General features: G+C 40.1%; 11 protein-coding genes and 1 long non-coding RNA gene across 53 annotated transcripts in view; 9 read left to right on the plus strand and 3 right to left on the minus strand.

Moving 5' to 3' along the window:
- The first annotated feature begins 10612 nt into the window (after positions 1 to 10612).
- trdn (triadin) lies at positions 10613 to 28969 on the plus strand. 9 transcript variants are annotated; one of them, XM_035995553.1, is made up of 6 exons: positions 10613 to 11078; positions 19672 to 19870; positions 21946 to 21987; positions 27329 to 27436; positions 27605 to 27736; positions 28468 to 28969. In XM_035995553.1, the coding sequence occupies exons 2-6, from the start codon at positions 19684 to 19686 to the stop codon at positions 28488 to 28490; spliced, it is 492 nt and encodes a 163-aa protein (XP_035851446.1). In that variant the 5' UTR covers positions 10613 to 11078; positions 19672 to 19683; the 3' UTR covers positions 28491 to 28969. The 9 variants fall into 9 exon arrangements, with proteins under 9 accessions (XP_035851446.1, XP_035851444.1, XP_035851451.1 ...); XM_035995551.1 differs by having other exon boundaries at positions 10616 to 10992; positions 27605 to 27766; XM_035995555.1 differs by having other exon boundaries at positions 10618 to 11078; positions 27389 to 27436.
- A 14202-nt stretch (positions 28970 to 43171) lies between these two features.
- Positions 43172 to 47539, plus strand: LOC116066319. Of its 7 annotated transcripts, none has more exons than XM_031322313.2 (9): positions 43172 to 43442; positions 43525 to 43593; positions 43832 to 43953; positions 44089 to 44149; positions 44249 to 44458; positions 44630 to 44707; positions 45291 to 45371; positions 45933 to 46118; positions 46372 to 47539. In XM_031322313.2, the coding sequence occupies exons 2-9, from the start codon at positions 43533 to 43535 to the stop codon at positions 46722 to 46724; spliced, it is 1152 nt and encodes a 383-aa protein (XP_031178173.1). In that variant the 5' UTR covers positions 43172 to 43442; positions 43525 to 43532; the 3' UTR covers positions 46725 to 47539. The 7 variants fall into 7 exon arrangements, with proteins under 7 accessions (XP_031178173.1, XP_031178172.1, XP_035851455.1 ...); XM_031322312.2 differs by having other exon boundaries at positions 43172 to 43419; XM_035995562.1 differs by lacking the exon at positions 45291 to 45371 and having other exon boundaries at positions 43172 to 43419; positions 44636 to 44707.
- Positions 47540 to 48183: 644 nt separating this feature from the next.
- On the plus strand, positions 48184 to 91486 carry LOC116066131 (A-kinase anchor protein 7). 2 transcript variants are annotated; one of them, XM_031321985.2, is made up of 12 exons: positions 48184 to 48492; positions 48710 to 48785; positions 48903 to 49143; positions 49754 to 49909; positions 50005 to 50159; positions 51159 to 51295; positions 52729 to 52889; positions 55035 to 55147; positions 55980 to 56026; positions 56506 to 56606; positions 84631 to 84660; positions 89781 to 91486. In XM_031321985.2, exons 3-12 carry the CDS (start codon positions 48939 to 48941, stop codon positions 89999 to 90001), a joined length of 1326 nt encoding a protein of 441 aa, XP_031177845.1. In that variant the 5' UTR covers positions 48184 to 48492; positions 48710 to 48785; positions 48903 to 48938; the 3' UTR covers positions 90002 to 91486. The 2 variants fall into 2 exon arrangements, with proteins under 2 accessions (XP_031177845.1, XP_031177846.1); XM_031321986.2 differs by lacking the exon at positions 84631 to 84660 and having other exon boundaries at positions 48184 to 48785.
- Positions 91487 to 93228: 1742 nt separating this feature from the next.
- On the plus strand, positions 93229 to 96129 carry LOC118493862. Its single transcript, XR_004895904.1, has 3 exons — positions 93229 to 93423; positions 93644 to 93713; positions 95553 to 96129. It is a non-coding gene; the product is annotated as an uncharacterized LOC118493862 (long non-coding RNA).
- Positions 96130 to 111583: 15454 nt separating this feature from the next.
- On the minus strand, positions 111584 to 131160 carry med23 (mediator complex subunit 23). Of its 3 annotated transcripts, none has more exons than XR_004895902.1 (32): positions 130937 to 131160; positions 130215 to 130246; positions 129989 to 130076; positions 129772 to 129896; positions 129249 to 129360; positions 128918 to 129016; positions 128724 to 128825; positions 128553 to 128622; positions 128197 to 128309; positions 128011 to 128106; positions 127191 to 127208; positions 122269 to 122475; positions 121649 to 121792; positions 121300 to 121445; positions 120301 to 120546; positions 119966 to 120108; positions 119503 to 119677; positions 118787 to 118950; positions 118495 to 118619; positions 118188 to 118393; positions 117478 to 117658; positions 116608 to 116778; positions 116225 to 116441; positions 115927 to 116036; positions 115596 to 115722; positions 114989 to 115154; positions 114732 to 114804; positions 114418 to 114632; positions 114177 to 114297; positions 113533 to 113664; positions 111976 to 112367; positions 111584 to 111934 (listed from the first exon to the last, which is right to left on the minus strand). XR_004895902.1 is itself a non-coding variant. In XM_035995445.1 (32 exons), exons 1-31 carry the CDS (start codon positions 130985 to 130987, stop codon positions 112158 to 112160), a joined length of 4185 nt encoding a protein of 1394 aa, XP_035851338.1. In that variant the 5' UTR covers positions 130988 to 131160; the 3' UTR covers positions 111978 to 112086; positions 112117 to 112157. The 3 variants fall into 3 exon arrangements, 1 of the variants encoding a protein (XP_035851338.1); XM_035995445.1 differs by lacking the exon at positions 111584 to 111934 and having other exon boundaries at positions 111978 to 112086; positions 112117 to 112367; XR_004895903.1 differs by lacking the exon at positions 127191 to 127208.
- A 734-nt stretch (positions 131161 to 131894) lies between these two features.
- Positions 131895 to 139499, plus strand: il20ra (interleukin 20 receptor, alpha). Its single transcript, XM_031321981.2, has 7 exons — positions 131895 to 132248; positions 133244 to 133367; positions 134869 to 135068; positions 135216 to 135391; positions 135506 to 135650; positions 135923 to 136059; positions 136573 to 139499. Exons 1-7 carry the CDS (start codon positions 132200 to 132202, stop codon positions 137716 to 137718), a joined length of 1977 nt encoding a protein of 658 aa, XP_031177841.1. The 5' UTR covers positions 131895 to 132199; the 3' UTR covers positions 137719 to 139499.
- Positions 139500 to 141731: 2232 nt separating this feature from the next.
- On the plus strand, positions 141732 to 157994 carry ehd3 (EH-domain containing 3). Its single transcript, XM_035995446.1, has 9 exons — positions 141732 to 142590; positions 142719 to 143036; positions 146331 to 146507; positions 147183 to 147280; positions 152354 to 152495; positions 152657 to 152756; positions 153344 to 153514; positions 155039 to 155203; positions 155300 to 157994. Exons 2-9 carry the CDS (start codon positions 142810 to 142812, stop codon positions 155825 to 155827), a joined length of 1608 nt encoding a protein of 535 aa, XP_035851339.1. The 5' UTR covers positions 141732 to 142590; positions 142719 to 142809; the 3' UTR covers positions 155828 to 157994.
- A 15344-nt stretch (positions 157995 to 173338) lies between these two features.
- On the plus strand, positions 173339 to 174785 carry LOC116066407 (C-C motif chemokine 4-like). Its single transcript, XM_031322445.2, has 3 exons — positions 173339 to 173545; positions 174068 to 174179; positions 174548 to 174785. The coding sequence occupies exons 1-3, from the start codon at positions 173467 to 173469 to the stop codon at positions 174642 to 174644; spliced, it is 288 nt and encodes a 95-aa protein (XP_031178305.1). The 5' UTR covers positions 173339 to 173466; the 3' UTR covers positions 174645 to 174785.
- Positions 174786 to 178894: 4109 nt separating this feature from the next.
- Positions 178895 to 192914, plus strand: stum (stum, mechanosensory transduction mediator homolog). Of its 2 annotated transcripts, XM_035995155.1 has the most exons (5): positions 178895 to 179285; positions 179650 to 179894; positions 188228 to 188410; positions 190332 to 190340; positions 192223 to 192914. In XM_035995155.1, exons 2-5 carry the CDS (start codon positions 179696 to 179698, stop codon positions 192255 to 192257), a joined length of 426 nt encoding a protein of 141 aa, XP_035851048.1. In that variant the 5' UTR covers positions 178895 to 179285; positions 179650 to 179695; the 3' UTR covers positions 192258 to 192914. The 2 variants fall into 2 exon arrangements, with proteins under 2 accessions (XP_035851048.1, XP_035851047.1); XM_035995154.1 differs by having other exon boundaries at positions 178895 to 179894.
- Positions 192915 to 200107: 7193 nt separating this feature from the next.
- coq8aa (coenzyme Q8A, genome duplicate a) lies at positions 200108 to 223646 on the minus strand. The gene is made up of 17 exons (XM_031322441.2): positions 223141 to 223646; positions 214074 to 214173; positions 213411 to 213493; positions 213007 to 213266; positions 212735 to 212912; positions 212540 to 212606; positions 209373 to 209450; positions 208510 to 208638; positions 207270 to 207355; positions 206910 to 207050; positions 206125 to 206206; positions 205824 to 205917; positions 205391 to 205532; positions 204737 to 204844; positions 204541 to 204606; positions 204090 to 204176; positions 200108 to 202051 (listed from the first exon to the last, which is right to left on the minus strand). The coding sequence occupies exons 2-17, from the start codon at positions 214165 to 214167 to the stop codon at positions 201761 to 201763; spliced, it is 1986 nt and encodes a 661-aa protein (XP_031178301.1). The 5' UTR covers positions 214168 to 214173; positions 223141 to 223646; the 3' UTR covers positions 200108 to 201760.
- A 1541-nt stretch (positions 223647 to 225187) lies between these two features.
- itpkb (inositol-trisphosphate 3-kinase B) lies at positions 225188 to 257113 on the minus strand. 3 transcript variants are annotated; one of them, XM_031322439.2, is made up of 12 exons: positions 256643 to 257113; positions 251522 to 251708; positions 250749 to 250914; positions 249329 to 249613; positions 246947 to 247927; positions 233820 to 233919; positions 233277 to 233314; positions 232979 to 233154; positions 231312 to 231516; positions 229881 to 229982; positions 229252 to 229323; positions 225188 to 228115 (listed from the first exon to the last, which is right to left on the minus strand). In XM_031322439.2, exons 2-12 carry the CDS (start codon positions 251566 to 251568, stop codon positions 227906 to 227908), a joined length of 2382 nt encoding a protein of 793 aa, XP_031178299.1. In that variant the 5' UTR covers positions 251569 to 251708; positions 256643 to 257113; the 3' UTR covers positions 225188 to 227905. The 3 variants fall into 3 exon arrangements, with proteins under 3 accessions (XP_031178299.1, XP_031178300.1, XP_031178298.1); XM_031322440.2 differs by having other exon boundaries at positions 250749 to 250911; positions 251522 to 251720; XM_031322438.2 differs by having other exon boundaries at positions 251522 to 251720.
- Positions 257114 to 263545: 6432 nt separating this feature from the next.
- Positions 263546 to 288358, plus strand: part of epb41l2 (erythrocyte membrane protein band 4.1 like 2) — a 53170-nt gene continuing 28357 nt past the window's right edge. For 17 of the 22 annotated variants that reach the window (XM_031322023.2, XM_031322030.2, XM_031322024.2 and 14 more), the window contains exons 1-5: positions 265373 to 265620; positions 281626 to 281858; positions 282035 to 282241; positions 284217 to 284492; positions 288111 to 288215. In XM_031322023.2, coding sequence (XP_031177883.1) covers positions 281640 to 281858; positions 282035 to 282241; positions 284217 to 284492; positions 288111 to 288215 — 807 coding nt within the window. In that variant the 5' untranslated portion in view covers positions 265373 to 265620; positions 281626 to 281639. Of the gene's footprint in view, positions 263793 to 265371; positions 265621 to 275225; positions 275372 to 277169; positions 277459 to 281625; positions 281859 to 282034; positions 282242 to 284216; positions 284493 to 288110; positions 288216 to 288358 lie in introns of those variants that run through there. The other 5 variants (XM_035995280.1, XM_031322027.2, XM_035995279.1 and 2 more) reach the window with 5 other exon arrangements.

Below are 288358 nucleotides of genomic sequence, written 5' to 3' on the forward strand. Positions count from 1 at the left end.
TATGAAATATAATTTTGGGCATGTCAAGAACTATACATTTTTGTTGTGGTTGGTAATCACTTGTTTCGCATAATCGTCATCGTGCGGTTGGCTTCTCTGTCTTAACCACGCTAGGTCAGTTGGTATCTGGGGATTATTAAGGCACTATATTAATAATACATGTGTGGCACTCGTTTTCTTTTGCTGAGCTAAGTTTTGGGGGAATCCCTATCCTAAGTATGGTGGTGGTAGTCCATCTTACTGGGCAAAAGGCGTCGTTATTGTCTTATGTTACTGATTGAATTTTAGCAGCTAGTTGTACAGTTCATCTATGCAATATGTTTAAACATGATTCACCTTTGCAATGGGATTCTCATATAGCTACACCCTATAGATCTCCTCATATCAATGTCTCATTATGAGCATGTTTTACACGATATCGTTGCAGCACGGCCAGCTATACTTCATATTATGCACGTTTAAATAGCTTCTTATTGCAGCATGTTTAACCTGTTTTTCTCGCAGGATGGGTAAATTCTCTATTGTAACTCTTCATTTATGCAGTGCATTAAGTGACGTTATCACTGACCTTGTACGCAGCTAACTCATGACATTTGACCTCATTAAGTTGTACTCCTTACAACACTACCTTCTAAGTCTCAGACACTACTTCTTTTCATTGCTTTTAATCTAAGATTAACTACTCATTGCTTATGCTCATACTAGAGGTTTTCCGGGTGTATTTCGGTTTAGCCATCATTTAGTTTTCTTTACTCAGTTTATTCGGGTCATTCATTCAGAATAGGGGCAGCTACTAATGCGGGAAATCAAGGCATTTCATGGTCTGTCCTCTGTTTATTCCCCTTACATTCGTGACGTCTTCGCAACCCAGAGTTCTTTTAGGCATAATCCAGGTAAGCGTGCATATAACTGGTTGTGGTGTATTGATCTCTTAACAGTGGTGGATGTAGTACTGCATCTCAGTAAAATAACCAGGCATATATTTATTTTAGTAAAAGTACTATGATAACCCTTTAGTAACAGTACCCGTTTCTAATGTACTTTAAGTATTAAAGTATAAAGTCTGCAGAGGTTCTGTGTTTGTTCCGGCCTGAATTGCCGAGGTTTGGTTTTGTGTTCAGCCTTCTTAATGTGGATGCGCTAGTTCAATCATTGTTGCCCGCACTGACACACAGTTTTGCCATTTAAAGATATGATCGAGTATCTATCTTACAGAGTAGTACCCTGTTACCCTTATTTGTATTCCTGGAGATTTCCCTATGTCAAAATGTTGGTTTAAACAGCATTTGGAACTATTCCTTATCAAAGCTAACATTTCACCAAAGTGTTTTACGAGTCATTCATTTTGAATAGGGGCTGCTACTACTGCTGCTAGTCGAGGGGTCTACAGTACTTCTCTACAACAACTTGGACGGTGGGCTTCCTCTGTGTACTCTTCATATATTTGCTCTGATGTAGAAGACATCATCAATAACCAGAGATCTCTTAAACCTTGATTGTGGTAAGATTGCATATAACTGGTGGTGGTGTAATGGATGGGTGGTGTTCTCAGTGGTACTGATGTATTGTTATAACTGTTTTCATCAATTTAGATTTTATTTTGCATCTATCGTAACTACAGGTTCTGTGTTTGTTCCTGCCTGAATTCCCAATGTTTTGTGTTATGTTCAGCCTGAATTGCTGATGTGTATTGCCCTTATAATTACAGGTGCCTTTGTAACTGCAGAGGTCTGTGGTTGTTCCTGCCTGGATTGCTGAGATTTCGTGTTCAGCCTGAATTGCTGATATGTATTTTTTGTTTTAGATCTGCAGAAGTTTTGATTGTTCCGGCCTGAATTGCTGATATGTGGTTGTTTTGTAATTACAGGTGCCGTTGTAACTGCAGAGGTCTGTGGTTGTTCCTGCCTGGATTGCAGAGTGCATGTTCAGCTGAATTGCTGATAATTTTGTTTGTTCCGGCCTGAATTGCCGAGATTTTGTTTTGTTCCGGCCTGAATCGCCGAGTTTTGTTTGTTCCGGCCTGAATTGCCGAGTTTTGTTTGTTCCGGGCCTGAATCGCCGAGATTTTGTTTTGTTCCGGCCTGAATTGCCGAGTTTTGTTTGTTCTGGCCTGAATTGCCGAGTTTTTGTTTTGTTCCGGCCTGAATTGCCAGGTTTTGTTTGTTCTGGCCTGAATTGCCGAGATTTTGTTTTGTTCCGGCCTGAATTGCCGAGTTTTGTTTGTTCCGGCCTGAATCGCCGAGTTTTGTTTGTTCCGGCCTGTATTGCAGAGTTTTGTTTGTTCCAGCCTGAATCGCCGAGTTTTGTTTGTTCCGGCCTGTATTGCCGAGTTTTGTTTGTTCCGGCCTGAATCGCCGAGTTTTGTTTGTTCCGGCCTGAATCGCCGAGTTTTGTTTGTTCCGGCCTGAATCGCCGAGTTTTGTTTGTTCCGGCCTGTATTGCCGAGTTTTGTTTGTTCCGGCCTGAATCGCCGAGTTTTGTTTGTTCCGGCCTGAATTGCCGAGTTTTGTTTGTTCCGGCCTGTATTGCCGAGTTTTGTTTGTTCCGGCCTGTATTGCCGAGTTTTGTTTTGTTCCGGCCTGTATTGCCGAGTTTTGTTTGTTCCGGCCTGAATCGCCGAGTTTTTGTTTGTCCCGGCCTGAATTGCCGAGGTTTTCTTTTGCAACATCGTATTCTTATGTCTTTTTGGGTTTGTTCAATGTCAATGCTCAATGTCTTTGTTACACTAATTATTCACTGATTATTTAACACATTCATGTTTGTATTACCATACAGATTGTGGCGGCTGTAAGGTATGTAGGCTATATTCATGTCATTTAATCACTTAAATTCTTTTCAAGTTTTGGGGGATGTGTTTGGTTGTCCTAAACATTAGTTGTATAGATCCCCTTTACAATGGAGTCTAATCTCCAAATAATTGTTTGTACTTGTTTGGTTAATTGTTAGTAATAAATGTTTGCATATCTGCAACGAAGTCTCTCCTGATTGAAATGTAGCTCAGCGTAAATTCTGTCAGGGAGACTTCTAATACGTTGTCTCTATTCTCTTTAACTGATCAGCTGGTCAGTGGGTGTTTCGGTTCGGTATACCAATTACAATCGGGCACGTATGTTCTATCCAATCACAGCATGACTACCTTGTTTTAAATATCTTCTCTCTCCCGTTTCTGTCAGTTGTATTTTCAGACGAGAGTGCGACCCGCCTCCTCCCCTTCTACCTCCAGGCATTGTCGACGGTGTATTGGTCTTCTCCCGGCTGACGGCCCATTTTAAATCTCGGATTTTCCCACCACCACCACCAGTGTCTAGATTCCATTGGGGGATGTGTTTGGTTGTCCTAAACATTAGTTGTATAGATCCCCTTTACAATGGAGTCTATTATTTATTATTTTATTATTCCATCAGCGTTTATTGCATAAGCCGTATATCGATCAAGATAAAATCCGATGAGACCGAAAGTATTTCCTTTAAGTCGATATTCATGAAATTCAATCAAATGTTACTGTTTCCATAAGGCATTTTTCATTCAATATCACTTAATTCGGATAAAAACGTGTGGATGGAAACATAGCTTGTGAATGACCTATACATTTTTAATTTTCCTGTCTCTGAAAAGCTTTTTTTTGTAACATTGTTAACAAGACTAAGAGTCTACAGCCATGCTAGCTGCTCTATGACGCTAAGAGAAGCATAATCCCAGCATTCTAACAAGCTAACGATGGCAATACTAGCATACCCTACAATTTTAGTCAAAATGTAGTTCAGACCAGATCTTACTTATTGATATTGCACTTAACAGATAGATTCCTTTTAATGCAATAATAAAAAATAAAAAATTGCTTAAAACATAACAAAAAAACAGTCAAAGCAAGAGAGCCAAATTAAGTTAAAGGCTAAATATAGCATAAATGACATAATAATGTTAAAATGATAACTGACCTCAGTCAGTCAGTGTACATTTACCCTGAGCTCTAATTGTTCATCCTGACACTGTGACTTTAATTTCCACTTCCTCCCTGCTCTCTGCTGTCTTTCCATCTGTCTGGCCTGCCTCTGCCAATACTGTGTTTGCAAGTGTGTGTGTGTGTGTGTGTGTGTGTGTGTGTGTGTGTGTGCGTGTGCATGTCTGTTTACTGTACACTCTCCAGTACTTTGTTTCCAGGTCTGTGAACTTCTATCAAGACACAGCGTGGTTTGGCGACTGTGACTAGCAAGTGCCAGTGTGACGGGAAAAAAACTGCATGAGCGGCAGATCAGAGTCAAGATGAGAAGAAAATTACTTCCTGGCTGAGCCACAAAGCCAAAATCACTGCAGAAGGCACTCTGGCCACTCAGGTAGGTACTGGATACATCCACCAGACATGCACTGCCATCGGTCTGTTTCCTGCAAAGAGTTGTTCACAGCCAAATACATTTGTTAAAGCTGGCATTGAAAACAAAATGAAGAGCCAACACAAATGTAAAATAGGCTTTTTATATTTGGGAAGCCAAAGAAATCTAAAACTTTGAGAATGAAATCTTTGAAAACAGTTCTGTCTCTTTACACTCTTAAGTCTGATATAATAGAAATGAATTTGTTAAAATGAAACATTCTTAGCAGACATTGTTAAATTGACTTTTTCCCCCACATACACACATCGGGAGCACTTCCAAGTTCAGTGTCTTGCTCAAGGACACTAAGACATATCAAACCACCAAGTCTTCGATTACAGGATGCTGAGGTACAGAGAGTTTTCAAAAAATCAACTATAATTTTACTTTATTTTTTTTTTTTATACCTTAAGCAGTACAAATATGTGACATATTCGGATACAAATTTCACATTGTGGGCTTTCATTTTCTGTTCTATTGTATTGTATTCTATACTAACACATTGTCACTCAATGACAGATGTAAAAAGCCCCAGGCCCATTGGATTTAGCAGATTTCATGCTAATACACACATCAACTCCACTGGTTGACATAATTATCTGAAACAGCAAGAAATCTTTCCTGGCCAGCACACACAGCCTACATACAGTGTGTGTGTGTGTGTGTGTGTGTGTGTGTGTGTGTGTGTGTGTGTGTGTGTGTGTGTGTGTGTGTGTGTGTGTGTGTGTGTGTGTGTGTGTGTGTGTGTGTGTGTGTGTGTGTGCGTGTGTGTATGTGTGTATGTGTGTCTGTGTGTGTGTGTGTGTGTGTGTGTCTTATCCCATCAGTAGTATAGCTGTGGGCTGGTTTACATTTGCATAATTAAGTCAATAACACTGGTCTCCTGGGAGGGAGGATGGTGACATTATTACTAATTTAATAAGAAGAGTTCTGTGTTGTGTGTGTGTGTGTGTGTGTGTGTGTGTGTGTGTGTGTGTGTGTGTGTGTGTGTGTGTATGTGCGCGTGTATGTGTGTGTTTAGGGAGGGAAAGAAACACAGTGGGACAGTGTGTGGTATAGCGAGATATGCTGTGTCACAATTCGGATATTTCAGTGCACTTCCATGTAGTACACTGTGTACACATGTACTTGTGTAGTGAGTGAATTTTGACAGCATAGTGTTGCTTTAAACTGCACATGGCCGTTAGGCCGTGATAATCGCAACATTTGACCTCATCTTCACCTTCTTCCGAGTGGGGCATTACCGCCACCTATTGTCGTCTGCCAAAGTATCCGCTGGTTTGTTTTTCTCACTTCAATTTTATTAAAAATGAACATGTTTCTACTGTTTCTCACTCACCTGTTTCACGCGAGGTGGAGATCACACCGCCAACGTATAATTCGGTCCCTGAAGCAACTGCTGCAGCTTCCTCAGCCACCATCACAATTTCGGTGGTCCTTTCCCTTAATCTTTGTAGCAAAGATGGTGACCATAGAGGGTGAGAAGTGTCCAACATTCCATACTCCAACCTTTTGACCATTATGAGTGCAGCATCTGGGTTGGGTACTTATAGTGCACTGCGTTTTGCCATACTTGTCAGTGTGAATATGTTCTCCACTTAAAATAGCAAGTGTGAGTACAGAAGTACGCAAATTGAGACACAGCAATAGAGTGCGGGAGGTGAAAAGAGAAAAGGAAGGGAGACGTAAAGAAATGAATTTCTGGAGCAGAAGGGAAGGAGAGGGAGGAAGTGAAACTAGAACAGGTTGGATGAAAGAAAGTAAAGGAGGTTAAGGGAAAGAAAGAGGGAGATAGAGTGGACCAAGAGGTGAGGGTGAAAGGAGGACATAAAGTAAGAGAAGCAAAGAGAAGTGTGGAGGAGTGGGGGGAAGGTACAAGGTGAGAGAAAACAGGGAGACAAAACAGGAGGCAAGTGAAGGAGTCGGACAGTAATTACGAAGCAGAGAGTGTAACGGAGAGACTGAAATGTATGGTAGATGTGTGACTGTTGTGTTTTTCACTTCTGTTTTTATCACAGACTCGGTGCCATTCTCTGCTGGTTCAAGGCCTGCAGCTGTCTGCAAGTCCAAAACAGGTTGCTGTGGCCCTGTGGCAGCATTACTAACAGAGCACACAGAGCATGAGCCAGCCTGTGCACCCAAAATGCATTTCTAATTGAAAGCTACGCAGACATTTAGCTTTTTTTAGTCTTTTGCAGCCAGTGGTGGAGTTGGTCACAGCCAAATATGTTTGTTAAATCTGGCATTGGAAACAGCATGAAGTGCCAACACAAATGTAAAATAGGCTTTTTAGATTTGGGCCTGCCAGAAATCACAAAATGTGTGAAAACAGTTCTGTCTGTATACTCCTTAAAAGGCCAGCGTAGTATCGATGCTACGCCGTGAGTGTGTGTGTTTGTGTGGGTGTTGTTTTGACAGAGAGATACATTTTGAAGAGTTAACACACAGAAACCTCCAGCTCTGAGATTTTTAAAGGTTTTATGAAACTCAACTTCAGAGCATCACTTTCAAAATGAAAGGATATATTCAGCTTTTTGAAATCCTCAGCCCAGAGAACTTCACAGCTCCTCGGGCCCTGGCTAAGGTTCAGAACCTCGGACAGCGGCAGAGCTATCCGTGTCTGCCGATGCCTGTTCAGCACCATGGACAGTGAACAAGCACAGGCACACACCTGTGGCAGCTGGGAGACACAGCTGGATCTGATCAGGACCAAAACATCGCTCCAACAACAAGAACTGTTGCACTTCCAGCAGCGCTTCAATTCACGTAGACCCAAACACGTAAGGCTCTGCATTGTGTGGCTGCAACTTCTGATTTCCTTCATGCCTTTCAGCAAGCTGAAATGTTTTCATGTTAACTTTACAAATTCTAGTATGTCACTACTGGCATGACCTTAAGTCACACATTTAAGACTCCAATTAGTGTTATATCCAAAGGTCTGAGTCCACTAAAAGCTTTTTTGTTAGTTACCAGTAAGTCAGATAATCGATTTTTCTACTTTTCTACAAAAATGTGGTGTGGAACCCTCTAGAACAGGTATGCCTTCTGACTTATGTCCGCAGACTGTAAGATTAATAGAAAACACCAGGAAGCTGCATTTTGTCACTAAGCTAGTACCTTGGGGTGTCATAGCAACCAAGTGGTTAAGGTGCATACAAGAGTTAAACTGGGATTTATGGGGCACCGATGGTTTACACAGACCACACTTGTACAGTTTAGAAACTACTAGAAAGTAGTTCCTATACCTATACCCAAAAACACACTGCCAGACGATTTTATTTTTGTGTGTGTGTGTGTGTGTGTGTGTGTGTGTGTGTTGAAGTGTTGGTGTTGGTTCACAAAACACTGAAATTCCTGTCCATGCATAAAAATAGACATTTCTTTGCACTGAGGCAACTACAGTATCTATGGTAACTTACTATAATAGGCTTACTTAGGCCTACTATCTGTTGCCTTGTGTTTCATTTACTTAGGTGATTAGCGGATCATGCAGATGGTATTGGATTCAAGCAGCAACACTGAAAACTGCCTGTAATAATCTACTTGACACACCCTAAAAAAGTGATTTTCCAGAAGAAACAATATTTGGACTTTTGCTGATGTTTAAAAATGTTCTGCTTGGACAGATCTGGACGCATTCTGATGATTTCACTGTATGAACTTGGAATCTCTGTGCAACAGCTTACCTGTTAGGCAGTGGTGGAATGTAACAATATAAGTACATTTACTCAAGTACTGTACTTAAGTACACATTTAAGGTGCATAAGTACAGTAATTAGTATAAGTCTTTTCTTTTCATGCCACTTTCTACTTCTACTCCATTACATTTCAGAGAGAAATATTGTACATTTTGCTCCACAACATTAATCTGACAGCTTTAGTTACTAGTTACTTAAAAAATTAAGATTTTTGCACACAAAACACATATAGTTTATTAAATAGAATGTTTTATTATAAATTAAACTATCCAATAATATATAATCCTACAAGTCCAGCTGAAATGATTAGATGATTAAACAATTAGTTGATTGACAAAACTATTTTGATCGTTTCCAGTTTCTAAAATGTGAGGGTTTTTCTGCATTGAGTACTTTTACTTGTAACAGAGTATTTTTACAGTGTGGTATTTGTACTTTTACTTAAGTAAGGCATATGAATACTTCTTCCACAACTGCTGTTAGGTTACCATGATATCACAATGCATCATGTCAGTTGACATGTAACAGTTGAAAGCAATTGAAGTGTAAGTGAAATTATATCATTCCAACTTCAAGCTGAGGGGAGCTCTAATAGACCAGAATAAGTGAAAACACCTGAGCAGAGCCTTTAAATGGAACAGAGCCACTGTTAATATCATTAGTTACACCTGTGCTTTTCGAAGACCTAAATGCAAGAAGACAGAAGAGGCCATATAGATGTGTATTTTTTACAGTAACATAACAAAAAGAATAAATATGACATACGATTAATTATCTGGTGACTATTGTTCAACGATATGTGATAATAATAATATGATGGTCTACAGGAACACAACAAAGTCTCACTTACAGTAATGAGATCTTTTTTGTCTTCTCTTGTAGATCATAGAGTAAGCTGTAAACAATAGTGGAATGTAACTACAGTACATTCACACACTACTACACTACTTGTACATTTACAAGTACTGTCTTTAAGTACAAATTCAAGGTTCTTGTACTTTACTTATACATACAGTACTTGTACTTGTACATACTACAATAGCACATTTTGGCAATGTCTTTATATTTTATTTAATATCACCTCTCAACTTTTTACACACACACACACACACACAAACACACACACACACACACACACACACACACACACACACACACACACACACAGAGAGAGAGAGAGCGAGACGTGAGTGTTCTTGTTGATTGCTGTTAGTTTCATCAGTTACTTTGGATGGTTTGTTTCATTAGAACATGTCTCTCGGGTATACACATTTTGTGTGTGTGTGTGTGTGTGTGTGTGTGTGTGTGTGTGTGTGTGTGTGTGTGTGTGTAGCAGCTATCTGACAAAAAAAATGAAATGACAGATAAATAACTAAAAATCTAAATGTGGCTAACAGTAAACATTTATTGGGTGGCTGAGCCAAGAAAAGAAAGGAGACAGATATGTGGGACACACATGTGACAGATATATTTGGCTAAAGGCGAGGTAGTCAAAACTTTTCTGGAGAGGATCCAAAGAAAATATTACAGTAATAATGCTTGGTTGCTTCTTGCTTTAAAAAAAAGTGAAATGTAAAGTTCAGCCCCCTCCCCAACACAGTAATTTCCCTACAGTCCCTAACGTTTAAATGTGTATGGTCTTACAGAATTTAGGACCTGAATTTTATGTGTTGCATCTGTGTGTGTGTGTGTGTGTGTGTGTGTGTGTGTGTGTGTGTGTGTGTGTGTGTGCGTGTGTCGGTGTGTGTTGCGTTATGTCCTCCAGCCCTCAGCCCCCTCTGTGCGCCCTACATATAAAGCAGTCCAGTCTAATGTTAACACCAGCTGCTATCTGTATCTCTAATTATAGCCTCTGCAGTGCAGGCTCCCAGGGCAAGACTGGGGGTCAGGTTACTTCTTCCCACTGCACACAAACCCTCGTTTAAACTGGGCATCAAAAACAGGTTTTGACAGGACTTAAGAACTCGCATGGGGCTCGACGAGATATTTATTGCTTTATTTACTCTTCACTTTGACCTCTGTTTGACAATGTGTATATATTAGGAGGAAATATGTTTCCCCTGGAAAAAGTGTAAGAATAGTTGGAAGAATGGTTGGGAGATTCGAAAGTTTAATGTTCTGAGTACTTCATTTTTAAAGTTGTTGTCGAAGGCACAAAGTGAATAAGTTTGGTCTCCTGTTGTGTAACTGGTGCTGTTGTTGTTGTTGTTGGAGGACCCACCATCGTACTAAAGCATATACTCAATGAAACTAAATCAATGATAGCACTTCTTTAGTCACTTTACAGGTGTAAGGGAATTGACTTGATATTTTTGCAGTTGACAGTTCACATAGGTGAGGTCAGGAAGGGAATAATGAGCCTCTCAGAGGAGGAACACTGATGTAACATCAGCTGTTAGCTGCCTCTGGCTGCCTCCATCATTAAAACATGATTAATAAGCTTAAGCTTATTCTTTTCTCTTCCTCTTTTTCCTTGATCTTTTGCTCCTATATGCCCTGTTTTCTTCCACTCCACTGTCTCCCCCCTCTTTTCACTTCCACTATCTCTCTATTTTGGACCCGCAGAGGGGGCAGGGTGACTCTCAGTATGTCAACCCCTTGTCGGTCTCTCTCTCTTTCTGTTTTACTGTCTAGCAGTTAACCAGCTAGAAACTGATCAGAAACTTTGACTCTTGAACACAAACTGAATCCTTCAAGAAGACCTTTGAAATTAACAACAAAAATAAACAATCCAAAGAGCTGTATTCTGGCTTTCCTTCCATTTTCTCCTGTGGGGAAGGTTTTAGTGTATTTTTAGACCTGCTGTGATCCAGCTTAACTACAATCGCTGTACGCTTTCTGCTGCCGGATTTGAGCGTTTTCCCTCAATCGTCTTTTTCTCACAATCAACTGGGGCCAAAGAGGATTTAACGAAGGAGTTACATGCGCGTTTCTATAGTAACGGTGCATTTCCAGAGTCTTTGAAGGACTGAAGGTTATCACTAAACATCCAGCAAACTCAAAGCCCAAGGTACTGTAAAAATCCATGTCACTCTGGCTGAACTTTATAATAATGATCTGATACTGCATGCTGGAGGTCTACCTAGTTATTCCTTCTTATTCCCATTTAAAATATCTACTAAAGGTTAGCTGCTAAGGAAATACTGCCAAACTTTATTAGGTGGAAAATAGCAAATTGACAAAACTACTGAACATTTGTGTTATAATCTACATGTTAGCTACAATGTCTTTCTTTTTCTCCCTTGGGTGTGCTGTACACATTACTTAAAGGGGCGCTATGCAGTTTTGGCCATTTCTTCGCTGTTTTCTCGCTTTTTGCTCACAAGTTTCTCTATGGAGCTCCCCCTACAGCTTTGGAATACATATTTGGCAGCTCCTATGTTTATTTGTGTCTGACTCCTCGCTCGGTCAGTCTGCCGTTTCCTCTTTCTCTGTTCCTCTGACAATGCTTTCCTAGCTTTCTGCTTCTTTTTTTGCCGGCTCAGTCATGACGATAGTGTGTAAAACTCCATCGCTACCTTGTTAGCCGGTTCCTAAATAGGCGTATGTGTGCAATGTCGTGAAGCAATTCGTTACATCGCAAGACCTGATGTCACGCAACACTTCCTGACGCTGAGGCTGGTGGCTCGCCGGCCGAAAGTTGCAAGGGTGGTTTTTCCGCTCACAGGCGCTAGGGGGAAGCGAGACGACCGCCATTCAACTCAAAAAAAGTCATATAACCATTCCAGTGACTCTGAAGATGTTTAGTTAAGGTAAAATAAGCTAAAAAAAACTGCATATTTCCCCTTTAAGTCTCATTAATGTATCCTTACATGTGATTTTTTTTACTTTGTAGAATAAATAAACTGAAAACACAGTGTCATTGTAGCTGTTTCAGCGGGTTCAGACAGGATGCTGAAACTATCGCTGCGGATCGCGATGAAAGGCCCAATTGGTTAACATGGTTAACATGGGTCCAGAAAGCTTCCCAGCACTTCTGCCTCCTGTCTTCGCCTCCTGTCTGAACCTGCCGTGAGACTCAAACAGGTATGGCTGAATCTCTAATGTTTCTAGTAGAAGTAGTAGTAGTGATTCCAGCCCCTTTTCAGAGTTTTAAAAAAACTTTTATGTGGGAAAACCATGTTAAACAAAATATTAATCCATTTAATGCCACACTGTATCCTTATATTGCCACTTGCAGATATAAATTTAGCACAAAAAGTAAGGAAATTTGTGTTTGGATTATGGAGATTATTTCTCTGTGGTAACAATGTTTTTTGGCAATACATCTTATACTGTTGGAAAGCCTGTTTAGTTCCCTTTCAAAAGGTGCCCCATTTGTAAGGAACATGCATTTGTGGGATGAGCAGCAGCGCTGAGTATGTGGGTTGCGCCCATGAAAAATTTGCCAAATATTCTCTGCCAATGCCCTTCACAGTCACAGTCAGGACTGGAAAAACGAGGCTTGTCATCATTGGAGGCAATCTCAATGCAGAGAGATATAGAGATGAGATTCTGCAACCAGTGGCAATCCCATATCTCCACAGTCTGGGACCGAACTCTATCCTCCAAGATGACAACGCTCGTCCCCACAGGGTGGGGTTTATCAGAGACTACCTCCAGAATGTGGGAGTGGATGGAATGGCCTGCCAGCATTCCTGACCTCAACCCCATTGAACTCTTGTGGGATCAGCTTGGGCGTGCTGTTCGTGCCAGAATGACCAACACAACCACGTTGGCTGACTTGCGACAAATGCTGGTTGAAGAATGGGATGCCATCCCACAGCAGTGTGTGACCAGGCTGGTGACCAGCATGAGGAGGTGCCAGGCTGTTGTGGCTGTGTATGGTTCTTCCACACGCTACTGAGGCTCCTGTTTGTAAAATGAATAAATTGTTAAATTGCCAATATGTCTTGTTTCTTCAAACTTCAATCATCCAATCCACCAAACACCAAACGAGTCAATGGCATAATAAGCTGTTTGGCATTGGCAGAGATGATTTGGCAAATATTTCATGGGCGTAACCCACATACTCAGCGCTGCTGCTCATCCCACATATGCATGTTCCTTACAAATGGGGCACCATTTGAAAGGGAACTAAACAGGCTTTCCAACGGTATAAGATTCATTGCCAAAAAGCATTGTTACCACAGAGAAATAATCTACCAAACACAAATTTCCTTACTTTTTGTGCTAAGTCTACATTCTTTTTGTTATGACTACAAGCATATCAAGTGTGTACATGAGATAAAACATTTTTAAATGATCAGTTGAAAAGGTTGTTAACTCTGACATAGAAAATGTATAGAAATAGCAACATTTTTGCTCATAGACTCTTGTCTGGAACTCACTCTTCATTCTCGTACGCACCTGTTAAACCGATGGTTTCCAACCTGTTTGGCTTGTGACCTATACTGTACTTGTGCTTCCTTAACACAGATTAGGGCATGTGGGAAGGATTTATGAGCAGTCCAATCAAACACTAGCCTCATTGTTTCAGGTGAGGGATTTTTAGAGGCTTGAAGAGTTGAAAGTATTCAGTATTTCATGAGAAAGAAATGTTATATTTTTTCTTTCTTTTCCCTTATATCATCCTGGGATCTATCAGATGTGTCTTGGGATCCCCCATGTTGGGAACAACTGCATTTGAAAAAAAACTTGCTGAAAAAAAACTGTGATCTTTTGATGATCAATTACCTACGTTCTCTCTTTTTTACTTTTTTCCCTCTTCTGATAGTGCCATATGTAATTGCTCAAATGTAAGCAAGAGAAATGGTTGGCATGTAATGCCCTGCTTTCATTATCTGTGCACATAAGCTAAGAATTCTTTTATCTGCTTATTCTGTTACAAAAAAATGTAGTATGCTTCATTGCCTTTAATTTAATGCCAAGCTGATATTGTACTCTCAAGTAATGAAGAAGTATTTTTATCATCAAGAAAAAGTACCAATACTACAATACAAAAATACAAATACAAAAAATACTTGCATTCAAAATCCTACTTCGGGAGAAGTAAATAGGTACTGTAAGCAAAATGTACTTAAAGTATCAAAAGTATTTCACTGTTGTAGCTGGTCAAGGTGGAGCTCCTTTCATTACTCTATATACAGTTTGTAGTTCACAGTGGTTCCCAACCTAGGGGTCGGGCCCTCAGCAGGGTCTCAAGATAAATCTAAAGGGTCGTAACAGGAAACGAAAGAAGAAGAAAAAAGATGTGCGGCAGTAAATAGAACGGTCGTATGTGGCGTTTTTGGGAGTCTTTAGAAATCAACCTATGATGTCGTTTAGGTATAAGGATGTGTTGAATGACTCACACTCTCCACGCTGCCTTTATCACCTTTCATTTGCCCTCAAACACCAGATAGTAGCCTGCGCCCACATCATTCTAATTCTGTTCATTCCTTTGGTGTAGAGGAGGCAGCAGCAGCAGTTGGTGTCCTTGTGGTGTGTGTGTGTGTGTGTGTGTGTGTGTGTGTGTGTGAAGATAAGCTCAGCACTTAACAACAGGTGGTTTGGGTCATCAGGACGGATAAATACGTACTGCGAGGGGGAAATGTTTGCAGACTGTGACTCAAGCTACGACAGTTACTATAAACATGGGCTATGGAAGAGAACTATACTGTAATTACATGCTTTGGAGAACAGTGGCGAAGTGGATGATAGCAGCTTTTTTCTCTTCGCTCTGCTGTATAACATTCAGACTGTACTCCGACCTTCTGTCATTGGAACATCGTGACTGTTTTACCTGCTGTGGATCAATGTGTCGGCCTGACCAGCCGTTGCCAGGCCTTCGCTAGATCAATGCTCAGCACACACACACAGACACATATACAGACACACACATACACACACACATATACACACACACACACACACACACACACACACACACACACACACACACACACACTCACTCAGCTCTACTTCTGAAATGACACACGCCGGCTGTTGTTCACCAGATCAATGGTTAGCTTTCTTGAATCAGACGCACACACGATTGCACATTCGAGTGTGCGTGGGCAGAATTATGTTAAATTGATTTTGTAGTTTATCTGAATGCAGCAATAGAAAGGTCAGCCTGAGACAACCTGCTGAATCAAAACACATCAATTGTTCTCAATATACAACCATCCTGGATCACATTGTACAGTCGATGGATAGATTTTTTGTTCGTATACAAGAAATCAAAAACTAACAAAAACAGAAAGTGATGCAATACGTGTGCCATTGGACGTCAATCAAACTGTGACTTTGGAAGGCTTCTTGCCTTGGTTTCTGCCAATTAAGCAAACTGGCACTTTTTTCACATGTGAGTTTCCTTTTTGCATTGCATTGTGGGATACTGGAGGACTAAATGTTTACATATTTCAAACCTCGCTGCATTAATTTTGACCATTCTTTCTTTCTCTCTCTCTCTCTCTCTCTCTCTCTCTCTCTCTCTCTCTCTCTCTCTCTCAAGTCCCCAACTTTATGAAAGTATTGCGACAGTGAAGTCTTGTCAAAAATGAGCAGAGAAAAGTTTAGAGGCATCCATTACTGAATATCAGCTATATCACTTAATATTACTTGTGTTCTGAAGAAGGCTGAGTGATGTCAAAAATATATCAGCCATCAACTCAATCTGATAATTTAAATGTATTACCTAATCTTCTGGTCCTGTCTTGTCAAGGGGCCCTATGTCAAAATCTTGTTGTAAGACTTTATTATTTATCAGTTTATATTGTGCTCTGTAGGCCATTAACGAATAGTGTAGTTTAGTAGTCATCCACTACTCCCCAAAAGTCGACAAACAGCAATCTTGCCAATAAACATGAATGTCCACAGATGTCATGAAGTTTATGAACGTTATTTGTTTATTGAAAAACATCAATAGTGGTTGACACACAGTGGAATAAGCTGTCATAAGGACACATCTTATTAGAAAATAAGCTATAAATAGTGCAAACAAAAATTTAAAAATTAGACTACTCACCACAATGAAATGCCATAATGCAAGTGCGCAAAAAGAGAAAAATTCCCTGATAAACTGACAGTTACTCGCTGTCGCTACAGCTAACCCCAATTTGCACTCCTGGTTGGCGTTCAAGAAAATGTCCGCTGCTTTATTGCTGCTTTACCACCTTGCACTGCAATGTCTTCAGTCACACAGAACAACTATGACTTGTTTACCCTCACCGTCCACCGCTGCATATCTGATGTAATTACATGCATATCTGAGACATTGCCAATACATCATTACTACACCAAATTAAAACCACAGATGAACCATTATGCGACAATAATGCGCCCGTGTCGAATAGTAGTTTTGATGGTCAAATATTTGAATAGTCGACTATTCTGGAGTACAGTACTGGTCTCAGGGCATATAATTTAGCTGCCATGTTTAGCGTGATCCATGCTCCATCATTGATGGGAACTTGGAGGTATACATGCACAGAGGGCTGGTTGTGGGTTGATGGAGTGTTTAACCCTTGTGTTGTCTTCCAAAATTGAAAATTAACACTGTTTTTTGATGTTTTTGTCGATGCTTTTGTTGATGCTTTTGAGACCTTTTTTAAACCTTTTTGTCACTTAAATGCAACACTAACACCAACTTGTTACCACAAGTTTTACACTTCTTCTTGGAATTTATGGTTAACAAACCTCATTTATATGAACTTATACCTCATTTTTGAGTTACAAAAGCAGAAATTATAAATTATTTGGACTAATAGTTAAGATCAGAAGATGTTGAGTGGATAATCACTGACTGGTATATGTCAAAGTTTAGCCAGGATATTGTTTTGAAACCATCAAAACATTTTTTTTCAAATGCTACAAAATTTAATAGAGGACCCAAAATGTTATGAAGGTAATCATTGATTTTACCTGAAGAACCATCCATGTTATTTTGGGGCAATTTGGTTCAAAGGAAACCCATATTTCTGTATTAAAAAACGTTGAAAACGGGTCAAATTTGACCCAAGGACAGGGGATAGGGGCCCAACATCGACGTTTTGCCATAGGGCCCTCTAACAGGTTAATCCAGCCAAGCCAAAGTACTCTTGCTTTTTGCATCTAGCTCTTATACTTGTTTCTGCATTCACTGTTTAATAGTCTTGTGCAGTCAAGCACACTGCCTGGGTTTGAGTGCACAGGCTACATAATAGGCTATAATATGGGCAATTTACTTATTGAAGCATTGAGAGTAAGTCTGTATAAGTATAATGAGGAGCGAGGGGGACATTGTCACCAATCTACACTCGGCTATTAATTGACAGTGAAGATGAGAACCATTAGAGGCCAAACCGCCACCTAATTGTGTCAACGAGATTGTCATAATGGCTGGTGTTAAATGCCTCAGCTGGACCAGCACAGAGCACACAGGACTCACGTGGATCTGCATTCTTAAGGGCCTCATTAATAATATCGAGAAGGGCATATATATCAGTCCCTATTTGAATTAAAATCTCCACAACAGTGTAGCTATCACTTTGTATATGCAGATAAGCTGTGTGTGAGGCAGGCAGAGTAACTGAAGGAAAAATAAATCATCTCAGGCGTTTGTCGCAGCAGGCCGTATAATGAACACAAACAACCTAACGCAGGCACATAATCATGTTATGGCACACGGCCCCGCCGCCATACAATGATGAAAACTTTCTTTGGAGAACTGACTTATCTTGTAGAGCAGATTTTTCAAAGTGAGATGGAAATTAATCTCCTCATCACCTCGGGTATCTCTGTCTGTCTGTCACTCTCTCTTTCTCTCTTTCTCTTCATATCGCTCATCCTTTTCGTCACGCAAAGAAAAACATACTTGAATTATTCACTGAGCACAGCTGCTGTGTGCATTAATCAAAAAGACATGCTAAGATGAGTTCAACAGACAGGCATGTTGTACATACTATAGATGCCAATCACATTAAACACAGATTAAAGTTACACAAATTGGGTTTAGTGGTGAATCTGGTGGGAAGATATCAATATCAGGACATTAGTATCAATACCACCATTGGCTGTAACCTTGTGTTTTCATACCAAAGGCCTCACGGCAGAGTAGATCTTCCAACCCCACAATTTCTCTAATTCATTTTGAATTTCTTTTTCAACAGGTTTTTAATGCTAATTGTCTTCCCATGTGTCCTTGGGCAACAGAAATCTACCACCAATGGCAGACAATCTGTTGCATCTCTTTTTAATCATAATCTTCTAAATCAGATGCTATTTGTATTGCCGTCTAATTACTATAGATGTTCATAAATACTGACAATTTTAATAGTGAGATTGGCAATTTTGAACTTGAACTTGGAAAACTTAGAGACTTTGGAGAACTCAGAGAACAGTCATAGTGACAGACAAACAGAAAATGATCCACCGACTATGTAGGTCCTGTCAGCTCTATGTAGGGCTGGGCGATATGGAGAAAATCAAATATCATGATATTTTTGACCAAATACCTCGATATCGATACTGCAACGATATTGTAGTGTTGACTATTGGTGCTTTCACAAAATATTTACACAATGAGATTTTTGATAAATAATCATCAGTAATGTGGATATAATGACTAAGTGGGTAAAGTTAAATAATAGAACACTTACAACAGTCTGGTAAGTTCAGAAAACGATATCACTTTACTGTAATGCAGCCTTTAAAACCAGGAAAAGACAACTTATGCCATATTACGATATCCAAAATCTAAGACGATATCTAGTCATATATCACGATATCGATATAATATCGATATATTACCCAGCTCTAGCTCTACGTAGCTTTTTTAGTGTCGCTCCAATCATTGCTTTGGTTTTCAGGTTGGCAACTTAACTGTTTTGGTTAGCTCCCACCACAGCAGGCAGTTGTTTTCAGCAAAAAAACTGAATGCTGTTTGGTTGCTATGCATGTGCTAGATGTCTAAGTTCACCATATCAAGTTTAAAGGTGATAATATGTCAAAGTTGTGTTTCCAGCTTTTTATTGCTGCCCCCTGATGACCAAAAAAAATCAGTGAATGCATGTTTAAAGGGGTGCTCCCCCAATTTTGGACTTGGAGACTAGAAGAAAAGAGAGCCTAACCGAAGAAAAAAAAATGGAGATCAAAAGAAGCATTCTGGGTACAGAGGTTTTGGCTTTTTGTCATTCTCTTTTAAATCACACTTTAGTGAAATACTAAATTATGACTTTAAAAATGTTAATCAAAACAGCAATTTATAATTCTAATCCAATTACTCTAATTTGCTTAAATTAGCTTTTAGCTATGTTAGCTAATTAGCTAATATTTGTGTGATGTCATCTCTCTTTATTAGCAGAGACAGACTTTTTTTGGGTTTCAACTCAATATAGCATTTTCTTTTGGCATTTTTAATGTGGTTTGAAAGCAGACAATTTTCTTCAGTCATCCAAAATCTGTGCCTCCTCCACTTTTCTTTATGCCCGTCTTCCTTGCTCTCTTCCTTATCTTCCTTTCTTTTTCGTAATCATGTCCTGCTGTTTCAAACTTCCCTCTCTCTCTCTCTCTCTCTCTCTCTCTCTCTCTCTCTCTCCCTCTCTCTCTCTCTCTCTCTCTCTCTCCCTCTCTCTCCCTCTCTCTCTCTCTCTCTCTCTCTCTCTCTCTCTCTCTGCCCCGACCCCTCTTCCTGTCCTCAGCTCTCTTCACCAATGAGCAGTCAAACCAACGGCAGGGAGGCGGTCCCTCCAGCTCGGACCAATCACAAGACATTTTTGGATGATGTCATTTTGACCTTTAGTTCACCGATGGCCTGGCTGCTGGTTGTGGCTCTGGTCATCACATGGTCGGGAGTTGCCATTGTTCTTTTTGATTTGCTCGACTATAAAACTCTGACAGGTAACGACTCATTGTTGATTATTTCAGTTTTTATTGTCATTTTAATCTTGTAATAGATTATTTGCATTTCAAGTGAAGGTTTGCTATCAATTTTACCATTCAACGATGATTATAATTCCATCATAATGTGATTGTAATGTGCTTGTAATGTTTTATTATACCTAATGACACTTTCCTTCAACTCATTTATACCCATTCTTCACATATCATATATTAAACATCCACATTGCATTTGAGCATTTTTCAACAACCTTTCAGGCATTTTTGAAGCAGACTTCAAAAGTGGACATGCTCTAATCAAGGTCGTCATTTTCAACGTCCGTGTGTCGAGTTAGGGGAAACACACGGCATCTTATTTTTCTTTTCAGCACATTTTAATAATGACATTGTGGTGCTGGTTGTATTTAAAGTGGTGCGTTGTGTGTTTTCCTTCACTTGACAGACGGACGAATTAAAAATGACACACTGTTTTTAGACTTATCACACTCACATCTTCACCTAGACTCTAAAATGAATTAGCCAGTTGATAGTTTATGTACAAGTGTAGAAATACAGCTGTGTACATACTGAGGTCTATCCACTCCCTCTCATTTTCAGTGTCATCACTGGTAGAATGGATTGAAAGGGCACTTCCTGTTGTTAACATGCATACTAATAACACAGTCACAGGGAGTTATCAGTCATTTAAAAAAATAGATAAATGTAGTTATCTAATTTAAAGTTACGATTTCTCTGGACATGTACTTATTTAAAATGACATACATTGCCTGCTGCACTACAAAAATGAGAGCAGCTTAGTTTCCTCATAAACAGTATTTCTAATCTTATCTCCAAGCTCGTAAGTTAATTGTCTTGAGTAATCAAGTTTCGTGTTCTGTGATCACACTTAATTCCTTCATTGTCATGAGATAACAGAAAATAAATTTCCCTGAGAACGCAACTGTGTTACCGATTGATTAAAGTAAATGCGGCAGTCAAGATCTGCTTCAAACATTTTCCGTTCTGCTTAAGACTGCCTACTCACTGGCATCATGATCAGGCTTACAAGGCTCTGCTCACCCATTCATTTATATCTTGAGATAAAGAGAAACGTCTGATTGCAGCATAACAGGAGAAATCAACAGAGAGAACAAACGTGCCGCTCTCTTCAGCATGCATTTTGTTCAGCAGCACAAAATCTGGGATGCTAACTAAGTTGATTGTCAGTTCTCCAGTTTAGAATGCCAAAATAAAGAAAGCGGAAGGTGAGGGACATCCAACCTAAAATGAGGGACATCTGGCAAAACCTGGGGCGTAGCACACAATTCTGGGCCCTGTAGAAGGGTTCTACTCCTCACATGAGGGCCCTGGGTACTCAATCCCATTTCCACCCCCAGTGTGTGACACCCCTGGGTGGAACCACCGGCGGCACTGGAACAATAACCGTACATAAAATGTCGTTGATATAGACTATTCGGCACTAAATCTAGAAGAATATAGACAGCGTTCAATCGCTAGACACAATTATTTGCCGGCGTGTCAGATAGAAAATGTGAAAATTTACAGTATGGGGGAAAAAAAGGTTTTCAACAATGAATTAATGTATATTTTTATATAAATTAAGCTTTTTTTCAAGGACATTCCTACTTTCTCTATATTTTGTAACAAATTCCATTGCTCTATTGTTGGAAATGATTGTAAAATAAAGCATTAGCTTGTAGTCACATAAGCATAATGGTAAAGCATTAGCATTTAGTGATCTAAACAGACCGAACACACAAAGGTCAAACTGCCTCCGATCTTCCAACCACACAACAAGAAATCAATCCCTTTTATTTTTTGTGAATTCCAGTGTGTGGTTAATTTACCGTGATAATGACCTCTCTATCAATTCTACTGCTCCTATATCACCCCCACCACTACTACACATCAACATGTAGGCTATTTGGACTATCCTACAGTGTAAGGATAGTCCTGCCTCACACATCCAACACACCCATCTTTAACTCCTCTCCTCACTCTCCTCCTTCCTTCAACCCCACCCTTCACCTCTTCTCCATCCTCATGCTGTCAATCACCTGCCATCCCATCCAAAGAGTACACATCATACTGTGACGACCCCGTGTGTTTATCTTCTGGTAAAAACAACAACAGCAAAACCACTAACAGTTTGACTGCACTGCTTGCTTGTACTACAGCGTTGCTTGCCCCAGACCAGGGATGATAAAGTTATACATGATCCTTGTCTAGTATGTGTCCAGTATTTCAAACACGAGCCTCTGTTTGTAACATTTTGAAGGGTAAATCAACACTAAAGCAGCACATATAGCCTGGTGCTCTCTATTGGTTGAAACGTATCACCAGCGCATGTTTTCCACCAGCTGTCAACTTGCTAACTTACACTACTGTCCCGTTACTTACAATAAGTCCAAATGCTAAATGTCAGTTAGCAAGTCAGTTACAGTAGCAAGCTCATTAGCTCAGTAGATGCATTTTGTACCTTTGACTGCTGTCTCATAACCATCTGCAAACCTTTTCCCTTTTGTGGAGCAATGCTACGATAAAAGAGGGTTTAATTAAACTCAGTGGTGCAACACAGTTAATAAGCTACGATAGCTTTCTCGATTCTCGATTTTGGACTCTCCAGCTCTCCGTTCTGTCAAAGGTTAGCGTTGTCAAGACGGCTTGGTTTTAGGAATATATGTGGCTAGCTTACCCGCTGTGCTAGCTAGTCTTCAGGGATGATTTACCCTTTGAGCATTGTTTCCTGATGTAAAACTTTTGTTAACTTAGTTACTGACATGTTTGTTCTTGTCTGCTGTGAAAATGCAAACTGTTTATAAGCCAGATGGATGGCATATTAAAGGAAAAAAGAGAGCGATGTCTGACATATTCCTCAAAAATCTCCCATAGGTTCACAATTGGGTAAATTGCCATCTGTGTGACCGATCCATTTCACTCATTTATTCAGGTTTTCCTTTAATTTGTCAGCAGTCTGTGTATTCTCCATCGCTGTCTTTAGGTGCATGACAACTCAAAACATGTGTCTGCATTACTAGTGGGAAATTGCATGTAGGCTACATCTGTGTTTCCTCTACCTGCTACATGACTAAGAAGCTGTGTGATAGACAGGCTTAAAATAGACATAGGTATTGGGTTACGACTATTGCGTCTAATGACGACATAAATCTCTCGGCCTGTTGGGATTAAGTCCCTCAATGGCATTTTATTTATTTCGTGCAGAGATATCAACACAATTACAACTCTTTTCTCTAAGTCTATGAGAGTAAGACACGTTTCTCCCAGGGCTAAGGATAGTGCTGAGCTGAGGAGTAAATGCCCACAAAAAGCAAAGCATCCCCTGCACATTATAGTTATCTTCCATTTTCTGAAGCAAATATGCAAGTTGACAATGACAAAATGCTGGGCTGCATTTTTAATCACAAGGCTTTTCTTCCATCATGACATTTCAATAAAGGCCAGTGTGTGTAAATGAAACGGCAAGGAGACATTCTCGGACAATAAAGAAGTGCAATTCTCCCTGTTGTGAAATAGCTTGTGTGTATATGTGTGTGTGTGTGTGTGTGTGTGTGTGTGTGTGTGTGTGTGTGTGTGTGTGTGTGTGTGTGTGTGTGTGTGTGTGGAGAAAGAGTAAGAGAATAGACTACCTAGCATCAGAAAACAATAGAAATGGGGAGACAGAGACACACACACTAGGCATATAGGATAATTGAATGTTTAATCAGTCATCTCATCAAACTCCTGTTCCTTCTTTATCTGACAGAGAGGCATGAGGCAACTTCTTACATAATGTATGTGATTATTCTAAAATGGGAACCTACTTAGATTGAGACAGATGGAAATGTTACAACCATCCAGTGTTTATTTACTCCAAAACAAGCAAACAAAACTCTGTATCATTTAGCTTTTCTTGTCTAGCTCAGATGCATCTCTTCCAGCTACTTTATGCTCTTTTCTTCTGAGAGGTTTTTCAGAAGCACCACTGGGTTTTTTTGTTTTTATCTCTGCGGCACAATTTGTATTTTTAATCTCTTTTCTTTGTGTTTTATCATTTTGATGTGGCTGCTAAACTGCACCAAAATAAAAGGTAGAGAGAAGTAGGCAGACGAAAAAGAGACACAGGATGAGATCATGGAATAAGACTGAGACAGAAAATAGATTTAAAGAAAGAAGAGAGAAGAAGATACATGAATAAGAGAGATAAACAAAAGAGGACAGAAGGTAGAAAGGTAAAGCGGAAGAGAGACTGAATGAATAAGTAACGGCAATGAAAGGACAACAGAGAGTTAGCGGGGGGGAAATGCTGGCCTTCTATTCCTGGTCTCTCTGTCTGGAGTGCCAATCAAAAGAAATGTCAGTGCATTAATCAGCTGTTTATGAGGATCATTTATACGACTCCTCCACACTGTGCAACAAACAGGCACAAAGCTTCTTCCACCTGGGAGAGGGAATATAAAAAAGATAGATTAATGAGAGCAGCCGCTGGGACAAAGCTGTTGTGAATAGCAAAGAAGTGTCCATGTAGAAAAATAAAATAATCATAATAGTTTTAGGTATAATTGTGTAGCTTGGCTTTGAAATGCCTCCTTAAAGATGCAGTAGGTAAGACTTATAAAACTAACTTTCTGTCATATTTGCTGAAACTGACCCTATGTTCAAGTAGAACTACATGAAGCAGGTAATAAAAAAAAAAAAAATCCGGCTCCTCTGGCACCACCTACAGCCTGTAGTGCGATTTGCAAAAATCCACAGCTCGCTGTTCAGATGCACCAATTAGGGCCAGGGGGGGGGTGTCTAACTGCATGTCAATCACTGCTCATGCACACGCATTCATTCTCCCTTGTGGGGGGAGGGGCTTAGGAGACGTTCTGGGCTTTAGCAGAAAGGGGGGAGGGACTGAAAAGTTGTTGACCTTCACATTTTTTGGCTAAGTCCTGGATCTTCACAATCCTACCTACAGCACCTTTAACCATTGAACCCTGACCTTACCCACTGTCCCTTTATAAAGGATTCACAAGTTGTAGTTGACAGCTGTATTACTAATTAATAAAGCATTTATTAATGCTGTAAAGATCAGTCATAAGCCATTAAAAAGGAAGAATATTTGGGTTTATTTTAAAAAATCTCCATACCTGGTTAGCCATTGATTGTAAAGTTATTAATTAGGGCCCGAGCGCCGACAGCGGCGAAGGCCCTATTGAAACTGAAGGAATTATTATTATTTTCCCGGCAAATGAATTGGCTTTTTGAGGGGCTTAACATATTCAAAAACTCACCAAATTTGGCAGTCGCATCAAGTCTGGTGAAAATTTACGTATTTTAAGGGTTTCGGGAATATGCGCGCAAAAATGGCTCGCTAGCGCCGCCTACAATGTTAAAAAAATTGAGCCCCTGCAGTGCGTTTAACGTAGACTCACGAAACTTGGTACACATATGTATCATATCAGGATGTACAAAAAACGTAATTGAAGCCATACCCTAAGCCCAACAGGAAGTCCGCCATTTTGATTTCAAAGTTCGAAATTAGTGCGATTTTGGCCATTTCCACATGTCGTACTTTAACGAACTCCTCCTAGAGATTTCATCCGATCAACTTCAAATTCGGTCTGTGCCATCTTAAGACATTAAAGATGAAAAGTTGTTAAAAGAAAAACTTTTCGTCATAGGGCATGGCCGTGGCGGGGCGGCCATTTTGTGCGTTTCGCCGCCGAAACAGGAAGTGGGTGTAACTCGAGTGTACATTGTCCGATTGGCTCGAAACTTTTCAGGATTCATAAGAGTCCAACCCTGAGGACAAATAAAGGCCGATATTTACTTAAAGTCATAGCGCCCCCTAGTGGCAACAGGAAGTAGGCCTAAAAGTCAAGGTGCTATACTTTAACGAACTCCTCCTAGAGATTTCATCCGATGTACTTCAAACTTGGTCTCTATCATCCCAACATCTTAAAGATGAAAAGTTATTAAAAGAAAAACTTTTCGTCTGACGGTGTGGGCGTGGCGTGGCGGCCATTTTGAGTGTTGAGCGATGAACAAATAAATTGTTGTAACTTGAGTGTACGTTGTCGTATCTGCCCGAAAATTCTCAAGATTGACAAGGGTCCAGGCCTGAGGACACCTACAGGCCATATTTGACTTTTGGTCATAGCGCCCCCCGCTGGCAACAGGAAATGCGCCTTATATGACAAACATCATCCGATTTACATGAAACTTAGAATGTGTGGTCTACATGTGATAATGAGCCGGCCCCTATAATATAACCACGCCCACTTACGCAGGCCACGCCCCCTTTCATAACATTTGTACCGTTTAAGGTAGAGTCTTGTGTGAGGTGTCATTGAACTCAGCAGAGAGTTCCTTCTTCATTGGTGATGGTATGGCCCGCCCCCTATGCTTAAGCCACGCCCCCTTTCATAACATTTGAACCGTTTAAGGTTGACCATTGTGTGAGGTATTAATGAAATCAGCAGGGAGTTCCTTCTTCATTGGTGATGGTTTGGCCCGCCCCCCTATAATTTAGCCACACCCCTTTTCAAATCAAATGAACTGTATGACGAGTCTTGTGTGAGGTATCGTTGAACTCGGCAGGGAGTTCCCTTTTCATTGATGACGATTTGCGGCGTCTGAGTGCTGCGCAAATGCATGGTCACAAGGAGCAGCGTCCGCCGGTAACCCCGACATGCGCGAGGGCCCGTCCATCGCTGCTTGCAGCTTTAATTAATTGTTAGGTTAACTTTTGAAGACAGCATTGAGTCTGCAGTTGTTAATGGTGTTCTAGGTCATCAATCAGCATTACAGGTTTCAACCACAAAGCATTTGTAATTATAAAAGTTATTAAGTTAATGAATAATTTGTATAATTAGCCATTAAGTCTGCACTTTTAAATTTTAATAATTGGTATAGCTGCTGGGGGAGGAAGAATACAAACCTGGCAACCCAAAATCCATTCTTAATATTGTCTTACAACTGATTTATAAAGCATTTACATTTTTAATTAATCATTAATAAAGGTATTATTTCCAACTTATAAACCTTTACAAAGGGTGTGAGTTATTAGAAATAGTGTTTTTTGGCAAGTGTTTGAGGTCGCAATATCAGACTACTGAATTGGAAACCAAAAGTTATATAGAAATGCTGCTAAAAACTTGTTTAAAAAAGTTGTTGCCGTTTCTTGCTGTGTTCTCATCCAGCATGTCCTCCGCATCATCAAGAGATACAGTACAGTAAGTTCTAACATATTCTGTAAGTTGGAGTGTGTTTTGTGTGTGATTTTTTTTATTCCTTTTTTTTATCATGTTTGCTATAATAACAACAGCAAAACAATACATCTAAAGCTGTAGGTGGCTGCGAATGATTGAAAATATGAAGATTGTTCTTCTGTGTGACTTTATCTATCTTTATGGATTCTCTCGCCTGTGTGTCTTTTCCCTCTTTGTATCTTTTTCTTTGTCTCTCTTCAAGCTGTACTCTACACTTCCCATCATGATGTCTCTGAAAACATCGTGTGTCTCTCCCCCTCAGGTCTCCCTCCTCCGTCTGCCATCGCTAAGAGAGGTTTGAAGGCTAGAGGCAAGCAGAGAACCGTCATCACATTCACGCTTTACTTTCTCGAGTTAAATTTTGCTCGTTAAAATATCTTCTATCTAAATATTTCATTATGTCCCACTATACTCTGATTTACAACATATTTGTTTTTTGGTTTTCTGAGCTATTGTTCTATTTCTTTATTCCTTTTAGGTGGTTTTCGTCCAATAAAATCAAGCCCTGCTGGAGTCCCAGTTGATGTCACAGCTCAGGAGAGCACCGATTGGTTGGAGATGATATGGACTTTTGCAGCCAGTTTGGTAGCTCCTGATGAGGAGGAGGAAGGTATTCACCAGCTAACTGAAACCATCACATGTAAGAAAACATCCCCTCATACTAATTAACCATTTCATGACAAAGACGATTCATAACTAAGATTGTGAATAAGATGCTTATCTCCCTGACATCTTATTTGAGACATAGCATTTACATGCACCAAATAATGCATGAAACATTTTAATAGTCTGAATTAGGACTGTTAATCAGCATGGAAATGTATTGAAAAGCAAATGATATGCCCATCATTATAATCCAGGCCGTGCAGATAGATGATGGCGCTGTCAGAGCGTAATCACTCACTGACTAACAGTTATAATGAATATGACACCCTTTTAACCCGCTAAATTGTGGAAATATATTAGGCATAAAAATAAATTTCCAGTCTTATCTTCTTCATTCAATTATCAGAACCAACGGCCCATTAAAAATACTGCTAACTGTAGCGAAAACTTGAACTGGAGCGCTAATGTTGTTCACAATGCTTTAACAACACCTAATAGCTCTTATTCAGATTGAGTAGTAGAAAGATATGTTAGTCACAGTTATTTTAAACACAAGAAACTGTTCATTTACAGAGGTACAAGGTCAAAACAACAGAAGAAAAGACAGAAGATAAGATCATTATGTTATGCAGGCAGCTTAATAGTAGTTATTGCTTTCTACAGGTTTGGGGTTTAATATTCATACCTGCAATAACTGGGACTGATGCACACGCCATTTTCTGTTCTGAACTTCAGCTTTCCACTCCGAGGAGCTCTGAACAAGAGGAGCGTGGACGGAGGACAAGAATTGACGAGTACTGTATGAAGAGCCGGAGAAAGGAAGAGAGAGCCAAACGAGAGGAGTGTCTGACTGAAGTGGAAAGGAGGATGTAAAGAACCGGAGGAAGAAGAGAATGTACAGTTTGTCACAGTTATGTTTCTTTATGTCTGTCGTTGTTAACTGGAATGTGATCAATAAAAACTAACCATTTAAAAACGTAGCTTTGGTTTCTATCTGAGTGTAACACCATTATGGTCTCCATATCTGTTTTCTGCACACGGTTTCGGGATTTGCTTTAAAAAAAAAAGAGTACTCATCTTTTAAATCAACAGTGTGATAATAATGCACATTACAATGTTCCTCTACGTTCTTTATACTTTTAACGAGCTGCATCCTGCACTACTGTGGAGCCCTGAAACTAACAAAATATCAAAAGAAATGTAAAAGATAAGTCAATTCTATTGTTAGTTAGATGATTAAAAAAAGAAAGATACATCTTTATGTTTATCTTTTTTTCTTTACTAATCCGTTAATAAAAATAAATTGAAGCTTGATTGATTTCAGTCTTGTTTTTTGTTTTGTTTTTATCTTTCTCAGGCTCATTTTTTACACTCATTTTCCCAATGGGATATGAGTTCAAAAGAAACATAAATCATTATTTAGAATCAGTAATAACCATTATTTTTTTCTTTTTACACACCACTTTTAATTATTTTAATAACAATAGTATTCATTAACGTAATACTTTGTATACAGTTACACTTTTTGTCTTGTCTGGTCCTTTCACTACATTTTGCCAGTTTAGGGGCTCCATACACTGCATTGAACATTCAACTTAACAGTAATAGTCTGAATGGATTTTTTTTTTAAATTATGCATATGCAGAAAACATTTGCATTTACAAACTACCAAACATACAAACACATAAAATCACACACACACACACACACACACACACACACACACACACACACACACACACACACACACACACACACACACATTGTTATTGTTACTTTAAAATGACTACATTCATCCCCTTGAGACTTAACTCTAACCTTAACCAAACCCTAAACCATAATCATAAATTAAACAAATCTTCACCCTAAAATGTCAATTGTTAATACATTTTTGTCCCTGAATAGGACACATACATACTCATGACACATAATTTTTGAGCTAGGCCTTTCCATGCGGGCCCTTTAACGCACACTGCGGCATCCCTTCATTTCCATTCCTCCCTCTGTCCCTCTCCAGTCTTTCTATCTGTCTGCACACGAGGTGGTCTGAATTGGAGATGACCAATGACTAACAAGCTCCCAAGTTGACACCAGGCAAGGGATGAGGCACAGTAACAGCAAGAACCTTCCAGGAAGAAAGACAAACGGTTATGCCAGGAGGAGATGAGGATCAACTCCCCTTGCAGTGACCCCCTCCGGCCTCGGAGAGCAGGGAGTAGGGGTGTAACGGTACGTGTATTCGTACCGGACCGTTTCGGTACAGGGCTTTCGGTACGGTGCACGTGTGCACCGAACGGCTGAACGCAATCTTTTGTGTGCGGAACATAGGTCAATTTTCATGTTTCCACACGAACATATTAAGTCTCCGCGTTCAGCGCAAATCCCGACCTGCAGCTGATTCTAAAGTTTTCATTGGTCATGTCAATATGTCAATCACTGTACAGATTGCCTACACCAAACACTGATCTCTAAACCTACCCGCCGTCACTGTAACCTAAACCAATGAAATCGACTGCAGGGCGGGATTTCCGCTGAAGTGGTTTGGGGAAAAAAATAAAAATCACACACCGCGTGCTGTACAACAACATACACGGCACGCTTTAGCCCAGCCTCTCGCTAGCTAGCGTCATGGCCAATGCAGACAAGCCCATAGACAGTATGGACAAGCCGGAGCTGGAAGAGCCACCCATATCATTAAGGTCTCCTGTTTGGGAACACTTCGGTTTCCCAGTGAAATACGTCAACGGACAAAGACTAGTCAATAAGACGAAAGCAGTGTGCCGACGTTGCTAACGCACTTGAAAAGGCATCACTACTACAAGGAAAAAAATGACCGTAATTCAAACGCAGCTCCCGTTGGCATTTAAACAGACCTTTGCTGGTAATTCCGATCGGGCCAACGCAATAACGAAAGCAATTGGTGTTTTTATAGCAGCTGATCTACGACCATACTCGGTTGTTGACAAGCTGGGATTGATAATGCTGCACTGTAATCCATAGTTATTTATTTATATTTTTCATTATATTTTATTATGTGATATTGGTTTGAGACTGAGAGTATTTTATTTAGTGGAGAACTTTGCAGCAGTATTTTTCTTATTCTTTTTTTATTTTATATATATTTTATTTATTATATTTTATTAAAAAGTGTTTTAAAAAGTGTAAACAAATTGTTAAAAAAAAGTTTATAGTAATAAACAACCTGCAGTTTAATGTTTGCATTTCTTTCCCTTACTGTACCGAAAATTAACCGAACCGTGACTTTAAAACCGAGGTATGTACCGAACCATGCTTTTTGCGTACCGTTACACCCCTAGTAGGGAGCTAGAACATTAGAAGAAGATGACGGTGGGCGACAGAGAGAAAACACAGAACTGCAAATTAATTTTGAGATAAAGAGGACAGTGAAACGTAGTTAAAAGAAAACAGGACTAAATAAAGGAGGTGAGAACATAATAAAAATGGACTGTAAGCCTGAGCATGAGATCACCACCAAGATATATGAACACCCCTGGATAACCTCACATACTGTAACCACATATAACCTTAGCAATCCAGTGGAAAAACAGGCAATAGTAATACTATGAAGAAGCAAAAGTTCTGCATTAAATATTTTACTCAGGTAAAAGTACAGATGTATCATAAAAATATGCTTTAAATAGCAAAAGTACAATATTCATGCAGAATGCTCCAGCTCGGTGTTATATTATTATATTATTTAATCATTATTATTGATGTATTACCATGCAAGCAGTACTTCACTGTTGTAATGTTACATCTTTTGGGTAGTTTGTTTAATGCTAGTCAACTGGTCATATGTTTTATATCCATGCAGACTGTAGTAAATTGTCGTAATTTCCTAAACAAATATATTTCTGCATCTGCCTCTTCATTTCTGATCATCATTATCTTTGTCTGCAGCCTTAAATGCAAACATTTGTATAATTTACTAAATGTAAATAGGAAACATTCACGTTCAATTAAAATGAGGAGGCTTGCCACCATTCTGGGAACGTGTTTCAGGTGTAATGAAATCATAATGAAATCATAACTTTATTACAGCTTGAATGGATTTTAACCATATTTTAGTGAACATATTAGTGTAGCAGAAAATCTCCATGACTGTTCAGGTTATTCTTCTCAGTGGAGATGTTAATGAAATGGGCCAAGATTCGTCAAACCAAACACAGCATCCTCTCCAATACACGGCGTCTCATCAATGTTTAAGTAAATGAACGGCAAATGAACGCCGCTTTCACTCAGGTAATGGGTTGTCTGTGAGCTGAACAGCATCCAGACGATGATTTAGCACAAAATTATGAATCATTTTTAATTAAATTGTGTGGTTTGATTGCATATGGCAACTGCTCTGCCCATGACCGGAAAGCACTGCAGAGGGTGGTGAAAACGCAACGCATTACCGGTTCCTCACTCCCCTCCATCGAGGCAATCCAGGGCAAGCGATGCGTAAGGCGTGCAGCATCATCAAAGACTGTTCTCACCCCAACCACAGTCTGTTCACCCCACTCCCCTCTGGGAGGCGTTTCAGGTCTCTCCACACCCGTACCAGCAGGTTCAGAGGAAGCTTCTTTCCTGCGGCTGTCACCCTACCGGTGACAATTAACCTACTAAGCCCGCATATACTTTGTATATCACATTGCACTTTTCTGCTTTTTTTTGCACTTCTGGTTAGACGCAAACTGCATTTCGTTGTCTTTGTACTTGTACTCTGTACAATGACAATAAAGTTGAATCTAATCTAATAAACAAAATTAAACAAAGGATGTAGCATGGGGAATAGTATTGCATTTGTTTAGACTACTGTAATAGTCACTATTCTATCACTAAGAATAGTTTGCAGACAGATGAGAAGAATGATACCACTTGACAGCACTCTCGTGTGTATGAAGCCACTGCCAGCTGCCGCTTAGCTTAGCTTAGCACAAACACTGTGGGCAGTGAGAAACAGCTAGCCTATTAACTTCCTGGAGTCTTGCAGCCTTTTTACACTTCACACAGATTAAACAAATAGGTTGTAATGTGTTTGGAGGTGCTGGGCAGCAGATTTTGTCACCTGCTGAGAGAGCCAGACTTCCTGCTCTAACAGTTAGCTTTATATTTACCTGATATACACAAGAGTGGAATTGATCTTCTCAACTTACTCTTGGCAAAAAATGCAAATAAACATATTTCCCAAAATGTAGAACTATTTTTTTCGACTAGAAGCTTAGGAAATATAGCTTACTACGGAGCCCCTAAAGAGACATGCGGAATTGTTTTTCGTTTTCTGTTGCGCACTTGTGAGCATGCAAAGGTATCTTGTGCTCACGAAAAAACAATCTAAGGCTAGAAAAATGATGCTAACAAAGTACTGTTAACGCTACGTAGCTAATATTTCACATTCACAGCATGAAATTGGTTAGCAGCCGATAGCTGCCTCATCATCTTAAAGCTATAGTGTGCAGTTTCTGTCGCCCCCATGAGGAATTCTAAGTACTCACAACAACACTGTCGGCGCATCCACATGATACAAGCCTTACGTGATCACGCACGCGCCCCCACCCCTTCTCAATGCAGTTGCTAGCAGCTAAGGAGAACACGGAGAATTAAAAAAACATGATGGACTCTTTAGAAGAGGTAATTATCTTCACTCGAGTTTCTGCGCGGGAAAGACCCTGGATGCCACAATCTTCTGAACATAGCGATGCTGAGAAATACAGACTGAGTTGTGTGGAGCTGAAAGCCTTAACAAGCTTTGTAGCAACTCATTTGGCAATGGCTTGAATGTAACGTTTATTAATATCAAAAAGTTACACACTAAAGCGTGCCTTCTTCCCTACGAGGCCACTCCCATGCCACGCCTACCGGTTACAGACATAGACAGTAGGGCAGTCAAGTCAAGTCAAGTGTGTTTTATTATCATTTCAACCATATACACAAAACAACGTTTCACCGTGGCTCAAGTGGTGTTACACATTACACAGCCGACCTCCATGAGTCTTACCCAGCAGAGCATCTATCTGCTCGGAAGGCTAGAAGGCCTGGTAGCTGGATAGCGGAGCCCGGTACACTGTTGTTCAGCCATGTTTTCACAAAAATAAAAACACAGCAGTCTCTGAACAGTCTCGTTGAAGTTGGATGTAGTCCAGTTTGTTGTCTAATGAGCGGACACTTGCAAGCAGGATGGATGGGACAGGTGGCCGACTAGCGTTAGCTTTCCACCTAGCTCGAACTCCTGCCCTCGTTCCGCGTTTCCGCTTTCTCGCACACGGCTTTCGATGTCCCCTTCCCCGGCTAGCGGCATCGAGCAACACCACAGGTTGAGGTGCTGGTCTCCGTAGCAGGTGAAGCTCGCATAGTGTGTCGAGTAATCCGTCTGTAATAAAGTTTCCTGCATATTCTCCGATCTGTACCAATGTATCCCAGTGGTACACATGTGCGATAGTTTGAATGCACATAATTGCAAGTTTGCTGCTGAAAAGAGAGAGCCTTAGCTTAGCTTCAAGATGGCTGACACTCGACTCACATCGGGTAGTGACAGTTCCACCCCCTATGGGCGGGTTGAAAACATGTGGAATTAGCTGGCTGTAGTCCATAGCCTCTGGGCAAAAATGCCGCCGATGACGCTAAATGATGATTTTTCCGTCATCAGAGGCTTTTTTCCAGACTCACAATACAGAGAAATCTAGTCTCAGGGGGACATGAGGGAGGGAAGCACGGTCATTCGAAAATACTACCGGGTTTCTACTGATACAAAACTTAATGCTAATCGGTGAAGTATCCCTTTAAGTTTGTTGACGACACTATCAGGTACATTTCGTTGTTGTTTGAGGAAGATGAATACCTTCTCCTCGGCAGCCATTCTAACTGGTACTCAGATTGGTTTCTCGTGAGCATGAGATAGTTTACATATGAATATTTTCAATTCAATATTGAATCTACAGCAGTAGCGTCACTCACAGTGGAGAAAAGGAGCGCCAGTATGGTGTGGTCATGTGTAAAGAAGGTTCCTGTTGGAGATGTACTAACTACATGCTGGGCGAGATCTTCGATTTGCTGCCAGAATTATAACTCAGCTGACCTGGAAAAAATTGCTGCAGTTCTCCTCTGCAGAGCGTTTCATCTCAAATAGCATTTAACCTTCAGAAAAATCTTAAAATAAGATTTAACAGAAATGATTGGTTTCTCGAAGCTTTAAAAGATATTCTGCTAGAAATAATTTCTACTCTTCCCCCCCCCCCCCCAATTCTGTCTTCCTTTGTTTACTGAAAGGTGATTGCTGATGAAAGGGAAAACTGCTGTGTCAGCTTTGAAATGTTTCTCGCACAAGAATCTCTCCATTTATGCCACGAAGAAACTTGTTGTGGTTTTCATTACTGGTATCAAAATGTAATTCAGTTTCATCAACAAGATAATATGATGGGGTAAGGGCGGTTAATTTTTGAATAATTGAAAAAAAAATACTGGCACACACACACACACACACACACACACACACACACACACACACACACACACACACACACACACACACACACACACACACACACACACACACACACATATATATATACACAAACACACACCTGCCTTTAGATTCCCGGCAGTAAAATCCATGAATAATGGATCTTAGTTTTCCCTGGCCTGAGGGAGAAGCTTTTAAACATAATTTGTTGCTTTAATTTATTTACACAACCTGGCAAACCTGGCCCTCAGGCTAGGTGCATTACACACAACTGAACTACCTCGGGAGGGGTATGGCACATGCACACATGCACACATGTTCACACACAGACACAGACACAGACACAGACACAGACAAAGACACACACACACACACACACACACACACACACACACACACACACACACACACTCTCTCTCTCTCTCTCTCTCTCTCTCTCACACACACACACACACACACACACACACACACACACACACACACCATGCTCAAGTACAACATGAGTTGATCCAAAACATCTGAGGATAAGAACCAGCGTACTGATTAGAAGATCACACAAGCTGATGAGACTGCAGCTACAGTAAAAGCCATATTTATAGTGTGCAGTGCATATTGGCAAAATGTATTTGTCAGTAAGGGGGACATTGTATCCCAAACAGCAGCAGCATACCTCCTCCTTCTTTTTCATTCTTGAAAAAAAACTATTTTACATACAGGACATATCATGAAACCACACAGGTCTCTAGTTACTGTATGTTTTGAGACAGCAACCTTTTTAACGTCTGATATCTTCCATCCTGGGCGTCCCATAATTCCCCCAATTCAATCAGGAGAGTCTTGTTTGCAGATATGCAAAATGTTTTAATGTACAAGAGCATATTCCGTACAGTGTATTGGAGATTGAACTCCATCGTTATATTAATACATTTAATATAAGGGTAGGGAACCATGATGTAACCCCCCGATGGAATCCAGACACCGGTGGCAATGGAGAAGGGCCGGAAACCAGACCGAGGAGGCACTGGAGCAACAGCCGGAGAATCACTAGGACGGGAGGTGGAAAGGGAGGAGGAGGGACGACGCCTTCCTGAAATGACAGCTGATAGCACAGGGAGAGAAGCAGCTTTTAAAAAAGTGTTGTGACGCTGTGATTGGCCTATGGAATCTTTGGCCGTTCCTGATTGGTTTATCAGAAGGTGAATGCCTCCAGCGCTGATTTGCTTTAGGAGAGACTGATTATTTGTTAGGTCTTCCTGAAAGAATTTGCGCTGAGCTACATAACAGATTTCAGGATCAGCAGTGCCACCAACCTTTGATTACACTCACTCCATGATGAGTTTCATGTTGCCAAAAGTCCAGAGTGTGTTTACAGACGGTGTTTACAGCACTCCATGTCTCTCATGATCCCGCTGACTAATAATCATAACCACAATAAGCTGTTTACTGTGCTGTACACGCATCTTCAGATCCCCACCATTAATCATTCTTGAAACCGTAATATTACACAGAAATCAAGCACCAAGCACAAAAGCCAACATTTGACTGGATTATGAGTTTCCAGGAGCCTACAAGCTGGCCAATGTTACAGTAGCACACCTCTGCTACTGTTATTTCTTTCCCAGCAGGAATCTAAGAGCTTTCAGAATTGGATATGGCCTTTACCAGGTTATTGCACAAACATATTAAAACCGTATATATCATTCTTGAAATCCCAAATTCAATTTTAATATTAATGTAAGTGTAAATTCCCATGGTTATTTTGTGCAATTGGTTTTGCCCATGCTGTGACTCCAGAGAGAAAGGGTCATTTATTCCACCATAAGAAACAACTTTCTAGTAAATCACAGCACAGAATGCGAAAGCATTGAATACAACTCTGAATCACTCAATAAAATGAGCTAAACTGAATATTACTCAATACAACAATCTATCAAACCACAGACTCTGCTGCACACGCAAAATAAAGCATTTTCAAAAAAGTGTTTGTTCCATATGTTTCTGTGGTTATTTTAATTTGAAGGGTTTGGCATTGCCTGGTAGTATCATATAATCAGCATCCATGTAGTTCATTATAATTTCCCTGCCAGACATCCTTGTGCTATATCAATAGTTTGGGGATCCATTTTAATCTTCTCTCAGCTGAATTTAATGTAGTGGCAATTTTTTTTCTTCAAAACACAACAAAGCCCACAGCACTGTAGTCTATATTTCCAAGAAATGGAATAATAAGACAGATATTGTCAAATTATTTAGCATTATAGTCACAAACAAATTCAATTCAGCTCCCCATACAACTCCCAGTGTTTGTCTGTGAAATGAGAAGGATATTAAATTTGCTGGTGAGGTTTGTCAACCTGAGAGAGCGCTTTTTCAGTCACAGCAGCTGTGAAAGGTAATCTGTTTCGCCATGCCGCTGTCATGATCCAAAGGATCACACTCCCATGACTATCACACACAACAACCCACACAGACGCGTGCAAAGACACAATATGGATACACCCCGACACATACAGTATGTGCACACACCAACAAACACACATACAGACATGTAAAGGCACACACTGAATTCAAACGCATGAGCACAAACACAAACACAGCGACTTACATTCACACACAAAGCAAATCTCTCTACCGCTTGATGTTGTGTATTTTCTTTAAGAAGCTTGTCTTGTGCTGTGAAGATGGCAGTGTGGGAATGGATACACACACACACACACACACACACACACTTGAACACACTCTTGCAGCACCAATACTCAAAGCAGCTACACAGCAGAATCCAACAAGAGAGTAAATGATCAGTAGAAGCTCCCACGACATTTTAGACTGCATAGAGAGAGAAATTATTTTATTTTCTAACATTTTAGATGTTTTTGTTACCATCCCACATCTACTACAGTACGATAAGTGGCAGCCACACATAGACTTGTAACTCTAATGCTGCTTTTAATTTTCCTTTACTTGAAATAAATGAAGACGTGGCTCATGCTGTGGCTCCAATATGGCATCAAAAGGTGCACAGCCGACAGCCTGAAATATTCAGTATTTCCACAAACGCTGGATTTTTTGAAAGCAGAAGGATTTTATTCACTAGAGAGGCATTTCAATGTTCTAAAGGCTGCAGCTAAGCCATTGAAAATATGAGACGAATACAGAAGGTGGTTGTATGTTGGTTTATCGTAGATGTGCTGCTGCAGGTTTGCAGTCTACACCATCCACTGTATCACACCCCCACCCCTTCCCCGTCGCAAGGGACTCTACCCAACCCTCCTTTCATGCTTTAGTCATCCCGCCTGGGCTGCTGCAACATCCCTCCTGGCTCGACTCCCAAAGCACTCTTTAGCCCTTACATCCAGAATTCCCAACACACACACACACACACACACACACACACACACACACACACACACACACACACACACACACACACACACATCCCGCAGTCCCTGCACTGGCATCACAAGGCTGTTTGCATTGAATACAAAACTCTGTTGCTCAAACCTCCAGGCCACAGTGTAGTAGTGCACGTCGGCCTGTGATCTGCATTCTGTCATTAGCTGCCACTTAGCTTTTCTCTCCCTGCGGCCGGCTGGTTATCGCTCACCCTCCACTCCCCTCAACCTCCTCCTCCTCCTCTTAAAGGTGGAATAACTTTACTCCAGTCAGATCAGCAGAGTGACTCCCTATTTTCCATCATAAACCAAACCAAACATGTGTCTTCAATACATACTGTATATCCTTTGACTTACATATATCATATAACACCTTTGACTTACATCTCCTTATATACAGTACATATATATATATATATTCTAATCCTCTCTGCCACCTCCCTCTTATATTTTACCCACGTGCATTGGCATGAGGGGATTGTGCACTGAAAGGAGGTAAGTGACCCCTTGATGTTTCCTCTAGCGCCACCATCAGGTCTACTTATATTTTCAATGTGTCCAATACTTTGGTTTATGACTTATGACTAAATACCTGCAGAACTAATGAAATTCCTGTCAGCCTCTGCTGTAGGCTTTTGTGTCTGGTGCTAATTAGCAAATGTTAGCAGACTACTGTAACATGCTACAGTAAAATGGTCACAATGGCATTCTGATGTTAGCAATAAGCTCAAAGCACTTATTCTCAATTTGTTTGGATCACAGAAAGAATGCATAATTAAACATAATTAAATAAGTATTGCTGCATTGTGTAAGTGAGTAAACAAAAAAACAGGTTGAGAATGAAACTCCACTGTTTCTATGCTGTTGCCTGATCCATCCTTCAGCCCCTACTCAGTTAGCGAGGGGAGGGGTGGTTGCTATTTAATCAAAAAAAGTGTCACATTAATTCAGACAAATTCAAGCAATCTAGTTTTCTAATAAAGCTGTCATATTTGCATCCGGTGACTTACACTCGCCATCGTTTTAGATTAATTCCCGTCACAACCTTTTGATTTATGAATGCATAATAACTGAGGGCAATGTCTGTAACTGTGAGCAAGTATGTGTGTGTGTGTGTGTGTGTGTGTGTGTGTGTGTGTGTGTGAGTGAATTTGTGTCTACAAAGCCCTGACTTTTAATCTAACATGTTGCTTGTGCCTCGATGAGAGAAAATCACATTTTGCGATAATTGAGCGAGTTAAGAGGGAAAGATGAGACTCCTGGTGTGAAGGAGCATCAGTTGCATCATTGGTTCCCTGTTTTACAGCAGCAGCGTCTCATCTTTCCTTATCTCACTGCTGTTCATATCAAAGGACCTAATGCATTCACATTACTTCTTCGTTTTCTTCTTCTCCACTTGACTTTGTCTTTCCATTCCATGGGTAAAACATCCAAAGGTCAACATGGAATTGATTTCTGTAATTGTTGCTTGATAGTATTTTACCTTGTTTTGGCAGCTGTGTGGTGAAATCGCAAGGTAATCTCTAATTTGCATAATTGTAGAGGAATGGCGTTATTCATAAGTCACATTTTTAATTATCTTTTGGATTTCATTGTCTGCTTTCAAATTATGTGGATTTTGTGCAATAAATGATAGTAAAACAAAACTCCTCCATGCAACTGGTATTGTAGCCATGGTTCAATAACTGGTCCATTTTATCTTCTACTTCTTTAGTTTCTGTTGTTTTGCTGTCCTGCAACTTGTTGCCACCTCCCTGAAGGAATATTATAAGGTCAACATTTGACTACTCCACTTTTTCATCTCAGGGACCGCTACAGACAAACACCCACACCTGTTACATTGTTTGCCTCCATACTGCTGTTTTCACTTCACTGCTGCTGAGTAGAGTTAGTGAAGTGCACACAAGGGGCTTCACATTGTATATCATCTTGTTATCGTGACTCAATCCAAACTACACAGGAGTCCTCTGATCATACTGTCGGATTCTAAGCTCATCCACAAACATTTCTGCCAGTGTCAATTTTGCTTGGTATTTACATTTGTGTTGCAGCATCCAAAACCAACTCTGCACAATAGAACAGATGATGCAAGCAGAGGTTTTGATATTAACTGAACAAACAGAGTTTTGCCAGCGAATCTGCTCTTTGTATGTCACTGTTTATGTCACCTCATGAGAGTCATGGCAGATTTGACAAAATACGAGTCTTGACAATGTTAATCGCGCACTATATGGTGAAGTCTCTGAGTGCATTTCTGAATAGTTAAAATGATGATCGTACATTACTTTCTTTGCCACACATCTTGGTGTTTTGTTGATGGTAATTTAAGTTTTGAGCAGCGTACGACAAAGCTTGTTCAATCTTGTTTTTATCATCTTAGAAATATTGGTAACACTTTACTTGAAGGTATCTACATAAGAGTGACATGACACTGTCATGAACACATGACACTGAGAAGTGACTCACACACTGTGAAGCACTTTGCTCCATGAATAAATCTTTAGCCTCTTACTCAGAATCTTAAATTCTGAATGTTAAATATAATCTTGATAAAATGAGATCAGCAAGTAGGACGGAGACATCTGTTTGTGTTAACTGTTGGCTCTGTCCTTAACTCTGCACTGCAGAGCTGGCATGATCTAAAGATCAGGCTGGAGGCCAAATCACTACCTGAAACTTCTTTATTAAGATCCCTGCATTTTCTAAATCAAACAGATGGACTTCTGATATGTGATTACCATCTTCTGGCCGATGTTTGTCGCTGCTTGTAAAAAAATGGTGAAGACCACTAAACCAACAGTTATATGTTACGGTTAAGTAACTTTGTATTTATTTATTTTTTAAAGCCAAAAAGCCTGAAAAAATCGAAACACTTTAGCTGTACACATTGCAAATAAAGCTTTAATCCCTCTATTGACATGATTAATGTTCTGTTCAAAGATTCCACTGAACTGGCTTCAAACGACTGAATGTCATATCAAACCCATCTCGGCTGCCTCTCTTAGCTGTTGCAGGATAAGTCACACATTTTCACTGTCTCCAACCGACTTTGCATGTCATTACACAGAGAGCGCTATGTTACACAGTCAGATCCGCACAAAACTGTCTTTTCTTCCATCGTTGTACATGAAGGAGACTAAGCAGAGCCACCAGGAGCTGTCTTGCCCTCTGCAAAAAGGCATACGGCAAAGAAAAACACTTTACCTACTGTCATTGTCTGCCAACAGTTTCTGCTCCCAGACTAGACTGAGCTTCCGACACCTGCAGACAAACTGCTGAATGACACTGGACACCACAGGCAAACACACATCATACTTTTTTTTTTATATTTCAGCTTGTCTGAGGGGAGAACGTTGTGTAAAGCCAAACTGAACTACCGTGTTGTTTGTGTCACTCCCAAAGTTTCTGGTGGCACCATAGCTATCCAATCCTGTAGACACACACACACACACACACACACACACACACACACACACACACACACACACACACACACACACACACACGCAGACTGTGGAGAAGGCAACATGCTTAGATTGTAACTTTTGTTCCACATACAAAATACCTGTCTGCTTTATTCATGACTATGCAGCACAAGAAAGTTCTTGATTTTGAATTAGATTTTTTTTTATTCAAATCATAATGATATTGTGCATAGCAGCAGTTTGAGTTGTGGTGAGCTTCAATAGGCCTAATACCCAACCACATCCTCTCATCCTCATTAACCCTTTAAAAGCAGAATAATGTTTAATGAGCTGAGAGTATCTATATTCATAATAGGTACTGTACAGCTGCCGGATTTAATTGAATTAAATGAAACTGAGTTTTGTCCTCTGATTCTTACTTCAGATAACGTCTTACTGCTGATATCCTGTGGCACCCAAACTATTGATACGCCCATACAGAACAGAGAAGATCATGTTACCAAATGTAGAATGTGTTCATGTAATTGAAGTGGTATGAATTACAGTAAGTTACAGTAAGATGTTGCAGTGTGGTGATAAAAGCTGTACAGTGCTGCTCCCTGCTGGCTTGAACATGCTGTGTTACTGAAACATGACGCCACTTTTTAGGCTGTGACGCACAGCTGGAAGGATCTATAATGACAAACCACTGCTCCATTTAGCAGCATCATGGAGGTCAAAGGAACTGAACTGAACAAAAACTTGGTCACATCTGGCAGGCAAAATAAACACTTATTCTGCTATAAATAAAGTTTGACATAGATGATAAAGCATTATAGTTCATTGTGTGTCTTGATTTGTATCATGATTCTGTGTTTATGGACCAAGCACATGCATAAGCTATACGATGGAAAACATAGTTTATATAGGCCTATGTAATAAATACATACAATGTAATAGAAACAAGCGTTTTATTTTATTATTATTATTATTATTATTATTATTATTATTATTATTATTATTATTATTATTATTATTATTATTATTATTATTTTATTGTTTTATTTTTTATCTAAGAGCCGGTACGTGAGCAGGGCGGGACTACAGTTGTGTCACAATCACTCTGCTCCAGCGACCAATGATCGTTTGAAGAGCCCTCTACGTCACCTCGTGATTAAACTCTTTCTTTAAGTTTCACTTTCTGCTCTCTGTAAACGTAGACTACTGTATTTACGAAAGTAAAGCGGAAATACGGCCTCGAATGTTTTTTTATTTATTTCGGTTAGGTACTTGACAGCTACAACTGCAGCAACGGCGGACACTAATTTACCAAATTATTGACTTCAATCATCTATTTAGTGTTCGATCAGATAAGATCTTTCTCTTTCCTTCCTCCATCTTCGAGCTCAGCTTGTCCACACAGCAGGTTTGTTCCAAATCTTTCACAAGGCATGTCAATCCAACAACAGAAAAAAAAGATACAGTGCAGTAGATATTGAAGTCCATGTTATAACTCTGCCTTTTTCTACAGGAGAAGTCATGTCACGATTATTGGGTGAAATAAGGCGCAGCAACAAAGCAGCCGCTGAAACGTTGGAAAGTAAGTAAGCAGTTTTAGAGAGGGTGATTAGTGCAAAAAAAGAAGCCATAAACACTGTTACAGTTTGTGGTTTCAGGTTTATAAGCAGGTCACTGTTAAGCTGTCATATTGGCGCTGGGAACTTAAAAAACAACTGTACAGCTGGGAACATTTTCGGTTTGACACATTTTAGACGTCTAAAATGTGTCAAACCGAAAATGTTCCCAACGCTTACCCAACACCACACCTGTTGTTGCAGAGACAGATTTGCGCACTGACTCGGACATCCAGTCACTGACTCGAGAAGAACTGCACGAGCTGTTTCCTGGACATAAGCATTTCAAACTGAGAAGGACCATCTTTGACATAATACAAAAACAGGTGAGCTACTGTAACAAGTTGAAATGTGATAAGAGAGAGATTTGAATAGAGATAAATAGCACGGATCAAACCATATCATTAGGAATTGTACAAGTCAAATTGAAATAATGCTGTAATATAATATTTTTGTTTCAGAAGCCAGTTGATGTGATCCTAAGAGAACTGAAAGGGTTCATCCCACAGGAATCTTTCAGGAGTATGTACAGCCTTGCTTCTTTCACTTTCACATGTGACAGCTATTTGGTCTTGGAAGTAAATTCTAACACACGCACAACCTGATTCTCTCTCTCTCCAGCTGCTCTAACCAACAACGGAGTCTTGGTTGATTACCTCCGTATCCTGAAGGACATTAAGACCCAAATAAATAATGTCCAGAGTTTCCTTGATGCTCACATCGCTGTTCTGGAAGAATTCAGCAAAAATCCGCCAGATCAGGAGTCAGCCTCCTGTAATCCCGTGAAGCAATCCTATGGCCAACCTGATGGCCCTTCACAAGGAGCACGAGGTGAATCTCACTCTCTTCCATTTCACACTCTCATGACATGTTAATGAGGAGTATTCAGTTTGCCGTTGAGTTATAAGTTAAAACGTCACTTTTGGAGTTGATTGTTTAAATGACATACTGTAGTATTTGGAGTCAGTAAGTGCATTGATGCCATTTCATTTGACTTGCCAGGTACAGGTACCTCGGACACCAGTGGTCAAGTGATGCTCCATACTGGCCAAACTGGTGGCCATCCACAAGGTCCTCAAAGTAAATAACTTTTTTTTTCTCTTCACACTCAAAGCAGATTCAAAACCTTGACATATATTTTATCTGGACACTTGTATTGTTGATGTACACATAGTAAAATGCAGAGATCAAACCTGAGCCCAGAGATTCATTCTGTGGAAACCCACATCTGTTTCAAAATATTCAAAACTCAGGGTTCACCTACTAGCTTTTTGTTCTGTAGCTTTTAACCATATCCTGCCACTGCCTTATCCAGCATACAGTATGTAACTTGCTCAGTTGCCATCTAAAAACTCACTGCAGTGAGAACATCTAGCCAATGAGCACTCAACACTAACCATTCAACACATATGACCAGCTGTTATCATCACAAGACTGAGATCCTGTACTTCTGGCTGAAGAAGGCTGTTTGATAAAGTCAAAAGCTCTGGAAAAAGCTAGTCAACGAATCTTGAGTTTAGAATATCTCATTAGACTGTGGCCTTCTGGTTGCAGGGTAAACCGCTGTCCACCCTCACATATATAGGTGTTGGTTAATCAATTGTATATGTTTATTTAATAATATTTAAAGTCAGTAATTACATTATGTCATTGTACCTAACAGGGTCTTTTGCAGATCCAAGTACTTCAAACATCTTCAGCATGGAGCGCTACAATAGCCCAACTAATGTACAAAGAAGACGAAGTGAATCTCACTCTCTTCCACTCCACACTCTCATGACATGTTTAATGAGTAGTTTTCACTTTGAGATTACATTATAACTCAAAACAAAGGTCTATTTTGGAGTTGATTGAAATGATTTAATAAAAGATTTGGAGTCAGTAAGAACATTTATGACATGTTATGACATTTTATGTTACAGACTCTTTGCCTGGTACAGGTATGTCAGGCCCCAGTGGTCAAATGGTGCACCATACTGCAATTGTTTGACTGAATCTGGTGTCATTCACTTTCATATTCTATTATAACTCAAAAAATGTAAAACTCTGCAGGATACTGTGTCAGACCATATCCAGAAGCACGTTTATACTCCATCTGTCTCAATGTGAGGATAGTAGGGCTTGTGAGACATTGTCACTGTTATTTTTGTTTTTTTTAAAGCTGTATCACGTTTTTTTCATCAGGATTTTTAGGAACCACATAGCAAGAGTTTTTTTTAAGAATAATTTTATTCTACTGTTAGGTTCACCAAATCCTTGTAAATGAATAAATCTGATTTTTGCATATCCATTTTTCTCTCTATAGCCACATTGGAGTACAAGATGATTGTTGGCGGTAAAACCTTTGATGCACATCAACAGCTGATGGAGAAAGTTCAGGATCAGGTTCGGCTCATTGAAAGCAGTCAGGATTACAAGGTCACTTTTGTCTTCTGCCCGATCAGTTCACGCGTTGCATCAGATGTTGAGGCAGCCATGACTGATGTTAGAGGTAAGGGAAAAAAATGTGTGAGATACAAGTTTCTTTCTGACTTATATAATCCAAGTTGAGACATACTAATATGTTGGGAAAAGAGAATATTTTGGTATTCATACAATTAAACAACAAATATATATCTTTTGATTATCATTTGTGTTCAGTCTCTGAGAGTCGCCTTCTACACTGAACCTTACTGTTTAAGCTCCAAGCTACAATTTTCCATATTAACTATCTCATTCTCTCTCCTCTCTTTTGGTGTCCTCAGATGATAAACCTGTCATTCTGGTGTTGATGCACCACACACGGGAGGTCAAGTACACAACATCTATGAGAACATGGCCTCACTACGCTAATGTTGTGTTGCATGTCAACGTTTTCTACCATGAGACAGTGCGTGGATTACTGAGGGATCAACAAAATGATGCTGCTGTTACCCAGATACAAAACAAATTACTGGAGTGTTTTGTTCCAAAAAGTGAAGATTCCAGTGGAAATGCTCAGGGTGGGGATGCTGAAAGTGGTTTGGCTTGCAATACTTCTGTTAGAGGTGGTGGTAACAACAGGCCTTCTGAAGCTAACAGTTATAGCAGTGTTTTTAATATATTTAAAAGGTCGTAAATCTTGTTGGTGGCAACAGGCTGTGTTGGGGGGTGTCCATGATGTTAATATTGAAGTTCACATCCCAAGTAAAACAACATTTAATGGATTGCATCAGCAGCAAAAATAAATCAATACAAAAAATATTGATTTAGACCATTTACTGTTTGCAGAAAACATGTTATCCTCCTTGGTAAAATAAGATCAGCTACTGGTTGTGGTCTAATGGTGTCATGTATTCGTGTTAATCATGGGTGTAAATACTGTAGCTAAACAGAGTTCTCTGTCCATTTCCTGCTATTGTGTTTCTAAAGCTACAACATGTGACTTGTGTTTGGTAACTTTTGATGCAAACAGTCAACACTTAAAAAAACTTTGACTTATTTAAAATATGAGTCAGACTTTATACTGTAGATCAAAGAAAAGAACAATGTTGACTTAAGTATTTCAGCTGCTGTTAACCATCAGACTTTACGGAGAGTTTTGGTTTAAAGTAAGTAAAAAAAATGTAACTTACAAAACCTTATAATGAAACAGAATTTCTATAATCAAATGTCCCGTGTTCAGTTCACCAGCTGTGACTGTTGTTTGTGTATATTAGTAAGACTTGAATGTACATTAAGTGATGAAAGAGTGCAAAGGCCGCAAAGTAGGAACTTACAAATTATCTTTGTGTGTTTATCTACTGTAGGACAGATAAGATATTTTTTGCATTAAAGCATGAATGTGCATTTTTGCTTTACCTTATTGCAAAATCATGTTGCAGGAAGCGTATGTAAGATGTGATGATTACTATACCTAACACATGTAACAATAAACTGCAAGTATGGGTCTAATCATATTGTCAGTGGTCCTTTATTAATAGTCTTTTAATATATTTTTTTGGATGGCATATATATGACTAAACAACATAAACTTGGCTCCTGTATCTTTTCAACGTACATACTGTAAAAATAGTTTGGCTCCAATTTTACTTTGATTTTATTATTATTTATACTAAACTAAAGTTTAGTTCAACAAGGCACAGTTCATCTCACTATAGTGTCTTGTATTGCAAGACCTATTTTCACAGCACTACACTATGAATATTTTATGTCAAAACACTTGTACACAGCATTTGGACCAAAAGATTAGAAGAAATTAGTAAATAAGACTGTTTTGCTGTATGGCTGACTGCGAGGTCCTACAATCTTATTCAACTTGGCTTGAAGATGTCAACAAACTGAAATAGGAATGTTTTGACAGACAGTATTTCATATGCAGTAGAAATTACAGTTGAAATGTTTAATGTTGAATTTGTGTAAATAACGTCCAACCTAGTGGGTTAAATTTATTAGACACATTTACCAAAACTTAACTGAATTCCTCAAATTAATAATTACTTGTGTGCTATAATGTTTTAATAGATTAAGTGACCGATATGCTTTTATTCTGGAAAGACAAAAAATACTTTTGCTCTGAAAAACCATGCCGCCGGAAAATTGACATTGTTTACAAATAGTAGCTGCTTCCAGTCTGCAGTCCACGTTAGCGCGTTCTGTGGAGCTAAATGTTATTTTAATTATTCGTTTGGATTTTTTTCTGACAAGGACTGCCAGCAATGAGAATTTTGCACCAATGACAAGTTATCATAAATGACATTCCGTTTATTTTTGTTTATTAGCTGCACAACAGTTAGCTAAAAGTTAGCTAGCTAGCTCAACAGATGTTCTGCAGCATGGCTGTTTGATTCATTTCAACAGGTGTTAGCTACAGGAAGGCAACGTCTGTCTCAAGAGGTTTCTCATCGGTAACTATCCCGAGGAGAGTTGTAAACTAATATTCTCTGTTGCGGCTAGTTAACTGTAATGTCTGTTCAACTCATAGACTCTATGGTTCAACTAGGTAGCTGGCTGTTAACGTCAGTTGTACGCTAGCTAAAGTTTGTCAAACTTAGTTGTGAGATGAGCTAATTGTGTGTCATGCTCATCGGCCGTGTCCTGTATCACTGAACTATCATTTCGCAGGCTGCATGCCATATCAACCAGTAACTGTTGTAACGTAAGCGCGCTAAAGCCATCTGCACACCGGTCCAGACTTAAGGTAATGAAAAGAAAGTCTGGAAAAAGAAAAGGAACTCATGCTATCCTCACCCACGTTTACAGAAAGTGCAATATGATGATGGTTGTGACCCGTTTATATCATTCTTCTCTGTTTTAGGAACAGTCCTGTCTGTATCAGCTATACGTTTGTGATATGCAGCAAGCCGATATCTCACCTGACAAAGAGACCACTGCTAATGCCTCAGATGATGACGACGAGGAGGGTGGTGGTGAATGTGTGGTTGTACAGGAGAGTCGGGTAGAAAATAAGGAGTTGAAGAATCAGATGATGATTCCAGGTCAGGTGGATGCAGTCACCATGGAGGTCCAACAAGACCCTGGATCCTCCACAGTGTCAGGTGAGTACAACTGACTGCCTGAGATGCTCACTGGGCTTGAAAAAATTAGATTCAGACCTAAACTGGGTACGCTTGAAAAAACCCAACTGACACAGTGCCACATTGTGCCAGATGGATGGATGGAAAAAAATCGGGATGGAGTTTACGCAAGTGGTTAGGGTTAGGTGGATGAAGTCTATGAAGCTTAGGTACTTTCTCCCTCATTTGTGTGGAAAAAAGATTTAAAGTTCAGGGCTTCAAACAAAACGCATACAGTGACATCTGGTGGCTTGCTAAACTTATAGCAGGAGCACTACAACAACTCTGTTTTTAATGGTTTTAAACTTATGTATAAATGTTTTTGTGCAATATGTTACATTAAAAGAATGAACTAAGGCATTGTCCCAAAAGCCTAGATACAAAATATTTTTGTTGACACAAAATGTTAATGTACCTTATTGGTGTATAGTTTAAGTGAATCAATATTTTAAGGAGTAGACACATGCGGCGAGTAAAGAGGTTTTACTGAACCATGTACATGTATGAGTGTTCTCCTGAGTGTGTTTTTGTATTCATGGTCATACATTTACAGTATACATGTTGTATCATAATTTATTTATTTTCTTGGCAGCTCCAGCAGGATCGAGTGGGAAGAAAACCAAGAGGAAGATGTGGAGGGAGAAGAGGAAACTGTTGAAGAAACTCAAGTCTGCTGATACTTCGGACAATTTCATGTCAGAGCTTCCATTTTCTCTGACCAGCCCCTCTACATGGAAAGAGCTAGGATGTGTGTACATTCGTGATATTATCTTTTAATGATTCTTTGAATTATAACTTTCAATTCTTTTTTTAATGTAACGTATGCTTGCCCTTTCTCTCTAGTCTCCAGCCCAGAGTCAATCCAGAAGAAGAGGAAGAGGAAGAGAGGAGACATTGAAGGGCGAGTGGACAGTGAAGAGGATGCAGAGAACAAGAAGAAAAAGAAAGAGACCAAGCGACCCAACTACTTTATCTCCATCCCCATCACTAACACACAGGTAAAAAATTGTGGAACTATTCACTTACTTGTGTACTTTAGGAATCATGCTGGAGTTTGTGCACATTGAATCTCATTCATAACAAAATTGCAGATTCTATCAAGATTTTTTCCAACTAATTTTCATTCAATCAACGTATCGATTAATCGCTCAAGTGTTTCATCTCTAAGTAGGTACTGAATTTACACTATCATTTTTACATGAACAACATTCATGTTTGTTTGCAATTCAACCAACTGCTCAGAAGACTTCTGAAAACAATCTGTGCTTCGATCTCCATAACAAAATCGTTGCAAAACAAATTCAACCTATCATCAATTTTTAATGTGATGGATTGTCTTAAGTAGGTTTCAAGTCTGTGCAAGTTCATCTCCACGCTGCTAAAGTAGATGGACATGTGTGGCTGCATGGGAGGTTGTAAATGGCATTTAAAAGACTAAAGCTATGATATGCTTTGGACAGTAGGTAGTAAATTGATAAAGATTTGTAGTCCATTGACTTAAGAAATACAAAAACCACTGGCATGATCCTTTGTGGTTAACTATAGTAGTAGTACGTAGTAAAATTAACTATTTCAGAAACTCTTTTAACTCTCTGTTTGTAGAGAAGATTTTATTCTGTTCTTTCCAGATTAATAATAAATGTAGTCTTTGACACTTGGTCATGGTCAGTGTGGCTCAATCTATACTGGGAGACAGATACAAAGTTCAAGATTTAATTACCTGACGGATGATGACACTGAAAGAGTATTGACCAAAAAGCTCCTCTGAATAAACATTGATTTACCCCATGGTCATCATGTGTTGACGCCTCATCTGTGTCATTTTGAACTGCAGACGTTTCCCCAGTGTCTCATCCTTCTAATCTTCCCCCATGCATACCAAGCTAGTTCTCGGAAAGAGAGGAGTGGTGGTGAAGGACGAGAGAGAACAAGCAGTTACTGTATGTGACGGCATCTGCCGGCTGCTGCTGATTGACCGTGAATTTATCCAATGACAGATCAGTTCAGCTGTGCTTGCGGTCCAAGAGGCGGTGCTTCAGCAGGAGTGCCGATTGGCCAAAGCCATGATCCCTGTCCCAACTCTCCACATCACGCTATTAGTCACTCATCTCGCCAGTCAGGAGCAAGTAGACCTGTGAGTGGATGCACAAGTAAACACAAACATACAAACAAACCCAGCATACACACAGTATGTTGAACTTGTCTAACTGAAGAATGTCTCCTGTAATTTGCATAAATCATGCATGATGTAGAGCTTTCAGTGTTAACTGATTTTTCAAGCCAGCTGAGATGAAACGGTGTGTACCAAACTGCATAGAATTTGTTCCTAACACACAACACACGAAAAATGTGTCATTTGAATGCCAAAATGCTCAATAACTGGTAAAGGCTGAGCCGCCATAAAGCAGAACAGTTCAAAGTTTAAATATTCATACAAAAGTTATTCCAATACCGGTGCTAGTGCATCAATAAAAATAATTGCAGAAGAGCATATATATATTGCAATATGGATTTGTCCCTCCCCTAATGTACATACAAATGCAGATGGATACTGATCAGCTTTTTTGACGTACACACACAGACCTCTCTCTTTTGTCCTGGTTTTTCAGTTTTTAACACACACTACAGCTAAGATACTGCACTTCAATCATACAGAGCACCACTCAAATTAGTTTACTGCCACAACCATATTTTCACAAGCTCTCCTATTCATTCTCTGTGATGCTATTCATTGTCACAATATCAGATAACCAAACAAGGTCTCCTTCATGTTTGTTGTAGTAATACATGTACAGGCAGAAGTTACTGCTTGGGATGCAGGGTTCTGAAATGACTAATTACCAGCATGTCACTTTAGATGCTGCTTCCTTCTTATCTCTTCCTCTCAGCAGTTCCAGGAAAACTGGTTGATAGGCCTGTAACTTTTTTTTCTAGGTTTAGATTCCAATATGAGCCTTAAAAACGCTGTAGAAGGACGACAGTCCCTGAAGCTAGAATAATTTTTCCAATTAATAATCAGAATAAGACGTTTCGTTTAAACACGCTTTCCATTGCAATATCAAAAGTATGTGTGATGTGATTGGTCCCAGTTAAGTTAATCATCACATTGTTTTCATTTGTAAGGTTCAAATGGCCCATATGACGACAGACATTGCTAACCAATCTAGTGTCATCAATGAGGGAAAAATGCCACCATTTTGGAGTATTTTAGGTTGACTAAAAACAAAACAAAAAAAACAACTATTTCCCACATTGAATATGTGGTTCAGAAAAGTACATTTCATATTCTGAAGTTCTCATTCTAACATTTCACGACCAGGGCTTTTAAGTGACCCAACTTCATGCAGCTCTGGAACGTGCCATGTTATGTGATGATACTGATGCTTAATCTACATCAAGTAGAAGATTGTGTCATTAGTAATCACTAGATACTCTCATTATGTAATATGAGAGGGAGAGAGAGAGAGGATAAAGGTGTGTGTGTGTGTGTGTGTGTGTGTGTGTGTGTGTGTGTGTGTGTGTGTTGTGTGTTGTGTGTGATACTCATATGTGTATATTTCCTTATAGGGCGGCAACCGTTCTGGCTCAGGTCGAGCCGTCATTGGCTGAGCTGCTGGGCGGGCGGGATCTGGTGCTGCCCTTCTCAGGGATCGGTCATTTCAGGAAGGAGGTGGTGTTTGTTGGGCTGACCCCCGGACAACACAGACACACACTGGACAGTCTGGCAGGTCGGTGCTTTTCATTCTCTTTGTCATTTCGTCATCTTCTCTTCTTCTGTCCTCCTTCAACACTTCTGTCTGTCTTTGTCATGTAGTTTTTCTAAATGCGTCTCGTGCTGTGTTTTTACAAGGGGATACATTTCATTACAGTGTGTTAATGTGATACAGTACTTTCTCTGTGGCCTTTGTGTCCCTGTGGAGGGATGTCTGAACTTGGGGTCAGATGAGGAGCTCTGCAGCTGATTGTTTCAGCTGACAGCTTTAACAGTAGACTTCTTTAACCTGCCATTAGGCCCTGCAGTGGGGCACAAAATGTAGTGTTTAAAAATGTGGTTTTGATTAAAAATAAAACACAGTAAGAACACATTGTGTGTCGATGGATGTAAGTTCTAGTTCTGAATAGTCAACTACTTGCACTGATTTGATATTCAGTGCAACCACATCCTTTTTCTTAAAACGGTGTAAGTGGATTTGGTCAAACAATATGGTATTTGTTTGATTTTCTGTGTGTGTGTGTGTGTGTGTGTGTGTGTGTATGTGTATGTGTAGCTGCATATTGTATTCACGCAAGCATCTGGGGTTGTGCGTGTGATGCGTCTTCATTTATCTTACATTTCTCATTTTGCATCTGTGTACAAGTGTGGGGGTGTATGCAGAAGCATTTGCGTTTATGTTTTTGCTATGTTTTTTTTAAGCCAATATTCCTAAGAGAATTCTCGCTCCATTTGTCTCGCGACACTCGCACACACACATACACAAAGTAATAATTGGTTAATAATAAATATACAGTGATTTGTAAAAGTAGACACATGCATGTTTGCACACTCACACAACAGGAAATGATGGACTTTTTGCTCATTAATTTGTGTTTGAGCCACAAGGTGCTTATTCTTTCGTGTGGATTTCCTAGCCGCTTGTGTATTAACTGCTCACATCGGAGCAAATACTACATTTGGCATATTACTGATGGCCAAGCAGAGACAAATCCCAAAAGGCATTTCATCTGGGGGCTTGCTATAAACAGGAAATGCAGTAAATTAATCCTTTAAAGCGAGAGAGCTACAAGGGCCTAGGTTGTACAAAATGACCTCGGCTATCAGGTTTTGTGTGTAATCTTTAAAAGTTATCCATTGGAATTGTATGAAACATTTTTGTCAGTCATCATTAGATGAGGAAGTAGTGATGAGCTTTTTATACCAAATGACCAGAGAAGGATGTGGTAGTGATGATGGAGGGCATGTCTTCTTGCTTAGACATAGAACGTGCAGCGTCAAAATGTAAACATTTGGATCGACTCAATCAAACTGAGCCTCTAAGCTGACACAAATAGATCAGACCCTCCACAGTTGACCCCATCCTAACCGTTACGTGATTGAGTGTGTGCTGCAGCAAATGTTAAGCGTGTTGAGAAAGTATTAATAGGAACCGTTTTGCTCAATTTCTCGTTTCATCTTGGCGTTTGGGTGGTGACATTTTGCCTTTACTGCCTCAGGTGAAGTATGGCAGTAGTTAGGCTTTTAAAAAAAACAAAAAAAACAGCAGGAATACAGCAACACGTATGTGTATTCTGATCACAAGATCACAATTAGAAAGTCCGTATTGTAGTTCTTGGAAATGCAATATAAGGATAAGGAAAAGGCAGGAAGTCGGACGCTCCTGTCCTCTTGTCTGCTCCCTCCAACACTGTTATTGATTATATACTAACCTTTCTCTCCCTGTAGAGCTCCTCTTCTAAAAATACTTCTATGGTTTCCCTCCAAACCTCATCAGTCGGTGTGTGTGTGTGCGCGTCTTTGTCCGTCTGTCCTTGCAGAATGTCTACTGTATGTGTCTGTGCCCTTGTTCATGTTATATGTTTAAATGATATACGATAGGAATAAGCTTATTGTGTGTGTGTCTGCATACGTTTTTTTCCTTTTATAATTGGCTTTTACAAAAGTCCATTAAAGAGATTTGAAAGGGTTAATCAGAAAGAAGTAGATGATATACAGCATACTCATGATGTTGTGGGCTTCAGTCCATCTCCCTGCTGTCTGTTTATGGTAACGTTTTGCATTACGTCAACTGACAAAATAACTGACATTCCTCTTTGGCCTCATCATTAAGTAGTATCAGGTTGCTTCTATAACTTTTGGTGTTGATTGTGTGTTGCAGAGTTGTTGCGGAGCCGTTTTGAGGAGCAGGGTCTTCTGCAAGAAGGAAATCGTGGGTTTGAACCCCACCTCACCATTATGAAGCTATCCAGAGTATCAAAACTACGATCCCAGGTATACACACACATGTCCACTTGTTAAGTAATTGATTTTCTAACTATAAGACCAACTGGTGATTAAGTCACCATACAAATGAAATGTTAACTTCAACAATTGTTGTAGTTGCATAATAACTAACATTTTAATGAATACAATAAAAACATAAAGTTGTACTGGCACAGCATGGTTTTGTTTTTAATGGATAATGTCAACATAGATTTGCATTGTATTACTCACTCTAATTATGCTTTAATATACAGTTCCAAGTAGCTTGCTTTCTTGTAACAACTGACTTTGACAGAACTGCCTAACAGCCGCAGTGTTACTCTTTTTATTCCCCTCACCTTCCTCTCAGTGGCTGTAAAATGTCATCCAATAGTTCGATGCCAAATTATTGCTTCAACTAAAACTACTAGTGGGAAAACACCACCTGCTGTGGTATTTAAAAAGACAACTTAATGTATATGATCTATCTTAAAGTTTATGAACTATTATATTAGGATTGACTAGGGGGAGAAGTTAACCAGGAATTAAAGACTGGCATTTGAGAATCGGAGAGAGAAAATGGTGGAGTGATTGACGGAATGGGTATGAAATGGATAAAGTTATAAATAAGAGGGTGAAGGGGGAGAGGACGGAAAGATAAGCAGAGGTGAGCGGTAGTCAGGAGGGGAGAGACAGAGGAAGGACAGCATCTATCCCCTTTGACACCTGATGACATCATATCCTGACTGGCGTCTGCCGTGTGGCGTCCTTGTCCTCCCTCAGTCTGTGTGTGTGCAAGATTAATGTCCTAAAAAGTGTGATGAACATGTCATAAACAGTATTTTCCCTTTGTGTCTGTCAGGGTATAAAGCGTGTGGACCCAGCCCTCTACTCCAACTATACAAACAAGTAAGGGCTTGTTTTTTCATACCACAAAGTATTCAGCCAACCAGGTACAGGATTATCTTTTTATGATCAGTACTCCACGATATGTGCAGTGGCTCATTGTGTAATGTTTTGTCTCTATACTGCATGCTTTCTGTTGATGTAAGTACGACATTTTTAGGCAACATATAACAAGGAAGAACTACTACACTGTTTGCACAAATCCAGTTCTAACTCAATTTTGTGACTTGCTGGTGTTTTGATATTGTTCAAGACCGTAATGCATAATGTTTTGTTTCCAGTTTTTTCTTAGTGTTGATGAGAGTGGACACATTGGCCAAGTATATTGAACCATGGAGCTTAATTTGGTTGTCACTTTTAATTTAAGTGATCATTGCTGACAAGCGGCTGTGCTGGCTGACATCGGCCTTTACTATCTGCTGGAGGCGTCACCCTCTTGCACTTTCTCTCTGTCACTTTGGCTCTCTCACTGCAACACTCAGGTTTTTTGGAGACCAGAAAGTCGAGCGGCTGGATCTTTGTTCCATGTTGAAAAAGAAGCAGCAAGACGGTTATTACCACACCGAGACTTCACTACAACTTGGTTAGTACGCATGTCCACACACACAAACAGAGTCTTGTGGTGTGTATACTGTTTATTTGGCTAGCAGGTGCAACGTTAAGCCACCAGAGGGCGCTCGCTGCTCACAATCAGGGCAATGAGTTTCTCCACTTAGCTCGTTTACATAGCTGTCGCAGTGGGGCAACATTAGAATATTTTGGGGTAATAGATTGCTGTAATTGTTTGTTTTATTTTATTTTTTTTTATCTCTGCCAGTGATGTTGGATGAGAGATCTAAAAGTTGTGTAAATTTGAAAATGATGGAAAGGTTAACTATTTTCATACCAGTTCACAAAACTGGGAGTGGGTGGTTTGACTGGGAGGTCAGTTGTTTTATTATGTAAAGTAGCAACATCAGACTTTATGTGCTTAGCAGAAGAGGCAAATGGGACTCTCAAACAACATGGGGATACTCAAGAGCTTGTTTCCATTTAAGTCATGGCTGCCCAGTTTAGACATTACCACCCTGCCAGTTCTTTCTAAAGTTGGCAGCGTTGTAGAATCGCAGCTCTGTAATGGCTGCTGAATGAATGCAATGCTGATTGGCCTGAATATGTTGCAGTAATTAATTAAAACAATTGAATGTGAGTGGACCGTGTATTATGTTCTGATGTGCATTACCTGAGGTGTAGAAGTGACGCGTGAATTGTTAACTTTTTGTTACAATTTGATGTGGATCTAGTAGATGTTGTTACTATGTCTAGCCCCACATGAACTCCAGATGGCACTGTGTTGACCACTGTAGGACTTGGGTTGAAATCAGACTGGCAGTATCAATGTGCTCCTAATGTCGCTGGAGGCTGAACCGCATACCTGGAGCTAACTGAGCACATTAGCTCTAAAAGAAAGAGGATTGATTTTGTTAATGTATGTCCACAGATAAATCAATTTGTCAGAATCAGACTTTGAGCAGCCAGCCACTCTTTGTTCCACAGCATCTCATCCAGTTTTGCCACAGCAAAATCAACAGAGCTCACAGGGATGTGAGATGCAACAAGTGCTGGGGCTTTGTGACTGTTGTAAGCCAAGATCGATAGGCAGTGATAATAACAAATGCGATGTCTACTGTTTCCTAATGAGAAGTGTTTGGAAGAGATGCAAAACTCATTGTTTATTATTAAATCATTAAAGTGCTTTGTCATGATTCAAAGAGGCATGCCCCCGCAGGACCTAGTTTGAATTTTGAAGATAAGAAGGATGCATTGTTGATTTCTGAAGCTGCACAGTAACCGAATATATTAAAACCTAATGAGTCTCTGCTCCCAGTAAAATAGCATATTACTGCTGAAATAGCCGGCCATTAGTGTAACAAGGTGCACTTAGATTGGAGGGAAAAGTGATGGCTTTTTCAGGGTCTGTTATGCAGGTGCTTTTTGCAAAACTGTTAAAAAACAGGAACCATGTCATCTATTTGCAATTGAGTGTAATGACATGAAATCAGTGATTCTATCTGTCCCAAAAAAGCATAGCACTTGTAGACTCCTGCTTTGAACTACTAGTTAGCGTGGTCTGTGGTTATTTTCAAATCAGCCTTCTGATGATCGTAACCCTATAAGCCGACAGCCAAACCAAAGTGAAAAAGATTTTCATATCTACCTTTAGCCAAAAGAAAGCTTGATGTTGTGCTATTATGCTTTTATAATTTTTGTTTTAAAATCAGCAGTGTCAAAGGAAAAACCAAAAAAAAATCATAGTGACTGTGTCATGTAGGATACCGGCTTTAAGTGCATTTGTCTTTCAGGATCACCAATATCCACATACACAAGAATGAAATAATCACACTGTTACCGTGGGTTACCATGGAGTTAACAGGATTATTGTATACCTCCAAGTACACATAAGCTACTTGACGGGGTCTCCCTATATCCCAATGTAAAGTAGCAACAGTGCATGCGTCTGTCAGCATCAGTGGAACTAGGCTGTCACAATGTTTTGTGGATCACTGGACTGTCTGTGAGAGACAGAGAGACAGTGTGTGAGTGGGAGTTAGCGACAGAGCAGTAAAATGTTTACCTCACTCTTCTCATCATCCAAAAGCTTGTGTTTTTGTCAAGTGTTTTTCACAACAATATATACATATTTATAAATGCACGAAAGGTAAAACTGAGCAGTACATCTAGTTCTCTGATATTATAGTGCTCTGGCGACAGGACCGTGTTGTTGTAATGCTTTCTGTCTGAGAGTCAAGTGGTAGGGATTGAGTATCTGCCTCCCCCAGGCTTATAAATTACATCAACTTTAGACGCTAGGATATACCAAACTTACTTCTCTTCACTTTCCTGGAGCACGAGAGGATAGCTGAAAGGAACACTGACACTGATGTGTGGAATAAGGCTGGCAAAAAAGAGGCGCTAGGCTTTTCAGTGTCTATTATTTCACTAAGAGGAAACTCAATAAAAAGCCATTTGCCAACACTAAATATCAAACAAAAGCCAGACACTATATAGTATTAAGTTGCTGTGAGCTGTAGCCTACATTCACCACTTCTAAACAGAGGCAGAACATAACGTAATCACAGAGATTATTCCTTCACAGCGCTGTGCAATGCGAGAAAATCTCAGAGCAGAACTGGGCAGACACATCAGTTTTCATCAGACTCACCCTGGGTCGGGTTAATTAATTCTATTGCTAACTTACAACACTAATAACATTACCGTCGCCAAAATACCCCCGCCAATCAAATCCATACTTCACTGTTAACCGTCAAGCCACTAAACCTGAATGGAAATTAACAGTGTTAAATTCGTTAACGATCATACGACACGAGACAACGTCTATCTCTCTCTCTCTCTCTCTCTCTCTCTCTCTCTCTCTCTCTCTCTCTCTCTCTCTCTCTCTCTCTCTCTTTCTCTTTCTCTTTCTCGTTCTCTCTCTCTCTCTCTCTATGCACACACACAAACACACACACACACACACACACACACACACACACACACGGTTCTGGTGGTTGATTAACGCAGATATGTGTTGATTAGCTCTCATAACAGGCCGGGTGGGTAGCGCACCGCCATTAGTGCATGAGGCAAATGTCTGATTATTCCACATTTTCATTGTGGTATTTTGTGATTACATTCTGAATCTGCCCCATTCTCTGTCAGGTAAATACAGTAGTACAATGTCTTCCTCTAATGTAGACGGAGCCTACACTGTAAGTCAGTGGTAGGCTATACAGTACAGTGGAGTTGCATATTAAGTGGTTCGGGGTCTGTCTATAAGTAATTTTGGGGTACAATTTGGTTTTGAAGAATTCTACAAGCAGCAGTACCACAGGCCAAGCAATCGGCCTGTTCCAAACAGGCACATTTTCAACGAGCACTGTACTACTGTTACTAAATCATTGCAGGATAAATGAAGTCTTTGAGGTGTTTCACAAGGGGGTAAGCTTCACCTCACAACGCGTAGATCCTATGGCGCCATTTTGATGCTAACAAGCACTCACCCCCTGTTAGCATCCCATTGACTGCCATTCATTTTGACGTCACTTTGACAGCGAATAACTTTACATCTGAAGCGTTTAAAGACTTTATTTGTGCATTATTTATTTCTAAAGAAACATGACAATGTATAAAAGGCTCCATTACCTTGTACCTCACGTTATGGCTCCGTAGTATACGTTTTTGTAAAAATAGGCTAACGATTGTGTCATAACCACGCGACTTTCTGTCGCATAGTAGAGGAATTACCGTATAGGCAGGAGAAGCTCGCAGGCAGTTTCGACTTACATTAGCTGTTTAAGTTTAATTACTAATGTTAACTAGCATTTTAGTTAGCAATAATTAGCCTGTGCCTATGTTATCTCCTTACATATACCTACGCTCTCTGTCTCTGCAATATTCGGAATAACTGAGATTTCTCTTGGCACAGCTACCAGAAGACTTACAACTTTCAGACAGGTTGCTCATGTCACATTTACGTCATCTCTCTCAGTTGGAGGCTGCGCAGTAACGCTCAGCGCTCACTGGAAAAGTGCTTCTAATATCCTTCACTGGTCTCCGTCCAGAGCACCGGGATCTGTTGGTCCAGTTTATATATTGTCTATGGTGTTTCATGGGACACGCAGACACACGCAGGTGTAGTGGCCACAGTGTCAGAGCATGGCTTTGCTGACACATGAGGCAGAATAGAAATCTATATGGAGAGCTGAGGCAAGGTGAAAAAAAAACACACCAGCAGGATAGACAATCTCCTAGACCTAGATGTTTTTATAACTGACCTAATAATAGCAACACTGACAACATGAAGAAACACTGGCAGTACTTCCAAAGCATGCAGTAGTTTTTAGATTAATAGACCTTTCAAACGAATGGAAAACAGCGGCTGCATGAAAGGTAGGGAAGCACATTCATCAATCTCAAAAACCTATGGTTTAAGAATGGTAGAGCTTTAAATTAATATGATAATATGATGAGCAGAACATCGCTGCACTGCCAGCACTCAACAGATTCATGGCTTTATGTAGACAATGATGCACGGGGAATTAACATTTAGCAAATTGTATAAATTACAGCAGAGAAAGTAACATCTCTTGGTTAGTTATTGCCGGGTTTATCCTCCTCTACGTCAGACTGAGGTTCAGTGTGCTTTTTCCGGTGGTGCACAGCGTCTGATTATGTGTGTATGTGTTAATCCCATAATCCACAGAACAACATAATCCACAACAGAGCCTGTGATACACAAACCAACAGTGTGGGATGGGGGAGGGGGTCAGAATATATATATAGACAGCGAGAGAAGAAAGGGTTAAAAAAACAAAACAAAAAAACAAGAAGGGAGTTTTCGTTGGATATACTGCATGTGATCTTCTCATTAAAGTTATATTACCTAAAACTTCAATACTGGCGGATTTGATGACACCCGTAGTTACCGTGGTAACAGCAGGTGTGGTTTAATACTATGGGTCCCAGAGCAAGGGGCAGCAAACACTCCTCGAGCACAATACCAAATCATGTTTTAATACAAACCGCGAAGTGAAAAGCAAAAAACTGAGGTTAATATCAGTAAAATATAATAATCCTGGATTACATGCCGCATCGTTTTTCTGTGACTTCCTCGTGTATAGAAAGGTAATTTTGATCCAGTACTGAAATGGCAGACTCCGCCACTAGTAATGAAAACTACTACAGACGTAATTACAGAATGGAAATACATTAAATGGCTGTTTCTGAAAAAAAATGCCGACCATACATACTATCAAAAACAGGGTGTAATTTCACGAAAATCTTACACGTGTAGTAATAATAATAATAATAAGGCATCGGAAACAAGTTGTAAACACAACACTGACATATCACCTTTTGGGCCCTATCTTGCACCTGGCGCAGCGCAAAGCCTGACGCAAGTGTCTTTGCTAGTTTAAGACCGATGCAGTTGTCAATTTCCCATCCAGCGCCCACGTCGTTTAACCCATGGGTGTGCTGGTCTTACAGGGAGGTGTGTTCAGGTGAATTCTTGGCGTATTGCTATCATGAGGCAGCGGGAAGTGATCAAAAACCTGGTCTAAAGTCAATAGCGCAGCATTTTATTGTTATTTTAACAGCAAATTAGTAAAATGTGTGTGGCTTATGCACAGCGCACGCACACTATGCTTGTTGCGCACGCACACTATGCTTGTTGCGCACGCACACTATGCTTGTTACACACACACACACACACACACACACACAAGGAAGCACAGCAGCACACACACATGCAAAAGATTACAAATAAAAATATTACGGTGCAAATCCACCATCATAATAGCAATGCGCCAAGGTACAAGCGCGCCTGGCTATTAAAGGGAATGGGAGATGACACTCTGGTTTATTGCATGTTACGCCCAAAACACACCTATGAATTAATGAAGACGCTAAGTACAACCCTTATGAACCATGCGCCCAGCGCCCGGACCCTTTTTTCCTCTGTCAAACTAGCAACAGTGGATTTGGACACGCCCTAAACCCACCTGCGCCATGCGCTTCATGCCGTGCGCTTAGATCGTTAAAATAGGGGCCTTTAAGTTAATATGATGAACTTATTAGCAAACGGTTTCATTCATTCACATCGAGTTGTGTTTCTGGCCACTTGGCGAAGGCAAGTCCAATATTCACTCACTCTCTACCAACTCCTGAGGGAAATATTTGTCTCTTTAGCTGCTGAATGCTCCACTATGTCCACTAGCTAGTCGCTAACTGTGTCTGTCTGCTGTTTGATGCTGAGCAGGTAGTGTACAGTTTAGAGCTTTGTCACTGAAAACAGCTGCTTGTGAAAATGACTCTATGAGAGTGGTGAGAGTGAACCAAAACACTTGAGTTGCGGGCCAGGCACCTAAACATCAATATATATATATATATATATATATATATATATATATATATACTGTATATGTGTATTCGTAAAGCAACACTGTGGTTGTGAATTATGATTACCACTGTTGTGACATGTTGTTCTCCTTCCTGCTTTCATGTCTCTTTTTCCCCTCTCCTCTGTTCTATATACTAAACAAAGAAATGGCGTGAAATATTGTGTTGCCACTTCTGTTTAGACAGGGGCATGAAAATGTATAACTCGGAACAAAAACACACTCTTGAGTCCCATCTCATTCTTTTTTTCACACACTGCTCTGTCAGATGTTAGTGTAAGCATAAGAGTTGAGGTATTTAAAAAACAAACAAAGCGTGTCTTTGTGAGATAGCTAAAAGATCCACGCTGCGGTGAAAAGTCTCATCACTTGTCATGCCACTTTAGAAAGGTACTTCAGGGAAAGTGAGTAATGTTTAAAATCATTTCAGTTATTCGTGAAAAGCCAGTTTGCAGCCAGCGGGTAGTTGAATGGTCCAAAAAATGAAAAATGTCGAGAGAAAATGTGGTGACTTTAGTAGCACATCCATACTTGTTTGTGCTCTTTCACACACAAAAAATAGGTCAGTGTGACATTTCCAGTTGATCTGTAAAGTGGAGATACTGCTCTTTCAGTAGACTGGTGAAGCTGCTGTCGTGGCCTTTTGGTATTTACAGTGTCACCCACAGCTTTACAATCTACAATATACAGGCATAAATATATGCACACAGAAGCCCACAGATGCAAACACACAAATACACAGCACTCCAACAGCAAGGTAGTTTGTTGCGCTGTGACCTTGTTATTTTATTGAGATAAAGGCACTCACTTCTGTACAGACTGTGCTGCTGGCATTTTTCTACAAAACAAGTCTTTGGCAGTGCTTGTTTTCCAGTCGCCAGCCACGAGGGCCAAATGACGCAATTTGCATGTAAGTGGGCTAACATCTCTGTGGAGGAAAATTAAAACAGGAAACTGCAGCGTTTAAAACACCAATATTGAGGAGTTCCGGCTGTTGAACAGCATTTAGGGATTATTGAGGCCTTCAATGTAATAAACCATGTCTAGTTGGAGATGGTTGGATTTGTTCAGACTAAATACTACTTATACCAAGAATATTTGCTTTGCTTTCGAAATTGAAAGAAACATGGCAGGGGTGAAATTAAATTGGCAAAATTAATTGGATTAATAAAAAATTTTTTGTTTTTAAATACAATTTCTCTTGCCTTTGTATTAACAAAAGCATATTCTGAACTGTGATTATTATATGAGGACCTATTTTACTGTAAGCAGTAATCAAAGTGCTTTTTCAGCAGGAAGTACAACAACTGCGGTGTGCATTGGGACAAAAAATGGTAAAAAGCCATCCCTCATGAAAAGATTGGCACTGGCTCTGTTTCTAATAATTAATTGGATAGAATAGACTCTAAAACTCCCTCATCCCTCTTTACCCCCCCCCCCCCCCCCCTCTTTTCTCTCTCTAATTCACTAGAGTGAAAGGGCATCTGAATAAGGCCTGTGTTGTAATATTGCATATATCTATCTGCATAGCATATTATACACTTGAGCCTGAAGTAATTTCTCAAAAACACTACAGCATAATTTCACAATTGAAGAAAGTTCTCTTTGAGGGGAAGACATATTAATGGTGATAGAAAAAATAGACTTGATTAAGACTTGAGACTTGATTAAATGTGCATTGCAAAAACAAGAACTGTCACTGGTGGCATTAGTTGGCTTGATGTGGTGTGTGCTGCATTCACGTCATATCGTTTAGTGTGTAATTACGAGCAACCAACTCGAAAAATTTAGATATTTTCCACTTAGTGGAAAGAACCAAAGTGTCAACAAACTGTTTGAAAATGACTGCAAAGCCTTGGCATGTACATCTGCTGCACTAATACAATCAATTCAGCTCATTTAAAAGAACCGTTACACAGTTTGTTTAACTTTACTGGTTAAGAAAACGCTCCAAATACATAACACTGCAAAAGCTACTAATGTAGGCTATTTAAATTAAGTGATTATAAGGCTAGCAGTGGGGGTAACCACACGTGAACAATGCTAAGTCGGAATAGCGTTTTCCCGTCTTCCCCATTCTGACGACATTGTGTGAATGCTGAATTACATTCAGACTTTGACTGCATTGGGCAAGTTGTATCACATTATGCTGCAGTCAGATTACACAATATAGGCCCGATAATGGCCCGCCAGGTATGACATTTGCCTGTTTTATCCCATGTTGTGTGTCATAGTGGATGACAACCGCCATAGCATTTAAGTACGCAAAGACAAAAAATTTAGTCTAATCCCGGCATTACACAGAGAACTTGGCTAAAGCAGCTTCCAACAGCACCTGTAGGGTTTGTAAATATTGGCAAAGCAAAAACAGCAATGCTTGTGCATAGTAGGATTGTGTATTGTCTCATGTTGGTATCTAAATCTATACACAGCTTAGTGTTCGCAATAGTGAACGTTAAGAGGATATAAGAAGAGCTGGAGTGAGATAAAGCAGATAGAAGAATGGACAGAAGGGAAAAGGCTAAAGAAGGAGAAAATAAATCAACAGAGTGACTGAGCAGATAGGAGGATGGAAGGAGAAGTGAGAGGGATCGAAGAGAATAGAGTAAGGAATAAGTGAGATTAAAAAAGAATAATTAATGAATATGGGAAGAGAAAGGAGAGATGGAGGAGAGGAGAATTGTCGAGCAGGAGCAGTAGAATTACACAGATAGCAAAGATAAGACAAACAGATAGGATTGGCTAGACAAACGAGTCTGAGTGAAGGTGACATTAAACAGATGAATGAATTGAAGCTTGATATTAAAGGCAGGGTGAAGGAGGCAGACATGGTTCAAACAAAGAAGGAATCAGGTGGCATGATGAAAAGAGAGGAATAATAGTAGAGTACGGCGATAGACGGAGGAAGATTGGATAGAGGTTAAGAAAGGGAGAATTGTCCCTTTCTCTGTGGAATGTGATATAAGACTAATCTGAATTGTTTTCCTCCTTCTGTTTTTCTGTCTGGCTTAATATTTTATTCTAGTGTTGATCATTTTTTGAAGATTTATTTAGATGAGTTCTGTCAAACATTTTAATAATTATCCAGGACACTAACTTGCTGCAGGATGTGAAAACTTTAACTTTGAAGTTGACAAACTTAAAGCTTTAGTGCGTCAGCTCGTCACAACTCTGTATTTACTACTAATACTCTGTATTTCTCAGTATGGCTTTGTTCAGAATATTGTGGCGTCCGGTGACTTTCCCGAGCAGAACATCGAGTGAAGATAATTACCTCTTCTGAAGAGTCCATCATGTTTTTTTAATCCTCCGTGTCCTCCTTGGCTACAAGTAACTGTGTGGAGGAGTGGTGGGGCCGCGTAAGCCTGTTTCATGTGGACGCGCAGACAGTTTTGTCATTACTTAGAATTCCACATGGGGGCGACAGAAACTACGCACTATAGTTTAAAAAAAAAAATTCCTAAATTGGCAATAGTCAGTCTTTTCTGATTCAAATTCAATTGGAGGCTATGTAAATAATGCAACATCCTCAAGAAGACATAACAGAAAAAACCCACAGCCGTAAACCGTATAATTGATTCAGAGAAGGTTGATCGACCTAAACAGCCGGGATGAGCAAATAAAAATACCACAGAGCCGTGATATTCAACCCAACAAGTAACTGAATGGTTAGTTTGTTCGCTGGAGTGTGAGTGAGTGAACGCTGCAGGTGCGCGTGTGTGTGTGTGTGTGCGTGTGTGCGTGTGCGTGTGCGTGTGTGTGTGTGTGTGGGGGGGGTGTGTTAATTTAAAGAAACAAACAGGCTTTTCATGATACTTACATGATACTTTTCCCACCCAAAGCTACAGCTATAGTCTAACTAAAATAAGAATGGTGTTCTAGTTACCCAGGTAATTTAATGCTAAACATTAGTACCAATTTATAATGCAATTGGAAAAACATACCTTTAGCTGAGCTGAACAATGGAACCACCACATTGTGTACTATAATGTTTATTTACCAGTTCCATTTGGTTTTGTGTTAAATCCAGGCTGAAATGTTTGATGCATATAAATAATCTTTTCTTTTGCCACTTGGATCAAGTGTCCTATAATTTCATATCATGAAAAATGCTACTCCTTCTACTCTTGGCAACACCCAGAGAAGAGCAGTAACCTGTATGGAAAATCTGCACCTCTATGACAAATAATTATCATTTGCTCAAATCTGAGCCTCTGAAGCAGGAAATAAAGATGGAAAAAGGACAGTAAAGCAGTTGTTATTACATTGTGAGTTTCCTATAGCTTCAACAAACAGGTGTGGTTTATCATACTAGTAATCAGAATAACCTTCAGGTGTGTATATGGTTATAGACCCGCCTTGGTTTAATTTGTGTCAGTTGTAATATTAAAATACATGACCAGGTATTAATACCAGTACTAAAAAAAATATCAAATGTAGCAAAATAAGACAGTAATTGCTGTACATGCAGTTCTGTGAAGCTAAAAGTGTTTATTCATTGTTAATACCAATGCCATATCTGAAAAAAGTCTAGTAGAAATGCTAAAATGGCAGGCATGTCACACACAGTCTAAACATTATTTATATAACACACACACACACACACACACACACACACACTGCTTGTTTTTGTGCTTGTACATCATGGTGTGTGCATTTATGTGCATATAAGTATTCTGATAAACAGTAAGCCAAATCACCAGAGCCGACTGAAGCTGTTATCTGCAGCATGCAGTTGTCTCATTCTCTTTGTGTGCATAACCTGTCTTATGACTTAAGTACTGAGGTACTGTGTGTCGACCTTCAGCTAAACAAAGTCAACAATGTTGCGGTGTTTTCTTCAGCCGTCTCTCTCTCTCTCTCTCTGCATTGTAAAACCTTTTATGAAAGTGTGCTATTTTTTTTAATGTGTTAATTAGACCCCAAGCTGTTTTATAGTTGAACTTGCATGAAAGAAATGTGCACAAGAGAGTTCAAATATCTACAAATTACATGTTGTTTATAAAAGCACTACCTGGTTCTGATTAATGGGTTTGGATATTAATAATAACGTGAATTGTACCTATACCACTAAGCACAAATCAATTAGATTATGCCTCTGTGTATGCAGGGTGATGTGTTCATGTACACATGTGGGAATAGTATAAGTGACCATCGATAGCAATTTTGGCCTTGTCACGGCCAAACACTTAGGCCCCACAAAAGTGTGTGTGTAAAGAGGCAGCTGTGAGCTAATTGCTACTGTTGGAGACAGGCCTCTACTGTCTACTCACACAGCTGAGCTCAATGCATGATGCACTTCAATGTATGTGACGGGCTTTTGTATTCACTCTTCACACTCACATCCCCTTATCCCCTGTTTTTAATCCTCAATTAGCCCTGGAGAGTAGAGTATGTGTTTTTTAAACAGGCCTCCTTGAGGGTGGTGCACACAGCTGAATCAAAAAGCATCCCTGGAACTGGTTGATATCTATTGTTTTATTCATCGGCAGAGTTGCAGAAGGTGGGTGTGGTTAAAAATCAGTGTCTCTGATCAGCTTTCTACCTGCATCCTCATAATTTGATACGTTTCATTGCTACCATTGACTGTTAATATTAATGGACAAAGCATCCGGTTCGGCGAAGTGCTGCAAATGCGGAAGTGCCTTAAACCTGCATTATATCTGAATTCCAGCAGGGGGCGACACGTGCGGTTGCAAAAGGAGGTCTGTTTCTGTAGAAGTCTATGAGAAAGTGACCCACTTCTCACTTGATTTATTACCTCAGTAAACATTTTCATAATGAGTTTATGGTCTCAATGCTAGTTTTAAGTATTCTGCAACACAGAATGATCATTTTTTTGAATTATGGTCTCGTTGATTTTAAAATCGGCAATAAAGCAGGGTTTTTTTTAGGGCGTGGCTATGATGTGATTGCCAGTGAAAGTGTGTAACGTAACGTAGAGTGTAAGCGGCTCCTCCCTCCCTCACTCTTCCCTCTCGTCTAAAATCGTTACATCCGCAACCAGGATGGCTGCGCCCGTAACGGCAAACTCGACAACTCATAGCAGATCTCCACAAACCAATGGGTGACGTCACACATGCTCTGTCCATTAATATTATACAGTCTATGGTTGCTACACACTGAAACAAAATAAGTGTCCTGTATATAACTGATTTTCAAAGATTTTTAAAATGTATCTGTATTTTTAGTTGGATGTTGTTTTTCTTCATATCAGTTGTTCCAACATTTGGTCACATTGGGATTATAGCCTGGACCAATAGAATTTTTGAGGCCAATATTGATCTTGATATTTGAGAGTTTTAAAACTCTAACAAGCTTGTGTAAAGAACATTACACAACTCATAACATAAATTAACCTATTTGATGAGGTTCCTTGAATTAGCTTTTTTTTTCAACAGTTATAACCAAGAAATAACTGGCCAGGATGTTCCAGTTGAAAAAGAATGGTTTAACTGTTTCAAAACATATCTTAGGGGCATTTCTGTACTACATATATCAGCTGACACATGCTGATACTGATATACATGTTTATCAGCAATGAGCTAATAGCTAACTGGCATCATTCTATTATAAATTGAATAATTTGACATAAGATAAAAAAACATGCCTTCTTATACAAAATGAATGTGATAATTCATTTATGACTAGTAATGCTTGTACATTTAACATAGTTAACCCATCCAGATAGGACATTGTGTGTGGCTAGAATGTGAATGTGGAGCTGGGCAGTAACAAGTTGTTTTTTTTCTCAGTTTCATGTGCTTGAGTAACTTTATTGAATAAATTGTCGCTATTCTCCTCTTGATACTTTTTTTTAATCAATACAAACTCGCAGACTGATCTGGTCTCTATTGAGTCTTAGTTAGCTACCATCATAACTAAACAATAGTAGAATAATGGACGAAGCTTAGCATTTTTATTACGTTCCTCTGTCAGAATAGAGCTTTCAATCAGTGCTAGCAACTAATGCTGCCAGACTAAACGCTCGTTTGAGGCCATTATATCAGAGCGCAGTGCTGTCGCTGAGTTAAGTGAGATCTGGGAAGTCTTTTTTTTTTTTTTTTTTTAAGCACCACAAGATACAGCATATCAAAATTGCTCAATTACTCCCATTATGCAAATAACAAAGTAATACTGCCAACATGGTGCAGTGGGATTAAGCATCATTCAAGGTGTGATGATATGAAAATGAGAAAAACTGCTCATGACTAGTCAGTTCTGGGTTTGTGGTGTGTATGGCTGCACTAAAACCCTGAATTATTCGTAACACGTTGCCGTCCCTGTGTTTTAACAAAGTGTGATGAGGCATTTTTGAAAGATGGTGTAATTGGACCAATCGATTAATCAATTATTAAGTGTTGCCGAAGCATTTTCTGTCAATCGACCAATCATTTCAGCATTAAGAAGAACCTCTACAGGTACTGTATATTGAAATATTTTTAAGGCTTCAACAGCAAACTAAGAAGTCAAAAAACACAGGCGCATGGTGAGAAGAATATTTTCCATTATTCAAGTGAGTAAAAAGGAAATCAGAGCTCATTCAAGGCAGGCGGAATTAAAGAAATAGTCTGAACTGGCCCAATGCTCAGTTAATATCACGATGTAAATACTACACTGGAGTAGCTGTTATTCATTACAGCATTTTTAAATGACTGCAGCATACAAGATAATATGAAATCTACTGAATCTAAATGTGAAACTACTGACAACGATATTCATCTTCAGTCCTGGGCATCATTTTAACCAAAATCGATACTTAACCATGAAATTGACCTATTTTTATATGGAATTTTAACAGGGTCTTTTTCTTTGGGGATATTTGGCCACCACTTACAGGTCTCATAAATAACACAGATACATGCAGGAGCAGGCAGCAGCTGCCGGCTTTTCCACAACCATTATTTAAGCTCCATTGACGAGGGGGGTGGAGCCTGGCTACCCGCCCCCTCCCCCCACCCCTTCCACACACACACACATATACACGCAACACACACACACACACAGTAGTGTCTGCTGACTCCTCGTATATAGCGCTCCATTTTCCTCTTCCACACACTTGCCACACTCGTAAGCATGCTCACTCTGTCTTGAATATACAGTTACTGAAGCTTGCTCACACATCACACCCCTCCCACTCTGTCCCCTTTCAGTCTCACACACACACACACACACACACACACATAAATGCACATGCACAATTTCTATCTTATACATACCCCTCCTCCGCTTTCCCCACTTCAAACACATGAAAAAATTACTCTTTTTGTTTTCTCCTGCACTCTCTCTCTCTCTCTCTCTCTCTCTCTCTCTCTCTCTCTCTCTCTCTCTCTCTCTCTCTCTCTCTCTCTCTCTCTCTCTCTCTCTGACACACACACCCCTCCTCCCTGTGTCAGTGCAAAGTAGAGCGAGAGCAAGGAGCCACTCGTTTAATTTTTTTCCTTGTCTGCTGACTTGCTCGGTCTTCTTTGGGCTGCACGGAGGGGAAGTGAGGGAGTTTTTTTTTTTTTGTTCCCTCCATCCTCACCGGGTCCGTTTGCCCTTTGAGGGGGGGAGGAAGAAAGACACGGAAAGGGAGATAAAGAGTGGGAGAGACAGAGGGAGGAAGCAGGACTCTCGCTCCATTAATCTGCCTTAGAACAAGGGGGAGAGGAAAAAGAGGGGCAACAGCGGGGAGAGGGGAACAGGAGGAGAGGGAAGGAGGCGCCATGGGTCAACTGTGCTGCTTCCCATTCTCCCAAGCGGAGGAGAAAATCAGTAAGTGTCTCCAGCTCCGGTCTCCATGCGTGGGTGTGCATTGTTGGAGAAACCAACTGGATTGATGTACTCAGTGGTGCTGTCTGTGGAGAAGGACTGTATGCATGTAGTGTGGGAACATACTGTATGTACACGCTTTGTGTGTGTGTGTGTGTGTGTGTGTGTGTGTGTGTGTGCGCGTGCGCGCGCAGCTACATCCATGATTGTCTGTGACCTACAGATGGACAAGGAGTGTTCGCGTGAGAGAGTGTGACCATGCAATTCCCTTTGTGTGCAGTCTATTTGTAGACAAACGGTCATATTCCAGCTGTGTAATTCTTCTTTCATTGCTGAGTGTCTGGCTTGTGATTCCTGAGCTTCTGCAACGAGATAAATCAGTTGCCGTGTTAAGAGCCCTAAAGTATGTTCTTAGACCTTGTACTAATTAGCCCCCAGGCAACAAAAACTTAAGGTGCTCTTTGGAGTTTCCTTGAAAACAAACAAATGTGTGTACATTCAGTGTTTCTCACCAACAACACTGTGTATCTTGAGGTCTAAATAACCCTGTAAAACGTTTTATCATAAAACATTTGTAAAGCCAATTTTCAAGATAATTTAACCCATATATCATGTTTGCTAGCTTTTCTTCTTATCTGCCTTTGCTGATGCATTGCTACGCTTCTTTGCGTGTTACTGGCGCCGAACGTCGATCAGCAGAGTAGCGTTAAACCGGCAGGTTGTAAATTGCATTTGCGCGTACATGCACGACCTTGTGTTCATGATGCAAACAAAACGGGGATTCACTCATAAAGACATTACGCTATAGCGCTACTAGTGGTCAAGAACTTCACAGGGGAGCTTTAAATCACACATCAGTGGCCTTTTTAAAGAAATAAAATGATTAACGTGCAAAACTGAAACTTGAAAGCAACTTTCTGTTTTTGGTTTTGTGCATGTTGATCCAGTGTTAGAATCCTTAGTCTGATTAACAGTATGATCAAGTAGTAATTTCTTTGTTTGTGTATGTTTGTAGAACTAGGCTACTTTCTTTATTAGGTCTTGCTGTGTTGCTCCAGCATTTACACTAAATGGCCTGAACGCTACAGGATCCTCTCCAGACATGTTTTTAAGATAAATAATCCACTTTCAATAATAATCTGACATGGTTACTGTTCATTTCAAAAAGTTTAATGACTGGACACAAGATGTGTCCTACATTCTCAGTGTTTGTGTGCTGAAAGCTTCAGGTTTCAACATCATATTAGACCATGACTGGCTTTCAAACTAGTCATGATGTCACAAAATCCTCTTCATACGAACATGTCTTAACCTCAGAGAATGCAGAGTATGCACAAATGAGCACTGAGAAACATTCCTCGTTCAACAGATGAATGTGAAAACAGCCTTCTAGTGTCAAACATAGTAAAGCTCAAACATCAAACAAGCGAAGTGACATAATCAAAACACATTTTTGACCCGAGGGGGACTTTAAAATGATGATGACTGTAAATGGCTCCTCGTGGCTTGTCACACTACTCTACTTTGGTACATGACCATGCGGCACACTTAAGCCAGATATCTCCACATCTCTACAACCACTACATTTTCTGGATAAGTGTTGTTTGAGCACTGATGTAAAGAACTGGCTGCTCTGCTTCAGCTCATATGACATGAGCTCTAGAGGATCATTTCTGATGCAGCTTGTGGTTCGATTACAGCTTTAGCGATTTCTCTTTCATTGTTGTGTAGCTGCTGAAGTCTGGCTTCTTTTGGGTAAATGTTTGGGTAAACTTACTACTCTGATATTATCGTAAAAAAACAAGATGATACGTTTTATTTTCATCCATAAGTGTAAGTTAGAACAATTTAACATTTTAATCACATTCATTACTTGCAACTTATCCTATTATTATTTTATATATTTATTTTTTTTTGTTATACTGTTTATTGATCCCCAGTGGGGAAATTACAAATTTACACTCTGTTTGTTAGAAATCACTACACACAGGCCTTAGACTCACATGTTGACTGCTGCTGCTGCTACAGTGTGGTATTAGCTTTAGTGAAAGGGAAGGCCTCAGTCGATTGGAATAGAATTCAGTTTCCCCTGCAGTTTCTGAAGGGAAGTAAATTGGATTAGTTGTGTCCCAGTTTTCATTCTAGTGCAAGAAATTGCTCTTGTTAGATACCTAAACCAATAAGAAATCTGTCTCCCATGCAACTGCCACGAAACAGTTTTTTTTTTTTTTTTGAATTGTCAAACAACCTAAATGTTAGTTTTCTAATCTGTTATTTAACCTGTTAATTAAAGGTTTAAAAAAAAATCCAGTTTCTTCGTAGTATCACTGCTGCTAACCTGTTGGTTGGATTATTGATTAACAGGGAGACAAAGTAATAAAATGATCCAATGATTGGTGGCTGCACAGTGCATGCTATAAAAAAGATCTTGATAATGCTGATCATCCTGTCATAGGTGCAGACTTTGACACTGGCTGTGTGTTTGTGTGTGTAGGCGCCTGTGTGCTCTTTTGAAGCACTGTACTGGTAAAGAGTGAAATATTAAACTGGGCTACACCTTACTGTGTGCACTCTCTTCCTGCTTCTCTCTATTTCTCTTCCTCCCTCCTGTTTTCCCCCATATGTCTCTCTCTCTCTCTCTCTCTCTCTCTCTCTCTCTCTCTCTCTCTCTCTCTCTCTCTCTCTCTCTCTCTCTCTCTGCTTTATTTGCATGACAGATCTGTGTTGCCAAAGCATAGGAACAAACACAAACAAATAGTAAATATATCTGATATAATAAAAGTAAACGGATAATTATGATATAACTGCATATAATAAACAAATATTGTGCACAGCTCTCAAACGTAAAAAAAATGATTTAAATGATAATATATACAATTCTCTACTTGTTTTGCCTTATAATGTGGCAGGAGAAGACATATTTAGCCACTAGCCATGCCATACCTTTATCTTCCCCTAATAAAAAAGGAAGCTTTTTGTCCTCAGTGTAGGCAGCGATTTTGGGAAATATTTGGTTCTTAAGTTTTCATATTTGGGGCATGTACATAAGAAATGCACATCTGTTTTGATGTTCTGGTGGCAGTGTGTACAGACACGTTCCTCTCTAGGCCTCCACAATTTTAAATGTCGACCTCTTTCAATTTCCAGCTCATGTCACTAACTTTTGTTAAAATTTGTTTTTTAAAATTTTGTTTAGAGATATTCGGCCAATTGGATATCTGTTTTTTCTCTCTCTCTCTCTCTCTCTCTCTCTCTCTCTCTCTGCCTCTCGCCGCTTGCAGCTGCATTGCTATAAACAGTCGAGCCACTGTGCCCTACTTCTGATTGGAGAGAGATGGAGGGAGAAGGGGGAAAGAGTGATGCAGGGAATGAAGACTAATGAGGGTAAAATGAGGGAATGAGCTCTAAAAGAAATGCTAATATTTAGACAAAAGCAGAGGCAAAGACAGGGAAGGCAGACAAAGAGGAGGAGTGTGTGTAGGTCAGCTACTACCCCCGTGATGTGGTGACAGTCATTCTCGTGAGCACAGTGTGTGTCTGTGTGTGTCTGTGTGTGTCTGTGTGTGTCTGTGTCTTCAACCATAACCAATATGACAAGGTGTCACAGTGGTGTTAGCAGTCTCTGTGGGTGAAAGACACACTCAAGCACACTACCTGTCACAACCAAGTACTTGCACTCACACACACATAAATACCCACAGAAAGAATTTTTCTGTATGAAACGCATTTAAAGGATATTTTAAGAAATACAGGCAACAATATCATTTATTGTCCAGCTCAAGAAAAGCTGGGTGAAAGACATTCTTTCTTGTATTTCAAAAATATTATTCTGATTATTAATCCTATCCATTTATAATTGTTATCTCCGTCAACAGCACATAAACTGAGTTATGGGCCTTTGAATTTGTTACTGCTGTAGCGCCATCTATTGGTGAAATTACATGAGATTTTGCATGATCGCACATTTTGCTTGGAAGGAGTATTATTAGTAATTTGTGCTATTGCACAGTGTACCCTGCTGATCTTTGTGTGTTTTTTTTTGTTTTTGTAACAAATGTACAACAGTCCTTTCATAGCATTGGTTTTTATTCACACTCTTATCACCATATATTTTGCCCTTCTAAAAGCAGTTAGATAAAGGCAGCTTTACCCCTCACAGAGTGACACAGCTTGCTTGGAATACACAAATGAAGGGCGGCTCAGCCTCTGGTTGGCCAGGCATGAGCTGTTTACCTGCATTACAGTACAGTACAGCAGCAGAACAGACATGACCTCGATCAAGCAGGAATATTTTTTTTTCCTTTTGGCTGTCAAGGTTTGCTCGATCGAGGTATCACAGAATAAACATAGTTAAAGATTCAGCTATATGGCTCACAAATACACACAGAAAAGAGTAAGAGAGAGTGCTGCACAAAGAGAGACAGAGCTGGTGAAGACAGCAGAGTCCACATGGAAGGAAGAGAGGGAGAAAAATGAGAAGAGTACAGGGAGGAGGAGATAGAGACGAGGAGGGAGCAGAGCAAGAGAAGGAGATTCATGCAGCACTGCTTTAATTCATCCTTTTTTCTCCCATTCAGTCCTCTCTGCCGAGTTTTCTTCTTTCAATACGATGACTCTCTGTGTTCCTTTCATTACCATGCAATCTCTTTTTTTTATTCCAAAAGGTCTGTGTGTGTCTGTATAAGTGTGAGTCTGACAGTCAGCTAGAGCTCAGTGAGCGGGGTCAGTAAGCAGCCAAACTTGAATACTGACTGCTTTCACCACAAGGACCTGACACAGAGGAGGGCACTCACAGCTGGGTTTAAATTACGGCCCACATGCGTGATGCTTGGCCAAGGGGAACAAGAGACTAAGGTCTCGTTGTGCAAAGACAAATGGAAACAGCACTGTGTTTGCTTTTAAAAGGTCCAATCAATAAGAGACCTCTTTAATGCTTCGTCTCCGCACTATTTGATGGTGCCAAGGTCTCATGGATTACAGTCAGTGCTGACCAGACGCTGTTCAAGCTAGACATGCTTTAGAATGAGGCCAGACACAGCCAGTGCTCTTTATAAAGATATAGAGCACATAATAAAACTACAGTAGGTAGCGGTTATACAAAATAAGAGGGGTGATGCTAGGAGGGAGAGGCATGTGATTCCTTGTGCTGCTTTGATTTTCTGAAATGATTAAGAGATAAAAACCCATCGGGCCCTGTACAGAAACCACACTATTTCACATTTAGTCACAGTGGGGCTTTACTGAGCTGATAGAGCCAAGTCATGCCTTGTTATGCTTTTGTAAATTAGCTAACAGACTAGGTTGCTGTGATGCTTTGTTCCTGTGACACCAGAGTAGAGGAGCGAAAGATGTCAAATCAAAGCTCAGTTTTTCAGCCTATTGTCCATTCCCAGTAGGAAGGTCGAGCCAGTTGTTTGATCCAAGCAGCGTTCACAGGCGACACCTGTCCGGCTGCACAGCTTTAGCCAAATAACCAAATGTTATCATGTGGCACGTTTTTTTTTTTTTCTTTAATTGAAAGAAGCAATGCTGAAACTATTATTTTTTTTAGCCTTTTAGCTGCATGGCTCTAGGGATGGCAGTGTTGGTCAATCAGTCTACCACTTTGGTCCAGATTGAATTATCTCAGCATCTATTAGATGACATTTTGTACAGACATTCTTATTCCTATCAACTTTGGTGATCCCCCGACTTCCTCCATAGCACCTCCATCAGGTGGTTCAGAGTAAAATGTCTCAATAATTCAATTATTGGATCTTTTCGATGACGTTTGGTACACACATTCAGGTTCTCCTCAGGATGGATCGTAATCACTTTGGTGATCCTCCATCTTTTCATCTAGCACCACCATCAGGACAAATATGACCAAATTCTTGCAGAACTAATGATATTGCCATCAGCCTCAGCTGTACTTTGTGTTTTGTGCTAATTAGCAAGTGTTAGCAAGCTGACACGCTCAACTAATTTAACACATTTTCACGAAAATAATTTCCACCTAATAAAGTTAAAGATATGTTGTACTTTGTACATCAGTCAAGGAATAATTGGACTGCACTAGTATGTACACTTTCTCTGAAATCGCTTTTAAAGCAAATCAGACCCAAATAGTTATCTTTTCTTATTCCAAATTAGGGTACCTTTTTTCTGTACATACCCTCTGTAATAACAAAAAAATAATTTCAGTTGTTAGGGGTGTAAGAAAAAAATCGATACACTTGAGTATCGCGATATTTTATTTTGCAATACTGTATCGATTTTCAAAAAGGCAATATCGATTTTTTTTTTGATTTTTTTTTTTTTTTTTTACATTCAAAAATATTCATGTAAGACAGTGGTTCACATTTATGTTGTGTTTAAACCCAACGCCAGATGGCTATGCTGAGACGCACCACTAGTGTCCTTGCCTAACGGTGCCTAGCAGTGCCTGACTTTTTGCTAGAAGCTAACAATGTCTTTGGCCTACTTTAGCATATAAAAATTAGCTCACTAAGAACCTGTGAACCACAATCCCAAACTGGCAGTTTGATTTTCTGTGTACTGAATTGTTTACCTAAAGTAAACTTCTTAGACTTTTATGGACATAATGTCTTTTTTTAAATATTAGTTTTTCTAAAATTATACTTTAAAAAAATCCCAATATATCGTCTTACGCACAGTATCGAAATATCGTGACCCATGTATCTTGATACGTATCGTATCGCCAGATTCTTGCCAATACACAACCCTATCAGTTGTAAACATAATTCCAAAACTATTTGCACTGGAACTTTTATTCTTGTAGGCTATTTGTATCTTATTCTATTTTAGCCTGTTTTTTTTCTATCTTTTTTTAACAGTTTTTTCATGATTTATGTAAGTGTGTGTGTGTGCGTGCACGCGTGTCAGAGCTGTCAGAGCTGAGCGCTGCTCTCAGTCAACATGCAGAGTGGACAGATAAGCGTTCTCAGGTACTGAAATTTGGCACTGATTGATTTAACGTGTATTGGTCCTCTGTAGTTAGAAAAAAAAAAAGGACAGAGTTCGGTACCCAACCCTATTCCCATGTCTATTCTTTACATCTGACATGTACTGTATATGTGTATCTTTTCCCGAAATTATGTTGGTGTTGGTTATAAGCAGGGCCGGCTCTAGCCCTTTGGTTGCCCTAGGCGAGATTGAGTTTTGCGCCTCCCTCCTCTTTTGCGTCTTTTGTTGGGGAAGTAACCTCCTTAAATGTGCACATGACAGTTATTCACCTCAATGATACATGATTTAATTTTAATGAATTAATAAACCCCTGGACTTTAATATTTCAGATGTGTTTGAGCAAGATTTCTGCTCATGTTCAAAACTTTGTGCACATTCAAAATATATCCCATCTGTGCTCTCTGAGATTTGGAGGAGTCGTGATATTTTGAGATAAATAAAGTGATAATAGGCTATTACAAGAATAAAGTCACAATATTTCAGAAAATAATTCACCTGCACCATAGCCTGCTGTGCATTACGTGATTGCTCTGCTGATACGGTAGATCTCAGACCTCCTGACAGACTCGAGCCCCGTTTGAGACTCTGGTCTCTGAATGACACAAAGTTTAGAGAAGTGGCTGTACGCTGCTCTATATCTGAGGTAGAAAACCGAAACTACTGTAAATACACAGAGCACAAACGGGACACATCTGCCGCAGCATACCTACAGCAGAGTGCGTCCATTATAAACCTGAAGCTGCACTGTAAACCTGAAGCTGCACAGACCACGGAAGGCGCGCTGCAGCAGCTCCGTGGTCTGTGCCGCTGCTCGTCTCTATTTTTACAGCGAGAGTGGACACTAAGCGACGCACAGGTCTGCTTCAGAGCTCCGTGTGTTTGAGTCTGACCCATAGACTGGAAACGTCATGTCCGGGAACTTCAAACTAAATCATTAGTTTGAAGTTTTCCCCCAATTAGGTAATGATCGACAATAATGATCAATTCAATCTAATAATCAGGTTGACAAGTAAACGTGTGGCTGAGGGGGCGCCCTAGGATGATCATGTTTAATAAACATGTTTTATTTCGCTTGTCATTCTAATTCTATTATTAATGAGAAGTAGACCTAAGGGCGACACGGTGCCCCCAACACATTTGACGCCCAAGGCAATCGCCTAGTTCGCCTATAGCAATCGCCGGCCCTGGTGATAAGTCCTCATGTTCAGGTCAGAAAAAAAAATTAACTGTCTACCAAAACATTTTTGAAAAATCTCTCTCTTTACTCTGTTGATTCTCTGGTCAGTATCATATACAGGCACGCTATTGGGTAGCACATCACCCTCTTATGGCTTCCAAGTGATATGCTGAGAATGATGAAGGCTTACGGAGGGACTGAGGCTGGGTGTGAAATAGCATGAGTGCGAAAAAAGAGCTTTGATGGTGTTCGCCGTCTCAATGGAGGAATTTATCGGCCATGAAATTGTCGATCAGTGCACTGGTGGAGAGGAACAGACTGACGCACTTAGGGGGACCAACACCCTGAATCTCATTGTTGTGGTAAAATGGAGAGATTGTCAGAAATGTCATTATTTTTTCTCTGTTGTAGAAATAACAAATGCAGGCTCATTAGGCCACCTTTTAAGACAGGTAGAAAGATGAGATGTAGCTCAAAGGCCATTTGATGAGGACGATGTAGGTCTATCAGCTACTCTCCAGGATTACAGCTCAGGTTTAGTGATCTGACTTTCTACTGTACCTCTAGCTGAATCTTTAATCAACTGGATAATCTCCATTGTGTGTACTTGTAAACACAACAACATCCTGATGAGTTCAGCATTTAGGTGCATTTGTGTTTGCATTTAAACAGCACATGAGCTAATTTATCTAATAAACCCAAAGTAGTGTAGTCTACCTGGCGTTCAGTGATTTACAGAACACTGTTTTCCTGATCTCCATGAGGTCGATTTCTTTGGTAATGTAATGTTTATTCATAATAATCCATAAACAGCTGATCCTTAGTAAGCCTGCAACCTGAATATGAGTTGAACTGGGCTGCAGTCCGTATCTCGTGTGTGAGAGAGTCTCTGGTATTTCCTCAGGAAACCGCTGTACTGTGGTCTTTCTCCCCCTTTTCTCCAGCTTCTTCTCCTTTTCATCTGCCCATTTCTCTGGCTTATGCTTTTTTTCTCGTCCTCTTAGTGGATTTGCTGCATTCAATTTCTGCCTAAACCGCTGCTCGAGCTTTCAGGAAATCAGTTCATGTAGAGTTAGAAGAAATGAGTCATAGCAGCAGATTATTAGGCTGGATGTAAACATGATCAGTTAGGCTGCTGTATCTAGTAATTTTTGATTCAGGTCTTTAATTCGATTATTATGGGTCCCTTTGATTCTGCATGTAGATGTGGAGTGCTTGCATATGGGTAGCATCAACAGAGAAGCTACACAAAGTGTTGAAGGCGGCTGGCTTAAACTTTTGGCAGACTTCAGCAAAATGTCAGCTCTGATCCAACCAGGAAGTGGACGCTATTAGTTATGTCAAGGAACAAGATAAATAAGTGTGTCTGGGAGTTTGAAGTAATGGTGTTAAAAGGTTCTTACATAGCACAACATAAATCACAGCAGAGCAGAGGTCAGAGCCAAGTAAAGCAGGGCAGAGCGGTGACGCTGGGAGTGAATTAAAAACAAAGCAGACACAAAGTAGTTGTTACTTGACATTGTACAGACTCGCAGTCTGCTGACAGTACAGAGTCATAATCCCAAACACAGCATCAGTTGACCAACAGCCTTTCAACCTTTTCTCCCATCGGAGGAACAAAGATGGAGGACTGTGAAAGGAACAAAGTGGAAGCCCTGAGCTCAATGCTAATATCAGCATGCTCACAATGACAAAGCTAACGTTAGTACCTAGTGAAGTAAAAGAGTTGGTAAAAGGGCTTTTCACTTGATAAATTATGATGTAATATAATTAGGGCTGCAGATAATGAGTATTAACTGATTGATAAATCAGCTTATTGTTTCAATACTGTTTAAATTATAAACAAGACTAAGAGGCTACAGCCATGCTAGCAGCTCTTTAGGCTGTACTTAGACACAACAGTTCTTTAAGCTAAGTGCTAACGTCAGCATGCTAACATGTTGACTTCTAGCAGGTATAATGTTTACCATGTTTACAATCTTAGTTTAGCATGCTAAAATTTGCTAATTGGCACTTAACAGAAAGCATTGTCATTAGCAAGTGTCATTAGTTTTGCAGGCATTTAGTGATAAACCAATATTTTTTTGATGAACAAACATTTAACTTCATTCTCAACCATCCTTTGGTTCCAGCTTCTTGCTGCTTTTCTCCGTTTAATATAATTGTATATTAAATGTCTCTGGTTCTTGGAGTCTTACTTAGACAAAAGGCGACATTTAAAGACGCTGTGGTTTCTGAAAAAAAGTGTTTCTTTTTAGTATTTTCTGAAGTTTTATAGACCAAACAGCTAATTGATAAATCAAGGTAATTGTCGACAGATTAAACAATAAGAACATTTTCATTAGTTGCAGCCCTAGTTGAGATATTTCAGTCTGGACTGAAGTGGTAGACCAATCCACAGACTTTGAGCCATGACCCTAGCATGGCTAAACACTTAAAGTGCCCATATTATGAAAAAATCACTTTTTCTGCGATTTGGGATGTTCTGTTGTGTCTCTGGTGCTTCCACACACATACAAACTTTGAAAAAAATCCATCCATGCTGTTTAGAGTGAGATATGGTTTCTGAATGTGTCCTGCCTTCAGTCTCTGGGTGTGCTGTTCAAAATCGGCACGGCTTGTGATGTCACAAGCCGAAACGAGCAGGCTAACCGCAACCATTAGCTCGTAGCGTTAGCATGCTAATGCTAATGCTAACGCTAGCATGCTAACGCTAGCATGCTACCTCGTTCTCAGTAGCAAAGCACTGCTACAACACACACAAGTTCACCATAATCTACAAAAGAACTACTTACATGTGCGCCCTCATTTAGAAGTCTCCCAGCTAATCCTGCCTTGTAACTGACCAAAGTTGTAGAAACAGCCTTTCTTTTACTGTCTATGGAGCTAGCTAGCTGACATGATCTACATCTGAGCTACTGGGCATGTGCAGTGCAATCAAAGATAGTACAGAAGAAGAAGAAGAAAAGAGGTCTCACTCTGTAGCTAAAACAGAGACCAGGTGAAAAGAGGATCTGCAGCAGTGAGAGAGAGCACTGCAGTACAACAAAAATATGGTGTTTTTTGAAAATTAAACCATGTAAACCTATTCTGGTACAACCTTAAAATACAATTATGAACCTGAAAATGAGCATAATATGGCTGCTTTAATAGAGTAATGAAAACACAACCTGGCATGCTGTTGCTGTTGCTGTTGGAAAGAAGACAGCATATTTAATCTGGACTAATCTCATTTCCACTAGAGGTTCATCCAGAATCTACTAATTGCCTTAGTTTGCCCCATATGGGCTAGGAGGTTTAGTGTGGCTGTCTATGCATTAACAACACATTGAATGAGACAGAGACTTGAATGTAATGCGTACTGATGAAGGAAGGAATGCATATGATAATTATGCACCTTTAAATCTCTTTTTGACATTCATTGCAATTCCCAACTGCTTATGGATATGAATGCTCAATCACATCATTTGCTTTTTGCTTTTCATTTTCTTAAGTTAAATATACAGCTATTGCTTTTAGAGGGGGGGGTATCAGCCCACAGAGTAAGACATCAAAAGCGATATTCGAAAACAGGTCTTGAGTCACACCAGTCAATAAATATGGGAAAGATGAGCCTGAAAGAGATATGCAGCAAGGCAAAGAAGAAAGACATTCAGATGCGGAGAAAGAGACAACAAGGTGGAAGAAAAAGATGTGCACACCTAAAGACAAGAGATTGTGAAACCTGCCTAAAAACTTATGTAAGTCAATACAACCTCCTGTGTTGTTAAAAGTTGAAGTGCTTGTCTGGTTCTTATCCCATCACCATGACAACACTGCCAGCAAAAAAGTAGAGAGAGAGTGGTTAGGAAAAGTAAAGACAGAAAGAGGCAGATAGAGGTTGGTGGTAGAGCCATAGAGATGGAGGGAGTATGAAAGATGAAGAGAGAAAGTAGAGAAAAAGTGGAATATGAGAGCAAGGATATAAGCTTTAAGAAAGGGTGTGTGAGACAGATATATGTTGAGAAAGGTGTGTGTGTGTGTGTGTGTCTCAGGTACAGAGGGCAGCTTTACTGCCATCATAAAGGTTTGTCAGATCAATATAGGCAGATAAAAAAACTCATTCTCACAAACACACCCCTTTAAAAAGACATAGAACAGACCTTTGACAAGCATGCAGAAGTCTGTTTATGTAGAGTCAAAATTACAAGCTAATATTTTCTGGGTATTCATAACGACAGCAGCATCTCACAGACAAGACGAAATGAAGGATTTAGTCCCCATATGTCATTAATCTTCCCATCTTAAAAATATGCTCTGCACTGCCTCATCTGAAACACATTCATGTTTGTATTTCTTCCACCTTTGGAATAAAAAGGTCTAGCACCAGACAAAGGTTTTCTTTTTCAATGCACAGATTTTTTATGAAGTTATTTTTTTTTACAGACTCGTGTCATAAATTATGCTCTTTTTGTCTGCCTTACACCAAACCACAAAAAGTGCACATCTATTTATACACTGCGGAGTCTTGAAGCTTTTGGCAGTGTGACAGTCAGTGGACTTGGATAACAATATTTATTCAGATAGCCCAGGAGGCCAAAGCTAATCCTTAAAAAAAATCACTGCTGTCTAGCACTTAAAGTATCTCCCTTGTGTTCAAAGACAAAGAGGCGTTTATGCCTGTACTGCTTCCTGAGTGTATGAAATCCACGCGATAGCAAAATATATTTTCTTTATTTTTATTTGTACATGTCTTCATTTAATCTTTTTATTTTTATTTGTTTGTGTTGCAGATTTGAACCCACTCCATGCCAAACGCTCAAGTATGTGTCCTTCCTTATATCATATGTCCAGGTTCATTTCAAATCTAATCTACATCTGATTACAGGCTAAAATTGCATAATGTAATGAAAATAATGTAATGAAATCACTCAAATCATCAAACAATCAAATTAAGGATGATTAATGATGTGATTACTTTCAGCAACCTGTGGATTACCCTGATAATATTGATTACAAAAGTAATAATCCAAGTGATCACCAGGAGCATATGTAATCACAGGATTATTTTTTTTCAGAGTTATCCAATCACATCTGGTGTGTTGCTCATTATCTCAACATTTTAGAAACGGCACTGGTCAAAAAATAATCACATAAACAATAACATTTCCGATCACTACAACAGTATCTGCCAGCATTTCCTTTCAGCTGATATAATATTTCTCATCTATAATTATTTCACCTCCCTCATCTGTTTAAATTCAGTTAACCTAAATGATCCAAGCTAAAGGAGGACAGGAAGGAGATTAAGGAGACTGTCCATTAACCATGCGGCCTGGTTTATGGCCTTGTGATAGCAAGCGCCCCACTGCCGTTGCTTCCTAGAACGAGGAAGTCTCTAAAGGGACAAATACAAGGATTTTCTTACAGAGATCAATACAGTATCACATATTTTTTCATTATTATTATTTTATTAAGAAACTATATCCATAAGCTTGTGTCTACAGCACTGAACATTTAGAATCCAACACCATTACATGCTGATATTTGGCTTTCACGTGTTTTAGTATTTGCATACAAAGATTTTTATTAGTTGAGGCCTTAACCAACTGTTGGACTTTAGCATGTGCACACTCTGCTGTGCTCTCTCTTATGGAAGTTCCCATTGCACTCAGACACTTTAGTCTGTGGTGTGGACAAATCTACCACAACCTCACAAGAAGGTCTTCATAATGCATGACAAAAAACCACATAAAGCCGTAGTTCGTTCTGTGGCACTTTTTAAATGATCAAACCTGCATTATTGTGTGTGTTTATTTTGAAATGTAGGCCCCACATACAGTATCTTGACCGCATTCACAGAGATGGAACAAGGAGACTATAGACCATAATTTAACCAGCATTCACCTTGATGTTTGTTTTGAATATTTCCTACAGTGCACCTTACAGTCGAAAGCAGATGAAGCGACATCAAAATCAGGCTCCCTAGATGAAAGAAAATTGTTCTGTGTGATCATCAGCTGATTACAACTGGTTGGGTACACAGACCCGGAGCCAATCATAAGTAGTCTGCACGACTGACATTTTTTTTTAAATGCCCCCACCGAAATTCCTTAATCACAGAGGTTTATGGCTGTGCGTGCCAAACCAAGAAGACTAAATCAAAAATAATACAAGACCCTTAATATGTTTGGGTTACATCTCCACGACTCCATTTACGGCTGGCATTAACATGCAATCTGTATCTGGATATCTTATCTTGAAAAGGAGTAACGCATGTTAATGCAGGTGTACATGCACGCAGAACACATTGCGATAAGATTGGCCAGACCACATCTGGAGGTGGTCAGGCTCGCATTGTGATCGGATCTCAGCCAGGTCCAGATAAAATCTGTACAGCATGACCACATTCTTTAGAAAGAAATCCGCCCAGCATTTTGAAAGGTCACGTAACTCTGCCTCCTCATGCTAGCTTAAGGTGCCCAGAAAAAAATTAAGTAGCAATAGCTAGCAAGTCTTCCCTCGCAAAAAGTGCATTAATTACATCCCTTGACCTGGGACACGCCATGTTTGTTTTACAAATCCACAAGCCCCTCAGAAATAATTTGCGTATTGACATCCGATTACAATGCAGGCAGAATCAAGATAACATGACGCTTATTAATACCAGGAGTAGGGCTGGGTATCATTTAAAAAATACCAGTACCCTTAAAGTGATACCGATACCCATAGAGTACTTCATTCGATACCTATCATGTGAATGGAAGCATTCAGTTGGGTAAAATGCCAACACCACTTCACCCCATCCAAATTATTTTTGCACAGATATATTTTGAAAGTATTCAAATTATTAAATTATTTATGAAATAACTGTACAAAACTGTACAACCCCATCAAATACACTGCGCGTAAGTGTTGTAGCTGCTGTGAGTAGGTGGGCCAATCACATGTTGCATTAAATCGAAGAACACTTGCGGTGATTAGCTGCGAACAAAACTATACTTTTTTTTTTTTTTTTCTAGATCTGGGTACAAAAAGGATTGAATGCAGGTATCGTTTGACTGAAGAAATTTCAATACTACTTCGTACTGTGTTGTTGGAGTATTCATACCCTGACCAGAATGCAAAGGCTCTGGATTGGATGCCATTTTCCAGATAATGCATTCAGATACTTTTTAATACCAGGTGTAAATAGGTCCATAATTTAAATGTCTCAGAAATGGTCTGATAGTGCCAGAAGCGCCAGTTTCAGTTGACTCTGCTTAATTAGAAACGGCCAGCATCATGTTAGTTCCACATACAGATTTAAAATGAATTCAGTCAGCTGCAGTCCTGAGGGCAAAAAATCCCTCATCAAACAGCAGTCAAAGGTGTGAGTCACTCAAACTGACTGGCAGGCTGCAGGTACATGTAATCAAGTAGGATCTCTACAACAGAAGCAGGGCTTCTCAGAACAGCACAACTCAATACACCATGAGTTAGATACTACAACAAAACACCATGTTCAAATCAATTTAGCAGAAAAATAAGGAAGTAAAGCTGATGGGAGCACATGGAGACCATAATTTGATAAATGAAAAGTGTGCTCATCCTGGTTTCTGTTTGGCATGCTGTTAGGAGACACACATCCATGGATACATAATGCATGTGTCAACAGTACAAGCTGTTAGTGCTGCGGTAACAGTGACTGGGATTTATTCCAGTGGCATGTACTGTATAGTAGACCTCAACCCAGCAGTGGCTAGGTGATAAAAGGGGAATATAGATAAAATGTCCGCAGCATGTATGTGCCAACAATGGACTTAGTTCCATGCAGAGCAGTCGTACACCTTATTAAGTTCATACCTAGCAGCAGTATACCTAGTACTGGTTAGGTGTGTCATGTATAGTGGCTGGCATTTCGCCAATATTAATACAAAACCAGAGACTATACCAAAGCTAAGGGGCAGCTTTCTTCTGCCCTTAACAAATCTTAATCTTCAACATTGGCTGTCTAACTCCGACTATATGAACTGTCTCCTTCTATAATGAATAATAGATTACCACACTGCTTTCAAGTGTAAACAAACCTATGGGCCAAGCGGAATCTTGTGTTATAGAAGATAAACTTTGGGATTTTGCTCTTATACATTGGTAATCAGGTGGTTATAGTATGTTTTCTGCAGTACTCAATTTCTGAATGGCTCATTGCAGTCTGCCCATCTTACAGGCTGCCTGTCTTAACTGTCTTTCTACTATGAATTATTGACTTTCTCCCCGTCTCACTTTTTTCCTAACTGACTTTATGTCTGTCTGACTCCCCTTCTATCTCTATCTCGTCTTTTCAAAATCAAAAGCAACTGTGTGGTAAAGAGCTTTTAATCTCCCCAGGAGGTAGATTAAATCAAAAATGCATGTATAATAGAAGAGCTGAGAGAGGGATGTTTAACTCAGCTGTTATTATCAACGCTGTCAAATCTTGTCTATTGTCGTCACAGCCAATCTATTGTTGCTGGATGTGATGAGTGAGTATAGACTCTGTCATCATTGTCAGATTAATAATTATTTTCTGTTTTAATTTCAAACATACTGAAATAAGAATGAAATCAGCCTTGCTATCATATGAAAAGACACCCAAACACCATGGGAGGCTTAAGCTAGGTTTATGGTAGCTGCCATTTTAGTGTCTTGCAGCTCATTTTTGGTTTTGTGGCCTACAACTTTACTGTTAAATGTGGGGTATACTCGCCGCAGCTGACCTGTCGAGCGCCAGTGTAACATCATGGGAGTGCTGTAAAGCCTACTACACACAGTGCCGATAATCGGCCGTCGGGCAGTCTGGCGAGGTCGGTGTCTCGAGTCTGTTCGGCGTGTTCCGTGCCGTCGTCCGTCCGAGGGGCCGTCTGCCTTCATTTTGGCCGATTTGACATGTATAATCGGCGGGGCAGGCACTGCCGGCAGTCGGACTCAAATGACCCATCTGATTGGTAGAGTGCTAACCTGGAAATGGGGAGCGGAATGAGCATGACTGGAGTATCTCAAAATCTGACGAAAATCTTTTAAACTGACCTTTGTTGATCTGAAATGAAGACAGATTCAGCAGCTGCATGGCCTATTTCTCGCTTAAAATGTTTTCAGAAACACGTTTCGGTGAACTATTTTAGTACAATATGAGATCGTATTCTGAACAAGCCGCCATGACAGTCTGTCTTTGAATTTCCGGAGAAACCAGACCCACGTGACGCGTTCGTCCAATCAGCTGCCGGTTTTCATTTTTGGACAACAATACAGCTTAGCACCGCCTGCTGTTATGGAGACTTATTACGTCTCGTCGCTTTGGTGTGTTCTGAGGCACTTTTTTTACCAACTCGGGTAGACTGATCAGTCCAACTGCCTTTTCTGTCGAGGGTCAGCCGTCTGATCTATGTGTCTGGGCCTTAACTGTTTATACTCGCGTGGTGGTCCCATCACTAGTTGCAGTCTTCTCCGGAACAGAGGTGGTGCTAATAAGGAAAGGCTACCGACTTTGCTATTTCTACGGACAAAAGAAGAAGAAAAAGGTAAACAACGGCAGAACTGGCTGCATTGACGTCAATGCTTCGATTTGATTCGATGACCTACTTCGTCGTATCAAGCCTTTCATTCGCCATAAAAGAATTCATCTTCACCCAGTAAGTTTACAAGAGAGACTTGCAGTCACTCTGAGAGTCCTGGCATCCGGTTGCCCTCGAGCTCGTTCATGCTTCCTGTTTCTGCTTTGTCGCACGCCGCTGAGACAAATAAAGTGGTGCGCACCCTCTGGTCGCGCACTCAAAATCCTGGCGCGCCAGCGAGATCTACGTCATTTTGACGTCACATTGGCGCGCGCAAGCTCGAAACACGACTCCAATTGAATGCCTGTGTGATAACATGTTCTTGTGAATGATTATGATGATTTTGTTTTTGCTGTGCTTGTCCTACTCAGGTGGGCATCGCCGGTCTGAGCCCGATGAGGCGGAGCTACTAAGAGTCAGCAGGCGATTGGTCGAGGATGCTGTCAATCGCGCCTTGCAACAGTTCAAACAAGAAACACTTCAAAACGGGGGCGGGCCTAATGCCACGGCACTACAGCCCCCTGGAAACACTGAAAATACTGCAACAAAGACGGACACTACAGCTAACTCCACCACAGACAACAGGAAGTGACATCATCGGACTGAGGTACAGAGACTGACAAAACCAGCTGCCCAGAAAACATCAGGCCTGCCAGGAGAAAAGTCAGTAAGCCCTGGGCACAAAGCCTGAACCAGCCTACCAGTCAGCCCAGTTTGCTGACTAGCTAACCCAGCTAGCCAACCACAACGGCTAGCCAGTCATGCTAGCTACCTGCCCTATCTACTGACCAAGCCTGACACAGTGCCAATATATAGATACTGTAGCTTGAGTTCAGTGCTAGGTGACGGTCCCAACAGGCCAGCTAGCTAAGACTGTTCGTTAACTCACTACATCTAACAGCAAGGATATCGCCCCTCAATCCTCACTCAGCTGTGTTTGCACGTCAAACTCAAAACGCAGAAAACATGTGAAGCACTCCTCTAGAGACACACATGCACATGTAGGGTTCACTTTAACCTGTCACTCCCAAACTGCCCCTTTTAAGAATACGATTAATCAGGTTTCGTAGACAGTTTGCTTTACTTACGCGAGTTGTTTGCCCTTTCAAATAAAATAACACTCCAACAATACACTACAAGTTGCCAAGAAAGCAATTTCACTCCATTAATGCCAAAACCTCTATTAATGACCTAGGTGTTTGTGTGTGGCAGGCTATTATTACTATTACACACAGCAATTAACTCATCATATATAAATGTCATTATTTTTTGTTCACATACTATATTGTCAGTTTTGTTCTGTGAAATTCATTTGAAGCAGCAGCAAAATGCACACATGCTTCCAAGTGTTAAATCCATTCATAAATGTTTGGTGTCTAAGTCTATAAGACAGACTGAAGCCTCGCTGTTTGTGGCTCAGTGTTCATTTGGAGTATTTATGCTGATCCATAGAGCTTTTATTCTGCACGTTAAAGCATTTACAGCCAAGCAAGTTCTTCAGATGGTGATGCTGATGTTGGGGAGGTTAACTCAGACAATCGCTGCTGTCAGCTGAAAACCCTCCGGCTCTTTATTTCAGCATCTTCCATCCATCTATTTATTTTTGTTAAACTTGAAAATGAAATTGGCCTTTCGTGCTTTGCATAAGCCCCCCACAGCTCATGAAATCCATTCAGAAACACTCAGGCATCGGTGTGAAATTAAGGGGGATTGTCGTTTTTGTTTGTTTGTTTTTTTAAGCTTGACTTCCTGGAGATGAGGTTTTTCGACTGACAGCAAGATGATGATGATGATGATGACAGCTATTCAAAAAGTGATTTGTTTACCCTCTGACATTAAATGTTATTTTATCCTTTCTAACTATTATTTATAATGCTTTGCTGTCCCTGTTAGAGAAATTAATTTCATGTGAAAAGATGAAAAGCTATTTAATTTTTTGAAATGAGAAAAAGAGCATTCAGTTTGCATTGAAAGGTGGAAAAAGCACAAAATGATGAATTTGTTTTTTTAATAGTCTTAGGTTTTAGTTTTTAAAGAGCAGGTAAATATATACATGCTGTTAAATCCAATCAACTCTGTACAAAGTCACTAAAACAAATCTATTTTTCTGCAAGTGCTGAAGTGCATAGGTAAGATTTTGAGCCATTGTGGGGTGATTGGGTGATAAGTCTCTTAAATGTAAACCTGTTGCTAAAGATTTGGATTTTTGAGTTAATGTAACAAAAAATTGTCCACCGTGAAACATAATTCATCTCATTTCTATTCTAAGATAAATATAATTTCTGAGGAACAGAGACAGTTTGCCAGCTCAGATTTTCAGCCATGTGAGGTTTATCACCCTCAAGTGAAAACAGGTGTGAGCTGGAAAATGTGCTCTCATCCCTGTGAAATCCACTTAAGTCCTGTCACTGCAGGCTCATTCAAACATCAATAACAAAGGTGAATTCTGTCTTTAGGTGGACTTTGAACATTTTAGTTTTAGATCTTTATTGTCACCGGATCCTTAATCTCCTTAAAATCCCCTTTAATACACAAGTTGTCGTGTGTGTGTGTGTGTGTGTGTGTGTGTGTGTGTGTGTGTGTGTGTGTGTGTGTGTGCACGTGCACGTGCGTGCGAGAGTTCACACAGTGACTTTACGATGTTTGATCAGCAGTTCCCCAGAGAAATTCTTGTCTATCAATCATGACAACTCAGAGCTGTGTGTGTGTGTGAAAATCTATACATGTTTGTCTTTCCATTTGTCCGTGTGTACGTCTGACTGCGTGGTTGTACTGTGTTGTATATCTTGTTCTGCCATATTTGAACAATAAAACAGGATATGAGATTCAAACCCAATATCCCTCTGTTTGTGTCCTGATTTCAGTCTGGGTGTACGTGTCGGTCCACAGTGGTTACATAATGTTCATGTGCGTAGGATACCTACAGTATGTTTACATCAAGACAGATAATTTAAGGGTTGCCATTGCCCCCATAAGTCTTCTAATGCAGTAGTATAGGGCTTTATAAGAAGTGGGATGCTGGATTTTTGTGGAAGCATTTGTTTTCTAAGTGTCATCCATTTTGGGGGAAATAGCAGACTGTAAATTCACCAGCCAGTATTTGAAAAACTAATTATAGTCCTCAAAAAGGAGCTGTTTTATGAGCAAATGCTTTAAGGTGGATCCTAACTATTAACACAAGGTACAGTACTTTAATGTCAGAGAGTGCACATTTTGATTATCCCATTGTTACAAAAAAAGAGCATCCAGTCTATTTAATCAAGGCATTTTATCATGGTTTTATAGAATGTAAAAACCCACAGCTCCATAAAACGTTTTTCCATTTTTTTCCATCCCTTTCAGCATTTTTGGTGCATGCCTTATTTGAGAGGAAAATGTTTTGTATTTTGGTCATTTAAAACCAATATTTACCCATAGATATAAATATATAGTATACGCTCTAACTCTCCTAGTACTATAACTATTTCATATATTACTTATCTCAACGGAATAGAGGACCTGTCCTTTACTTGAAGCAGGCTTTAATTAGTCTTTTATTCATAATTGGTTAACGCAAACTCAACACTTCCTCCCTGTTTACCCTTTTAATGTGAAATATCTGCAGGAAGTCAATGAAGTAACTGACATCAGCTTTGGAGAAAAAAATGGTGTGAGTGGGATGACTGGAATTAATTGGTGAAAAGAGAAGCTCGGTGTGATGAGTATGACATGAATTATCTGTGGAATTAAGTGCATGTGAATTCCCCACGTGTGCTGTTGCAGTAGGTAACAGGTGATTCCACCTCCCTTAAGGTGATTTGTTTTTACACACAGGTGATTTCACTTTGCCTGATTAGACCTGTCCTTGATTGACAGCTCCATCGCTCTCCTGTTGCACATGCTAGGGTGGGACAAACTCCTGAAGGACTTGCCACCTGTAGTTTCCCTGTGGGTCATTCGTTTCACAGAAATTCTAAAACAAGGACAGTGTCATGCGAAGCTCCTCACACAGAAAGCATCATTTACTGAGAGGAGGTGCATTAATGACCCTGGCGCAGTGTGTCCTCTGTAGGCAATGTCATGACTCCTAATGGCCAGCGGGGGAGGCAGATAGGTGGACAGCTGTTTCACATCCGAAAACTAAAACAACAGGACAGACAACAAACAGGTTGACAGACATGATGCAGAGTTTCAGGCAAGCAGCGTAACGAGACATTTGACAAACAATAATGGCCTTATTTCTGCTGGCATTTAGGAGGTCTAAAGCAGAAGTGATGAAGGCAGCCTCATACCTGTTGCAGCGGCAGCACTGAGACTCACGGTAAGTGAACATGCAGCACATACAGTACATGCAAGTGAAGGGCACAGTGTTGCTGTGTTTGTATCTTCCCTTAAGCGTTCTTCCCTGCATCAAGATCACCTTTAAATAAATGTGGAAAAAGTCAGTGTGAACTGTGTGAAACGGGTTCATTAGGGTGTTACCAACGTGAAACCAGGCTAGCTCTTTTATTTCACAGCTTTCCTCAAAATGTGAGAATCTGTTGAATCAGAAGATTGCTGCATAGCTGATACTGTGACTTATTCATCAGTTGACCTGTATGTGATACCCTGCCATGATGGGTGCAGAGAGAGTGATTCATGTAGGAGAACTCGCAGAGAATTAACAGCTTGCCAATTGTGACTGTCAAAGGCATCATGATGTAACCAGAGACTGGGCTGAGGCTGGACAAAGGGCACATTTGTAATCACCTGTCCTATATACAGTAATTTAAATAATCTTAGGATAGATAGTGTCGTTTTGGTGCGTGTCCTCCTTGGAATTTGCTCTTTGAGTCACATCTCTCGGGTTAATGTGTGCGTTTGTTCTGCTGCGCTCATGTCACAAGTTAGATTAGATTTCAACCATTAATGACGTCAGATTTCATAGCAAAGACGACACCCCACTTTGGAACTCAGGGTTTCTTCGCCTTAAAAATTCTGGCATCCCTCAGCAGTCCATCACTGTAGGATTGTCTGCGTAGAATGTCGATTTTTCACTTTTGCTAAGGAGGTTTTGTTTTCATCAGCTTGTCTGTCAGACAGTATATCTAAAGACTGTAGTAAAATTAAACCAAGACACAGTTGAATTTACCCCAGTAGATGAATATCATATTATCAATAGGAGATTAATGGAGATACAGTAGGAGACATTATGCCAACTCTAAAGTCTGAAAAATATGGTTTAAGGGCTGATACATCAATTAATGTGCTACAGTTTTACCACATAATGCATTTTTTTGACAATTACTTTCTGGGTTGTCAGTTTTATGGCCGACACTGCAACCGCTTTGCTGTGAAATATGAATTTGTCGCATCAATTACAGCATCTTATATGAGTTATTTGCCCTTCATACCTGCTGTGTCACATCATGAATGGGAATCGTGCTGAATATCCATAAAGCCCATGATAGGACCTTAGTTTCTGTGAATTGGTAAGTATATATTAAATCATAATATTCCAGGTGTTTACTGTCCATTTAACCTTAAATGTTTTATCACAAGAGCTTCTTCCAGTTTACTGGACAGTATGAAAGACAGAAAACAGAGTATGTCACCTCAAACTTAAAACATCAGTGATTAGTTTGTGAAAAAATCATCAAAATTAGGAGTCAGAATACAATTAAAGGTGCACTCCACCAATTTTACACATGAAGTGTGTGTTACTATTCAGCCTGGGAAAACAGGTACAATGCCATCTGTTGACTGGAGGGAGTCTGAGGAAAAAAAAATAATGTCATCAGGATTATCTAAATTTACCAAAGCAGAAGGACATTATTGAGTTGCATTGTGGGAAGGGTAGGATGCAGGGTTTTGAGGGTGTGACCTAAACAAGGGACCCCTTTTTTTTTAAGAACACATTTTTTATAGCTTACTTTTATCATACTAGTTTTCTTGTATTTTTTTGTTCAGTTTTTTGTAAGTGGACACTGCTGATAGCCCAGCTTGAATTTCAAAAAAACACATACAACCGTCCACATACAACCGTGTGTGTGTTTGTGCCTGTGATGCGTTGTGCAGTTTGTGTGCATGTTTGTGCATGCGCTCTCTGAAGCCCACAGGGTTGTTCTCTGCTCTGAAAGACAAAATATCCTTCTTTTTTACCCTCTTTTCTCTTTCTATTTTAGACTCAGTTCCATCTGGCACCATCTGCCTTAATGAACCCATGTATTTGTGTGAATATGTGTGTGTGTGCGTGTGTGTTTGAAAAACAATGTAGGTGAGTAGGCTCTATATTTTGCATATGCGTGTCTGGCCAGCTTTATTGTACTTATCGCCTCATGGATCTCACTTTTTTCTCCCCATAAGTTCCAAATCTGCAAAAACACATTCTGTTGTAATAATAAAACATGGAAATCATCTTGCTGAGGGTGTGGGCTGAAGCTGGCAATTATCACAATAATAATTTTAAGAAAGTGAAGGGCAGGCAGAGAGAGGGAGGGGGACATTATTTGTGTTGAAGAGCCTTGGCTGCAAGGTGACTCAAACATGACTAGAATATGAACAAGCTAACCCTCCCTCCCTCCCTCTGCTCACCCACACAGAATGTATTAGGAAGAATGAGTCTCTTTCTCTGTCATTCACCAAGGAAAGTACAAATTACAGCTCTTCTCTCTTTAAATGCCGTGAAGCCACATTATTTTCAACTGAAAAAATTAGTTTAGCGCCTCCGTTGATATAATACAATAATTAGAAACGGAGTGAAACGGGAATCTTTCCTTGAAGTCATTTACTGTGTTTCTCACTTGAATGTTTATTAAATGTGTACTGTATTAAACACTGAATTATTATCTTATGTACTTGAGTATTTTCATTTTATGCTAATTTATACTACAACTCCCCTACATATCAGAGCCAAACATTGCACTTCTTACAACACTACATTTATCTTACAACACTACATTTATCAATGGCTACATCTATATTTACTATTAGTTCAGACGGTGTGTGTAGAGGGGGGGGGGTCTGTTTACATCTTATTTTAAATCCTCCTTCCTGCACCTCAATTTTTTTTTTAACCCATAGTTAAACAGAAATGTAAATAACACCAATATCGATTGCATTGAGATTTTGTCACATTCAGACAAGCTTGCTGTTTCCAGTCTTTATGCTAACTAGTTTCAGATACTTTGCTGATACCATAAAACGTATGTACTTTTAGTTAACTAACATTTCAAATTTGGTTCATTTTCTTGTAATGGGGTCATTTTTACATTACATTTTACATGTTTTATTAGTTTATGACAAATGCGTGTTACTACAGTTAAGGTGTTGGAACAATTAGCCTCACAGCCTGCAGCTGTGATAAACTACTCTTGTCACCTCGCACATACGGCACAGCATTGCAAACCAGGGACTGTGTTTAACACTGTAATAACACTTCCTAAATTACCTCAAAAGCCATTTTCTGTAAATGTGCTGTGATAAACACCTAGTGTCAGCTGGGCTGAAGCATGAGCACTGATTCACAGTTTGTAATTTATGCTTTAAGTAATGTGTCTGGGTAGTAAGCATGGGTAGCAAGAACAACAATGGGCAAGCCAAAAAAGGAGCGGCAGTTAGTTATATAACTGTGCATGTCACCTCCAGCCAAAAAAATTAGAGGCGACCGGAGTTTCCATCAGCATCACAATTTAAGTTCAGGTTTTAGTGATGACATGGTACAGACACAGCTAGGGCAGTTTTCTCTCGGTACACCCTTTTTAATCAGTTCATTTTCAGTGGACCAACACAAATTATACACATGAGCAGTCCATTATACACTCAGTAAATAAAAAAGCACATCAGTGGGCCAAAGTGCATAAATGTAGCTATTGACAAGCGGTGCTCATTTTAATGAATTGAATATCTATCCAGCGGTGGGAACAGGCTGTTTTTTAGAAGCAGGTTGTGTGAGTAAGGGAAAGCTTATTTGTTTTAAACTGAGGATGTTAGGATGTTCTCGTTGGTGACTGTATAACAATAACAGAAGGAGGAGGTTTTGACTTGTTTTTTAACAATCCATCTGAGGAAAGTCATGCCAGCCAGAAGTGGTAAATGCAGATTGCGAACTGCAATTCATGACCTTCGCTGTATGTTTCTCCCTGTATTTCCTATCATCTCTCTAATGTCAATGTTAAACTAAGGCATAAAAACAAAATTACAGTCCTATCCAATAATGTTGACTGACTCCTACTGAAACAATGGTTCTAATAAAATGGTTTGTTTGGCTTTACTGAAAACCGATAAATGAGTTGCTCCTTCTGTTGCATTTTTGATGGTGTAGCCACTCTGTTTACTTCCATCAGTGTTCAAAACACGTGTCATTTCAAACGTAACTCTGGAACCATTTTATTAAACACTCTTGCTGCCATTACCACCAGTAACTATAAGAATCTACCGTGACTGAAATCTTGAGGATTATAAATGAAAATAGTTGTTTGCGTTCCTAAAAGGAAAAGACCCTACTTATGTAGCTATAGGTTAGATCACAGAATTAACTGAACAATTGAGATCTGCGTACAGACTACTCAAATTATGGCCTTTTATCTGATTAATTTGTTTACTCAGTAAAGTTTAGATTGGATAATTAGTGTGCATGTAAAGACAGTGAGAAAAACCAGACTCCATGCAGTTTCTTATTGAGCCATGAGAACAGATTAAAGGACCTTTTAATGAAGGTTTTGTTTCAGCCCATTAACTACAATTTGAGTGTAATTAACATAAGGCTCTTAATTTTCTACCTTCAAGGCAGCCTTGGTTTCTTGGCAGTACATTAACCTCCAATTTCCACCGGTTGCAGAACGGTTCCGGAACGGCGGCGGTCAATAGGTTTCCATTAAAGTCAATGTGTGTATTTTCACTGACTGCGGAACGGAATTACCGTACAGTACAGTAGAAGCTCGCAGGCAGTTTCGACTTATATTAGCTGTTTAAGTTTAATTATTAATGTAGCATTTTAGTTAGTAATAATTATCCTGTGCCTATGTTATCTCCTTACGTAAACCTACGCTCTCCGTCTCTGCAAGATTGGGAATGATTGAGAGCAACAGGATCTGTTGGTCCATTCTATGTACGGTCTATGGTATTGACGGACGGCGGAGCACGCAGCCGACACGCAGCGGAGCCGATCCGCAGACGTTCTGCATTGAGTGGAAATCCGGAATTAAGATCAACTTGCAGATAAAATCAAAGTGAACCTAGTGATGCCTCTTATTTTTATTAAGGAAACTAATTAATACAGGAAACCGTTTTGAAAGCACGACTTTGTTGATGTGTTCAGATGCTCATGGGAAGCTCTTCTTTTGAAATTATCCCTGCAGCCACAGCAATAAATTATGATGCAACATGTGAAACACATTTGAAAGGAATTAGGAATTGTTCATTACAATGGATTGTTATTCAAAGCAAGTTTCAAAACTTAGCAGGGTCATTTTCATGACTTTTCCAATTTACAAACCTGTGCTATGTTTTGGAAAATGTTTTGGTAGTAATTTTAAACTATGAGTGATTTACAATAAATTGCATAAGAAACTGCTAGTATGTTTTGAGCCTGAGATATGCCATAAATGATTGTGGTGTGTTGTATGGTCATTGTGGCTTTGTGTGGTGTGCACAGTCATTATAGAAACAGGAAGATGGTGACATACAAAGAGGAAGCTGAGGATTTATTGATGGCTGGCTTTTGCGTCTTGTCCTCAAAGTCAAAGGTGTATGTCTGACAGCTTCAAACTGAGATTTATGTTGACTCAGTGTTATTAGTGTGTGTGTGTGTGTGTGTGTGTGTGTGTGTGTGTGTCTTATAATGTAGGTATGAAACACTTATAGATATTTCAGGCACCAATTAAAGTGATGCATAATTAATACATAAACATGTTGGCACTAAACCTTCTTGCTGCTGCTATCTGTGTCTGGCTGCATGTTCTATTTTGTTTTGATATATTTTAGGGGGTCTTTTGTAACACCTTGGCCAGGGACTACAGATGATAAATGACCTCATGGCTCTTTATTATTTGCGCTGTCCCCTCTCTGAAATAAACAAAAAAAAAAAAGAAAATCAGATCTGCCTCAATCAAGAAAAAAGTTTTACCGATTTTATAAAAAGCTGCTCAAAGACTTTGTCCCTAATTAGCGAGACACACACTTGCAAATGTACCCAAACATTCCCACCCACACAGCACATGCACATAAAGTACCAGCAAATATCAGCTGCTGTCTAACATTGTACAATAAACTTCCAAAGCCACAAATGGGCAGAGTGCACCCACAAAGTGTTTACCAGTGTCCAGGCTGCTTCTCTCACACACACACACACACACACACACACACACACACACACACACACACACACACACCAGCTGCACTGATCGGGCAAACAGGCTGTGCAATATGTTGAAGCTTTATTTTGGCCAGAGAGCAGCTCTGCACCAAAGATGAGACCCTCAGCACAGAGTCGATGTCACATCATGGTGTTTTGCATGTCCGTGTTTGTCATTTCTAACTGTACATTCTGTCTCATAATCACTCATTCATAATTTCTTCACAGCAATAATGCTAATTTACATTGTTGCATTTTCAATTTGACCTTGGGCAGCTTTCAACCTAAAAAATTCACCTAGCAACAGTAGATGAGCGAGGAGGATGTTTTTTTTTTATTTTTTACCTCTCCCTTCAAAGTAGCATTAGACTACCATCTAGACACACACACACACACACACACACACACACTGCTAAACAGGTGGGACCAATTGGTGGGACTCTGTCAAAGTAAATTGAAAATGGGTTACTGTCACAGAAATTAGTCATCAGCAATAACTGGAGTGAGCCCTGACCAAGTACTGAATATAGAACACTTTTAATTCACTTATCAGTCGTCACGGCGTAATCATATTTATTGATGACGTAATGTGCGTTCCTGCATTAAGAGAGACGCAAGTCCTACATTTGACAACCGTCTTTAAAAACTGTACAACCACTAACTACTACAAAAATACAACAATATGCAGGATTTTTATTTTTTATTTATTTTCACATTTACACTTGCATACAATTTACAGTAGCCAATTAATCTGATCTGCATTCTGATCATGTCTTTAGAAGTGTGAGAGAAAACCAGAGCACCCGGAAAACCAAGAGAGGCATGGGGAGAACATTCGACTCTACACAGAAAGACTGCCTGGTTCTTCCTGTGAGGTGACCCCACCATACCGCCTGACATGACATGATTTTATTATTTATTATATTTCTTTTTCTTTTTTTTATCTGTCATGTTATTAAATATACCTGTGTGTGTGTGTGTGTGTGTGTGTGTGTGTGTGTGTGTGTGTGTGTGTGTGTGTGTGTGTGTGTGTGTGTGAGAATAAACTTAGCACAAAAAGTAAGGAAATTTGTGTTTGGTAGATTATTTCTCTGTGGTAACAATGCTTTTTGGCAATACATCTTATACTGTTGGAAAGCCTGTTTAGTTCCCTTTCAAATGGTGCCCCATTTGTAAGGAACATGCATTTGTGGGATGAGCAGCAGTGCTGAGTATGTGGGTTGCGCCCATGAAAAATTTGCCAAATCTTCTCTTCCATTGCCAAACAGGGTATTTTGCGGTTGCTATTGACACTTGTTTTGAGGCTTGTCATCATTGGAGGCAATCTCAATGCAGAGCGATATAGAGATGAGATTCTGCAACCAGTGGCAATCCCATATCTCCACAGTCTGGGGCCGAATTCTATCCTCCAAGATGACAACACTCTCCCCCACAGGGTGGGGTTTATCAGAGACTACCTCCAGAATGTGGGAGTGGATGGAATGGCCTGCCAGCATTCCTGACCTCAACCCCATTGAACTCTTGTGGGATCAGCTTGGGCGTGCTGTTCGTGCCAGAGTGACCAACACAACCACGTTGGCTGACTTGCGACAAATGCTGGTTGAAGAATGGGATGCCATCCCACAGCAGTGTGTGACCAGGCTGGTGACCAGCATGAGGAGGTGGTGCCAGGCTGTTGTGGCTGTGTATGTTTCTTCCACACGCTACTGAGGCTCCTGTTTGTGAAATGAATAAATTGTTAAATTGCCAATATGTCTTGTTTCTTCCAACTTCAATCATCCAATCCACCAAATACCAAACGAGTCAATGGCAAAATAAGCTGTTTGGCATTGGCAGAGAAGATTTAGCAAATTTTTCATGGGCGCAACCCACATACTCAGCGCTGCTGCTCATCCCACATATGCATGTTCCTTACAAATGGGGCACCATTTGAAAGGGAACTAAACAGGCTTTCCAACGGTATAAGATTCATTGCCAAAAAGCATTGTTACCACAGAGAAATAACACAAATTTCCTTACTTTTTGTGCTAAGTTTATTTATCTATCTATCTATCTATCTATCTATCGACTGATAAGGCTCAGAAGTGCTTCCTCTATCGATCGATCGATCGATCGTGGAGTGGGTAAGGGTGGGAGGGAAATCAGTTCAAGTCCCTGTTATTCTTCCACTTCTGTGGTTTCCTCAACTGCAGAAAGTGGCGGGTTCTTGTCCAGGTGGAAGTCTTTTTTTTGTTTTCTCTAGGAGCGTCCCCTCAGAGACTTCAGCCTCCATGGGTCCGGGAGCTTCCATGGGTTCAGGAGCAGGTACATGGGTAGGAAGGGACTCCTCCTGCTTACATGTCTCATCCTCAGGCTGCTCCTCATGCTTGACCCTTTTCCTCCGGGGAGGCATATTAGTCCTCTCTCTCAGCCTTGAGCTCTGTGGAAAGCTCGTGGTTGAGTGAGATCTGAACGTTGAACTGAGTTTTCAGCTCCTCTAGCTCTCTCCAAAGAAATGTCTCATTGGCGAAGGCGTTTTGCTGAAGGGTTTTGATCTGTGATTGAGCCATCTTTTCGCGCACGGTGTCCTGCTCAGCCCTGAGGTTCTGGATCAGCTGCAGCTCCTGACAACCAGTCTGAGTGAGACTTCATTTCATTGTCGAGCTCACGCTGAAGAAAGTCGGCCTGCTGTCTGACAGTGAGGACATTGGTTTCAAACCTTAGGCTGATCTCATGGTGTGAAACTCTGGTCCTCTCGAGTTCTTCTTGGAGAAGCCTGTTCTTCTCCTTCTCCACATGGCAATCTTTGAAGTGCTGAGAGTTTCTGCATTACTGTATTTGCGCAGCCTCTCTAGCTCTCTTCTCGTTTCTTTTTCCCTGTTAATATACATTTCTTTCAGGGTCTTATCTCATCCAACTCTTTGGTAAGTTGATATTTCCTTGTCTCAAAGATGCAGTTGGCCGTCTCTCTACCCAACAGGTTATTAAGTTCTTTAACTTTTTGACGAAGTGCATCGCACTCCATCGAGTCGTAAACAAAAAGCATATTCTATGCTTATTGTGACGTGAAGTATTCATTTTGATGAAGCTTTAGACTATGCTAGCGTTAGATAAAACAAAGCGGTGGAGCGAGCTAGAGATAGAACAGAGAGAGAGCGGTGCTGCTAACATCACATAAAACAAAGCGAGTTCCCTGTACAGGGAGCACCCAGTCATACCGTAGAACTCGCTGTGCTCCGACTCCATTTTTTCTTGTTGTGAAAACGACAGGTCTGGCTACTCCACTTGTCATTGGTCGGCTGTCAAAAAAGCGCTTGGTGTAAGGCGTTTTTTTCAGAAAAGTTTAACTTTTTTCAACTTCAAAAAGACACCCAAGCTGCAGAAAAAATGTTGCCAGTAGCGTTTAAAAAAGCGCTCACGACTTTTTTGAAAACATTGTTTACTCCATAGGATTATAATGTAAAACAGACGCTGGCAGCTTGAAAAAAGACGCCACGAGTATAGCCTTAAGGCTGCATTCTATTTTGCTTTATTCTTTAGAGTTCCATTTCTTCTTTTTCTTTTTCTGCATCTTTATATTCAAAATGTCTATCTCTCTAAATCTGTGATTCAAATGTAAACACAAGGGCTGCCCCATTATCGGCCTTCAAAACAGGTTTAAAACCTGCTTTCGATGTTTGATAGGTCAACACCTATCAGTTGTGATCCACAAAATGGACCTTTTTCATCTAGAGGTTCAACTCAGTTAAATTCTCCAAAACAAACTAGATTAAAAAGCATGAATCTCTGTTTACTCCTGTTTTCCATTTTATTCATGAAATGTTTGATCTTTCCTCTCATGTTATTGATTCCACTGATGTGAAAGTCTTTGCTTTATGATTGAAAAAAACTTAAGTTTTTATACCTTCATTTGATTTGATTCAATGAATATGATTTTTTTTTTTTTTTTTTTTCACTGAACACGTTCAGGTTCTTTGGTCATTATCACAGAAATAGCCCAATTAAATACTAACATTATAGAGGGCTTTGTATATTGTAAACTTAGTCATAAGTTGGATTGTATTTTTAGAAACCCTAGAAATTTCAGTGAGAAAAGGCTGTGACTGTCTGAAAACAACAACCAGCATCACAGGTGTTACGCTGCTAAGCTAACCAAGCTCGTGATAACTCCAAAATGGCTAGCAAGCCCGTAAACCAGTGCCTCTTCTTATGTGTTGCCTTAGACATTAAAGATGTCTCATTGTGTCAGTCCATTACAAAAATACAGCTTTCCTTTTGTTCTTGAATCACTATTCTACTGTTTTCACCTATCAGATTCCTAATTAGAAACAGCATCTAAAGCAGCATAAGTTCACTGATAACTGTACCAAGTAATTCTGTGTGTAATGGGTTTAAAGTGTTTGCAAAATAGCAGCTCTAATCAGCTGGAGACACGCTGCTGACAGTTTCAGTTGGAATACAGGTGCAAGCGCATTTGCATAGAAATGGTTTCTGTGGCTGCACTGCTTTTGAATATTTAGTGTTTGCACAGTCAAAAACAGTCAAACGCAATCTGCAATGGTGCTGCTGAGATTTATTAAAATGGAAAAGGGAAAACCTGCTTTCTCAAGCTTCTTCCTGAGTGATGTGGTTCTATATGAACACATTATTCCAAAGTTTGAACAGTTTCACATGAAAGATTTCTGTATTTTGGGTTTTTGTCTAAGCTTCACCGGTCTTAACTGGGCAGGACTCCTATAGATTAGATTAGATTAGATAGATAGATAGATAGATAGATAGATAGATAGATAGATAGATAGATAGATAGATAGATAGATAGATAGATAGATAGATAGATAGATTTTTATTGATCCCAAAAAAATGGGAAATAACATTGTTGCAGCAGCAAAATTTCAGACACAAGACACATTAGATCAAACATGGGTGGATAACAACTCTAGGATTCTTGCTAATTTAATCATTCATATTTAATGTGATAAAAGATTTAAAACAAAGTGATGGGCTTTAGGTCTATATTCGCTCTTCCTTTCATAAAATTCAGCAATTACTGTTAGTCATCTTCATTGCATGATTACCTTTTTTAATATGTACGTATTGAGTACTGTCTGAACATACAGCACCCTGAAAGAAGACTAACTTCTAATTAAATATCTTCAAATGGCCAAAGGAAGCCACTGGGGCTTTATAATCTATAGATATAGAGGATTTGTACAGGTAGCCTGATGCTAAATGCATTTATGATCCATACATTTACTCAGATTATTCTCTCTTTAAGGACAACATCTATGTATGTATGTCTGTATGTCTGTATGTATGTCTGTATGTATGTATGTCAATTGATTGCAGTGAAACTACTTAACCTAATGCTGCTCTCTACGTCCTTGTCCAGCTGTCTCTGTCCTTCACAGTAATCCTAATTACCGTGCGGTTAACGACAATTATGTCAGTAATTGCTTCCTACCTGGCTTAATTGCACTCCATACTGCATTCTCCAAACACACGCACATACTCTTGCTGCTTGATTTTTAAGAAGAATCTCATCTTAACCTGATTTCCGCTCTGATTTGAGTGCACCTCCAACATGGAGCAGTTGTGTTTTAACTGTGTGCCAGGAATGACAACAATCAACACCCAACACCAAGGACAACACCTTCTTCTGTTTTTTTGTCAATCTATCACTCCTTCACTTTTCTCCCCTTCCCTTCTCACCTGTTCTTCCCTCATCACCCTCCCATCCGTCCCCTGCTCCTTGTCAGAAATAATATTGTCAGACGAGATTCAGAATGATAGGGTCAGGAGATCATCACGCTCAAGCACACTGATATATACTTCCAAGTCAGACAGGCGGGCAAACACCAGGGACTGTGTGTGTGTGTGTGTGTGTGTGTGTGTGTGTGTGTGTGTGTGTGTGTACGCTTGTTTAACTATATTCGTGGGGTCCAAAAACCGGGAGTCCAGTATACTTATGGGGTCCTGACAGCTTTGTGGGGCCAAAATGCTGGACCCCGCAATGTTAAAGGGCTGTTTGAGGGTTAAGACTTGGTTTTAGGATTAGGGTTAGAATTAGGTTAGGGTGAGGGTAAGGGTTAAGGTTAGGCATTTAGTTGTGATGGTTAAGGTTAGGGTAAGGGGCTAGGGAATGCATTATGTCAATGACGGGTCCCAAAGATAGTGCCACAAACGTGTGTGTGTGTGTGTGTGTGTGTGTGAGAATCATGACTGTAACATAAACATAAAACCAACCAGTTAAATGTGTAACTGAGGCTTTTTAACATAGAACAATATATTCTAAAAGTAGCAGAAAGATGAATATTCTTGATACATCTTTTTATAAGAAAGATGGCCATCATATTTCACAAATTGTTTGATACAACCACAGTAAACTCAACTGGAAGCACGATGTTGGTGTTCACTAACAATAGTAGTAAACTAGACTTGAACATTCTATACTATCACTTTTTAATGGCTTTTTTGACTTACTATGCTATGACTGTTTTCACCATATTTTATTTGGTGGCATGGTGGCTCAGTTGGTAGCACTGCTCCAACTAGCACCAGCAAATAGGCACTGCAGTCTCTGACTCTTGGTTCGGCCCCCAGTCCGGGTTGTGGAGTTTGCATGTTCTTCAAGACTTTCTTTAGCCGCTTTCCGACCAAGTAGTTACAGGAACGTAGTTATAGGAAAAGTCCACTTCTAAACAGATCTACTAACTACTCTCCCCCAAACCGTTTTTTCCAATTGCATTCGCACTGGCCAAGTGGCCATAGGGGCTGGTAGGAGCCAGCAGGCGACACAGCCAGCAGGCGCCAGCCAGCAGGCGCCTGTCCCCGCCGCTAGCTCATGGCTCGGCCAGGACTGGCTCAGAGACCCCGCTGTAAGCTGGAGGTCTCTCAGACCGGTCTCGTAAATCAGATGCTTTTATTTCACCGTTGACGGTTCGTTTGTTTAAACATCACAACACATGTCCATTATAAGATTAATGGCAACCTGTGGTTAACTGTCTTTTCGGAGTTGAACTCCACAAGCGTGTCCTGCGGCTGGCCGGTCGACACACACACACACACACACACACACACACACACACACACGAGAGAGAGAGATACTCGTTTCTCTTCTGGAGGCTTGTTTAAATTATGACAAATATGCTATATACATTAGATTTAGTATTTAGTTCATACTTTTTTTGGTGTATTTGTTTTCTGATTTTAACGCTATAAAGACCGTTGCCGTGCTTGCGTCACTCCCTTACCCCTCCTACCTCACTTCATGGAGCTTCTCAACTCCGAAAACTTTGAAGCAAATTGTCAATTCGGCATCAATTTTTGCAAGACTGCCTATATTCGAAATCTAAACAGTTCATTTCTCGCCTAAAACGTTGTTAGAAGTGAAATTAGTGATGAATAAGATGGCGAAAATTGTTGTTGGTCTGTCTGTACCAGAAACCCGACCCTCGTTGACCTAGGTTCCTATGCTGAAAAGACCCCTTGGTTCGATCCCCAGTCTGGTGTTCTTCCAGACTTTCGTTGACGTGCAATACTTGACTTATTTCGACATACTACATTATGATTTTTTTTCATCACTTCTTTCAACATACTATACTATGACTTTTTTTGACATACTATACTATGACCTCTTATTCACTATTTTTTGACATACTATACTATGACTTTTTGCGATATACTATATTATGACTTTTTTATCACTTTTTTCAACATGCTATGAATTTTTTAACAATTTCTTCATCGAATGCTATGAACTTTTCGACTACTATACTATGACTTTTTTTATCACTTTTTTCAACATACTATACTATGACATTTTAATCACTTATTTGACATACTATACTATGACCTTTTTTCCGCCATACTATACTATGACTTTTTTACTACTTTTTTCAACATACCCCACTGACTTTTTTATCACTTTTTACTTTTTACTTACTTTTTTCAACATAATATACTATGAGTTTTTATAATTTTTTCAACATACTATACTATGACTTTTAAATAACTTTTTTCAACATACTATACAATAAATATTTCATAAATTTCTTCAACATCGAATACTATGACTTTTTCGACATACACTGACTTTGTTCTCACTTTTTTCAATACTATGCTATGACTCTTTTTTTCTCACTTTTTTTCGACATGATATACAGATTTTTTTAATCACTTTTCTGACATACTATATGATTATTTATTTTTTTTTTTTTTTACATACTATACTATGACTTTTTTGAGATGCTATACTACAACCTTTTATCACTTTTCAACATTTAAACTATGACTTTTTTCGACATACTATACTATGACTTTTTAGCACTTTTATTGACTTACTATACTATCACTTTTTTTGACATAATATACTATGACTTTTATTAACTTTTTCAACATACTATTCTATGACTGTTATTTGGTAGGCATGGTGGCTCAGGGGTTAGCACTGCAGTAAATAGACAATGCATACTCTGACCTTTGGTTCAATCCAATGCATTTTCTAGTTCGAATTGATCCTCTATGGAACTTCAATATCTGCAGCGAATTTCATCCAATAGTTTCAAAGACATTTCCACAAAAATGTCAACATCCTGGTGGCTGGCTAAAAGGAGGAAACATCCTCTGTCGATCACAAATGTCTGTACAAACTTGAACACGATAGTCTTGTAACTTGAGATCTTTCAGTCTGGACAATGTCGACCAAGTGGTGGATTGATATTGTCATAGAGCCAAAAAATACATATTGCTTAGTCGTATTGTATGCCACTTCTTTCACTCCTGCATACTTGGCTTGATATATATCCACCTACTTATGTGGTATGATTCATAACTATCATTTTTTTTTCTTAGAGTATGACAGATTATCTGATGTGTGGCTAGGAACCTACCTGTAGATGAGTTTCTGTAAGCATTGTCTTCTCTTTGCATGCATTTTGGTGTGGGAAGTGATACTCTTTTATTGGAATAGATAGAGCTCATTCAGCTCACCAAACATTTTCTCTATCTGTGAATGTAGTTTAGTATTAGGATGAATATATATATCTCTCTATCTTATCTATCTTCTCTAGCTCTCTCTCTAGCTCTCTCTCTCTATCTCTCTCTGGGCTTCCCACACAACGCCAGCAGAGCTGAAAGCGAAACACACATGGAATGACAGCTTCACTCGAACATGGTGTGATATGAATACTCCCTACTCCCTGTGCATCCGCATCCCACAGGCCTACATGTTGCCACATCACATTTAGGGCCAGAGTTTAGTGGGTGAGCCAAGGGCCCAGCAGCACATAAGATGGCCTACATCTCTGCTGGGCCTTATAGAGATAGCGTGCGATGACTCACACGCAGAAAGAAGAAAGGGATAAATGCCCAGAGTACATAGCATTAGTTGTGATGTGATCAAGTCACAGTTGACCTAGTATGAATCTTTAATGAAGAGGAATAATGAAATTAAGCTCCATGTCCTGAAAACTAAAATCAATATTTCTTTACATGAAGCTGCTCTCCTTTAAAGCCACAAGCAAGGACGACTAAGAGTTAAATTTGCATTGTCATCACAATGGAAATCACGAGATGTTCAGGCCTCTATTGTTAGTAACAGCTTGCATAATGTTCATGTAATTCAGTTACAACTGACCCTGAAGATGTAATGTAATGTAATTGAGAGTGGATAAGTAGGAATGACTGATCATCGGTCTTAACCTTATTGTTTTTTCTTCTCCAAGAGTTTCATCAGGATTCAATTGCTGTGCTGAGGGGAGTAAGAACAGCATTCAATATTAACAGGCTAAATCTTACCCTAACTCTAACCAATCACAACTCTGCATGCCTAAACCTAACTACGTCGGCCAGTCTAGCAGATCCAATTTAGGATTTACTCTTAACTTTGACTTGTCACTGTCAGAGAACACAGAGTGAGCAGCCTTTAACCTTTTTAAGGGCCCCTCCCCTAAGTTTATACTTTTATGATATGATGGCAATTTTTTTTGGCCACTTCAACAACACTGACACATATTATCACCCATTAAAGTTGATATGGTAAACTGCTACGTATTTACACATCCAGCAGTTATGGAGCAAAATTATCATTTATCTCGCGATATCACATATCACACGAAAATCCATCTTGTCAGGCTTCAGGTAATGCGTTTGTGTCCGAACAGCAGTGAACCGAACCAATCAGTGTCCAGTGAAGAGCTACCGGCGTGGTTTAGGTGTGTGTAATGGCCGCGACTGTTCGATTAAAATGACAATGGTGAACGTGATATGGTTCATCCAATCACCTGCCACGCCAGATATATTTTTTAAAGTGCCTGCCCTTTTCCAAACAGTTTGCAATAACGGCTTCACAGATGGTTAAATGTTAACAAACCATCTGGCATGTCAGGTGAGTGTTTTTGGCCATCTGGCAAATATAAGTCCAATTTACTCTGTTTTTGGTCTACACCAACTGGCTCTTTAGCTTCAAAATGCTCCACTATTTTTTACCAGTGCCAGTCGCTAACTGTGTCTGTCTGCTGTTTGGTGCTTGCTGCGACCCATTTACATTGGTACATTATTATGAAAATATTGACTATAGCTGCTTTAAAGAGCAACAGCCCAAAATCACTGACCTCCCTCCAGTGGTTTAACTACTATCATTGCTGCAGTGACCAAGCTAGTGCGTCAATATGTGTGACATCATTGCTGTGTTTGGTTATAGGCTGCACTCCCATTTGGCTGTGCTGGAGATGCTAAGCTAAATTTTATCCTCCCACAACTTCTATGTACTATACCTTTTTTCTATTTGGATTTGACCAATTATGTCACCTGTTTCTGCTGCACTGTGTGGTGCTAATTAGTAGATGTGATGGTAAAAAGCATGTTAGCATTGTCACTGTGAGGATGTCAGCATGTTGATGTTAGCATTTAGCTCACAGAACTCAACATCACTGACAGACTATAAACTATAAACTGCAGGGCAGTAAAATGTTAACACATCCATGAGTAAAACCCTGCTCTTCATGTACTCTGGAATAAAATTACTACTTAAATGGAATTTTTTTGTTGTTGCAAAATACAAACCATGATTCTTGCTGCTACAGTGATGGCTGCTCGAGCAAAATTGTACAGTCTAATTTATTCACAACATCTGACACTAAATAAGCAGTTTTGAAGCCTAACTGGCAGAATGAGATTGAATAACATCATCAATGCCTCAATTGTCCAGCTTGCTGTTGAAACACAAAGGCACCATTTTAATTATATTTGATTTACTTCCCAACGAATATACCCCCAGGATTTTGATTCAGATCCTTCTCTCACCATTAGTTTCATTGCCAATTGTCAAATGGCAAAAATCCCAGAGTCAAACACCTAAGTGTTCTTGGCTCAAAGCTGCACGTTCCACCAAATTTGATGGATATCTCTTCATGTTTTAGAAATATATCCCTCAGGCCGAAAGACAGGAAACCAATCTAATGGGGCCAGTAGGGTCTCAATGTCTCTCTCTCTGTGCTCCAGTCATAAAAAGTACACTGAAGGCAACTGGACTCCCCCTACTGGTGTCAGGCTATGTTGTTCTATTGTCATCTGTATGACACAGAGCTTAGCTCAGTGTTCTCAGAGATCAGACCTGTCTGAGTGCGACTCGCCTAAAGAAAAGGTTTCTCCAGTGTGAGAGATATGGGGAGGCTGAACAGCTAAAGGTACGAGTCCAGGACAACACAAACAAAATAGCATTTTGAAATGACATAATGAGCAAAGAAAAGACAACCATGTTGTCAAATTTATTTATTTCGGTTTTGTAAAATGCTAACATGGAATGACGAAGGCTGCGCAGACAATATATGAAATCATGTGATAGAAAGTGGTAGACAGAAGCATCAATAAAAGGCTGAACCCATATTACCAAAATCTTTTTTTAATGAACTAAAAATGTACAATATAAAAATTGACTACAAACAGAAAAATACAAAAGATGCCATGATATTAACAAGAAATATTGTGTCCTTGTGACCCTCCTTAATGCAGCAAATACAGAGAGGGGCATATTATTGTAAGGTTTGTTGAGATAGCATAGAGATGCCTGTTCTGATAATTCACATTTTTTGGTTGGAATTCTTCACTTCTGAGATACTCTCTAAATAAAATCAGTACCTCTGAATTCTGTCAAAGTGATTTATTCTGAGAGAGTTTCCTAGACAGGAAATCAGCTGGGGTTTTTCACTTTTGAAAAGTTAAGATTTTGGAAATAGTTACACACCAACCAGACGGCCGGTGCATAAGTGCATAAAAATAGGTTTTTATGCACTGATGAACAAGGTTGGGGGAATACAATCAGCTCTCCAGGTTTCTTGTTATAAAAGTACAAAAACAAAAACATTTTTAACCCTTTACTTTAATCAAAATCCAACTCAAGGAGCACTCAAAACAAAATGTTTAGGTCTGTGATATGTGTCATGATTGTAACTGTGTTTACCTATATAGGTGTGTGTGCGTGCTGTGCAGAGGACGAGGGGGAGGGGACGGCAGAGGACGAAGATAGTGAGGAGGTGGGGGGCTGAGGGGTGGAGGAGGAAGTGGAAGCAACGGTGGCAGCTGCTGATGAAGTCTCTATCTTGCTGCTGTGTGTGATGAAGCGCAGTCGCAGCTTCATGGCCGGACGTAAAGTCATGATGATTTTCTCCACCTGGAGAAAGAAACGGAGAGATAAAGGAAAGAACGGACGTGTATACACAAATGTAGACGGACAGCAATGTGTTGATAACCAAAAAAAAGAGCAGCATCTGAAGCACTGATATAATAACAGTACAGTGTAATTACCAGGTCAATACATATCACATTAATTTATGTAACATCACTTGTTTTGAATCGCATCACCCAAAATACAACACATACAGCTTGAGTTAAGACTGTTTTCAGTGTTCAACAGCGGCCTTGTCTATTAAATGAATTACTAGAGCCCGACCGATAAAGGATTTTTAAGGCCGATATCGATACAAATATTTTGTGATTTTAAAATCAGATATTCCGATATATTGGCCGATATATATTTTTTTAAATCCACAAACGCGTAACAAAACAAACAGATTTCCCTAACATTAGTTATTTGTAGTTATTTATGAGTCACTAAAATAATATAATGCAGTTTAAAGGAACATCAAAATATATTAAAGTTCTGATAAATAAAATGTATAAAAATGCAAACTTAAGATATGAAACTTAAAGTCCTTTGAACAAAAACAATAAAAAAAAATTGAAAAAATCAGTGTTGCCAACGAGGACGTTGTAGAGCGCCCTCTGGTGGACAAACAACACTCATAACATGGTTGAAGGGTGTTTCGTCCGTTTTTATTTTATTTCTTAAATATTCATTTATCGGCCATTATAAATGCAGATACCGATAGTTTGGAAAATGACTAATATCAGCCAATAATATCGGTCCGCCGATATATCGGTCTGACTCTATGAATTGCTTGAAAAGTCCATTTTTAAGTGCACACGTCCAATCCTAAAGCCCAAGTGGAGCTCCGGTTTCATCTTTAATTAACTGTGGTGTCAGGAGGTCTGGACACGGCTGGGGAGCCAGCTCGTCTTGCTGCACAGGAGGTGACAGATTCAAACTAAAAATGGAAGATGAAAACAAAACCGTCTCCTGAGGAGCTGCGAGTTCACAGACGTCATCTTACTTTAAGTCCGGATGACGAAGGTCTCCATTTTTAGCTTTTTCATCAGTTTTTTTATTTATTTTTTGTATTAACTTGTTACCGTCTACTGTAGTTTACAAAGAAGCTTTGAAATGTTTGGTCAGATTTATAGTTAATTTTCCATTTTAATAAAAGACCCGTTCTCACCTGCTCCTTCACGCTGTCTCCAGTGTACATGTATTTGATGTGATAGAGGAAGTCACAGATTGGGTCCATGTAGCTGAGATGTTGGCAGTGTTGGTCGACCGCCTGGAGCATCTCGTAGAAGGCCACGCCAATCTGAAACACAAGGACGCATAAAAAAACTAGAAGGGCACTCAAGGCATGCCCCATCTCGCAATGTTAACGTTTCGACTTGAGGGGGCGTTCACGTGAATTTTCCCAGTCGGGACCTACATTTTCTGACTATTCCAACACCACATGAATGCAGCACAAATACCCTATCTTGCATAGTGACTGTATATTGTATGCGTATGATGTGTTTTTTCAAAAATATAACGTGCATCAGCCCCGTAATTCGGATTCGCTCCAAAGTTTAATGGGTTCTTCCTTGGCCCATGCTACACCCTTTTACCAAGTTTAATGAAAATCGGGCCAGTGTTTTTTTTTCTTTTCGTAATCCTGCCAACGGACAAACAATCAAATGGACAAACTAAGCTCAAAACATGACCTCCTTGGCTGAGGTAAAAAGTGAACATAAAACGTAAGTTAAAGGTAACATTATTGTGCATCCTTTGTGTTTTAATCCTAATAATTACACTTGTCATCTATGGTTAAACGTTTGTGTGTACCTCCAACATGCATCGTGTCCTCTCTTGCTGGAAGCGCTGCAGGAATGGCCCCACCAGGTGATACACGTAGAGTAACTGGAACTCTGTCTGGACGACGGGCTTCAGCGTCTCTGACAGGAATCTACACACACACAGACACACGTTTATGACGACATGGCAACCATAAATTCTATGTGTGCTGAAGAGCAAACAGAAGGATGAGAGGGTGGGAGTAAAAAACAAAAGAGGAAAACTTCCTTACTTGGGAATCAGAGACAGCTGTCCGATGGATGAGTGATGCCACACAGCGTGCGCTAATGCTAGCACGTAGCTGCAGTTCATTTCGCTGTAGCTCTGGTGGCAGGCTGTGAAGTCCAGCAAGGCGAAGGGATAACCTGCCCACTCTGTCTCTGACGTCAGTGCCGGAGAACCCATCACAGACACGATGCGGTCGTGGAGAACGATCCAGTAGGGCTCCTGGAAGAGGGGAGACGGAGGCGGTCACGGTGGAAGATCAATGTGAATTCATCTAATAGTTAAGGACTGTGATGATCTTTTGTGAGAGTGTTTTCTTACAGGAAGTGCGGTTATCACAAGTCCAATTGCATTCATCCAAGCTGTGATGTTCTCTCTGGGGACCAGAGGTTGGCTAAAAGGTTGAAAGAAAACGTGGTCAATAATTCACATTAACTCTTATTTCACCAGAACACATAACATTAGTATGACACACTGCTATCAAAATGGGCAAAATAACCTTTTTTGCAAAAAATCAGGGTTTTACAATATTTTTTTCTGTTTAATTTGAGCCATTAACTGTCTGAAGTCTGTTGTACCTCTTCAACACAACATTGAGCAGAGCGTTGCCGACATCTTTTCCCGGCACGGCCAAAGCCATCAGCTCTACGCAGGTGACGTGTAGGGCGTGGGCCGCAGGGTTGGGAAACTCGTTGAATCTCCAGTCGCAGTTGGGGAAGGGACCAGGTGACTTGCCAGCCATGGGTGAGACAGAGTTAAGGAGGCTAAAAATCACTGGAGGAGCAAACAAGGTTTAATAGGGGCATCAATGTGTGATGTGTTCCTGTTTGAATTACATGCTAATACTCTGGCTACTAAACCATGAGACACTCCCATATTGTTTTCTCTGTTGCTACATTGACTGCAATCAAATGACCCCAGATACAATTAACTACACATGTTAAAGTACTATCTATCTGTCTCTGAAGCAAAGAGGCATTAAGGAACACTAGAAGTATAGTCAGTAAGGTAAAATGTATTATTTAGGTACCCCAGAGGCCCATGACTTTTTATTAGCCAGTATTAGGATCAGTTAGAGAGAGCATGTGACAGATCCATCCATATATATATATATATATATATATATTTTTTTTTTTTATATTTATGGATCAATCTACCACCAAGGGGGTAATAAATGAAGGATATTGTCCACCAGGCGTCCAATCAGCTTGCAGTAGTAGGTGTCATCAGGGATCCACACGTTGTCCTCTCTAGGGTTCATGCCAAACTTCAGATAGGTTTCACTAAGGCACCACCCTGGGGTACGGTTGTCCTATAAAAAGAACAAAAAAATGTAATATAACTGGTGCCAATAAAAATGAAAAACAGTTACACATATAAAATGAGACCAACCAGTACTGATTGCATGCCACACAGCTATATGGTTTTAATAAATGATACACCCCACAGTTGTTACATAATGAGGTATTGTCTTAAGTGTGTGCACGTTTTTCTTCCTTCATCTCCTTCTGCCTACCTTCAGCGAAGACATGATGGCGTGCACCAGTTTTCTCTTCAGGTTGGTTCTGTCTCTCAGATGTCGCTCGTAGTAGTGAAGTGTGTTGTACAGGTAGGTGACTGGGCGGTCTGCACACAAACACAGCAGTAAATACACATCAGTGTGAACAAACAATGGCTTACACATTACATTCACATCCCAGGCCCTTCTTCCTCTTTTTTAATCCATGTGATTTATTGCTGTTGCTCTATTTCCTCATTCCAAACCTCTTTCAGCCACACGGTCCTCTGACATTACGTAAGAAAACCTTACTCACCATGGAACTTGTACAGCCCTCCCAGATGGTCCAGCAGCGTTTCCAGAGACTTGGAGACAGGAAGAAGCTCCAGGAAGCGGTGAATGACGATGTCAAAGACGGGCAGGAAGCGCAGGCACACGTTGCCAAAGTAGATGGGCAGGTACTGAGGCTGGAGCTGCATGGGAGGGTTGACTTGGTCCGCAAGTCCCTCAAAGTACAGCTTCTCTGGGTATTTCTGGTGACGGAACAACAAATATTGTTGACTTCAGACCTGGGTTTCTGTCTACATTTCCCTGTTTATGCTGAGGTGTTGTCCCAATCAGATGGATCTTCTGTGGTAAGGATGTAATGTTACATTTTATCTTCTGAAAAGAGAAAAAAAAAAGTGAGTTTTTGTGTACCTTGTGGTAGCTCATGTGCTTGTTGTGCCAGTCACTCTGCAGCCAGTGCTCAGGAGCGTTCTCCTTGACAAAATCATTGACGCGGTTCCTGAAGTCGTTGGGCTTCAGCAGCAGCAGCTGGATTATGAAGTAGCAAACCTGAGCCTCGTTGCCCTCATGGCTACGCATCGCCTGGTCGCAGAGAAGAAGAGAAGTGAGACACTGAGAGCTTGTCATATAGTATACATATTTCTCTAAAGCAGTTACACACCGGGCCGATAATCGGCCGTTGGACAGTCTGGCGAGGTCAGTGACTCGAGTCTGGTCGGTGTGTTCCGTGCCGACGTCCGTTGGAGGAGCTGTCGGCCTTCATTTTGGCCGACCTGACATGCTCAGTCGGAGACAGGGCAGTCGGGACTCACCCGGAAATGGCAAGCGGGATGAGTGCGACTAAGCCTCTCAAAATCTGACGAAAATCTTTTAAACTGACCTTTGTCGATCTGAAATGAAGACAGATTCAGCAACTGCATGGCCTATTTCTCGCTTAAAATGTTTTCAGAAACACGTTTCGGTGAACTATTTTAGTACAATATGAGATCGTAATCTGAATGAGTCGCCAGTAATGGCCGTTCGAAAAATCCAAAATCCGGAAGCAGCAGCCAGATCCATGTGACCCATTCGTCCAATCAGCTGCCGGTTTTCATTTTTTGGGCGACAATACAGCTTAGCGCCGCCTGCTGTTATGGAGACGTATTACGTCTCGTCGCTTCGGTGTGTTCTGAGGCACTTTTTTGACCAACTCGGGGAGACTGATCAGTCCAACTGCCTTTTCTGCCAACGGTCGGCCGTCTAGTTGGTGTGTAACTGCCTTAAATGCAAGTTCCTCCTCACCAGACACAGGATGAGTCTGTCCAGGGTGACTATGTTGTACTTCCAGACCATGTCGTTGAGTATTTCGATGCACTTGTTGAGCTGCTGCCCGCCGGCTGATGTTGAGAACTCATAGACAAGGAAGTCTGCAAATGTTCGCACATGAGCCACCAGTGCACGAGCCCCGATGCGCTCTAAGACCCTGAGAGACACAAAATTAGGCTGCAGTTAGATCATCATCCGGAAACAACACTGTATACTCCCGCTGGATCAATTAGCCACAGATGTACCCCCCTCGCGCCAATTAGTGAACAGAATGCCAAACATCAGTGGTGAGATGCATCATTACTACAACATGCTTCATAAAAACACACTCTACGGTGTCAGTGACACTGAATGTAACACGTGTAAAAAATGAAGTGGTGGGAACTTGGAATGTGCTATGTATTTGTAATTAATTTAAGTGCATTTAAAGAGATTTGGTTTTAATTTGACATTTTAATATATTTTTCTGTTGATCAGTATCAACCCTAATTACTTCCACAGGTGTTCAAAAATAAAACATCAGAAAGTATACTTATATATGCTCTGTATGTACAATTGGTGCGCTTGTGACTGTATATAATAAATACGTGTGTGTGTGTGTATGTGTGTGTGTGTGTGTGTGTGTGTGTGTGTGTGTGTGGATTCTGTGAAAGTGTATCTGTAGACACAAAATAATGACACCAAACCTGAAGCCTATCTGGTTAATGTGGTCCGTCTCCAGCAGCATCTTCCACAGCAGACAGAGGAAGAGTGGGGGTGAGCCCTGCATGGAGAAGTGGGTAATGATGTCATTCTCGTTGGCCATGGACTTCCATTTCCTGTACTCCTCTTCTACGTTCTTCTTCAGGTTGAATCGAGACTCCTGAGGAACATTGTTCTGTTTGAAGAACGCCTAAGAGGAAGAGAGAGGTTATTGGGATTAATGATGATACTGATGATTTAAGAGGAAATAAAAATGAATTTATCATTCATCCCTAGGTGACCATAGTGCACCTGTAGTGGAGCAGGGAAGCAGGACAGTGTGTGTGAGGCCCAGTTATGAGGTGTGAAGTTCATGATGGTCTGGAGGATGTCTTTACACCAAGTCCCATGGATGGAGTCGGACCCTGTGAAAAAATCTACACACAGACACAAAGCAGGCAACTTAAAACATTTATAATTAAGATATGGGAACAATTTAAATTTACAGGTAACTCAGGTACTACAGGTTATTAACGAGAAAAGAAGGGGGAAAAAAAGACAACAAGAAAAGAAAGATCTAAAGTAAATGCAGAGTGAGTGCTACCTGTGACGTGTGTGGCTCTGGCCAGAGTGAGGATCAAGGCTCGGTTCAGCTCTTCAGACTCAGCTGACAGAACCGTCTTTGGGTCGTTGAGGAAGCGAGTGAACTGGGGCTGCACCTCTGAACTCCCCAAGGCTGTGATCAACCGCAGAGCTGTGCTCTCAACACTGGGGACAGAGACACAAAGACAGCAAGACAGACGTCGAGAGAGACACCATTACACTCCTGATGATCATCCTTGTGTCTTTTAAATAACTTCAGTGGAGGTAGGCACAATAAAAACAACACATGTACAATGTTATACAATATCTTTGCAGTGAATGATGTTGTGAAGCATATGTTTGGTCAGGTGTTAAATTGTATTGTAAGGTTCATATATAACTGGTTCAAAAAAAGACAATGTTGTGCACATCTATGTACAGTAGTTGCTGGTGCAGGACAAAAAGTAAATGTTCAAATAAGGTAAAGTCCGCACAACAGTTAAATGCTCCGAAAAAACATTTAATAGTGCTGGATCAGGCCTATTTTTTCGGAGCATTTCACTTTACCTTATTTGAAGGTTCATATATAAACCACCTTTAGCTGCACACACTGCAGTACTGGAGTGGTTGTTTACTTATACAATCGTGTGCTATGAAGTTTTAGTAGCAATAGTAGCGATAGTATCAGTAACCTTATAGTGAGTTATAGTAATTGTGTTGAATATATGATCACATTACCATAGATGCAGCTGGTTCTGGTTGGTCTGGGGCACAGCAGCCAGACTGTGCAGATGACTCAGTAGCTGGACTCTGTAGTGTGGCTGAATGTGGTGCATCCTGTAGCTGAACATCTCCAATAATGTGTGAAGGATTCCCCACGCATGAGACTTAAAAACGTTAGGCAGCAACTGGCCTGAACAGACAGAGAGTTTCACATTATTCAACATGCGTCAGCTGGCCTGAAGAGACATTCGTGTTGAACACAATGTTCTGAGTCAGTCTGCTCAAAATGCAACCCAGTGGACAAGCAGTGATGATTGAATATAAATCAGACTAGGACATGCTGGAAGAGTTAGAACATGCCTACAAATTTAATTTAAATTTTCTTCAGGGAACACAGTGGTATGCAAATTCCACGTTGTGCTTTCTGCATCTGAAGTTAACTTTTCAACACAGCGGTGAAAATGTTTCTGTAACTCACTGATGAATCCTTTGATTCCCAATGACTCGATCTCCATGTAGACCAACAGTCTGCTGTATGTTTCTACCAGTGCTGGGGCCAGGGCGATGCTGGATTTGGCATGGGCCAACTTTATTACCCGTGTGGCAATACTGTGGATCAGACTGGAAGCAGACAAGCAAAGAGACAGTTAAATGCTGTGAAATGATCTGTGTAGCTCTCTGTATAATTAAGTGTGTAGCTCTCTATATAATTAATTGTGTAGCTCACTATATAATTAAATGTGTAGCTCTCTATGCAATTAATTTTCTATCTATATACAATTTTTTATCTGTACATCCTTCGCTTTCCCATACCTCATCTTTGCATGCACTGTAAGTGAATCCAGCAGGTTCATGGGCAGCGGGGTGACAGACCCTGACGCCATGCAGTTGGTGCCAGGTAGGTTGATCCTCATAGATCCGTTTCCATAGATAGTCTCTACCAGGACGCCCATCGGCAAAGTGAAGCACTCTGAGTTGGTGCTGTAGGCGTTACACAGCAGGGCTATCTTGTAGTCGGACATGCCAAGAGTCTTGCTACGAAGCGACTGCTGGAGAAACCTAACAAACAGGAGGGAGGGGAGCAGAAACATGTTGTATGTTTGTGTGGGTTTTATGTATGACTGTGTACAGTGTTTTAAGGCCGTTGCAGACCAACCAGACGGCCGACCGTTGGCAGAAAAGGCAGTTGGACTGACCAGTCTCCCCGAGTTGGTCAAAAAAGTGCCTCGGAACACACCGAAGTGACGAGACGTAATACGTCTCCATAACAGCAGGCGGCACTAATCTGTATTGTCGTCCAAAAAATGAAAACCGGCAGCTGACTGGACGAACGCGTCACGTGGGTCTGGCTGCTGCTTCCGGATTTTGGATTTTTCAACCAACCATTAATGGCGACTCATTCAGAATACGATCTCATATTGTACTAAAATAGTTCACCGAAACGTGTTTCTGAAAACATTTTAAGTGAGAAATAGGCCATGCAGTTGCTGAATCTGTCTTCATTTCAGATCGACAAAGGTCAGTTTAAAAGATTTTTGTCAGAGGCTTAGTCACGCTCATCCCGCTTGCCATTTCCGGGTGAGTCCCGACTGCCCTGTCTCCAACTGAGCATGTCTGGTCGGCCAAAATGAAGGCCGACAGCTCCTCCAACGGACGTCGGCACGGAACACACCGAACAGACTTGAGTCACTGACCTCGCCAGACTGTCCAACGGCCGATTATCAGCCCGGTGTGTAGCTGCCTTTAGTGTACACGTAAGGTATTTATTCAGTAAGTACACATTGCAGGGTCCAGTATTTTAAAGATGCGTACTCATGGTGTAGTTTCAGAGAGTGTGGTATGGGTATTTGGAGTTTGGAGTTGTCGTTCTGAGCTTTGCGGTTCAGGTGGATCCAAATGCAGGTCATCGCAAAGGAATGAGTGGACTGGGGCTTGTTAATGTCTGGAACTGGAATGCACTGGAGTGGGAGAGAAAACACAGATTAATCTGATGGTACTGCCTATAAAGTGGATCACTACCACTACCACTTCTACTCTTACCAAAACTTCTACTACTACTCCTACTGCACTACAGCTAATAAAAACACTCAAATGGGCACAAAATGGGGCACTAGTAATAATGATCGTAGTAAACCAAAATCATTTCTTGGCAGATGTGTACCTCTTTTTCTGGGTAAAGCAGGTCAAAGAGCTTCATGACGGGCAGAAAGTCAGCTAAGGCGTTCTTCTGAATACTTCCCGATATGAATTGCAGCAAAACCCACATCAAGTGGTCTCTCCCTTTAATGAGACCTCTACCTGCAAGCTAGAGAGAGAGAGAGAGAGAGAGAGCGAGAGAGAGAAGAGAGCGAGAGAGCGAGAGCGAGAGCGAGAGAGAGAGAGAAACTCAACAAGGGTCACATCAGTTCATACCTGTTTTATCATTTAAACACCCACTCTTGAACGCTTTTGCCTTGTTAATGATGCTTCAATTCGTTTTTACCTACATTTCTTAGGAGCCACAAAGACCAACGAGCTGGTACTAGCTTACTCCTTATAATTGATCGATTTTTGCATCTTGAGCTAAAGTATGTCATACAGTCGTTCTCGTTTTTTTAGATGTCTGATTGTTTGTTGTTTGCTTTCTGACAAAAACATGTTTTCCCTGACCAAGTCTAATATGTTTTCTTTTATAAATATATGTAAGAATATTACCAATAAACCAGATCAAATCAAGCCAAAATCCCATTACCCATTATCAGGATGGTTAACTCTCCTCCTCAGCCACCTCCCTCCTCTTACCTTTTGATGTAACGACAGCACCATGTGAGGGAAGCTTGCAAACTGAAACAACACAAAGAAGATGAGCTGGGAGGAGAGGTGCTGCCACAGCAACTGGCTAGTTCCTCCGACGTCAGCGTCAAAGTGTTCTTCGGTCTCGGAGCGCTCCATAGCGTACACCACGAGATCCACCAGCTGCTCCTCCAGCACTGGGCAACGCTGCTTATGCTGATGGGGGAGGACGGGAGTGTTAAAGGATAAAGAAAGTAGTGGGCAGGAGAGTGAGGAAGTTAAACAGAGAAAGGGAGGGAAAGACGTCCAAGGACAGAAAGAGACAGAAAAAGAAAAAGGGGTGAGGGAAAGGTGGGGAGAAGAAAGACAAACAGAGGGAGGGAGAGAATGTGGGAGAGAACATCGTTAAATTACTTCACATAGACGTTTTAATGTTAATAGGTTCTCCAACAATCGTTGGAAATTGACTTATAAAACCTTTTCTCATCCCTTTTATGCAGGACGGCATCTCCTTCCTGCCTCTGTCAGCTGGGTAAACCTTCCTGTGGCCCCTTTTTCATATTTACCTTTATCCAAATATATTCTGGTAATTTATCTGTGATGTTATTATGTAGGAACAGGTGCTAAACTTAGTTGTACGCATAGATCCAGTAATTTGCCAAGTTGTAATCTGGACCTAGTAAGATTTTTGTCAAATCTTTTGCTTCAGCTCCACTGCACGCAAAAGTTACAACAATTTTACATGAAGGTTTTACGTGGAGTGAGGACAATCACAAAAAGGTTTGTGTGCTTGTGGGTAGTTATGATATTTGAGGTTAAACAAATGGCAGCCAATTAGCACTGAACTCCCAAGCTAATCCGGACAAGTAAATATAAACATGGACATTACGAGATTGTAATTGGTTTTAGAACATCCTGCCAAAGGACTGCAGTCTAACACTCCCACACTTACATATTGATTAATGTCCATTGCCCGTATAAATAAAGAAAGGAAATGAAATCAAAATAATGTAAATGGTGTTAATCCAAACATATAACATTAGCAAAACTAAAACTGGGCTGAGCAGAAGTCTTTTGCAGGTATTACTGTTTTTCTGGGATGATCATATCCTGTAAGAAAAAAAGAAATTCCATATAGAACTGCATAATATGTGAATTGGGGTATCTGAACCAACAATGCTGAGACTTCCATATGTGAAAGGGACTTTTGATGAAAGAGGGAGAAAAAGAGGGACGGAGGGAAGGGAATCAAGAGAAAGTCAGAAAAATGGCTAAGGGGAGAGAACGGAGAGAGGGGGAGACAGGGAGGCGGATAGTGACGGGATGGCAGGTTCACCAAATCTTTAAGCCCCAATCGGTAAATGGTTAACTGCACAGTTTCTGCATAACAGTATAAATGCTGACTTCAGGCCAAATAGTAGAAGCACAAGGTGCATGTTCAAATGTGGGCCAAATGGACTCTTCTGCATAAGCTACAGTTGGCGTACCATGCGGATAACTGTGCAGACATGGCACCATTAAACCAATAATGGATTGAAGCATTATCCACAAAAGTTAATTGTTGTGGAGTTGCATGAAAACCTTCATAGTCCCTGACATTACAGACATAAGTTAATGCCAAAACAAGGCACTGGCCTTGACATTTTTCAAAGATTTGGAAAAATTTAAAACTACCAATAACATTTTCCTATTTACCCAGGGTGGGAAACTTAACTTTCCCACCAGACAGACAGAAGGAGGATGGATCTCTGCAGTGGCTACCACTGTAGGACTTAACGGAGTTTTTTTCACACTGGGACACAACATAGCAAGGAACTAAACCGCACAGCACAGCACAGCACAGCACAGAGCAGTACAATAGGACACAGCAGCACAGCACTAAACACCAAACCAAACTGTGCAAAATGTTCCTGCATGCAGGCTAACGGGTTTGGGAAGGTGGGGAGGCGGTGTGATTGGGAAGAAGAAGAGCTGTGAGGCTGACCATCACTTCTCTTCCTCTGCCACCACACACACACACACACACACACACACACACACACACACACACACACACACACACACACACACACACACACACACACACACACACACACACACACACAAAGAGAGAGGGCAAGAGAAAAACGAAAAACGAAGAAAAAGAGAGAGAGAGAGAGAGAAGGATCCACATGCATAGCTTCTATCTACTGTAGAAATAAATCAGCCCAATGGCTTACCTAGCTACATCCCAAATCCAGTGTCCTAGCAACAGTAAAACCATACCAGTGGCTGGTCTATAATCCACCTCCCCTACAAACATACCAACTCAACCAATGGCAAACGGATGTGTATCTAGAGCAAATCAATTTAGAAGTAACTGTCTCTCAGTCTCAAAGACATTTTTTTTCCCAAAATTAGTGTTTTATCTGCCACTGATAGTGATCACCACTGGTTATCAACCGTTACACAAGTAAAGATGTCACTTATCTGCCACTGACAGATCATTTCAGACTGTGTTTTGAAACGTCATACTTTATGCTAAAGGAATGGCTGACCATCGCGGCTTGAAATATGGCTCTTAGTAGTTGTTTCTGTAGATTTTATCTAAATTATTACTAAATTATGTAACCCAATTATCAGAGGAGCTGAAAACAATAACATGTGTTAAGAAAATATAATAGCAACTAATTTAAACTGGAGTCACTTTGTCAAGCATTTATGTCATTTCAACCTTTTAAAAGTATTCTCTGAAAAAGGAGAGCTTTCTATTTAGGACCACTTCAATCATTTTGATCATTTAGTGATCGGCATATAAAAGTCTAGTTTAAAATAAATGAGCAGCGAAGCTGTTGCTTGTAGTTCATTTTGCACTGCAGCTCAGTACCATTAATCACGTAATGTAAAACTACATACGCAGGTACAGACTGGAGAAAAAACAAACAAAAAGTCAACCACGCGTCAACCAATGAAAAGCATACAACACAGGTCAGAGTTCACGCATCCACTCAGACAGCCAATCAGATTCACTCATCAGCCGACCTGGGCAAAACACTGATCAAAAAACTACAAATTAGCGTAAGGAGTGTTTAGCTTCGTAATCCACTTTGCCATGTCTTCTACTTTGAAGCCGCCTGTGCAAATGCAATTTAAATGTTTACGCTGCTATCCAAGTCAACTTTGTAATTACAACCGTATCACTCCATCTCTAACCTGGAAAGACAAGCGGTACTCTTTGGAGAATGGATACATTTATAAAGGAGTGAAAAGTAAAGTTAGCAGAACATGAACGTTACCAATTATAAACCACTAATTTAAGAACCCTTTATTATTTTCGCAAATGCAATTAATTGACAGGATGGTACAAGTTGCATAGGAATAAGGTTCTCTAATGTACTGCAGCATCAAAGCGTCAAAAGTTAGTTCAGACTGGAAGAAGAAGACATGACAATAAGAAACTCATTAAGATCCACCAACTCAAAATGCCTACCTAAAAAATAAATCCACTGATAATGAAATGGTAGTAGAGCTGGTCTTCCTGTGATTACTGGCTATTGCAGTGCACTTGAGTTTCAAAGCATAATAAACTATATTGCGGATATATGAGTCAAGACCACTGTTTAGTCTAAATAGAGTCGTTCTGCCCAGGTCAGCACAACAGAAAGCAGCATAAGTTCAGAGACGAGAGGACCTTGCTAACGACAAGCCAGACTACATTCATACATGCAGTGCAGCAGGACTTGAAATGTCAACAGCAGGGTTTGAATCAGAAATATTAATGTCAGCCTATGAGCTGGAACCACAGACATGGCTGAGACTAAATACACGGTTTTCTGATGACAAAAACTACAGTCCAGAGAACCTAGATGGGTCTCAGTCTGGAATAAAAACGGTATGATGAGTGTCACTTGGCTAAATTGACATTAAGGACAATCCAGGGTTGTAAAATAAAATCTTAAATGATCAATGTATGGAAATTGGGCATGGACCACAGCACGGCAAATATACATAAGAATATAGGGAATGAGATATACAAAATAGATTAGAGAATGTTAAACATTAACATTAAGACAAATTCCAATATTGCAAAAACATTACCGAGTATAAATCTAAGCTGTAAAACATCAACTGACAGCTGACTTACTATTCCCTCTCTTTGAACATTAATGGCGTTAGTAATGGCTTATTTTCTTTATAAAAGCCTGCACTCTTATAATAAGCCAGGAATTCTATTTTGGGAGGGATTATTTGTTTTGCCTAGAATATTGTCTAATATGCAGATACTGGATATTAACAGAAAATATTGGCAATCTGTGGCTTTAATAAATCCATTTTATTGTATTGTGCACTTATTGTGCTGTATTAAAAGCAGATTAGGCAGCACATGAAGCAAACTGATGTTACTAAAAACAATTTACCTTGCACACAACCCTCTTAAGTGAACAAGCCATCCGTGGTTAATGATTACATTACATGTCATTTAGCTGACGCTTTTATCCAAAGCGACTTACAATTGCTATATATCAGAGGTTGCACGCCTCTGGAGCAACTAGGGGTTAACCGTCTTGCTCAGGGACACATTGGTTGATGTATCGCAGTGGGAATCGAACCCAGATCGACCACACCAAAGGCATGTGTTATATCTACTGTGCCATCACCACCACCAATGATCCATAAATATCATCCTGCTGCTGCATATTTGATGTACCTGCTTGTCTGACTGCCCAGTATTTATTTGGCCACATCTGTCTCTTTCTACCGAGTATATCTCTATGAAGCCCTGCTGTGACCATCTCAAGCTCTGTAGCATTTCTCTTCACTCCATCTCAAGTTTCTTTTTTTTTTGTCCAGTTTCCCATTTATATGACATCAGCGTGCCTTATAAAAGCTAAGCGTCCAATGGGCTGGTTAGTTGGTAGGTCAGTTGACCAGGAAGAGGAACAACGACATACCTGGGCAATGTTCAGAGTCTAGAGAGCGCATGGCAGAGAGACAGACAAACACAACACACAACCAGAGGACAAGAGAGAGAGAAACAAAGAAAAAAGGAGAAAGAAACAGAGAGGGGAAAAAGGAGAGACAGAGAGAGACAGAGAGAGAGAGAAAGTGGTGACTAAAGGAGATAGGTTGTTCACAGTCTGTTCAGCACAGTTAGCATCAACTCAGCCAATTCAAACAGACAAACTGGATTCGGGGTAATTTGTTCACATTCGAAATATGCAGAAAAAAAATCAAAATCAGAGCTCTGGCCAGCGTTGATTATTGCTTTCTGTCTGCAACCGTCTGAGACAGAGCTGGTCAAACTGTGTCTATGGTGCTCAGTGAGCTGGGCTGAGTTGACACTGCATGAACCCAACAGGGAAAACTAACCAGTGCATTATGGGTCAAGCATACAGCATTGGCTTGCTTAACATATGGTCTTACATAGCTGTGTTACCAGGGCAACAAGGGAGGAGTGGGGTGTCAAAAGAGAAAAAGGGTGAGGAGGAGAAACAAGAGATTAAAAAAAGAAAGGAATATGAAGAACCAGGTAAAAACAAACAAAGAGCAGAATAGGATGAGGTTGAATAGAAAAAGAACAAGAGAAAAGAATGAAAATGGAGAACAAGGGGAAAGGAACAGCAGGCGCAGGTAGGAGAAGGAAGAGTGAGGTGGCAAAAATTAAAAAGTAAGGGGAGTTCAATAAAGAGAGTCAGAAGGAAAGGAAAAGTAAGGGCAGGTAGAGAACATAATATAGAAGCAACGGAGCAAAAGTAGAAGAAGAGGTCATACCTGCTTGTTGAGTCCTAACATGTTGCACACCATTTCTCTTGAATATGGCTGTTCTAACACATAGCGCAGCAAGCCTGTCTGTGGCTCAAACAGGTCCTACATACAAAAAAAACATGCATTGTGTTACTGCTTTTGTTTATGTATGTGTGTGTAAATAGTTGTGTAGTGCATATGTTAATACGATACCTTGTCAAACGGCAGCATGCCTCTCAGAGGGAAGCGCAGAGTAGTGGGATCTAACTTCCAGGAGTTACAGATGGCCCCGCTGTTATTCACTACTGGTAACAAGCTGCACCGACCTGTGGACACATTTACACATTGAATGACTTAACAGGCACACTGCACATACATGAGTTGCATTATATACTTCACTTAAGGAATACAAGTCATAACTCTGTGGCATGCATGCATGCATGCATGCAAGTGTTAAGTTAGCCACAAAGTGCTCAATAGAAACTGCAAGCGGCAAAGCATGAAGAAGAGTTTGCCAAAAACAAGAACCTTTGTGAACAAAAACAACTCGGAAAACTTGAACTCCTTACCACAGATAGAGTTGATTCTGGCTGTGGGTCTGAAACTGTCCACAAAGTCTGATATTAAACTTCCTAGCAGCTACAAACAGAGACAAAATGAAAGAGAGATAAACAGAAATATTTGTTAGATACGACATTAGACATGACATAGCTGCACACTAACAAGAAACTTGCACTTACCCAGTGTGACAGCTGTCCCTCTGGATACAGTTTTCTGATTTCTGTAACAGCAAAGTAGGCTGGCAGGAGGCAGGCATTTCTGTCTAGGGTATACTCTACCACCTGGAATACACACAATTGTCAAACAAGTTATCAGAGTGAAAGATAAATCACAAATAATGGCATTTAATAAATTAAAGACAGACAGAAAATACCTCTCTGGCAGCCAGAAGCTGTTGGACTATAGCTGAGCTGACGGTGGTAGGAATGGTTTGAATTTTATCCAGTACAGCTTTCAACAGGTCTCGAACACCCTGAAACACACACACACTTAACATGAAAACATTTGCTAATGTTTAAGATGCACGGTAATGTCAATGAGTCTCTTGTAATAGCTTGAAACATGTCCAAATGTGTCAGAGGCCAGATCTCAGTGAGTCAGCATACTGTAGATCACAAGAGGACATTATATCATTGAGTTTGTAGATGATTTGTCTGAGCTGTGCTGTGTGTGTGTGTGTGTGTGTGTGAGCGTGTGAGTGAGACCTTGTAGTCCACCCCTCCAATGATCTTGCGAATCAGTTTGAAAGTTAATGCCCACAACTGAGTCCTCTCCCATTCTAAACTGTCCGAGCTTATCAGAGCGCCACACACCATCCTTTAGACAGACAAAGACATTCATTAGATGGACGATTAAGACAAATACTAGACATAATAGATAAGACTGCACACAATGTGCTTGTGTTATGTCACACCTTTAAACAGATTAACTATAGATACATGTTAATGAGACTTCATGTATCATACAAATTATGAAAAGCAATACTTTCAATTATGGTATTATTATCATAAACCATAAGGGCGATTCATCTATTCAAATTATAGCTTAAGGCAAAAGCTGACAGTGATATTGTGGCCTAAAAAATCAATAAAACTGTGTAAATGATTATAACATTAGATAACATTAGACGATGTCAAGCCCCAGAGTGTAAATTCCTGCAGGCCTTAAGAGAGAAGACACACCAGCCCGATAATAAGTGTGTACGAGTGCGTTTGTGCATGTGTGTACCTGGGCGGTAACAGACTGGTCTCCACAGCCATTGCTAGACAGTCGTGGAGGAAGGAGATCCTTTTGGGACTGTGCTGGCTGTGTATAAACCGAACTATCCACTGCACACACTGTTCATGGGACTCCTGCAGAAAGACAGTCGGGGATTTGAAAACATCCAGCCAATCATTCTACATCTCATGTGCAAGCATGTGTCTGTCTCTGTGTGTTTAGATACCTGTGGTAGTGTCCCCCAGTATTGTCTGAAGGCTCCCAGACAACTGATCAGTTTAGTCCTCTCATCCTCTGGAGTGTCCATAAACATCCTAAAATAAAACACAATTTATATTTTTGTATTACTTTTTTTAATAAAGCATGTAACAGATCAACATTTATACAACTAGTCAGACCTGCTTTAACCACATAATAACAAAACAGGGAGTGTGTGTTTGAAGCCATCTTACCCAGCAAAGGCCTCTTCTATCATCTCAGTTTTCTAAGGAGAGGAGTAGAAAAAAAAATATAAAATATTATGTGGAAGAAAAATATGTTTTCATTTTGTATCTCCCTTCTGTAATTTTTACCAACAGCTTTCCACGTCTTTCATAATGATAGTTCCCAATAATAACAAACCTCTGCTCTGTTGCCTCAGTATAAACAAAAGTCAGATGTCAGAATTTGCTACAGAACAACTGATGTTGGTAGAGATTAAAGTAAGTATGTTATTTTAGGAGAAATCCTACTTTCTTTATCTAACGTTAACGTTAGTGCTCCCCAGACAAAATTGAACGTTACAAAATGTTCAAATACATTACTAAGAGCGTTATAGGAGTGAATATGCAAGTGCAATGAATTATCAATTAACGTTAACTAACGTTACTTGTATAGTTACACAATGCAGAAAGTCTGAACAACTGTTCAACTGAACTGAACATTCATTTAATTATAGTTAGCTACGACGTAACTATAACGTAACACTAACTGTAGCGTTAGAAGCATTTGCTATCTGACGTTAGCTAGCTATGTTGTGGGAATCATTCATTTGCACAGCAGGTTCATGATTCAACATAAAATGGAAAAGGCTAACATTCAATGTTAACATTAGTTAGCATTTCAGACAATGTTACATTGTCTGAAATGCTAACTAATGTTAGCTTTAAAACCAGTTAATGAAGATGCACATTACCACAACATCCTCAAAGATGCTCTGGAGCTGCGTTTCCATCGAAAGCGCCATGTTTGCATCAAGAATGGTCAACTTTTAGCGAACCATCACACAAATCAATCAGGTTAACTTTACTCCTTTCATTTGGCGCAGACAATGTTACCAACAAGCTAACTGCTAACAGGCACCGAAATGAATGCGCCGCGAGACGCGCAACTTCAAAAACAATCCGGAGACACATCAGAGACACTAGCTGCACAGTTCCGCTTCATTTTTGTCATCATGATGTATTGGCTAAGCCTCTGTTCGTATGGATAATTATAATAGCCTGTTTGATTGACAGTTTTCACAAATGTACTATACCGCTTACACTCGGCATGTGTTTTTAAAATCGATATTTAGTTAAGTCTGGCAAACCTACTCTACTGTAGGCTTATGTGAATTTGCAAATAAAAAAATAGGCTACAATTATAAAAGATATGACGTAGGCCTACACAAAAGCTTCCACATATATAGCCTACAGACTGACTTTGATCTACATATACTCAGATATTAATTTAAAATGAACAAAAGCTTGTGCTGGAGTGATAGGAAGATCAACACTTCTCCTAAAAGCGCAAGATAAACGCGATCTACATTAAATAAAAAATAATGAGTGATGGAAATGAAAATAATATAGGCCTACTATAGGATCAACGTCTAAAACGTATTGCATTATTAGAGATCAAACTGAACTCAACACTATAAACCAATGTAAAAAATAAAAAATAAAAAAGACTATTGGTCCAACACAACATTCATATTCTTATGTTGATTAATCAATAATAATCCAATAATATAGGGGCCATTTTAATTTCTGAGTTGTTGTTTTTTTTATTACTTTTGTATTACCAATTCCATATGGCACTCCTAAAAGTAGTCTAAGTAAGTATGCTGTAACACACATTGCACATGTGTAATGTGCACAAACAAGTGAGGTCACATTCCTTCCTCGGAAACATACACGGAAACCGGTCGCAAGTCCTGTTTACTCGGTTTTGCTGGTCGTCGGTCACCGATATATAACCATCGCTCAAACGCTCTTAATTCTTACTGAACATGTGTGCTTCTCTTTTGTTTTAATCTGATTTCTTTTAATCTTGTGGAGAAACATCGGGCCACTGACAGGTGTTCTGTCGGACAGGTGACGGTGCCTACAGAGCCCTCAGGCCGGTGGAGGGGCTAGCAGCCGGAATGTTGGAATTGTTGGTGTTTTTTGTGAAAACATGACCGCTCCATGCAGAGATGTGGATAGTGTTATTTTTTCTGAGCCTGGGAGCTCTGCACTGTACAGGTATGACTACAATGAATTAACTTTACGAGTACTTTGTTTTTCGCATACTTCCTTTTCTTTACTAATACTTTATGTTAGACCTATTCCTATGGGAACGACTAGAAGTAGCATGTATATGAAGCGTACACTATTATTAGGCTATGTTTTAGGCTTTGAATAGGGCATCAACCTAGTGAAATGTTCAGTCATTGAATCATTGACTGACCCAAATCTCACTGTAGAACAGATATGATTTTATAGGGCTCTCTTTTTGTCGGGTGGTTTTATGATGTTGACCCAAGTTAAATAGGCAATCATAACACAAACTGTTGCATCATTACAACCTGCATTGGAACCACTATGCAAATATTATTAGCAAACATATTAATTCATTGTGTCTTCTAGCATGCAGCCAGGATGGGCATAGTTGCAGGCATGGCACAATTATTTATATTGAGCAAACATCAAGTATCAAAATAGAAACTGAAAGACTTTGATAAAGTAGTTCCTCCTGTACATGGCTTTTCTGTGTGATGGGGTGTCACAGGCCTGTCATTTGGGTGTGTACATGGCATGAAAATGAGTAATGTGTGAAGTTCAAGTTCAATTTATCATGGGTTCAGATGTCTGTAACAAACCTGGTTCTCAGGATGAATCTAACTTTGATCAATGTGTGGCCCATGCACAAATAGTTTAATGAACTCTGGTTTACCTTTTTATAATATGCCATGTACAAAGTACATAGAGAAGTTAAATCAGTTAAACTGTAATACATTGGTTATATTTTATTGTTTTTTATGAGCAGCCACACAGCACAACAATATGAGGAATAAGAGAGGTACTTTTGTGGTACCGTAAATACAAGAGGACGTTTTTTTCACAGTCAACCCCCTGTAAAAAAATCTGCTTCAAAAATAATGTTGCATTACTTAATCAAAAACTGATAGAAATTCTAATGATAGGCATGAGTTCACGTTAAATGTGTCTCTTATTATTCTCAATCTCTTTCTTCTCAGTGTCCTCCTCTCCCCCCAGCCCTATCAAAGTGAACTTCACTTCAGTCAATCTGAGGAATGTGCTGCAATGGTTCCCAGGAAGTGGCACACCGGATGACACACACTTTATCGTGCAGTATGCTATGTAAGTAAGGATTTTAGAGTTTAAATTAAAGAAATGTGTTTATTTAACTAAAATGGCCCTAAAAAATAAATTAGTGTCTTCAAGTTACAAATAATTTAAGTTCTTTCCTTTATGGCGCATTGGTCATACTGTAACAACATTGGACTTTCCCTGGTTAAAGCTAAAATTAATATACCTTTCTTTAGCAAGTTTTAAAGGTCCCATGGCATGAAAATTTCACTTTATGAGTTGTTTTTTTTTTTAACATTAATATGAGTTCCCCCAGCCTGCCCATGGTCCCCCAGTGGCTAGAAATGGCGATAGATGTAAACCGAGCCCTGGGTATCCTGCTCTGCCTTTGAGAAAATGAAAGCTCAGATGGGCCGATCTGGAATCTGCTCCTTATGAGGTCATAAGGAGGAAGGTTACCTCCCCTTTCTCTGCTTTGCCCGCCCAGAGAATTTGGCCCGCCCATGAGAAAGAGAGAGACATTATGGCTTGTAAACAAGCAAAGTGGCAGATGGTCAAGGCCACACCCCCACCCTCCACCTTGCCCCCCCTCTCTCCTCCTCAATAGCATTTAAAGCTACAGACACATAAATGGCACATCCTAATAGGTGAATTATACTGGACACATCCAAGGTGGTGCGCGCCATCGTGACGTCAAAATGATGTCATATCCTGCCGGCGCGTCTGATTTATAGTGCCCGCCCAGCTGTCGCGCACGGCTCTTTTTTTTTTCAGCGGCGCGCGACAAAGCGGAAACGGGAGGCCGAACGGGTTCGCAGCCAACCGGATGCCAGGGCTCTCACAGTGACTGATAGTCTCTCTTGTAAACTTACTGGCTTAAGATGAGTTCTTTTATGGTGAATGAAAGGCTTGATCCGACGAAGTAGGTCATCCAATCAAATCGAAGCATTGACGGCAATGCTGCAGCCAGTTCTGCCGTTGTTTACTTTTTTCTTCTTCTTCTAGTCTGTAGAAAGAGCGACGTCGGTAGCCTTTGCTCATTAGTGCCACCGGTGTTCAGGAGAAGACTGCAACTAGTGTCGTGAGCACCAGCGCGGGTATAAATGGTCACGCCGATCCCATGACGTCACATTTGGACGCGCCATGCGGGCTGCGGTTACTGTAAAACACGCTTAAGGAAAGCTCATTGAGGGACTGGCTCTAGTGGCTGTAATTCTGCACCAAGGCTGAATTTCTGAAGAGACTTCAGATACAGTATTAGGGGACCACTAAGGCCTATATAAAAGCATCCAAAAAGCAGCATGTCATGGGACCTTTAAAGGAATTTACAAACAAAAAAGCAGAGAAAAGAGAGGACGACAGAAACTTAAGAAACACGTAACTAGATCTATCGCACAGCTTGTGTAAGATGAAGTTTCTTGCTTGAGGCGGAATTGCACAAAGAGAGAAAAGGTGTTTCAAGCTCAGTTCCTCCATTCTTATTGTCCCAGCTTGTGTGGGGATTCAGAACTGTCCTCCCCTGATCTGTTTGGTTCTACTCTGTCTTTCCCAGCTATGGTGACAGGGTTGAGGGCAATAAACAGGCGAAGTGGAGGGTGGTGCGGCGGTGTACGAAAATAGTGCGGAGCTGGTGTGATCTGAGCAATGAGATGTGGGATCTGGAGGAGGGATACTATGCCAGGGTTCGTGCTGTAAGCCGGAGAGCATCCTCAAAATGGGCCGTGACGAGCAGATTCGATCCAAAGACGGACAGTAAGTTAAAGTGACATTCTGTCTAAAAATGTGAGCAGGGACAGAAATACTAAAAGACACACACGGGACAGCTTGCAACTTAGTTGAAATTTTGACTTGAAATATTTTAAATCTACCCAACACTAAATATTTGATCTATCTGTATAGCTATTTTTGGTCCTCCACTGGTTTCTGTGAAAATAAAGGACAACGACGCCACCATCACTCTCAAGGGACCAATGAGATATCAGCCGGATAACCACACCCCAGCGGTTTCCATGACAACACTCTACCCGCAGATGACTTACAACCTCTCCATTGAGAATACCCGTCGCGGCCAGATGGTGAGTAAAAATATAGCCTATAGCTTGTCCCACCCTCCTGGCACAGACAGGCTGTTAAATCAAGCACACCTGAAGTTCTATTGCACTGACTAATGTGTGTGTGTATGTTTGTAGCACCATTTCCCAGTGAGCTCCAGTTCATACAAATATCGACTGATGCAGTACGATACAGAGTACTGCTTCTCTGCCAAGACAAAATTCTTCTCCATGCCCACCCAATGCCAGTCCTCAGCATGGCACTGCATAACCACGCCTCAAGGTACAACCACATTGCTTGTGTATGAGAAAGAGAGAAAATATTTCACTACCTGTTTGACAGGTAGACAGGAATGTGACTAAACATCATACAGAAACGAAACAGAAGGTGATGTTTGTGCCTGAGACATCTTTTATGTTTGTGTATGAGTTTTCCAAAATGTCAGTCAAGGAAAAAGTCTAGTCACACATCAGTTCACATCAGAATTCCTTATATGTACCTTTTCACAGATGTTCATGTCTGTAATAATGTTCCTGATTCCCCTCTCCCTCCAGATCCTGCGATTGGCCAGCTGCAGAGGGTGGTTGTGGGTATTGTTGTTCCATCTGTGTGCATGTGTATGCTAGTGGTGGTTGGCTACCATCTCTATCGCTACCTGTCAGGGAAAGGACAGAAGAGCCCATATATACTGGTAATGCAAACACACACACATACACACTTTTACACACACTGGCAATTTAACTTCTTTTTTCCTAATTTGTATCCCTAATGTAATGTAATGTAATGTCAAAAAGTTAAATGGGCACCCCACTGATCTTACATATGATCAGTATACTATGAAATGTCTTCTGTGGCTCTGAAAGGAAAATATCTGCTTGGATTTGGAGACATCACATTTTTAAGGAAAAGCCTGCATTACTAACGTGGTCGTGGAGTTTGAAATATGTGTCCTCTACCAGGCAGGGAGGGTCTAACAAAAAAGGTGCATTATAGGAAAAGTGGTATGCAGTGATTTTGGAGTTTGACCCACGCTAGGGACTGAAAGTCAGAATTCTTTTGCCTCTGCTGGTACAATTTTGACGTTTAGGCTCTGACTTAATTTTAGTGTCTAACTGGTATGTCATAAATGAGTAATACGGTTTTGACTATTGTGTGGCATCTCACAATGTTAATGTAATGTTTATTTCAAAACTTCAACCTCCAGAACCCGCCTGCTTTCCATCTGCCCCCTCTGACGTTCCCCCCTGAGAATCCCAACCTCATCATCACCATCATCAAAGAGCTACAACCAGGAAGTGGCATATCAGACCCTGCATGCCCCAAGCGGCTGCAACACATCGCACATCCCCCATCAGGATATGCCTCCCAGAGGCCCGAAACACCGCCAGAGGTTGAGGAACCCTGGGATGATTTGTCAGTCGACTATGGGTTTATAGACGTGGCTCCCAAAATCGATGTCAGAGGAGAAGATGGGAATAATCCAAAAGGCGAACACCAGAAATGCGCAGCGAGAAACAGTTACGAGAAGCAAGAGTGGAGAGTTAAGGACGGCCACTCCGCTGGATACACGCAGACACATGCACAGACAGAGATGAGCACACTTATACAAGCACATGCAAGGTCACAGCCTGTGTTACCGACCCAAACTCAGGCCCCATTACTGTCTTTTCAGGGAGCAACTATGGGAGAGGTGGATAGAGAGAAGGAGGATAGAGAGTTTCCAGGTTTACTTACAAACATAACCCCACAAACTGGCCTCTTCCGTATGCTTTTAGATCTACAAACAGAGAAGATGGGAGGAATGGGGGAAGGGATGGATGGAAAGGTAGAAGATAGAACAGATGGAGAGATAAATGGAGGTGTGGAAGAAAGTGGTGAATGTGAGCAAGTACCCCTTCTTGCTGCCTATGCCTCTCAGAACACCAATGCCATGCCTACCTCCACTGACCAATCAGATTTCTTTCCAGATGACTATGGTGTTCTGAGACTGGATACAGCACACGACATAGAGGAAGGTGATGTGAAGGAGGAGGAAGAGGGGGGAACTATTTGTGTTCATTGGGATCCCCAGACCAGGAAACTAGTGTTGCCAGAGATAGCGATGGAGTTCAACAAGGAGGAAGGGTTGGATTGGTTGATGCAGGGAGAGAAAGGGAGTGAGAACAGGATGGGAGGAGAAGATGAGGAGGAGGTAAATCCAATGAAGGGCGAGCTGAGGTTGGAAAATGTGTATGTAAGACAAGGGTCCGAGGAAAAGGCACAGAGAGAGATGGAGAGAGGTGAGGGAATAGAGTGGGAGGCGGATGATTTTTTGACCAGATGGAATTTGGTCATCTCGACGGACCAGTAGATGATATTCATCAACATATTTAGACCATTACTACCAAGGTAATGCTCTTCTTCTGCACTTTTAATTACACTTACACTTAAATTCAATAGCATGACCTCAGTTTTATGTAGAATACACGTGATGATCTCAAATTCTGGGGAGCACTTAGTACTGTAGTCGGGTTACTTTTATACCTGCTTTATTATCATAACTTAAAGATCTGAACTTTATCTGATTAACAGATCACACTAATCAATGTGAATACGTTTGAATAAGTCACACTGTGATCACTTCTGAAGGAAGTTCCGTGTTCACCTTAATTCTGGGATACATATAGTACACTATCAGTGTATTCTGTATTTATTTGTGCTTGATATGAAGTTCTTCATTAGATAACCATCATCCTGTAGCGAAGTATTCTTCCTGATTAAATGCTGTGTGATGTCAGCCATGTACACCATGGTCACCACAGCATCAGATGTCAACCCAACAAAGCACTAATTGACTGTTCTTGTGTCTGACACATGATTTACCGAAAATACCAAATTACAAACAGATTGAAAAATATTTGTGAGTTCCGGTGATTTGGAAGTAGTTACTTTGGTGTTTTCTTTTACTTTTGCAGTATGTTTTGATGTGACCACAGTTTACTGTAGATATTCCATGACTGTACATATTCATGTTTACTTAACGCTATCTAGCAGTAGTAGTTGTGAGTAGTCTCTGGGTTTTATTTTAGCATCAGTCTGTTGCAGTTTCAGTTCCAGGTAAAGCACTTGAACTCCTCCTGTTGAGACACCTTGGAGAAGTATTTTTGTACTATATGTTTGTGGAAAATTGGCTGAATCACAATGTAAACAGTTCTGAATTTCTCAGTCAGAGATTGCTGCATTCCTTTCAATACAAATCCACCATTGCTAAATAGGTTATATCAAGGAAATACTGATATTCAGAGGAATAAGACATGTATCTCTGTGATTAATGTGTTCATACATGAAGTCAAAACTATCGTACATTACAATTTATTCTTTTTTTGTACTTAATGTAGGGAATGTATAATTAATGAAGTTGCCTGACCTAAAGTATGCATCAATATTATCTGAGCCTTTATTTTGCAATCATCATTTTCTTTTTTTCTTCAAACTAATTACTGTCTGCCATGCAATATTACAGCATTATCACTCATCTCTTTTCATTTTTGGATGCTACATGTTTTTTTGTATCGACTTTATGGCACTTCTGCATAAGCTTAACATGATAAGTAAACACATGTATGATTAAAGTACAGTACATACTTCAAATTGAAGTATTGTACGGACCAGAAGAACGCTACGTAGATTATGTTTCATTATGTAATAATGGAGGAAAACATTGCACTCTTTTTTCAATGTTGTTCCTCTTTCTAATTGTTTTGTTTGTTAACTACTTAAACTTTAAATGTAGAAGCTTTGATTGACTTTATAGTGGTTACCAGCACTGTGCTCTCTGATATCTCATTTGGGGAATTTCTGGCATTGAATTACTGTAAAATCTCTTCCTGTTCACTGGTAACCTTTATCCAAAGCCACAGTAAGGGGAAACTTGAAACTCTCCAAGTACACTTACAGTAGTTCCAGATTCATGTGTTTACAACTCAACTCAACGCAATATGATTAAAGTTTGATGATGTGCATGATGTTGTATCCATTGTTTAAATGGTTTTACTCTAAGTCTGTGATATGTTTTCCATAGCTTTGTATGTTGTAAGACAGAATTATTGTATATGTAAATAAATGATAATAATAACATAATAACATGACTTGTTATCTATTCGGTTCTGCTATGTTTTTTAACAGTAAAGGCCACTTTTACCAGTATTTCTTTTTCTCGCTAGATGTTTGTACTCTTACCAGCTTTAACATATTCTCAGAAAAAATCTAGAGTTTCAAAGATTAACATACTTGAGGAAATGTATACATGGTTAAACTTTAACTTTCGTTTCTGACACCTGCCATCTACACGATGCAACAAGAGAGTGAATAGAGACATCTGCTGGTCAAACTGTACACACCCATCATGAAATGTTCTGTAAAAGCAAGAGCAAGGACTCTTGCAACAAACATTATACTATAAAAAAATAATCTAATTTACAAATGTGACGTGTAACTAGGGTTGCAAAATTACAGGAATTTTCAAATTTGGAAACTTTCCATGTGAATTAAAGGGAATAAACGGGAATTAATAGGAATAAACTGGATATTTTTAATATTGCTTGTTATAATACTGTTAGTCTATAACAGGGAACTTAAATGTAGCTGAAAAAAACACATCTTGCAGCATAATCCTGGTTAAAACAACCTGATTTAATGCAACTTCAGTTGAATGTCCTCCCTATATTCGTCAATGACATGCACACACGCAGTAATCAGCATAGGATACTACATACTTGCCAACATTTAGTTTTTAAAATACAGGAGTTTTTTTTTTTTTTTTTTTTTTGGGGGGGCGGGGGGGGGGGTTAATACACAACCCATTGCTATTATTAACCTGTGTGTTAATTGTAAAGCCCACTAACCATAGTAAATCAAAATTGGAATGTTTCCAAAATTCCCCAGCTAAACTTTCCATGGAAAGCAATATTACATTAATAATATTATTATATACATTAACAATATAACGCATCTTTAGAGCCATATTTAATTTCAAACTGCAGCACCACCAGCAAAATATGTAAAAATTTACACTTTTACTCCCATGGTACTATAGTATACATACAACATATCACCACACTGACACCAATCCGGTCTTACCACAGTGTAGACAGCTATGCATGGCAGCCAATATTTCCAGGTCGAGTCTAAACTGTATCAAATGTACCAGGGGCAGAGGTGGAAGAAGCATTCAAATTGTTTATGTAAGTAAAAGTAGCAATACCACAACAATGTAGCAAAACTTTACTACAAGTAAAAAGTCCTGCATTGAAAATCTTACTTCAGTAAAAGTCTACAAATATCATTATACTCAAAGTACTAAAAGTAAGTACTTGTTAGCTGGTTCAAGTGAAGCTACATTTATAAGAACCTGGTAACTATAGCTGTCAAATAGAGAAGAGTAAAAAAAGAAACAAATACAACATTTGCCTCTGAAATGTAGTGAAACACACAAAATTTAAATATTCAACAAAAGTTTAAGGTGTAAAGTACTTTCCATCACTGACCAGAAGTGGTGGAAGAAGTACTCAGATCTTTTACAACTAACAATACAACAGTGTGGAAAGGCATATTACAGCCATGCATTAAAAAAAAAGTGCATTAAAATATTTTAAGTAAAAGTACAAAACTATTAGAAGTAAAGTACTAAAGTACTCAAAGAACCAACATATTCTCATTTTGCAAAATGTTCCATTTCATAATATAATAATATAGTATATTATATATTTATATATTATAATTAGTGATGCATATATGTGTAACCCTAACTTTAATGTTCCAGCTGGTAAAAGTGGGGCTAATTTTGACACATGTATAGGCTGTCGGGTTGCTTAATCTGTTACATACATACATATACAATACATTTAATTTGCTTATATTTTGTTAATTATATTTTGTATTACTAATCTGAATCTGCAAAGTAAATAGTATGCTAACAGCTTTAAAATAAATGTAGTGGAGTAAAAAGTACAATTTACCCTCAGAAGTGTAATGGAGTAGGCCTATAAGGTGTAGGCCTACAAGGTAGGTAGCAATTAACCTCCAAATTATACTCAAGTATAGTATTGGCAATCTATCTAATTAATTGATAGATATTTTAGTAAATGTACGCTGCTGGTCAGGAGTCTGTGGGCAGCAATATTTGGATAACATCTTTTGTAGTTTTGGGAAGTGGTCAACAGAAAAGTAAAAGACATTGACTTGTAGTAGACAATAAACAACATATTAACCTTAAGGTGGCGCGCTATCGTTCAACGGCAGCTCCCCCATCTCACCTCATCCATCATGGCGTCGTCCTGCCCAGCTTCAGCTCCCGCATCACTGGGCGGGCGGGACTGCGGTTTGTTGGACTGCCCACCGTTGGGCACTTCCGCCGGGCTCGGGTTTCCTTCGACTCGGCATTTAAATTGAGATGCAGGACGTCAGCTGCTGCTACATTCAGCGCAGTGCTATGACAGAAAATAACCAGTAGCACTAGCAAAACAGGCTCCTTTTATTTTTTAACACAAAAACGACAGAAATAACTATTGGTCCAGGGTTGTTTTATGGGCAGAAGAGCGGTTGAACAATAACGCTGCTTGAGCTCTGACAGCAGCTCGGTGCATCATTTTTGGGATTCCTCTGCTAGCTGTTGGACAAGATTGAATAGCGGTAACGTGATGTTGTGCATGAGCGGAATGATTTAACTGACTGACATAGACTGGTAAACAAAACCAAACTTATTGAATGCAGTGTTTTTTGGCCCAGGAACACGAGTGGCCTGGTCTGGGACGACTGGGACGACCGATGGACTAACGTTGAATGATGAGAGTGCATTCAAAGGGTCAGGTTTAAATTCTGATTAACATATACAACAGTTTGGATTTCTGTTGTAGACATTAACGGAGACAAACATCTTAAATTTGCCTTCAGCTGGGGTGGATATAGGCTAACATCCCACAGTATCATCAATAACAACAGTCTTCACCCATTCTAGTGAAGCACGACAGACAGACTGTTATTTCATCTATATACGTTTTTCTTGAGACTAATGTGTGATCTTTAGATTTTCCAAAACAGACTTTTTTTGCAACAACAATATAGATTTATTTTAGGGTGTTGTAGGCTACTATACTTTTTCTTTGGATTTGAAGGTGGATCTTAAGTTATTTGTTTTTTTTAAATAAATTAGATCTTTGCTTCATCTTCTTCTTGCCTTAAATGTGAGGAAATCTGTCTTTCAGCTTGAACTTAATAGTATCAGACTATATTATATACTATTGAGATACCTCAAGGACAAAACTAATTTGTAGACCTTTCAGGATAGACAATTAACAATTGTCAGTCAACAACAAAATAAGCTGACACAAGTGACAGACAGCATCTTTGACCAGTTACACTTCTCAAAGGCTTTAATAGCTTTAACAATAAGCAACCAGCAATCATGTTCAGCTGGCTTGGAAGCGATGACAGAAGGAAGAAGGATCCTGAGGTCTTTGCGACTGTCAGTGAGGGACTGAAGAAGCTCTACAAAACCAAACTCCTGCCGCTGGAGGAGAGCTACAAGTTTCATGAGTTTCACTCTCCGGCTCTGGAGGATGCAGACTTTGACAACAAGCCCATGGTCTTACTGGTGGGACAGTACTCCACCGGCAAGACAAGCTTCATACGGTGAGAAAAACAGAACACACACTCATACACAAAGGGGAATCACACACAAACGCATGAGGCCACCAGAAAGATAGAAAAGGAGAGGTTGACACACCCAATCTGACTTGTCCCTCTCTCAGCTTCAGCAGTTAAGCAGTTTGTCATTAAGAGTGAAGAAGAAGAGTTCATGTAATAGAAAACAATAAAAAAGTACAATAACAAAAAATCAGCCACTCAAAAACACTCACAGCCTAGCTGCTAAGAGCCACACCTTTGCACGCTTTATTGAATCCATAAAATGTTTATATGACAGCCAACATAACACACATAGGCATGACAACTTACATATGGAGGCAGCCCGTGCCCTGCACTGCAGCCCTCCCTGACAAAGTGTGTGTATATATCCATGTTTTGTGTGTGCTTGTGTGTGTACGTTAACATCCTACACATCAGGGTGTAAACTCTGTAAGCTCAACACATCTTGTTATTTTAGTTAAGAATTAAGCAAAAGCAGTGTTTGCTTGCTTATAACTAACGTAAGTATTCTTTCTTACCAGGACAGACATCATGTCAGATCAGTCATATTTTCATCAATAATAGTTATCATTTAAAGTCATTTTGGACAAGGGTGCCAAATACATGCCTATGTTTACTTACATTTAGATGTAGGATAAACTTCTTTAGTATAAAAATGATGTTTTGTATTTAGAGTTGTGTGAGAGCTGACCTGCAGTATCTCTGGGTTTGGTATATGTGTGACAGCGGGAGATTAGCAGCTGGGTGTTGGGCCTCTTTTGAACTGCAGGACTGCGACTAATGACTTGCCCCTCTGACACACACACACACACACACACACACACACACACACACACACACACACACACACACACACACACATACGCTTGCAGAGCATAGTGGGTAATTAGTGGGGAGCCTTTGAAAGCCAGAAAGAGGATGCTGTTAGTGACTTCCTGCTATAAGACAGGACAGTACAGACATCCCTGCTCTCTCTTCTTCCTCTTCTGTCTCTCACTGATAGTCTCTCTCTCTCTCTCTCTCTCTCTCTCTCTCTCTCTCTCTCTCTCTCTCTCTCTCTCTCTCTCTCTCTCTCTCTCTCTCTCTCTGTGTTACTCTTTTACCATTGACAACTCCCACCACTCAGCAGTCTAACCCAACAACACTGACATTGTAACAGTAAGATGCAGAATGTACAAAATGCTGAGTAACCCTTAGTCAGCATCTCTTTCATTTCATATCAGAGGGTCTCAGACTTTAGATGTGAGAGCCGTGCAGGTCTTTGAAACGTCACAAGGAAAAGTTGCAATAATGATTTTTATGAAATCATATTTTGCTTGATGTGAAATTAGAAAAGTCATAAACTGTGAATACGTGTGGCACCTAAAAGAGGAGGAAAATGGGAAGGAGAGACAAGAGATGTTGGTGGAGGGTAATATAGTCCCTCTTCTTTGGCGGTTATTCAGAGGTCCGTAATCTGAGCCTATCTGAAATGTATTGGTTTTCCACTTTTGTCCCAAACTTTACTTTTTGAGTCTTTTAAAGAGCAAATCATTCCAAGCAAACCTCATCAACTGTAACTTTGAGGTTGTGGGTTGGTGACGCTTGTGCCTGTGAACTTTCAAACTTTTATCTCTCTGACAACATACTGCAGAGAATGTGAGAGATGAGATGGTATGTGAGCTGACATGGGGATTGCACACACACATATGTATGATATGGAACTTACAATCTGCTAGATGCACATGGTTGTGCACATGCATTGCACTACCTCCCCACAGACTGACTACACAGACATGAGTGCAGCGAGATAGCTCTACCAGGCACTGCTGACTCTCTTGACAAGGTGTGTGTGTTTGTAGAGAAGATGTATAAGTGAACCATCCTTACATCTGGTAGCAGTTAAAAAAGCATACACATCCAACACTCACACTTTAAATTTATGGTCCTTTTTTAGCTGTAAATCTTTGCCTTAATCTCTTTTGTATGGCCTGCATTAACATTGTTGGGATTGTGAAACTCAACAGAAATACACTAATCTTCATTTGATGTGTGATGTCACTGAATTAACAGATGAGGACCTTTCACACCTCAAAACATATGAGATGTAAGTCAGCTGTGTTGCCATAGCAACAGTTACAGATAAGGTCAAAAGTTTGCATCAGTTGTAGTATGATATCCGTTTGCAGCAATACACCTTTACAAATTTGAGTTTTTGGGGGAGGTTATTATACCGTAGGTCTCCTGAAAAAAACATACATGCATAAACTCTTATGTTTGGTTGTCTGTCCCTTTAACCTTTTTCACCTCATTCAACTGTTTTTCATCATCAGTAAGCAAAACAAACGCCTGGCAAGCTGGTATATTTCTTCTTGTCACCACTGGTAGAGCTCAACCAAATTCTTGTTCAGACTTGTCTTCTTAGACATGTTGTTTCAGGTAATTGTCCTTTAGGAACACTTGAGTGAGTCCAAGATTTACAGCTGTGGCTGATGGCTACACTTTCTTCTTTATTATTCTGTCCATTTTCATCAGTTTGCAGCATGTCAGTCCCAGAGCAGGATGCTGTCATCGCTACTACTGACAGTAGTCACCATGCTATTGGGGTTAAATACCTCACTGTCTCTCCTGCAAACAGATTTTTGGTCATTTAACTCCGCTTTTAGGCCACATACCTCCATCTTTGTATCAGCTATCCACACAACAGTACACTTAAATCAAATGTCATGCTGCTGAGTGCTCAGCAGCCATCCAGCCCATGATGATGTAAAATTTCCCTAATCTTTGTTCCAGCAGCTTCTAATTCAAGGCAGACCTGTTTTCTGGTGATTTTTTTTATTTTTATTTTTTTTGTACCTCCCAGACCAAAAGGCCTTGCAACACTTCTTTCAAATTGGAGCCTGCAGATGTAATGCACATCTGTCCTGCTGGCTACAGTAGGGATCCATTCAACTCATAGAAATCATGATATAACTGATATACTGTAAGGCCAACTACAAGCAGTTGTGGAAGTGGAGAATTACCCATATTTGACTCATTAACCCATGATTGAAGAACTTGTATATCATGAATGATTAATACATTTACAGTAACATCATTTTCCTCCCAGTCAATTGTGAAATGTTTGTAATACTTATGCAAATGTCTTATAAAGTCATATTAATCTGTTGTGGTGTTGTCTTACAGTATGCTAGCTACACAATGCCCTGTGCCCTATTGTTCATTGTCATTATCAAAAGCATCTCTTCTCTTGCCTTGTTTTGTGTAACGCTATGTCATACTATCCCACCTACTGTACAGCTACCTGTTGGAGCAGGATTTTCCCGGAATGCGGATCGGCCCCGAACCCACCACGGATTCCTTCATCGCGGTAATGCATGGCGACACAGAAGGAGTCATCCCCGGCAACGCTTTAGTGGTTGACCCCAAGAAGCCCTTCAGAAAGCTGAACGCATTTGGAAACGCATTCCTCAACAGGTTAACACACCTGCACACTTTCACAATGCGATAGATGACATGCACATTGATGGCTATCAGATATCTTTGGGGGTGTGTGTACTGGAAACACAAAGTGGTGAAGTATTATGGACATAGGGGGAAAAGAGTGGAGAAGAAAGGGAGAGTACTAGTGAGAATCCACACCATAGCTCTACATTCCTGTGTGATTGAATTTCCCTCTGCTCACTGGTCAGGCTTTTCTCTTTAATGGCTGTCTGTGTATGTGAGAGAGAAACAGAGAGAGAGAAAGCCAGTCATCTTTGCAGAGTCATCCTTCTGGAAAAGGAAAAGTGCCAAAAAACTCTTTACTCTTGCGATAGTGTCCTCGCTGTGAGGGCCGACCACATCTGAAAGGAGACAGAAGAAACGCTGGTTGTCAGTGGGGATTAGGGGGGGTTCGCAGCGAGGACGACCGCTAACCTGTTAGTATTTATACAGCTGGAGACGGTGAGATAGATGAGAGAGGGAGGTAGAGCTCTGGTGTTGGATGATGTTTGTTATTAAAACGTTTTACACTTCTGTCCAGTTTCTTTTAACGTGTGTGTGTGTGTGTGTGTGTGTGTGTGTGTGTGTGTGTGTGTGTGTGTGTGTGTGTGTGTGTGTGTGTGTGTGTGTGTGTGTGTGTGTGTGTGTGTGTGTGTGTGTGTGTGTTAGATTTGTGTGTGCCCAACTGCCTAACCCAGTGCTGGAAAGCATCAGTGTGATTGACACACCAGGAATTCTGTCAGGAGAGAAACAGAGGATCAGTCGAGGTAAAACACACTCTTTTATCTCTCACTGTTAATGTGTTTGTGTGTGTGCGTCTCAGTGTTTATTCACTGGACCCATTCGGTTTCAGCCCCCTTGTCCCACTGAACTCTGAACTACAATGTCAGCATTTCCTTTGAGTGTGTGTGTGTGTGTGTGTGTGTGTGTGTGTTTATTTTAGCTTTTAGCCATCAGGAGGATTATGCTTCATTCATTTCAAAGAACAGGAAGCTGTGACAAATAGAAGAGCTTTGAATGTGCTCTCTCTTTCTCACACACGCACATACATATGCATGCACGCAGTTCAGATTTACTATTTTTAACACTGTACAGTTCTGTACAGATTTCAAAACATGCAAAAACACAATCCACATTTGCTTGTCCGTGCAACAAACCGAGCTGGACATTTAAGAGGACATGCAGTTAAGTCGAAGTAGTCACATATTCTTTAGCTTTGGCTCGGAAAAGGAAATTCAATATTTGCGGGAACTTTTTTCAAAGTTATTGCTGAACACAAAGTGCAACCAGAGAACCATAAAAGCATTCTAAGGACTGATAGATTTTCCTTTGTTTACCCTTCTTTCCTTAGTGATGTTTACTGTGGTGAGACTACAACATACTCACATTGAGAAAAAACAAGATACAAAATGCTTAGACATGTTATTTGTAGCAGCCATGTATGTCATCAGCACATTTCAGATAACATTTTGGAAAAAACCCAGTATCACTCGAGACGCGACGCATTAAAGCTATAGTGCGTAATTTCTGTCGCCCTCATGAGGAATTCTAAGTAATGACAACAAAACTGTCGGCGCGTCCACATGATACAAACCTTCCATGATTGCGCAGCCTAATTAGCTTTTGGAGTAACTCATTTGGCAATGGCTTGAATGTAACAGACGTTTATTGATATCAAAAAGTTATGCACTAAAGCTTTAGTCATGTTAACTAAACTGAGGTAACCAAAAAACTGTACCTTTTTATTATGGTCCAATTGGAAAGACAAACGGACGCTTTATTCATTTTATAAAATTATTGCAAGAAAATGTGATTCAGGTGTGCATTTGTTGCACTACAAGAGGGAAATACACGTTTCTGTGACTTGTAACAAATGTTCTTAGCTAGTGTCTTCATATAAATGAAGATGGCAAAATATAAGAAGCTGCAAGCTATCACTGGTGCTTGTCTCTTGACACCCAGGTCAGCTAATGGGAATTTTCTAAAACTTAAATATTTTTGCAAGTAAAAGATTTCAGTCTATGATTGAAAGATGAAATAATCACATAAAGCTATATTATTCTTAATCAAACTTCTTATCTACATTTTGAAATGAGGGAACCAGCAGTGGACAGATCCCAGCCGTGGTGTTGAAATAAATGCAGAGACTACAGTGTGAAGAAGAGTTTAGGTGTAAAAGGCTTACAAGAATTCCTCCCGACTTTCTTACAGTTTGATATGTGTCTGGCATGGCTGGCATTCCCAGAGCTTAATGCTGGTATTGCCATACCAACTGCTGACATGAACAAAAGAGCTGGGATAATAAAATACTGCTATAATTTACTCTTTCCCACATTCACCCTCTCTTCCTCCCTCTGCTCTTCTGTCTGTTTCTCCCTTTGTTTGTACTCTACTGTTAATGTTGCACTGTTTGAAGGTTTCTTATGCCAAGTGGGGCTCATATTGATTGTGTCTCTTCTACCAACTCTACTGCCTGTTTCCACACTTCATTAATCATTGAATGTAGTATCACAAAGAAAGTAGGTTTTGTATGTTAAATGATTTAACAACACAAACTAAACATAGGGGTGCTGGCATTCATGCTTGATTCTACTGCTGGACACTAAATACATATGTTGTAATGATGCTTTTATCAAAACACAATACTGTAACAGGGTGTAGAATTTGTGTAGAATTTACCTGCACTCAAAACAGATTATACTGTCATATAAGTTTGGTTGTAAATGCCATGATAGGCATCACTATTCACATTTTACTATAATGATGTAATGATACGTTTTTTCTCAGACTTTTGTTTTAAATTCCCATCCCCACTCGAGGCAGTATTTCCTCTGTTGTTCCAAAAACATTGTGCATGGACAGTATCATGACATTAACAGTGTTGACGTGATGAAATATATAAACATATTTATGAAGCTCCAAAGGCTAAATAAGAACACAAAACATATTCTGGTCATTGAGTTCAGCAGATGACTTCATAGCAGGGTTGGGTCTGGATTAATGTTTGTCATGAGAATGTTTTCTGTCTGCAGCTTTTCTGTTGAGAAACAGAGAGTGAACGCTCTGTCAGCAGCAACAGAATTTCAGATTGTGTATACATTTCGAAGTAGTTTAATTGAAACAGACCCACATGCACTCCGTTCTACTTTTTATTTGTTTGGTCAAAGTGTCTCGATGAACGTGTTGTCAAACCAAATAAACAGCACAGTGAGGTGTCACCCTGTCAGTGTCTGTTGGATATATAAAAATACAGGTTAAACTTCTACTGAGTCAGCACAGCTGTGTCTTCTCTGGGGACAGTTGTGTGTGTTGTCTTTTTTTGTGTGTTCATTTTCTTTTCATCCAATTCCATCCACTTGTTTATTGCATGTTGTGTATATACTATGTTTCAATTGTTTCTTTGTGTCTCATTCTTCTTTATGCCATTATTGTTTTACCCTGTTGCGTTGTTTAAACAATGTCTGTCTATTTATTTGTGTGTGTGTCCAGATGAGGAGGCAGGCTATAGCTGCCTACATAGATGTCATTATGGAGGTATTGTAGATAATAAAGCTGGGCATCAACCAGCTGCAAAAATGCTAATGAAAGCGATACTTTGAAGAATTTATGGACTGTTAACTGTTCTTCGGCTGACTCTTTTCACATGGTTTGGGGAGAAAAAATGTTTGTCCTGAGTTTACCTTGTTGGGTAGCCAGTTGGATATTTTAGTCAGATTTGTCATATGGACACATTTAGACAGTGTGTCTCCTTCCTTCAGGTTTTTCCAGAGCAAGATATTTAAACAATAACTTTCCAGATGCAGTGATCCTCAGACCTTTCTTCTTTTGCCACCATCTGATGAATTCCCCCTTGACCAACACTTTTGTCCATGACCTATCTCAAGAACTAATGGATCTGTTTTAGTGACTTTTTTTAATTCTTGTGTTCCCCAGAGGATTTGATTTTGATTTTTGATTTATTTATCTCGAACAATCAACAGTATGTTGTAAAAAGGAGGCATTCTGAGCATTCTACCAACATCAAACCAAAATTTCCACTTACAAAAAATAATAATTTGGTGGAAATATTGAAACATTTTCTTAGTCCTCTCAATTTAATAAAATTGATGACCAAGAGCATTACTCTAGTGTCATCCTCAGGCCCAAATATTAGCTGTGTACATAAGTTATACAAACAGAAATATGAATTGTGGGTATTCATGAGAAACAAACAAAACAACATCTAATTATTTATTTGTAATCCCTTGAACTTTACTCTCACACCCCTGTCAGGACAAACTCCAATGTTTCTGCCTCTCTATGGTAAGATAGGAAAATCTTTAGCTTTCACAGTGTAATGAACATTGCTATCGATAGTGGACCTTTAGACTTCTGTCTTGTTCTTCCCAGCGTCATGTGAAAAGTGCTTCATTTGAAGAATTCTCCACTAAAATTCAAAATATCAATGTATCTAACTCTCTCTCATAACCCTCCACAGCTTTGCTCAAGCAGCAGTGTGACCTCTGTCTCCTCTCAGCAGAAAGACGCAACTAAAACCCGTTTCTACGTTTTACATACTTATTGCTACAGCTGCTAAACTTTTACTCTCATCCCAGGGAGGAATTATTGACGCAACACTCAAAAACATTTGTTCTGAAAGATGACCGGTTTCTATAATTGTTGGTAAAGGAGCCTTTGAGGCATCATGTCAGCATTACCATTTAACATTAGAATATATATACACATAGCCATTGTGGAAATCATTCACCTTGAGTGTAAACTATTCCTCTTCTGGGAGAAGCAGCAGTGCAGCCACAGTAGGAATTGCAGCAGTTAGCAGGGATTATGTTTAAAGTGGGAATTTGATCACAGCTACAGTATGTCTGTGTTGCGAGGCTGCCTCCTTGTGTGGAAGGAAGGTGGATCAGTGCGAGTCAGATTTAGATTCAAAGCCATAATATGTAGTTTGTAATTTGAAGGGAGAAAATATGTCACACCATAGCTCTTTAGAAAATCGATTTGACATTCACTGTATTAACATCAAGCTACTTCTTCTTACTGCCAATTGACAGCAAATGCCTTCTGTCCCATAATCTCAGCTGTAACAGGTTCACCATTGGCTGCATCTCTTATGCGTCCTTCAGTGTTCGTTTGAAATATTAGCTCACTAATCCTTCGTTCTGTCCTTTTGTTCTTTGTTCTCCTCTCATATACTGTGGAATTTCTCCAGGTAGGAGTCCGTTTTGTCCTTCAGTAGAATAGAAAGTCAAACAAGGCAATGATGTACTCCTGTTGTCAGACTTAATCATTGATTCCTTCATTCACTATTCATGCATTACGGAGGGATTCACTCATCCATTCATTCAATTATGCATTAATTACTAGCATGATTGCATTTCACACAAAACAATCTGAGCCAAATGAGACAATAAAATATTAGTTTTTTTAAAGCCACTTAGTTGATCCTTGGCAGGACCGCCTCCATCTGTAAACAGACATTCTTTTCTCTCAGCATGTTGTAATATGGCCGTCCTCCTCTATGACCTGAAGCCATTGTAATAGTTTCCTCTTGGAAATATTGCAACATCACAGTTGATATTCATGGCTCAGGTCCAGGTGATCATCAACATAAAAGCTCCCTGACCTGTATACCTCAAAAGTTCAAGTGCTTCTCTTAAATAGTATTTTGATACCAGTATGGGATAGGAGCAAAGAAACAGGAAGTCAAAATGATACACAATGAATTACCTCTTCTTCTTGCATTCTCTTTTTTTATCTAAACCCTCCTGTCCCTCATCTGCAATATTCATTTTCATTTCCTTTTATTTTACACCCCAACCTCCTCCTCCACATTCTCTCAGGCTATGACTTTGCGGCTGTCTTGGAGTGGTTTGCGGAGCGAGTGGACAGGATCATATTACTGTTTGATGCTCACAAACTGGACATCTCTGATGAGTTCTCAGATGTGATAAAAGCCCTGAAGAACCATGAAGACAAGATCAGGTACTGCAGGGTTGCTTGACTTACAGACATCCAATTCTAGATAACAGACACGTGAATAGTTGCTCTCTTTGTACATTTATATCAAAATTACAGGATATTTATGCAATGTTCATTTCAGTCAACATCAACACTGATCTTTCTTGTGTGTTTTTCTTCGCCAGGGTTGTTCTGAACAAGGCTGACCAGATAGAGACCCAGCAGCTGATGAGAGTGTACGGTGCCCTGATGTGGTCACTGGGGAAAATAGTCAACACTCCTGAGGTATAGTAAACAGGAGGAGATAGATTTAAAGTCCCCCCCCCCCCCATCTTGTTTGGGGTTTGTGGCCAGACAATCTAAATTTGGGCAAATGAAGTTGTGTGCATGTCCACGAAACTAAAAAAAACCTTGATTGATGCTGGATAATAATACAAAATATGAATGGAAATGCAGTATGCTGTAGAGATAACCTGAACACTGGAATCATGGCTCCCTCAGGCTTTGTTAGCAAAGTTTCAACACCATGGTTGTCCTAAGGCTTGTTGTGGATACAATGCACCTCTTTTTATGCCTTGATATCATCTTTATAAAACAATACATTTTAAAATTATTGAATTGCCTGCTAAAATTCTCTGTGGAAAATTTGACTTTATTTTGGGAGAGAAGTTTTCTTGGAGTTGGTGTCTAGCTGTCATCTAAAGGCCCATTAAGCTCATGTGTATTATTGGTTATTGACTAACAAACTGATCATTGTGGTTGCTTGCTTGTTGCCTTAAATAGTCAAAAATAAGATGCTATTAGCTAGATTATGCCTTTTTATGTCTTCTGTCTTGTTGTTGATTTTCTGTCGGTCGGTCTCTCGCTCACAGGTGATCCGCGTGTACATTGGGTCATTTTGGTCCCACCCTCTGTTGATTCCAGACAACAGGAAGCTGTTTGAAGCAGAGGAACAGGACTTATTTAAGGACATTCAGTCTTTACCGAGAAATGCAGCACTTAGAAAACTCAACGATCTGATTAAGAGGGCAAGACTAGCCAAGGTAAGTGGAAAAAGTACCCACACACTCATTGATAGAGAATCTGCTAATGGCACAGCTGTAGCTGACGTTAGAGCAAGAGATAATTCTTTGTCTGGGGAAGTTATTTGACGTGTTTAGATTTTAAGTGTGTGTGTGTGTGTTTCCTATTTATTCTTACCATCACTCACTCGCTCTCCCTGCCCCTTCCAGCTGTTAACCTTGACAGAAAAAGCTTGTCGCTGTCACAGAACAAATAGTACCAGATAAATTGGCTATTCTCCTCTGAGTGAATTGTTTCCTGCTTCCTCTCCGGACAGGAAGTCAGGTATAAGCGGCGACAGTTCGCTGCATGTTGTAGTTCGAGGAAAAGTAGAGGATGCACACACAAAAATGATAGTTGACTGCAGTTTTCCTGTTTGACAGCTGATAGTGTGTGTGTGTGTGTGTGTGTGTGTGTTTGTTTTGTGATGAGCTTCAAGGACACAAGGTGGACTCAGGGAAATGCACACATATCACCACAGCAACATAATAAATATGTGCTTTCCCATTACTTTTGCTATGTTTAGTATGTGTTGAATATTAAAAGCAAAGGTAATCTGAGAGATTTACTATTTGACTAATCTGGTTTAAAGCAGTGTTAAGTGTCCCCAGACTCCAGGGTTGCAACAGTCTGCTGCTCATGATGTTACATGTGAGCCATTTATCAAAAGCTCTTATCCCAAAAATGTCTAGCACATTCACAGAAAATGGCGCGTGCATGTATGGGATGAAATGCGTCGGTACAAGCATAGCTAAATTGATATATAAAGACATCAAAGTAACAATGTAAACAGATGCATGTGCTTGTCTTGTTCTGTTGTATTTCTGACTGCTCTAAGTGCATTTCCTCCCCCCAGAGATCAATAATTGTCATTTCAAAAGTAACTCTGGGACTTGTATTATTAAAGGAGAAAACTGGCGCAAAATGAACCTAGGGGTTAATCACACATGTGTACCGAGTCGACGGTTCTCTGGGATATGTTTTCATGCTAATTGAATGTGACCAGTTTTAGCGCAAACCGCTAATTAGCTTATAACGCTAGTCGTCGGGGCATGGATAAAGTAAAAAGAAATCGCTATTTCTATACCATTAACAAGGCTCAAAATAGCACCACACTTCCACGGTAGCATAATGAGGGTCCCTACACGTAAACCGAAGCATTGAGAACTTTGTACCGTTCATGTATACAGGCAGACGCCATCTTGGGAAAACAGTCACGAGCAGTCGAATGACGAACGCCGTGTAACCAGTAACCAGTAACATAGCTCAAACACAGCGTTCGTCGTTCGACTGCTCGTGACTATTTTCCCAAGATGGCGCCTGCCTGTATACGGAACGGATTTCTCCTTTAAGACTTGTACCACTGGTAACCACAGGTGTCACCAACACAACCACAACTGAAATCTTGAAGATTCTAACTTTAAATACTGGATCTTTAAAGAGGTCGACTTGCTGTCCCAGTAAATTTGCTGTTGAGTAAATGAGCTTTCCCCCTCACAATGCAGGTCCACGCCTACATTATCAGTGCACTGAAGAAAGACATGCCCTCTGTGTTTGGGAAGGAGAACAAGAAGAAAGAACTGATCGGCAGCCTGGGAGATATTTACAAACGCATAGAGAGAGAGCATCAGATATCACCTGGAGATTTTCCTAATCTGAAAAAGATGCAGGTAAATGGCAAAGACCAAAGGAATGTAGATTTCTAGATAAAAGATAGATGACACCTACACTTGTGATGTGGTGGTTTTCTGTATTATCTATTCCAGGACCAACTCCAAGCTCAGGATCTCAACAAATTCCAGCCTCTGAAACCCAAACTCCTGGAGGCAGTGGAGGACATGCTGGCCCACGATATCGCTGGCTTAATGGTCCTGGTCCGACAAGAAGAAAACCAGCGTCCCAACCCAGTCGTGAAGGGCGGTGCGTTCGACGGCACTATGGACGGCCCGTTTGGTCACGGGTATGGTGAAGGAGCCGGCGAAGGCATCGACGAAGCAGACTGGGTTGTCGCACGTGACAAACCTGCTTACGATGAGATTTTCTACACATTGTCTCCCGTCAATGGGAAGGTGACCGGAGCCAACGCCAAGAGGGAGATGGTGAAGTCAAAACTGCCCAATACGGTGCTGGGAAAGATCTGGAAGCTGGCCGACATCGATAAGGATGGGATGCTTGATGATGAGGAGTTTGCGTTGGCCAATCACCTGATAAAAGTGAAACTGGAGGGACATGAACTGCCATCAGACCTGCCTGCACACCTGGTGCCTCCTTCCAAGAGGAAAATACCTGAGTAAATGTAAGATTACATCATTCCCTACCCCGAAAACCTGTAACTAGATCCACCCCCTCCACCCAGAAGAAACTTATCAAAATTCAAATAGGAATATTTCTGTAGCAATATAGCAAAACAACACTATTATTTTTTGAAAATATTTGAACAAAATTAGACCTCATTTCCAACTCTGTTGGATTCCAACCTGCTCTTTTGCTGTCCTCCCCACATTTGCAGTCTTTCCTTAGCTTCAAGAGGCAAATATTACTACAAAATATTCAGTCAAATAAAGAATGATAATGACTTAGCATTTGGATTTAAATGCTACATTATTGCAGTGCTGAAATGGCTTTTACCAGGGTAGAAAAACTTTTTGAGTCCTTTAAGTATGAGATATTAGGAGCTGTTAGGTAGAACTGGGGTTTGAGATGTTAGGACAGCTGATATGGTAATTAATAAAGACAAACTATTTAAAAGTCTAAAACAAGAAACACTGGAATACAACAACATGTAAGGTGATCTAAACTACTGGAAGAACATGGGAGAGATGTGAAAATGTGAAGACTAAAAGAAAGATGTTTTGTTGATAGGATCATTCTGTGAGAGGGGAAGATTGGGATATAAAAATGAAAAATATTGTATTATTATCTGTAACGAATACAGTAAACTCATGTTTGACTACAAGATTCCACACGGCCGCCAAAAACATGCCACATTCCTTGTATCTCGAGGTCCTGCATTGTTTTCGATCTCCTGGCACATATTAAAGAGCTACAAAGGTTTCCTGCCAAGTTGCTGGAAAAAACACACAAACAAATTTGTAGAAGCGTGCACACACACACACACACACACACACACACACACACACACAGAAAATTAAATTAACAGTTATATTGTTTAACCAGAGCAGAGAATAGAAAGTGTGGAGCACCAATTATTATAACAAGAAAATGGCCTACATCAACTTTAAAACAAATGTGATATTTGTTTAAATGACATCACCATCATTTAACTGTAGCACCTGGATTGACCTAATGCAATGAAGGAGGAAAATGTTTTTTCTAATGGGAAACAATCATGGGAGAAACTAAGGATGGCAAGTGTTGAGTCTATTTTATGATTTTTACATAGTTCTAAATATTATTAACATGTTTGGGAATACTGTGACTGTACTATGGAACTATATAATGGGTCTTGTTTGGACACACGAGTGTGCAGACAGTCTCAGTATAAATGTATTGTAAGGACTTGTGTTGTGTTGAATGTGCAGACGTTCACTGTTCTGTGTGGTCTCATCCTGACTATGTATGCATATGACCACATGTATTGGTGGTATTATTTGTAACGTATATGTATTAAGTCGGGCTACTGAGTCGGGAGTATTCCAGTGGGCTGTTCATTGAAAATGGATGAATCAGTTTTTGTTCACCTTGAAAGTGACGTAACCTAACAGTCCAGAGAGTGAACACACAGCTGTTTGCTTTTTTTGTGATGATAACAAAACACTAATTAACACATTTTTCAATAAAAATAAAAATGTGGCTTTCCATTCCATGTGTTTAAATTGTATACATGTAATAAATGTAATCTGATTTACTCTAGCGATATGCCAGTATGTATGTTGTGTGTGTATATATATATATTTTACATTAGGACCATATTTGTGGTTGATGATGTGTCTTGATCATAAGATGAAACACTAAACTAACTAAATGTGGGTTCCCATATGATAAGAAATGTGTTTTATGAGTCGGACAGTATTCACCCAGGTTAAGCTACAGAAATGACTGAAATATTTCCAGTTTATGGACATATTGTGCCCCTCCCTGTGTGTCTATGTGCTCTTACTGTGAATCTACTGTACATATTAAGACTATTTTCATTCCATAAACACAGATTGAGAAATCATCCACATCATCTCGGGTGCTTGCTCACATTTCACAGATGAGCCAGATCAGATCATATAAAGTTGTTTGAATGTGGATTCCTTTGGAAAACAAAGTCCTTGAAATTGAGTTATCTTCATACCCTGACAAATTGCAACATGAGATCCTGTGTTCTGGTAAATACACTAAGTGGAAACACTGGCGTTATGGCTTTTTTTCTGTTCTAAGATAGTTATGCATTGCTAAATCTGTACTTCACTGCTTTTCTGTAAACATAAGTGTAATAAACTTTCATTTACTCAATTTATCGGAGTGGTATGTGGCTGTATTTTCAGAAGAAAAAGACCTTTAAAAAAAAACGTGTATATTAAGCTGACTTTCTTTTGTCCTGGTTAGCTGTGAGATACATGCTAGATAGAAGATGCAGTAAATCCATCCATCCATCTTCGTCCGCTTATCCGGTCTCGGGTCGCGGGGGTAGCAGCTCCAGCAGGGGACCCCAAACTTCCCTTTCCCGAGCCACATTAACCAGCTCCGACTGGGGGATCCCAAGGCGTTCCCAGGCCAGGTTAGAGATATAATCCCTCCACCTAGTCCTGGGTCTTCCCCGAGGCCTCCTCCCAGCTGGATGTGCCTGGAACACCTCCCTAGGGAGGCGCCCAGGGGGCATCCTTACCAGATGCCCGAACCACCTCAACTGGCTCCTTTCGACGCGATGGAGCAGCGGCTCTACTCCGAGCTCCTCACGGATGACTGAGCTTCTCACCCTATCTCTAAGGGAGACACCAGCCACCCTCCTGAGGAAACCCATTTCGGCCGCTTGTACCCTGGATCTCGTTCTTTCGGTCATGACCCAACCTTCATGACCATAGGTGAGGGTAGGAACGAAAACTGACCGGTAGATCGAGAGCTTTGCCTTCTGGCTCAGCTCTCTTTTCGTCACAACGGTGCGATAAATTGAATGTAATACCGCACCTGCTGCGCCGATTCTCCGACCAATCTCCCGCTCCATTGTTCCCTCACTCGCGAACAAGACTCCAAGGTACTTGAACTCCTTCACTTGGGGTAAGGACTCATTCCCTACCTGGAGAAGGCACTCCATCGGTTTCCTGCTGAGAACCATGGCCTCCGATTTAGAGGTGCTGATCCTCATCCCAGCCGCTTCACACTCGGCTGCGAACCGATCCAGTGAGTGCTGAAGGTCACAGGCCGATGATGCCATCAGGACCACATCTTCTGCAAAAAGCAGCGATGAGATCCCCAGCCCACCGAACTGCAACCCCTCTCCACCCCGACTACGCCTCGATATCCTGTCCATAAATACTACAAACAGGATTGGTGACAAAGCGCAGCCCTGGCGGAGGCCAACTCTCACCTGAAACGAGTCCGACTTACTGCCGAGAACCCGGACACAGCTCTCGCTTTGGTTGTACAGAGATTGGATGGCCCTGAGAAGGGATCCCCTCACCCCATACTCCCGCAGCACCTCCCACAGTATCTCCCGGGGGACCCGGTCATAGGCCTTCTCCAGATCCACAAAGCACATGTAGACCGGTTGGGCATACTCCCAGGCTCCCTCCAGGATCCTTGCGAGAGTAAAGATCTGGTCCGTTGTTCCACGACCAGGACGGAATCCGCATTGTTCCTCTTCAACCTGAGGTTCGACTATCGACCGAACCCTCCTTTCCAGCACCTTGGAGAAGACTTTACCAGGGAGGCTGAGAAGTGTGATACCCCTATAATTGGCACACACCCTCTGGTCCCCCTTTTTGAAAAGGGGAACCACCACCCCGGTCTGCCACTCCTTAGGCACCGTCCCAGACTTCCACGCAATGTTGAAGAGGCGTGTCAACCAAGACAACCCCTCCACACCCAGAGCTTTAAGCATTTCTGGACGGATCTCATCAATCCCTGGGGCTTTGCCACTGTGGAGTTGTTTAACTACCTCAGCAACTTCCACCAGGGAAATTGACGACAATCCCCCATCATCCTCCAGCTCTGCCTCTACCATAGAGGGCGTATTAGTCGGATTTAGGAGTTCCTCAAAGTGCTCCTTCCACCGCCCTATTACCTCCTCAGTTGAGGTCAACAGCGTCCCATCCTTACTGTACACAGCTTGGATGGTTCCCCGCTTCCCCCTCCTGAGGTGGCGAACGGTTTTCCAGAAGCACCTTGGTGCCGACCGAAAGTCCTTCTCCATGTCTTCTCCGAACTTCTCCCACACCCGCTGCTTTGCCTCTTTCACGGCAGAGGCTGCAGCCCTTCGGGCCCTTCGGTACCTTGCCACTGCCTCCGGAGTCCTCTGGGATAACATATCCCGGAAAGACTCCTTCTTCAGTCGGACGGCTTCCCTGACCACCGGTGTCCACCACGGTGTTCGTGGGTTACCGCCCCTTGAGGCACCTAAGACCCTAAGACCACAGCTCCTCGCCGCAGCCTCAGCAATGGAAACTTTGAACATTGACCACTCGGGTTCAATGCCCCCAGCCTCCACAGGGATGCACGAAAAGCTCCACCGGAGGTGTGAGTTGAAAGTCTGTCGGACAGGGGCCTCCTCCAGACGTTCCCAATTTACCCGCACTACCCGTTTGGGCTTACCAGGTCTGTCCAGAGTCTTCCCCCACCCTCTGACCCAACTCACCACCAGATGGTGATCGGTTGACAGCTCTGCCCCTCTCTTCACCCGAGTGTCCAAAACATACGGCCTCAGATCAGATGAAACGATTATAAAATCGATCATTGACCTTTGGCCTAGGGTGCTCTGGTACCAAGTACACTTATGAGCATCCCTATGTTCGAACATGGTGTTCGTTATAGACAATCCATGACTAGCACAGAAGTCCAACAACAAACAACCACTCTGGTTTAGATCAGGGAGGCCGTTCCTCCCAATCACGCCTCTCCATGTGTCTCCATCATTGCCCACGTGCGCGTTGAAGTCCCCCAGCAGAACTATGGAGTCCCCCACTGGAACCCCATATAGGACTCCACTCAAGGTCTCCAAGAAGGCCGAATACTCCGAACTCTTGTTTGGTGCATATGCACAAACAACAGTCAGAGTTTTCCCCCCCACAACCCGCAGGCGTAGGGAGGCGACCCTCTCGTCCACCGGGGTAAACTCCAACGTAGCGGCGCTCAGCCGGGGGCTTGTGAGTATCCCCACACCCGCCCGGCGCCTCACACCCTGGGCAACTCCGGAGAAGAAAAGAGTCCAACCCCTATCCAGGAGTATGGTTCCAGAACCGAGACTGTGCGTAGAGGTAAGCCCCACCAGATCTAACCGGTAGCGCTCCACCTCCCGCACCAGTTCCGGCTCCTTCCCCCACAGAGAGGTGACATTCCACGTCCCCAGAGCCAGCGTCTGCTGCCTGGGTCTGGTCCGTCGAGGCCCCTGACCTTCACTGCCACCCATGTGGCAGCGCACCCGACCCCAGCGGTTCCTCCCACAGGTGGTGGGCCCATGGGATGGAGAGATGGATGCCACGTAGCTTTTTCGGGCTGTGCCCGGCCGGGCTCCGTGGCAAACCCGGCCACCAGACGCTCGCTGACGAGCCCTCCATCTGGGCCTGGCTCCAGATGGGGGCCCCGGGCTTCCTCCGGGCAGGGTCACTCCATCTCTTCCTCGGTCACTCATAGGGTTTTTGAACCATTCTTTGTCTGGCCCCTCACCTGAGACCACTTTGCCTTGGGAGACCCTACCAGGAGCACAAAGCTCCAGACAACACAGCCCTCAGGTTCATAGGGACACACAAACCTCTCCACCACGATAAGGTGATGGTTCCAGGAGAGGTGCAGTAAATGTTTGATTAAACTGTAAGAATAAGAACCATTCTGCAAGTGGTTAGGTTGATTGCCAGATTTCTTTTTTGAGTTTGTCTTTTCCATTCTAATAAGAAGATATCTTATCTGACAAACTAAAAACTAACTCAGTTAGAAGGGGAACTATGTTAATATTAGATTACAATTATTGTGATAAAATGTGAGTAAAATCCCACTGGGAGCCTTAACAGTCTTTCTGACATTATGTCTCTAATGTGCAAGTCATGAGCTTTACATTAGACATGTAGGGAGCAACATCTCCCAACATATCTAATGGATTTTATTTTCAGACATGATTGGTTTGATGTCACCTATAAACTGGCTGTACACTGTGTGCTGAGATAGGTGTGTCTCTGAATAAAAACATATTTTGTGTATCAATGAGATGCACTCAAGATATTATTTCAATGTTGCAGTAAGTCAGTGAGAGTTTGTGCAATTGTCCTTTAAAATGTTATGTATTTACATGAGGGGCAAATTTTCACATTATTATCAAGAGTCACTGACATTGACCATAACATGACAGGAGCTAAAAAAAAAAAGAAAAAAAAAGACAGGAAACAGCATGAAATATTAGACATTATAGTATTATCTAGGGACTTCTGTGTGTGTGTGTGTGTGTGTGTGTGTGTGTGTGTGTGTGTGTGTGTGTGTGTGTGTGTGTGTGTGCGTGTGAGCGTGTGTGCGTGTGTGTAGCAGGAAGTCAAAGCATCCCCTCGGACTGTGAGACCCCTTACAGATACACACACACACACACACGCAGGGAAAGATGCAGCACTCTCTCCTCTCAAACAGGAAGTTCTGTTTTTGTCTGCCATTTCCTCTGTCCCTCCTTGACCCTCTCTCACACACACACACACACACACACACACACACACACACCCTCCATCAGATATCAGTCTTGCAAGAGTCCACTAGATATGCGGGTTTTAATGATACAAATAATATCAAAGCTGATGTGCAGTTGTTAGTGGTTAGGTAACAACATAATCCAGATTTTTTTTTCAGATTTTTCATTTGGGGAATAATTACTGTAACAGCGATTAGAGACCATACAGGCAACTATGTTTTGATTTTATGTGTGTGCGAGTATGGGCATTGTAGTGGTGAGTGAGAGACTGTTGTTTTATGATCATAAAACCAAAATTAGTAAGGTTAGTTTCCTAGTAATTAGGAAAAAGTAATGGGAAAAAAACAGGACAACTATTTTAAATAACGTATTTTAGTGTTTCCTGGAAATTGTGGAGAAATGAGAAAGAATGATGGCGAGAGACCGGACACAGACCAGAGAGGGGAGAAAGAGTCAGACACAGCTGAAACATGTTTGTCTCTGGCTTTGGGTGGTATCTTATCTTTTCAGGAGGAAACACAGAATATCTTGAACTGGTTGGTCAGTGGTAATAAATGTGGAGAAGTCAACAGTGATATATGAACATTTATGTGTGTTTGCGTGCACTGAATGTGATTGATGTGTGTGTTTGTCTGGTGGAGGGGCACGCATGGAAAAAGCTATACATCAGGATGATACAGACACACGGGAGAACTGGTTTCTGAGAACACTGGGTGTGGATGATTCTCTCAAAAACTCACATACATGTCACTGTCAAGCTAACATCTTTGTGCAACCACGGTTAGTAAAAGATAAAAATAGATCAAATAATCTTAACTCACGGTCCACTTATTAGCTTTTTTAGCTTTCTACTGCATCGCACATCAAAGGGAGTTGGTTCAGTTGTCATGAAGGAGAGAAAAGGAGAAAGCTATCAATAAACATCCTACATAATAGATTGATTGATTGATTTATGAATGAGTAACATATACATTTACAAGCCTCTAACATACAACAGTTTCAGCCTATTGATATTAATTACAACATAAAATGTATTACATAAAGCATTATTATAATTACTTATAATAATTGATCACGTCTGAAAATGCTGTGAGCTTTGCACTTCAATGCATGTTCATATGCACTTCAAACGACATAGTATATAATGTGTGACTTGGATATTTATTATGTTATTTTTTCAATTACTCTCGATCAAACTAGAGATGCACCGATTGACCGGCTGGTGACCGGAATTGGCCGATTTCCACGTGATCGGCTATGACCGGCGACCAGCCGGTCAGTCTGACATATGCCGATTTTATGCCGGTCAAATGCACTCAGGCGCCGCATGATTAACATCGCGCAACATCAGCATCACACGTCCACACGCAGGGTTACCACTATATGCATGTAGCAGCGGCGCACCGCCGCTCCATCAGCTGTTTATGAAATGTCATGAAGTCGTAATTATACACAGCTCTGCAGAGCCGTCTGCTCTACTGATCTCAGGCGAACAGTCAGCTGCTCTCTCTCCCCTCTGAGGCTGAACAACTCGAACATGAAAACCGCACTCACGCGGGTCCCGTGAAATATGACAGCTACAGTTTATCGGAAAATAGCGTTGGGCACACTGACTTTGATGAATTTACTGTTTATCAGACCCCAGATGAGACAAGAAGCTAACGTTAGCGAACGCTGCGGTCCCTCTGCCTTTGATGAATTTACTGTTTATCAGAACCTAGATGAGACAAGAAGCTAACTTTAGCGAACGCTGCGGCCCCTCTGCCTCTGACGCCCTGCTGCACGCTGTATTAACGTTACTGTTTAAAACGCTTTCCAGGTTAGTGAGGATGCATACCGCTCAAAACCAACATTAAAAACGTAGTCATCTTCCCTCAGCGTTTTGTTCTGTTGCTAAACTGTGTGTAAAATGAGCGGTGACGTTAAATCATCTGTTTCAGGTAACGCGCCTAGGGTACCGTCTATTTGCTGGATTGTAGCTACCGTTAGCAGAGAAGCCCGTTAATAACGTTCATATTTATGCACAATGACAAATAAAGCAAACTTGCTAAAAAAGGAATTACACGCTGTTTTCAGGTAACGTTACTGTTGACGTTCAAACAGGACTGTGTGTGTGTTTTGAGAAATATCTTACTGCAAGGCTATATTTATTTTTGTTATTTATATATTATTTTATTGCCATTACCTGTTTCCCCTGTTTTCATACATACAGAAGTTTAGTTTGCTAAATATATCACTTTTTTTTAGTTGGACATTGGATGTGAAAAGAAGAAAATGGTTCTTCCATAACATTGCACTTTAGATGTGTGTGAATTTCCCACACCAGGAGTAATTTATATAATTCTATTCTATAGCTATTGATTATCTGTTCAAGAAAAGATAGAAAATAAATATTTGTGTGTGCTGTAAAGTGGTTAGAAAAAATTAAATCGGAATCGGCTAAAATCGGTGTCGGCAGGTCACACTCAATGAAAAATCGGAATCGGCCTAGAAAATTGTAATCGGTGCATCTCTAGATCGGACCCTTGGCATTAAAGGCCTGTATATACTGTATGTATGAGTTAGACAGCTGTTCCTCTTCTGTTTTAAAACATAAATTCAAGATAAACGTGTCCCCCCCCCCACCCCCCACATTTCTTTAATCTCCAGTTCTGTTCATTTCTAAAGCTCTGCAGTCCGACCTGAGAAGGCCTGCAGTCACTTTACCTCTGTGACAGTTATTGTCATCAGCTGCTTCTTTCAACCTGCCAGCCATGAGCTTCATCAGTAGGACATCAATTGTGCTAAATTCACGCTATCTCCTCAGATTTATCCCATGTGCAGGCAGCTCCAACAACCAGAGTCAGACAAGGAAATAATCCCTCACCAGCTTCCCATCAACTAACCCTGCTAATTTTGTTTATTGGAAAACACGACCAAGTCGAGGAGGTCCCTCTGAAGGGGCCTAAACCTGACTCACACCATAGTAGTTACTGTAAGTACACTGACACATTCACTTGTGACTCTCAGTCAGCTCATAGTGCTCACGCTGCTTCGATAGTGTGCGCGTGCTTGAGGGTGGGGTGGTCACAAGGTCAGTCGAGGGGTGACACCCTACTGTTAATTGCCCCCTGTCTCTATGGTGATGGAAAGTGTGAGAGCAGGACACAATAACAAAACAAAATTCATTCTTTCACTCACACTTCGCTTACAGTTTTTTCCGATTGCTAAACGACAGTAGTCACAACTGAACCACATGTGTAAAACTCTAATCACAGTCTGCATTACCAACAGTCACCTGAGCCAAACAGATTACATTCCAAGCAATACAACTCTTCAAAACAGGCTCAGTGCAGCAAAACACTATGAACAGTCCTCATTGAGACAACACGAACCGTCACTCAGAACACACTAAGAGTAAAAACACTGGCGTCAAACACCAATACACAAATTAGAAACTTTTCAATACAGTTTTTTTCGATTGCTAAACAACTGGAGCCACATGTGCAAAACCTTAACTACAGTCTGCATAGCTAACTGTAGTTTGCACATGTGGCTCCAGTTGTGCCCACTGCCGTTTAGCAATCAGAAAAAAAAATGTAATATAGGTGACTGTACTTTCATTTCAACAACAAAAACAAGACTGTTCCTACAAAGTGTCTACCAGGGTTCATTTAAATAACTCTGGATTTTCTCGAATCATGAAGTGAATTTAAAAAGATTAAGAATTAAGTTGAAAATGAGAGGGAGAGATTATCTGTGTGATTGTGTGTGTGTGTGTGTGTGTGTGCTTGTTTAACTATAGTCATGGGGTCCAAAAACCGGGAGTCCAGTATACTTGTGGGGTCCCGACAGCTTTGCGGGGCCAAAATGCTGGACCCCACAAGTTTAAAGGGCTGTTTGAGGGTTAATACTTGGTTGTAGGATTATGGATATAATTAGGTTATGGTTAGGGTGAGGGTAAGGGTTAAGGTTAGGCATTTAGTTGTGATGGTTAAGGTTAGGGTAAGGGGCTAGGGAATGCATTATGTCAGTGAGGGGTCCCCACAAAGATAGTGCCACAAACCTGTGTGTGTGTGTGTGTGTGTGTGTGTGTGTGTGTGTGTGTGTGTGTGTGCACGTGTGTGTGCGTGTGTGTGTGTGCACGTGTGTGTGCGTGTGTGTGTGTGTGTGTGTGTGCGTGTGTGTGTGTGTGTGTGTGTGTGTGTGTGTAACCCAAAGTCCAAATCCGGGCTAAAACAGAGGCCATAGAGGAGGTCAACATCCTGTGAAAACACACATGCATTTATGATAGATTCATTCATTTATTTGGATGCTGTAATGTGTGCCCATCTCAAGTTGATAATTTCTCAGACAATCTCTTGTGCCATTTGCTTGCCAAATATGTCTGACCTTTGTTTCGGAAACTGGGAACCATTTCAAAAATATACCACCTTTTGACCGAGACTAATTTTAACCAAAGTGTTACCACTGTTACGACTGTACTATTTCAGACTCTTGGACTGGTGGACAAATAAAGCTTATTGTTGTGTTAAATTAAGAATTTCTCCCGTAAAGTATATATATATCAAACTAACGCATACGCTGCTGTCAGTTCTGCTTGTTCCTGTTCAGCCTGTTAGGGTCTCAGTCACTCAGTCATTTTAGTTGTTCTAAAGTTTCCTGCCTATATACGGACAACACAACAATACTTCACATTCTTGTTACACAGTATGATAAGACAACACATCACACTATTGTGATCTCTAATGTATTCTAGTTTCCTCGCAGTTATCCTTACGGATGTTGCTGTATCAGAATTTTAGATGAAATGTCAAGACACACCTCAGATATTCTACTTTCTCAGGACATTTTTCTTCTTGACTTTATCATAATCTCTCTTTCCTTCACTGTTCAAATTTGTGTTTAATCCCATTTCTGTATTATGTCCTTTAAGCCTGCAGTCAGTTAATGCATTTATAAAAAAGTATTTTGAACTCCCTTCTCTTCAGTTTATGCCAAATATGGTGATTTTCCTGTGCGCCTGTATGTCTGCATACTGCCTATATGCAGGAACAGGAGTTTTCAACATTGTTTTTAAGAGTTGTCCGAATGAGGAATTATCTGATAGGTTATCAAGGAACATTGTTTTTTAGGAAGAGCAGGCACCAGACTGACTCAGCTGTAGACAACTCTTTTATTCATTCAGTCATCGCTATTATTCTTACTGATTATTATGAGAACAGTAAGTTCAAGGTACCATTTTGAGTACATCTTTAAATCAATATTCTGTCACTTAAAGGGGCACTTTAACCGATTTTTACACATTAAGTCCAGTTTACACATTTTTGACAGAATGCCAAGATGCTATCAAGTTGCATTATGGGAATGTAGTATTCAGTGTTTTGAGCTATAGTCATACTAGTGACTAAAAGTTAGAATATTTTGATCTTTGATGATTCAATTTTGACCATTCTTGTTTTGATTTATTGTTTCTTGTGAGTCTCCCAACTTAACAGAAATGCAGTACTAAATCGCTAGAATACTCCTTTCAGTAGATTATGATGCAGCACTGCACTCAAGTGCATCTAATTACAAAGTTCCTAGTCTCGCATTGCCAGACCTATCTCCACAGCGCTGTGGAGCTCTATACTTGTTGCTTTTATAGAACAACCAGTTTTACTTTTACAGTTTTATCCAACATTTGAGAAAGTGTTGTCCACTTTATTGCAGAGGAATTGGTTGATGGGGAGTTTTTTACATCAAGCTGTTACAGTCAGTGTGTCATTCTTGACTCCAAAGGTGACTTCCTGCTCCACTTGTGGTTTAATTCTGCATTTATCAACACTTTTGTAGCCTGATATGAACATGGTGTGCTTTATTTGCCTTATTTTGCTCTGTTGTCAGTAAGGGCTGAGCATTTTTCCGGCAGGCAGGGTAAGTCGTCCTGGAGAGCCAGCACGCTGCCTGAAAACGGAGGGAACACTGTATCACTTGATGAATGAGCGTCTGTTATCTGAACTGGTCAAGGGCCAGGATGAGGAGAGGATGTGCAGAGAGGAGACGGTGGTTATTGTTTGCTAAACATTCTCCTCTTTAACACAGACAGGATGTATTCTTAGAAAACACTAGGTTGAAATATTAACACTGGTAATAAAAGCCTGGCAGTATTTTTGAAGTTGATAGTCCAATTATAGTTCACATCCTATTCCAAATCTCCAAAAAGATCACTGTGGAATCCATATTTGATGACAAACCCCAAGTTAAATTATCTGAACATTTAAATGTATCCAAGACACAGTTTCTGTAATCAGATCAGCCTAGTCTATTGGCCTCTCTGGTGTTAAACTCAACACAAATACACAAACAAAAATAATGCTATTACACAAAAATCATCAATAAGTCGTGTTTGGGTTTGGATTAAACAAATAAAAGTGAAACAGCAAAGACTAAATTCCTCTTCAATTCCCTCTCCTCTCCATATATGTCTCTGCTGCCACCCAGTGGTCTCTCAGTTACTGTAACATTTCAGGCATCCATTGTGGAATTAATTTAGTGTCTTTTTAACATGAATAAATAATTATCAATCCAAAAATCAACTCACAAATCTCTGTGTTGTGCTCCGTGACCTTTCAACCCAGCGTCACGCTACATCCATGGCGTCACATCTGTTTGTAGCTTCGATAGCCATTAGCACCATCTTTCCAGGAATATGTTTAGTGTCTTTGTAGCCCTTCCAGAAGTTTAGTAATCCGACCGTGAATACAGTGACTTTTCGGAGACTCTGACGAGTAATTCCAGAGCGATAAATTCACGACTGGACGGTATTTGTTCTAAATACATCCAATACATCCATGTTATTTAGTCATCATTCTGTATGAAAATAATAATAGGCCTAGCTAGCTAATCCTCCACTCTGTTTGGGATCCAAGATGGCGCTAACTGATAGGTGTATCGACCAATCACATTTCACAGCAGACATGTTGACATGTCATAGTAGGAAAAGCACAGGTGCATTCCACTTAGGAGAGGCCCTGGTATTGTGCATGCTGACTCACTGAAATAGCTTACTGAGATGGAATTGAGCTATCGTTAAGGTTATCAATTTCAGCTGTGCTTTTCCTACTATGACAAGTCAAAATGTCTGCTGTGAAAAAGGTCCATTTTCAAAAGCCAAAAGGTTTAGTCATTATAGTTCTCTGTGTGATTTCAATACATTTCTAAGAGATTTATTTCCGTTTAGTCTTTTCTTTTGTCTTTATAGTCACAATTTATACATTTATGTGACATCCCTGCAGCATACATGTCCTGATAGCCCAGGTTCTCCTGAAAGAAATGATGAACATAACTGATTGTTTATCACAGGGTTGAGCTAATACAGGCGTTATTATACAAGGAGACCAGACGAACCAAATATTGGAAAAAATGGCTTAGACCTGTGACGGTATTAAACAGACAGGACACATTTGAATTTAGTCAATTACATGCAATGTTTATAGCTTTATTCATTATGTTGATGTTGTATATGAACCAACTAGTAATTCCTGTTGTAGATTTGTTTCCTCCTTTTCTTTTGCTTAGTGGAGCTGGCCTGTTACGGAGGCGTGTCACCCTGGGTGAGGGGTTTTCACTGCATGCTGTGGTTTGACATGCAGGCAGGTGCAGTGGAACACTTCTCAGCGTATAGTCTGCTTCCAGTTACCAGCCTCAGCCCACTTGCATCTTGATTTTTGGTTTGTGAAACAATTAATTAAAAAAAGGAACTTTTTCTAACTGTTAAAAGTTCAAATGTAGATGGTATATTCTTGATCTGTAATACATGTAATATTAACATCTCATCTATATTTACCATTAACCTGTATGTTTTTAATCTTTCTCCAAATTCTACTCAAAATAATCACTTTATTTTCTTTTCTTCTCTCTGAATAAGTCTGTGTGCCTTGCTTAAGTTTGATCTTAAGGTTTATTTGCTTTCTGGCGGAGAGTTTATAGATGAGAAGATTGATACCACTCCAGCAGTCAGTTAGCTTAGCTTAGCATTAAAGCAACACTAGGTAACTTTTCCAGCTTCGGTCCCCCTACAGGGATTGGAAGCGGAAATGTCCATTACATTACATTGTCCAGCTCATTCGGACTTCAGATGAATTTTTCGGGACTCCTGCGGGTCACGTGATTCCCGCGGTATGGAAGTCAATTTCACCGTTGGTAACGTGTTCGGGACGGATAAAGCATAGAAATTAACGGGAGCGGGCGGGAGCGGGACGGAGCCGGAGATTAAATTAAAAAATGCGGTGAGTGCACCCAAAGATTGCGAGGCATTTCGTTTTAGAAAAGAGAACCACTCAAAACTCACAATACGTTTGTTGATTGGGAATACCGTGACCCGCGGGAGTCTCGAAAAATTGTCACTACTTAACCCTAACCCACCCAGCAGTGAGAGACAAACGGCTCTGCAGCGCTGCATTCACACAACAACATCAGCGCAGCAGAGGAGCTGCTCTTGCTCCCTCGGGCCATCGCTGCAGCTGTGTGCGCGCACACACACACACACACACACACACACAGATTCTGATAACTTTAGACAACATAGGGAACGAAACGGGAGCGGGACGGGATTCGGGAGTCTTTCTCTCTGGATTTTGCAGTACAGGATTTTTTTGGGGGGGCAGTCACGTGATCGGGATGTGATCAGTAGTGAGTAGTGAGTATTTTCGTGGGCTCGGGATGGGATGGGAGCGACAATTGATTCCTGTGTCACCCTCTACTACAGATCCACTAGCCGATCTAAATAAATAAATAAAGTTGGATTGGATCTGGCAAACTTGCATAATGTAATGTAATGGACAATTCCGCTTCCAACCTGTAGGGGGACCGAAGCGGGAAAAGTTACCTAGTGTTGCTTTAAGACTGGATACAGGGGGAAATGGCTATGTCCGACGGTAATTAAATCCACCTATCAGCACTTCTAAAGCTCATTAATAAATACATTAATCTAATTTGCTTTGTATTTCATTGTGTTTACTTACAGAATTAAACAAACAGATGTCAAAAATGTTACAGTAATCCAGCTTGGTGGCATGTCGAGTATCCTAATAAAACACTAGCCTAGGCTACTCATGCTGGCTCCAAATACCAACCATGTGCTGACCAATCGCAGCACTAGAGCATGTTACGTATAAATGGGCTTTTCCTATACTATAAGATCATTTCATTCGCCAATTCGCCTGATGTTTGTGGATGGAGTTTTGCTAAGGTAAGGAGCTAAGATCAGCTAATTTGCCATGAGCCTCAATTTGTCATGCTGGCAAATAAAACCCTACTCTTCCCACCACCCACCGCAACACCCCAATTTGTAAGGCGGACTTTCCATTTCAAACTTTCCAAACCCAGCGTCGGGTTAGTCAAATGATGTAATTTGAGCAAATTTCCTAGTCTTTGCACCGATCCTTCCGGACCCGGAGAGTGCTTTATGTAACTTTATTTCATATTTTCAGCTCTACTACCAAAAATGTAGAAAAAAATGCTATCTTAGGCTGTTTTCTATTCATGTAAAATGTTTGGTCACACATTCTCACTTGTCGATCTTTTCCTGAAATGTATAGTTGTAATAAAGCAGTTTTAGCTTAGCATTTATACAGTAAACCATGTCTAAACTTTGTCTGTGCTCAAATTTGCTTACTGAAGGAGATTTCTTACTATTGGTTTTTACATGTCCATGTTAGTGCATTCTTGTTGCAAACCCCTTCCTCTGTAACAGACCACAGGTTGCAGTTTGAGTTAGCAGAGGGTGGTTTTCTGCAGCAGCAGCCTCTGCTGTTTCGTGTTTGTGTGTCTTATCTGTTTTATTGACCTGTATGTCTTTACCTGTGCATTTATAACCAATGACTCATAACCAGAAGAAAATATATTTAGTTTTTTTATATTGTGGTAGCAGAAATAACATTTTACATGCATATTCTTTTCTGTGTATTTGAAATGATGTGGACACATAATCACTAAACATTCAGCTGAGAATTAAACTATTTGTGATACAAATATGTTGTGAAGTAATTGGTTCAGAATGAGCTGTCATGACATTAAGTAAGGCATTTTTGAACTAACTTTGATCTTTTACCTGATATTGACCTACTATGTGCTAAGTTATGTAGGCTGTGTCATGGTATGTGGTTGAGAGAAACTATTTTTAATAGACCATTTCTTGTTCCACCTCTGTCCCTTCATTTCCTGTTATATCGCAAATGTCAGAAATCTTTAAGATGATGTTTTTCATAGGCTACGTAAAACATATATAATGGCATTCATATAAGATATTTTAGACCCTAAAAATATACCTATTGCATTTAATTCTGTGGCCTAAAATTTTCATAATATGCGTGTTAGATTGCTTTTGTCCCACAAATGCTTTTTTCCAAAAAATGTTTACATATATTAAATAAGCAACCGTCTGAATGAAAAGTCATAGAGCACAACATAAACTTGATGTGGACAGACTATTGTAAGGTTATTTAGTTTCAATGAGTAGAAAGAAGATTTCAAAATAAAACTCTAATAAAAGATAACCTAACCGGCTCTATGTACGGATACTGTACATTTTCAGAAAGTGACAGATTTGAACTGCTTCTTGAAATAGACCTTTTTGCCTTTTTTTAGCATGTTATCTTGCTATATGTTTATACCCATTACTGAGATTAAAGATAATATTTCATTTATCACGTTTCTTAATTTTAAACCATATCCTTTAAAAAAACCACATGAACCAGCAAGACGGAGAGGTGCTTCAAACCACAGTGCATCTGCAAACACACACACACACATACACACAAAATTGCTGAGGTGGGGATATGTTTTCTATTTCATAGATTCTGAGAAGCTGCTCTCACCCACAACAACCTCTGTCCTCCGCCCCTCACTCTTCTTCCCCCAGTCTCTCTTTTTACTGAGAAGTGTTGACCACATGACTGCGATTTGTTTGCTTATTGGGTAGTTTCAAGTTATGGTCTTTTATTGTGTAATGGAACACACACACACACACACACACACACACACACACACACGCAGCATAATAAAAGTGAGGGGCTATGAGTAAAGCGAACAGAAAGGAGACAGACACCTTTAAGACAACAAGATAAACAACAGAAGCCAATCAAGATGATGATGATGAAGAACCCCGTCATTCTGGTGACCTGTGCCTTACTTTTCTCATCTCTTGCTGTTCTGGCACATCAAGGTAAGCTGTCAAATCTATCTTTAGGTCACTGTAATAATTTCTTACAGTAATATGTCTTTTGGGGACCAATTCAGTGTATAATCAATGATACGGTTCCATAATTTAAAAAGAGATTAAAACAAACAAAAGCTACTCAGTTAAGTCAGCCTAATAAGGTTTACACTGTCTTATTTTGTTTGTTATGTTTGGAACGGAAAGGTCTTAAAACATCTCGTAAATGAAAACATTATCAACAGTTACTGTTTTAACAAATAAACACGTGATGACAATTTGCAGTAGCTTTATATAAGTTAATAAGCTTTATATAAGTTAAGATCATTTACATTATTTAACTGTTTTTGTTACTTAGGAAAATGTTGAATCATATCAGAATCAAATGCCAGCCTTGCTCAGCAAGTTGCAGCTGCATTGTCATTTATAGGGTAAATGTGCACATTTATGTCGATATAATGGTTTTGTGTAGAATACCACAAAGTCTCTCTCTATGTTGATGTCATTTTGTTTGTTTTTTTGATTTCCCAGGCAGCTTTGGTCCAAATGAGTGCTGTTTTCAGTTTGTCTCTTCAAGGCTGCGTAGAGACCGGGTGCTGAGCTACGAATACACGGACAAGCGGTGTTCAATGGACGGCGTCTTGTGAGTGTCTTATCTCCTGTTATAAAACTTCAACTTTACAAGTTCAAAATCAAATTCAGAATCACCTTATGTTGACCTTATATGTTTAAATATACAAAAAAATGGACTCAGGTTCTTAGTAGCTGTATTTATGCACAGTGCCGAGAACAAATACACAGGAAGATTTACGTGTAGACATACAGAAATGTAAGCAAACACAAACTGTACGTACAAGCATGTAAGCATTTACATATAAACAACAAACGGCAAAAAATTCACAATATAAGTTCAAATGTTGATATGTTTATTGGATATAAAAAACACCACACTATCCATTACAAAATAATTGACACTGAAACCTGCATCGACAATCTTTGTCTCTTTTTTAGCTTTACGATGAAGAATGGTGCTCAAATTTGTGCCGACCCGTCTCTGCAGTGGGTCAAGAACCTCATGCAGGCCAAAGAGAAGCTTCCATCCAACTGACCCAATTTGTGGTTTAACACCACACTTAACAGCTCACTGAGCCGAGCCCAAGTGATGGTGTACTGGTGATTTATCTTCATAACTTTCTCTATTTTTAAGGGTTTTCTATTAGCTTAAAAATAAATATAACCCCTCAAATGACTTCTTATTTCATTATCTGTTCTTTTGTGGGTTCAAATGTGGTTTCAATTGATGTATAGAAATATTGTTTTCTGATATAATAAGATTTTTTTTTTTAATCGTACATTATTGCCTTAATTTTTCTTTGTTTTAATTCACCATGTAAGGCAAACTTTGATCAGAAATAATGAAATTCTTCACTATTGTTTAAAAGGCTGTTAAACAGTAGTGACACTTTAGAATTGATGTGGTTTCTGGCAGTGAAAGCCACAGGAAATTCAGATGTGCACCACAGGCTTGGCATAAACAATCACATTTAACTCTTTAATGTGATTGTTTATGCCTGTCTTTTGATAGGTCTACGGTCAGCATCCTTGCCTGCCAAATATGTCTGAAAATACACATGAACATGAAACAAATTATTAGCAAAGATTAAAGGGCCTATTCGTAAAATCTAAAACAAACATGGCTTACTGGCCCATAGGGAAGGTTTCAAATAGTCCAGTAAGAACATGTTCAGAATTATTATTTGAATAGCTTAGTATTGTATGCACCATAAAAAGGTGTGTGTATAGACTTATTATTATTATTATTATATAATGTGGGCCTAGTTTAATATGCAACTAAATGTGATACAATGCATGTAGATGGGGGTCCCTGTCTATCTCTCTTTCAGGTAAGTGGGTCCCTGCAAGAGAGACTTCAGGCGCTCTAATATGCAGTTTGTGTGATGCACCTCTGTGACCAGCAGATGTCGTTCTTCTCTCTTTTCTCTTCTCTCTCACATTCTATATACTTTTAAATGTTTCATATTAGTTTCCAAAGCCATGTTTTTTATTGCCCTATGTCGACTGCAGCAAGAATGAGGAATTGCTTAATCTAATTTTAATTGCACTCATGAGAACAGCGGCTCAGTGAGAGCATGTTTGATTTATCTCAACTCAGTTTTTTATCAGCTAAACCATGTGTAATATTGGAGTTATGTACCAAGTCAAATGTAACAACTTAAAGCCCTCCCAGATGGTCTCTGTCTGGGGTCAATGCTAAAATTAAACACACTTGAGTTTAATTCTCAGTGCTCTTACTTTGTTCGACTTCCTCGACATTTCAAGACAAATTGACCTGAAAAAAAATTCTCTTCCTGTCCCAGAACAACGCCTTAAATGACGTCAACGTGGTGACGTCATCGCCCAGCTTATCTTTAAATAGTTTCAAACCCAGATTACCCATATATGGGTGTGAACATACACAATCTTATGAGCTTTACACTCACACAACAGGTGATGCATTGAAGGAGATGGTCTAATTAGATTCTGGAAGACCTTACTGCATAGCTTTGCATATTAATGAGGGAAATAAATCAGGCGGGAGATAGAGCAGTCAAGCGCTTCTTTGTTGCAATTGTAAATCAACAATCAACAACAATTATGTTAAAAGCCACCATATCTCACTTAAACACTTTGGATTTGCTGTTGGTTTGATGAAAATACTAATTCATGAGACAACGAAGGGAATGTGGAGATGTCCTATTAAATTAGTCTGTCAGCGTGACCTACCTGTAGCTAAAAGAAATGAGGACACAAGCAAGCAGCCAGAGGTTTTTACAGTCACCAGTGATGGAAGAAGATCCTTTACTTTGGTAAAAATACAAATACTGTACATAAGTGTACAAATACTCCATTACAAGTAAAAGTCATTCATTAAAATCCTAAATGTAGTTTAAGCCCTGATTCTGTGAGTGATTTCATATCATATATAATATATGACATTATTAGATTGTGTTAATACATGCAACAATCCATCGGTAGCATTTCAATGTTGGAACCGGTTACTTTAAAAACAGTTTGGTAGTTTAGTACGCCTACAGTGGTTCCTAACCTAGGGGTCAGGGCCCACCCAAGGGCCACATTAGTAATTTCTTTTAGACTTTCCTCTAAGCTTTGCTTTGTTGTGAAATAATAATCATTTTAACCTGATTGGGCTTTGAGCAGTTATTTAAATGACACCATCTTAAAGTTTGGAGAGGTCTCCAATGAGAGATGTCTCATTAGTGGAACTAATAACAATTCATAAACATCTGAAATGTGACAAAGGGCTCCAACTAGACTCAGCTTTGTTGTGTTTAATCTATAATTCATCATATATAAGCTTACCAGTAAAAGTAAAAAAATGAAGTTGCATGAAATAGAAATACTCACATGAAATAAATAAAAAAGTATAGTGGTACTTACTTACAATAGTAAATGTATTTGTTATTTTCCACCACTGACAGTCACAGCCCTAAAGTATCAGTTTTAGCTATAGAAAGGACTATTACTTTCTTTACAGAAATGTGTGTTTGTGTGTGTGTCAACCAAGATATATTTGGTATTTTTTTTCAGATGTGGTGATACACAAACCCATCTAATGATCACTAAAGCCACAAAATATAGAGCCAGTGAGCTTGAACTAAAAAAGCTCAGATGATGTTGAGCCAAATAATCAAATAATTAATAATCAAATAATGTCTGTTTATAAAAGAAAAAAGTTGAGTGAAAACGTAATCTGCTGTGATACACCCTTTCAGAGGATTCATGTGGTGTTATGGGAGAGAAATGAAGAGAAGGTAGAACAGAGAAACATAAAAGCCAGTGAGCGTCAGCTGTGACTGTAAAAGAGAGGCGAGAGAAAGAGTGTGTGAACAGAACATTCATTGTGGGGCTGATCCAGTCAAGGGTGAGAAACACAATGGGATGTCATCAGTAGCACATACACATATGAACACACAGACACACATACTTATATATATATAGGGTGTGTGATATCAGCTTTTCCTGACAGATGGTACACACACACACACACACACACACACACACAATTAGGTTATTACAATGCTCACCTTTAAGTGCTGAAAGGGGAAATTAGACTGTATATCTAACAAATCCAACAGACGTACATTTCTGAGTAACTGGTATAAATCTCAAAACCAATATGTCACTTTAAGACGGTTGCCGTATAACTTTTCTCATCACGTTGTCATGGTAATAAGCATCAGCTCATTGCACTACACTGCATGCCTTGGGCTGAACAATCCAATGATGATTGAGTTCAGCGGTCCAGATTTCTCTCAGAGTCCCTCACCATCAGACACATGATAATGCTGCTTTGAATGACAAAAAGAAGTAAAACCACCTTCTGTGGCGGCTGTCTTTTGTGATAAAGATTAAAAGGAAATTAAAAGTGGGAATTGAAAAAGAAATTAAGAGAGAGAGAGGCAGATGAGAAAGAGAGGAGGGGGGAGATAGGGAGAAGGGACTAAAAATCTTGAGATAAATATCTTCCGTCTAATTACCTACAGCTTCCTGGGTTGCTAAGAGACCAAATAGAAATGAAAGAGAGGGAAAGAGAAGAAGATGAGATCGCCAGAGAGAGAGAGAGAGGGAAACACACACACACACACACACACACACAAACAGAGGCAGAGAATAATTTCAGGGTTGCACAGATTTTCTTGCCAGTTGTGATGAAGTGGAGCTCATCTTGACAGAGTGGAGAAGAGGTGAGGAAGAAAAAGAAGAAGTAAAAAAGTGAAATAGAGAGAACTAAATAAAAGTCAGAGTTACAGTAGGGGTCGAAGGAGGGGGGATGAGGGGATAGAAAAATATGGTCTTTAGGGGATTTGGTTGCATGAATAATGCAACCAAATCTGTCTGTCTATATTCATAGTTATATATTCATGCAAAGCATGAATTTGAAAACATGCTGTATAATGTTATATTATCATGAGCAATTATGACAGACTGGGGACATTTGCTGATGCTTCTTTTATCTAGGCCATCATCCCTTTCTACTCACTTAAATTTCTTGTAAATGAATTAAATAAATGAAACAGACAGAACTATAATCTCATAGCATTACACTATAGAAAACATTTCCATAGGTCCTCTTCGTGTCCATCTCATACAGGAATAATATGAATAAAAGTTGAATGCATTTATGCCATTAATCTCTTATTCAGTTCAGATGCACTCAATGAGAGCTTGTCGAATGTCATCTTATCGAACGATGAAATTAGAGAGGTGCACTGTTCCTTTAAATAAAGGGAGAGGATGGGGAGCAGAGGGAGAGAGAGACAGGGAGAGAGAGAAGGAGAGCGAAGTAGTAGAAAAAGGGGGCTTGTGTGTGCACTTTCTCTTTGTCTTTGAGAGGTGTGTGGGTTGAGCATGATTTGACAGAAAGAAAGAAATCAAAAAAAAGGAAGGAAGTGAAATAACTGAAAAGCGCTACACATCTTTCGAGGATTTCTTTTCAACATTTTTAAAGAGGAACTGTCATTTAGTCAACATTTCTTAAGAACATGCTGGACATGGAAACACATGTCAGATATCACTGACCTCTGATGAGACACTGTGCTCACTTTTAAGGACTTAAAGGGACTTAATTGAGGAGAAGTCAACAGTCTTGAAGAGATTTTTCACCAAGAAAAAGTCTTGCTTTACTTATGACTTCTTGAGACTTCAACAGCTGGATCAATCTAAAGGTTTTTAAAGTTCACTTTGGGAAAATATTACAGGATATTTCATTGAGAGATTTAAACATTTCTGGTTATTCTATGGACATAAGATGATTTTCTTCAACCAATTTACCATAGAATTACACTCCTTTTAGTTGTTACTTATTTGCTAGTGAATGTGACATAAGTGGTGACTTGTGAGCCAACTGTTGATATGTACTGCTGAATATTGTATCCAATTCTCAAAGGATACACTGACTCAAGATTGATTATTTTCGGCTTCTATTTCTTAGTCTAGAGGGAGAGGAACTGAGAGGAAAACATATTCAAATCCTTTTGTAGAAACCTTCAAAATACCCTCAACTAGCTTACCTGCATATTTACTTACATCATGTTTTCAGACCTAATAAACCAGAAAGAGGAAAAGAAAGACGGCGAGATGGCACAGAAAGAGCAGTTCCGTGTTATGACCGGGGACCATCTTGGGGCCAAAGCCATTGCTGGGGCCCCTGCAGCAGGTGGAGGAGTGGTGGTGGAGGTCAGGGAGAAGAAGGGTCCTCTGCGGGCTGCAATACCCACAATGCCATTCCCTTTGGCTGTCATCTGTCTGTTTCTGAACACCTTCATACCTGGACTCGGTAAGTTGGGAATCACACTTCCCTCTTCTCTCCATCTGTAATTCATTCTGAATTCATTGCTTACGTGCTTGTAAATGTCAGGCGAACTGAGAAAGGGACAGAAGAAAATAAAGTTAAGAAGAAAATAGAAAAAATAGTAAAACAAGAGACAGAGCGGTCATAAAACTGGAAGACTCACACAGACATGCCAGCCAATAACAAGATAAACAAACATGAAGGCAATCAGAGGGGAATGTAGAGTGACCATAAACATTGCATGGAAAGTTTGCAGGCTGAGCCAAATAAAACTGCAGGCAAAAAAAAAAAAAAGAATGCCGGAAAGTAAACCTGAACTGTGTCCAGATTACTTGTGTGAGAAAATGGTTCAGAAAGATAGCGAGAGACCCCATTCACACCTTGTGCTATAATAAGCGTGTCAGCGCGTAAATAAACACAGCCTCAGTCTGCAGGTGTAAATGCACACAGGGAATGTAGGGTGCTAAAATCGCATGACTCTAGGTATAAAAATCCATCACAGGTGTCATCATTACGGGCAACGACATCATCGCAGTGAGCTGGTACATCATTACAGCAGGTAGAGACATCATCACAATACTTGACACTGTAGTTTTAACATGTTTTAGAATATATTTACTGTAAACTGTATCAGGAGGAAAGTATGCATATAATTATATACATTGTGAATTTTGGCATCTATTTCAGCTGTGAAATGATACCCGAGATTCTGCTTATAAATGAATTAATGCCATCCACGTTGCCTCCTAGAGGATCATAGAAGATGATCCACTCCGCAGCCAAGATGTATGGGTAGTTTATTATACAATAAACTACCCATACATGTAAATGCGTTGTACTATATACTCATTGTAAATAAGTTGTAAGAGTCACATGTTAAAATGGCAACAGACTTTGATTAATACCTCTGTGAATTAGAATTTACTCAAGTGTTGTATTGGATTGCATTAGATTTGACATGTGTACTGTAATAAAGTGGTCACTGAGTGTATTTTGAAAAACATAAGTTATTCATTTTTGGATATCCCATTTTGTTTTTGTATAACTTACCAAATTGTTGGTGTCCATTTTAAATAAATCGCCATAACACTTGGACACAGTGTGCAATTGCAAATTCTGATAACATATGTACAAGCAATACAATTAGAAGCCATTTTACCTATAGTGGCGTTCCAGCAAATGTTCAATTTAAATGGCTATAACTCAGTATTGCTGAGTCTGACTCGCTTTAAACTTTGTGCAAGTCACCCGTTTTAAAAGCCCCACTGATCTCGAGATTTAGGTATTCTGAGAATGTCTGTCTCACTATTTCACTACGGGTATTTTGATGCAGATTCACTAATTTTCTATTGTTAGGGTGCCTTCTTGCCTCTAAATCATCCACTTGGTTTACTGTCTGAGCATGCATTTCTGTGTATTAGAAGATTAGAACAGCTAGTGGCTAAAGACACACACACACACACACACACACACATGGCATGCAGCGTCAGCCTCATCGATATATTGATCCTCACTTTGTACATGACAAAGCCTGTGGCGCCAGACTGAGAACAACACATACAAAGAACAAAAATCAACAGAGAGAGATACACAAAGTGATGTCTTTCTCTGAAGGATTTACGAGCCTGATGTCTACAAAGTGATCAATCAGATCCGAGTCCATCACCAAATAACCTAAGTGTGTCCCCTCTGTACCTCGCCTCTGAGCTCTCTGGAGACTTATTACATGTATGTGGGTGTATGTGTGTGTTTGTCAGCTCATCCATCTTCTCTTTTCCTGCTTTAGGGCTTGAGATACTGATACTGAATATTTTCTCTTATTCATTCAATCTTTTTCTCTCACTCTTTCACATTCAACAGTCTGTTCGCTGCAACCTTTCTACAGTAAATGTCAAATCACTGAGTGCTTGAAAATGTCACAAACAGACATGTATGAAAACAAGGTCAGCAAACACTGTGACCGAAATGATTTGTTTCCCCGCGTTTTGGCAGGCACGTTGCCCTGACATGTTGTGTCTCCAACACATATGAAAAGCATCAAGGCGACACCTCATCTAGGTGTGTGTGTGTGTGTGTGTGTGTGTGTGTGTGTGTGTGTGTGTGTGTGTGTGTGTGTGTGTGTGCGTGCATGCATGCGTGTGTGTGTGCGTGCATGCATGCGTGTGTGCGTGTGCGGGTGTGTGTGTGTGTGTGTGTGTTGCACAGTGTGAGTGTGTATGTAGGTTGGCCTGAATGCCTTGACATTTTATTGAATAGCTGTGACTAGTTGCCATGACTACGCTGACTGAAATAAACACATGCGTCTGTTTGTGAGTGTGTGGGTCAGGGCGTTTGGGTCTAATTGACTGAAAACTGCAGCTTCTTCTATTCAGGGCATTTTGTGGAACAGACAAACAGCTATTATAATAAATAAACAGTTGTTTGGCAAATAATAGGTGAGCATATTATTAAACTCTGGACAGAGCCAGGCTGGCTGTTTCCCCTGTTAACGGTCTTAATGCTAAGATGAATTGATTCCTAGCTCTAGCACCGTACTAACGCACAGACATGAGAGATCTGTTCCCAGAAAGAAAGTGAATAAGAATATTTCTCAAAATGTTGAATAATTCAACACGCAACTAAAAGTATTTGATTGTGGTTAGGAACAAATCGTAGTTGAAGAAACAAATGTTGACTGTTGGTACTGTAGGAGACAGTAAGGATGCAAACAACAATTTCTAGTGTCAACTTCATACTGTAGTAAAACACCATTTCACATACAGTGCGATAAAGCCACATGTGTTGTTTTCTGACAGTTCAGATAACAAACAAATGGGTCCATACAGTACATATAAAATATAAAATTAACAAGCAGGTTTGATTTTATGAGAATTTCTACACTCTAGACTGGATATAAAGAGCCTTTGTTCTACACCAAGAGCTCTACAGCGAGTTTGAAGGATTCAACCTGACAACCTCCTTCTCTCAGGTCCACTTGCTTTAGCTTTTTAACATTAATCCTGCTTGGCATCATTTTGCCAGCACCTTAGATTGCCCCTGCAATGTAATGAAGACTGAGTAAAAAATCTATTTAGTACCAGAGAAGCTGTTAGTTATGCAGTGTAAACTGATTAAAGAGCCTTCGGCTTGTAAATAATTACACATACTTATTGTGGAGGGGGGGGCAACAGCTCACCGCAGGACTTCTATCTTTATGAGGACTGAATGGGCTCACCACAAAAGTAAGATGTAGGTCGAAAGTCACAGCCATCTTGGAGTTTGATCTAGTTTTAAAAGACTGTGGAAAATGTCAATAGGGTTCATTTTAGGGGTTATGGTTTGGGAAAAAGCATTTCACTCTTATGTTACCGTGGAAATCCTCACCCACATAGTATAGTGTATTCTGACTCTGGTCAACACTTAAAATCAGATGCACATATTATGGATGGCTGTAAGGCTTATAAAAGGCTCTATCCTTCAGGGCATGGCACATGGTACAGTTGATTTAATTGCTGCTGCTGAGAAGTGAACATTCCCGTGTGATGCCAGGATGGTTTAATGTCTCTCATCATGACCTGACTGATGTTTTTGTAGGTGAAGGCCGAAGAGAAGTTTAATCATAGAGATCCTGTATATGGATGACGCTTTTTATGATAAACCGATCAAGTACCAGTCACTGGTTGCAAATATCACTGAGCTAGGATAGAAATGCAGATTAGTGATATTGATATTTGACAGAAAAAAAACAGAAAAATAGCTAAACAAAATGTAGCAGACAGCTGTTAATAGCTGAGGCCTGTAGACTAATGTAATTGACAGATTCAAATTAAACATTTAAAATGTGTGTGTGCATTCTAAAAGGGTATACATTTGACTTACAGTATAGGACTAAAATAGTTCCCCTCCCACCCCGCTCTGTCTCTCTTTTATCTTGTTTACAGCAGTGTAGGGCAGTAACATTTTACTTGATTACAGTACTTTTTTCAGCAGCACGTTGTGTAATGGATTACAATTTGAAATGTTGTTATTGCCTTGGAGTTTCTAATCCCTGTAACACTTTTGCTTTGACATTTTAAGGGGGTCAGCTTGTTTGCTGATTTACCGGGTCTGGAGGTGTGGGGAGGAGACTAGCTTCTGTGGAAAGTGGAGAATTGGCCTCCTAGTAACTCCTGTTAAATACAGACGATGCGTGGTTGTAGAGCAAGCACCAGGAACAGTACTGGGCTGTGAGGCCATTTTGGCACATCAATCACAGTCATTATTGCACGTGGTGTACACTGGCCCAAAAGACCTTTTCCCGACTGTACAGTAGTATCAGAATTTGATCCTTCTGGTCCAATAAAATTTGAAAAGTCCTATGATTGAAGACTGCTTTACAGTTCACCTGTCTTTCACATTCAATTGATTCCCTTTCTTTGCCTTCTCCCTCTTTTTTTCTCTCCCTATATGTCTCCTTCTCTTTCTATCTTTCTGTCTTTCACACACTCCATCATTAACCTCCCACTCTACCAGTGGGTGCTTTGTAGAGTTCTCTGTGTAATTATAGTCATTAGTCTGGGTAATATCTAGGCACACACACATAGACACACACGCACACACACACATCTCTCACATGCAACATCCAAGAGCTGTTCACACATGGTGGATTGTTCGAGTAGATTTCTCAAACTGAAACAATTAAAGATTTAATGAACCTTTATTATTGCAGTGGAGGATTGTTGAGCACATAAATAGGTTAAATTGTTTTCATCCAAATGCACACATTTATACACAGCAAGCTATTTCCTTGATGGTTTGCCTTGTTCAGATCATTATGGTGCAGTTTGAAAGGTCAGCAGCTGCAAAGTGTGGAACAGTGAGCTAGTTTTTTTTTGTGTGTGTGTTACTGATTTATATTGCCTGTAGTGTAGATTTAATCTTTCATTCACAGAAAATGTCCTTTCAATGATTTAGGATATTTCCCTTAACATCCAACAGCTGCCATGTTCACAGCCATGAATTTTGTTCCAATAATAACTTCTGTTCATGAAACAAAGATACATTGGTAGGATAACGAGAAAGCACAGAAATCTGATGCTGATCTCTTGGATGGATGCCGATAAATGGAACCACAGCAGATCAGCTTTGCTCTGTGAAAGTGTCATGGTGGATCACACATATCAGGTGAAATTTTACTGGACAATAGAGCTGTCCAATTTGAAAGTGAATTAAAGCTGCTTTAATCAATACTTTTTGATGGATTAAATTACTAAAACGTTTATTGGTTTCAATTTCTCAGATGTGTAGATATTTGCTAATTTTCTTGAATACCTAATAGGTTGGACTGGACTGTAAAACAAACAAGCATTTAGAAAAGGCCCCTTTTGCTTTTCACTATTGGCTGGCATTTTATACAAGATAATGAAAATAATCGTTACTTGCAGCCCTAATTGACATACATGTTGATCATGTTATGTTGGCAGATATAGCAAACACACATTTTTTTCAACACTGATGATTGAAACCTACTGTTCAGTGAACGCAACACACACGACTGGTATCTGAAAAAACATTCCAGATTGTATAAATCCTGTTTTACATGCCAAAGATGGAAGTGATGTGTAGGCTAACCATTCAGCCACCAGCTTGCTGTCAATCATGGCTAATGTGTGGAGGTGGGCAGCTCCAGCAGGAGCCAGAGCATCTGCTGGTGGGCGCGACCTCTGCGACCTAAAAATGTTTCTGTCTGATCAGACCGGATCGGCTCTGGGTGGAAGCTCATTTTAGCCCAATGTTGCTCTTTCCGTGAGATGCTTTGAAAAGAGCATCGGTTAAAAGCTTGAAAGGAAAAGTAAAAATCGAACTGATCTCTACTTTTCCACACGTGAATGTTGCCTTTTTTTACTTTTTGCTGGGCTGCTTTCTATTCTGGGATTGTAAATGTATGGACAATGGATTTTCTAGTCGACGACTACTCAAAGCGCTTTTACATAGTACAACATTCACACACATTTACACTCCGGTGGCGCAGCATCGGACACTTCGACATGGGAAGGGGGACTGCAGCAATCGAACTACCAACCTTCTGATTGGTAGGCGACCGCTCTACCACCTTAGCCACAGCCGCCCCTTATTGTGCTTGAAACCATTCCTAATAAGGCCAGTGCAGGGCATGTGCAAGTAAATATTATGGTGTACATTCAGACTCGTCAGAGATTATGGGACACATCGGTATGTCTGTGTTTCTATAGAAAGAGTCATGACAGAGCTTTCAGGTTTTAGTTTACCTGATAACTTATAGCTAATCAGAAAGAGAGATATGATTTTGACAGTTTGAGAGAAAAACAGAGTAACAGACGGAGAGAGAAAAAGTGACAAGAAACTTCAACATGAGTCGACTTTGGCCTTTCCTCACTCCCGAGAAACAAGATGCAACTGGCGGTCTGGCCGTTCTTGTTCCTCCTTCCCCCCACCTGCTCGGCTTTGCAAATTCTTCCTATGTGACAAGAAATGGAGCTCGCAGAAAGAGAAGGGCCAAGGCCATAGTGCACGCAACGCCCACCAGGCATTTATTGTGTGGCATTCAGTATTCACAGTATTCAGTTCAGTATTTGCAAAAGAAAGCCTGCAAAGAGAAGGTCTAAACATTAGCTGATTCTGTGAATAATTTAGGATTTTGTATAAAATCAAAACATTTCAAGGACTTGAGTCAATCGTTAACAAAACACCTCACAGTCAGGCAGTTTTACAATTTTATACTCAATGAGACTTTGTGAATAAATACTAACTAAATGAATGCATTCTGAGTGGAACCAAAAGACTAATGTCTTATTGCATTCAATTAATCTTTTAACCAGCCAGTTCAGTGACACTTTTATCAACAATAACTGCTGTAAAATGCAGAAGGTTGTTTATACAATCTGAATTATATGAATGCAAACTGGCATGTCTCACAAATTAAAGTTAGGAATAAAAACATACTCAATAATACAAGCCCGTGAAGTGAAATAAAATGAATATTATTACAGAATCCTGTTGGATTATGAGGAGAATAAAACTGTTGAACCCCTTAAATGTGTTTGGGAACAAGATTTGGGTGCAAAAAATGATTGGATGGCAAATTATTCTCAGGAGCTTTCTTTAGGACCAACTTCTCAGGATTGGATAATAGAGTTAGGAAAAGAGGCTGTATTTGAAAGAATGCCATGCCCCATTCACAAAAATGATCAGGTAGGCTGAAACGAATACTGCTAGAATGTGAAATAGTGACAGCGAAAACACTGCAGGCTGGTACAATGAAGTTGTCAAATCTGAATTTTGAGTAAAATTCATATTTTATATATCCTATTCCTGAGGGAATGTTGTCATGGAAACATCCTGTAATGAATAATCTGATTTTGAGACAAAGACATACCTCTTTGTGTGTCACTCACACATGCTCAGCGCGCACACACACACACACACACACACACACACACACACACACACACACACACGCACACATGCACGCACGCACACGCACACACGCACGCGCGCACACACACACACACACACACACACACACACACACACACACACACACATACACAGTACTGTACAGTGAGTGGGGCCTGGTAAGGTCCAGGTCTCCAGATAACAGATAAGTGATATTGGATTTCATTCAGGCAGACAAGGATTGCCCACAGAGATAATCCTGTTTTTAGCCTAGTGGATTTGAGCATCGATGTGTCCGTGTCTTTCTATGCTTTCTCTTCCAAGGCAAAGATTCATGGATGCCGTAGCCAGATAACTGAAATACTGACACATGACGGTGTGATATACAGCTGTGTCAAGCAGCTTCACTCCACAATCTAAACCTGTTATTTCTTCTGGACAGAGGGGAGTTTTATTCTCTTTACCATATTTTTATAAAGCGACGAACCTTTGGTCATCCAATACTTTGGTTTATGACAAAACTAATGACATTCCCATCAGTCATTCTGTTTAGTGCTTATTAGCAAATGCTAACACGCCAAACTAAGATGGTGAACTGGTAAACATAATCTGCTAAACATCAGCATGTTAGCGTACTGTCATTGTGAGCATATTAGCATGCTGACGTTACATTAGCATTTAGCTCAAATTACACTGGAATATACTACAGTCGAGGCAAGTATGTGTCTTTGCCTGGGTTATTTCATTAGAAAGTCTGTTGTCTGGTATACTTCACTGGGAAATGAACCAAAGACAAAAACTCCTTTCAAGTTTTTGGATCATGCTGGGCTTAACACATCATGGAGCCAAATGCACAAACCTTTTTTAATGAACTGTGTAGTATAAATGTTTGGTAACAGGATGTTTTTGCTGTTTTTGCCCCGCAGGTACCTTTATCTCAGCGTTCACAGTGCTGTGTGGCGCTCGCAGCGAGCTGATCTCAGAACGAGGTGTTTGTTGTGTGTTCTGGCTCAACGTGGCAGCAGCCCTCATCCAGATACTGACAGCTGTTATCATGGTTGGATGGATCATGAGCATCTTCTGGGGAATGGACATGGTCATCCTGGCAAGTCAGTACTTCTCCAGCTGTGTTTATCTTTTTGTCTGACAGTCTTCTTTTCACCTCTCTTTTTTATTTTCGTCTTGTCTCCTTTTCTTGTGCTTTTCTGTCTCACATGTGACATGCAGTAGTTGGAGTTCATCCAAACAACTATAAAAAATAACATTCACAGCATGCCACAGCCTGTAGAAATGTGGGAAATCAGCCAATGAAACTGAGAGCTAACTTTCTATGACCTCTAGGTGGTTTTTCTCACATGCTATTTCAGTATTAAGTTATTTTTAATAAGATATTTAAAGGATAAGTCTGGTAATATTCTATGCTTTTCTAGTTTTTAACAAATCCCATGAAAAACCAGCAATGAACTGATCCTACTAACAAGTGTTGTCTTATTCCTCAGTGCTATTGCATTGGGTTACATGTTTCTTAACTACAATGAACACACGTCATTTATTTTGACTCAGTCAAACATACACCGTCCTGATACCGTAAATACTCACTATGCACCAAATGTGTATTAATCCACAACTGAAAATAGTCCCCAATAAATGCACTATTTACTGCTGTTTGAGTAACATTTGCTGAAAACTACAGTGCCCAGCTGTTAGAGAAAGATAGAAAGAAAGAAAGAAAGAAAGAAAGAAAGAAAGAAAGAAAGAAAATTATGAGAGAGGTTAGGTCATTTTACTGCCTTCTCTGTCAGAAAGTAGTGTTCTCCTCAGGCATTGATGCATGAACAAGTACACACACGCACAAACACAAACACACACACACACACACACACACACACACACACACACACACACACACAGACACACACGTAAAAAGTCACTATTCTCTCATTGCACAAAGGCAGCCTTTGAATTACCACAGCGCTCTCTCCTTTGTGTGTATGATTGTGCATTTGTGGTAATTGCTGCCTGCATGTGCAACCCAATGCATGTTGGTATGTACATGCCTGCAAGAATATGTGTGTGCGTGTGTGTGCGTGTGTGCGTGTGTGTGTGGGAGTGAACGTCCCCCCTGGTGTGTTTTTTTTTTTTATTTTCGTGTGTGTTGACTGCTCCCCACTGTGGCCTCTGTGCACATATCTTATTGAATTGTTGCTGGTAAAAATACTCCTGTTTGCACTCACAAATATTATTGAATATGTAAATCATTACCCTGTTAGTGGTGAAGGCCAGGCTAAAATCATGCATGCCTTTTGCTTCTAATTATTATTCAACTATTCAATCATCACCACAATACTTGTCTTTGCAGCTTCAGGATGCTCTTATTCAGCTATTCCCTCTTTCTTCCTTCATGCAGTGAATCCCTATGATAATGTGGGATATTTATTTATCTCTCCTTCCCTCTCTGATTGTTGTGTTCCATATGATCAATGTTCTCTTTCTTTCCATACCTCTCCACAAACACCCCTCCTTTTCTTTCTTGTGCCCCCCTCCCTCTCTTCTCTTCCTCCTATCTATCTAATGATCATGGTATTATCTTCCTCCCACTGATCGCCTTCCTTCTGCCTCTTTCTCTATCTAATGATTGTTCCTATTTGATCTTGATCTCTTTCTCTCTCGCACAGTATTCCTCCCACTCTCTGCCCCCACAGCCTTCTTCTCCGCTACATTTTTCTTCTTCAGTCTTCTTTTTTTTCATCCCTATCTCCATATTTCTGCCAATCAATCCAGCAAACCAGGCTTATGTTACCGTATGTGTGTTCATTTGATCAAGTAATGTATCTGAGTTAAAGCGAGGTCAGATCTTGTTGAAATGTTTTTCTTTTCCCTTGAAAATGACTAGAACTTCTCTTTTTGTGCCTTAACAGTTAACTTCTGTATGATAATACCTAAAAAGTGTTAAACAACGAGGCTCATGGTTTTCATCACTATCTGTCTCTCTTGTCTCCTCCCTCGGTTCTCGCTCTCCATGAACTGAAGTTTCTGATGGTAGGTGTTTCTCTTTTTTTTCTCCCTCACTGAAGAGTGAGTGTTGTTAGAAGCACTTCACTGAAATAATAGTCAGCAGTGCTAATTTTAACATAGATTCCGAAAAAGCCAAAACAAATAACCCCATTTCCCAGGCTTAGAAATACTTTCTCATGATCTTTTATCTGGGTGGACAGGATTCACGTATTATGTTTGGTATCTTCACAAACATCTCATAAGCTTAGGCATTAAAGTTAATTCTTGAACTAAGTTAAGTTTAGTTTATTAGTTTATAATGTCGTGGACAGTCCCCCTTAATACACTGTACAGTAAAAGGAGTAGCTTTAGCCTCTATGGCTAATTTCCAGCTGTAGTCCCCAGCCAGCTGACAAATAGGCATCCTAAAATACAATGGTTAACAAATTAAAATAAATGACATTACATCTATAATGACAGCAGGCCCAAGCAAAAATGATTCAAACATACAAACAAGTGGCATACAAACAAGCAAGCACAGATGATGGCAAAGGCATTAAAGCAAACTTTGGAAATAGTCGTCCACTTACTAGCTTATAAGCTTTGAACTTGAAAGTCAATGGATGGAGTTTGCTGAATTGTCACAGAGGTGGCCCTTTTGACGCACTTTAAGGACTTCTCATCCGTGTTGGCTTAAAAAAGGCGTGTATCAAAGGTCCATTTACTAGCCTTTCCAGAGCTTTAATTACACCGACTTGATCAGCAGATGAAAACCATGTAATATTGTTCAAAGCTCCAGGATAATTTAGCAAATTCCATCTGCTGATGAAGGTGTATGTGTGGCTTAAAAGCTCCAGAAAAAGCTAATCAAGTGGACCTTGAGTGGTCATGGCAAGTCATAAGCTTAGATTTTCATTTTTGTCAGGTTACAGATGGTGTAGATGATGATCTAACTCACCTACACATTAAACAAGGATTTACATTTTGTGGAATTGAATGAAAAAGAAATGGAAAAAAATGAAAAAGAAATTTGATGTTTCTTTTACAGCTACCAATATTCATTTAAAGGTGCCCTGTGGAGTTTTGTCAATTTTCCCCCCAAAATTTTGAAACTGTTTACATGTTTGCTTGGTAGCAGTATTCTTCTTCCCTGCCTTGTTGGTGCATTGCTCAGTTTCTTGGCGTGTAACCACCACCACCTGTTGATCAGTGGAGACGCGTGAAGCCGCCCGCAGGGTGGTGTATCACTAAACCCGAATGCATGCGTGCCCTTGTGCGAGTGGATGTGATGATAACAAAAAAGAGATGTACTCTTAAAAACATTGCTCCATAGTGCTACTAGTAGTCAACAAATGCACAGGGTACCTTTAAAAACACAAGTTGAAGATTAATAGGAGGGATTCCTCTTGATGTTGCAGTTACAGGAGGACTTGTCCAACAACACCTGTCCGAGTCTGTTGATGCTTAGCAGAACACAATGAGTGAAGCAACAACTGCGTGCTTTGTGACGCTGTTACACTTCTGTGTTTGGAAATGTTGGCTCATTAATAACAAGATAAGTTTCTTATTCATCACTGATTGAGTTTGTTAACATTTCCAATCTATTTAAAATCATAATACAAACCAGACTGGTATTGTTTGCCACCTTGGGGGAAGCTGGGGAAATAGCTTGCCAGCCGATAATTGAGCATTAGCTCTTATTGCTCCAGCCAAGCTCCTTGTTGTTGCTTGTTGGCAACCTCTTTGCTTTCATTTCTCTCAATTAAATGAAATGGAGAAAGGCAATTATTGTCAAAAGTTCAAAATAATTGTTTAGTAATTACATGTAGCGCCTTAAAACCCCCTTAACTGGGCCCATAAAAGCCAGATAAAAGATTTTACAATCATGTCTACAAGCATCCAAAAGTCTTTCTCTTTTCTTCCTCAGGATATAGAGACCAGGATCTTCCTCAGGATGTCTGAGATAAGTTGCCTTTATGTTTGCTGATGGATCACATGGACAGTGGCTGCCGGTGGCCTTTGTCTTTGTGATGACCTGTGGCGGTTTGTCTTTCAAATGCCGGACCAAAGAGAAGAGACGTTCAAATAAATTAGCCACACAGGGAAATAAAGGAAAGAATCAGCTGACTGCTTCTGGTTGCACACTGCTGATTGGTTGAGACCACATTTACATTTAAGTTTAATGATAAGGACAAGGAAAAAGAGACTAAATCTGTACAGTCACCAGAAAAACAATGTGCCGTTGAGTAATTACTGTATAAGAGTGATTTTTTTTTTTATTCTGTCTTTTGATCTTTTTTATTTGATCTTTTTGAAAAAAAACATAAATCTGTAAAAAAAAAAAAAACTAGACCAGACTAAATGTTTCCTACATGCCAGGGTGGAGAAAAGGTAGAAGAAAGGAAGATGTGTTGGCATGACTGTGTTAGAAAAATTAAGATATTGATTTGCGAGCTTTATTTCTGTATTTTTAACAGTTTTTCCCGAACCAGCGTCACCAGTTTTCACTGCCCCTGAATTGGCTGCCCGGTGCAGCAGTCGCTCCGCTTAAAGCAGTTTATTTCAGGTTTAGATGTTACTGGATTTATTGGCGAGTGTTACTGTAACATGGTCTGTTTGAAAGACTGACTTTATCGCTAGCCTCCGGTGTGATTTAGTGACACCACGTCGCTGTTCTGAGGAGTAACTGTAGGGTACTTCACTAAGAGGTGAATTTGTTTCACTTTAATTAACTTTCACAATAAAACATGTCCCATCTTCTCTAAGGTGTTACTGTTTACACACAGTACAAAGTCATGCTGCCTTGCCACTAAATTGGACAAAGCACTTATTTTACATGAATGTGGAGCAAAACATGTCTTCCACTGGGACATGTGATCAAACTGTAAATGGATCTGATACTGATGGTAATTGATCAGCCTATAGTTATTGTAGCTACAATAGTTTCCTTCCAGGCAATGTTTTTCTGTAATAGCAAACACATCTTTAACACGCTGACTCTCACTGCTGGTCACAAGATGTGTGTCATCCTAAAATTACAGGGCTGTGTGCAAAATTTACATTTTTCACACCTCTTAAACGTGTAAATCAGTGTCAGAGGGATATTACACATTGTTAGAACATTGTATCAAATTACCTTTGTCTGAGGCTGAATTGGTCGATAAGGATCATACATCCATGTAAACTCAAAAATGCACGTAAACAGATTAGATGAATATTAAAATCAGAAATATTTAGGTGTGTACATTGTGTACATATTAATGTGTATATGAGATATTGGAAATGGAGGTTGGAGAATATATGATATGGCCTCAGTATAACTGTGGGAATGTGTGTAGTGTGGGAAGGTGTGTAGGTCGTAAGTAAAGATGGATAATTCTATTATGTACAAGACTTTTAAAAAAATATTTAACACAACTTGCCTTGGAACTATCGATCCAAACAAAGCCTTTGCCATGATGCCACGTCAGCTTTCTCATGCACTGTATCATTGGCTCACTTCCCTGCAAAATATCCTATCAAAAGTCAAAGAGCCTTTTTCAAAAATAATAAAACCAGCTCAGCTTCAGACGCAACACTAAAGTGGGGCACTAAATCTAAGTTTGTAAGTTTGTAGGAAGCTCAGTTACTCCAACTCCAACTTGGGCTATTTGACAAAATGCTATTTAAAGTACTAGTATAAGAACTCTTATAATATGGGACGGATTCAGCAAATTATATATTCGTGATATATTTATTCATGGCGACTTCCTAATTTTGGTAGCCTGGGAAAACCCTGACGAACTTCCGGCAAATTTGAGATTTGCTCTGCAAGTCAGTCTGGCCAAGAGCCCATTCAAGCCCATTTCCAATTTTTCCAAATCGAGGCACCAATCACAACTGTTGAGGCAGGCTTTACACAATGACGATTGCGCAGCGACGGCAAGCAGCTTTTTGTTTACATTCAACATGACGGCCACCGAAGCGCAGCAACCTGTTAATGCCCAAGGGGGTAAGCTTCTCCTCGGACCGCGAACTTCCTATGGCGCCATTTTGATGCTAACAAGCCATCACCTCCCGTTAGCATTCCATTGACTGCCATTCATTTTGGCGCCACTTTGACAGTGAATAACTTTACATCTGAAGCGTTTAAAGACTCTATTTGTCCATTGTTTATTTCTAAAGAAACACTACAATGTATAAAAGGCTCCATTACCTTGTACCTCACGTTATGGCTCCGTAGCAGACGTTTTTATAAAAATAGGCTAACGATTGTGTCATAACCACGTGACTTACTGTCGCACAGTAGAGAAATTACCGTACAGTACAGGAGCAGCGTGCAGACAGTTTCGTCTCACATTAGCTGTTTTAAGTGTAATTACTAATGTTAACTAGCATTTTAGTTAGCAATAATTAGCCTGTGCCTATGTTATCTCCTTACATATACCTACGCTCTCCGTCTCTGCAAGATTGGCAATGATTGAGATTTCTCTTGGCACAGCTACCAGAAGACTTACAACTTTCAGACAGGTTGCTCACGTCACATTTATGTCGTCTCTCTCAGTTGGAGGCTGCGCAGTAACGCTCAGCCATCACTGGAAAAGTGCTTCTAATGGCCTTCACTGGTCTCCGTCCAGAGCAACGGGATCTGTTGGTCCATTCTTATATAATGTCTATGTTGATGCCGCTGTCGCTGCTACATCACCCGGATCGCTGGTCTGATTGGTTGAAGCACTATCCAATTGCGCCCAGAGGCATTTGAGCAGCGTCCGTTGGTGACGCCCCTTTGGAAATGAGCTGTGAATGACCCTTGCCCAGACCCGCTCTCAGTTACAACTGAGAGGGGTCTGGTGTTAACCAGGCTATAATTTTGGTTGTGCCTCAACAGAAATCAAACTTCATATTCACTGATTTTTCGTGATCCCTGTAGCTTTTAAATATCTTCATTATCTTATCCAAATACCTTTATTTTAAGAGTACTGCTGTATTTTGGATGACAACACCAATGTTTTTCTGTGTTTATGTTGTACAGTGTTTGTATATGAGACAGATTAGGATGATGATGATGTCTGTAATGGTGATGATATTTTATGCCTTACAAAATGACCATGTTCTCCCAGAAGTGTTTTTTTTCTTTGTTTGGGTTCAGGTGCAATTTACAGATCTGAATCATTGTTATTTGGACACTTTATTATTATGATGGTGTTGTTGTGCTAGCTAGATCGTAGAACGGACATACTGCCATGCACAGTTTTTTTGCATGCATAGCTTTGGTGTCAAGTCACTGTAATAAAACACACACACACACACACACACACACACACACACACACACACACACACACACACACACACACACACACACACACACACACACACACAGTGTGTGTTTCACTATCTTTGTGGGGACCCATCATTGACATAATGCATTCCCTAGCCCCTTACCCTAACCTTAACCATCACAACTAAATGCCTAACCTTAACCTTTACCCTCACCCTAACCATAACATAATTCTAACCCTAATCCTAAAACCAAGTATTAACCCTCAAACAGCCCTTTAAAGTTGTGGGGTCCAGCATTTTGGCCCCACAAAGCTGTCCGGACCCCACAAGTATACTGTATTCCCGGTTTTTGGACCACACGAATATAGTTAAACAAGAACACACAGACACACACACAGACACACACACACACACACACACACACACACACACAACTATTTTAGGATTGTAGCTTTTTTCTGTGACTTTGGAACACGTTTTATTTGAAGTTGTTTGAGGTGACTTGCAATTAAAAAAAAATGGTTTTAATCACTGAATACTTGACTGAATTGTGCATGTTCTTGATTTAATGTCAATCAGTATTTTGAGGGATTCATGGGCAGATTGTTTATCCGGTGAAACTAAGGAATTGGTTATAACAAAACATACACTTCTGAATATGGCTACAGACAATGACATGACAACTGTCAAAGTTGTGCTAGCTGTGGTATGTTTGACATTTTTCTGTTGCTATAAAATTAGCTATAAATTCACTTTTTGGCAGTTTGCTTTTCAAACTAATTGCTCATTCAGAACCTCAAGTGATGTTTCAGTGAGCATGGAGAGCATCTCATTGCTTCTCGAGCACCATTGTCGGATTCATCTGTTTAAACACATTTTTTTGCCACATGAAAAACGTCCTTCAGTCGACCAATTTGTCTGAAAACTGAAATAACTGCTTTATTGACTGCTGTGGTTGCCAGAGGAAATAAAATCCTATTTTGATGATTCTATGCCTTTTCATCATGGCGTCATCACGTGGTTGACATATGTAGTTTGGAGTGAGATGTCATAACTTTGGTCTTGTTTACAGGGTACATGTCAGTATGACAATTTTTTTTGTTCAAGGGGCTGTACTCAATATTCAGAACAATAATATAGCAGTAAACAAATATTTGCAAGGTAAAGAAGATACAGTAAGGTAATAGCGACCTGAGCAGAGAATAAAGTCACAATCCCTCTGTGTGTGTTGTATTAAGAGCTTCTGTATTCTTTGTTTTGATGGCCGGTCCGGCCTTGCACGCATCTCATGGAACGGTCTGTGAGAGCTGTGTGGAGGCAATGTTTTTTCAGTATTTCGAGCACAGCACCTTTAACTACCACTGAAAAGGAGTCCATATGGTTTTTCTTTGTCTTTGTTTGTCAGCAGGTCATACCTAAAATGGGAATTAATTTCCATATGATTCTGTCGAAAAGGTTGGACAAGGGGAATGGAGGAATAATACATATGGTGTAGTGGTAGAGGCAAGCCTCAGTGATCACCATTCATAGTACAATCAGAAGAATATGTAAATTTCTAGTTAGAAGTAAAGCACAGGAAAAAATACATTTTGTGACAATCTCTCAAGTAAAACAGGGATATCTTAATTATCTTATTCCACAGCTCAGCTGAGTGCCACCTTCTTCAGGCTTACAGTTAGGAAGTGAGTTTGATTAAGCTTAAAGGCTCAATGCACTTCTTGAGTACTCCATACTAAAACTGTATAAAATCAGTTTCCATTGCAATTATGAAAATAGTCTCATTAACCATCTGCAGGGATGCTGAGGATAAGAAAGATGAAAATCATACTGACAAAACTGCTTAAAGGGACTGTATGTAACTTCTAAATGTTTCTGAAACTGTGAAATTTTCCATCTCATGATCATAAATGACCTGTAACAGCAAACGAGACTAACAGTGAAAAGAATGCTAGTTTTATATAGATTTTATTAATGTCTTTGCCCAGGTCTGATTTTTCCCGCTAAGTCACAAAATGATTTGAGGCATGTAGACCAGGCTACAGAACACACATTCTGATGGGTCACAGATTTTGGCTGAACACCAGAAAAGCCTGTGCTATTGTATCCAGCCAGGTAAAAGGTAGCAGGAGATTTCTTTATATAGGCCTAATTGTATTAAAAAAAAAAATTCTGAAGTTATCTGCTGTAGTTATGGCTGACACTGGGGCAGGGCCAGAAGAAAAGAAGAAAATTAAATCAAGAACAACAAAAAGCTAAAAGGGTAAGTTAAAGAAGACGGGCAAAACCAAGGCAATCTTGGTTGGGCTTTCAACAGATAGAAACAATTACAGGATTGTAAACTATTCAAAAAAATCCCCGAATTGGCCCTCAGGTATGTAATATGTCTGTTTCATTCATAAAATAACTTTAGATTGCGCGATGTGATTGTACGTCAGTAGCCGACATTAAATTACGTCCCCCTTCCATTTAGCGCGGACGTGTTTCCTTTTAGTCTGTGTCGGCCTACTATTTTCTTTTCCCTTATGTTCCCCTGTACTTGTGTAAAGCGTCCTTGGGTTTCATAAAATGAGCTATATAAATCTAAATTATTATTATTATGTTTGTTGTTAAATGCTGTGGCTCGTGACACAGATACCTGGTTTAGCTCACAATACATCCAAAGTAGGCTAAGTTACCGTATGCAACACTTGAAATGCAACGATGCATCTGTAACGTATTATCTTAATGTAAATTAATGATTTTCTTTCTGAGCAATATATTCATCACAACTATATGACCTCCCGGTAACACTAACTCAGTAAAAGTTACATAAATCCACTTTAAGTAAGTGCTGTGAGAGTGTTTGCCTTTAAGGATTGTGCCCAGACTTGATCACTGTCCTCTCTCGCCAAATAAGGATTTCTCAACGCTTGCTCTTTGTGCACAACATCCCCGCTAAGACTCCCACCATCCTCTCTGTAGTGTAAACACAACCAAAGTTGAGTTGTTTCCATCTCAGCTCAGCAAGTTGCAATGTCAAAACACATTTAGCTCATCAAGATGTAAAGCAGTGACAAAACCGGATAGAAAACCTTTTCCACCCAGGACCCAAACTGCAGTTGACATCCCAGCCTCATTATAACCTACAGTATTCTAATCACAAGATATATATTTACAAGAAAGTGACTTTTAAACTATCTTGGGTCCTCATCTATTGTAGTTAAGATACTCTCAGAGATCTAGATGAGAGTCAAATGTGGTTCCTAGATAACAGTTTTAGGAAATGTATTCTGAGAAAACAGCAGATGGTATTTGACTGGAATTAATTAAATTGCATGAATCTCTAGGCAAGCTTATGCTTCCATAAGAACATTAAATCCTTGCAGTAAAAGAAATACACTTTATTAATGCTGTAGATTATGAAGGTGGCAGCCACAAAATGAGAGCATTTTGTTTGATTAGCCAGCCTCAAATATATAGTTTTACCCTGAAATGTTTCAGGTATAAAAGCACACGTCACGAGGCTCTGGTTTTTAGACTCAGGCTATCAATATTAATATCAAGTCAATGAGCACCTGTTGCTTTGTACAATCATTTCTCACAACTCTGTTTACCGGATATTGTTTAATAAAGCAGAAATTACACTCTTACAGCCAGCTGAGTTTCATTTAATTATCTGGCTCGCTTTAGGCTGGTAATTTTTTGTTCTTATTGTTATGTCAGTATTTCCGGAACTGATGGAGCTTTATTCTACATGACCTATTGAATCACTATGTGGAAACACTACAGCGCCATATGCTGGACACTGAGGTGAATCACAACAGACCTGACACTGAAAGACAACAGTTTGGAGTATGTGTGACCATACCTTTTATCCTACATAAAGGTTGAATCAGCGAAATAAAGAGGGGAAGGACGTGTCTATCTACATGCACTCACTCTAAGCCACTCACTTTCCTGTGCATGAGTACTAATATTTTGTGAATATGTGTGTGTGTGTGTGTGTTTTACTATATTCGTGGGGTCCAAAAACCGGGGAATACAGTATACTTGTGGGATCTGCACAGCCTTGTGGGGCCCAAAATGCTGGACCCCACAAGGTTAAAGGGCTGTTTGAGGGTTAAGACTTGGTTTTAGGATTAGGGTTAGAATTAGGTTATGGTTAGGGTGACGGTAAGGGTTAAGGTTAGGCATTTAGTTGTGATGGTTAAGGTTAGGGTAAGGGGCTAGGGAATACATTATGTCAATGATGGGTCCCCACAAAGATAGTGAAACAGGCGTGTGTGTGTGTGTGTTTTTTCTCATTTCCCAGGCTCTCTTCCAGTTTCCCCCATTGCTGGCCAAGACATTGCTAAATAAGGAAGATAAGCCCTCTTTCAGCCCCCTACTGTATTTTCTCTGCTCTAAACACACATTACAACCTCTTAACCTACAGTACAGGATACATGACCAAAATCTGTTTTTTTTTATCTATCTATCTATCTATCTATCTATCTATCTATCTATCCATCCATCCATCTCATGTTTTGAACATATTAAGATCACACACACAAAACCACGCAGAGCCACATGACAAGTATACAGTAGATCAAACATTTACTCTTTCCATACAATATTTTTAATCACAACATTTAGTTTGATTAGAACATTTAAACCATTTTTTCGCAGAGTCCTGATATGAAATATAAAGTTGAGATTTCCACTGGAAACTACAGGCACCTTGTGCAACAGAATTTTTTTTGTTCATTTTTTCAACTTTACACCATAGACCATTATAACTGTACTCACACAGCAGAGCAAAGTTTGACAGTCGCACACCAGCCAGGTGACGGAGGATTTAACACCTGAGAAGGCGTGGAGAGATTACCCACTTGTGAAAACAAGGTGTGCCCACGAGCTGAGCGATATCAAGAGGAGCTTCTTCCATCCCGTAGTTCATTAACATTCATGACTAAGCACAGGTCCATGTGTCTTTCTGTCAGACTTCTTACAGTGAGCAACATGGATCAATATGGTTTCATTTCTATATGCTTTTACAAACAGTTAAATCATGCTTTGGTACTAACAAAAAAAAAAATTCAAATCTGAGCTATAATGCTAACATGTTGAAAATCAACTGGAATTCACAAGCTAAATCATCCCCATATGGACAATGGTTGAAGACAAATCATCAGATGGGACATAAAGGGATAAAAATGTGCAGCAGCAGCTCTGTAGACTTTCATCCCCAGACCCAAACGGAGTAAAATCAACAATTACATATCCTGAAAGTCATGTTAAATGTCACTTGAAAAAGACCGATGGGTTAAATCAAAATTCTGCCAATAGAATGTCTCCCTAAAAAGCTAAAAACTATCAACAGCAACTGATATCTGAATTGCTACACTGATACAGAAAATACACACAAGTTAAAAGTCAGCCATTCTTGTGTGTAAATGCTGACAAATTCCAGTTCGTCACATTTTCTACAAATGGATAAATCACCCTGAACTTGATCGCTTGGCAACATCTTGACAAACTATTTTCTTCTAAACAAAACTGCAAACTTTGCCGTCTACATTTAGACCAAACCTTATTATTTATATTCAGACAATCTAATCAAACTTCCCAGACACGTTGGTCCTGGCCAATACTGTGCGGCTCATACAGCCCAAATACTGTATTCACTCCATTATTATGTGACTGTGTTTACATTTAGATTTTAGTCTTTTTCATTAATTCCATACCATTACATAAAGTTGGATGGATTTTCCAAAAGATCAATAAAACACAGCAATGCAAAACAAAAGAAAATGCAATAATCATTTTTGAAAACATCAGGAGAGAGAGATCAATTTCCAACCTTTCTACATTCATGTTACAGCTGAACTACTTTTCGCAAAGCTGTCTCTCTCCTTCCATCCACCTCAGTCTTTTCAGTCTGTCCTCTCAGAGCTATAGATAGAGTTTTGTCTTAATGCACTCCAGACGCCATGATGCTGCTCCCTCTCAAACAAAGAAATGATGGATGCAAGTACATACAAGTGCCTTTGAAAAACTCATCGTAGTGGGGTTCCCAAAATGGGAAAGATAAGCTGGTGCTCGATGACTATTTAAGGGCAGGTAACATGGCATCTGCTTTGCTGTTGAGAGTATTCACAACACAACCTCACCACTGGCTTGCACTTTGCCATTGGCCCCAGGATCTGTCCATCAAATCGCCTGACACTTGGGATTGGCTGAGGCTTAGTGAGAGGGTGGTGTGCGGCCTTCCCAGTACTTCTGATATGCTTTTTGGAACATGTCCTTACATTGCAGCTTTGCATTCAGCCGGGAGCAGATAAGGAACGAGCCGCCCATCTTACGGTGGAGTGAGTAGGTCTCCTCGGGAGGGGGGGTGAGCCGGTGTTTGAGCATTACAGGGATGAGGTTGTGGATTCTCCTCGTGGTGGACTGGGAGCCAAATTCAAATGTGTCTGTGGAGGCGAAGGCCTCACCAAGGATCATCACCGCATCAACATGGGCAAGTATCATTGCCTGGACACAAAAAGGGAAAAAACATATTGCATACTTAGTCACCACTAATGACTATCCTGTAGAGCAGGGATGGGCAACTAGCGACCCCCGGGCCGCATGCGGCCCTCATTCTCACTCAGTGCGGCCCACGAATCAATTTCCAAATATCAATAAATTGTTGGTTTCCCAGGTGTTGGGAGCAAGCTTCCCATTACATTCCTATTGTAATTATACTGTCCACCGTTAAAAGGGCGCTCCCTCGAAATGCAAGAGGTTTGTTGCCAAGCAACTGCGGCCTCGTCAGGTCTTGACCGGTAAACCTCATCCGCAACGACCCACGGCGCGAAGAGAGACATGAGCGGCCAAAAAAGGAAAATGGACCAAGAGAATCGTGTCTTCCAGGCAAGATGGGAAACAGATAATCTTTTTACGGAATTCAAAATGCAAACCTATGTGCTTAGTGTGCCTGGAAACAAAATCAGCCATTAAGGATTTCAACTTGAGTCGCCACTACAACCCCACGCAAAAAGGCAGATGCGACATATAACTTTACACCGTAGCTGCCAGAGCCGCTACCGTCGCTGACCTCAAGGCATCTTATGCCGTTTCCCTTGAGCTTGCTAAAGCAAAGAAGCCCTTGTCAGATGGCGAAACAGTGAAGTGATGTGCAGTAGAGATGGCTAAAGCTTTAGGAGATAATAACATGGTTAAGAACTTTGAAACGGGCTCTCTGTCTCGTTGGACAAGTCATGCATGACTGCAAGTACTTCTCCTTAACGTTGGCTGAGAGTAATGTAAAGAGCCATTGACAGTTCATTTGAAGTGCACGAGGAGTTATTGAAATTGGTGTCGTTGCATGACACTACAAAAGGCAAGGATGACTTTCAACGCTATTAAAATTGTGCGTGAGCGTGCGGGCTTTGACAAGCTTTCAGCTGTTGCTACCGATGGCGCGCCGTCAATGCAGGGAAGACACTGGATTTGCCGGGTTTACCGCGGATTCTGTGTATGCGGCTTTACTGCTCCACATGCAGTAAGAAAATAGGGAGTAAATACAGTAAGTAAAAAGGTAAAACTACTATAGAATGAAATAGTAATACAAATAAATACACAGTAAGTAATTAGAAAAATGCAAGTGTCATAGAAAGACAGCAAATGTGCAATTAATAATGTGCGAGGTAGAATCATAGTATGGTGAATAAGTGCAAAAATGGAAACATGCAAAGCAGATTAACAGTAAATTAATATGCCAAGGTAAACTGAATGAAAAGTGTAATGTGGATCAACAGTAAATGATCAGCAGTTTAACAGCAGACTACTGATGGAGATGTGCAGAACTAAGTGATACAGTAATTTAAATGTAGGTTAGCAGTAGTGGCAGTAGATTGTGGAACTTGTAAAAAATGAAAAAATAGTTGTACCATTATTGAACGATGGTTTTTGTCATTGCACTGAAATAATTGTATATCACTCAGCAATGTGGAGGTTTTGTTTCTGTGTTAAGTTCATCAAATGAATAGAAGCATTAATAAGTGCATTTGAATATGAAAATTAGAGATGCTGGTTGAATTGATTTGATTACCGGTATATATTTTGTTGTTTTCATTAATTTAGTAGCTATACTTGGCTAATTGAATGATAAGGGTTACAGTACCCTACCCTACATTTTTGTGGCCCTCTCTATCATCAATGATGCCCTTTCCTGCTGTAGAGTAACATGGATCACTTTTATAAAATAGGAGTATTTGATGCAGAAACAAATGTTCTCAGATTGGTTTTACTTACTTGTGTAGCAAAACCAACAAACTCAATTTCAGACATAGACGGCTGAAACTTTTAAGTGAAATCTGCATCTAACGATTTATCAAACAAGTTCCAAAACTACATCTCTCTACATCATCTACATCTATCGCTGCATATGCTGCTTTTACTACAACCACTATTTGTTTTTGAGTTTTTAACTACTACGACCTATTTCTCCTTGTTATGGCAATACCAGTGGCAAAACGGTTTGTGATGCAGAATAAACAGACAGGCAGTCTGGTAAAGAGAGATTTACCTTGGACTCATACCCAGTCAGGAACTTCATCTCGATAGATTTCTTCAGAACTCCCTCTCTGTCGCCCTCGGCAGCTGAACGGATAACCTACAATCACAAACAGGTTATAACTTAAATAAATTTCTCTCCATCTCTGAGACATCTTTAAATATCGTATGTGTGGCAAAACAAAATCTGTATAATTGAAGTATTTTTAGTTCTGACATGACATGAATCTTATGCAAGATACAAGACTGTTTACAACTTTAATGATTTACTGCAAATTAAACCAGAGTACAAATGTCAAAATGTCTTTTCTGCATAAAATCAAAACAAAAACAGTAAGGGTGTGTGTACAGCGGGTAGTGTACAGTAACTGAAGCTTTATGTTGATCAAGAATATAATATTGTCTATGTATTACAGTTAAAAATAAAAGTAAAGAAAAGTAAGAATGAGGCTGACTGATCTTACCTCTATGTAGGCATCTGTGAAACTCAGATCGAATCCTCTCGTGGCTCCAAAGTCCAACAGCGCCACCTAGAGACACAATCCAATGATCACTTGTAATTTTCATTACTCCTAAATCTCACTGTCAGTTCCCTAATATTATTAATCGTAGTAGAGGTAACTATCGTAACAGTAGTATTTAGCCTTTAGACAGACTCACCCTGTGTGTCTGTGGATCATAGAAGAAGTTGGACCAGTTTGGGTCAGTCTGCATGTACCTGAACTCAAGCAGCTCTCTGAGGCACAATGTCAAGATGTTCTCACAGATCTGAGACAGAAACAAACATGAGGACGTGAGGAAAGCAGGGACTTGAGGAAATGAAAGGAGAGGAACATAAGTGTTGTCTTTTCCTGGTTTTAAAGGCTGCATTACAGTAAAGTGATGTCATTTTCTGAACTTTCCCCACTTAGTCATTGTATCCACATTATTGGTGATTATTTATCAAAACTCTCATTGTGTTAATATTTTGTGAAAGCACCAATAATCAACCCTACAATATCACCGCAATATCCACATCGATGTATTTGGTCAAAAATATTGTCATATTTGATTTTTTTTTTTTTTTTTTTTTCCCCCACAGGGCCCAGCTCTACAGGTAGAGGCAGAAGCAGTTCCCTTTCCTGCCACCAGAGACCCATTCATCCATGTAGTTATTGATCAGAAAGAAACTAGTTCTGTCTCCCACAAACACACACACAAATACACCCTCTGGACACATTAATTAACTCCTTCCCCCCCAGATGAATGCACACATGAGTCAGCTAAACATCTATCCACCCCTTCTGTCTATCTGTCTGGTTTGAAAATCTCTACCTCGTTCTTCAGCTCCTGTGTGAGGTTCTCAGCCTGGTCCAAGGGAAACCCGGGGACAAGCTCTGTGGTCAGGACATGGCTACTGCACAGCTCCTCTATCACCTCTGGTACATAGAAGAACGGATGGTCCTTCAAAAGCTCCCTGGTTCAGACAGACATGTAGACACATAAATCCAGGTTAAGTAGGCAGGTAGTCCATATAGATCATGAAAAATTATTATATATATATATATATATATATATATATATATATATATATATATATATATATATATATATATATATATATATATATATATATATATATATATATATATATAAAAAACATAAATCAATGCAATGGAAAGAAAAGTTGCAGTGGAAGTTAACAGTGTGGGCACTAACTTTCTAGACTGTGTCAAATACACTTTAACATATGCTACATAAGACTTACCTGAATTTCTTTGCACACTGGGCTTCTCTAATATAATCACACTCTAGTGCTAGCTCTCTTCTCATTACGTCTATCAGGTGCTCTGGAAACAGACCTACAGAGAGACAAAGACACCACACACACACAGTACAGTATGGTATAAAGTGGTGTACAGAGTACAGGAGCAGATGGAGAAATGTAGAGTGAGGACACAGAGTGACGTTGAGTGCAGTTGTGCATGTGTGTTGTTCGTATATTAATTAGAAAGTGAGAAATGACTGAGTTTACATGCAGCACGAAATTTTATTTTTTGAATGTGTACCTTCAGGAAGGGCATTGCTCATACTCAGCACCGCCATCAAGTTGTTGACGTCACTGTTGATACTCTGAGCCACACCAGGGTACTGGGTACAAACAAACAGAAGAAAATATATATATATTTTTTTTTACTTGAATTTGATCATAAAATGAATGGAAAAAACACCATATTTGATGTCATTAACTTTTCTGTGCCGTTTCTATTCATAATCTCACTTTAAAATACTGTAATGACCCTGTATCGTGTTACGGGTAATCCAATGATTTATGTATCTTTATGGTATAATGTGACCACAGCTTTCACTGTGATTACAATTATTATCTACAAAGTATCATGAGATTATAATAATACCATTGTGTTTAATTAGGACTTGCAAATCCTTCATAAAAAGAGAGACAGAGAAAAGAAGCTGTGATATTCCCTTTCACTCAAAAGGTAAAAAACCTACAAGAATGCACTGCGCCGCACCAGACCAATAAACGCTCCGACTGGTGGGTGACATAATGCAAGCACATTGAGCTCTTTCGTACACAGAATGGCGGCAATGTAGGAAACAGTATGGCACCCACTTACTGTTTACAAACTATCGTATTTTAGCTAAACAGTGCACTACAATGTTTCTGAAAAGTAGGTAATACAGTAACCAAATCTTGCTTTATATTTCTACTATTTGCCATAGTTCATTTACACATACTACCAACATTATGATACAAAGTTGGTTGAATATCTGCAAAGCCCCCCTTTAATAACATAATAATGTGCTGTGTTCATATTAATGTTCAGTGTACCTGTATTTTCATGGCCACCTCCCTGCCATCCTTCATCCTCGCCAGGTGAACCTGGCCAATGGACGCTGCTGCAAATGGACGCTCCTCAAACGATTCCAGCTTGTCTCTCCAGTTAGGACCCAAATCATTGTTCAACGCTTTCTACAGACAGACACAAATAGTTGACATTTTTGCAGCTTTTCAAATTCAACTTGATAGCTTGTCATTAGAAAATGTCCATGTTATAGTTTTTCACTGGTGGAATTACAATGGGCTTGACAATAATAATGTAATACTATCAGAGGTAGAACTAATATTATTATACTAATTAAATCATTAGTCAATAATAATTGCCAGTTTAAAGAAAGAAAAGGCCCTTACGGTCATTTGTTTGATTGGCATGAAGTCAGCACTCTGTCTTACGCGATCAAAGATCTTGGCAAGTTGAGGGTTGATGAATGCATCATCTGAAATACAGGAACACAGCTGAGTTTATCTGAACTGGACAGAAATACAGGTCAAGAGGCAAAGGCCGGCAAATTTCATAACCAATCTGAATTCTGTGAGTTTCCAAGGGCTGTCAAACTGCTGTCAAATATGGCAATCAAATCCCAGTATTTTCACTCCAGGTGCAGTCATGCTTTTAGATGACCATAAACTGCCAAACATAATATAGACATAATGCACACCTTCAATATGGGTTCATAGCTTTAAAAACACTTGACAGTGTAAGCCATACAATCGTACTAATTCAAATGAAATATCTAAGATCCCAGGTAATTACTATCAATAAGACTTCATTGCAAAAAGCTAATACTGTTGGGCAGCTACAAAGATTAATTTGACTGACATTGCTGATGATATAAGCAATCCGTACTACAAACTTTGTTATCAGTTTTGAAAAGGTTTTAGCCCCCTCAAGGTGAGCATTATTTTGGACTGGTACTAAAGGGTATAATGGTTGGACGCACAATCATCCGGTGTGTGTGTGTGTTCAGCTACAGAAGACTACTGTGACCTTTGTGTCCATTTTGGATTTAAGAATCAGCTTGTCACCACCTTAGAGAGAGTAAAGCTATGCCGGTTCTGCAAATAAACACACACATGCAAACAAGGTCAATCCACTGTGCTGAAAAGTGATTAGCAAGCACTGGGCAGCTAATGTCCTTTTCTGTCCTATTACTGTTTTTGTGGCTTATTACATTTGTACGACCTGTGTAAAGTTTACGCTTACATGTTCTGATCTCAGTATATGAATGCCAAAGAACAAGGGTGGGGACAACAGTGATACAAATTGAATATTGAATATTGAAAATGTGTTTAGTGCCGTTGCCTGATCTGGCACTACACTAGCTCTGTGCCAGGATGCCACTGGCCTTCCACTCTTGAACGTCTGGCTTATACTGTAAGTGCAAAACAAAAACCTGCATCAATTCAGTATTTTCTCAGCTGCTGCTACCTGTATGTTTGTGTCTGTGTGCAGGTCAGTGTCACAACTCCGAAAGAGCGTATAGAAAACCACCAACAGCTCACCGACACTACATCTGAGTTAATCCACCAGTCGTAAATGACAGCAAACTGTAAATTAATGCATATATGTATGGGTGTGTTTGTCACACACCTTGGATGCTGAGCATCTGTCCCAGTTTTAATGCAGCTCCTCTGACTTTACACAGGGTTCTGACAATGCGTTCAGCGTTGGCCTCTGACAGGAACGGGCTAGAGTCCAGAATGCCTTTCTTATTTTCACCTACAGAAGCACAAAACAGAGGATTTGGATTTTGTTAGTTTAAGGTTCAGGTTTATGTACAACCAGTGCATGTGTTTACATACATGCCCCAGTAGTTGTTTGTGTCTGTGAGTCAGTAGGTCATCAGGTAATGTGTTTTAGTGAGTCTAAAGCTGCCTTCAGAGGCTTTAACAGAGAACACACACACACACACACACACACACACACACACACACCTAATTGCGCTCTGTTGGCAACTTGGCATACAAAAGGTGTGTAGCATGTACCAACATGCATGAAGGATGGGTACTAAAAAATGATGCTAGCTTTTACAGTGGTGCAAGTCAACAGGAACACAGTTGCAAAATCTCATAATAAAAACAGAAACACAAACATCTGTCCTTGCAGGCACACAACTCTCAAATGTGGCCAATAATAACTTTACTATTACAGAGCATTTCTGTTCTGCATTCTTCTGTCTACACAACTCTATAGTACAATGCATTCAGAAAGAAGCAGTGGTGGTAAAACTGGCCATGTGCGTGATTATCTATCCTAGACAGTAATAACCTACTATTAGCCTTAAATTGTTCATAATTTCAGCACAAATATGGAATGTCTGATTCTCACAAAAAAAGGCCTAACAATAATGCAAAAGCAAACATTGCTGTTTACATGTATAACTTAGCTGTTTGGTAAAAAAGGCTAACTGTAGATACTGTGTAAGCAAGTGTGGGTGTGTTAGTCTGTGTTACCTGCTGCATCACTGTGTCTGATCATGGTCTTCTTGGCAACTTCTGCCAGGGCTCCAAACCCCAAACCTACAGCTAGACCTGGTGGAAACACACAGACAGAACAACAACACAATGAATGTGGACTAGCTTAATATACAAACAATTGTTTGAACTGGTACATCAAACATTATACTTTTTGCCTGTTGGGCTACTTGATATGCTGAGGAACTGAACTGTAAATATCATAGATTTTCAAGCCTTTCCTTTTAGGGTGCATTGTTGTAATGGGCTATGGCGCCCGTTTGCTTGCTTGCTTTATTTCTCTCTTTCAATTGCAGTGGAACTAAGCTACCTTTCTGTACCAAAACAATTATCACCAACACTGTTGCGTGGCAATAATAAAGTACCTATCTAATCTAATCAAACACAATGTAAAAATGTAACAGAACATGTTGTAAAATGATAGACATAAAAGCACAGTCATGCGTTGGCGCTCTAAAAATGTCCTTTTTAATGAGTCAATAGGTGTATTGGTAGTCAGGTGCCTCAACGGGACCTTTACCATAAATCTGTAAGAATATTTCAGTGTTAAGTAATGTCTCTGTTGCCTCTGAAGAATGTGATTCCCATCAAAACAACATATGAAAGTGAACATACTAACAAATAAAACAAGGGCAGATAAGCACTTTGATCAACTCGGCAGTGTGCAATGACAAAACTGTAACAGCTCCACTGGCAACCCAACAGAGCACATGGAAATCATATTAATCATATTAACAATTAAGCTCATAAAATACTTAATCCTTTGAAAAGGTTAGAGGGTTATTTTAGCAGATAATAAAGTGAGTTCCTCCAAGCCTGGTCTCTATCTTACATAACTCAGCATTACATAATCAGTTAGTCAGCCGTCTCTGAAGCGACAAATCAGAGATCCAACAGTAGATGATCAAATAAGGACACAGCATGCTTCAGTGCTTTGTATACAAGTTGGCTGAGCATGTCTTCATTGGTCAAATGTGTGTCATCACCTCTATTGTTGAAGACAAGACCAAAGGGGATAAGGGTGTGAATCACACTTTGTTTTGTGTGTGTGTGTGTGTGTGTGTGTGTGTGTGTGTGTGTGTGTGTGTGTGTACGTGTGTGTGTGTGTGTGTGTGTATTACCTTGTGTAACCTTATGTAGTATTATCTTACACAGGCTGACAAGTTACGACTTACAAGCTTTAAAGACAATTATTGTTTCTTCATTTAATATTCAGAACCAGAAGAACCTTAATATGTAGTCCCGTTTCCTCACAAATCTCAGCAAAACCTTTCAAAGTGGCGATATGCATGAAAACAGTGAGGAATGTCTAAGCAAGGTTGCTATAATCGCTGTTGCCAGGAAACATGCCGACAGATTTATGATGCTATAAATCACTTTGCCGCTTGTCCTCTCGCCTAAACTGACTAAAACCTGCATTCATTATCTCCACTCGCAGCTGTGAATAAAACACCACAAGCTGAAGAAAAGAAAAATCACTTGAATAACTTTGTCAACAAATGTTGCAGGAGAGCGAAGGACAGACAGAGGCCACATTCCTCCACCCCCTCCCCACCTTTCTCCGACACCTTCTAAATGTTACCGCTGTCAAAATGCTGTATCAACTCGGCTCTGCCTTTTGCGTCTCATTGTAGCCTGCCTGTGTAAGTGCAGTTTATTTGGTATGAGCTGCGGCTAAATTCTGCTGTATGTTATTTGTGTTGGCAGTCCAGTCTGTCTCATCTGAGACTCTGTTCTGGGTTCACTTCTGTACACAGTTTATGTTTACCCTCACTCTGTGCTTTTAGCTTCTCTGTCCAACCTGTCCAACATTATGCCACCTGTTAACGCATTCCATCTGAAATTAAGCTACAAGCTTCTGATCTAAGTATAAACTCTGATCTGTCATGTTAAACTACGTCCAAGGCTAGTTGTGAGATTTTCAATGTGCTTGCCGATTTGTTTTGGCTGGATAATCTTATCGCTAAAAGAACATCCCGTTTAGATATGACTTTGAGACTAGGAGACCCATATCTCTGTAAGTGCCTTTATCTGCCAGCATGTCAATATCACATTCAATATTTTTAAGTAGTGGTTGACATTTAGATAAGACTAAAAATAAATCACAAAATGCATGCCATAAACAGTAAGTACAACCTTTTAGCAATGTTTACAACCGCTTCAATTTTGTATTACCATTTGGAATTTTGTTGTATATTTATAAACCATTTTCTCTCATTTTTAGATATACTTTTATATCGTTTGTCATTTTCATGTTTAAATATGTCAACGCTAATAGGCTTAGAAAACAGACACCATGGTCAAACAGAAGATTAACTAACGCACAACAATCTGCAGCGCAAACTCTCAGATTTTATTACAGCTGCTGCTGTACTCTCAGTCTGTAGCTGGCTATCAAGGAGTGTTGTTATCTTGACAGGGACACATTTATTCCATTAACAACGGCTAGATATGCTTGATCTCATTTCTAAGAGTGTTTGTTTAAGTGCAGGTCCAGGGTCTGATACTTGGCAAACACTTATCTTAGTTACATTCCTGTATGTTATGTTTCCTTCTTTTCCTTTTTTATTTCCTTTTAACTATGTTGTTTTGAGTTTGTTGGCATTTGAATGTGTCTGTACATATTGTATATACAGTACATGCAGTGGTGTTGTCTTGACATTAATTACTGTATAGACTTTGAGAAGGACATGCAGGGCTGACACAACAGCCAACGATTGAAGGGATGTGGTTTTTTCTACACTGATATTAGGGCGTTTTTAACTAACTTACTATCAGAACTAAGAAAAAAAAAAAATAATCTCTAGAATCTGCGCCCTACTGTGCATTTAGAGAGGTTTCTGGGGTAGCGACATGTTTGCCCGCTGAGCACTGTTAATCAGCAAGAGTGACTTCTAATTCTAAAACCTTAATTACAAAACAGTTTGCCTTCTCTTTTCCATGGATCTGAAACACCGCATCTCCATATGCCTGCTCACCAAAACTTTGCTCTGCGCTAATTAAGTATGTATGCATGTATCCACAGAAAAAGTCAGAAAGTTGTACTCGCAGACTTGCACGCAGACACACATGCCTGCAGATACAGTCAGACACACAGCCGATGAATCAGCATTTAGACAGAGTAACAAAGAGTTGTATTACTGTACCTCCAAAGTTGGCCAGTCTGCCGAGGCGAGTCACCGGAACTTTCCTCTCTCTGGCTCTATCACTCAACTAAAGAAGACAGAATAGTAAAGATACCTCTCTTTAAAAATGTCAAAGTGAGTATGGAAAGGTACATGTTTACATCAATGTCTAGGCGTGTTTGTGTTTAAAAATAGGAACTGAGGAACAGGAATTACCATCTGTTTGTGTGATTTGATCTCAGCCTTCTTGCCCCGTCTTGCTTTCTCGATGTCTTCAGCCGTCAGCCCTCCAACTGTGGATGGGTCCTGATGGTAGCTCCTGAGCGGACTGACCTGATGCTGACGGTACAGCTGTTCCCACAAATGCCGGTTCAGACGGTGGTTGTAGAAATGTCTGTCACACCCAAAGCAAAAATGATTACCTTTATCCTCCAAACAGCAAAAATGTGTATACTGTAGATTGCAATTGAGTATGAGACTATTTATACCTGGTATTTTGGTGGTAAGATCTGGTGTGTCCACTAAACTGTTTGCTGGGATCTTTGTATCCCTCAAACAACGACTGTTTGATATGGCCCGCTCCTGCTGCTGCGCTGTGAAGGGCTGTGGCATCATCACTACTTCCAGTGTGATCTGCTGTGAAGTCTACACCTTCCTCCCTGAACTCTGAAGCTGCAAATGCACTGTCATCCTGAGGAAAGTCAAATTCGGACTCTGATGAAGAGGTCTGCTGCTGGCCAGTCAGCTCCTGGACAGACACATGTGAAGAATCTTACAAAATGAAAACATACTCGTAGTATTCTTTTGACATCAAACGCGATATACAGTTCTTTATCAATGCTAAACCATGCGGCCAATTTGCACAGTAGTTTTTACACCTACACACACACACCTGCATTTTCATCATAGCGGCAGAGAGGCTTTGCTCAGCAGCCAATTGGACACTTTGGACTGCAGCACCAACTCCTGCGACCCCTGAGTTACAATTAACAAAATAACTTATTAGCGTTACTAGCACTTCAGTAGACTACAAACCAACCATACAGCAACACTATTAATGTTACTGTGCAAAATAAGCGCCTGCCTCATAATAAAAATGAAAGTCAGACTCAGTTTAAACAAGCTAAATGCTATCTAATCACAATAATTTGGAAGTTGTATCACCATTTCTGCTTACAAAACTATGGCTTATTAGCAGTGTTAAAATTAATTGACATTTAGTTGTATAGCTTTTTATTTTTACGGAATAATTCACTATAATGTACAAGTCTTTAAGCTGAAAAACAGCATTATGTATTTATCATAAATTATTATTTAAAATATTGCTTTATTATAATACTTTTTAAAAACAATTTTTTTTTTTTATTAAAGCATTTTATTTGTACAACAGGCTACAATGTACAAAAATACTGTATTATCAATATGCAAGTTAGCTAAAGGTTTTAATGCGGAACACTGAATGCTAACAAGGCAGTAAAGACAAATGCTGAAAAAAATTTTCCCATCGTATGACAATGTGTCCAATTAAGGAACTAAACCGGTATATTGAACTCACCTGTTCCACTGCGCAGGGTGCTGGCCTGAGTCTCTACCACCGCCTGGCTCAACTTTGCCAAGCCTCGCATGAGTAACATCATATCGCCTGCCATGATGGACTAGAGACAGAGACAAGGACAGGAACTACCGTTAGTTATGCTACGTCTCTTTCCAAACACAGTAGGCCAGGTAGCATAAAAAGGTACATACTGTAGTGTTCACTGACAATATCATATAGACAAGAATTAGGTCAGATATCTAAATGTGTAACAACAACTTGTCAGTAAAGATGAGAGGAGCACAGACAAAGGAAAACTGATGGACGAGAAAGCAGATGGAAAGAGAAATAAAACGTCGTCAACACACATTTGCTGCCAAACAGAAACACGCACACTCACAAACACAGCGGTCACATCTTGAGGTAACCTTAATACTTTGTCTAAAAATACTCATGACCTCCAATCCCTGTGTAAGCAACACACACACACACACACACACACACACGAAAGGAAGGAGGTATATGCTGTGCATGCATGTGTGCTGTGCAGATATGTGCATGTGGTCCAAGGCTGGGTGTGAAAATGTCATTGGAAACTAGGAGGGCGGAGTTTGAGAGTTGCTGGCTGTTGCCTATTCCAGCTACTTCTGTGCACGAGTGAATGTGGGTGCACGTTTAATTCATGTACAAGGTTTACACGTCACCTCTCCCAAAATCTCTGCAACTGATAGGACTGGGAGATAGTTTTCTATTAAAAAGCCCATTTTAAAATGTTCCACCATGTCTTTCCAAGAATCATCCGGTGTATCTTTTCATAGTTACGATTAACTTTAACTGTAACATGATAATGCTTGTGAACATATCTCAAGGTCCATTAAGGACACAAGTAAAAGCTATCTAAACAACAGAACTCCATCTGTATCACCGGCAATTTCCACTGGATGCGTTAACGGCTGCGAAACGGCTCCGGAATGTCGAGAGTCATTAGGTTTCCATTAAAGTCAATGTGTGTATTTTCACTAGCTAAGTTTCCATCCACTTGTCAATCGAATTATCTGAAGTTCGGTAAAAAAAACTCATGCGAATAAAGCTGGTGAAAGTGTGTTTCCATCCAACGGCTTTAAAGCGAATAAAAACCTGTGCGTAATGACGTCACATGCTGTTTTGCGATCAAATTGATATATCGAGTTGATTTTAGACATCTTAAGGTGTTTCCATTCATTTTCGCACTGAATCGCACAACATTCAAGTAATAGTGCTTATGTGCCAGCTGATAGTGACATATCAAGCTATAATAAGACAACAACAACGCTATCAACACATTGCTGTGATGATGCAGATGCACGTAAATGCCCGACGACAACGGAGGCGGACTGTGGTGTGGGAACGACAGCGCTCCGGACAGTTCTGGGAGATCGTGGTTCAGAGAAACTTCACGGAAACCCTTTGGTTGAAGCATTTTCGGATGACCAAGACAACATTTGACCTGTTGTGTAATTCTTTTGGCCCGTCCCTTTTCCCAGATGTCGCAAGCTATCGCCCTCCGGTTCCAACCGAGAAGCGTATCGCCATTGCGTTCTACAAACTGGCTACATGCGCAGAGTACAGAGTGGTAGGCGAAAAGTTTGGAGTCAGCAAAACCACAGTGCACCGGTGCGTTTACACCGTGTGCAATGCCATACGAACAAGGATGATGCGAAGGTATATATACCTGGAGTGGATGAGGCGCATGATCTCGCTGCGTAACTCCAGAGCGCACCTTGTGCCACAGGTGTATTGCGCAATAGACGGGACTCACGTCCCGATTAGACCCCCTGCTGAAGGCTACAGGGATTTAGTCAATAGAAAGGGCTGGCCATCAATCGTACTACAGGCTGTGGTAGACGATCGTTGCATCATAAGGGACATTTGTGTCGGCACTCCCGGTAGTGGTCTCCTTGTTCGTCCACATACATCTGTCTTTGTTGACACCTGCCATGTGTGCAAACAGAGCAGAAATACTGGGCGGAAATTAACTAAAACTTCTTTGTTTTGTGGCAGGTTGCAACCATAAAATGACCTAAAACTTAATCGCAATTCATTATTTATTCGGCAAATAACGTTTCCATCAGCGTTTATCGCATAAGTCGTATATCGATCAAGATAAAATCCGATGAGACCGAACGTATTTCATTTGAGTCGATATTCATGAAATTCAATCGAATTTTACTGTTTCCATAAGGCATTTTTCATTCGATATCACTTAATTCGGATAAAAACGTGTGGATGGAAACATAGCTACTGACTGCGGAACGTCTGCGTCCCTACTCCGTCCCAGCTCTGGCGGTCCGCAGCCCTCCGGAGCAGGAACAGGAAGTCGAGCACAGAAACAAAATAAAACATCCGGTTAATTTTCAAAGTAAAATACACCGTGCTCACAGCGGATCATATTTCCCTGCACTACGCCTTGAAAACACAGCACAGAGTTGTTTCCCCTCTACTCCTCTGGATGGAAACAAACTGTTGTTGGTTTTGTGGCTCTATTCTACATGAATTTGCGAGATATTGTGGGTCCTCGTGACTACAGCTGTCAGTCATGGCCGCAGCTGTGCCGCAACAAATCCGGACCTAGTGGGTATTGACGGACGGCGGAGCACACAGCGGAGCTGGTCCACAGACATTCCGCATCCAGTGGAAATCCACAGTCAGTGTTTCCCACACACAGACCAATTTGTGGCGGTGCGTCATACAATCAACACCGGCCGCCACATATTGGGTTCCGTTTAGCTTTTTTAACGCCATTTAAAACACGCAGCGTATTCGTTCAGCTGCATTTCCTTTCCCTGCTCTCCTCCGTCTCTCAATTTCCATCAACTGCGGAACGGCTGCGGATCCACTCCGGAACGGCGGCGAAGTCATTATGTTTCCATTAAAGTCAATGTGTGTATTTTCACTGACTGCGGAACGGCTGCGTTCCGACTCCTTCCCAGCTCCAGCGATCTGCAGCTCTCCGGAGCAGATACGCAGAGCTTCTATTTTTCCCAGATGCCGGAGAGCTCCGCAGCAATTCAGCACAGGGAAGATTGTGCGGGACAGGAAGTCGAGCACAGACACAAAATAAAACATCCGGTTAATTTTCAAAATAAAATACACCGTGCTCACGGCGGATCATATTTCCCTGCACTACACCTTGAAAACATCACAATGGGCAGAGACAGGCCTGAAACAAACTGTTGTTGGTTTTGTGGTTATGTTTATAGAAACTACATCCTGTTATATCGCACGATCATATGTGAATTCGCAAGATCTCGTGGGTCCTCGTGACTTCAGCTGTCAATCATGGCCGCAGCCGTTCCGCAACAAATACAGACCTGGTGGGTATTCAAGGACGGCGGAGCACAGAGCCAACCCGGCGAAATTCACGAAAGGTTGATATCTCGTGAACACCTTTAAACAATCGCACATTAAAAAGTCCTATAAAAAATATTTTATATTCAGAATACAATGTTGTCAGTGTGTTAATGTTGGAGTCCCGACCCGACTCTTGGCAAACAAGCGATTGCGCCTGCTTTAGAAAGTTAACTAGTTGCAAGTTTGCGGTAAAATGCAGTTGGGTTCAGTTGAGGTCAAAACACTATATGTAGCAGCTGTGAATCAAATAAACTTATTATAAATAATGTTATGTTATTTTTTTACTCTTAACACTGAATGTTTGCTGCTTCAATCCAGATGAGTATTGAAAAGTATTTTCCGCGACGGAAAAAGGCACGTGTTGAGGATGAGGACCAGCCTGAACCGGAGGTATCAGTCTGAAACAGAGCTGAACAGTCCGACCAGTGGAATTAGTTATGTTATTCAGGCTTCACCCAGTGCTGCTCAAGCAGAAAGAAAGGGTCACTGGGACAGAAAGAGAGATTTGTTAGGCATTGAAGAAAGAGTGGGAAAGGAGGACAGCATCCAACAGCGTGTCCTCAGTTTTTGATACTTGATTGTTACGAAAATAAGTATTCCTCCCCCCCCCCCCGCGCGCCACAAATTGCTTTCTAATCTGTGGGAAACACTGTGTATTCCTCTCTGTTGCAATCTGCAATATTCCAGAGTGAGTTTGTTAGTGTGTTACAGGTTCTGTTTTGTGGGTGTGGCGACATGCTTCAACAAGGCTCAGCTGGGAGTCGGGCCAATGGAAAAGCTGTTGCCACACACACCCCCACCCACCCAAACCCACACCCACACCCACACTCAACGTGGGTCATCCGTCCTGCTTCAGGTCTGCTCTGTATTTTCAGACGGTAGACTGAAGAACTGGGGTGGGCATACTTAAAATAAAAACTAGTTATTTTTTTGGAAACATTAAAAGCCCCGATTTGTATCTTATTTTAATCATTGGCAATTTATGTCCAAGACGATAAATAACAGAAACACATCTCAGACTTTCTCTGCAGCTTTGTACAATGTGCAAGAGTGAAAAAAAGAGAAACAAAAAGAAATCATTTAACTGTTAACGTGTGCTTCGTCTGAATACGTTGCTCTTCAGGTCAATTCCTCATATCAAGCTGTATTCTTAAACATCCACAGGCCACTTGCTGTAAATACTGCGCAAACCTTTTTGATGACTGTGCTTAACTGCTGTAAAGTGATTGTTAATGATTTTAACATTCATGTTGACAACACCCAGGACAGCAGCACTTAAAAGCTGTGTTGTACTTAGGCATGGGCCTATAGTATATAGCCATAGTTTATTATCTCATACTGGCCCATGCCTAGTGGTACTCTGGATAACTACATAGTGACTCAGCATGTGACAAAGCCCACACAATAAGAGGCACACTGCACTTAACCATCTCAAGGGTCTCAACATTTAAGGCTTTATTCTCAGGCCTCATCTGTTCAACATCTAGATGCTCTCACCAACGCTGATTATTTAAAACAACCAAATATCTTACCATAATCATGCGGAAGACACACAGATTTATATAACAATATCATATCATCGATACAAATGCTAAGCAAGTGATTAGAACAAATTAATGATTGGATGTGCCAAACTTAGTAACTTAGTATCTCCACTTAAATAAAAAACAAATGATTGTCTTTGGACCCAAAGAATAATGATTAAAAGTCAGTGCTTTGCAAATACACAGACTACAGTATAGACTGCCGTAATGCTGCAGGTATCAGCATGTTTGAAATATCAATACAAGATCATAAAAGACTGTTCTTTGTACTTTATTGTCACAACAATTATCACAATACTATGCTGAGTCAACGCAGCACTGCAGCAAGATCCTGCATGATGTAGGTTGGGAATTTAGGTAGGAAGTTTGTACTGACGCAAAGAAACCTACAAACACAAAGCTGCACACAGAGCTGCACAATGCAAATGGAAGATGTTTAGTCTCGTGCTGCAGGCATGGCTCCAACAACATACTTAAAATGTTACTTTAATCAATGTGAATTTCTGCAGGAAATGCATGAATTCAAGTTGCATGATCTGGTACAACAGGGTAAAATATTCTGTTTGTTGCCAAATGTAATCGATTGAGCAACTTCCCATTTGTCAATGTGGGTGTGTTGCCTCAGTAGTTTATTTACAAGCTGCTTTCTTTCTCTGCATCAGTGCTAACAAGTCAACTATCAGAAACAGAGGAGAGGACACTATCTACATATTAAAACCTGAGTTCAAATGTAACAGACAGGAAAACTAAAAAAGGTCAATGTTGATGCCCAGTGGGTGAGAAGCCACTACAAGGTAGCCTATTTGTGAAAGCACAGCCTGCGATTACACATGGCAACAAACACGCATCTGCGCGCACACACACACATACACCCCTAAGCCTCAGTTGTTGTCTGGGCTCCACAAGCTGTTGACTCACTGCTATGTAAATAGCCAGGCATCGCAGCCTGAGTGTGTGTCTATATCTGAATGCTGTTGTTCAGTACACTCATGGCTGACCCACAGCCTCCCGTCACTGCCCTTCACTACTGATCATGAGCCAAAAGTGGAAAATATTTCCCCTATTACTGTGCAGTGGTGATCCACCACAGCTGCAGCTTCACCACCACTAACAGGGGATACGTGAAGAAAGCCACGTTACCTGCAAGCCTACAATACAGAGCAAAGGACAGTCTGTTTTATTTTAAGAAATGACCCAATAAAAAAAAATGAATTATTGTGATAAGAACCTATACTAAAACCCAGACGGATACTGTAACATACGGTAGGGATGCAGGATACAGAACGTGTTACATTTTATCTTTCAAATAGAGGTTTAAAAACAAGCACATATCGGCCAAAATGAAATCGGCAGCATTAATCGGCCATCAGCTGACCCTGATTTCTAAAGATCGGCATCGGTCAGAGAAAAACCATATCGGTTGACCTCTAACTGTCACAGGCAGATGATAGATTAATTTACATAAATTATTTGGCAAAAATAATTGTGACAGTTAATGTATTGTATTGGCCACAACAGAATGGAAATTATCAGTTAATTGCCTGATCGTTACTGGATTTTTTTTTTGATTTGATTTTGATTGATAGATTTAATGAACAAACTATGTAAAGTAAATCATCAAGTACAGCATTTCTGTGCTGCAATTTCCTACTTATTGACGGTCACAACTAGGGCTGGGCGATATGGAGAAATTCAAATATCACAATATTTTTGACCAAATACATCGATATCGATACCGCAACGATATTGTAGTGTTGACTATTGGTGCTTTCACAAAATATTTACACAATGATATTTTTGATAAATAATCATCAGTAATGTGGATATTATGACTAAGTGGGCAAAGGCAAATAACAGAACAGTTACAACAGTCTGGCAAGTTCAGAAAATGACATCACTTTACTGTAATGCAGCCTTTAAAACCAGGAAAAGACAACACTTATGCCATTTACGATATTACGATATCCAAAATCTAAGACGATATTTAGTCTCATATCACGATATCGATATATTGCCCAGCTCTAGTCACAACTATACTAGTCTCGCTTTGCCAAACCATCCACACGCTGCAGAGCGGAGGAGGGTCTAGCTAGTCCACATAGCATTTCGGGATGCGACATTTTTTTTTGCAGGATGGTAGGGGAAGAACCCGCCCTACTCTCCCTCTGAATGGCTAGTACTCGTTGCCTGCTCTGGTGGGATTGGTTATGTTTAGGCAAGAGGAGTGGGATTGGTTATGGTTAGGGTAAGAATGTCAGGGTTAGCCAACCAGGGATGAGTTCCCTATTGAATATTCATGAGTATTCCCCTACCATCCTGCAAAAAAAAAAAAACTCGCTTTCGGGATGGGAGAAAAACGTGCTCTGGTTTATTGGCATTTCTTTAAACCAATCACAATCGTCTTGGGCGGCGCTACGCTCCGCACGGAGCTGCTGCAAAATAGCCTTGGGATGGAATTTGTTTTGGTGGAACGCGTACGTTCAAAAGTTGTTTTAGTCGTGCGAGAGAAAACTCAGATTGGACAGATGGTCTAGCTAGCTGTCTTAATTTATCATGCAGAGACCTGAGGAGCAGTTAATCATAGTCCTCATAAATTCACCAGAGTTTAAAATTCCAACACAAAGAAAGCGGAAGGAAACGGACATCGGCAAAGAGACATGCATCCGGCGGAATTTCCTGCGGCACCGGAGCAATCCTGGAAGAGGAACGTCGACAATATAGACTACAACCAGTGGTTAAATTGGGCCGGGGCTCTCCGGGGCTCAGGCCCAGCATATAAGAATGCTCGTTTTTGTCCTGATGTGCCTGCTTGCAGTCAGTTGTCTACTGGAAATATGTCATATACAATTTGATGAAAGTAATGCTTTTGAAAACATGGTATTTCTGACAATAAATGAAAGATTTTTGAAATGGCATCTCTATTTTATCTCAGCGGAGATGAGAACAATCGGAACAATACAATATGTAATCAAGTGATGACTGATTAACAGTAATGTAATGGCCTAATACCTGTTGATACTACAACAATGCAAAGTATAGGCTCTTAACCTTGCAGTTTTGCACATATCATGTAAGACTCGATTTCTCCATTTCTTTGCACAAAACTCTCCAGAAAGTGCCATTTAATGGTTTATTTTTCAAACTTCCAGGGGGGGGGGGGCATACTCCCGGAACCCCCTAGGGAGAGCCCCCCCACATAACAAATCCAAATGTAACCCCTGACTACAACCATACTAATACATCTGTGAAATCAGTGGATGTCAGACTAGAATGGCAGATGTCATATTACACACCTCAAATTTAAGTAATTCATTCATATATCCTATACACATATGGAAAAGATGTACACATTGCATTATGTTTAATTACTGTATGTAAGAGATATGTTCATACATTAAAAAAAAAAGATTAGGCCCAAAGCCTATTTTGTCCATTAATGGTCCCTAAGTAGATTTTTCACACTCACACTAAAAGACATATGCAAAAAGGTACATAAACTATTTGACACATATCTGAATCAATGCAAATATTCGACTATGATTTATGCTACAAGGCAAAACGGTTTCCTGTTGGGCAAGGAACACTTTACAAATGGCGTCAACACTGTATACGTTCAGAACTGGTTAGCTGGCTACTCAGCATATCATATTTCATAAGTATAAACCTCTTTAATACACCTCCAGCGCAGTACGGTAACCTACTACCGTTTCACTTTATGAGCGTTATTCCACATAACTCCAACAAACCAACAAAGCTGGCACATGTAAAATCTGTGATTATAAACTTCCTCGTTGGCGTGTAGCCCCGAGACAGCAATAACAAACGCGTGCCACGCTGATAGTTGGTCATTATTTAAGAACATTACAGCTCCTGTAAAAATTAAGCATGTGCATAATATCAGAATAACCGACTGAGATTGAAAAAAAGAGAGCAAGTTATACTTCTCAGGTAACGGTACTTTAAATAGTAAAATAAATCAGCACTACGTGGGTAGGTAAAGTTATCAGAAGTGACAAAGCAGCCATAGACGACAGGTACGTCAGCAGATAATTTGTTATTGTAGGATGTCGAAGCTACAGGACTAACCAAACTCTTATTTTAATTCGCATATTTAGTAGCTAATGCATATTAGTAATAGCATTTTAGATACTCACCAGCAGCTGTCGTCTCCGTTTGTTTCTCCAACTGAAGAGGTCAACGGTCTGAGCGCGAGTCAAACTAACCGCTCTTTATTTAGTATGCATATAACAGCACGTTCGCGTTTGCTTGCAGCAGGAGTTGCAGGTTGGTTGTTTGTTGGTCGCCCTCCTCTCTATGCTAGCTGCTGCTGGTGCTGGCAGCGTTCCTTCCAGTTTGTCTCTCTCTCTCTCTCTCTCCACCGCGCGAGGTCAAGCCTTATTTACCAACTTCACAGAGCAGCCAGAGCCGTGCATTGACGCAACCCACTACCTGACCCGCTCTCTATTGTTTAGCACACAGGCTCTTACATTCAAACAAATGTGCAAATTTTGCGTAACATTTATACAGTACATGTATGCATTTCAATTTTTGCAGATCAGACCTGTACTCTCTCTCCCTTTCTTCACTTCAGTCCCCCCTCTAATCATTAAATCTCCTTCAAATCTAACCTGACCTCATTTCAGCACGTATAAGAGGCAGTACAGTTTATCTCCACGTGTAGACATGCGCCATGCCTGCTTTGCTCAACTTTATGTATGCACGGTTCTGGTCTTTCTCCTCCCACCCACTCATCCTTTGCTCCTATTGGTCCTTGTCGTCTGTTTATCTCCACGTGTAGACATGCGCCATGCCTGCTTTGCTCAACTTTATGTATGCACGGTTCTGGTCTTTCTCCTCCCACCCACTCATCCTTTGCTCCTATTGGTCCTTGTCGTCTGTTGACAGGAGATTGGGATTGAAACGCGGCTTCTCATTGGTCGAGCACGCAAGAAAAACAAAGTTTGTGCTGCATCTCAAAGCCTGACGCTGTATTGAGAACAAAGATACTCTGCGGTCTCTCTGTCGAGAATTAATTCCAGATTTACAAGGGCCACACGACCAATAAAAAAGAAAAAGACACATTTCAACACAAACCATAACCAAACCATAAAAATAATAACCTCGGCTTTGAAATTAGCCTCTGCTGCCATCTGTTATTGGTAGGACAGCTGCACCCCGATACTGCCCTGTATGACTGTTACTAATCAATTAACATAAGCAATTATAGCTTTAACAATGTGATAATTTGACATTTAAATATAATATCAGTAATAATGAAGCAGTTAAAATAACTGTAGTAAAATGTACAAATAAAATGCACAATTGCAATAGATATAAATAATTACAAGTTATAAGCTATTTCCTCAGACATTAATTAAAAGTTTCTTTTAAAATCCTGTCATAATGCAAATGTGGGTCCTGACTTTGACTTTTTGAGATGATTGTCTCTCTGCAGTGTCATTAAAGTGACAGCAGAGTGCGCCACAGAGCCACACAGCATGTCATTGTTATGTAAAGGAGGTTATAACTTTTTCCCAGACTAAATGAGCTCACTGGTCCTCTTGAGTTTGACAACTCCTGTTTCACATCCATGCCCTAAACTAGGGGACATAAAGGCTTAAGGATACTAAAACTTCTGTCACGTGGGGACATAGCTAACGCAAAGAGTATATGTGTAGGTCATTTTAGTTATAAAATATAACAATTTTAAAAAATGCACAAAATGGGCAATGAGCCAGAGAGTATAAAAAAGTGTAAATATCTTTCGAAATGTGTACAGTAGGAGCTGCATGTTCAAAAGACCCTAAAGAGTTCTCCTTCCACACCCCCCTCCATGAAAAAAGACAACCTCTCCACTCCTGAATAATGTAATTTCTTTCCCACCAGCTCCGGATGCTGCTGCTGTTGTGGACAGGTGTGATTTGAATGGCAAATGACCTCCATGCAACCACAGTAATGAATGTGGCCAAGCAGCAGCAGTAGCGTGGGGTCACTGTGGGTTTGCAGGTCAGGACCAGAGGTTGGATCCTCCTAGCAGATCAAATGCTCTGAGCTGTTTCGTTATAAACCGTATTTCCTACAAGTTTTAGTATGGATTAATCAAACGCTTGACTGATGATTTGATATTTTCATTGACGTTTGACAGATAGATGATGCTAAGACCTCTATGATAAGATCCCAGAAATTCACTGAAGTCACGCATGGAGCAGGATTTTCTTTGTTTACCAAGTACACACTTTTTTAAAGCAACAATCCAAATAATAAATACACAAGCCTGCATAACCAAAACAATATAATACCTACAGTACTAACAAACAACCCTAAGTGCACATTGGGGAGCATATGCAATAGCTAAAATGGTTGTCATAAAGGAAAAGTTTAACATTTTGGGAAAGGTGATACCACGCTCATATCTTTCCTTTAAAAATGAAGCATTTGCCAGCAGCTGGTTAGTTAACTTAGCATAAAGACTGGAAACAGGGGAAAAACAGCTAGCCTCTGTCCATGGGAAATAAAATCTGCTGACCCATAACATTAAAGCTCACTAGTTCACATATCATTGTTATATCTTCAATGTTTAATCAAAAAACTTGGTTTTGTTTCTCCGTTTCCAGTCTTTATGCTAAGCTAAGCTAACCAGCTGCTGGCAAATGCTTCATATTTAGCAAACAGACATGAGAGTGGTATCAATCTTCCCATCTAACTCTCGTCAAAACAGCTAATAAGCATACGTTTTATTTTCCAAAATGTCAAACTACTTCTTTAAGAAGGCACTGCATGGAATTATTATTAGTCCTTTCTGCGTCTAATGTCACTGCAAACATCAAATGAAAACCATGGTATTTTAAATATGTGGTAGAGTGGAACAAATTACTAATGGAACTATTTAGATTTTATTGTTCATCAAGAACCTGTTACATTATGAGACATATTTTTCGCCCCCTTCTGCCCAACCATTTTCAAAGTGAATGTTTGCATTCTCCATTAAAGTAAATGGGAATCATTATCTGAACATTATCAATCTTTTCTTTAGCCATATCCAATGTTTTCAATAATGTCGACAATGTCAATGACCTGCCCCACAGTTTGACTTTCACTCATCTTGTAACACATGCTTGAAGCCAAAAACACATAACAGCCCAAAGTTCAAAATGTCACAGTATCCCAATAACTAAAAAAACAAATAATATAATGTTATAAATAAAAACAGAATGAAATACAAATTAAGCCCGAACTTTAAGAGTATAATAAACATGCACCCAAGACTACACACAGAAACTGACAGTTAAGACTAGGAGAAAAGTCCATCATAACATTTACAATAAGAACATATTTTCAGTTGTCTGACTTGGCTTTGTAATGTCAAGGCACTGTATAGCTTAAATAAGATTGTTCATGGCTGTAAGTGTTCCACAGGATTTGAGTACACTAAAATAATGTTACAAAAACTACATCAAACATAATAAATCTCATTGTACATTGTGAACAATCCCAACAAAAGTGTGAATAGGGTGAGAAGTGTTTGGCCAGGGAAGTACTACCACTGTAAATATGTTACATATGAAACAATGCCCTCCATAACATACTGAAACTACTGTGAGATGTACAATTTAGCTCCACATAATTGCCAGTTATTGCCAGAATATTGTGGAGCAAACATGGCTGCCACTGAAAACCTCACTGACCAACCTACAGTATCTAAAGTGTGACTGGTTGAACAGAGGTTAAAAAAACAGCTAAAAGACTAGTTTTGTTTTCCGCTGTAAAACACACTTAACTGTACAATCTCTAACAGCGGAAATGTAATCAAGTGCAGATTGTTTTTTTAAAAGAAAGGGCAATGTGCTGAAGTTGTGGTCAAACTTATTAAACAGACAAAAAACTTCAATAAAATTGAGTTCAGATGAGCTGAGGAAGAAATACAATCTAACTCTGATTGAATGGGGATACATCTAACAGATATACAAAGGAGTATAACTGTTTAAAAGTCATGAGAGCGGGGGTATACCCAATCAAGACATTTAATGTCAAATAAGGGAGTTTTACTGCAAAACCATTACATGTTAAATTTTGTATGTGATTATAGCATCTTCAAATTAGGATAGCATCATATAGAAAATTAGACAATTAGTGTCTTTTTTGATATTACCACCAGGTAGCGCCAAAGTCAGAAATGTTAAAAAAAAAAAAAAAAAAAAAAAAAAGTGTCCAGCTGTTTTATAAAATTATTTAGTCTTTAAAAAAAACAAAAAATGAAACCATATTATTATTTTTTTTTTTAAAGGTTCACATCTTGAGCTGGAACAAATGGTCTTGGGGGTGAGAGCCACAGACAGGCTGGGCAGATAATAGAAAAACAAACTGTAAAATGATTGTTTTGGTCTTTTTTATGGGATTTGTTTACAATAACAAAAAAAATATAATCATATCACCAGCCTTAGCCTTCACATTTGGATTAGGCAATCTACATTGTTTTGCTTTTAAGTGTAATTTCTTTAGTAAAAAGGTTGTCTTGCAGGTATAATGCATTTAAAAAATACCTTCTTTTTTTACAGGGATGGCTTACTGGGAGACATAATGGAACTGAGCTATCTTTAATATTTAAAGTTAAAAAGTTTGCTCTGAAAAAAGGCCTATTACAGCCTGCCCTTGAGGGTATAAGGATCACATCAAAAGGACTATGGATGGGAAAGAGCATGATATTGATATCCACTGTATATGAATATAAAGGCTGCATCCATGAATGGATTTGGCCACGTCACATGTTTTGTGATGATGTGGTTTGGTGGATGAGGACAAATGCCTGTGAAGGAATCCTGAGGAAGTCCAAAGTGTTCCCGAGAGAGAGGAAGAATGAATGGAAGTGGTTGTTGTGTGTCCAAATGTCCAATTGGATTTCGTTTTAAAAACCCTCAGACTTCAAGTCTCAGAGTTCACCATGGATAAAATGATGTCCACCAAACTATCAAGTCCAGAAAGGTAACCATCCTCTCTGTTGCCCTCTTGCCATGATGCTCGGTGGGTTAGTTCTTCCCCTTCAGGAAGAGGCGTAGTTTTCCCAAAATCGATCATCCAGACTTTGGCCCGTCCCTTACTGTCGTGAACAAATAACAAGGAGCTGCCAATCACCTACAGAGACCCAGCAAGACAATGGGATGAATAAGAAAACAGGAAATAATTACTCAAACAGTTTTCTTTCTTTTTTTACTAAACATTACGTGTTTGTGTCCCTCAAAAACATGATCTCACTTCCTGCTTTGTGACACCAACTTCTCATGTTTACTGGTATGTTTGCATGTATGTTTGTGTGTGTGTGTGTGTGTGTGTGTGTGTGTGTGTGTGTGTGTGTGTGTGTGTGTGTGTGTGTACATGTGAAACTGAATGTGTGGTCAAGGCCTTTGCTGTCCAATTTCCATGACAAGACCTGTTATTTCTGTGTGTGCACTGGTGTGTTCGCTCTAGTGAGTTATTGTCATTAAATTGCACTTACTACTAAATCAATAAATTACAATATGAATATGTGACACAAATACATGTTAACCAGGACTGGAACAAAATATTCTATTCAAAAGATGAGCTACATGCTGTTTAGTAAACAGTCTGCACACAACATGGAAATTCACACATCCTCAACCGAGCCCAGTCCTGCAACATAAAGCATTTCCATTGTACAGTAATGCACAGACATGAACACTCTATTGGGTCAAAAAGTATTTTTCTAAAAGTTTGACTTTACTATGGCTGCAACTAACTTATTATTATTATTTTTTAATGATGATTAATCTGTCAATTATTTTCTCGATTAAGTGATTAGTTGTTTGGTCTATAAAATGTTGTGTCAAATGTCATGATCATTGACGTCCTCAAATGTCTTGTTGTGTCCACCGCTCAAAGATATTCAGTTTACTGTCAAAGAGGAGTGAAGGAACTAGAAAATATTCACATTTAAGAAGCTGGAATCAGAGAAGTTTTACTTTTTTTCATTAAAAAAAAAAGACTCAAATAGACTAATCGATTATCAAAATAGTTGGTGATTAATTTAATTGTTGACAACTTAATCAATTCATCTTTGCAGCTCTAAACTTTACACAGGCATTAGGAAGCCTAAAAATGGGTCTTAGCATGTCTATAATATACATGATATTACATACAAACACATTTTCACATAATTTCTTTGTAAATAATGTTTTATTTTAGCCGGGTTTTTTTTAAGTTTATTAAGTATGTCTTGGAGTTGCACCACATGAACAGCAGTCTGTCTTTACCTCGTGGGTTTTGAAGAACGGGGAAATTTCCAGAGTGTCTCTTACTTCCTTCAGCCTGCTTAGATAACCGTTCTGGAAAAAAAAAAACACAAGCTTTTATTTTTTGTTCGCCCAGTTCTGCCCACTTCTGGTGCAGCCAATTCTGCTGTCTGTACTAGAACTGGGCTGCTGATGGCGTCATAGATGATCTGTTCTCAGCCCAGTCTGCTGCAAAGTAAATATTAAAACATGCTTTTTATGCGTTTAATTAAAACATGAGTGTTGGATTAATTTCAAAATGTAATGCATGTATTTAAGTTAAAAAAACACACACTCTTACAAGCATACACATGTACACAATGCTGTGACATACTAATAGTGTGCATGTGTGTGTGTGTGTGTGTGTGTGTGTGTGTGTGTGAAAATCACATAACTGTTCAGGTAGCAACACTCTGACACACAAACACACACACACACACACACACACACACAGTCAGTAAGTGGGTCATCTGTTGTCCTGCTTCAGGTCTGCTCTGTATTTTCAGATGGTAGACTGAAGAACTGGGGTGGGCATACTTAAAATAAAAACAGACATGCATTTTTGGAAACATTAAAAGCACTGATTTGTAGCAAACTACAAACACACTCACCAGAATGTCCTTATTTCCTTTGACAAAGTCATGGAAGGCCTCAGTGACTTGCTCTCTCGTCTTTGTTTTCTTAAAATCTCTGTTCACTGTCCCGTCCTCCTTCTACAGAGCAGAGGAGAGGAGAGGAGAGGAAACAATAAGGGGAGGAAAGGAAGGAGGGAGCGAAATATATTTTTAGAGATTTAGCCAGGAATTAAAGCAGGAAAGGGTCTTTGACTTGGTGTCACTGATCAGAGACACAGCTACATCTTCAAAAAAAAGTGACAAATGGCCATCCTGGTTTCCCACAGTTGTTTGTTTTGTCTGTCAGTCTAAAGCCTTAAGATATTTAGTTAAAAAAATGACTTCTGAAGTTGATGTTGAAGCAATGCACAGTTCTGTCTCTGGGGTCCTGGAAACAAGCTTTTAGTTATTTTCTTATGAAATGTTGTGGAGTCAAAATATCCGGTCTCACGAAAAAGAACTAATCAAGCAAACTATTACAACATACCTAACAATATAGCAAAGCATATGAACGTTACTCTCCACCTTTGGGGATAGCAAAGTGGAAGCACTAGTAGAGATAGTAGCGGGACAATAGTAGTATTAGTACTGGATTTATAGCATTAGTATCAGTAGCACATGTACAGTAGTAACAATAGTACAGTAGATAGCATCAGAAGCAGTACCAGAAGTCAGACAACAAATGAGTGTTTCTTATTCTGATGGCTGCCAGGCAACTAGATACTATTTGGAGAAAAAACTATTTTTCCCTTTATGGTCCAAGTCTGAGTACAGCTAGGTCTCTCTCTCTCTCTCTCTCTCTCTCTCAACACACCTAATTAATACCACACACTGTTCACATACATAAGAGCTTACACAATTTATTTAATACGCACAGATACACAGACACACAATTACAAAAACAGAGCTTGAACTCCACATGAACTTCATGAACTGCACATCCACACTTTATATTTCTTCACACACACGCACACACATATGTCTGTTTCTGGGGATAACCCTCAGTGTCATGGCAACAGACCACCGGGAGACCATGAATGTCCTTATATAGCCACAACCCTCAAATAAAGACAGCAGAGACAGAGAGATCTGTGTGTGTGTGTGTGTGTGTGTGTGTGTGTGTGTGTGTGTGTGTGTGTGTGTGTGTGTGTGTGTGTGTGTGTGTGTGTGTGTGTGTGTGTGTGTGTGTGTGTGTGTACAACGTCAGTGCCAGATGCCAAGGCATATAGAGCTGCCATGGACAGGCCTCATGTGCGACAAAGGATTTCATGAACAAACATATACTTCAGAGGAAGTTTCTGTTCAAAACAGGACACAAGATCATGCCCTTGAAGGACACACACACACACACACACACACACACACACAAAATACTGGAAGAAAGGAGGGAAGGAAGGTCACACACACCTTTCTCTTTGTGAGACTTACCTTGACTCCCTCTATCCTAAATCCCAGGGTGGCTGTTGAGCTTATGGTCTCTCTCCACTGCATGTATCTGGGTTTGGTCACGGCTTTCTGGAGGTTTTCCTCTGGCGTAGCTGCCTCGGGATCAACCTCAACCATTTTCTGATACATGTCGGGTCTCGGGGAGGGTTTCTTACGAGCCTTAGTCAGCTCTTCCTCAAGGTAGGTCCTGAAGCGTGAGGGAAAAAAAACAGGTGGTGGACGGTGAAGAAGACAGAAAAGAAGAAAGGATGGGTGACAGACATGAGCACAGGGAGGAGGATGAGGAGGTATAGATGAGCAGAGAGTGTGAAAGCAAAGGTGTGAAGAAGATGTCTCTTTCCAAACAGTAATACACAGCTGAGATCTATTACAAGTGCTGAGATCTGGGAACACAGTGACATCGATAAAAACAAAGTCTGGTAAGGCAAGAAATGTGAGCAGTGAGACGATCATACAGGTTATAAAGAAACCAAACTTATTTGGAAGAGGCAACAAAAATCATTACACAAACATCCATCACAGTTTACAGACACGGCTCAACTTTGGACTTGCCGCAGTTTTTGTATGCAATGAGGGATTATTACAGACATTTCAGGTGCTCACAGTTTGGCCTTCAACTCCAAATAAAGGGGGGAATGCTTGGGTTTGTTAGCCTACAGTATTTCATTTTGTTGTAACATTGTCGCCCTATTTCCACATCTCAACAATTATTTTTGCCAGTATAATAGTATAATTATCAATAAAAAATGATGGTCAAAACTATAAGACCCACGTTTAAAATTAAACACCTTTAATTGTCTATCTCCTTGCAGATTAAAGAAACAGAAAAGTGTGTAGTTTGTTGTGTGTCTGTGGGGAATCACAGTAAAGTACATTAAAGGTAATTCATCATTGTTTTCTGAGGTTAAGTGGCACTTTCAAAGGGTGGGGGACTCGAGTCGCACAACTTGACTTGAGTCTGACTCGAGTCGCCAATTTGATGACTCAAGACTTGCTTGACTAACATTGATAAATGACTCGACTTGACTTTGACTTGGTACACAAGACTTGAGGCTTGACTTTGACTTGAGACAGGTGACTTGAAAGGACTTGAGTTTTTATTAATGTATTACCCAGGTCCGTATTCTTTTTTTCAAGGTATTGAAAAGTTACGTTTTGTTTTCGGAACTTCCGACGCACCACCCTGCCAAGTAACCTTCCAGAGCATGGCAGACCATCAGAGACAAACGTAGGAGGCAGCTGTCATGGAAGGGATCATGCCCAAAATAGTGAAATTTGGATTTAAGGAGTTTGTAGTCGATGCTCGTTGTAAGAAAAGAACAGCGGTGTGCAAGGATTGCAACTCCAAAATTACGGACACGAGAACCACAACGTCCAACTTCATTTCAAGCAACACAAACAAATGTACGTGAACGTGTCTTTTAGCTACGGTTAACGACAATTTTTTGTATGACTTGACTTGTGACTTGCTTGACTTATAGCAGGGACTCGACTTGACTTGCTTGATTCTCACCACAGTGACTTGAGACTTAAAGGTTAAGACTTGTGACTTGCACATGTGTGACTTACTCCCACCTCTGGCACTTTGCAAATAAACACTACCCTGCTATGTAAAAATGTATACCATGTCGTGCCATGTGTCTTCTCACCTCACTCCCATCTTACAGTCCATCACACACGGGAAGTCAAACTCAGCCAGCAGATCCTCCATCTGGTTGTATTTCTGGCCGTCCTTCTCTACGTCTCCATGGTAACCAGGGACGTACGGGCGCAGTACGTCCCTCATCAGGAGGGACAAACAGCGCTGCTCACATTCACAGTGTTTCTAAAGGATATCCACAACACGTTATTGTAGTTATATACCCATGGCTACACTATATCAGTATTAACAATATGTGGTACCTCTGTGCAATGACAAAGAAGGTGTGATTGGTGGAAGGGTCTTACTTTTAATATACGGCCGTTTGCTCCCGCCTTGAAGCTTCCTGTAAAGACACACTTTTACTGTGAAGTACGATTTATATCGTGCTGTATTGCCTTGTTGTATATTTTTCTGTTTTTCCGTTGTGTCTTGTTTTATGCTAAGTTATGTGTTGTACTTTGTTTTGTTTTCTGTCTCGGTGACGTGTTATGCCAATTTTTGTTTTGCATGTGTTGTTTTTTGTTTTTTTGTATTTTAAAAAGCCTTTTTTAACATCGAAGGCAGGGGACTACAGATGAAAAATAGCCTTTTGGCTAATTCTGGCTTTTTTAACCCATGGGAAATCATGTGTTTTATTAAATTGCGCTGTCCCCTTCCATAAATAAACTAAACTGAAACTAAACTGAAGCAGCTGCAGAAAGTGTTAAGGTACAGTGATCGGCCCTGACCTCAAAGAACTAGCCTTAAAAAAACAGTATAACAACTTTGGCCAACTGACCGTCAACATGTGTGTTATGAGCCTGAGCAGTGTAATTCTTATGAACCATGTTATTTGTATCTACACACACCTGCATGCCCAGCCAGTTGTATCCAGGGATATTTCTTCTTGAAGGACATGACAAACGGTGACCAGTGGACCATGTTCTTAATCTTCTTCCAAGACTTGTGCTACAAACACACACAAACAGAATGATGTTTCACCAACAATGTGCTTTTGAACCAGGAATTTAACAACCGTATGCTCCACCAGAATCTACTTTAGTGTTACCGTAATGCGGCCTGCCTGACTTGTATTTATGATCAGTGGCCTCAGGTTCACCATGAACATGTTTTAACCAAACAGTTTGTAAAACTGATTTGAGTTGATGTTTTCTGGTTATGCAAACTATTTGGACCCTTTTGAAGACATGGCATACTGTATGATGATGGTATAAGGCAGAGTTTACCAACTCCGTGCAAACTTAAAAAGAAAAATGAATTTAGGTGACTCCACTAAATGCTCAATCGCTCAGATGGCAACGTGCAGTAAAATAACCCAGGAAACAGATTACCAGTAGTTTAAGTTGTGCTCTGAAACTTTTGGCTGATCCAGCGCTTTTTTTTTCGTTTCGTTTAATGGCCATGAGCAAAACAAGTTTTTAAAACATACAGTACATGCATGCACACGCACACGCACACGCACGCACGCACGCACTCACGCACGCACACACACACACACACACACACACACACACACACACTGTGGGGCATCCCTGACCCGGAGGAAGCTATCTTCAGTTTCTCTCTGCCTGGTTCTCCCAGACTCTTTTTTTTCTCTCTCTCTTTCTTACTCTTTTAACTAAACTATGAAGGATCAAGCTGGGGTTTCCCCTGGTAACACACAACCAAACACACACACACGCACACACACACACAAACACCCAAACAAAGTTTCTCCAAGGGCTTTCCTTGTCCCTGGCAAGGATAAATTGAACTGCGGGACTCCTGCCACACACACACAAACACATTGACAAACTAAGACATATGCTGTCTTCAACACACAAACACACATATTTTCATCAACCGTTTTCATCTCAGTGACTACAGACTGATTCAAGTCTAGTTCTCACTTTCTCCAGCTCTCCAGTCCAGTTCTCGGTCTTTGTGATGGAAAGACTTTCCTTCTACAGATACATAAATATCTAACTGTTAAACTCTCTGAAAGAACTCTCTGTTCCCTGTTATGTTTCTGGATAAGTACATGACAAGTTAAAAAAAGAATTGTGTGACATATTGAGATGAGCAAAAACACAAGCCAAAAGTCACTTCTCCTAAATCATCCTGTTCAAATCTATTATTTTCCTGCATGTTGCAACACCTAATTGAAGCTACAGTATATCACACTCTTATTGAATAACATATTCAAACCAAAGCCTGCAGTATTACATCAGATGGAAAAACTCCAGATGTCTTGTTCTGTGGGTTTAAACAATGCTTGGCTGTGCAACATTGTGACAGAGGTAAAAGTGGATGCAGCAGCACTAAAAACTGAGAAAATTCTGAATGTTTTGTGAGTTTCCCCTACAAAATTAAATTAAAATATTATAATTAGGGCTGTCAAAATAACGCATTAATTTCGATTAATTAATCTGAGAAAAAATAATGCGTTAAAAAAAATAACGCAGATTAATCTATTCCATATTGACGTTTGACCCGGAGCCGTTCTAGCCACCATTGGACTGTAAAATGAAGGAGGGAGACGAGAATGTGCTGCCTGGATCATTAATTGGAACATTTACTTGTAAAAATCTTCTTCCTGCCAACCCTGGTTACTGAAATCTGGTGCCACTGATATGTCTGCTCTTCTCTCTGATGCTCTGAAACAGACGATACAGGCAACACAAACACCGCTGCACGGGACGCTAGTTAACACTATACTCAACAGCAGCTAACGTTAGCCTACCGCTAGCTAGTAGCTGGATTAAACACGGTTAAAATGCTGACAGCTAACGCTAAACGGTGTAAAGTTTGACTGTGTTTTACTGTAGAGGATTCAACACCGGTATGTAACAATCTGCAGCTGCCGTCGGAGAAACAACACAGACGGTGCGTTCAATGAAACTGGTAAACTACAGCCTCGTGGTGCATTTGAAGTTATTGTAAATGTCCTTTTCCCATCTGGTGGTTGTTTTTGTCGTTCAACAGCAATTTACTAGTGAAATAAGTTATTGTTATTGTTATACATTATTATTAAATCATTTCATTTTGACCATATGGCCTTAGCAATAAACAAGCCGTTCTTTAATGTCACCGACTGTTGTTTAGTACCCTTTTTTTTTTCTTTTCTTTTTTTACTTTCTTAAAAAGTATCGGTTCAGGCACCGTTAATTATGTATGCGATTCATTTTGATTAATTAATCACAGAGTATGTAATTAATTAGATTACATTTTGATCGATTGACAGCCCTAATTATAATAGATGTAAAAATGTAAAAATAAATGATCACATCTGGTCAGTGATTGCATCTAGTGTAATATAATATTTATGCTAAACTTCCCTATCCTACACAGGTGCAAAATATCTGTTAATGGTGGGATCTCACACACAGAACATTTCCTCTGGTCTCCAAATACAGGGAGAAATAATATTATGTCTACAAATAACCAGAGGAGAGAAGAATAGAGATGAGAGGAGAGGATGGATAAGATAAGAGAGAAGCAGACCATAGAAGGAGAAATATAACCCATGTCACATAATCTGGACCTGATGAAAATTCATCAGCTGATAGCATGACTATCTATGGTTAGATGCGCGCACACACACACACACACACACACACACACACACACACACACACTTTCTTATCCCTCTCCCTCTCTTTCTGTCTAAGGTAGTGAAGAGTCACATGAAGGTTTTTTCTCTCCACCACTGAAAAAACCTCGCCCCCTACAAAAAGTAAAACACACACGCACACACACACACACACACACGTGTGCAGATCACATGGTGGAAACTAACTGCAGTGTAGGTCAGCTGAAATGTGTCTCAGAGATATCATGGCCCTGTGATATTACAATACACATATTACAGTATTACATTATACAATATTATTGGCATTTGCCTTTTGAACGCAAAGTTTGATCGCAAAGCTCCATATTTCTAGAAGTCTACCGAATTGATTTCATGGACACAAATCCTTTGAAATGATTCTGTACCATGCTGTGCTTCAGCTGATATACAACAGAATGCTGTCTTTGTAATTTTAGAACAATAATGAGAGATTAAATATGGTGTCAAGTAAGGTGACGTTGTCCTGGAGGCGAAAGGTAACATCCAGCAGCTTGTACTGGAACTCTCCATGTGTCTATGTGTAGGCATGACTAGAAACACATGCACTGACAGTTTTCTCTGAATAAATAAAGGTTGAAATCGACTCTCTTGTGATTTTTATTTGCCCTCTGATCCGCTGTCATTAGATCCACATTTTCATCAGCAGATTGTCAATCACTGTTTCTGGCTTCTAGTTATAAAACAATAAATACGATACTGATTACATTTTTCAGACCATCAGAAAGGCACGGATAAGTCAAACTGAATGGTATTCCCCTCCTGATTTTTTCCACCATCTTAAGTCAGTTAGCAAGAGTGCAAGAGTATCAGGCTACAGCTTGGTAAGTAGCCAGGGTCTGGACTTTCTCTGTCAACTCAGACTGTCATCCATCTCCCATGTTGCCCACTTACAGCTAGGGTGTGTGTGTTTGTGTGAGAGAGGTGCGGAGGGCAAGAGAGAGACAGAAAAGAGAAAGTCTGGACTAGCTCAAGTTTGAGTAATAACAGACGTCACAGTGTGTAGATTTAGGAGCTAGAGGCATTAAGATGCAATCAGGCGGAGGAGAGAAAAGGAGAAGTTTGGTTTGTGTGTAATGCAAAAAAAAAAAATGACTACAACTATTACCAGGATTATTATAGCTCAATAAAATCTAACTTCAACAATAGAGCTGTCAAACATCCCCAAACAAGAACTAAATCCAAGTATAAGAATCACCCTTTGACAGTAAATGCAAACCTGAAATAAAAGTAACACTGGCTGTATGGCTGACAATACCTGCAGGTGGCTGGTGCGGAGGTGGATGATGGCAATTATAAAGATGGCTCCGACTGACACAACAACACTCCACACTGAAAACAGCCATGCAGACCACATCATGGCCGATGGGCTTTCTGTCAGACAAACTGACAAGACTTCAAATCTGTTCAGCTCTCCTGCAACACACCCAAACTCTCTGCTTTGAAAACTAAGCATGTCAGGCTAGAAGATGCTCCTCTTTCTATGCCCCACAAGATTTACACGTGTGTGTGTGTGTGTGTGTGTGTGTGTGTGTGTGTGTGTGTGAGAGAGAGAGTTTGTACAGGGATAAACAATTGTGCATCATTTGAGTGGCAAAACAGAGGACAAACATAATCTGGATATGCAAATCACACAGGTCACAGCATTTGAAAGACACAGACGGAGATTTACGTGTGTGTGTGTGTGTGTGTGTGTGTGTGTGTGTGTGTGTGTGTGTGTGTGTGTGTGTGTGTGTGTGTGTGTGTGTGTGTGTGAGTGGGTGTGTAAGTGTAAGTGTGAATGCACACTAAGTACTGGGAAAATGTAAAGGCTGCATGGCAAAAAGCAAACTAAGCCTCATACGTTTTTCTACGTATATATGTATGTGAGCATACATGTTGTGTGTATGTCATGTGTATGTGTAAAACCTGTATGTGTTTGTCTCGAATGTGACTCTCCGTGTACGTGTGAGAAACACAAAGATGGTGACAGATGTTACAACACAAGTAAAAACAGACAAAAGGAAACAGCCTGTACAATACAGCCTGTAACATCTGAGTTTAAAAAAAATTTAAAACTAGCTTTAGATTCTTAGCTTATTCAAGAATAATTTCACAGTTGGCAGATGACTATCACCTTTTGTAAGTCTGTGAAAATAACATTTGCATGAATGTGTCTAAACGCGTGAAATGTAGATAACAAACGCTCATGGAAAGTCGAGTTTTTAAATGTGTTAACAGAGATGATTTGTGTAGAAAACGTTTGCAGTTGTAGAAACATTTTAAGAATGTAAATGAGTGTTTTGCACCAATTCATTCAACAGTGAGGTTAGGATACACAAAAGATTTAAGAAAAAATGATGCAATTTAAAAAATAAACGAGTACAGATAAAAGAAAGCAGGAAACCATGTGTGAAAATAAACGATCCAGAATTGTAACCCTGCCTTTACAGCTGAATCCAGCTCACAAATTAGAGCACTACATATTAAATATCCAAGCAGAAATCAAGTGTTGTTATCTAGTTAAAGTCAATCTGTCCAGTCCAATCTTAGGCAAATTGTTCTAAAGGGTAGCTCCCTCTTTGCTGTCATTTTGAGCTTTTTATCCGGATTAAAGTAATCATAATACTGCAGTGTTTTTTTAATTAAGATAATCTTCTACACTTGTTCTCCTTTACATCATTTCAGATGGTTTATGCAAATAATCAATACACAGTATAGCCTTTATTGAGATACTCCTACCTTTACAGAAGACATTTGTTGCTGTTCATTTCCACACAGTATTAAAAACTAACTTTGACAGACTTGAAAATTCCCTTTCCTAGATGATCCATCTAATTTGGTATTCTCAGTGCCTGTGTTTACGTGGTTTTTTTCCATATCAGTGTGTGCTGACTGTCAATCATCGGACACATGGGAAGAAATGGATGTCTCCACCAGGAAATCAAAACTGAAAACTCTCCAGCTTCATGTAGTTTATTGAGTGTTTAATGGTCAGACACATGTCTTACCATTTAGACACTTTTGGTTCTTTGGAAGGTAGCAAAATTATAATTGTATTGGTTATAATGGGCATTTTAAACCGATGAAAAAGTTGTCTTTTTTTTCAATGAGCAAAGCTGGACATGAACCCGAAACTTGAAATACAATTCAGGACGGTTTTTGGATTTGCAAAACATCCACACACTCTCTCTCTCTCTCTCTCTCTCTCTCTCTCTCTCTCTCTCTCTGCCTAAAACGTGCCTCAAAGTCAGCCTGTCTGTTGCTCTGCTGTCTGTCAGCTAATTGCTCTCCCGCTGTCTCTCTGTCTCTCCTATCTCTATCCCCAGACCAGCTGGATGACATGAGGAAAGAAGGAAAAACAGTAAAGTTTCCACTGAGAGAGAGAGAGAGAGAGAGAGAGAGAGCGAGAGAGAGAGAGAGCGAGAGAGAGAAGGAGAGGAAATGGTAAGAGAAGGAACTTCTTGCAGACAGGAAGTGGGGGGGTTGCCGCTTGCCTCAGCGACAGTATTTTCCACATCCGCCGCTGACTACAAACAAAAAAAGAAAGAAAAAAAAAGGCCTTGCCCTCTGTAAACAACAGAAAGAGCACGGAGGAAAAAAGAAGCAATGAGGCTAAGAGTTTCTATTGGCCCCTTGATTATCTTCTAGAAATGTGCATCATGGTTTTCAACATCTGCAGATGTCTTAACACAACATACATTTGCACAAGACAGGTTATTTATTAAATTGTGCAAATATCACATATAGTATTGAAAAGGGTGTTGCCACAAACAATTTGCATAGATGTAAGGAAATTTAGAGGTTTTCTTTTTACCAGGAGGAGTAGGGTTACATAGGTCAACCAGATCACTCATTTGCATGCAGGGAGGAATGAAAAGAGACGGAAAGTGGTGAGAATGGTGAAAAAAACCTTGGGGCAAAGGGTAACTCTGGGTTACAAATGTGTACTGTGAAGAAGCAGGGGAAACACTGATGCATGCTGATGTTTTCAACAGAGAAGCACTGAGGAAACAACAAGCCTGATATCGCTCACCACAAGGTCCCCTTGCAGATACAAATATTGCAACTGTCTGAGTCTGCAAAGTTTAGACTGAGAGGCACACGCATACACACCGCACTCAAAACACACACAGATAAAATTAAACTGCATGGAGTGTGATGCTGGCTAAACAACGTGCATTAGATGCTTGGAGAGTGCATGACAAATCTCTTAGCAACCAAGGCTGGCCAGTGGAAAAATAGCTTTGCAAAATCGACAGCAATATGAGGGCAAGAAAAATGATGTGATGTGGCTGTTAAGTTATACTGTAACTAAATATTGTAGTCTGAAGACCTGTTTCCAAATTGAGGTCACTATGGAACATTAAAGAGCACATCTGACTTTAGATCTAGCCTCAACTCAGAAAACACAATTTAATTTTTAATGTTTTCTTCACTTGCTCACTAACAAGCAGAATAACATATTAAATCATGGTCATGTTAATATGCAATTATCAAATCTGGCTTATGAAAACAGCACAGAAATAAACCAAAAAGTCTTGACAAATTGTACTGATAATATACAGTAGCCATTACATTTAGAAACCCATGGATCTCCAGTCTATGAGACGTACTATACATCCCTTTTTCTGCACAAACACAACCCTTGCATTCATGTATCCCAGGAGGGTTTCCCCAGTGTGTCTCTGACAGCTCTGAAACCATGTGAAACCACACTTCACTTCTGCACTGGATCCCATACTATATACTCTTTCACCAAAAATGTCAGCTTCAGTAAGTGCGGGCCGACCCGACTCCTTCATAGCTTGAAGGAGTCAACTTGCATGTTCAAGTCGTTACTTGAACATGCACATGCACATACTCTTACCAGCTACTTCACACAGAAACACCAAATGAAGAATTGACCGGTGTTTCCCCTCTCACAGTAAACCAAAAAGGCACTCTGTAACACACACACACCAACACACACACACACACACACACACACATGCACACACGCACGCGCGCGCGCACACACACACGCACACACACAGAGTTGGACATGCACTCACAAACTTAGACTCACTGTCTCTCACACACACACACACACACACACACACACACACACACAGCTGTGAGAGGGAAACTCAGTTTGACGTCACAGGGTTGCTAGGCAACCGGCCGCCGTGGTAGTGAAGATTTTCCACTGCTGTGAAAACAGTACGTGTGTGTGTGTGTGTGTGTGTGTGTGTGTGTGTGTGTGTGTGTGTGTGTGTGTGTGTGTGTGTGTGTGTGTGTGTGTGTGTGTGTGAGAGTTACTTGAGTTAAAATGACAATGAGTTTTTGTCCAGTCCACCACAAAAACTCTTTTTTTGGTATTGGAAATGAGCTCACATTCACGGTTGAATAAACAAGTGGAGGTGAAGATTAATGTTTGGGTCAGTGTGTGACCACTTTTCAAGGGATCCTGAAAAAGGGATGTGAGTCGGTGTGACATTAGCTACAGTAGGGTAGTTAGAGAAAACACTTTCTGTATGTATACAGTATTTTGTTGTTCTGCAGACTATGTGGTATGTGCAGAGGGTGTGTCGGTGTTGGCATATGCGACTGTGTTTTTCACGTTATGGGTGCAGTCTGCATTCCAAAAGACACATCTGTTTATTTAATGGATGCATATTTTTGAGAACCACAGGTGTATCGAAATGTGTCCAAAATTGTAAAGTTGCGTCCCAAGCTTTAATTACAGTACAGACAGCATGAGTAACACCATCATTTATAATGAGACCTTCATAAGTCCACTTCCGTTCTACTGTAGCTTCTACTTCACTAGCTTTAGTTTCTTTCATCAATCTTTCTGAAAAGCTGAAACATGATGCTGAGGTTTTCTGTACCTAGCACAAGTTTAAGCACAGCTCCCACTAAGTTTTGACAGCAAGTTTATATTAAAAACTAATTAAAGCTGTAGAATGTAAAAAAAAGTGCTGTTCAGTTATTTAGGGCTGCAACAAACAATTTATCTTTCATTTTTTAGATTATAAAATGCCATAAAAGCAGTACAAATGATCTAATAACTACCCAGAGTCCAAGGCGTAGACTTGAAAGCACACTGTTGTTTTTGTCAGTGCAACAGTCCATCTCCAAAGACATTAATTCTATTATGACATGAAACGTATAATAGCAGAAAACTTCAAACTAGAGAGGCAAGAACCTGTTAAGCATGTTATGTTTGATAATTAAGTTAAAAGTATTAATCGAATACCAAAGTTGGTTTGAGATTAATCTTCTGTAAAAGATTATTGATCAATTGACTAATTGTTAAAACTAATGAAATAAGGTGATTACATTTTTATTAGCAAGTACAATTGCATGTTAGTCAGGCCTACTCGTTTATGCACATAATCATCAGTTTTATTGCTATTGCTACATTGCTACATTTTGTAGTCAAACACTTTTTTATTGTCTTAGATCCTGTAATCGATTGAGTTAGTTTAAAACTTCTCTGATGGGTGCAGAGCTGATGCTTAAAGGTAAAATTACACATAAAAGCAAACAGCAGGGTGTCACCTCACCAAAGACGTAACTCTGCTGCTGGTAGATTTTTCTCTTTTCATTCCCCAGACCTCAACAGAAATGTTGAAAAAAACAAAGATGCCAATCTATTGCAGGTGCCCTTTTGCTGTCAATTAAACACTGGCAGTACATATGTGCCTTCTAACCTTGGAAAGATGCCCAACCGTCAAAAGATCAGCCAAGTAGTGTCTATATATGGCTCTGTTCAGATTCCAGCTACCAGATCTACCAGTTAAGCGTGTACACTCTTCAAAAAATGAGTCCAAAAGCTGATGACCATAGCAAAGCAGATGTTTTTAAACGGAAAATAAAAATGTCATGCTTACTTGGGTGAATAACACAAAGGAGCATTAATGGATTAAAACTACTGGGGAGGATGAATTCAGCTGTCAGGATAAAGAAAATTCAGAGCTCTTCAATACAGAATGTAAACCAATAACTGTGATAAATGGATTCTGCAGAAAGCACTGGTCTTATTATTATATTTTTGACGAAGCATGCATCTATCTTTCTCTGCAACTTTGGTGTGTATATAATATTACCAGAGCTACACTTATCTTATACGTCTGTGTATTTCCCAGAGTATGAATAATGTCCTTAAAGTGTTGTGTTTAATGTTATATGCCAAATAAAGTCAAGTCACTCCTGCAATACATAGGCATGAGAAACAGAGATATGCTTCCCTTAATGTCAGAGACAACCTGGCTAATAATATAATAAGGTAAATATATGCTCTCATGCTCTTTTTTGTTGTCTTTCTCATTCTGCCAGAGCTCACTCTGTTTCTCCTCTCTATCTCTTTCAGTACACTCCTCTTCTCTCTGTCCCTCTCCTCTTTCCTACACACCTCCCACACAAGCAAGCATTCTTTATGTGTTTCTGCATGTTTACCTCTTGCATAAATACACCAGGTTTCCTTAAAACTACAGAACAGGGGCTGTGACAGGCTACAGATAAAAACACGAAGCACCCGCATGTTTGACATCTTTGTGCTACAATGGGGGAAATCCAGACTTTTACTAGCAACTATGAACCCTATCCTTCAGTCAGCTGCAACCTCAAACAGGAGCTTCTGTCTCTTTGCCTGGATTAAGCAAAAAAAACAACGCCCGGAAATATGCAAAGAGCAATACAAACACTATTCAAATCCATCAGCCAAATTAATTTAAACAAATACTTTGGAATCCATTTCACCTGGGAGAGCTGGGACATTGGTTTAGGGAGGGGTCAATTGATTAACCATGCGAGAAAACTGCATCCATCATACATAACCTGGAGTCTCGTAAATCATGACAAGATTATTAAAAAATGTTATCGCCAAAATATTTATGGAAATAAGTGATGCCGTATTGATTGCAGGGTGAATGCACATTGCTTAGTTTTAAAGCTCATATATGATTCGTGATAGTTTAACTGATAAGAAGAATTCAATATGAGCCCAAATAAATATTTTTGTTAAGTCCTAAAAAAGGTTTTGTGTTTCAAAGCAGAAGTGAAATGGCCCCATGAACTCATCCTGGCTACAAATAAAAACACATCCACCCACCCACCTACACACACACACACACACATACCCTAACAGGCCTCAGCCTCCTCTTTGAACAGTGCCCAAATGCAGGCAAAGCCTAAGTGTGTGTGAAATCTTGCTTTCCCTTTTTCTATTACCTGTGCTCTCTCTCTTACACACACCCTCACATTACCTACACACTAATAACACACACACACACACACACACACACACACACACACACACACACACACACACAGGTCGGGGCACAGAGCTAGCTTTGTTACTTTGAATGTCAACCAATACTCAGGCAGAGAACAGTGGCCAATTTAACACAGGAGCACCCAGCAACATGCATGGGCACATTCAAACAAACAACACACACATACATACACATACACTGACATACACACATTTTCAGGCACAATCGTGACAGAGATCCACGTCGAGACACACACTTTCCCAGATCTGGCAAGATTAGTTGCAAAATCACCAGTTCTGCAGTAGTTAGGTTTTGAGTTTTGATTTATGACCTTTGTCAAACTCCTATTTAAAATTTTCAGAAATATCAAGGTTCCTACCAAGAAATGTACAGGAATTTGTACTTTTTTCTAGGGCTGTCAATCGATTAAAAAATGTAATCTAATTAATTACATGCTCTGTGATTAATTAATCGAAATTAATCGCATACATAATTAACGGTGCCTGATACTTTTTAAGAAAGTAAAAAAAAAAAGAAAAAAAAAGAAGGGTACTAAACAACAGTTGGCGACATTAAAGAACGGCTTGTTTATTGCTAAGGCCATATGGCCAAAATGAAATGATTTAATAATAATGTATAACAATAACTTATTTCACTAGTAAATTGCTGTTGAACGACAAAAACAACCACTAGATGAGAAAAGGTCATTTAACAATAACTTTGAATGCACCACGAGGCTGTAGTTTACCAGTTTCATTGAACGCACCGTCTGTGTTTTTCCGACAACAGCAGCTACAGATTGTTACATCCCAGTGTCGGAATCCTCTACAGTAAAACACAGTCAAACTTTACACCGTTTAGCGTTAGCTGTCAGCATTTTAACCGTGTTTAATCCAGCTACTAGCTAGCGGTAAGCTAACGTTAGCTGCTGTTGATTATAGTGTTAACTAGCGTCACATGCAGCGGTGTTTGTGTTGCCTGTATCGTCTGTTTCAGAGCATCAGAGAGAAGCGCAGACATATCAGTGGCACCAGATTTCGGTAGCCAACCCTATTCAGGAAGAAGATTTTTACAAGTAAATGTTCCAATTAATGATCCAGGCAGCACATTCTCGTCTCCCTCCTTTATTTTACAGTCGAATGGTGGCTGGAACGGCTCCGGGTCAAACGTCAATATGGAATAGATTAATCTGTTTTTTTTTTAACGCGTTATTTTTTCTCAAATTAATTAATCAAAATTAACGCGTTATTTTGACAGCCCTACTTTTTTCACAAATGAATACTTCTGTGACCTAAAAAATGTGTTCCTGTATGTGTTCCAATACAGCTGAACTTGCTGTCAAAATTAAACTATACAATGTAGCATCTGAAAATGATGATCGAATGCAATAAATGGATGCAATGAATATGAAACCAGAGTCCACAGCCATATAACAGCTTTGTGAGCCTGTATAGGGGCTTTGAGCTTAATGCTAACATCAGCATGCTAACATGCTCACAATGACAACGCTAACATGCTGATGTTTATCAAGTACCATGTCTACCATCTTAGTTTAGCGTGTTAGCATGCTAACATTAGCATGTAATTAGTACTGTACCAAATGTTGCGCTAATCTACTACAATCCAATCTATGTAATAGATGTTGAGATATTTCAAAGGATAGATAAAATGTTTCCCCTGCTGGTGGCACTAGAGGAAAGGTCACGGGATTACCAAAGTCAGTAGGCTTCATGCTCTGGGGACCAAGCATGTCTATACAAAATGTCACGGCAATCCATCAGATAGTTGTTGAGATACAGATACTGTACATTTTAGTCTGGACCAAAGTGGTGGTCCGACCTACAGGCCGACATTTCCATTCCTAGAGCCATGTCATTGCATGGCTAAGAATATGTTGGTATATTCCTGTGAAGTGACAAAAATCTCAGTTATCCCCTGACTTTCCCAGATAATCTATTTCTCTGACTTTCCCTGTGTGAATGATATTTGGCAATGTAGGCTAATGCAGTTTCCAAAGGTCATTGCCATTTAAAACTACAAAATGTCTACTGAATTGCAAGTAGGTTGTAGATACATGCACACTCACACACACACAATAGCAGGCACACTCTCACTTGGCTCTACTTACTGCTCTCTGTTGAGAAGTGAGGACTGCAGGGTTGAGAAGCTGCTCTCCTTTCTCTGTATCACTAGAAATATCCTCTTCCGACTCTTCCCAAGACGAGGAGAAACCGGCCGAGGAGGCAGAGGAGGACGACAGCTTCCTGAGGGAGCGGGTGGAGGAGTTTGTCCCAAAGGCAGGGCTAGAACTGGGGCTTGAGGTGCAGCCTAGTCCCTGGTCTGAGCCAGGGCCTTCAGAATTTTGAGGCTGGCTTTCCAAACCGTGGTCAGTTATTATGACTGCAGGGATGGAGGGAGAGTGGTTGGAGGTGTGATCGGTGTCCAGCAAACAAGGGGTGCTCTCACTGCTTTGCACCTGAGGAAAAGCATTTGTTTCTGGGTTAACCTCCAACCTGTTAGTCTCTGTCTTAAGCAGCATCTCAAGACACAACTGGTCCTCTTTCTCATCTCTCACTTCTCTCTCTGTCTGTTCTCTTTCATCTCCCGACATTTGTGTGTTCTCTACCTCCCCTCTGTCTTTTTCTCCCTCCTTTTCTCTCTGTCTTTCTCCTTCTTTTTTCTCTTTGTCTGTTGTTGCATCTGGGTTTAATGTCTCAAGGGAACCTGGAACGACAAACACTCTGTCTACTAAGGAAGTTTGTATTGTTGTTTCTGAATGGCGGCCATTTTGACCAATCAGTGTCTTGTTCTCAGTGTTGGTTTTAGTAGCACTGTTGTCCTTCTCATCATCTTTACTTCCTCCTTCTCTCCTTTCTCCTTCCATTGTGTCATCCTCCCTTTCTCTTCCATTTTGGACAACAGAGGTAACTTTACTCTCTTGCGGATGGGTCATTGGGCAGTCAAGGGCTGTGTTTTGTTGGCTGGGATGGGAAGGGGTTTGGCTACTCGATCGTCTTGGAGATCGAGGGCTGCGCTGGAGCTCAGTGTTTAGCACTTGGGCACGAATTCCGGAAATGTGGGCCTCGAAAATGCCCACTTTTCCCCTGACCTGGAAGACACAGAGTAAATAACAGTCTAAATGCAGCTACAGTTTGGTTTCCTTGGTCTAACTGTATACACATTTTTTCATATTTGGTTTAGGTGCTTATCATTTCATAGGTGCACTGGTGTGAGACGGAAAGTCATCACCTAATACTAATATTGGTAATACAACCAATATTAAGAAAATTAAAAAAACCTTTGGAGATTTCCAATATTTGGCATTAAACAGACTGAACTGTTTGTATCTACATATTCAATGTGTGGCTGTATGCAGTCTGCAAATGTGCATTGATTTCAACTAAATACAAAGAAGAACAAGTGTACAAATATGAAACTAAATAGATAACGCAGTGTTGTAATGCACTATACTGTATATTGATCATATCACAATTTTATTACCAAGTAGTCTGTATTGATACTAAACCTGATGACCACATTGTGGTCTATCGTTATATTAACCAATGCACTAATTTACATTTTACAAACATTCCAAAGCAAAACAAAAGTCACATGGCATCACACTCAATTACTGAAGAGATTATTTTCTGACTTTAGGCATGATGGATGATGATCCATCAAAAAGCTAAAATTAATTAGAGTAAGCATGACACAGTATGAAACTGAAAAACATTCTTTAAGATGAAAATGTCAAAATACAAGATCATTCTCATTATGACAGAATGGAAGTCCAATTTTCCATCTTTCTGATCGTAAAAACATAAAAGAAAAAGATGAATACTGTATGAGCACCAGTCCAAACACTTGTGTGGTTTACCACTTTTCCTTTTTGTTCTGCTAAGCTTTCAAAGATTCAGTAATGCCACCTACACATGATAAGCGATTTGCTCTTTGCGCACCGCTAGGTAGGGTGCAGAGCAAGGGGCAGAGAGCAAAGCGCAGCGCAAGTATTCGTCATCAAGGGTGGCAAGGAAGCTATTTCCCTTTGCTAGGTAACAACATGCTGTTATTTCATCGGTTGCGCTTTGGAAAGGTCAATGGCAACTAGGTCAAAGTTGAAATAATTTGAATTTTGAGCGCAGCGCAAAGTGGCTAATCCGAGCAGTGCGCGACGCCAGGGGTAGCGCAGCGCATAGTTGGGCGGCACCGCCCTCCCCATAGGAAATCAATGGAACGGCCGGCACAAAGCGGTTTTGCCGCCTATCGTACATAGGCGGCTTGACTGTAGCATTTCGGAATTACCGAAGAAGGGTGAGAGTAGTTCTTACTGGCATTGTTCTGACTTGCCCAGCCAATTTAAAATGAAGCAGTAAATTCTTCAGAGCTTGAATACATTGCTCTATATTGCTTAAGAATTGTATTCCTAGATAAAGACAGAGATGGATAGATGTAGTGGTTAAGACAGAGCCACAGTTAAATAAACAAAGCAGAGAAGCACATGTGAAATCACCTCAACGTTCTGCAGCTCTCTGTGTATCTGCAGTAGCTGTGCCTGGCGTCTCCTTTCCTCTCGCCTCTCTCCTCCTCCCGTCTCTCCTACCCTCTCCTCCTGCCCTTCGCCTTCCCCTCTCTCCTCAGCGCCGGGCGAGCTCAGTCGTCGGACCCGCTGGCCCACATTGACTCCTAGGAGCTCCGGGCTTCGCGGGGAGGGGGAGCGAGCACGAGGGGTGGGGCTGGGGGAAAGCGAGGATGAAGGAGGGAAGACAAAGGTTGGACCCAGGGTTCGAGGGCTCGTCTAGGAGCAGACACACAACACGGGATTAAGTGGGCTCCAAAAACGACTCATTAATATCAATTGATGTTAATATTCCGGTTGAGAGACAATGGTCTGCAGTTATTTGGCAACATCGTGCAAAAACTACCAACACAACCAAAAGCAGTTACTTATTTTTCTTACAGCATCACGCTAAATGCTAAAACGCGGTGAAACAGTAGCACAAGTAGACAAGAGTTGTATTGTCAGTGATACAACAATATCTATCTAAAGTTTGATAACATCACCCACCATAAGCTACTGGTCATACCAGACCAAGTAAGGTTGTAGCAGCAAAACCTCTGAGTGTATTGAGTTGACCAATGGTGCATTTTAGTTCAATGGTGTTTTACTGGAAGGAGACGTTGGGGGCTTAAAACACCGGTAAACTGCATTTTATTGCTTATGAGTTCAACTTGTCATTTGTAAGCAAAGATATGTACTATTTTGTTTTTCAAAAGTGATATAGTCTTGCTTTAAAGGGCACTATTCTCATGTAACTTACATACGTTTGATATTGCTTATTATGTGGAATATGAATTTAATGTGTGTTGCCTTTTAATTCACACTAAGATGAATATTTTTGTTTATATTCTCCAGTCAATCACTTTTTTTATTTACCCTTTATTTAACCAAAAAGGTCCCATTGAGATACAATATCTCTTCTGCCAAAGGGTCCTGGTCAAGATGGGCAGCAAAAAAAAAAGTTTCATATACAATAAGTACATACAGGGACAGATAGGATCCCAAAAAAGCATACCAAAACACAACAGACACAAAACATACAGGTATCAGAGGCAAAGGGAATCATGGCAAATAATGGCACCTGTTGAAAGCAGTAACTTTGTTCTGTAAGAACAGGTTCAGTATGCCTTGCAGCTCATTCCAAGCTTGCGGGGCGTGAAAGGAAAAGGCAAATTGGGATGATTGGGACCATCAGGAGAATTTTCTCTGAAGATTTAGTGTTATAGCTGCTGGAGTAATATGTCAGTAAAGTGCAGTAATTTACCCAGTAAAAAAAACTGTGAACTGTTGACATGGAAAACAATAATGAAAAAACACATAAATAGTGTTTTCAGATTTAGCTCTCTCAGGTTGGATGTGGCAGTTGAGATACCTTAGGGCTGGTTGGGCTGTAGATACCTCCACCCGGCGTTCCCCCGCCCAGTAACTGACAATAGGTGCTCCGATCTGGAACTGGCAGCACAGGTCGACCGACCGGACTGGTTCTAGTTCGAGAGGTGGTACTAGAGGAGCCTGCTTGGGTGTGAAACTGATTACTGCTGTGGAGAGGAGAGGAAAGGAGAGGGTTGGTTGGTTTGTGTGTAGCTACAGTAGACTATAACTATTGTATTATACAGTAAATGTTGCCTTTTGGTGCTTCTTCACAGAAAAAAATGCACCCAGAAATGTCATACTGTAGTAGGTTATATCTTGAAAACTTAAATACGTTAGTATCACATAATGTAACAAGTCTCATGTCTAAGCATCTGGACAGAAAAGTAATTGCATTGGTAACCTGTAATCTGACAACTGATCATAACATCATACATTCATAGAGTGAAGCTCCAAAAGCTTAGATTACAGATAAAAAGAAATAGAGAAATTGCCTGCTGAATAGAGGGATATTTTATGCATAGAATATTTTCCTGTAAATCATTAAAATCTTGCAGAATGGCTTCATCAATTGTTTCACAATGTATTATAAATAAAAAAGTAATATTACCAGTCCAGTTAAACAGGTTATCAACTGCAACAAACCATACTAACCAAACATCTTTAAGTATGAATTTCCTCTACAACTCTCCAAAAAAAGCAACGTAGTCTTAAACAATAAATGCCAAAAATGTAGCATACACTGAAAAAGAAAAAAGAAAAAAAAACACTGACCTGTTCATGACTCCAAGGCCATTCAGGTTCAGGGCAGAGGCTGCCATCCCCGTGGCCAGACCAGGGGCTTTGAATGCTGGGTACACATCTGACAATCTCCCCTGAAGCTGCAGGGAGGCCTGGAGAACAGCTTTCAGTGTTTCCTCTGCATTCAGTCAGCAGCGGCAGCTCCACACTACGAGGAAATCTGCACCCGCCACTGAAAAAATAAAAAATAAAGCCAGGAAAGTTAATTTTACTGTGTCCAGTCTTTCTAATTATTAAAAAAACAAAAACAAAGGGTAAGTTTCAAAATCAGAAACATTCTTTTAGAAGAAAAATCTAAAGAGCCCTTTTTCAAAAAGGACAGACACTGGAAATGAAATGTTCCATTCCTGGAAAGCCATCCCTAACTGCGTCATGGACAAAGAAGATTATTCATGTAGTCCTGTTGTTAACTCGGAATAAATGATATCATTGTTCCTGCTGGGATTAAAACTAAATAAAAGAGAGAAAGTGAAAGGGGTTACTGAAAGGGGATCAGATAATATTGGAAGAAAATTAGTAAGGGACATCACTGGAAATAATTTGCCTTTTCTCCTGTTAATGTTTGATAGAAACTGAGATTTATATAATGCTTATTTGAATCAAACAGCTGTTTTATTACAATGTTAGTACAATACTCCTCTCGAAATTATGCAACTAGTAAATCAACACCAGAATGTCTTTAAAAACCCTCTTAGAGTTTCAAATATTTAACTGTATAAACCTTTCCGTGCTCTTGTTTCATAGCTGTACCCAACTCGTCTTTGTTCTAAAAGGAGCAGCAACACGATGGCCAAAGTTCAGCTTGACCAAACTGTGACAATAATTTGCTCCCTGCAGCACCACACTGTCTGTTTGAAATGTGCTTCTTTAAGGTAAGATTCTTTCAGGGAGAAAATGAGGGAGGCACATGGAAAAGATGGAGATATAGAGAAACATGCCGAAAGGGAAAATGAGAAAGGGCAGGAGGTAGAGAGAAAGACAGGCAAATACAGATAAAAAGTGCCAGCAAAATTAAACACAGATGGTAAAAGAAAGCTAGAGAGTAAGAAAAACACACAGAAAAGGCAAAAGTTCAGCTGTGGAATCTCCCCGACGCAGATAAAGACGAGTAGAGACACCCAGAGTCACTGAATTAGCGCCGCAAAAGACAGCGTGTTCACTATAGCATGGTTTTGGTCTTGTATTCAGATTTATCAAGATTGTTTAAAGAAATTGTAAGTAATCATCATGTCACAGGAGACTAATGCTGTGTTGTGTTTGTTACGTTTTCTGTTGAAAATTAGGTTGTTCCATGCTTGTAATGAGACCGAATCTTAGGATCATTTAATAAAAAAAAGAGTTAAGTTTGATTTTCAGAATAAATCAAGTACTGTGCTTTCTTTTTTTAGCTGTGCAACAGTGCAGGGGTCTTGTACTCTTTGTAAGAAACAGGCCTTGAGGAACCAAAAGCCGTCTTTTTGGCTCCTGAATCACGATCGGTCGGAAGGTAAACTACTCTACAATCTTCTCTTTGCAGAGTAAATTAGATGGACACACTTGGGCTCCACTCACAATACAGCACAACACAGTTGTCAATCATCATTTCAGTGCTTTATGTGGTTAAGTTTACACTCTGAACAGAGCAGCCGGTGGTACTATCATGTCCTGCTTAAAACAGGTAGTGACAACTCAAATAAGCTACGCAAAGAAGCATCACTGTGCAACGGGAGTTGTCAACTGGTATTTGATGCACAGTGGTCAAACTACACAACACTTGCAATTTCCCAATGGCACATTTGCAAATTGTGTTTCAACTTAGACAGTCAAAGATTATTGTCCACAATGCCAGCACCTTGTATTTGATTCAGACAGAGAGATGATCCAGGGTTGGCTGACTTACAGTCTGCTTTGTATAACATCAGATAAGTATGAACAAGAAACAACATGTCTGGACTACATGTAAATCATGAAATTTCATTTTATTATGAAATTTCAAATGCCAAGTCATCATTTTATCAGGAATTGATGAGAATTTAAAATACATATTGGATCATTTTTTCTTTCATGCTTCAGTACACTGGCAGTGAAATGGGATATGTGTGTTGAAGAGAAACACATTGTATATTTTTTGCCACACCATGTAAACACTTCTGTCTTGCAGAACAAACTTAAGCTCCAACATATAGTAAACAAATGCTTTTCAGTCCAGTTCTGGGGCTCATTCAAGTATACCAGCGTGCTGAGCTGCCAAAAATGCCTTGGGATGTGTTTTGATTCCAGATAAGTTAAGACATCAGGTCATGAACTACAGGGTAAACATGGGATTTCCTTGTTGAGGAGTGACGCAGTTAGAGAGAGGCAGGAAACAATCTTAATGGTTGATCTCTGAAGTAGTTTACTAACCACCAGTGTAGCTTTTTTCACACTGTATAATCACTTCTGTCTGCTTATTGGACACTAACTTCTCCTAAGTTTCTGTGAAAACAACACGATTCAGGCCTAGAGTAGATTAAGAGAGAGAAAGAGTGAGGAAAGGAGACCGTGCAAGACAGGGACAAAGCGAGAGAGAGAGACAGAAAGAAGAGCGAGGAGGGAAGGAGAGGTGTTTATAGGCTATTTTGGTTTAGTTGTCTATTCTGAGTCTTTCATGCAGAAGTAGCGGATTTACTTTCAGTGAAACAGCTCAGTTGCTGTAATGAAGCAGCACTGGGCATCAAGAACCATTTTCACACTGCATGTTGCACATGGTTTGCTGAATCCCAAAGACTTTTCATTCTTCTTTGCACTAAAGGACAGCTCTGGCTCGGCTTCTTTGAATTCTGTGCTTGCCAAAAGGTCAGATTCCCCCACTGGGATCAACAAGGTTTCATTCGTTATTAAAGTATAGAAAGGTACAAAAAAAAGGATTTTTAAAGTCTGTGTTGATTCAGCTCTTGGTCAATCCATGACTTAAAGTTGCTTCATAAGACAAAATGCCTTCACCGTAGAGGACATCCACTGAACCCTAGCCAGCTTAAAGACAAATGCAGTATCTATCTTGGGAGAAAACTTTCAGCAGAAAGTATTCTAGAGTACCCATCACTATGTTAACATTCCAAACATTTTAAGATATCATATTAGTACCAATTAACAACAGCCGTGAAGCAGGATGGTGAAGCAAACCACGGCTCTGACCATGGCTTTGTACTGTGCTAATATGCCATAATGATCATAAAAAAATACAGCTAGTAGCACTCTAAAATTTAAACAACAAATACTGGTTGCGATGAGTCTGATATAACCGCACATGTAAACTACCTCCCGAGTGCTGTCTGTGTTTCAGCGCGGCCTAATGTCAGATTGAGTGGGACTGCATGAGTATTCAAATTGTCCACTTGCCTACACAAGTGGGCAATAAACCCACGTACAGAATGCTAAAAGCAACTCAGCTGAGAAAAAGTTTTAAAGATGCTGATGCTGATTGTTCCTTGAAACTGAAAAACAGATGGCAGGCAGGATAGGGCAATATGGCAACATAATACAATGAGATGATATACACAGATATTTTGCCATACTGTTTATACTATTTAACTGTATTTTATTTCTCTAGGTGTATTAGATCATTGTGGGCAATGTTACACATCAATAAGCAGGACTAATTTGGATTTTTTTTATATGATTTTTGCATTAATGTTGGGTATTTAACTCAAGATTGGCCACAAACACACATTGATATCTGTTATTTAAACCACATTCCCTCTGTGGGATTTCTAGATAATTTACTATACCACAATCAATATTGCGATCATAAATTATACCACAATAGACCTTCTCCTAGCAGATGGAATACTCAAAGCAGAGAATGCCACTTAAAGCTCAATGGTTCCCAGAAGGAGAAAAGGCCTCAGGAGGACATTGAGGGGGAATAAACAAAAGTAGGAATAACTAGAGAATAAACCATTTGGTGGATTAATCAATTAGTCGATTGACAAAAAATGCATCAGCCACTATTTTGATAATTGATTAATCGTTAAAGTAATTTTATTTAAGCACCAAATTGACAGTTCCATCTTCTCCAATATGAGCATTTGCTGTTTTTCTCTGATATGAATGTTAACTGAATATCTTTGGGTTTTGGAGCAAATAAACTGACATTTGGAAAAATGTGATGACCATTATTCACTATTATCAGACATTTTATAGACCGAACAATAAATCCATTCATGGAGAAAAGAATTGTCAGACTGATCAATAATGAAAATAGTCATTAGTTACAGAGTTAACCTCTCAGTCTAATGATCTAATGCTAATATAATGCAACGCTGGGTTCCTATTGCTGGTCCCATTTTGCATCTGGTTGCAAGCTAATAATATCATGAATTAAGCCCCAGGTCTGACAAATATGTTGTCTCCTCCAGCTGTTTTTATTTTTATTTTTTATGAATAAACAGTGATGTACAAAAAAACATAGCACTACAACAGAGGTAGTTGTTTAGCTGAAGTCAACTTTGTACAAAATATGGAAAAACCTGAGTTTCAGTTATTTGGATGTCAATATTTAAATTTCAGTTCTTTAGCGTAAATAACTTTTGTAACATATAGTTGTTGATAGCTAAACATACATGGGTTTGGTAAGATATTTGAAATGATCCGGCTTTGATAAGAGGATTCAATTCTTGATTCAGATGGCATAAAATCATGTCCAATAACCTTATCTTAGTCATATTATGGTTGAAAATTACTATTTACAGTTTTATATAGCCTAGTGCTGTATTAGGCCTACATTGGAAAGCAAATGTAATTTAAAAAATGAGTTCATCTGTCATCACAAAACATATATTAAGAGGTAAATCCATAAGACTCAATAAGAAGACATATACTTTTGAAGTAGGACACCCGTTTAATTAAAAATGAGGAGATACAGGATCAAATTATTTTAAAACTACTCAAATTGTTTGGTTTCCACAGTTCCCCACCACTGAACGGATAATTAGGCCTATAATCCTGATAACTTTCACTGTTACCTCTGCATCTACACTAGAGGTGGGTGTATTCAAATGTAATAAACCCTCTCCAACAACAATAATCTCCGCAGATGGTGGTCCTGACATGACAGCAGGCTCTGTGTTATCTTACCTCAGCGCTGCCCCGTCCTCTCCAAGGCTTCTCCGGGACACTTCTATTGGTCTGAGTAATATTACAGCCAGATACCAACAAGCCGAGGATGACTCTTCTCTGTCTCTGTGTCTGACACTTGGAACACAAAACATACAAAGATACAGCTCCTTGTGCACCAAAACAACTTATCATCTGCTCCTCTTGTGTTGTGTTTTTGGTTTCTTCCATAAACGAACTTGTTCGACGCTGCCGCCGGTCCTTTCTCGCTTCTTCGCCTTTTCACCAAAAAATCCTTGAAGTATATTTCAAAATGTCTTTGTCTCTGTGGTTTATTTCAGGAAAACTTTAAAGCATTTCGTACCGACCAATGAAATCCTCTCATAGTTTGCTCTCAGGATACATAGTTTTCTTGGGAGGTTTCTGTTGTCATACGTGCTGCTGCTCGACACCTCTGTGCTCGTAGTAAAGCGCTGTTTGTCTGCGAATTTGAAGCCGGAAGCGACTAGACAGTGTGTGTGTGTGTCTCTCTCTCTCTCTCTCTCTCTCTCTCTCTCTCTCTCTCTCTCTCTCTCCCTGAAACGATAGAAAACTGAAAAGTTTGAAGTTGCAAGTCTGTACACGCACGTGCAGTACAGGGAAGCCCTCAGATGTAATGTATACAAGCGCGTGAGGAACTTAATCAGAAGGGCCAGCACTCAAAAAAGTTAAAATACTACTTTAACTTCCCATTAACAGTGATAGGGATTCTCCAGACTTGCATATGTATAGGCTACTTTTCAGGTATATAAGTACATTACACATTAATGTATCAACTTCACTAATTAGGGTAGGCTATAGCCTACTTATCCAGTGATATGACAGGATTCTGCATAATGAGTAGGCCTAGACTACGTCTACTTTTGGTATTCTAAGCATATTTTGATGTAATATTACCAATAAAATAATGTCGCCTTGTAAGGACTTGTAACAGAGTATTTTTATACTGTAGTATTGCTACTTTGCTTACTTGAGTAACAGATCTGAGTAGGCTATACTTCTACCAATCATGCTTCCCCATTGTAAAAAACAAACAAACTTCATTACAAGTAGAAGTAGGTTATCAGCTAAATTTACTTTTGTATGTAATGCAGGCTAGGTATCAAAAAGTAGGCCTACTCATTATGCAGAAAGGCCGCCTTCAGAGTGTTGTATTAGTATATAGCCTATTATGTTATTGGAGTATTAATACCGATGCATCGACATGTAACCCCATTTTAATGTTGTAGCACGTTGTGGAAAACCTAGTACAAGTACAGTAGTTGAGTAAATGTACTTATCACAACTGCAAGAATGTATAAAAAGACGACACCTGATCCGCACATTATCACTCTTTATACTCTATACAGCATGCACTAAAAGCTACTAGACTATACAACTACACTAGTATAATAAAGGCTCAGGTTCACATGAGGCATGTCGTTTGTGATTAAATGAAAAGGCTCTGCACAATCACACAGGGGTTTTTGATTACTCTTCCTGATTAGACCTCTAGTCAGAAAAGTCAATTAACCAATAACGATGATAACATCGTAAATTGACCCGCCTTTAAAGGTGAGAAAAGCGTTATGAAGCTGTCAATCAAGGACAATCTGTACAACCCACACAGTCTTGAGAAAGGTCCAGTCAGGCACCATAAGTGAAAACACCTGTGTGGGTGAATTATGGGTTGTCATGAGGCCCTGTTTTGCTGAGGGGCCATGCATCAAAATCCTGTTTCAATACCTTTAATATCCCAATTGATGTTATTATTACATTATGCATATTAAATAAATGAATGTGTTTAGTCATCAACTGCTCACTTTCAAACCATAACATTTAAGCAAGAAAGAAAACACTTTTAATAGCACAAGTACAATTCAGTTGTTTTATCATAAAACCTCTAAATAACAATACATTTCCCCTAAAAGATACTAAAGCAGGCAAAAGTCGTTACAACTGAGGTACCTGTGTGTGTTTTTGTCGGACAAAATTTGTCCACGTGTCCACGAATGAATATCTGTACTCAAGAGTACGGCTGGAAATTGTTTGGGAAGGCCACATAAAGGGACTTTGGCCTCAAAGAGGTCCTGGTACACCATCGGATAACTCAGGAGGGTGAGTTATGGCTTTGCCCAGGCTGTTTTTATCAGGGGTGCAGAAATGTTGACCACAGGTGTGGATGCAGTCCTCTGATTCAAGGAACACTTTAAGGATAGACACACCTCTTCAATAGTGTGTGCTGTAGATATGTGAAATAGTGATTGGTATTAGTAGTCCCCATTTTTTTTTAAAGATTACAAGTAGGCCTAAGTATCCTTATTGGGAAATCACACTGCAATCTCCTCGGGGAACTACAGTAGATATTAAAACCCCAGAACCAAGATTCAATCCTGGTTGTGGAAGTTGCCATGGATACTGGAGGATGAAATTCTTTCCAGTGTCATAGGAAACACTCACATCAAGTTTGTCAGAGACATGCGGGGGCAGAGTCTGGACAACCGTTTGCTGGAAGAATCTATAGAGCTCCTCCTCAACATCTAAGATGATTTAGAATAAAACAGATAAAAAGCTGAAGTAAAGTACAACTGGAAATACCATCCAGCTGAAATAAACAGCATTGCACAACTTCCATATTTGACAGAACAAATATATGTACATGTTGAGGCATTGGGAATAATATTTTTTTCTTCTCACAATGTGATGTATGAAATGGAAGTGTAGTGATGTAAGTCAGCCAAAGACGTGTCAACTCCTTATACGTTATTATAAGTAATCATTTTTATTTCACAATAATGTTCTTAAGATTTAATTCCATCCCATTTTAAGTCAGTAACATGGACATTCCTACGGCATTTGTCGGGGTTTCCTACAAGCATAATCAGTTACAGTATTTAGCTGGGCTGAGACATGTTTCCTCTCAGCTCTCTTGGTATGAAATACACAAAATTCCTCACATTTTTCTGGGAAGGCTTCAGTAAGACTGTGTGACTTTGTGTAGAGTGCAAAAGAATAAAAAAAAAAGAAACAAGGCCACATCCAGTGGTCTACCACTTGAGGAAAACAAGGCTCTTCTCACAGACAAATTAATTCAAATCTTTATTTTTTTTTTTAAAAGATAATCTGCTTCACTATATTTTTTACACTCATCACACTTAGTCCAAATACAGTGACACTGAAGCTGCCCCCCCTCCCCTTTTTTTGTCATTAATTCTGAAGATGAGACCCTAGTAATGTAAAGAGGAGCTGCTGTCCCCTAGTGGTCTCTCAGTATTATAGGCTGTCAGTGAGGCTGCATCACTGCTCTTCTTTACCACTGCACAGGGCTTTTGGAAAATTGAGTTAAAAGGTTATGTGAGGAAACAAAAATGTAAGTGTGGTAAATCATTAAGTTTTCCAGTTAAAGATCAACATTATATACCATAATACCATATAAAATATATAGTAGTATGAGTAGGCATCAAATATTATATGCACATTAATGGATCGATAATCATAATCCAATCTATAATACGCATACTGCATAACAAGTATTTATAATTTTTGGTACTTTAAGAAAAGTGTGCTGCTAATACGTTTGTGCTTTTATACAAGTACAATTTTAAATGCATGACTTTACTTGTAATACAGAGTATTTCGACACTGTGGCACTGCTACTTTCACTAAAGCAGAAGTTCTGAGCACTTCTTCCACCACTGCCTGTCTGTTATAGTGCATTCAGTACCAGGATACAATCTGTACAGCAAGTACGGCTCACAAAGTTACTCCTTTACTTTTGAGTTAGTGCTTAATTTATTTGCAATGTGTATTATGGTTCGGATTAAGATGCTCACATGCAGTTTTCTAATTAATTAACGTGGAACATTGGGAGAGGCAGTTCATAGTATGTGGGTGTGAGGTGCTAGGCAGTTGCCATAGTCACACGTGATTATGCAAAACAAACACAAACTTCGGAGTATCTTTCTGTTTAAGCTTTCTTAAGGCAAGACACACCTATCACTGTTTACTCATCATACAAACACACACACACACACACACACACATACAGAGCTGAAACCTTTGATTAAATTTATACTATTGTAGCACAGGCGAAATGACATATGCAGTATGTAAGAACACGTTTTTAGTGTAAACTAAAATTTGAATACCCTGTCCTAAGGTAGAGGTGCCACCCATGGGTGCACCCTGCAAAAGGCTCTTGCTCTATATTTATTGCCTACTCTTCTCTCAATGTACTGTATTCTTTATATTTCTGTCCATCAGGTTATTTCACTTTACTACATTCCTTCTCTCGCTTCCTTAGCTGACACCTGATCGGCAGTTTAGAGTTACAACAAACACAAAGACATGCAGAAGGAAGAGAGAGAGGGAGGAAGGGAGCTGGTGGTTAGAGAGAGAGAGAGAGAGAGAGAGAGAGAGAGAATATTTGTTCAGTGTCTTGGTATATGTGTGACACACACATGAAGATAGGGCAAGTGAGATAAGTGGAGTCCTACAAGGAAATGCTCAGTCCAGTCAAGCAGCTTGTTCCAGCTGATTATCAATTGGTTGTCAGGTAACATACAGTTTGATGTGTGTGTTGTACTAGTTTATGTTTTTAGTGCAGGGGTTAACACTGAGTGCAGGTCTTCAGGATGGATGTTTGTGCATGTGTCTTAGTATCCAAGCATACTGCAGTAGGATATTTTGATAATTGAGTTCAGAAAATAGCGCAGACATTGGCTGTATCCATAAGATTATAGAAAATACCACTTAGTTTGCAGTTTTGATGTTTATTGACAGTAAAATGTCAGGAAAAATTAGCAAAGAGTATCTCCTTCACTGTTGACCACATATGGTGGTTTTTGCATTATGGTAAGGTATGTGGTAAGAGTTTTGGTTTATTTCTGTTAAACATGATTAACAGGATATGTTTCCTCCAGCATTGCTGTGTCTGAATGAATATAATAGATAACAATATGTATGTGGTATTTGCTTCTACATGTTGTGGTATGGATGGGTATTATTTGCCCAGAGTAAAAAGAAGCTTTTGGAAATCACTTTGATACACCTTCACAATAGTAAAATAAAAATATATATTTTTTACTTGATAAATTGATTCAAAATTCAAAAATAGGCTTCATTCAAGTGAACTGGCTAATGGGTTGGGAGGATGTGGTAGCGTTTATGTATAGAAGAGTTGTCTAATTGCACTTTAATGAAGTCAGCTGAGTTCTTATGGAGCACATGGAATGTTCTGGTAGCGTGTTCACTTATACTAGAGTGATGTTATCACTGTTTAGCTGATGGGACAGAGAAGCTTTAATGATGAGTAAAATACATGCGTTGAACACTGCGTAAAAGCTAAAACGGGAGACAGTGAATAAAAAAACATCATCATTTTGGTATCCTAACTGTAGAGCACTGTAGCCTTAAAATCTTTAAACATTACACAACAATCTCTAAGATCTCACATCATAAAGCTCACTGATAATGAAGTAATATTTATATTCCAATCAGGAATAACTTAAATATAATCTCTGAAAGAGTGCTACATGTAAACATATTGAACTTTAAATAAAATAACTCACTTTTTTTTCGCTACAATCAACATAAAATATAAAAAAAGATTAAGTGTGCATTCAATTACTATGTACCCACTGAATGGATAGTTTCTTAAACCAGGGTGCAGGGTTGAATGATTTTGCTGTTCTCAGGTCAGGTTAGTAGAATGACTGAGCAAAATGTGACTGCTCCATCAGCACACAGACTTGGCAGGACTATAGTTGGTCCAGTGGGCAATGTTTTGCTGTCCAGATGGCTGTGTCAGGGTAATTCCCGCTCAGAAGGGCTCGCCACTAATCCTCCAGAGAATCTGCACTGGCTTCTGGCATGCTTGCATGAGAAACCGCACAGCTAGCCTACTGTAGCTCCCTGGCTAGGACACTGTGTTTCTGATAGCCAAGTCTGTTATGCTTATCGACACTAGCACGATCTGTTGATTTACAGCCAGGACACTGCAAGTCGATCAGTTTCACACTGTGAGGCTAAGCGTTCAGCATAAGGCAAAGAGGTAACTGTTGTGTGTTCTGAGAGACTGAGAGAGAGAGAGAGAGACAGAGAGAGAGAGAGAGAGAGAGATACCTTAGGTAAAAGATAAGGTCAGGCTGATTAGGTGTAGAGTCAAGACTTAATCTCAGTGTGGGAACTATTTCTGCAATATGGGACCTTTGACAAGCAGGTACACCTTTCTGACTTTCTTGACTTTTCTTTATTCCATTAGAGCTCTGGAACAACATGCAGGAGTAGCTCTATATTTCTGTCACTAGTGTCTTTATTGTAACCTTATCAGTGCTCTAAATGTCATATCTTGTGAATGGATGGTAAAATAAAAAGCATGAGAACCCAGAAAACCATCAGAAACTCATTAACTCTATTGCTATTCTCTATGATATATTAGGATTTAAGTCTTCTATATTCTCTCAGGTTTTGCTTTAGAAAATGGTTTCACATTTTTCAGTGTAATATTACCCTCTAGGCACCCCGTGTTGATTTTATTTTGATCCAAACTGAGACTGATAAAGGTCAAATTGTTCTGTGTGCGTCCTCCTCAGTAAATTGCAATTCAATTTACGGACTGGTGAGGCCAAAAGGTGAATGACTTCAGGGATAGAACAGAGGGAGGAGACCATAATTCACTCAGCTCTGTATTATTTGTGTGACTAAATGTTCCAGTGTGGGTGTGTTTCCTGTCACTCTCCTAACATGTGGATGTTATGCCAATAGAATTAGACTGATAGCAGACTGTTTGCTGTCAAACCAGAGAGGAGATCTGCTGCGTGTTGTCTTTTTTTCCTCATGACTGGTCTGGATGCTCAGTCACGGGTGGACAGGAATCAGCTGTGTCACTTTTTTCTCTTCATAATGTAGGGATTGTGTAACTGTAACAAAACAGCCAGTGCAACCTTTTGTATCTGTGTAATGTTATTGCATGAAATGCGCCTAAATCTGAGGAATGCAACTGTAGCAGATGCAGCTCAGAAAATAAACATGTAGATGTGCCTGGAGTTTAAAGAAATGTCTGATTTTCTGTTCTCCATTCCTCTGTGTTTGTGTGTGCACACTCTTCTGGCCTGCTGTGCTGCTCTGCTGGATCCATGCTACTCTACTAATGGTGAGTTCACTAAAACACACCCTACCTGCTGCAAAATGTATTATTCCTGCTTAAAATCTAATTGTTTTTTCTATTGACAGTTTTTGTGATAACATATTTTAATTAGTATTATTAGTAGCCTATTCCACTCACTCAACTTTCTCTTATAGTTGTTTGTATTTCTCAAGTATACATTGATGTTTCTCTTATGTGGTTGTTAACTCCTCCTCTTTTGTAGATGTCAAATCTCCACGCTGCCTTACGCTATAAGCCAATTACTTGAGCTTCTCTAATCTGAGTGTGGGTGTTGGCGTATACAGTAGTGTGTGTGTGTGTGTGTGTGTGTGTGTGTGTGTGTGTATGTGTGTGTGTTTGTGTGTATGTGTGTGTGTGTGTGTGTGTGTGTTTGTGTGATGAGTAAACAGTCATAGGTGTGTCTTGCCTTAAGAAGGCTTAAACAGAAAGATACTCAGAAGTTTGTTTGTTTTGCATAAGCACATGTGTGGCAACTGCCTAGCACCACACATACTAATGAACTGCCTCTCACAATGGCTCAATTGTCATGTGTTCCACGTTAATTAATTAGAAAACTGCATTTGAGCATCTTAATCTGAACCATAATACACATTGCAAATAAATTAAGAATATGTTGAGAAGTGAAAGAATATCTGTGTTGAAGAAGTAGATCAACACAATCAAATGATCAATTATTGTGTCCATCATCATCAAAGATTTTAAGTGTGATTTTGTAACACGGCTGTTAAGCATCAGTTGCTATTTTCTAACAATTTCATACCTTGTACATATATTTTTATTTCCTCAGTGCTCAGAAATTCAAACCCTTTGGCTCAGTGGGTAGAGCAGGTGCACATATATTTAGAGGTTTATGCCTCGACGCAGAGGTCCAGGGTTCGACTCCAACCTGTGACAATTTCCTGCATGTCTTCCCCCTCTCTCTCCCCTTTCTCACCTGTCCTGTCCATTAAAGGTGGAAAAAGCCCCAAAAAATCATCTTTAAAAAAGAAAAGAAATTAAAACCCTTCTATACTGTGATTTGCAGAACACCAAATTACCAAACGTAGCTTCATCAAGGGGTCACTGCTGACAACCGATCATCAATATTCATATCACTGAACTGCATTGTTTCTCAAATACGGGGTTGTACATTATTCGCAAATGTGCCTATTTTCAATTTTTTCAAATTTCTGAACTGGCTGAGAAAAAAATGGTTAGCAAAGTTAAAGCAGAAGAGATGAGCTTCATCAACTTCTATCAATAAATAATACAAGTAAAGTTGAAAAAAGTTCGAGAGGCAATATGTCTTGAACAAAAGGGCAAAGATCCATTATTTTCCCATTAATTCTGGCCAGAAATGTATTGATTGATTTGAAAAACAAAAATTGTAACCGCCTTTCCAATTGTAACTACAACTGTGGTCTCAAAATTCTGAATTTAAAATATTTAAAAAAAATGAAATAAAAACAGTGATCACCATATTGCAGTGATGCTATTCGTCCTCTAGAGGGGGCTGCCACGCTAGCACTGCCATATCTGCATCGAACGTCCCTCCCTACGCGAATGGACAGTGCGGGCGACCAATCACATCTCAGGATCTAATACAGTGACCTATCTGAGCCAATGAGAGACCGCTAAAAGATGTTTTTTCACTGTACGGGGCGGTTCTTGAAGATGATGGATACGTCTGCTTTGATCCCTGGCCAGATTTTCGGTGTGTAGTGGAGATTTTGGAGGCTGAGATAGTGGGACGTACGTTATTTTTTGGAGGAGAACACAGTGAGAGGCCACGTTTGGAAAAGTTTCCCACACGCATCGTTGAAAATCACAACAGGTAATGTTTGATTTCACCACCATTTAAATCACGTGATTTAGCTATACATTGGCGACTGCTTCAATGCCTTTTGGGTATTTAGCGTTTTTAATGTCGAGTTTGTTGCCGTATGTAGGTGTAACGTTAGGTGCACAACCTGCACTAACAACCACAGTAACCAGAAGCAGTTTTCGAAATGGTCAAGCAAACCGCACGCTTCCCACTGAAATCCGTTATCTGGAGTCGCAGTCATACCTTCGATATAATGCTTTTCATGGCGACTATCTTCTTCACATCATCTAAACTACTTTCATGTCCCGCTTCATCTCGCTCGGATGGGTTTTATGCGGTTAGCATCAGAGGTTTCGTGGAGACACTTAACGTTAGCTTAGCTAGGTAAAACCAGCGTAAATTACATGTTTACTTAAAAGCCATTTCTAAATGAATAGACCCCGGTCCGTTGCTGCTGGTGGTTGTATTTCCTGGTGTAGCTAGGTGAATTCTACTGCTATGTCACGTTAACGGTGAGTTAACGTTGGCGGTTTCTTCTTCTAATCATGCTAACGCACTCGTTACGTTTGAAGACCATTCAAACATCCGTCACAGTTTTGGTCGGACGATTCATGAAGCTGTTTGTTAACGCCGAATTAACAAGGAACGTTAGTAGGTGGTTGTTTGAAGGCATCAAGCTGTTGAGAACAACATTTAATTTAAAGCCGTTTTGTCTGTCGTTGTCGTGTGTCCGTTTCCTTGTGTATAGGCAGTGCTTCCTCTTTTAGCAGTAACGTTATCAACACTGGAACACGTTTTACTGTTATGAAGGGATTCGTTGCATATGGTTTAATTCTGGAAAGTGGTTCACACAGATTTCTGGGAAAGGCAGTCCTATTTAGCTACGGAATTCCAAAGAGGTTTCGTCCCAGGTGGGACGGTGGCAACCGAGATATTCAGAGAGCATCCACCCGAATTAAGAATAAACAGTATTTGTGGAATGGTATTATCCATTAACAATTAGTCTGTTGTGTACCTTACTGGTTATTTTAAAGATAATATAAAAAGATAATAAAAAGGTTGAGCACATCCCATACCAACTTATCAGAGCCAAAACTGATGTGGTAAAGCCTTTAGTTTGACTATCATCCCGAAAACATAGTATTTAATTTATAAAGATATGAAACAGAAAAGTAATCGGCAAACGTTTGACCTGTTTTGTTTGATAAGTGGCTCAAATTGGCTCTAATTTGACCATGTAACTAGAAGATGATGTTAACCATACCATGTATGGAACATTTCTGCAGTAAAGTATTGATATTTTAATGGCTTTAAATGGATTTCAAACTCTCTAGTTAAGATTTGTTTAAAGTTTGACAGGTCTGCCTTTGCACCACCACAGTTTCTGTCTTACTTTCTCGTCATACTCTTACCATTTATCTGCAGACAGAACTGTGTGTACTTAACGTGTGTGTATATTTATTCCCAGGCAGAGTATTAGAAGTCATACTTTGTTTGTCAGATGTCATGTTTTCTATTAGTTCACCTGCAAATGGGAAGGCTGGCAGACACACTGGACTGAGCTTAGATTGTGATGACGTGTAAGAAGTCAGTGGCAATTGGCAAACATATATTTTACATCGACATAATTCAATTTTGAGGAACTAAATCAATGTATGTATGGTGCCACAGTCGGATGTAATGCAGTTTGATACTCCTCAAACTATTTGTCTCTTTTAAAACAAATAACATATGATAACTGATGATAACTGAAAATGATAACTGCTTTTGTAATTTAGAGTTTGATATGTGCTGCAGCATTACCATGCCTGAGAACAACACAGACAGACTAATATTAGGGCTATGCGTCTAACAATCACCCTTAGATCTGCGTGTGTGTGTGTGTGTGTGTGTGTGTGTGTGTGTCCAACTACTCATTAGTTTAATCAGCACAACTCGGCTCTGGTGCCTGCCGCCTTCTTGTCTTTTCTCCTCTGAGGGAAAGGAAGGTAGGTTAAACAGAAATGGAGGACATCAGGGCAGGGACAATGTCATCGGCAGTGGTGATGGATGTGGGACTTTGTAACTAGGAATATGTCTATTCATGCTTTTATTGTATGTCATTGTAACAATTGCATTGGGTTGTTTTCCATGAAAAATGAGCACAAAGCAATCACCAAGTCACATTTCTCCTCCTCTGACTTCCAACATACACAAGGATACCTGCTAAAGACCGTAGACCCTGTTTGACTTTTCATAACTATTTATTCTAATGTGATGGGCATAAACTATACAACAAATTTTTTTTTTTACACATACGATCTTTTTTTTTTCTCCATGTAAACCCATCTCTATTTTTATTTGAATATGGAGACAAGACTATAATCTTTCTGCACATACCCGGTACCTAAACCTCTCTAAGAGCCCAGTGGAAACCCTGTGGAATTGAACAAGTTACATAACAGAGTTATCATCCATCCATTTAGCCACACAGCCAGCCAGCTAAATATGAATTTCTTCATTTTGTGTGGACTGCTGACTGAGGCATATATTAAACAAACAGACTTTTCTAAGGTTTCTATCCAAATATTCGTAGGTCTTTTGGCGTTACGAATGTGTTCCCACTGATCAGTTTGTGAATGGAGACGGATAATCCAGTACAACAACGGCACAAACAAACTTAAGGACCCGGAAATGACCATAGTGTTAATTTAATACACCTCTCTCTGCAAAGTCTCAACAGCAATTGAACATTGCATGCTTCACAAAGGTATTATTTTCTGCAGTGCTATTGTGTGATATTGTGTTACAGGTGTTCAGGTTATTTAGCACAGCCACACATGTTGGGTGCGCTTGGAATCGAGAACAAGAAACGTATACGTATACAGCCTCATAGAACAAATAATATGCATAGGAACATGGGAACAGGGAAAATGTGGGTGGTCAAGGTGCAGATAAAATCAAATGTCATGATATTTTTGACCAAATACCTCGATATCGATACAGCAACGATATTGTAGTGTTGACTATTGGTGCTTTCACAAAATATTTACACAATGAGATTTTTGATAAATAATCATCAGTAATGTGGATATAATGACTAAGTGGGTAAAAGGCAAATAATAGAACGGTTACAACAGTCTGGTAAGTTCAGAAAAGTACATTACTGTAATGCAGCCTTTAAAACCAGGAAAAGACAACACTTATGCCATATTACGATATCTAAAATCTAGTCTCGTATCACGATATCGATATAATATCGATATATTGCCCAGCTCTAGTGTGGATACACAAAACAGCCATCATGAAAACAGATATATTAAACAAATATTCAATACTCCACATAGTACTAAGCAGGAAGGACTCTTGGTTTGGTAAGGTATTAGGGAAATCCAGCAGTGAGCACGTCTGTCACTGTGTGTACAGTTTATCTATAATCATCAGCGCCATGTTCATTCTCAGACTCTCAGGATGTGTAGAACAGTGGCAGCTCTGTCCAACCCACTAATGAGAAGCCTTAATTGGTTGTTCTGGTGGGAGAATCTGCTCATTAAAGGAAGCTGGAACTAAGTCTGGGTTAGCCAGAATGTGTGCATGATTTTTCTCCCTCTCAGTATCGCAGTTGTTGGGCAAAACCATTCGTTTTCGGTCATTTTGGCATCAGTGTGTTTTATGGAATTCTTTTTTGTATGTATTTACAGTGGCTTGGTTCTTTCCAATGTCACAAAACTTGGGTGTCAGAGCTCTAGAAATTGAATCAGAAGAATTGATAACATCTTGGAAACAGGTGTTGGCTATAAGTAATTAGGAACAGTAGGTATCTTGCTTACGCTGTGAAAGAAAGGACTAACTTGTCACTGTCTTAAGGGGACAGTATAACTGAATTGTGCTTTTATTTTCATATTTTATAACTTCGATGTGTTGTCACATTGCCGCATTGGTTTAAGGAAAACGTAATAATGCATGTACGGTACTCTGTTTGTACTTTTTTCTGTCTCTCACTCTCTGAGGGGTGCATGGGCAAGTTGGACAGACACAGAGAGACAAAAACAGGAAACCAGAGATGGAGTAACAAAAGGAGAAAGGTGGGAATACAGACACAGTAGAGCGGAAGTGAGAAGAGTCAGACACAAGAGGAGAACGAGAGACTGAGTGAGAGCGACAGAGAGTGAGAGATATTGCTTAACCATTCGGAAAGGCTATGGGAACGTGCGTGCGTGCGTGCGTATGTGTGTGTGTGTGTTCCCTGTCGGTTCAACAGGAGCAAAACACGTCACATCAACTCCCGACACACAGCCCTACTGTCACATCAGATTGAGTGCTGACTGTGTTTTTAGAAAATAAGCATATACAGAGAAACATAATTCTCCTTGAAGCTGTCACCCATGTTTCCTTCTGAAAAAGATTGATTACAGTGTGGATTACTAGCACATCTTATCTTCATCTTCTTGTCTATCAAGATGGTTTAACACTGTAAGTCCAAATCACAATTCAAAGCATTCATCTCCTCACAACAATTACTAAAGGTGGGCATATTTTACAGTGTAGCAGTCAGCCATGACCGGCGGGTGTTAGCCTCTAGCTTTCAGAGCCGCTCGGCCAGCGGGCACCACAGGACTGGCATTCATGCAGAGAAGATCAGAGCGGCATGGATGAATGGAAACTGTACTGCAATGTTCAGCTTATTACAGCCACAGAGACAGTGAGGGAAGGAGGGCGGGTGAGAGAGGGTGAGGGTGGGGAGAGTGAAAGGGGGATAGAGATGTAGAGGACGTGTGTGTGATGGAGGGGACAAAAAGGGAGAGGGAGGGAGTGTAGTTTCTCTGGGTAAGAGGGTCAGCTAAATGCCAAAAAAAATTAAACGTGAACACTAGAGTGTAGATAGTAAAAAAAACGTTATTGTAGCCTGTAAAGTTGAGAATAAATGTTGTCTTAACTGCGTTGAACTAACAAGCTTAATCTAATTAAATAGAATAGAGTTTGATAGTATGTTTGTGGAGATTAGTCTATTTTTCTAGTTTAACAAGAGGGCCTATTAGAGGAGAATAGAAAATCCTTGTGTTGAAGGGTAACATTTTACATCAGAGAGGGTCGCATAAAGAGAGGGCCGACTGCCTTCACCCACAAGTGACCAGCTCTGAAAGAAGCGATAGAATAAAAAACAGAGAGAGAGCGTGGGCCTGTGGCTTTGGCAGGGGGCCAAACACAGTTAAAAACAGATTAATCAGCATAGGGTCACATTCTCCCAGAGAGAGGCTGAACATAGCATGGCAGGACGGGGCACAGCCTTCATCTTTTAAAGGCCACATCTTTGTGAGCAACAGGAGGAAATGTTGGCACTGAGGTTTAGATCAGCAGAAAAACAGCTCATGTTGTACTGATATCTGATATCAACATCCCTTTATGGTATTTGACACAAGTTCAGAATATCAAGATGAGATGGTTAGAAGGCTTATTTCTATGTGACAAGACCATAAGAGGACAGCAAACACACACCAAAAGTGGGATAATGGACCTACAGTAATGTCAAAATAAATGAATAAAAATTCTGTACTCTAAAACGGCCAACTCCAAGGGCTTCCACTAACAATTAAATCGATCAATCAGTCTGTTCTCAGTCTCAATTGTCTATAAAATGATAGAACATAGTGACACATTTTAAATTCACTCATTTACTGATTGATGACGGAAGGATTCTTTAATCATTTCATTCATTTAACCATTTGTGTGTTCAAGGCACACTATGCAAGCTTTGTACCTTAAAATAAGAGCTTCAAAGTCATTGCGATGGTAAACGGACTCGTAGTATGGCGAATCATCCCGATAGCAACGCAGCGGTGGGGGACGCTGCTGGCCAAACCAGCAATGCAGGTTTGGGAGATGGCGCCCTGCCAAAATCTCACGAGAATCACAAATTGCTTTACTGCTATCGGTTCTGCGAACATCCGCTACACCCGCCAGAACCTTTTGGACGTCGCTGACCAGCACCAGATATCCATTTCAAGTGTCTTTCATCATACGCACAACATCCCAGACGACAGCGAGATTGCCGGTCTCTCCATGGATTGTTGCCGGGTCTAGGAGGTGAGGCAGACGGAGGAGGGAGAGGAATAGCAGGGCTGCAGGTCCGGTGTTATGCTAAGGCTACCATAGCACACAAGCCATCTCTACCGAGCCTGTATCTCTCCAATGCCAGATCCCTGGTGCATAAAATGGATAACTTGGAATTACAACTCGCTGGAAATCGCTATGTTCGTGACTGCTGTGTTTTGATTGTCACTGAAACCTGGCTCTACCCGGGGATACCCGATGCTAGCATGCAGCGGCGGGCCCACCCCGACGGTGTTCACATAATCGCAGGAGACTTTAATAAGGCCAACTTGAAGACTGTACTCCCGACATTTGATCAACATGTCAAGTAAACTTGCTTGCGTTCTGTGTTGTATGTTGTTGCGCTTGCTTGTCTGTCAGTTTTTACACAAAGTTGTTGATTCATCCATTGTTGATAATAAGACCAGTCCTACAGGGGGAGGGGATCAGGCCGTGAGCGCAGAGACGGCTCTGCGTGAGTGGTATTTACGACAGTAACGCAAAATAAAAGTATTCTACAGCAACTCTAGGGGTAGCTGTTTGACAAAAAGGAAACTGCATAGTATACCTTTTAACTTCATTCATCATGTATTGACTATCCATTCGTTGGTTCATGTACATTCGGGCTGTCACAAAAGTCGGGAAGGGAAGAGAAGAAGTGGGGAGCACAGAGTAGGTGGGATACCAGTGCAGAGCGATAATGAGGAAGGGATGAGGGGAGGAAACGGAAGTGAGAGGAGTGTCTGGGGCAACAGGGTTGAGATGGAGTGCAGACCATCTAACTTGTTCTCATTAGTAACCTTTGAACAGCTCTGAAGTTTGTAAAACATCTTGGAAAGAGTGTAAAGAACCCAGTGAACTGTGTGTGTTTGCGAATGAGGGATGGGGGGGGCAGAAAGCAGGGTCAATAGACAGTTTTTCCCACAGGTCAAAACTACGAGAATACCTATTAAGTGACAGAAGTTAGTTAACTAGGAGAAGGGGTGTAACTTGGGCTCTCTGTGTGCCACGATGTAGCCTGTGTGTGGGGAAACACCCAAATAGATGTGTGTGTTTTCCTTATCCACAAATGTTCCGAGAAAAAACATGATTGTACGGATGTTTTGCACTCTGTCACTTCCTGTTTTTATGTTGACAGGTTCCTAATGAGAGAGAAGGAGAGGGACCCAGTTACTGAGATATTATGTGCGGCTAAAAAATGAGAATTGAAGACAAAGATGGAGATTAACCGAGCGAAACGGGAGAAGCCAGGTTTAAAGTTGCCCCCCCTTTGCCACACTTCCTGTTTCCTGGTTAGGGGTCAGGGGGTCACCGGTCTGGGATTAACTGATAATAGGCTGACTCTGTCTGGTCATGTCATTGACCAGATGAGGAGAGCCGGTTGCGGCAACATATTTCACATAACGTGTCCGGACTTTAGAGGCGACGTGTCCTCACAGTAATTGAGAAAAACCGGATGATGTTCAGTAATGAGGACATCTTATGACATTCACAAGGGGAATGGCTAATCTTAGAGTATGGGGTAAAGGTTAGTAGTTAGAAAATGTCAGGCAGCTCTGAGTTGGTGTATGTCGGAGTACCTTACATTCCCACTATTGCATTACTGCAGAACAAGTGCTCCTGACCAAGCTTGCTACTTGTTGCATTATATTTACTGATGCAGCTATAAATGCATGGTCACATCCTAATAAGGGTTCTATTTACTTGGAGGGGTTTCTTTTCCTCTGACATTGTGACGTGCTTCTCTGACTAATCGCTGTGAAGCAAATGTAAGATGCGATCAATCGATCAATCACCTACAGAGCTGAATCAAACCCGATGCCTCTCATCTTGTTACTAAATGATTACATATGTGCCCTTAACTGTGGGATGTGGCGCCACCTTCTTATTTGTTGTGTCCTATTAGAGACATTAGGCTGGATAAGGGTGATTTATTGTGTTAAGAAATCCAGTTTGCTCTTAAAAATACCATGTAGCGACAGTGTGCTAACAGATTTGAAAGCTTTCCGTCGAGCTGTGCCTGAGGGGTAGGATGTTCACTTCATGTGTTTTTATTTGCTTGCTTCACCAGGCAGCTGTAATAGTGAGCATCGATGGCTATAATATCATTTGTTTTGCCAAGGCACCTGTTGTTACCACCCTCTATGGGATGTACGTCGCCATAGTAACACCACCATTTTTTTTTTCCACCACCAGTTGCGCTGTCTTTCTTTCACATGCTCCCTCTTTCTCTCCTCCCAGATAATGCCTGCTTTGCCTGCCTTCCTCTCTTCTTTCCCGTCTTTTTCACTCCCTGTCTCTCTCACACACACACACACACACACACACACACACACACACACACACACACACACACACACACACACACACACTGCGAACTGTATCTCATCTCATGTGCACTTGTGAGACCGACCCAAACCTTCGCTCTTTATCTCTCTCACACACACACACACACACACACACACACACACACACACACACACACACACACACACACACACACAGAGTCATTCACACAGACAGGGCACTTGCGCCTGACTGCTTTAATCGTTGAATAGGGGAGTTTAGCAGCTAACAATAGTCATTATGAGCTTACCCATTATTCACACACACACACACACACACACACACACACACACACACACACACACACACACACACACACACACACACACAGAAAGAGAGAAAGAGACTTATATTGCTAGAAGATAGGGTTCATAAAAATGTCGTGGTATTATTTAATCTAGTTGTAGTAGTTGCTAATACATTTCTTTTTTCATCCAACATTTCCCACAAATGTATTTCATAGTTTTTACCAATAATGCAAAATTAATTGAATGGAATTTTGTTCTACTTTGCAATAAAAGCATTAGCAAAATAGCAAGACATAGCATCCATACATATCCTTAAAGTGATGATTATTAGTTATAGTAGCATAGAGCTAAATAGAGTGTCTTGGTGTTGTTGAAGAGTAAAGCTCAATTGGTTCTGCCATATAGTTTTGCAGCTGACAATAGCAGTTTTGACAGTAATAATACGGTAACAAAAGTAATGACATAGTATTGGTCATTTAAACATACCTTATGAGCTGACCGTTCATTTAAGCTTAGCTCAAACTGAAGGCAGCAAAGAGACATAGTTTGTGTCAGAGCATGTATTCTTTGAAGGCGGCGAAGTGTTGATATCAGGTGTAGCTGGGAGAGATGGACAGGACTGAGAGGAAGATGAAGGGATGAATGGATAGACAGGCAGACAGACACACAAACACACACAGGGATTATCCTTTGTGTAATCCGCAGTTTGAGGGTCAGAGTGCAGTGTAAAGGGACAGGCATGGTCAACTTTTTCACACCGTGTGTGTGTGTGTGTGATCCCATAGCTGGTGTGTATATCAGTGATTTTGTGAGTATGTGCCTACATGTGTGTTTGGTATAGGTGCGTGTGTATGCATGTGTCATTGTGTGACAGATGGACAGATCGTACAAGAGAACAGCACAGATTAGGATTCTGCACTCTGCGTGTGTGTATATGCATGTGTGTGGTTATTTCAAAACCAAACTGGGAGCCAGTAACTGTCAGCTGTTGGACCGTGGTGGCTGTTGTTCAGCATTTGGGATGTCCCAGTGCGATCTGCTGGATTGGAGTTTTAATTCATTAGTCTCAGCTGAATGATGGCCCGTCGATTTCCAATGTTTATTGGAACCCTTTTGCCCTTAGTGTTCACCAACTGTCAAAAACAACCCTTTTAGCTCAATTAAAACACTAACTGTTTAACACACAGCAGTGACACAAACAAACGGCAATTAATAATATCCACACTGACAGCAAACAATGCAGCTTTAGGGATACATGGGTTATTTTGCATCTATTTCAACAAAGTTTTCCATGTAGACTACACCCCTGAAGTGCTGCTGCTGCTGGTTACAAACTGTGATTGAGGTTTAATATACTTTTCAGTATTTGAGGTCTTCGCTGTCGGCAGTGTTGTGGCGTGTGTGTGCGTGTGTGGGACATGAGGTTGAAACTACAGCTACACGTGCACATGTGTACACACACACATCCCCTGAAAAGATGTGTATGTTGTGGTATAAAAACACCTGTTACAACTTTCACACACAAGGCTGGTTAGCCTGTTTTCAGACGTCTGCATCACTGCCCACTTCTCAGATTTTATCAAGTGGTTTAGAGGTTTGTGTTGAATGAATAGCTGTATGGTTGGAAATGACATCGGGCCAGAATCTAAACAAGTGGGATGGTTTTGTTGTTCTCTGCCCTTTGGCTTTGTGAATAGTTCATCAAACCCTCCCTCTGGTACTTTGTCCAGTGGGTTGGAGGGTTGCAATGGTTGTAGTTGTCGCAACATACTCGCTTAATTGTTCTGATGGAGGATCAAGTATTAGAAGCTGAGAAGCTTGGTTTGATGATGTCTTGAAAATTCTCGGTGAACAATGAAGTAGCTTGACACACACAACATGAAGCAACTACTACTAATGACAGAAAGCGGACAGATATCATAAGTATAATTTACAGGCCTGCTGTAAGCCAAGCACCCTGTTCAAGTGGGTGTGGTGCATCAGCAAGGATGAGAGGAGGGAGGGGCAAGTAGCTGCTGCAGTTCCTGTAGGTCCAGCAGCATGTAATATCTGCTGTAAATCTGATGTGGTTTGAAATGGGTTTAGGCACGGTAATAATCTCCATTGTCACTTCCACGCTGGTCCACTAATCTGTATTTTTGCTGTGGTAATCTCTTGTCTCCATGGGGATTTATTGTTGTAGGCCATGAATGTCGTTGCCATGGAAACCAGTTCCTCCCCTCTCTGCCCCCATTCTGCCCCTTAGATTGGGTTTTCTTTTTATTAGACTGCGAGTTGTCATATCTGCTTAATCGGATAGTAACCGAACATAAATGCGAAAACCATTAAAGCCAGTAGGTTAACTCTGTCTTTTCTCTCCTTTTCTTGCACTTAGTATTATGTCTGTCCTTCCATAAACTTTTATCTCTGGGCCACAGGCCAGGGCAGGAAGTTGTTGTTACTATGACGACAACCCCTATAACCCAGACAGCAATAAAGTTGTAAGTGGGAGAGCTTAAGTGTTTGTACTTGTGCAATATCGTGTTTCTTCCCTGGTGTTATTGTCTGAAAGGTCTCTGTTTAATTCATTATTTTATTTAGTAATGTTTTCTTTCCTTAGAAGATGTAATTGCAAAATATTGCAGGCCAAGAACGTGAGGTAATGGCCGCTCAGTGTTGAGGAGATTCCCAGAGGGATTTTGGATAGTCCATGCTAGTATCCATTAGTAATCTGCCACAGGAGGCATGCACACTGGGTGTGGTCTCTCTCTCTCTCTCTCTCTCTCTCTCTCTCTCTCTCTCTCTCCTTTCTCCTTTCTCCTTCCTCCATCCCTCTTTCACCTCTCTCCATCTCTCTTCCTCCAGCACTCCGTTTGCCTGTGCTCTGCTCCTCTCTTTCACCCCCCCACCCTCTCGTTCGCTGCCCTGTTTCTCTGAGCGATAGTCCCGAGGGAAGCAGACGCTGAGCTCCGAGATAGAGAGAGAGACGAGAGAGGATGGAAGAGAGAAAATGGCAATGACGGTTTGTAGGGCAGACATTTTGCTAAGAGGTGGGAAGTGAAGGAAAGACAGACATAGGCAAGAGAAAAAGAGTAAAAGAAAGTGAGGACAAATAGAAGGAAAACGGGAGGTGAGAAGAAGTAAAGAGAAGAGGCAAAAAGGAAAGTTACAGGGGAAAAAAAGAGAGCAACAGAAGCAACGATAGGTAAGGTCATTAGTTGTGTCCATCAGTTCATTCAACAATTCATTTGAAAAAAAGTGTCCATCAGTTCATTCAACAATTAATTTGAAAAAAAGTAACGGGTGTTAGAAGGCTGGATTTAGTGTCTTATGTCGTACAGCAGTAAAGCCTGAAGGAGCTGTTTACTAAGGCAAAGATTAAAGAGTCCAGTCATTGTAAATCCCTGTAGAAGTTACTTTTTCATCTTTGCTGTGACGATCATATGCAACAGCTGTTCATCGGATACTTACAGCAGGTGGAATTTGTGTCAAGAAAACATCATATTCTAATCTGATTTGAGTTAAGCAAATAATAAGATTAAAGTAATACTAACTAAAACTAAAATAAATACTGATAAGCTGCTTCCAAGAGCAAGGGCCGGCATATATGTAAGCTTATAGATAATGATAAGATGAGGAAGAGAGTCAAGATATGCTAGGTGAGAGAAACAGATGGAGAGAGAAAAAAAGCATGTACCCAAACACAGAAATACTTCGTCTGAATCAACTGGCAGGAGTAGCTGTGTGTCTTGAGTTTTTATCATGAATCTGCAGGCTTTTCTCCTGCCTATTTGGACAACTGGGTTACTTGAACGCTGCTAATTGACTGTGAAATAGTCGGAGAAAACAGCACGACAGTTAGGGCTAGTACTCGCCTCTAGGCAAATGTAGAGATACTTTCATGATGAAACAAGAAAACGCATAATGTCTGGAAATAGTTCAACCCCTTTCATACGGGAGAGAAGTTTATGACGCAGTTCTGCTGAAAGCATGTTTTACCCATTCATTAAAAAAAAAAACTGCTGTCGCATACTAGAATACTGTACTGTGATGACTGTCAGCCCCCTAACACTGACTTACATTAGATGCTATGCAGATGATTTTACTGCCACAAACCATTCCGTGTGTGCATATGTGTATATATGAAGAGCCAGAAAGTACTAATGTCACTGGTATTGTTTATATGGACTGTGGGAAGAAGAGAGGCAGGGGAGGGGTTTAGGGGGAGATAATGCGAGCAGACGATTGGAGGGCTTTGAAAGGGGGCCCGGAAGAAAGGGATTGGGAGAGGAAAGAGATGAGTGCAGAGATTTAGCGAAAAAGAGAATGAGGAACCCTGGGCTGGAGAGTAGACGAGAGAGAGAGATAGAGAGAGGAGAGGGTGTGCTAGTAAGTTGTGAGAGAGGTAGAACAAGGTTCCTGGTGGGGGGGGGGGGAGAGGGGAGAGAGAGAGAGACTGGTTTAAAGCAGGCCTAAGAGGCCGTGACGAACATCTTGCAAAAAGCTGCACTCTGATGCCAACTCACACACGCAGATGCTCTGCTAGCTAGTTCATTGAGAAACACAGTGTCTTAGAGGAGTGGGAACTGCAGTAAGTAGGTACTAGCAGGCCTGTTTTGATGACTTGACTTAAGGGCCGGACAAATGAAGGAACAAATTGGGGATGACCCAAATCTATCGTCTCATACACAGGGTCAAACATATGCTCAAGTTTATCTAAAATGTATTTGGATGCACAGATAGCAGCCTGCACACTTTCGCAAAGTATTGCACATAGGACACATACACATCCAAGACCAAAGAATTAATTATTGATTTTAGGAAACAGTGCCCTCCTCTTCCCTCGACTGTTATTGATGGCCAAACTGTTGAGACAATACAAGAATATAAGTACCTTGGCACAATAATTGATAGCAAGCTATGTTTTGAACCGCACACTGATGCTGTTTGTGCCAAAGTCCATCAGCGTATGTACTTTTACCGAAAACTGAGGAATTTCAACATTGACCCTACATTCATGAGAATGTTTTATTGAGTCTGTTTTAACCTTTTGTTTTAATTGCTGGTTTGGGTCTCTGTCCATGAAAAACAAAAAACGACTAGAGAGTATCGTTGGGTCATGTGGCAAGATTGTAGGCATTAACTTTCCCACTCTTTCCCACATCTACTCCAACAGAGTGGCAAAGAAGGCCCAATCCATTGCAGCTGATCCTAGCCACCCCTTGTCCTGCCAGTTTAAGTTACTTCCCTCAGGCCGTAGGTACTCCATGCCCAGATGCAGGTCAAATAGACTCAGAAACTCTTTTATCCCGACTTCTATTTCCATTTTAAACAAATTGCAGAACTGTTCTGAATGTATGTATTTTTATTTACTATTGTGGTTTTAGATACTGTGGGTATTTCATGTTTTGCTGTATTGTTGTTTATCTTGTCGTTATGTGTGTCTGCTGGCTGTACAAATAATTGCTCCTCGGGGACAATAAAGTTATACTTTGGTCAGTGCCAAGGTGGTTCAACATGGATTAAACTCAGCAGAGTCACCAAGATTTATCCTCTTTGAGCCATGAATGCCTTCATATAGATACTAGATATAGATACTTCATTAAGTGGAAACGTTGACCTGCTGGTGGCGCTAGATGGAAAGTAAGGGGTCACCAAAGTCGCTAGGATTCATCCTCTGGCCATCAGGAAGGACTGTTGCAAATTTCAGGGTAATCCACCCAGTGGTTGTTGAGATGGACAGATATTGCCCTACATCCCTACAGCCATACTGGCTAAAAAAAATTATTTGCGACCTGATTTAAATATTTATGTTGTTATGGTTTAATAGGAACCGAAGGACTTAGGGCCGAGTACAGTTTGTTCTGTTATGTCACTGGTCAGTTGTATTTGCATTTCTTCTCCTTATCTGCACAAGCACACATAGTATTATATTGCCTCTCTGACATTTGCACACACCTACATACACCTACATACACCTCTCTCTATCCACCCCACCGGGGGGGTGGAGGGGGGCTCCACCCCCCCTCACTGCCTCATTAGCCGATCATGCGTAAGGAGACCTGTACTATTTTTACCCCCGCCCCCCCTCCCTACACACCGCTGCTGCACTGTGGATGTGTATGTGTGTCCTCTCTTATTGAAGGTGGCAGGGCAGAAAAGAGAGAGTCAGAACTGGTGAGATGGTTAGAAAGTAAAATGCATGCAACGTAATGAATAATTGAATTAGAGGGAGGGGAGACAGAGAGACATGGTGTGAGGAAAACGGGCTGAGAAAGATTGAAAAGACATGACACTGGCTTAAAGGTGTATGAATCATGCTTAACCCTCAGCCTGCTTAACCCTCAGGATCACACACACACACACACACACACACACACACACACACACACACACACACACACACACAAACAAGACTATGTAGGTAGACACCCTCAGTGGGCTGGTTTGCACATTATGACCTCAATGTCCTAGCAAGACCAACGTCATGGTCATGTAGTGTTCTCAACAAATTAGTGTCATGCTGAATAACTGGCTGTGCCTTGATAGGGTGTGTGTGGACAGCGCTGCCAAAGATATTTGGGTTGAAGTGTGTGTGTGTGTGTGTGTGTTGATCACAGCTGCAGGGTAAAACCAATGACTCAGATATTAAGAATTGAGTAATTTCCCCTCATAGTGTGTGTGTGTGTGTGTGTTTGTGTGTGTCTCCTCGTGACCAGCTGTTGACCCAGATGAAACTCGTTGTGTGACATAATGACATCCTCAGTTCTGTTTTTGTGTACTTCTGTAAAAGGGACTTGGATGACTCCAATCCAAGAGCTAATGTTTCAAACAGCTATGAGCTCATGTGCTAACAGCTATGAGCCAAAGGGCCAGAATCAGATAACTAACAACCCTAATATATTTAATATTTGTGTCATATTCCCCACATGACATGACTAAAGGACCTATTCACTTTATATTTCCAGAGATATTTTCTTTTATTTTCTTTCTGTCTACCATTCTATCTTACTCCCATTGTAAAAGGAAACATTGATTGCTCTCAAAAAGCCATGGGACGATGTGTCTCATTTATAAAAAAAAATAAAAAATTGTTACACTAAAAAATTCAAGTTGCGTGCCATGAAAGATTTATATTTGTGCCAAGTTCAGTGGGGCAGTCTGATTTTTCTCCAGCTCTTGGTGATATACCAGCAGCCAAAACAAAATGCTATCATTGTTAAGCTATTAATATCACAGAATATAAAAAAAGAATTTCTGCACAAATCCTTTAAGTCTCATAAAAAAACGGAACGAAACGGAATCATTCACTGTCACTGTGTGATACTTAAAATCTGACGCTCTTCCATCGCTCTTCTTCCTCACTTTGCAGGTTGACCTGTCACCATGACAACCGAAGCGGGCTCTGAGACGGAGGTGAAGGAGAAAGCCGAGGAGTCAGCCGCTCAGCCGGACCGATCAGAGAAGGCAAAGGAAGAAACCCAGGAAGTACCCAACGCTGAGGGAGAGGAGAAGGAAAAAGAGAAGGAGAAAGAGGGGAAAGAGGGAAAAGGAATAGCTCGATACCTGCCAACATGGCTTAAGAAGCAGAAGTCTCAGAGCCAGGTACAATTCATATTATAGACTTACTACAGTATATTGGCATGGCAGATTAGAAAACCTTGCTTAAATTATTAACTTAAGTTATTTATTAGATTAAGCAGCAATCGTTTTATGTTCCAGTCATAACTGTTTTTAACAGATTTTTAATGTCTGTTGTTCTTTTTTTCTGACCCATGAAGACCTCGCCGACCAAGGAGGGCCCACCCACAGAGGAAGCGGTCAGCAAGGTGACACAGGAAGAGGACGGGCCTGCCCCAGAAGTCAACGGTCACGCAGAGGAAGAGGAGGAAGAGGAGGAAGAGAAGGAAGAGAAGGAGGCAGTAAAGTCGGAGCAAGTGAAGGAAAAAGAAGCAGAATCTCATTCCACCGCCAGCGCAGACACTGAGGTATTGGTAGGACGTAGCGTCATTTCTCTCCAGACCCCTGTCAGTACACATGCTGGAAGATAAAGTAGACAGGGGCGGTGTTTCCTTTAAGAATTTTTTTTAGCAGTGGGGGCAGGTCTGTCCGAACAACAACACCCGCCCCCCCCCTCCTCCTCCGCGCCTTTACGTATGAGACGGAACTGATACTTCGCTGACAGAACTGACAAGTTGAACGTTGTCCAATTAGAACGGACCCACCGCGGTGACGTTTTTGGTGGAGCTGTTGGTTTAAAAGTCGACTCGGAAGAAAGCGAACGTTTTGACAATAAACTACATCAACACAACAGTATGTGGAGTTATACTGGACGGGCCCAGTAACCTCTGAATAGTTCTACTTGTTGTTAAATTGCAATGTGAGCGGCAGCCAACGGGGGGGGGGTGCATTATGTCGGAAGGATAATTTAAAAATGTAAAAGAAATTTTGCCATGGTGGGCCGCCACTACAAAATCAACATAGAGGAAACACTGAGGGGGTCTCCCGTTAGTCTGCTTGCAGATTCAAGTGCAGGTTCACAAATGACGTTTAGTTTGAGGCGTGATCTGTCTTTATTTATTCTCTCATCACACAAACGAGCCTTGATATGAATTATTAAATGACCGGGAGGGGGAGAGAAGCAGACAAGAAAGAGAGGGGACAAAAGAAAGTGTGCAAGCATAAAAACTAAATAGAAACTGAAACTTGACTTCATTTCATTGTGGCTACTTAATGAAATTTTAAAATATACAGACGGTAAGAATGACTTCTGTGCCGAATGTCTGAATTCTAAAAGGTGGTGGTACGGGCCTGGTTATATCAGCATATTACTGGTTGGGGCACGACAGGGAGGAATCAGGAACAACACAGCACAGGCTGTGCAGTTTTTAAGGTAACAGCAAAATAGCAAATAGCAAAAAATAGCCTGTAATTGAGTACAAATTCACTTCATTATTAATCAGCTTTCATGCCAAATCATATGGTTTCCTTGTGGCCCAGTTGCATATGTTCTCAGTACTGGTCCGCGGACCAGGGTTTGGGAACCTCTGTCGACGTTTTCATTTAACTCTCAGCATGAAAGGTGAATAAGTGAATTTCCCAAAATGTCGAACTATCCCTTTAACATAATCATTTGCGTATGAAGAGGAGAATCACTGCCGGTGAAAGTATACTGCAGTAGTTTGGCCCACCTATAACCACACTGCTTTTCAGAAGACATGCATATATTTAGTTTACTCTGATTAAACCAAAGGAAATGTGTACAGTACATACATGTATAAGAATGGCTTGGCCATTCAGATTATATTGTGAATAGAGCGAAAAGAGTTTGATTGTGGCATTATAATTGACCTTATTTATTGGCAATATTGGATTTATAGCAAAACTGCTGCGAGTTAGTTCGTAAAGAGAAACTACCACACACAGTAAGCTGGTGAAAAGTATTTTTGCATAAACAAATGTCCTCCTTTGTCAGTCAGCCACATATTGTTTTGCACACACAGACTTCAGTTACTCATGCTTACAATGAACAACAAACCTAGGGATGAGAGGTTGTTAGATAGTCATCTTTCACAATGCTCAAACCATGTACGGTAGCACACACCGAGAGAGAGACAAACACACACACACACACACACACACACACACACACCCCGCTCCATCCAGTGATCACATTAGGCCACCCAGGCCCACCCAGTGACATCAACATTTCAGTAATCGGGCCAAAAGAAACGCCTGCAGTTTTTAAGAGCAAATTCAGACTAGAAGGGGAATAACAAAAGAGAGAGAGAGAACACAGTCTTCCCTCTTACTTACTTTGGACAGTCAGATTTTATGTGATTTCCTTCGCTACTAAACAAATGATGACTTTTTTACATGACAGCCACAGTGGGGAGCCCTGTGTGTAACTGTGGTTTGATATAATTGTATTGTTCTGCTATTTTCCTTTGCAAACTCCGATAGCCTGCCAAGGAGGAGAAGGTGGAAGAGAGTGCTGAGAAAGCTGCAGACGAGACCACGGTGACAACAGAGGGAGAGGGGGCAGAGGAGCAGAAGAAGGAGCAAGAAGGAGAGGAGGAAGGAGGAGGAGGAGGAGGAGGTGGAGAAGAAGAAGAAGAAGAAGAAGGCCACACCTCAATTTTCCAGTCTCCTCTTCGTCTGGTGAGGAAGACCAAGATGAAGCTGATGGCTTGTCACGTGGCCCTCCTGGACGGGACCGACTTCACCTGCGAGGTGGAGGTAAGACTTTGACAAAACTCTGAGACGGGTTGCTGTGATGCTGCTGCCACATGTTAAAGCACATTTCCTTAACATCTGTTTAGATCAGAAAAACAAGTGGATAGAGGTTAGTTGTGTTCTGATCACATTGGATTTAATCAACATGTTATGTGTACAAAATTGCGGAATCTGTTACAACATGGAGAATGTTTGTAGTTCTCCACTTTAATATTTTCCACTTTGAAGTGTCATGATGCAAGACAAAAAAAAAGAATATCTATAACTAATCTGCGTTTCTCTATTTGATGCGGTGAGTGACCGATTAGACACTGACATACTGTACATACTGTAATGGGAAATCAATGGGAAAATCAACAGGCTGTCTTTTGAAAGTTTCAAGTAGCTACTGATGGAGATTTACACATTGTCCGTCTTGTGTCCTCTTGCTAGTCGAGTAGGCCACACGTGAGTGGCAGTGTGTCAATGATGCAATTGCTAATAGGATCAGATTTGGGGTGTGTGTGTCTGTGTAAGTATGAGCATGGGGGTATTGAACTTTTAGACTCAAAGTGCAGTTATGGCAGAAGCACCCGCTCACATTGTTTAGGGCGTGGTTTAGGGGATAAATGCAGAGCACGCTACAGGGGCTTGTCTGGTGACCAGAACACACACATATACGCGCGAACACACACACACACACACACACACACACACACACACACACACACACACACACACACACACACACACACACACACACAGAAACCTGGCAGATTATGGGGGTCCCTCCAGATTAGTTTCCTGCATCTGTTACTCCCTCACAAGCACGTGTCATTTACCCCTCTACACACAACATCACATGCCGGTGTCACAGGTTCTATTGTAACCATTTATAATCAATAGTGATTAAAACTATTTCTCTAGTAGCTCCCTAAGTGACAACCCCATACATTTAATTTGGTATTTACTTTACTAAAAATCTAGTGTGAGATAAGAATAAATAATTTGACCAGAAATGTCTCTCCACTATCGCTTATTATCCGATGGTCCTTTTTTACAGGAGTGTTTTTCTCATTATTTCCACATCTTCTGGTTAAAAAACTTTTTCCAAGCAGCATTCACTATTTTTTTTTTTTTTTTTTTTTTAAGCAACTCCTCTTCACATTCCCAAACTCACTCACATTCAGTGGGAAGCTTCCCAGAATAGCCACCTTCCAGGTCCACTGGAACTGTTAACAGTTAAGTGCCTGGTTCAAGGGTCTCTCAACAGAATAGGGGGCATTTTAAACAGATCTCGGTTTCCCCATTTGGTTTGGGGATTTCAACTGGCAACTTTACCAAAGCGAAACCCCTTTTACCCTAATCTACAGTAGTGCCAACGCCCAACAGCGTGCCTGTGAGTGTCTACGGTTGTTTGAACACTAGCTGCTTTGTCTTGCAACCGAAAACGCTGATACTGCGACTAGCTGCTATTGTCACACACACACACACACACACACACACACACACACACACACACACACACACACACACACACACACACACACACACACACACACACACACACATATACATCCATCCCATTCTCCACGCACTCACATAGTTAGGTCGCGAGAGGGAGAGATGCACAATGCATTCCAGAGATTAAATTTTCTGTTTTGCCCAGCAGGCCTCCAACACACACAATAACACACACACACACGCACGCACACACACATGCACACACACACACACACACACACACACACACACACACACACGCACACACACACGCCAGTTTCTACTCAAACTCTTCACTTCTATTATCCATCTGTCCTATTTATTAACCAATGGCATCAAATCTATTCCAGTGTAATAACTTAATGCATCTTTTATTAGTTGTAATGCCCTGAATGAAAATCTTGTCCAGAGGTTTTCTGCCTCTTGCTGGATTTCATAGGAGAGTCTTAGTGTCACATGGTCTTAATGCTGTTTCTAAGAATTCCATTAGTATTGGTTTCAGCAGGATTTTGGTGTCACACGGTTTAAGTACCATTACATAGAATTCATTAGGTTTCAGACATGAGTCAAGTAGTGTTTGCAGATATTAGACACAGTTGCTTTAGGTTTGATGCATGGAGCAGTGTATGTTTACACAGAAAAACAAAATACATCTTAGCCATCTAGCTCTTATATGATCGGTTTATGGTCTTAGACTTCTTCATGATATTCAAATGAATCCATTCGAATGAATCTCACATTTCGAGCAGTTTGGTTCTTGGTGACTGTAGGGATTCAACTTTTACAGTCATTTCTGTTGCTAGGAATACAGGCTGTAAAATGGGAAAGTGTTTAAAAGCCATCTTTGTACTGTATATTAGAGCCCGACCGATAAAGGATTTTTAGGGCTGATATCGATACAAATAATTTAAAATATTTAAAAATCCGATATTCCTATATATATATATATATATATATATATAATATATAAAATGATCCAGGAACGTGTAACAAAACATAAACAGATTTCCCTAACATTAGTTATTTCAACGTTATTTATGAGCCCTCACTAAAATAATATGATAATGCAGTTTAAAAATAAACGTGTGTGTTTTATTGTCACAACAGAACAGAGGAACATCAAAATATATTAAAGTTCTGATAAACAAAACGTATAAAAATACAAACACGAGTGTTGCCAACAGGGACGTTGTAGAGTGCCCTCTGGTGGACAAACTATGCAACGCCAACACTCATAACATGGTTGAAGGGTGTTTCGTCCGTTTTTATTTTATTTTTTAAATATTCATTTATCGGCCATTATAAATGCCGATACCGATAAGTTTGGAAAATGCCTAATATCAGCCGATAATATCGGCTCTACTGTATATAGTCAACAGTAGATCAACGATCCTGATATAGTAAATTAGTTAAACCTCTCACATCATAATGTCTATGTGACAGACATCCATTGTTCAGGTAGTGCCTTGCTTAGAGGCAGAAAACCAGACACCAGACCCTGAAAGGTCACATTCTCACATTCTTCGGGCGTTCAGAATGCAATTACACTCTTAGTGTGTGAATGTGGCGCATGTCCCCAGCTGTCCCCAGGACAAGAATGTGTGTGTGTGTGTGTGTGTGCGCAGTGTTAGACTGAAGCTGCGCTGACAAACGGAAAAGAAATGAACATTATTTAATTCTTTCTCATCTTTTCCCTTTTCCACCCGCTCTCTGTCTGACCTTCTGTCTGTCTAAAGGGCGCCGTTGTGTGTTTGCGCGCTCGCTCGCGCATTGCGTGCATGGATGTGTGCTAAATGTCATTGTCATAGTTGAGTGTGGAGGATTTTAGGACTAAGGCCCCCAGCGGGCCCATGAAGGAATGTGTTGCCCAGAGACAGATGGAGAGACGGAGAGAGACAATAATGGGACAGATGTAATAAAACAGAAGAAACAGAGATGCATTGATAGAGGATTGAACGGGAACTTTATACATGTCTCGCGAGACCGTACAAAATTAGTTTTTCTTTTTACTAGTGTACTCATATTCTTGCAATCATATTTGGAAACGTCATTTTGTAGATTTCTTTTGTTTTCCCATCAAAATGAACAGTAATGTACGAACTTTATTCTTGTGTTTTGAATCTCTCTCTTTCGCTGCAGAAACGTGCCAAGGGCCAGTACCTGTTCTTTAAGGTGTGTGAACATCTTAACCTGATGGAGAAGGACTACTTTGGACTCTCATACACAGACAGCCACGAACAGAAGGTATGCATTCCCACACATACATAGGATGTTCTGTATGCCAAATAAGTCCATAATGTAAACATATAGAAACTGCAGACACGGACGTCTGTATAGGGTTTTGTGACAGTGTTTCATGATTGAGGTTAACTTTCTTCCTGCTCTGT

This window comes from Sander lucioperca, chromosome 19, assembly GCF_008315115.2.
Source record: "Sander lucioperca isolate FBNREF2018 chromosome 19, SLUC_FBN_1.2, whole genome shotgun sequence".
NCBI classification, from domain to species: Eukaryota; Metazoa; Chordata; class Actinopteri; order Perciformes; family Percidae; genus Sander; species Sander lucioperca.

Excerpts from the sequence above, each read along its gene's own strand:
- stum (XM_035995154.1), top strand. The coding sequence starts at position 179,648 with ATGTTTTCAGACCTAATAAACCAGAAAGAGGAAAAGAAAGACGGCGAG. Across the intron at positions 179,895-188,227 it reads CACCTTCATACCTGGACTCG|GTACCTTTATCTCAGCGTTC; the intron begins GTAAGTTGGGAA and ends TTTGCCCCGCAG.
- ehd3 (XM_035995446.1), top strand. The coding sequence starts at position 142,810 with ATGTTCAGCTGGCTTGGAAGCGATGACAGAAGGAAGAAGGATCCTGAG. Across the intron at positions 152,496-152,656 it reads AACCATGAAGACAAGATCAG|GGTTGTTCTGAACAAGGCTG; the intron begins GTACTGCAGGGT and ends TTTCTTCGCCAG. Across the intron at positions 155,204-155,299 it reads CTAATCTGAAAAAGATGCAG|GACCAACTCCAAGCTCAGGA; the intron begins GTAAATGGCAAA and ends TATCTATTCCAG.
- itpkb (XM_031322439.2), bottom strand. The coding sequence starts at position 251,568 with ATGGCAGCCTCTGCCCTGAACCTGAATGGCCTTGGAGTCATGAACAG. Across the intron at positions 229,983-231,311 it reads TTAGGATAGAGGGAGTCAAG|AAGGAGGACGGGACAGTGAA; the intron begins GTAAGTCTCACA and ends TCTGCTCTGTAG. Across the intron at positions 229,324-229,880 it reads AAGGAAATAAGGACATTCTG|AACGGTTATCTAAGCAGGCT; the intron begins GTGAGTGTGTTT and ends TTTTTTTTCCAG.
- trdn (XM_035995551.1), top strand. The coding sequence starts at position 19,684 with ATGAGCAGTCAAACCAACGGCAGGGAGGCGGTCCCTCCAGCTCGGACC. Across the intron at positions 19,871-21,945 it reads CGACTATAAAACTCTGACAG|AGTACACATCATACTGTGAC; the intron begins GTAACGACTCAT and ends TCCCATCCAAAG. Across the intron at positions 21,988-27,328 it reads CCCCGTGTGTTTATCTTCTG|CTGTACTCTACACTTCCCAT; the intron begins GTAAAAACAACA and ends TCTCTCTTCAAG.
- il20ra (XM_031321981.2), top strand. The coding sequence starts at position 132,200 with ATGTGGATAGTGTTATTTTTTCTGAGCCTGGGAGCTCTGCACTGTACA. Across the intron at positions 135,392-135,505 it reads ATACCCGTCGCGGCCAGATG|CACCATTTCCCAGTGAGCTC; the intron begins GTGAGTAAAAAT and ends GTATGTTTGTAG. Across the intron at positions 136,060-136,572 it reads AGAAGAGCCCATATATACTG|AACCCGCCTGCTTTCCATCT; the intron begins GTAATGCAAACA and ends TTCAACCTCCAG.
- med23 (XM_035995445.1), bottom strand. The coding sequence starts at position 130,987 with ATGGCGCTTTCGATGGAAACGCAGCTCCAGAGCATCTTTGAGGATGTT. Across the intron at positions 118,394-118,494 it reads GCTTCCCTGCTCCACTACAG|GCGTTCTTCAAACAGAACAA; the intron begins GTGCACTATGGT and ends TCTTCCTCTTAG. Across the intron at positions 115,723-115,926 it reads CCATCATGTCTTCGCTGAAG|GACAACCGTACCCCAGGGTG; the intron begins GTAGGCAGAAGG and ends TTCTTTTTATAG.
- LOC116066319 (XM_031322313.2), top strand. The coding sequence starts at position 43,533 with ATGTCACGATTATTGGGTGAAATAAGGCGCAGCAACAAAGCAGCCGCT. Across the intron at positions 43,594-43,831 it reads AGCCGCTGAAACGTTGGAAA|AGACAGATTTGCGCACTGAC; the intron begins GTAAGTAAGCAG and ends CTGTTGTTGCAG. Across the intron at positions 44,459-44,629 it reads CCCTTCACAAGGAGCACGAG|GTACAGGTACCTCGGACACC; the intron begins GTGAATCTCACT and ends TTGACTTGCCAG.
- LOC116066131 (XM_031321985.2), top strand. The coding sequence starts at position 48,939 with ATGCAGCAAGCCGATATCTCACCTGACAAAGAGACCACTGCTAATGCC. Across the intron at positions 49,144-49,753 it reads TGGATCCTCCACAGTGTCAG|CTCCAGCAGGATCGAGTGGG; the intron begins GTGAGTACAACT and ends TTTTCTTGGCAG. Across the intron at positions 84,661-89,780 it reads ACTCCATGCCAAACGCTCAA|GTGGGCATCGCCGGTCTGAG; the intron begins GTATGTGTCCTT and ends TGTCCTACTCAG.
- coq8aa (XM_031322441.2), bottom strand. The coding sequence starts at position 214,167 with ATGGCAGGCGATATGATGTTACTCATGCGAGGCTTGGCAAAGTTGAGC. Across the intron at positions 207,051-207,269 it reads TGCCAATCAAACAAATGACC|AAAGCGTTGAACAATGATTT; the intron begins GTAAGGGCCTTT and ends GTCTGTCTGTAG. Across the intron at positions 205,918-206,124 it reads GAGCAATGCCCTTCCTGAAG|GTCTGTTTCCAGAGCACCTG; the intron begins GTACACATTCAA and ends GTCTCTCTGTAG.
- LOC116066407 (XM_031322445.2), top strand. The coding sequence starts at position 173,467 with ATGATGATGATGAAGAACCCCGTCATTCTGGTGACCTGTGCCTTACTT. Across the intron at positions 173,546-174,067 it reads TGCTGTTCTGGCACATCAAG|GCAGCTTTGGTCCAAATGAG; the intron begins GTAAGCTGTCAA and ends TTGATTTCCCAG. Across the intron at positions 174,180-174,547 it reads TGTTCAATGGACGGCGTCTT|CTTTACGATGAAGAATGGTG; the intron begins GTGAGTGTCTTA and ends TCTCTTTTTTAG.